A 288,358-nucleotide genomic window follows, 5' to 3' on the forward strand; every position below is an offset into this window, starting at 1 on the left:
TAAAGTTTAACAACCAGCTCTTTGGGGGGGAAAATGAGCCTAATTTGTAGTGTTTGTGATGCCGTGGTGTAAACACTCCCACCCTGGCTGACTTCAAGCCACCACCATGATGTCACTGCCACTGGAGCTGAGAAGAGATGCATCCAACAGGCTCTTGCCCACCGCTGCCCCAGCTCCTGCACCTCTGCACGCACTTCTGCTGCTTCTGCTTAATTATGCGTTAGGTGTGCACAGGTTTGTCTCTCCAGGGAAATCATAAGCGTGGTGAAGGCAAAGAGAGTGTCCTATAGGTTTTTACATCAGCTGCAGGGCCTGGCTCAGTGTCCCACAATAGCAAGTCCCCCATAAGTTGTCACCAAATTGCAGCATTATTACTAGTTTTTTAAATTGAAGTGTAGTTGATTTACAATGTTGTGTTAATTTCTGCTGTACAGCAAAGTGATTCAGTTATACATATGTATACGTTTTTTCACATTCTTTTCCATTATGGTTTGTCACAGGATATTGAATATAGTTCCCTGTGCTCTACAGTAGGACCTTGTTGTTTATCCATTCTATATATAATAGTTTGCATCTGCTAACTCCAATCTCCCAATCCATCCCTCCCCAACTCCCCTCATTATTACCGTTTTTATCGTTGCTGTTGTTATTGTTAGTTAATACATTTTTAAAAATTAATTAATGAGTTAGTTTTTGGCCCTGTTGGGTCTTTGTTGCGGTGCGCGGGCTTCTCATTGCGGTGGCTTCTCTTGTTGCGGAGCACGGGCTCCAGGCGCACGGGCTCCAGTAGTTGTAGCACGCAGGCTCAGTAGTTGTGGCTCGTGGGCTCTAGAGCGCAGGCTCAGTAGTTGCGGCGCACGGGCTTAGTTGCTCCGCAGCATGTGAGATCTTCCCGGACCAGGGCTCGAACCCGTGTCCCCTGCTTTGGCAGGCGAACTCCTAACCACTGCGTCACCAGGGAAGCCCAGTTAATACATATTGAATTTAAATTTACTCTTACAAGAGTGTCACTTTTATTGTCTCATTTGCTGCTGATGAAAATAAGAGTGTATTAGAGACTATGGAAAACAGTATAGTGCTTCCTGAAAAAGTTAAAAATGGATTAACACTATTGAACTATATACTTGGAAATTGTTATGATGATAACTTTTATGTGGGATATTTTAGCCACAATTAAAATTCTTTTAAATATAGAATTACCATGTGATCCAGCAATTCTTCTTCTAGGTATGTATACTCAAAAGAATTGAAACCACAGACTTGAACAGATATCGCTACACCCGTGTTAATAGCAGCGTTATTCATAGTGGCCAAAAGGTGGAAGCAACCCAAATGTCCATTGACAGATGAACAGATAAACAAAATGTGGTCTATATACAATGGAATACTTATTATTCAGCCTTTAAAAGGGAATTCTGACACATGCTCCAGCATGGATGAACCTTGAGCACATCCTGATAAATGAAATAAGCCAGTCACAAAAGGAAAAATACTGTATGATTCCTCCTGTATGAGGTATCTAAAATGAGTCCAATCCATAGAGACAGAAAATAGAAGAAAGGCTGCCAGGGGCAGGAGGGGGTGGGAATGGGGAGTCATTGTTTAATGGATATGGGGTTTCAGTTTTGCAAGATGAAGAGATTTCTGGGGATGGATGGTGGTGATGTTTGCACAACAATCTGAAAATATTTATTGCCCCTGACCTATACAGCCTAAAATAATTAGGATGGTAAACTATGTATTTTACCACAATTAAAGAAAATTTTAAAGACTGTATTAGAGAGGATGAATGTATTTGTTGAAAGAGTTGTTATCAGAATTTTACTCATTGAGTGTCTGGAGAGCAGCGAGTGATGTTTTTGTTTCCTCGTCTCTCCTCTCCATCTTCCCCCTCCTCCGAGCACTTCTTTCTCCCTGTTGCCTCTTCTCACACTGTTTCCATCTCCATTCTTTATGCTGTATGTGTGCGCACAAGCATTTGCCAATAATTCTCAGTCATCAGAGTGGTACAATTCTTCATCGCACCTACAATTATCAACATCACCTCCCTGAAAAAACACGTCTCCTGAGGCTTCTCTTATCAAGTTCCCTTATCAAGGAGTTAGGGGAAGCCAAAGAAAGAGCTGCCTCAAATAAAATCTCAGAATCCCAGGACAGCAGACAAAGGATGGGGGGTCAGCAGTCAGAAGGGGGTTGGAAGGACCACATTTCTTTCAGGCCTGCCGCCTGTGTAGGGTCTCAGTAGAGTGTCTGGAGGCCCCTCCAAGGTTCTGCAGAGGGCAGCTCGAGCCTAGACACTTGGGGTATCATTTTGGCTCAGAATTCTCTCAACTACAGAATTGTGTAACTTAAGGCAGATCATCCCCCTTATATTCATTCAACATTTTTAAAAACTTCCATATTCTAATTTATTTATCTGTAAACTGGTATAACACACCTTCTTATAATTTTGGGGTAAAGTTCAGATATATGAGGTTGTGCTTTTTAAAAGCACAAAGTATGGGCTTCCCTGGTGGCGCAGTGGTTGAGAATCTGCCTGCCAGTGCAGGGGACCACAGGTTCGATCCCTGGTCTGGGAAGACCCCACATGCCGCGGAGCAACTAGGCCCGTGAGCCACAACTACTGAGCCTGCGCCTCTGGAGCCTGTGCTCCGCAACAAGAGAGGCCGCGATAGTGAGAGGCCCCCGCACCGCGATGAAGAGTGGCCCCCGCTCGCCGCAACTAGAGAAAGCCTTTGCACAGAAACGAAGACCCAACACACCCCAAAATAAATAAATAAATAAATAAATAAATAAATAAATAGTCTTAAAAGCACAAAGTATGACATATGCTCTCATATGTAGAGAGTGTGAGAGCCCTAATTACATGTAATGCATAAGCACATTCATGTGAAGTATTATTTTTTCTTTGGACCTTAGACCAGTGATCTCATGGCTGATACAGACCTATAGGTATTTTACCACACTGATCCAAATATATCAAACACTTATTGTTATCATTAGCATCAAACATGTTTATTTGTTAAATGTTCATTAAATGTCCATTTTGGTTGTGCATTGGTCCCTATAGTTTGGGTGATTGTCTTTGAAAATGGTGACCGGAAATCAATCCTATTTAGCTAAACCTATTACTAATGCCTAGGAAATGCTCTCAATTCCTGGTCCTATAGGTGATGTCTCATCTAACATCTCCCAAATTTCTGGATTGGGCAGAAGTTACAGAAATTTCCAGTTTCTATCAGAGTTTTCCCTGTGTTTGTATTAATTTAGGCTGTTGTTTCCATAATACATAAGTTTATCCTGAGAAGTGAAATCTGACCAAAATATAGATGGAAACATTTTAATAAGAATTTTATTCCAACTATAGCTATTTGTCTATAGTCATTTGAGGCATATATCAGAGGATTGTTTTCTACTTTAGGTTAAGTATCATTTAGTCAACAACTTTTTGTGAACGAATAACATTCTAGGATTCATGGCTAGTCCCCCCAAGGTGCTGCTAATAGACCACTTTGCTCAGTTCTTCATTCTGGGAAGGAGGTCCAGCTTCACCCCTCCTCCTCCTCATCCACCAGCCTCAGAAGGGAACTTGGACTTCTGGTGTTTACAGACAAATGTACAGACTGTGGTCCAACACTGGACACCTGCATAAGCTCATAGAAGAGCTTGTGGTTCAAACAGACAGTTTTACATTCTTGGTCGATTGTGGAAACTCCACCCCCACCGGACTGGGGCTGGGGGAAGTTCAGATCAAGCACGTGCACACCCCTTGTCTTACTGGGCTGACAACCTCCCCAGGAAAAGAAGGGGGAGCGACTGCTGTGTTAGGATACCCATCGAACAGGGGAGCAGATGGGGGCACAGAGGGAGCAGATCCCGGAGGGGATGGTTCCGGGGCCCCTGGGAGACGTGGGCAAGCTGCAAAACCAGACACTTAGTCCATTGCTCCCGCACCCCGAGACTCACAACGTGAGATGAGCTGAGAGCTAGATCTACGAGAAGAAAGGGGACATTTAAACCTCATTGCTTAAGCCCAGCAAGAAATGCTTCCTCCTCCAGAAACTAAAACGCATTTGTCATCCAAAGATCTTTACACGAAGGCAGTTATGTCAATACGCCATCTGGGCACAAAGAAAAGGGTCCATTTGAATGTACGTAAATGCTGTCAGCATTCAAGTTGTTCAAACTGTGGGTGACAGTTGTGTTTCAGCCGGTGCCACCTGCACCCTTACCTCTCCAGTCCCTCTTGGAAACCAATTGCTGCATCTCAAGGTTGCTGTTTCCCCTGACTACAGGAAAGGAAGTTATGAGGCTGGCTGCTTTTTCAGGCTTCTCAGGTCAGGAAGAAGTGATTTAATTTTTCTTGTTCAACCGATTACTTAATATCTACCATGAATAGAAGGTACTTATTTAAATATATCTTTCCTGTAGTGCTTTTCAAAGGGCAGATTTGAGTGCCCAAATCCAGGATGGCTTCCAAATTAATGATTTGCTTGTTTGTTTTTTAAAACATTTTCTCCCAAGATCAGAGGTGAGGGTTCTTCTGAGAAGAGAATAGTTTCAAAGTCTATGGCACTTCCTTACTGGAAAAGCAGGTGGTGAGAATAGAGGCTGGGAGCAGGTCTGGAAGAGTCTGGTTGGAAGGAGACCAGGAAGACGGCAGGACCTCTCTGAAGGATCCCAGCCCATTCCAACAAAAAAGTGCGAGTGGGAGATGGAGAAAATGTTTTTGTCTGGTTATATTTTTAAATGAATGGCCCCTTGATGAAAAACATTAAGACCTGTTGTCATTAAGAATTAGATATTATAAAAAATAAAACTTAAAAAATCTCCACACTTGACCGATAAAAGGGCCAGGGCAGTTACCCAGGGTGAAAAAGAACATTTTTAGTCCTTTGATAAAGCACTGCCAGATGTATGAATCATCCATACATATCCTTGGACATGTCCTTTGATATTGGAATCTGAGTTTTATGATCTGCCTGTAATTAAAGTTTTGGGTTAAGTTTTTAATGGAGAGAAAATTAAACACTTTAAAAGCCAACACCTTGTCTCTCAAGATGTAACCCGGGGCAGATTTTTATGGCTGCACTAGGCTTTTAGTCACTGGCTGGCACTTGCTTCCTAATTTTCAAACTGCTTCTAGCTTTTCCTCTTTATGGCAGGGGCTGTGCTTCCGGCGGGGCCGCAAGTGCAGACCTGCCCATTCATCCGCTGTAGACAGGCTCTGCAGCCACAGCTCCGTCCTGGTCCCAGCGGTGGGCAGGAACGTTATGAGGGGCAGGGGCTGACACTGAAGGGGGTGGGCCAGGCCTAGGGGCAGCCAAATTATAAGCTGAAGGAAGTCGAAATGGGAAACAGTCACTGTGTCTGAAAGAATAAAGAGCGTCTCTTAAATCACAGCTACCTTCACTGCCACACGCGCAAAGGTGTACCAGGCCGGCTGGTACAGGCTCCCAAGAATCTTCAGGAGCCTTCCAAGTCAGTTATTAAACATAGCCATTCTTAATAATAAATGATGTAAGAAAAGAAGGTGGTAATACTCAAAGTTGATCACTTACTGTTTGTCTTTTACTGCATTTTACTCTCATCTGTGTTCTTGAGATTATTTGGGTTATTGTGGAGACCCTGTAAGGGTGCATTGCTGGGCATCTCTTACCGACCCCACGTTCAGTGATGTTATGTCAGTAGACAGAAACTGGCCTTGGTGGGACTGTGTCTACCATAGAAACTGGCAAAATGCTTGATTCATTGTTAAATCAATCAGGGTTTGATTATAAATCAGGGCCTGATTTATTTTTTTGTTGATTGTCTAGACTTAAGAAAGTGATGGAGAAAATGTTAATACTGCAGATTAAACTGAAAACGTATATTATGTGTATAGCTGTTAAATTGTGAATAGCTGAAAAACTCAAAATGTGTCCTTCCAGTATATGAAAATATTATCTGACGAAGCAAAGAATTCACACACATCATTGATAAATAACTGAAGTTTTGATATAGTCTTTGTTGTTTTACTTTTACTGTTAAACAAAAATATCAACTGACAGTTCCGTTGGAACTATGTTTGTTCATCAACTGCACATATAGATTGGCCGTGGATACAAGCAACAAAAATCAACTGAAAGCATTCTGTGAGAATCAACTAGCTAAGTGGAATTTACAATCAAGAGTATTACATATTTTTTTAAATTTGTAAATTGTGTCACACATCTACAGCAGTAATAATATAAAATAAACCTATATATTATACATTATCATACAATAATAATGTACAGTAAACCTATATATTACATACATTATATATACACACACACAACATACACACATTTTTACCCCTGAGAACTGGTTGCTTAATATCTACTGCATGTCAGTGTACACACTAGTGCAACGTAATGCCAGACTTGTAGAACTCTTAGCAACCCAGTTTGACAAGCTAAATCCCTTATGGCTTACCTACCTCCATTGGTTTCCATATGACATAAAAAAAGAGCTCCTTGGATATATTCGGCAGAATTATGCACACTTTTTTTTTTTAAGATTTAATTTTTATTTATTTTTGGCTGTGTTGGGTCTTCATTGCTGTGCGCGGGCTTTCTCTAGTTGCGGCAAGCGGGGCTACTCTTCATTGCGGTGCATGGGCTTCTCCTTGCGGTGGCTTCTCTTGTGGCAGAGCACGGGCTCTAGGCGCGTGGGCTCAGTAGTTGTGGCTCGTGGGCTCTAGAGCGCAGTCTCAATAGTTGTGGCGCACGGGCTTAGTTGCTCCGCGGTGTGTGGGATCTTCCCAGAACAGGGATCGAACCCGTGTCCCCTGCATTGGCAGGCGGATTCTTATCCACTGCGCCACCAGGGAAGTCCCTATGCACACTTTTGACTTTGCAGTAGGGGCATTGGTGGTTCACACTGGAACTGCAATGCATTGGTGCGTTACCGTGTAAAGACTGGGAAAGTATAGGCAGATGCTAACGTACCCCTACATACCGCAGGGGTAATCAAACAACCCACACCAAGCTAAGTGCAGGGTAACAAAGCTAAACCAACAGTAAGTTATAATTTAAAAGCCAGAAAAGTGGCAATTGTAAAGCACAACCAGCTCACGACCGCCTGATGACAAAGTGTTCCTCCCCCAAACTTCAGGAATCCCAGCTATGCTGCAGGCGCCCCAGAGCCAGGCCTCGTGGCAGCCAGACCTCTGGGTTGGGGGGACCCTGAGTGGGGCTCTCAGTGTATCCAGTCCTGTGCTAATTTTAGTTTGTGAATAATACATTGTGCTAACTCCTAATGACTCACTGTGGGGTCACAAATAATTAGGCATGAGTCATCTATAAAAGCGAAAGTGTCTGGAATGGCCTGTCATTCATACATGAGAAAGGAGGGAAGGACCTGGATTTTGCCTCATTTCCCAGGTGGGCGGTGGGTCATGGAAGCCCCTACCTCACAGGTTCTGGGGCGTTGTGTGGACCCTGTACATCTCACACGTAAACGCTCTCTCCCCCAAATCAGACTCAGACTTGGAGTCTTTGTGCGCAATCAGGTCTGTGCTGGCAGCTCCTGACAGTAAGTGTGGCATCTTTGTGGAAACGTCAGATCCCTCTGGTGGTCATCACAGCATCTCTGGGGCCAAGTCAGTCACAGCATGTCTCAGGCAGCACCCGGCCACTCTGCTCCAGGTGGAAGGCCTTCCCTGACCGCTGGTCGCTACAAAGGCCCAGCTCCACCCGAGATGAGGGAGTGCTTGGGCAGACAGCCCTCTACCCTCCAAATGAGGGCCAAGTGGCCGGTTATCTCTGCTTGGGAAATTGTGGGTCTGCTTCCTGGTGTGCTTTCAAGAGCTTACCTTTCTGCTTATTTGTTTCTCCTGATCGAAACAGCTTTGGTCCACTGACAAACCGGCACCCGGAACTGACCCAGCAGCCGGACCGCCTCAGCCTCGGTTGAGAGTTGACTTGGGGGTTAAAGTTTACACTTTTTTGAGAAAGGTAGTAAAACATTAATGATGGGTAGAGTTCTTTCTCTTTTGCCCCATACGTTAACTGGGCTGTGCTGTTTGCTCTATAAAGTGAACTGTATTTGCTAAGGGTAATTGAAATCGGCAACACAAACGATCTCCCTGATTTCCTGCTGCTTCTGGCCTCTGTGTCAAGTGAGCATTGCCACGTGTTATGAGGCAGCTGGAAACAGCCTTGTCATGTCCAAGACCCGCTCTTCGTCAAGTCCCCCCGCCACGGGACAAATGCTGCATATTTTGTGAGAACCGCTGGAGCAGACACTGGGGTGCCTCAGATGCTAGGAGCCGCGAGGTTCCCAGAGCTTACACCCCACCCGCAAACGTACATCCGTGTCCCGTGGTGCACGAGAAATCGGGAGCTGGGGAGTCTGATTGACTTTCTTCATTGAAGACTCTGATTTTATTCCTGTCTCCGGCCCCCAGGCTCCTGGGTGACCTTGGACCATGCTTCGGATTCGGCATCTAGAATGTGATGTTATCTCTTTGTTCAGGGAGGTCTTCCCATGCTCAGAGCAGTGCCTGGCACATAGCAGGCACTCAGTAAGTATCTGTTAGACCAACAAAGGAATCCTATTACCTCTTCCACACTGGCTGCCCATGGCTTTTGTGGCATTTACCATCCCCCTGGGGAGACGTGGCTGTTACCCGGCACACAGGAAACGATGAGACAACTGAATGAGGCCGGCAGAGCTGGGTGCCGACCCCCGGCACAGCCTGCAGGCCTCCGCAGGAAGTCAGAGGGCTCAGAGGCCCTCGTGGGCCCAGGGCTGAGGCCGGGCGGGCAGGCACCTCCGCGTCTGCTGGGCAAAGATCAGGTTGGCCCAGGTTGGGTCTGGACCAGTGTGGAGGAGCAGGAGACACAGTGTGGGTTGCCCTACGGGTATGGGGAAAACAGCTCATTTTAAAAAATTGAACTGAATTCTGTCTTAGCTGACTTTAAGAGTGTGGCCAAAGCCATCTGTGACAGGTTATCCCCTGATCTGGGCTTGCGATTGTTCCTTCGTGCCTGGAAACATCTACTCCATCTGAGACTCTTAGGGTTCCATGGTCTGTGGTCCTGAGGCTTGGCTCTCCTAAACACAGCCCAGAAGGCCTCCTCTCTCAATGCCAGGCCGGCTGCCGAGAAGGGGCCACATCAGTGGAGGCCACGGAAGGCTCCTCACTCTCCAGGCAGCCATCCCGCATCAGACACCACATTCTTAAAAAACGTCTCTCGTAACGAGAGTTCAGGTTGGGAGCTTAGGTTTGCTTATTTGAGGGCCAAAGTTTGTGTCCAGAAAAGCACACAGGCATCACCAGTCACAGCTGATACGTGTTGGCAAAGCTGTTTATGACAGCCCTGCAGACGCAGGTGACGTGGGTGCTTGAAGGAGCAGACAGCCCGAGCTCAGGTGGCAGCCGCACTCTGAAGGTCGCCCCCCGTGTGCACCGGGGTGGGGTTGGCTCTGCGGGCCTCGAGAACGCAGCATATGCAGGTGTTTGCACCCATAAACGGCCCCCATGAAATGACCGCTGCTCCCGGGAGCCGCAGCGCGAGTCCTGACGCCTACAAATGGACGTTCTGCATCTCGTCTCATCTCTGATGAATTAGGCACAGAGTGTGGCTGCACAGCTTTCGACAGCCTTGGAGAGCAACCTAGTTTATTATTATTTTTCACAACATAAAAATCCAAACCACATAGTTGGGGCAAATAATAAACTTCTGGGGATCATGACTATCCAATGAGGCTGTTACTTCGATCAAATCACAAACTAATGACCGAATTTGGATTTGATTATGTGCCTATAAAGATAACCGAGGACACGGTGTGGGTAACTGTCAGTCAAAGTCTCTTCTGAAAACAGTGAGCATTATAGCACGCCAATGACATTTTTATCAGGTAGTTAAGTTAATTACCTGTGGTAAATGTGTTAGCGGGACAAGTGTAGATTGCTGTCAACATTTGCCGACCACTTTAAAATGCTTCCCGACCGTGTGGGAGGAATCAAGGGTATGAGAGTATGCAGATGCATTTACACCCGCTCATGTCGTATAGAATCTAATACAAGTTTTAGGCTGAAACCTGTGCATCGTTTTTCCACCACAAGATGGCTCTGTGTGGTTTCTTCTCAGAAGAAATCTGGGATCGCCTGGCAAATCTGCGTTTGCGAAGTCGCAGCAAGCCCTGCTGCTTGCTGCAATTGTATAGTCAAAGCTGGACGGTCAGTTTTTTAAGGACCCTCCATACTGTTCTCCATAGTGACTGTATCAATTTACATTCCCACCAACAGTGCAGGAGGGCTCCCTTTTCTCCACATCCTTGCCAACATTTGTTATTTGTAGGCCTTTGATGATGGCCATTCTGACACGTATGAGGTGATACCTCACTGTGGTTTTGATTTGCATTTCTCTAATAATTAGTAATCCATCAATTCCACTCCTGGGTACATACCCAAAAACACTGTTTTGAAAATATACATGTACCCCAGTGTTCCTAGAAGCATTATTTACAATAGCCAAGACATGGGAGCAACCCAACTGCCCATCAACAGAGGAATGGATAAAGAAGATGTAAAAAAAAAAAAAAAAATATATATATATATATATATATATATTCCATATATATACAATGGAATATTACTCAGCCACAAAAAAGAATGAAGTAATGCCATTTGCAGCAACATGGCTGGGCCTAGAGAATATTGTGCTTAGTGAAATTAGCCAGACAGAGAAAGACGAAGACTGTATGATATCACTTATATGTGGAATCTAAAAAAATAAAACGAACCAGTGGATATAACAAAAAAGAAACAGACTCACAGATCTAGAAAACAAACTAGTGGTTACCGGTGGGGAGAGGGAAGTAGAGAGGGGCAAGATAGTGTTATGGGATTAAGAGGTATAAACTACTATGTATAAAATAAATAAACTCTAAGGATATATTGTACAGCACAAGGAATGTAGCCAACATTTTATAGTAACTATAAATGGAGTATAATCCTTAAAAATTGTGAATCACTATGTTATACATCTGAAACTTACATAATATTGTAAATCAATTATACCTCAATGAGAAAGAAAGAAGCAAACAAACAAGCAAACGAATAAACAAACTTGGGCAAATGTTTCGTGAGAGTGCTAAGGGCAGAAGCCAGAGCATAGGATACAATGAAAGACAGATAAATTGATAAATTGATAAATAAAAAGCATACACGTTTAAAAAAAAGAGAGCAAATTTTTAAAAATTTAAACATGATAGCAGAAAATATAAAAACATAAAAACAGTATAGAATATTTGAAAAAATCAATAGAAAGTTTAGAGGATAAAGCTGGGGCAATCTTCCAGAAAACAGATCAAAAAGAAAAAAAAAAAAAGTAGAAATGAACAGATGAAAAAACATTAGAGGATTAAGGGCATCATTTAAGAAGTAATCCAAGAAAATCTCCAGAGATGCAGGGCATGGGTTTCAGATTACAAGAGTCCACTCTGTGCCCAGCCCAATGGTGAAAACAGGCCACACCGAGACACAGCTCTGTGTATCCTTGTGAGATGTCAGGACACCAGGAGAAGGAGAGGACCCTCAGAGTTTCTAGTTTCCGTAGCAGGTCCTGGGAGCAGTCAGTGCAGATGGGAACAGGTCAGAAGTGCTCCAGGAGAAATTTCTCCAAGAAGATAAAGCTGATAGAATACCTGATGTGTTGGAGCATGCTGAGAGAAGATTTAGATGACTCTTGGGAGTTAGGCTGAATTAGAGATAAGTACAAAAAACACAAAAGACCAGGTAAGCCACGACAACAAAAAAACCCAGACAGCTTTTAAACTCTGGCTAAATTAAAAAGCTTTGCAAGAAGGAAAGAGAAATCACAGTTTACTACCTGGATCAGCTGTTGATAGCACTGATATATTAGTAAAAACCCTGAAGTCTGATCTAACTAAAGTTATGGCATAATCCCAGCCATATAACGCCGTGATTGAGAGCACAGACCCTGAGGCCAGACCGACTAGGTTCAAATCTTCACTCAATCATAATAATCCACTTATGAGCTGTGTGGGTGGGCAGGCCGTTCACTCTGACTCAATTTCCTTATCTGTAAAATGGGGATCATAACAGAACCTATTGCATAGGGTTTGGGGGGATAGTAGATGAATTAATACATGTGAAATGCTTAGAACAATACCTGGCATGTGGCAAATTCTATATAAGAGTAACCTAGCAGTATTATTACTTCATAACCATTTAGGAGAATGGAGAAAGCGTGTGTGTGTGTGTGTGTGTGTGTGTGTGTGTGTCTTTCTTAACCTTCATATCCCATAAGGAAAAATACATAGAAAGTGCCTAAAACTGAAAAATCAAGAAGTAGCACTATGAAAATGTTATTTAGAGATGTAAAGGAACATACCAAAAAAAGAAAAAAAGCTGAGATGAATGTAAAATTGTTGCTTCTGGAGAACAAGAGGTTGGAGAGAGTCTGCGTGGGGCTGGCAGAGGCCTGTTGTTTTTTGGAATAAACCTTATAAAATGATTTGAATCTTGGTTCGCCAGAGCAGACCCTGAGACTGGGTCTGTGGGCAGGATTTGTGAAGGAAGTGCTCCGAGGGGAACTAGTAGGGGACAGGGGATGGGGGAGGGGGAGGCAGGGCCAGGCTCCCGCCCCTGCAGGCTGGGCTGCTGGGCTGCCTCTCTCTTACCCCTGGCCAAGGCCAGGTAGGGGGCCTTGCAGCCCCGGGGCGTGCCTCGGGAGTGTGCTGGGTGCTGGCGCCCAGAAGGCTGGTGATAGGCCTCAGAAATGTAAAATTATCTGGGAGGTGGCTTTTAAATCGCTAAAGGTCCTAAAAATCTAGTTCAAAACTCTCCAGTTTGCACCTCCAGCCAGACTCTCCCAGACTCCAGGGATGAGCAATAAACCCAACTCGTCCCCCCAGGGCTCCTGGCGTCTTCACACCCACCTTCCTGGGAGTATTTGCTGGTTTCTTTTCAGGTACCCAAATACCTCAGTGTGTACTTTCAAGCATGAAGTAAAGGACCATTCGGGGCCAAGTTCTTCCTGAACCCCTGGAATCACGGGGCGCAGACAGCTAGCTCCTCCTTGGCGCAGGGGGCTTGATGCTGGATGGCTGCCGCTCGGGAAATGCATGCTCATTATATACGGTCTGCCCCACCCCGTGCAATTAAATAAAAACAAGAGTGCTTAATACATTTCAGTACAATTTTAGTACACATTTTAATACAATTATAACACTCAAACAGCACTTTTTTGCAAATAACGACCAGCAACAAAAAAATTTTTAATGCTCAAAGTAACTTTGAAAGAGAAACCAGTCCTGTTCATTTTCTCCCAGATTTACATACTTTCATGTATTGCTCAATAGAAGCTTAATGAAGAGTTTGTATGTGATGTCATGATTAAAACACGTAAAATCGGGACTTCCCTGGTGGTCCAGTGGTTAAGACTTTGCCTTCCAACGCCAGGGGTGCAGATTCGATCCCTGGTCGGGGAGCTAAGATCCCATGTGCCTCGCGGCCAAAAAACCAAAGACATAAAACAGAAGCTATACTGTAACGAATTCGTCAAAAAAAGTCTTAAAAAAAATCCACATAAAATCTTTCTCCACCAACCTTGCTGCAGACAAGGGGCGATCTCACTGTAACACTTTTAACCGCTAACCCGGCACTGGCCCAGGTGACTTTGAGGTGTCGCCTCGGAGGCTCTGGGGTGCAGTCCCTGAGCACCACGTGGGGCTGGCACAGCATCTCACACAGAGATCCCCAATTAACAGCTGCAAGAACCAACCTTGAGCCATTGCATTCAGGTCTGCCTGCCTTGTCGATCTGTGCCATCACTGAGAGCATCACAAATGTCACGACTCTGGGTGGAGGCAAGGACGTCAGCCACTTGCTTGTGGACGAAATGCGTTGTAAGAGCACACTCGCTTCTGGAAGACAGTACTGCCTCTCCCCGGCCGCACACCCTTTGGGATTCTGGAGGAGCCACTGCGCTGAAGACAAGCCCCACTGGGAACAGTCACAAACCTCAGACTTGAAATCGTACCACAGAAAGCAACCAAAAGCTCTAAAATTCCAACCAGCATGCCAGCTCCATTAGTCTCAGCTGCCCCAAGTGTTACTTTTGAAAAATCTTTTTCTACTCACCCTCTGGAGCAGGCATTCTTAAGCTGAGTCCACCCTCCATTAAATTGTGTGCAGTATCTGTCTGCTGAGATGTGTGTGGGTATTTTCTGAGGAGAGGACCCTGGGGATGACGCCCCCTCCCCCCAGTTGTAATGATGGGCTCTAAGGGTGACAAAGGAAGAGCTTTTGGTGTGCAGTGGAGTATATATTTTTTCTACATTTGGTAGAGGAAATACCCATATAAACCAGTTTTTTTTTTTAACATCTTTATTGGAGTATAATTGCTTTACAATGGCTTGTTAGTTTCTGCTTTTATAACAAAGTGAATCAGCTATACATATACATATATCCCCATATCCACTGGGTAAAAGAATGACAAAAGGCCTGGAAAAGAGAAAAATGGAATAGAACCATTTCATTCCTCCGCAGCTGCAAATAGATGAAGGCATTTCCTCTTTTCATATAGGGGCAGGGACCTACACAGGAGAGGCAGCAGCTGTTTCAACATGCGCTCAAATTCCTTTCTCTAGAAGACTAATACTTGAGACCAGATAATTTCTCTTCTCCACAGGTAAGTGAATATTAATAGAGGTCCTTTTAAGGTTCCGGGGCAAGTTTGTATCATCACAGGCATTAGAGCCGTGGTTTTCCAGGATACATTCTGCAAGTTCTGAAACACGGCCCCAGACACCCCAAGGAGCCAGGAGACCCCTGCCCTTCCCATCCTCTCTCTACACAACCCTCTATCTGAAAAGAGATGGCTCCTATTTCTTCATAGCAGTGTTGGGAAATCTATAGGCTCCGTCGAGAAGAGAGAGTGATACAAAACCGAGAGGAGAGTATGCGGGGAAGTGGGTGATGGGCAGGTGTGAGTAATGAAGGAAGCTCAGCGGGGTTGGACCGAGTGGGAGTGGGGCTTGGACCGAGCGGGAGGGGAGCTTGGACCAAGTGGGAGGGGTGCGAATTGAGGCCAAGCGGGGTACAGTAAGGAGTTGGGGCTTTATCCTAAAGGCTCTAGGACACCACTGAAATCCCTGGCATTTGGGAAGGATCCCTTAGCATCGTGTGGAGAAAGGACTGGAGAGGGGGACCCTGGCTGCAGGATGTACCTGGAGATCAGGTGAGACGATGGCGGACTGGACAGAGATGAGGCAGTAAAGGGAGATGGATGGATTCCACCCCTAAGGTAAACCAAGGAGCCATCCATAAATGGGGCGAGGACTCCCGCTCAGCTCTGCCGGGGGCGTCTCTGGGGGCTCGGTGAAAAAAGCTGATGGAGGAAATTATCAAACGCAAAAATCTTGCACGGGCTGTGGATGGAAACTGTGAGCATTCAAGCACCTGACCCTGTGGGTAATCAGAGAGCAATTAGGTCTCGCTTACTAGATGGAATCTGGCTGCTCCCGGCTCAGATGGGTTTGAAGTGGGTGGGAGTGATTAAGCACAGGCCAGCGGTGGTACCCTGGTGGGGCAATTACAGCTGCAGGAAAATTCGATGATCAGACTGAAGCGAGAGGAGGGCTAATTGGAGAAGCCAGGCTGGAATTGCATGGTGAGCAGACAACCAAGAAGGGAGGTGTCCCGTGTCTCCCACTGTCCACTGATGGTTCCAGGGGAAGTCGTGGTGGGGGTGGGAGGTGGTCCAAGAACAGATGCTGCAAGAGGGCGAGGACTCTGCTGACAGAGGAGCAAGGACAAAGGTACAGGTGATGCCTGGGGGACCTCTCCTGACTGGTTAGATGATCAGTGACCCCGGAGGCTCCCTGAGGGACAGGGGAGACGGGCTATATTGAGGATGTGGCCAAGGGGTGGAATCTCTCTTGCTCAATCCTACCTTGGCCATCCTTGGGCTGACCTTGGCTCATTCACTTTTTGTTTGAGCCAATATTTGAGAACCTAGTGTCAGTAACAGTTGACAGATGGCTAGCACTTCATGGTTGGCAAAGGTGTTTTACGTGTATTTTCTTGTTAATCCTCACAATCTGTGAAGAAGGTACCTATTGTCCTCAATTGGCTGATGAAGAACTGAGGTTCAGAGAGGTCAGTTGACTCGCCAGGTTCCCATATGATGCCCATAACAACTGTGAGAGGAAGGCAGGGCAGGGTCTCCTCTATTTCATAGACTAGGCAAAGGAGGCTGGGGAGAGTTGCCCAAAGTCATACTCAAGTAGTTAGTGGCAATTGGGGCTGAATCCAAAAGTCTTTCTACCGCATGCCTATAAAAGAAGGAACAGAGCTTCAAGTTAAAGGTGGGTTTCAGGGATGATGTCCTGGTGCTTTGCTTGATCTGCTAGGACAGTGGCCCTAGCTGACCACCTTGGCTGTGCTGGACCAAACCGGGAGAAGTAAACATTAGAAGATAAGGATAAAATCGGGATTAAAGGGACCACATACTGAAGGGCAGTCCACATTCAAGCTATTTTGTCCAGTTATCAGCATAACTACATGCGTTCTTGTCACACTGTGATTTTTGGATAGGAAGAAATTTGTGTGATGGTTGGATGCTGGGTCAGAGTCCCCCTCCTGTCAGAACCCTCTCTGTTCAGATGCCCTCTCCTTAGTGTGAGTTCAGGACTGCCAGGTCTAGAGTTATTCTGTGTAATGTAACTGTGTGTTAAGTTATGCTGCATGACAAATCAGCCCCAAATTTAGTGGTGTAAACAAACACACTTATTATCTCACAATTTCTGCAGGTCAGGAATCTGGGCATGGCTTACCCAGGTTCTCTGCTTCAGGGTCTCTCCCAGGCTGCAGTGAAGGAGTCAGCCAGGGTTAGGGTCTCATCCCAAGGTCTGGCTGGGACAGGATCTGCTTCTAAGCTCACATGGTCGTCGGCAGGATTCAGTTCCTCCAGGGCTGCTGGACCGAGGGCCTCAGTTCCTAGTTGGCTGTTGGCCACCCTCAGTTCTTTGCCCTGTGGGCTCCTCCAGTGTGGTTGCTATTTTGTCACAGTGCACAAGCCCAGAAGGGAATGAAGATCTGTTAGGAAGACGAAAGTCCCAGTGTTTTGTAACCTAATCACATCCCATCGCCTTTGCCTTATGCTATTAGTTAGAAACAATTCACAGGGTCCAGTCTACCCCAAGGAGGGGGTAATCACACAAGGATGTGAATACCAGAAAGCAGTGATCACTGGGAGCCGTCATAGCAGCCTGCCAACCACAACTCAAGGGTAAGAATAGAAGGCATAAGCCAGCAGCAAGTGGGGAAAAAAAATAAAGGCTACTAATTTTTTTAAAAAATAACTTTAATTAATTAATTTATTTATTTTTATTTTTGGCTGTGTTGGGTCTTCGTTTCTGTGCGAGGGCTTTCTCTAGTTGCGGCGAGCGGGGGCCACTCTTCATCGCGGTGCGCGGGCCTCTCACTATCGCGGCCTCTCTTGTTGCGGAGCACAGGCTCCAGACGCGCAGGCTCAGTAGTTGTGGCTCACGGGCCTAGTTGCTCCGCGGCCTGTGGGATCTTCCCAGACCAGGGCTCGAACCCGTGTCCCCTGCATTAGCAGGCAGATTCTCAACCACTGCGCCACCAGGGAAGCCCAAGGCTACTAATTTTTGATTACGTATTATGTTGAGCCCTGAGCTAAGCACCTCACGTGAATTAATTGTCTCATATAAATCTCCCAGCAACACTGTGGCATAGATATCATTATCCCCATTGTACAGATAACACACACTTCAGGGGAATTAAATAACTCTCTCGAGGCCAAATAGGAAATGGTAGAGCCAGGATTCAGAGTTGGGTTGCCAAACTACCAAGCCCATTCGGGGCCTGGAGGGGGCCTGAGCCCAGGGACCCCATTTCCCACCTGAGTGCTTTTACCTGAATTGTAGGAAAAATAGCTAAGAGGAATAAAAATGCTTTGCAAATGCCAGTCTTGCAGACTTCAACCTGGAAAGTCTCAGGTGTTTTACGGAGAGATTAGAGGCAGGAGAGTGTTAAGGTAGGAAAGCAGTTGAGAGGCTGTTTCAGGTGTCCAGGCTCGGAGCAAAGCAAAGCTGGGCAGCAGGTGGGAGGGAACGGACAGGCAGGTGTACAAGCCAGCCAGGCCAGGGATGGGCGAGGAAGGAGGAGGGACAGGGCTGATTGCACTGGTGCGGGTGGGGCCCAAGAGACATCCTTTCCAGAAGCTCCTGGTGACTCCAGTGTGCTGCCAGGGTGAGACCCACTGTTCTACATTTTCGTGGGTGGCAGACAGGGTCACACTGCCAATGGCAAGAAAGAGGCAGGGAGCAGGCGGGAGGGAGGGAGGTGTAACCAGGTGGAGATGGTAAGATTTAAGATGGTTTAACTTGCAAATAATGTTGAGTTGGAGGTGACTGCTTGATGTTTTTTACTTTAGTAAAAAAAAAAAAAAAAAAAATCCACTCCTCATTTAGAAATGTGGGATGTTGAAAACACATTGAAGAGTAAACTACAGAGAGGATAGAGGTGGACGATGGATCAGTTCATAGGAAAGAAAAAAAAAGAAAGAAAAGGCACGGCCTGGATTGTATCAGCTTCTTTACGTGCAGAGTTGTTGGGAGAACTAAGAGTTGCTGGTAAATGTGCTTGGCTCAGGGGGTGGCACATAATAAATGGAATTATCGGTGAATACAATCTCATTCACTCCAAGAATGACTCCAATGGTCCAGTTTAAAGGTAAGAAAAGAGATTAAAAGAACTTTATCCAAAGTCCTACAGTTAGTAAATGTAGACTTAGACTTCAAAGTCGGTGCTCCCCGCTACAATACCTCACATCAGAGGGCTGAGCACGAAGACGTGGGTACGGAGAAGAAGGTGTGAAGAACAGTTGGTTAAGCAGATGGGAGAAGTTGGGAAGGCAGGAGCAGAGGCACGGGTCACGGTGTGCGTCGGGAGGCCAAGAGAAGGGCGGAAGAGGAAGAGGCTTACCACGCAACCCCGCCACGGCCAGGGGGCAGCGGAATGCGGAGGAGGTAGCCGGAACCAGCACCAGGGAAACCATTTAAGATGTGCGGAGTCGTAGGAGGGATGTCTGCGGACCTGTCCCCTGAAGAGGGGTTGGCCAGCAAAGGAGAAAAGCAGCATGTGGATGCGTGTCCCAGACTCCCTCTCCCAGTCCTCATGACACGCGACAAGACAGGCCATTATCCTCGTGGGAGTGAGTCCCGGTTTGTTTTCAAAACTGCACTTCTTTGCAGGGACTGCTCATCACCATCAGACAGGGGCTTGCCAAATGATTCACAGTGATGCAGTCTGTGAAAAGTACACACCTGGGGGAACATCAGACCATCCTGTCATTGTTATCCTCATCCAAGGATGTCCTTTAAACATGTGGTCCCCGTAAACAGAGATACCCATACCATTCAAGCCTCTGAACAGTGCTTCTCAAATTCCAATGTGCGTCAAATCACCTGGAGACCTCTCCGATTCAAGCAGGTCCGAGGTTCCCATTTCTAACGAACGATGCTGCTGACCCGAAGACCACACTCTGAGCAGCAAGGCCTCAGGGCAATGGTCCCCAAACTTGACTGAACGTTGGAATCACCTGGGGAATTTCCAGACTATGGATTCCCGTTTCCCACCGACAGAAATTGTGATTTAATTGGTCCGGGATATGCTCTGGGCTTGGAAGTTTTAAAAGGTCTCCACGTGATTTTAAGCAAGTTTAGGATGCACTGCCAGGGGGCTTGCAGAGGGAGCATGTAGAGAGCTTGCAGGAAATGAATCCATAAAGAAGACAAACCCAGAATGTAGTAAGAACTGGATAGTTTAGATCATGCAAGGGTAGTACTTTGAAAAGGGTGGTGGCGGATGGGAACACATTTAACAGTCGCCTCGGAGTCCATCACAGGGACTGCGACTCGCGGGCACCTTTTGCTGGGGGGGGGGGGGGGCGGGGGGGGGGGATGAAGCCCTGGCCACTCTTTCCGCCCTTCCGCTCCTGCCCCAGAACGGGAGGGGCGGGGGTCGGCGAGGGGCTTCTCAGAGCATGCGCGAACGCGGGCCGGCGAGGAGCTTCTCGGAGCATGCGCGACGGCGCCGGCGCTCCAGCCCCGCCCCGCCCCGCCGGGGCCGCGCTACCGGAAGTGCAGTGGGGTCGCGCGTAGGATCTCCCGGAGCGGTCGGTCGCCCTCGGTTCGCGGCACGTGGCTCAGCACGTGGCCGAGTGCCTGGCCCCGGGCACCCTGGAGCCGCCGGCCTCTGTCGCCGAGGCGGTGTCGTCCCTGACCATCGCTGACGCGTTCGTCGCGGCTGGCGAGAGCCTAGCCCCGCCGCCCCCGGCGCCCCCTCAGAGGTTCATCTGCTCCTTCCCCGACTGCAGCGCCAATTACAACAAGGCCTGGAAACTAGACGCGCACCTGTGCAAGCACACGGGGGAGGTAACGAGGCCGAAGGCGTGGCCGCGGGGGGCGTGGCGTCCAGGCCGGGGACTAGTGGTGCGGTGCGCGCCAGGTGGGCGCTGCCCGAGGGTCCCGCGCGTGGGTGCGCAGACGCGTTAAGCTTTGGCTCACGGGACCGCACAAGCGAACCAGCTATGCCTTAGGTCAGGGAAGGACTGGGGAGGTAGACAGGGAGCTCTGGGACCGAGATATCCTTGCCGTGGGCTCAGGGCTCACTAAGCAACACTTTCCCTTTTTTTGACCTTGAGTGGTGGCCAGTCACCACCTCCCCATAACGTGTAAATATTTGCAAGGTTGGAATACTCCCACGCCCACCCCCAACCTGCCTTAAAAGGCCCCGCCTCCTGGGACCGGAATGGAGAACTTTAGAGTACTGGAGGTTTGCAAGCAACATGTGTTCGTTCATTCATAGTTCAGTACCATCTTGGCCCGGAGAGCAGCAGATAACGACAGTCATGGCTTCTGCCGTCACGGACTTTATGCTTTAAGCGGGAGGACAACGGAATAAGTAGGAATGCGACGCGGTGAAGAGAGGGCTGCAGGAGGGTGGTCGGGAGAGGCTTCTCTCTTGACCTGAATGAGAAGGAAAGGTCCCAGCCCTGCAGACATTTGAGGGAGAAACAGCCCGGGCAGAGAGAACTGCCAAAGGAGCGTGTGGTCCTGGGGGTGGACGCCGGCCAGTGTGATTGGGTGGGGGAGCCTGAGGAGCAGGCCTGGAGGGTCATTTGTAGGCCAGGGTACAGATGGGTTTAGAGCTTGGGTTTTGTTTTGAGGGCAATAGGAAGCCTTTGGAAGGTGACAGGTGAGCAAAGGGCGGCTCATGGAGGCCTAGGAATTGGCCCAGTTTCCCGGGATTTGGCGGAGTCTGGCTTCTCAGGGCCTCAGCTGAAGGCCCTTAACCGGGGTGCTGCAGCTTCTGCCTCTGCTCCTAGCACTTTCCTGACTTACAGGTCATCCCTCCGTGTGTCCTCACGCAGCCCATCCCCCTTCCCCCTGCAGCATTTGCAGGCTGACCATTCCCTCCCCGGGACCTTGTCCAGCTCGCTGACCCTTTCCCCTGGCTCCTCTCCCGCCCTCAAGGTTCTCCACGTGCCCCGCCCTCTTGGCTGCTTCTTACCCTGTGACTGGCTTCCTTCATGGCATGCTTTTATGCTTCGCCTCCCTCTCTTTCCTCTCGCGCGTTCAACCCCCCTAAATTCTGGGCCCTGTTACCAGGATGTCCAAATTAGACCTAACGTTTCTTTTCAGACTCGTGGGCTGTATCTAGGATATTGGCACTCCCAGCTTCCTGTGAAGGCTGCCCGCTGGTTTCACATGGTATTCCTAGAACAGAATCTGCTGCAGCACTTTGTGAGCAGCTGTGGCATTTCGGTTGTCGCATAACCCCAGGCGGGAGATCCTTGCCTGGCCTCCTATAGCAGGTGCTTAGCACTTACTGGGTGGAAACCATCTCTACAGACAGAGTCCACGGCTTTGCCCATCAGATAGTTTAGGGTTTGAAGTAACACCAGAGCCACTGACGCAGGCAGGATTGACGTGCTTTTTGTTGCCTTCCTGCTAGAGACCATTTGTTTGTGACCATGAAGGGTGCAGCAAGGCCTTCGTCAGGGACTGGCACCTCAGCCGCCACGCCCTGGTTCACACCGGAGAGAAGCCCTTTGTGTAAGTAGAGAACTGTCTTCAGGCCTCTGAAGTGGGTGGCGTTTGGCACAGAAAATTGGCTGATGACCTTCAAGGTGAAGAAAGTGGAGCTGCTTTCGTCTGCATCTCCTGAGACTGGGTTTGGAATGTGCGAAGAGCGTCGGGGTCTTGTGGGTCATTGCATGTGATAACTTCAGGGACGCGTTCTTCTGAAGTTGTCTTGAGTTTGCATCCTCTCGTCTCCCTTTAAAGTGTATCCTAAATGGGAAATCAACCTCGAAAAGTTCAGACCAGATGGAAAGTGGTTCCCTGGCAGATTCTGGGCTCTGCATCGTCAGGGTCTTTGCGAACCGATCAGCTGCTGGGATAAGAGACATAACGCACCAGAAAGTAGAGCTTTAACAGTTTATCTTCTCTTTCTTTCAATTAAGCCCCCACTTCTCTGCCATGCCGGTGTTAATTTCATTCTTCTCTGACACAGTTGCTCGTTATCTCTGAAGGGATAAATATTACGGCTTTTCTTTTAAATCAGCTGCTTTAAAGCAGTGGATCTCAAATTTGGGGTCCATCAGAATCACTTGGAGGGCTTGTTAAGTCACAGATGGGAGCAGCCCGCCTACTCATCAGGAAGGACCAGTTAAAGTATATCCACACCGTGGAATACTATACAGCGGGGAAAAAGGAATGCAGGTTTTCCCTGTGAAACTGTAAGAAAATCTCTGGGGCTTATTAGTTGAAAAACCAAGGTTCGGAAGAGAGTGTATTTCAGGCTACCTGTTTGTGTGTAAAAAAGAGCAGGTAAAAAGGGAGGTAGACAGGAAGTCCTGTATTTATATTTGCTTCTGTTTGTATAAAGAAATCCTATAAGCTACATAGCAAAACTTAAGAACATTGTTGCCTGTCTTGGGAGTGGTGGGAGTCCTGGGTGGGTAGGGGCAGGGGTGGAAGGAACCATGCAGCTGTGTCCCTTTCCATGCTTTTGGTTTCTGAGCTAAGCGACTGTATACTATTTAAAAAACTAAGTCTTAAGTAAAAATGGGGCTGGATACGGATGCGCGGGTTGGAGAGAACGGCGAGGGCTACTCCTGCTGGAGCAGGACGACTGCAGTGTCTCTTCCGGCTTGCTCTCCAGCCCAGATCCCTCTCTTTAGCGCCAGATCCCCGAGTCCAGCTGCTTGCTGGGCGGCGTTACTTGGCTGTCTCCCTGGTTCTATGGGGCCCAGGTCCCTGACAGTCCACAAGCTTTGTCTTTGGTCTCGTTCTTGCCAGGCGGCATCACTGCCTGCTTGCTGACCCTCGGGACTCCTCATTCTTCCCTCCTGTCCTCCACAGCAGGGGGTCTGCAAGGGCTGTCCTTACCCCTCAGGGCCTCTCCCCTCCCCCAGCTGCCGGTGTCTCGGTTCAGGCGCTGGCCTGCACGCCTCACTTTTGAAGGCTGTTTCCCCGGCCCTCTCTCACATCACCCTCCAGATTGCTTCCTTTCCTAAAACTGGGCGGTGGTTTTGAGCGCTGCTTACGTAGTGACCTTTGGGCCTGGGCACTTCGGTGGTCTTGCCCCGTTTGCTGGACTCTGACAGGAAGTGGGGGTCCAGCTCTTCTTAACTGGGCAGCAGCACTCCCACCCCCAACTTTGCCAGGGCGTCTCACGCCCCCTGCCTCTGCTGTTTGGTTCCTGGCAGGACTTTCCTGGCCCTGTCCTGTCCCACAGTGGTGTTGGGTTAGATGTCTGTGTCAGGATTGAAGTCAAGAGTGACGGAAAACTCGGCCCAATAGAGGCTTAAACAGGATAGTGTCTGTTTCTCTTGCATAACTAAGATGCAGAAAGGCCGAGGTGGATAGGGGCTCCTCCTAACTTCCTCTGCAGTCCTCATGGTCCAAGATGGCTGTCGGAGCTCCAGCTGTCACATAAGCATGCCTGCCACCAGGATGGAGGGAGGGGCAAAAGAGGTGTGCCCCCTTTTTAGACACCTTGTGGGAGCTGAGCAGGATGGGCCAGAACTTAGCTGTGGGACCACGCCTCATTACAAGGGAGGCTGGAAGAAGCTCTACTTCTGTTGGCTGTGAACCCAGCTGAAAGTCAGCATTTTGTTCCTGAGGTCAGAAATAGCACGTGTTGGAACTTGGGGTGGGTGGTCTCTGCCACAGCACCCCTCTTGTGTCCTTCCAGCGGGCCTCTGGGCATTTCTCCCACGTCACTCTGCACTGTCGGTCTCCGCCTTTCTCTGCCTGTCCCTGCGGATAGCGTGGTGCCTGATAGGAGCGTTATTCGGGGTGTATCGGTGGATGATGGCTACGATGAGGGCTTGTAAAGGAAGTCCTGCTTCATCCATCCGGCTTATGAAGACTCATCACAAAAAGAGCACATATTACAAATCACAAAGAATTTAGATAATTCAAGGTCAGGATATAGAAACACTCATTAAGGGGAACGAACTACACCTGCTTGGTGATGTGTCACAGGGCCTAATGGTTTATGGTTCTCCTAAATATCTGTTTTTTACCTCTAATGATAAGCTGAAACCAGTTTTTTTGTTTGTTTTGTTTTGTTTGAGGTCTTTTTGGAAATGTAGTTTGTAGAGACACTTCAAGCAAAATTAAAGTTATCAGATTCTAAACCGAGAACAATTTAACTTAAGCATGGTTTAAGTCTAAGCAGGGTTTGGGCTTTTGGAACTAGTGTTTTTCATCTTCCCTCTGCCCACTGTATAATGTCTGCTGCACTGTGCTTAATTTCAGAAGCCTAACAAGAAAATGCATCTCTCGTTACATATAATCACGTCAAATTGAGAGGCGTTATGTGGTATGGCTTAACACTTTGGAATTTGTTAAAGACTATTTTTTATTATACTTTGGAATAATTAGCTTTTATAAAGTGGGAGGATGTACACATCTTAAAATTTCTCTTCCCTTGGTTTGTTAATATTTTGGTTTACACAATTTCCTAACAGTTGTACAGCTAGTGGCTGTGATCAGAAATTCAACACAAAATCAAACTTGAAGAAACATTTTGAACGCAAACATGAAAACCAGCAAAAACAATATGTCGTAAGTATGAATGATTTTATATGCTTAAATTCTGACTTTTTTTATGTTTTTTGCCTGTGTGTCTAAAATTTTCATCAACCAAATTTTGTCGGTCAAATATCTGAATTTAGTTTGACACTAGCTATCATAATAATGGTTTATTTTGAAAGCAAACTTTTTTTGCTAATTAAAGTATATTGTTGGTAGACTACCCCAAATGAAACGTTTTTGCTGTTTCATATGTGTTATTTTTCAAAGCTTCTTGAATCTTATAGTAACTAAATGGGTGAAAGTAGCAAGTATGTAATTTCTGCAATACTTTTATCTTGAGAGGATTCTGTTACGAACTGTTCTTGATTTTGTTTTGAGACTAACAAACCTTTACTTAAACAGTGCAGTTTTGAAGGTTGTAAGAAGACCTTTAAGAAGCATCAGCAGCTGAAAACCCATCAGTGCCAGCACACCAACGAACCGCCGTTCAAGTAGGTACTTTACGTGGGTGAAAACCTCTTAAAATTCAGGTGGGGATAAGATTAAAATGCATAGGTTGCATACCAATGCTCAGAAACAGTTTCTTAATCAACATTTTCCTGTTAAGTTGTACAGTGTATGCCCATTTGTGTATTTGGGGTCTTTCAAAAGTTTGTGCTTTCGTTTCTCTAAAAGAAAGATTTAATGTGTTTCAGAATAATTTGTGAAATTAGTACAATTGTGGTTAAGCTTGAAGGGAAGGCTTATGTCTTAACTATTCAAATAGAGCCTGTTCAGTGGTGTGAAATGTCCTTATGAAGATGCTAAGTATTCCTTTCCTGTAGAACAAAGGTATGTGGGCTTAGCCTGCATCAGAGAGGGTTTCAGGAGGAACAGGAAGAGGTGACTGGACGCATTGGAAGACACGTGCCAAGGGCACCTGCTGATGGCCGTCCTGCGAGCCCTGGCTGGCGCTGTGCGCGGCTGGACTGTCCCCTGCCTGGGGCTTGTTGCCGTGACGGTGCCTGTCCCTGCTTGCAGCTCTGCCGCCTCTTCCTGTGCCGCTGGTGGCCTGAGCGCAGAAGGGGCACCCAGAGGCCGTGCATCTGCTGCTGTGTTTTCTTTTCACACCATCCCATGGCAACATCGTTAGAAAAACTAGACACAAATGACTCAGGATGGCTTAGGTGTTTACCCGAGCCATCTTTCTGTTGCCATGAAAACAGGGTATATTTTCAGAGGTATAAAGATGAAAACTGTTTAATTTGATCACATAAGCAAAAAAAAAAAAAAAGTAATGACTTTTTTCTCTCAGTTTGTTCTGCCCAAGGCTGGTGAAGTAACTTGCGTTTCCACCTACAACGAGGTCTGAATTTGAAATCCCATTTTTATGACTGGTTTGGTTGTGGGAAGAGGAGACTTTGGCAGGATGAGAACAACATGCTATTCAAGTACAGTTCTGTCTGAAAATGGATCAGCTAACGCTCGTGTGTTGTTGACCCAGGTGTACCCACGAAGGATGTGGAAAACACTTTGCTTCCCCCAGCAGCCTGAAGCGGCACGGGAAGGTCCACGAGGGTAGGTACTGGTGCCCGCTCTGACGGGCACACCAGCAGTAGAGCGTGTGTGTCTAATTCTCTGGCTGCTCGAGTCTGTGGTCATCCCGAGAAGCTGAAGCTGCGTGGGCAGGGGCTCCCTCTGCTTGTCCAGGTTTTATGCTCTTGACCAGAGAGGTGCTGGGTGTCGTGTCTGCCCTTGCACTCCCTGTTGTTGCTGTTGAGAGTTAACGCTTATTGTTTACAGCCGTGCCTGCTTACGCTTCTTACTTGTGAAAGGGTTGGAACTCCAGCCGTGGCTTTGCTGCTTCAGCTGCTTTTAACCTCTTCTCTTTTCTTTCCTTGTTGGCATTCAAAGGACTTGGATTATAGTTTGAGGTTTTTGGAGTAATCAGATTGTAACTTTTTTCAGAAGGACTTGATTAAGCCAACAGCTTGAATCTCTTCTGTTTCCCTGAAGGATTTTTGATACATATTCCAGTTTCCCAAGCCTTAGAATTTATATGACTTTTTAAAAAAATTAATTAATTAATTAATTTATTTTTGGCTGTGTTGTGTCTTCGTTGCTGCACGCGGGTTTTCTCTAGTTGTGGCGAGCAGGGGCTACTCTTCATTGTGGTGCGCGGGCTTCTCCTTGTGGTGGCTTCTCTTGTTGGGGAGCACAGGCCCTAGGCGCGCAGGCTTCGTTAGTTGTGGCATGTGGGCTCAGTAGTTGTGGCTCATGGGCTCTAGAGTGCAGGCCCAGTAGTTGTGGTGCACGGGCTTAGTTGGTCTGCGGCCTGTGGATCTTCCCGGACCAGGGCTCGAACCTGCGTCTCCTGTATTGGCAGGCGGATTCTTAACCACTGCATCACCAGGGAAGTCCCTTTTTTTTTTTTTTTTAAGACAAGAGACTAGTAGTTGAGTCTTTTAGTTTCTATCTGGTATTTAATTGGGTGAAGCTGAGGCTGACTGTTACACTGACTAATCCAGTTCTAGTGCTTTGCACAGTGTCCATTTTTGTTCAGAGTTTTTCTCTGGAATCTTCTGTTTTCTTTTCTCCCTTAGCTGCTTCTTCCTAGTTCTTTTGTGCAGCGTGAACTTTACAAGATATTGACACTACAGGAAGCTGGGGGTGGGCACGGTTATCCTTGGTGGTTTATCCAGGGCAAAGGGCTGAGTGAAAAAAGAGGCAAAGGTAAAGCAGGGGGAGGGGAAAGGGGCCTTGAGCCATGGAGGCGGGGATGGGGGGGGGGGCATCCCAGCAGCTGGGAGTCTGTGGGCTGTGTACCCAACCCACTGACAACAGGAGAGGGAGGGCCTCCTCGTGCAGCCCTGCTGAAGGGAGAGCCTATATGAAGAACCTTGACATGCAGTTGTTTGGTTTTACTGTAAAATAAACTTTTTTTAGTTTTCATAGCTACCTCTTGAGACTAACAGGATATTGGGAAGTAGGAGCAAAATTATATAGGCATGTAAGTTTCCTTGCAGTCTAATTTATTTTTGATAATTTGCTTGTTTTTTATGATAATTATTTTCCTTTCAATCTAATTATAATTGGTGTTTATGCCAAGTATTCAAAAAGGCAATGCACCAATCTGTTGTTTTTTTTTTTTTTGAAATAGGCTATATATGTCAAAAAGAATGTTCTTTTGTGGCAAAAACATGGACAGAGCTTCTGAAACATGTGAGAGAAGCCCATAAAGGTAAGGCAGGCATGAGGGGCATGATATAAATATCTGCTCCTGTGGAACTGGTTGAGTGCTTTTAAAGGGTGAAACATTAAATATGCCCTTGAAAATACAGAGTTTCTATAGTGTGTCTGGTAAGTGCTGCATACCTCAGCTGTTTGACATGTGAGCAGAGATCCGTGGTCCTGGGCCGAGGCCTGTGCGCATTTTAAAGGCTCGGGCAGGTGAGGCCTCCGGGGAAGGACTGGCTGGTGTCTGCGGGGCAGTGTGGGAAGCATGCCCCGTGTGTTGGGGGACACGGAAGAAAACTGGTCCGTTTAACTCCTTCCCCTTGCTGCGCCCCCGGGTGGAGAACCCCTGCTGCTTGCAGAGGAAAACAGGGACTTCATGTCATGTAGGCACTTGGAAGAATTGAGGCACACTTTCAAGCAGTAAGAACTGGAGTTAGTTTCCTCACAGATTTCTGATTTATGTGTCATCATAAGGTTTTGGGCATCGAATACGTCGCTTGATACATTCCATATTAGTTTTTCCAGCATGGTAACACCTGGGAAGTGGGCTCAGTTTGCTTGTCTGCTCCCCCAGAGGACATAACATGTGACGTGTGCCAGAAAACGTTTAAGCGCAAGGATTTCCTGAAGCAGCATATGAGGATTCACGCCCCGGAGAGGGACGTGTGTCGGTGCCCCAGGGAAGGCTGCGGCCGCACCTACACCACCGTGTTCAACCTCCAGAGCCACATCCTCTCGTTCCACGAAGAGCGGCGCCCGTTCGTGTGTGAGCACGCCAGCTGCGGCAAGACATTTGCCATGAAGGTGAGCGCCCCGCCCGGCGCCGTCCTTGGGGGCTGCTGGGCTCCAGGGAGCCTGGCCCCAGGCGGCAGGTGGGGAGGCTGGGGGTACTCCAGCCCTTCACTCCTGCTCCAGCAGGAGCGGCTCTCCACCAAACTCGGCGAACAGACAGGTCGCCCCTGCCAGTGGTGCTCAAAGTCTGGCCCTCAGCATCGCCAGGGAACTTGTGAGAAATGCACATCCAGGCTCCGCTCCAGACCCACTGAATCAGAAGTTGTGGGGATGGGCCCAGTCACTTGTGTTTTAACGAACTTTCCAGGTGATTCTTACATGACGGAATTTGAGACCCAGTGGCCTCTGGTACCATATGCTTATTATTTATGAGTCTGCTGATATTTGGGGTGTCCTTTTGGGTTGCCGTCATCTGGGGATTGAGAAGGGGAGCAAGAGACAAGGACATGGGGGACCTTAGAGCTTTGGGACACTTGTCTAGACTTGGAGACCGTGACTCCAGGTGGAGGGGCCCGTGCGGCTCCGAGGACCCGCGCCCGGTTCGTGCCCTCACAGGCGCTCGTGGGAACAATGGTAGAGACTGAAGTGTGGGGGTGAGGCTGGCTTAGCCCAGCCCAGGCTGTGAGAAAACCACGGACCTGCTGGTGGTCAGTGTGCGTGCCAAGGACAGCAGGACTGGGGTCCGGTTTTCCACTGGTGTTTGGCGACGCTGATGACACGGATTCAGTTAGAAGAGCCTCCTTCAGCTCGGAAGGGTTTTCAGAACTGGCCCCCCAAACCCCTTACTATGAAAGAACTAGGAAGCCACAGGCACACGTGGTGAGAATGTATACATTCCTAAGCTGGGTCCTTGGAAAAGGCAGTGATTTTAGTCTAGAATTTAAGGAACAGTTCTGCTCCAGTGGTAGAAGTCAGATCCCTCAACAGAATGTAACAGAAAGAAGGCTGTCCGTTTATTTAAATGACTCATGGGGTTTTCATATTAGCAGACACCAAATACCAAGTGGCAGTGTTTTACGAATAAAACTTTTTCTTTTTCCTTCACTGTAGCAGAGCCTCAGCAGGCATGCCGTTGTGCATGACCCTGACAAGAAGAAAATGAAGCTCAAAGTAAGTTGAGACTTAGCAAGCTGTTAATTTTAAAACATGAATTGCTTAAACTAGATGCAATCTGTTTAGCATATTTTCAACTACTTATTACTGTGTGAGGCTGTACTACTATACAAAGCAATTGTGTGGATTTCACTTTCTTTCTTTACAACAGTATTTCTGTTGTTGTATATACTGCGGTAGTTGTATACCTGATAGGTACACGATTCCAGTAGTTTTTGATTTTGAATTCGAGTTACAGTCGTCCCTTGGTATCCATGGGGAATTGGTTCCAGGAACCTCCAGGATACCAAAATCCGCAGGTGCCCAAGTAAAGTGATACGAGGATTTTCGACTGCGCAGCTGTGCACGTGCCTAACCCCTCCCCAAGTTCAAGGGTCAGCTGTATTTGCATATAACCTCTGCACATGCTCCATATACCTTAAATCATGTTACTTACAACACCTAATACAATGAAAATGCTATGTAAATTGTTGTCAGCACACGGTAAATTCAAATTTTGCTTTTTGGAACTTTCTGGATTTTTTTTTTTTTCTAAAATATTTTTGATCAGCTGTTGGTTGACCCGCAGATATAGAGGCCTGCCTGTAATCTGTCTTCCTTATTCCCAAAGGTGAGACCGTCTCATGAAAAACGGAGTCTGGCCTCTCGGCTGAGTGGGTACATTCCTCCTAAAAGGACACAGGACCAGGGTGTGTCTTTGCCCAGAAACGGGGAGACTGAACTGCCTTCTGAACTGCACTAAAGGCAAGGTGCCCTCCGCCGTGGCGACGCTGGCCCCAGCTACACACCAGACTGCTTTGTTTGAAGGACCGCAGACCAGCTAGCTCAGTTATTTTCTCTCAGAAGCAGGTTTTTATTAAAATCACTGGTGCAGAGCATTGGATGCTCCGTGGTTTCCATTGTCTCTGTTCAGAGCGTCTCCTCTCTGGGTCCCCTGAGCTGATCTGCACGCATTCTCTTCCTTTTGGCTCGAGGGACGAAGCACACACATCACAGCCTTTCCGCCTCTGATGGGCTGTGGCCTGGATGAGAAGGTAGCTATTCCAGGCATAGTCTGGAGTAGTTGATTACATATCTCCTCCTAGAAAAGGAAAACAGCCAAAGACTAATTTAAAACCAACATCTATGATTCTTCCCCATGTTAATGCTCTAATACGCATAAAAACCAGCATGCTTGAATTGCTGCTATTTAAGGGATTTGCTGAATCGAATCGTACATACCTGGTTAAGCTGACTGAAACCTGTACAATAAGCAGGCAGTTATACAAACTCCATGTAACTAGGCTAATGCACTAAAGGCTTGATAGTTTTAAATCCCGTCATGGCACTGAGGGGCTATGTTTGGCCCAGACCACCCTCTCGAAAAAAGTGCAAAGCAGTGGGTTTGGGCACTGGCAGAACCCCTCCTTTCCCCCCAGGTTGTCAGCCCAGTGCCGTTCCCAGCACTCATTCACAGAGTCATTGGGGTGGTTAAAAAAATACAGACAACTCAGTTCTAGAGATTCTGGATCAGCTGGGCTGGGCCAGGCCCTAGGCCTGAGTCATTCTAACGTGGAACTAGGGTTGAAAACCGCCGGAATAAATGCTGCCTTTTAGATGCTGCAAGTTGTCTAACTCCAAAAGCAAAGTAGATACTCCACAGACTTATCCTGGGACTGTAAACTGACTGATAGACACTTTCTAGAAGACAATTTGACTTTATATGGAATGCTGCTTATAGGCCTTTATAAAGAGGAAACAGACTTTAAAAGATGAACCCATAAAGTTTCTAACTTTCCTATTTAAGTGTTGGATACTCTACAATTTGTAAAATAGAATAGCATATAGCTTGTAAGTTATAAACGAGTTTTTTTTCTTTATAAATTTTATTTTATTTTGGCCGCGTTGGGTTTTTGCTGCTGCACGCGGGCTTTCCCTAGTTGCGGCGAGCAGGGGCTACTCTTCATTGCGGTGGCTTCTCTTGTTGCGGAGCATGGGCTCTAGGTGCGTGGGCTTCAGTAGTTGTGGCTCGCGGGCTCTAGAGCGCAGGGCCCAGTAGTTGTGGCTCGGGGGCTCTAGACCGCAGGCTCAGTAGTTGTGGCGCATGGGCTTAGTTGCTCTGCGGCATGTGGGATCTTCCCGGACCGGGGCTCGAACCCACGTCCCCTGCATTGGCAGGCAGATTCTTAACCCCTGCGCCACCAGGGAAGCCCTGTGAACCAGAGTGTTTTCACGTGGTGAAGTATTTATGCTACAATGGATAAAGTAACATGTACATTTTGCATTTTGAAAAACAAATTGGAAAGCTATTACCGTCACTGGGTAGGATTAGTAGTTACTTTTCTTTGCCTTTACATTTCCCAGGTTTTCTGCAGTTGTATTTTTAAGACCAGAAAGAAAACAAAAACACACAAGCAGTCAGTCACACCTGCTTTTACTTACCATTTTGTTTTCTGGCTCTTCTGTATTCTTCCCTTTCTTGATTGTAATTTGAACTTTGTACTTTTTCTCGATCCACTGCTGAATCTGTTTACTCTTTGTGTCCAAATCATGTTGTCCAATATTTGAAGAAAAAGTCAGTTCCTTTGTCAGGGTGGGTCCTGGTTTGAAAGAGTGAGACTTGGTGCTAGTCTGTGAGGCCTGTGCTGCATCACATGCTCGTCCTAAGTCTGCATTGCTGCGCGGGCCCTAGAAGTCCTCCTGTCCGGTGGTCTCACATGCCAGTAAACATTTAAACACAGGAGACAGACACAGGTAAAATACCAATTTTTTACCTGCCAAGTAAGAGTATTTCAATATGGAATGCTTCTGTTTATCGTTACCATTATCTGATGAAAGAACAAAGGAATGGTCCTTTAAAAGGAACCAGTTAATCCTTATTCTTATTTTGGATGGTGGGTAACAGGTGTTTTTATTATATTTTTTCTTTAGGCTTTCTTTTCTTATTATATTTTTTCTTCTTTAAATAGAAGTAGTTTTTCTGAAAAGGAGTGCTTTTATTAACACCTCTTTGCTTCCTTACAGCTCTTACCAGCTGGTCTGAGTTCTCTGTCAGCCCTTCAGCCGCCGTCTCTGAACCAAGCTTCTCGGGCTGTTCACCTTTTTTTTTTTTTTAAACGTGACATAGTTTGATGTCCTTATCACCCTAGCTGGCCTCTTCTGGATAGTTTTTGTTTTCCAGTCAACATCCCTGTTGTTAAATGTCGTGTCAGAAAACTGACACGTGGCCTTACCGTGCAGCTCTGGAACCAGCCTTCTGACCTCTGTCTCAGTGTGTTTTCCATAATGATCAGTGCTTACTAGGAATCATGAAAAGCAAACCTCTTCACGTAATATCCAACTCACGGCTTCTGTACGGTTTAAATGACAAGTGAGCTGACAAAATACGTGAGCGTTCCTACCCTTACTGTGACGAAACGGGCATGGGGCACGCTCCAGGAATCACTTCAGAGTTAGGGAGCGCTTCTGTGTGATTAACTGCACACCCCGCCCCCCCTTTAGAGATGACGGGAGCAGGGGAGGAGGGCGCCCCGACAGGTGAGCGGCCCAGGACAGGACCAGGAGCCCGTCACGCCCGTGCGCCACCCTGCCGGGCCCGGCTCTGGGAGGCCAGGCAGCTAACGGGGGGGGTTAAGGGTTCCCGTTATTTTGGTCGTGGTCACCTTGTTTTCCCCTCATTTTACACAGGTGTAGAGGACGACATGACGGACACAAGAGTAGCAAGGAAAAGGAAAAAGGGATAGAAGTAAGTGGACGAAAAAGACACTGGAAACGGTGGTGAAAGGACGTCTCAGTTTCTCACTGCCCCGTTGTCATAGGGGCCCTGGCAAATGCCAGACCTCAGCTGCGGATCTGCAGTCGTGAGGAGCTCGGGGGCAGACAGCAAGGTACCTACCAGGCTTGGGCTTGGCCCTCTCCATCCCTCTGCGCCGGAGCCGCTCCTGGTAGATCTGCGTGCCCGTCATGAGCTGGTACCGCGGGGGCTCGGCGCCGGGGTCCCTCGGCACCAGCCGCAGGTCCTGCTCGGCCATGAGCCTGATCACGTTCGCTCGGTGCATGGGGCCCAGGTCGTTGCCCTTCTCGTCCAGCACCTGAATGATGCGCTCGTTAATTTTTCTTCCAACGTTACGAAAAGCTGTTTCATTCTTTTTTTTCTTTTCTCTCTTGTCCTGGGTGTCTTCAGTACTAAAAGCTTTTGCGTGAATGAGACAGGACGGTCTTGGGGCAGAGGCAATGTGGGATGGCTCCGCCAGCGCCGTCTTTTGTACGACATATTTACCCAAACATCTTCTAATGCAAGTATTTTCCGTTTTTATAGTGTGTAATGTTAACCTCTTTAGAAAAAGGGCAGCCATCCTAAAAAGCAGGGAGAAAAGCTCACTGAAGTCCGATCGCTCATTCCCGTGGGCCGGTGCTGTGGAGCATGGAGGGCGTGTGCGAGCCTGTGGGAACCTCACCTGTGAACATTGCAGGTCCGTGCACAGGAAACGTCAAAGTTATCTTAGTTGACCCCGTTCCCCATGGATCTCACAGTGCCAGCTCCAAAAGCAGGTGTCACCCTAAGGGTTTATTTAGGACGATGCAGAATCTTGAATCCCTGCTGACTCACAGACACCTCTTCGTGAACGTAATGGAACAACTTATCAATACATCTGATGGCCTACAAAAGGTAAGAACACTGTTATGGGAAGGGGGACCCTCCAGGAAGACAGCGGACCCCCTGGAAGAATGAACTGGGACTCTCAGAAAGGAAATGCCCCGACATTAAAGGGGCCTCATAAACTACATCCATCACTCACAAGGCAGGTGCTGCATCCCTGCCAAAGGTGAGCTAAAGCGCCAGGCGCGTGTGGTCTGACTTCATGGCTACGAACGCTGCACTTAGAAGGGGCATTCTGATGTTTTAGTTGCTTGTCCACCATAATAAGTGTCCCTCCTGCCATCCACACGACAGGTAGACCTGAGAAGTGTCTGAGGGAGTGATGAGAGGACCCGTTCATCTCATCTAGGGTTTGCTGAGAAACACGAGAGAATCAAGAACTCAGAGAGGTAGGTGTGTGCGGCTCGTCAATGAGAGAGAAGAGGATGCGGTGCCTTAGACGGTGCTTCTCAGACAAGGCTCCCTGGGGCACCTGCTCAAGCATCACCTGGGGTGTGTGTTCAGACTGGAAGCTCCCTCTGGTCCAGCTTTGATCCCACTGGGCTGGGTAACCCACCCCTCCTACCCATCACCACCGACCATGCCCACTGTCGACCAGTGACGTGTGGGGGGGGAATGAACAGCAAACTATGGAAAGTGATGGGAGGCGCACATTCTCACCTCCCTCCCCTGCAGGTCTGTCGCTCTGGCTCCAACCCCCCAGCCCTGCCCCGAACGCCACCCTTGCAGAGATAACTGCCCACCCAGCTCCTCCACGCAGATGCCCAGCGGGCACCCTCAGGTCAGCACGGCCAGAGCTGAATTCCACCTGCCCCTGCTCCCCGCTCTGTCCTCCCGTCTGCTGTCCTCGCGTACACCCTCTGACACTCAGGCCCAAGACAGCTGAGTGATCCTTGACCCTTCTTTTTCAGCAGATCCCATTGTTCGCCCTCTAAAAATCAGCAGGATCCAAGCACTCCTCGCCTTCTCCCTTGCTGTCTATCGCCTGCCCCTGAAATGCCATCATCTCTCACCGGGATCAGGTCCCAGCCTCCTGACCACCCTCCCCGCTGCTGCCCCTGCCCCTTAAAACGTGGAAGTCAGGCCGCGGCGCTCCTCTGCTCACAGCCCTCCGCGGCCCCCACCTCCTCCAGAGCCCCCGGGACCAGGCCCCCACCCACCCCTGCCCACAGCACCCACCCCGCTTCTTGCGCTCCCTGCGCCAACCGCACGGGCCTCCTGCTGTTCCTGTGAACGCCGGACGCGCCCTCCCCCCAGCCCCCGCCCCAGGTGGGATCCTCTCCCTCAGACGATGCCAGCTCATTTACTTCTCGGCGAGGCCTTCCCTGTCCACTCTGTCAACGGCACATCCCATCCTTTCAAACCCACGACCTTGCCTTTTAAAGAGATTCACTGCCGACATACGTTGATCTACACGTGAACACTCACAGTCTTTCCTCACTGGAACGTAAGCTTCGTGAGAAAACGTCACGTGTCTACTTCGTTCGCCGCCGTGCTCCTCACACTGGCGCCTACAGCCTGTCTCAGTACGTACAGCCGTCCTCGGTATCCACGTGGGACTGGTTCCAGGACACCTGGCACGGACACCAAAATCCAAGGATGCTCAAGTCCCTTATATAAAGTGCTGTAGTGTTTGCACGTAACCTATGCACACCCTCCTGTACACTTCGAATCATCTCTAGATTACTTATAATACCTAATACAATGGAAATGATATATAAATAGTTGCCTGGCACAGTTGCTTTTGGAACTTTCTGGCAATTTTTTCTCTTTCGAGTATTTTCAGTCATGGTTGCAGCCACAGATGTGGAACCTGTGGATACGGAGGGCTGACCGTATGTGCTGAATGACTGCGTGAGCCCAAGGGAACGGCCAGGAGGCAGGCGGTGTCTGCAGGCAAATCTCCAGGTCGTCAGGTACACCAGCGCCCCCCACCGCAGATGCGCCGTAAGAGCGCTCTTGTTATTCTAGAGATACTGAACTTTCCTCCGTGTATCTTCTTCCTTTGTTCAAAAGCTAGGGCCCTTTTTTCCAGGAGTATTCAATCATACCACTGTGTCAGTTTTCTTCTGGTGCTTTTCTATAGTATCGTGAGAAGATATTGTCAGATTTATGAATAAACCTTGAGTAAAATGATCCATGCTTTACAAAAAAAAAAAAAAATTCCCAGCTGGCATTTTAAACGTCCACCAACCTCAGTGAGATCTACGGCCAGACATTTCATCCACAATGAATGGATTACCTGATGGTCATTAGCTGGAGATGCAGATGCTGTAAAGGCTCCACAGTGGGATTGAACTGGGTTTTAAATAGCTGAGATACTTACTGCTCAGTAACAGACACTCAGATACTTGTTGCCATGTGGCGGAAGCTGGCAAACCAAACAGAAAAGTCTGAAGACACCGGAGAAGACTTTTCCATTTATCCTCAGAAAAAGAGCAGCAGCAGCAAGTCCCAGATTTCCCTCTGAGTCAGGATGAAACTAGCGGTTACAGACGAACGCTAGCGTGCCCTGTGTAATGCGTTATCAACACGTTACACAGAAAATACTACTGCAATAGGTAGGATTTTGTAAAACAAGGAAGCGAATAAACTAGGCACAGGAGAAAGATGAAAAGAAATTTAAGAACCCTGAGTTTTCCTTAAGGTTGAAGACACAGTAATTTTCTTTCCCCTATTCTTCCTAATTACCATTATTTCTCTAATTTTTTATAAGGAGGAAGTATTTTTTATACTAATAAATTCTATTTGTTTACAAAATAAAAACTATTTCAGAAAGATAATGTAGTTTTTTTTTAAAGCTTTAAAAATACTTTCCAAGAAGAGGAAAAGGTAAAGAGTAGAAAAATTATTATAATAACAATAATTGAATATAATATATAATTATTATATAATTATATTATATTTTATATATTATGATATATAATGTATAAATTATACATTATATAATTTATATGAATTATAAAATTTATAAAAACAAATTATAAAATGTATTATAATACTATATAAGTATATATTATAATTATATAATTATAATTATAATAATATATAATTATTAATGTAATAATTAAAAATGATTATTATTTACCTTTACTTTTTTAAAGGTTCTTTGCTATTATTCAAATTTTAAAAGGCTTTACATTTTCTTGACTTACACAGCAATTATGCTTCAACACTAGCTAAATTTTGGCTTTGGATCAGCAAAGAGGAAGATAACACCTGTTTCTTCAAAATAAACTCTTCATAGATAAAAATATAAATAACAGAGTTAGGGAAAAACCTGTGATATGAAATTTGAATTGGAAATATCAACATAAATTCAAGTAATTGAGAAACTTATTAGGAAAATTCTCAAGCATATACAGAAAAAACAGCAAAATAAAGGTCTAAGCACCCATCACTCAGCTCCTTGATTCGCAGCATGTGGTCCAACAGGCTTTCTCTCCACCAGCAACTACTCCCGGGACCCCAGCATCCGTGAACTACTTCCGAGTAAATCCTGTGTCATCAGTAAACACTCCAGTAAGAGCTGAGGACTCTTGTATGTTTTGAATAAACACAATAACACATTCCCAACTGATAATCAGTCCTCTATATGTTCAAATATCCAGTCTTCAGGTTTCCCTGATAGTATTACCATTTTGTTTACATTTTATTTACGGTTTGATCATATGAAGAGACTCCCACGGGCCAAATGTGTGATAATTTAAACATCAGTGACTGAAATTCATTTCAACACACCGAATATGCAAAAATCTATGAAAAAGAAAGACAGTTAGCCACAACTGTATGTGACTGCTACCCTGACTCCTTACTCTGGAAATTGGTCATTGAAAAAGAACTAAGCATTTATCCTACCTCTTTAAGAAGAACTGTAATCACCCCTAGTTGATGAAGAAAAGCGTTCTTTAGAGGAGAATGCCAGCTAATACATGGAGAAGAAAAGTAAAAGTAATTTGAAAACCACCATTTTGCCACCTTCAATCAAATCACTGACTCAGGCAAGGATGGATGCAAAAATCATTAGGTAAAAAGCTGATGAGGAAACAAGGTATTCAGGTGGCGCCAAAGGGTGACCCAAAGAATACTTCCAGACTGAAGCGGGAAATGCGCGCTCTGGCCGTCACCCCGTAACAGAGGTCAGACTCAGCATCCTGACAGTCTTAACACTCACCTCTTCACGTGATGGATGGTCCTTCCGTGAAGCAGTCCTGCCAAAAAGGTTAAACCTGAACCGCGTCAAGCCTCTAGACTTAGCGTCTAGTTTCCAAGGATACAAGGGCCAGACTAGAGAGGAACGAATGAGATGACACTACAAGGAAACAGTCTGACAAGTCCAGACTGTGGGACAAAACCACTGGCCTCAAGTCTTAAAAAAAGAAAAGTCAGTGTCCCTGGGAACTTGAATTAAAAGACTATGGAGGGCTTCCCTGGTGGCGCAGTGGTTGAGAGTCTGCCTGCCAATGCAGGGGACACGGGTTCGAGCCCTGGTCTGGGAAGATCCCACATGCCGCGGAGCAACTAGGCCCGTGAGCCACAACTACTGAGCCTGCGCGTCTGGAGCCTGTGCTCCGCAACGGGGGAGGCCGCGACAGTGAGAGGCCCGCGCACCGCGATGAAGAGTGGCCCCCACTTGCCGCAACTAGAGAAAGCCCTCACACAGAAACAAAGACCCAACACAGCCAAAAATAAATAATTGGAAAAAAAAAAAAAAAAAGACTATGGAGACATATGGGACTTCCCTGGTGGCGCAGTGGTTAAGAATCCACCTCCCAATGCAGGGGACACGGGTTCGAGCCCTGGTCCAGGAGGATCCCACATGCCGCGGAGCAACTAAGCCCATGTGCCACAACTACTGAGCCTGCGCTCTAAAGCCCACGAGCCACAACTACTGAGCCCACATGCCACAATTACTGAGCCCACATGCCACAACTACTGAGCCCACAAGCCACAACTGCTGAGCCCACAAGCCACAACTACTGGAGCCTGTGCTCCGCAACAAGAGAAGCCACTGCAATGAGAAGCCCACGCACCGCAACAAAGAGCAGCCCCCGCTCACCGCAGCTAGAGAAAGCCCACGTGCAGCAGCCCACGCGCAGCAACGAAGAACCAACAGCGGCCAAAAATAAATTAATTAATAATTTTTAAAAAAAAATTAAAAGACTGTGGAGACATACTCATAAAATTCAGTGTGTTTGAGAAAAAAGCAACCAAAAAGACATATGGGGGTAAAGGGAGAAATATCTGCATATGGGCTAGATTCGTGATGGATTAGATACTATCAGAGAAGTATTGTTAATTTTCTCAACTGTGGAAATGGCATTCTTAGGAACTCCTTAGGGAGCGTGTCATGACATCTGCAGCTTACTTTGAAATGGTTCAGCAGAAAATATAAATGTAATTATGGCAAAATCCGCAGAATCTAGGTTATGGTTATATGAGTGTTTACTTATTAATCTTTCAACTTTTCTGTATGTTTAAATTTTTTCATAATTAAAAAGGTGTTTTTTAAAAAGAATCAACAACCTACAAGGAGGAAAAAGTTCACTAGTCATGCCAATATGACTATCCCAGTCTGTGTAAGTTGTACATTTACTGTAATTTAATAAACGGGCACTCTGGCTTTATATATCTTAAAAAAAAAATTCCCTTCATTAGTTGTAAGTCTGTGTCTAAGTGGAGCCTATGTGCAAGGAACTTCACAAACTTAATGGCTGACTTTTTTTTTAATGCAAATTGCCTTTTTTTCTCCATCTGGTTTTCATCAAATCAAGTCTAAAAGTGTTTTACCATCATAAATGGTGATGGTTTCAGTTTAAGGTACTATGTGAACAATTTGTTGTTAACCGAAACAGCTAAAAGTTAACACAAGTCCTCTATTTTAGAGAAGTGGTTCTCAGAAAATGGGAGCCTACCAGCATCAGCTGGGGATGCTTTTTCAAAATACAAGATGTTTCCTCACCCCGCTCCTGTTAACAACCACTGGGTTGGGACCCCCCCAGAAAAAGATGACGTTAAGAAAATGAGTAATAAAACATTATAATGTAAGTGGGTTCAAGTAATTTAAGCTGGGATGTCTGGGGTTACCCTTAACCTTTCCAGGCTGATGCAAAATAGGGAGCCAATTTCTCTGATGAGATGTCTTTGATAACCTCTGTCAAATACATAACGGACCGAATGAACCAAATCTAAGTCAAAATAAGCACTTACTAGGAATCATGAAAAGCAAACCTCTTCACTTAATATCCAACTCATGGCTTCTGTACGGTTTAAATGACAAGTGAGCTGACAAAATTACGTGAGTGTTCCTACCCTTACCTCCACAACTGTCGTTTCTGAGACATACAAAAATATTTTAAAAGCCAGTTATCTTAAAGTCAGTTACTTAAAATGCACAGTTTAATAATATGAGATATCCATTTCTGATTCCATGATGACTCAGACCTTATTGAAATCACGCTATGCTGTATGAGCTGCATCTATTGGTCGTTTTAGTTCAGTAGCTAACTCCGTATTCTAGAAAGAAACACAGGATTTCTTTTTCTTCGTTGTTCTTTACTTACTTGAGATTGGATCACTGAAAAACTCCACATCCTCTAAGCACTGGAGGACAAACTGACAAATGTCCCCAGAGTTCCTCTCCTGCAACTCCTGCTACTTTCCATCCCCACTCCTCTTCTTGGACCTCTTCAGCATCATCCCTAGCTGTCCCAGGATGATGTAAGAAAAAAATGTCAATTACATGATTCCAGATGTACACAACAGAGTAATTTTAGTGTCTGACCCACATATTACAATAACTGGAAATAATTTAAACATTAAGCCATAAAGTGGGCAATTCTGAAATAAATATGTGGTACTTCCATATGCTGTGGGTTTCAGGTGAGCTTAGGGCTGCATCCTTTGTATTTTCACATTAGTCTTCAGTTGTCTGAAAGGAACCACATCCTTTGAGGACAGTTACCAAGTCCAGCTCGTACTGCTTGCCACATGACAGGCCAATAAATCGAGGGACGAGTCGTTGGGACAAGGAACAGTGACTTTATTTGGAAAGCAGCAGACCGAAAAGATGGTGGACTCATGTCCCAAAGAACCACCTTCCCCGAGTTAGAATTCAGGCTCCTTTTATACTGAAAGGGGAGGGAGTAAAGTCCTGGTTCCGGCCAGACTCCGGAGGGGATGTGTTATCTCTTCCTCCCTGCAGCCATTCACAGGTGGGCCTGGTCCGGATATTTTCTGTGATCTGAACAAAGGTATTTTAGCTTCACCTGGGAGGCAGGGTTCCCAGAGATGGGCCATTATGTATAATTTAAGCTTATAGGCAACATCCCTTTAGTGATTAACTAGAATACAAAGGTTCTTCCCTATTATAGGACTACTTTCCCCAACTTTTATTATGAAAATGTTTAAACGTTCAGAAAAGTTGAAAGATTGTACAGTCAACACCCCAATACTCATTCACCCAGATTCCACGGTTGCTTTCCTTGGTTTATCTATCCATCTATTTTTTCCTCTTTCCATCCATTTTATTTATGGTTTGATACATTTCAAAGTAAGCTGCAGACACTCGTACACTTCCTCCTCAAACACTTCAGCACGCATATCATTAACTAGAGTTCAATATTCATTTACAATTCTTTTCATTTTGAGGCAAAATTTATGTACAATGAAATGTACAAATCTTACACACATAATTTGACAACACCCTTGTTACCAAACTCCTATCAACTGAAGAGATGAAAATAACTTCTATTATTTGTTCACTCCCTGCTTTTCTTTCCTACATAGCTGACATTGTATATTGATACCTATGCTTTCCAGGGAGGTTGAATCAAAAGGTACATGGATTCTAGTGGACTAAGTATTTGTGAAATTAATTTTGCCAATTCCGATGACTTTAAGAATCCTCTCTCACGCCTTCCAAAGGAGTTTTACTAAGTCCTTCTGCTGGCAGGCCTGCCCACTGCCCCACCTGCCCCATCCCAGCCCGGGGTGAGCACTGCAGTCACCAGGCCTTTAGGTTGCTGTCCGCTGGCCCTGGTTTTGTACAAAGTACTCTCCACACTTAGAAGCTGTTGACGAGCTAGAACACTGATTAAAACACTGGAAAAAGCTAACATATATCTTGGCCAATTACTTAACCACATTGCTTTAGCCATAAAATTTTTTTTATTTTTTAGTTATTTTATTGAAATAAGTTAACCATCCAGAAAACATTTTTTGAAAAGCTCTTAAATCCTGAGCTCAAGACTCAATATTAAAAGTTGTCCTTATTCCTGTATATTAATTTTCTAAACGGTCATCTCACCTTCCAGAACTACCTATCTCAGTGACCAGCACCTCAGTCCGTCCAGAGCCACCTCGTCTTGTCCACTTCTGCTCTCCCGCACTCTCACAGCTAATCCAGCACCAAGGCTCCTCAGTCTTACTTCCGAACACCATAAATCCACCCACTTCTCTCCATATCCACTGCCACCACCCTAGTTTAAGACATCTTCCATCTCTCCTTTGGATTCCCATCCGTCTCCTAACTAGGCTGTTACACCATGAGCTCTGCAATCAGTTCTCCCCTCTGCAACGCTGGTGTTGTCCCCGCAGCCAGCGCCCGCCCACCTTAAAACTGCCTGAAGATTAAAGACCAAGAGCTTTCAGGAGGCCAAAAGGTCCTTCGCACCTTCCCGGCCTCACTCCATTCCAAACTTCCTTTATGCCTAAGCCACCCTGGCCTTCCCGATCTTGAAGCGCTCTTCCCCTTGGTTTAGGAAACCCCATTCCTGCCTAGCGCGGTCCTTCTCAGGGCGTTCCTCTGATTACCTCCCAGACTAGGCCAGCTCTCCCCTGGCCAACCCCCGCCTCCCCGGTCCCCGCTGTTTGCTTGTTGAGCTCAGCGTTAAGTGCGTCCACAGAACAGCTAATCTCTCCACGATTATACTTTTGTGATTATCTTGTTACTGTTTCTCTCAGACGGTAGGTTCTGTGAAGCAGGGAACGCATCTGGTTTACCCTTCCCTGCATCGCGCCGGGCACGGTCAACAGTGGCTGATTTTCCAGAGCCCTCCACTCTGCACTTCCTGACACTGAAGCCTCTCATAACCTGTACTTGGAACTGCGGCTCTTCAGTAAGAAAATGTATTTACTTCTTTCAGGAGTCTTTTGCCGTGGAGCCTAGTAAATGGTAAATGGGAAAACAAGAAAGCCCAGATCACTCAGCGACCTTCCCCACTACGCCGCCTTCTCTGGCCGCAGAGAAGAGCTCGCACTCCCTCCCCTGCTCCGCGCTGAGCCAGGGACTGGGGGGTGGGGGGAGCCCCGCACGCCAAACAGACCGGTCACGTGCACCTGCGGCGGCCACGCCCACCCGAGCCCCGCCCCCGCGGCGCGCCTGGGCTGGAGCGGGCCGTAGCGACGTACGGCCTGCGTGCGTGCCCGTACGTGCACCGGGATAGCTGGGCGGAAGGTCCAGGGGCCTGAAGGACCGGGGGCGGCGGGTCTAGGTGCTGCGGCTCCGGGGTGCGCGGACAGCGGCTTGGGCTCGAAGACGGCTTTACAGCCCGGCCGAATCCCCGAACCCGCGGCACGGTCTGCAGGGCTTGTCCGCTGGCGGGTGGGCGGCACTGAGCTTCCAGGGACAGGGACGCGGCCGAGCGCAAGGCCGCGTCCTCCGCAGGCACGTCCCTACGACCCCGTCCTCCCGCCGCAGGTCCCCTCACCCGCGCAGCGCCCCTTGCCTTTAGCTTTACCTGTTCCGGGCCGCCGACTGGTAAGGTTTGGCAGAAGGAGCCCGCAAACGGGCTCCGCCGCGAGACCCTTTCACCTTCCGTAGTGGGCGGGGCTTCGGCCTGCGTGTTTAAAGGAAAGGTGACGTGAGGAGGAGCGCCTTTCCGGCCGGCGGCCTAAAGTCCTCCGACAGAAAATGCGGAGGGCGAGGGGAGGTGCGTGCGGGAAGTTGCCGTTCACCTGGCTCCTGGCGCCGCAGGTGGTGTGGCGATCGGAGCTTCCCATCCCCTCGGTCCATTACGTTGGCGCCGACCACGGTGTGGCTGTATTCCCACTAGGCTTAGAGCTTTCGTACACGTCTTTTTTATTTAATAAAATACTATTTTGATAGAATGCTTAATAAACTATTTCATAAACGTCTTTATAATTATTGTGAGTTCGGGAGCACTGTCTGCATTTGCAGGTGAGCAGGCAGACTCGGGAAGCAGAGGCTCCCGTCGGTTCCCAGGTAAGCGGCACTGGCGGCCTGCGAGCGCCGGGCCGGGCGGGGAAGGCCCGCGTGGCGCCGTAACCCGGAGAGCTCGGAGCCGTCAGTGTTTGGCCGAGGACCGCACGGGCGTGGTGCGTGCGTGCGGTGTCCAGGCTCTGGAGCAGTTCTAACCCTGGGAGCGGACCGTGCACCCGGTCTCTTGCCTGCTTGCTTTGGGGTCCGCGAGCCTGCAGACCGCCGTGCCAGCCCCTGCCCCTCTCGCTTCTTCTCCAGTAGGAAATTCCTCCGTGGCAAAGTGGGAATTCCTCAGTGGCCGTGACTCCCTGAAGCCACCTAGTTAGAGGCTATTTTGATATATATGAGAGCACACTGCTTCTACTGGATACGTGTAGTCCAGCAGGACATGTCACTTTATTCTCATTAAACAGCTCAAGTCTCGCATTACCTCTTTCGTTTCAGATGAGGAAACTAGTGCAGCCTTAAACAGTTCCTTGAGAGCAAAGACCAAGTTTCCGTTTCCTCATCAAATCCACGGCGTCGTCGGGCATAGTAGGTACTGAATTTTTGTTGAAAACAGTGAAGTGGTAAACCCAGAAAAACTATGTGTGACCCAAAGGCCAAGGTTAGTATTTGCATGTTGGTCTTTTCCAAGTTAAACATGAAGAATTAAAGATTCATTTTATCCTACCAAAAATATTCTTTAATAGCAAGATGTGTTTGTTTAGTGTAGATCTGGGGATGGAGTGACCAGCACAAAACTGGGGAAATGGTAGGTGCTTGTCACCTGTAAATGACCGCATTTACAGCATTTACCTGTGTGTGTGCCGGGCAGTGTTACACAAGTGCTTGACTTCTATCAAGTTGTTTAATCCTCAGGAAAATGTAAGTACCTCATTTCACAGATGAGGGAACTGAAGCCTGAAGAAAGTAAGTAATTTGCCCAAGGTCACGCAGCAAGTAGCAGATTCAAGAATAAGAAAAAAACCCAGGCAGCCTGGTGCCAGAGTTGGTGTTCTTAATGCTGAATGTCCCTTATGAAATGAGTGAGTCAGTGGGGTTACAAGTCTGGGAAGATACTAAGTGAAATTGGTTGAAGAGTTTAATACCCAAACTAAGGGCTTAAAGTTTGGTGAGATTATGATTCGAATAAATTCACGCCAAGTTGTCCTTGGTAACTGGAGCTACCTGTCAGCAACCCTTTTTTTTTTTGCAGCCCCTCTTTGAAAGTATGAGTGGCCAGAATAGATGATTTGGGGAGTTTTCTAGACTGCCATTGTGAGATATCTCAACAAGAGAGGGGCTTTGGTGTTCCTGGAAGGAGATGAGCAGAAAAGGGTGGGTGTTACAGACATGCCCTCAGAGAGAGAAGCAGGTTCTTTTTAGCTCTTCTTTTGAACTCTGCTCTGACCTCCAGCTGAAATGGGACCGGGCAGCTTCTAAAGAATCATTGAGAGTCCTGGGCTCAGCTCTAGTGGGGGTGACTTTGAAGACCCTTGAAGAATGATAGTAAAGCAGGCATCTGGGTCTTTCAGGACCCCTCCCTGTGTTTATGGCCTCTGCTTGCTAAGGCACCCTTCTTGGTTTGGGGACAGAATATGACTACACCACAAAGCCCTTGTAAGCCGTCTCATTCAGTATGTGCAAAGAATAGGACTCTCAGAAGTGTATAGAGCTTTCCAAATTGTTGTCTCTACCCGTAATTTACCAAAAAAGCAAAGCCCAGAACGTAGAAGTGTAACTCCATAATATGACTCAAATCCTGGCTATTCTAAAACTTCTACATTTTCCACCACAGGGTAATTTCCATGATACTTTTCCTGGTTGGTCCCTGAGCGACGCATTTCCTCACACAAGGCAGGTATTGATGTTTTTGCTCTGACGAAGGATTAAAGGAAATACTCTGACCCTCTCCTTGCCTGTTAGCTTTCAAAGTCCCCTCCCTCCCACTGGTGCAGACGGAGGTGTGTGAAACACAGTTGCTCAGCGCAGGTCATTGAGGTTCAAGATATCTGTCCCACAGAGTCGTTACTCTGTGGGTGATTTCTTTCAAAGTTGTTAACACTAGGCTGTGTCTTCGTGATGCCACAGTGACTGCAACAAATTGAGAAGCTACTCTGCTAATAGTCCTGCGTTTGTTCTGAAGGTCTGTGGATGTGGCAGAGCCTGCGTGAGGTCCAATACTCTGCATATTCTTCAACAGGTAGTTGTTAATGGATTGCAGGTAGTTTCTGTGCCCCCTTCCCTCCCTCCATTACACTGTAAACTCCTGCCAGGGCATTTTGCTGAAACAAAAGAATGGGAGTCTATTACATGTGAGAGCCTGTGCCGTGCAAACTGTATCCAGTAAGAGCGTTGTCTTAAATGGCAGCCACTTTCTCGTCACGGTGCCATTTAAAAACCGAGAGGGTCCGCGCTCTGCTCTCCTGGGTACGTGTTTACAAACTTGTCGAAAGGGACAGAGAAAGCAAGGTGTGCACAGGGCTTTGGCTGATGTGGGGTGACTTCAAAACCTCCGGAAGATGCTCGCAGCCCAACACTGTGTGTCTATTCTCATAACACATGAAAGCTGGAAGCCTTCTTACAGAATCTGTACCATTATCCACAGGCAGAAGTGTGATTAATGCGTTCTAAACATATAAACATCTGTACACTTAAAAAAAAAAAACAAAAAAACAAAACTCCAAACAAGGAGATCGAGCCCTCCCTCAGTAGCTCATTTCGTTGTTTTAAAGGACTGAGGAAATCTTCCTTTAAGTAACCTAAGTCCATCATGCAGCTACTTCTGCTGGTTCCTCAGAAGAGCTGGAACATCTGGTGACCACATCTGTGTTAAATCCCTTCACATACTCTCAAACTATTATTAGATTCAGAAAAAATTTCTTTTTTAAAAAAATTTTTATTTATTTATTTATTTTTGGCTGGGTTGGGTCTTCATTGCTGCGCTCGGGCTTTCTCTAGTTGCAGCGAGCGGGGGCTACTCTTCATTGCGGTGAGCGGGCTTCTCATTGCAGTGGCCTCTCTTGTTGTGGAGCACGGGCTCTAGGTGTGCGGGCCTCAGTAGTTGTGGCACGCGGGCTCAGTAGTCGTGGCTCGTGGGCTCAGTAGTTGTGGCTCGCGGGCTATAGAGCGCAGGCTCAGTTGTTGTGGCGCACAGGCTTAGTTGCTCCGCGGCATGTGGGATCTTCCTGGACCAGGGCTCGAACCCGTGTTCCCTGCATTGGCAGGCGGATTCTTAACCACTGCGCCACCAGGGAAGCCCCAGAATAAATTTCTTTATCATGTGTAAAATTTCCCATAACATTAGACTCCAGATTAATCATTTATCAAAAGGGATGGCACCAATGATTAAAACATGACGGTGGTTGGGAATGAGCAAGACAAGTTTGTCTAAAATGAATAACACTGGGATGAATTTTTTTAAAAAGCTCTCATGTCTACTAAGTAAAAGAATATTTATATGTGGAAGGGCCATTTATCTTCTGTGAAAAATCTCTTGTGCAACCGAATGAAGCAGAAAATAAATAGGTTCAAAAGTCTCCTTTGGAAAAACAACAGGGCCATATGTTTCCATTTCAAAGATGTTAAGTTTAGGAGTGAGTCAGTTAACTTTGGTCATTTTGAAACACTTAATGAAAATAATTTCCTTTACCATCATAAGACGTCATGCAGAAATACAAAGAGCTAGTACAGGAAACTTTATGAAAGGTGTACTGTTTCCTACTGTGTAAATCAAAGCAAAGCAGGACCAAGTTATTAGTGTTCTACATTATAGAGAAACCCCAATAATGTGTTTACACAGCCACATGAGATCTAGTTACAAGGCTATGTAAGGACGCAGAACTAACAGTAAATATAATGTTAGTGATAAAACAAATTTGTGCTCTCACTGTTTCCCATCTTTGAGGGAAATGGAATTAAAAGCAAAACATTACATCTTGGAAAGTTCTCAGATGTGGAGTTTCACACGTTTACTCTATAGGGGGGACTTTCTGCTGGACATTTCCGTCATTGTTTGGCTGCTTTCGCCCCCTGGAAGTTGCTAGCTTCCACTGCAAAGATTTTAAAGGCTGTTTTGCTGGCAGCCTGGGACATATCCATGACCTTACCAAAGTGGAAGTGAAAGCTCTCAGTTTTTCTTCTTTTTTTTTTTTTTTTTTTTTTTTTGCAACAGTAAATCTACCAATTTTACAGTCAGTTGAACAGCAATAGATGAATTTGTTAAAGTCTGTATTCACAAAGAAAACCTGAACTTCAGTGGCTTGAATGCCTGAAGCTGCAGCGTGATAGTTGAAGGGCAGACATGCTTACAACTTGCTCTAGGCCACTGTCACCTGCTTCTCCGCACAGGTGCTGACCCCTCCCTCAGTCGATCTGGGGCATCCTGACGGGGGAGCAGGAAGCCTGGCCTTTGTGTGCTACAGAGAACGCTTTTCCAAGGACTGGACCACTGTCACCTGCTTCTCCGCACAGGTGCTGACCCCTCAGTCGATCTGGGGCATCCTGAGAGGGGAGCAGGAAGCCTGGGCCTTTGTGTGCTACAGAGAACGCTTTTCCAAGGACTAGGCCACTGTCACCTGCTTCTCTGCACAGGTGCTGACCCCTTGGTCGATCCGGGGCATCCTGATGGGGGAGCAGGAAGCCTGGGCCTTTGTGTGCTACAGAGAACACTTTTCCAAGGACTGGGCCACTGTCACCTGCTTCTCCGCACAGGTGCTGACCCCTCGGTTGATCCGGGGCCTCCTGACTGGGGAGCAGGAAGCCTGGGCCTTTGTGTGCTGCAGAGAACGCTTTTCCAAGGACTGGGCCAGTATTCTCCAGCAGTCACAGGAAGCAGAAGAAAGAAAAGGTTAAGGGCCACCACCAGGGTCAGAATAGGTTAAGTTTAGTTAACATCAGAGGTTATAGCTTTTAACAAGAGCTTCAAGAAAACTTATTCGAAGATGCAATTTGTTTCTTCTTTGTCAGCCGTGTTTTTTTTTATCCTATTGATAGTGACAGCTTAACAAAGTTTTTATATGCTAGAGGTTTTCATCCTTTAGAGGATAAAGGACTGTTCCTAAAAGGAGATGCAGGTGGAGAACTTTATAAAGCTTCCATGACTTTCAAATTGGGAGCTTTAAAATAGACTCCCTGCTTGGCTAAGTCAAAAATAATCTGTGAGGGATGTTTAAAAAAATCCCTATTGGAAATGGAGGACTGCTTCAGAAATCAGATGCAGAGGCTCAGGTTTCTAGAAGCTTCTTTGTGTGTATTTTGCTTTCATCCATTCTAGGACAGTTTTCCCAGTTGTTATTCAAAATTACCAAAGAGGCCTCCTCTGAATTTTCCATACATGTGTTTCTTTAAATTTAGAGCATCGTACTGAGAAGAACTAGTTGTTTGTTCTATTTCTGTGTGAGCTGAAGAGATGGCCACAAATTTCTGTACCTGCCCTCTATGTTCCTGTCATTCTGTTAGTGCACATGTTCTGATCAAGGACTGAAAGGATCCAGAAATTGGTCCTTCAGAGGAGAGTCATGTAAACTCTAGCTTTTCAATCGGGAACCCACACCTTTCAACAGGTATGATTACCCAGGGCTGACGTTGAGTGTCCTGTGTCATACGAAGGCGTTGTGTATTATTTAGCTGCATTTCTGGCATAGACGAGAGGCTTGACTTTCTTTGAATGAGTTTTATATATTTATTTAGCTGAGGTTTTTTTTTTTTTTTAAATTAATTAATTAATTAATTATTTTATGGCTGTGTTGGGTCTTCGTTTCTGTGCGAGGGCTTTCTCTAGCTGTGGCAAGCGGGGGCCACTCTTCATCGTGGTGCACGGGCCTCTCACTATCGCGGCCTCTCTTGTTGTGGAGCACAGGCTGCAGACGCGCAGGCTCAGTAGTTGTGGCTCACGGGCCCAGCCGCTCCGCGGCATGTGGGATCCTCCCAGACCAGGGCTCGAACCCGTGTCCCCTGCATTGGCAGGCAGATTCTCAACCACTGCGCCACCAGAGAAGCCCTGTTTTTGTTTTTTTGGGCCGCGCTGTGTGGCATGCAGGATCTTAGTTCCCTGATCAGGAATTGAACCCATGCACTGGGAGGGCAGGGTCTTAACCACTGGACCGCCTGGGAAGTCCCTAGCTGAGGTTTTAAAATGTTCAACTTGGTTCTCCAGAGCCGTACTTTCTATCTGATGTTCAGCAGGATAAACATAACCTACACATCCAAGTGATGTCCTGTAATATGCATTTGACAGCATGACGGTTTCAGGTATGGTGAGGATTCATTTAATTATTATTTGGGAAATAAGATGTTTTGTATACAAGAATCTTCCAGATACCTAAGCTTACCTCTCAAAAGAACACAAAACTTCTTACCATTTTGAATGAAAGTATCTTATATACTGTATTACACACTTTATTGCTTTCTGAAACGTGGTATAATGAATATCGTTTTCAAGAATGGGAGTACCATTATGACTACACATCATCATACAGTGGTATATAAGACAGTCACGTTGTACTCAGTGCACTACACTACGTGGCCCAGACTGTCAGGATTTTGAATTTGTGATTCTCCTTTTTATAAATTTTCTTACTCTGCTCTTGCCATTATACTGTCAGCTACCCCTTGTTGCTCTAAGTGCCTACCTAGCTTTAACAGTTCTCCCTGCCTCCTAATGTTCTGCTCAAGGTCAAGTTCAATCTCACCTGGCCTAATGCAGGAGTTACTTAAGGGGACCTGTAGCTCTCCATCCCACCTTATTCCAGATTGGCCCACACGCTGTGGCCAGGATAACCTTGCTTCAGTAAAGCTCCATTCACACCAGTGCCTTGCTAGAAAAGCTGCTGGCGATTCTCCCCCGCCCGCCTGCTGAACTGGAGTGTGATTTTCCACTCCAGCGTTTATTGTCCTCTGCAGTGGATCTATAGCCGACTGTAGTTGACAAGTCAGTCAATTTGCCTGCTCTGCCCAGGCTCCTGTCTCAGTCTCTGCTCCTGGACACCACCCCTGAGAGGGGAGACTTATAGTCCAAAAGTCCCGCCCTCATGCCCTCTCCCATTCATAGCTGATTGGACCAGGGCAGGAGCCTGACCTACGGGAGACCAGTCTATACACGGTGACAACTTACACAGTCAAACTGGGAGATCTGTTGGGTGTCAAAGGGCACCTGGGGCAGAGATACTCTTTCTCCTCTTTCCCAGGTTTTAGCTGAGCACATAGCTGCCCAGAGTAAAGACAGTATGTGTAGCCTCCCTTACAGACAGGTGTGACCATTTGACTACGTTCTGGCCAGTGGAATATATATATATTTAATATATATATATTTATCCCCCATAAGTCCTGGGAATGTCCTAGTTTATGCCTGTTATCCTGGTATGATTTTTTGTTCTAAATTTTATTTATTTTTGGCTGCATTGGGTCTTCGTTGCTGCGTGCGGGCTTTCTGTAGTTGCGGCGAGCGGAGGCTACTCTTGTTGCGGTGCATGGGCTTCTCATTGTGGTGGCTTCTCTTGTTGTGGAGCATGGGCCTTAGAGCACGTGGGCTTCAGTAGTTGTGGCGCACTTGATCTAGAGCGCAGGCTCAGTGGTTGTGGCCCACGGGCTTAGTTGCCCCGCGGCATGTGGGATCTTCCTGGACCAGGAATCGAACCCGTGTCCCCTGCATTGGCAGGTGGATTCTTAACCACTGCGCCACCAGGGAAGTCCCTGGTGTGATTATTAATAGCATCCTCTTTCACCCTCACAAGTGTTCCAGTTTAGATGGCATATGACATGGTTACCCTAAATAAGCAGATATGTTATGTGCAACTTCCAGAAAGTTCTCTGAGGAGGAGAAGTGTGCTCTTGTCCCCTCCTCCTTTCTGCTGGCTCAAAGGTGCACATGACAGCTGGAGCTTGCATGGCCTCCTGGAGCAAGAGGGCTCCCGGTGGAGCTCGGGTCCTGACACTGCGGAACCCCATGCCTCTGGATTCCTGACTGTGAGAGAGAAACTAACAAGCTTTTATACTGCAGCTGAATGCCACACACACCTGGAGTTCACGCGGATGAGTCGGTCTACGGAGAGAAGTAGGACCAGGAACTAGACATGCACAAAGGCCAGACTGCGGGGCCCTGTGAGGAATGGGGTAGGAGCCTTCATTTCTAACCTTCCAACTCCAGTCCCCCTGGAGCACACTGGGATTCATTGCCTGTCTTCAGATAACTCTTAAGTGGATTTTCTTACGGTAACTGTCTGTTGATTGAAACCAGACATCTTTACAGCTTTAACCCTCTTCGCCCACCTCTGCTGAGCAGCCAGATGACGACTTGCTCTTCCCTGTGTTTGTGCTTTTCTGCCTCTGCCCATTCATGCCCCACCCTCTGCCTGGAATCCAGACCAAGTGTCCCCTCTTCACGAAGGCTTCCCTTAGTTTCTCCCTTCTTCGGACTCTGTCATTTTACGTGTGCTTATTCTGTGCCGTTTATTTTTCTCTGTCTCCTAACGTAGTTACGTATATGTTGGCATAGCCCACCCTCTGCAGTGTCAGAGCCTCAAAGGCAGGGGCCTTTGCTCCTTGTGTTGTGCAGAGAGGTCAGCCTAGGGCCTGCATTTCTTTAATGCACATTAGGTATTTGTTGTGGGCTGTGAAACACACAACTAAGCCTTTTCAAATGGTCTCTGAATAAACTGTAGGAGCTTTGGTGCAGGATTTCATGTCTTCTAGAGGCTTCTCTTTTCCTCTGCTGGCTTGGAGTTGACAGTACTTAATAGGATACCACTAGGTGTTGAATTACAGTTTTAGGAGGAACCTTTCTAAACCACTTGGGAAGCTCTCTGAGGTGGGCATCTTTTGTTGAAACAAACTTCAGTGCTAAGTAGCATGCCTACTACTGTAGTAATTTACAGTTGCTGAATTAGAAGCACAGAAAGTCTAAACAATTTATGAAAAAAAATCACAGGGAAAGTCGGTGTCTATAAAGGAGTTACAACTCGGTCTTTGGATTTCCTTGTGTTAATTACCATACTATGGACTCTATAACTGCAACTGACATTCCGTATCATCATCATAAGAATTGTCAAAGGGTTATTGAATGATCACACTTGTATACCATTGGGCTGACCTTGCTGCCTCTCAAACAGAAAGTTCACAACGAAGTAGAAGACCCAGTCTAACCACTTCTTTAATTTTCTGTACGTGATTGGTGGATTTTTTTTTTGCAACTGACGTGGTCAAATGTTTCGGTATTAACGCTCGCAGTAGAAAACAGACATCATACAGCGGATCCATGTGTAATTATAACTGCATCTTTAAATTACCACTGTGAGGACGTGCGACAGAATAATGGGGACTAATGAAGAGTATGTGCTCCTCACATGTCCCATGCATCATTTATAGGCTGTAATTGATGGCCTTTGACAATTTCTAGTGCCCCCTTTCACACTCAACTGTCATGTCAGCACCCACTGGTATGGGTTAGTCTTTTACACTAATAATAGTTTAAGTCATAAAAGTTGCCACCGATTTTACTTTATTGTTTACAAATTAGAATGGATTTGAAGTTTCTCCTTTTGTAATTGGCATCCAGCTCACTTGCTTTCTTGAGTCTGGGAGAGATTGCTGCTGAGTTACAGTTGGTGCAACGGGGGCTGCATTTTACCCCAAACCTGGTTAGACCAGGCCCTCACCTCTCTCTGGACACCCCGAGTGTAGCCAGGGGGCTCACATGGGGGCTTTGTCACACGTGTGTGGGGCTGTCCCAGAGAGTGACACTTGCTTTCCCAGGCAAAGGCGCTGGCATGGGTGAAAAGACACAACCAGACTGAGAGACACATTCATACTGTGAACGTGACAGAGTCAGAGAAGAAAGCACAGGACAGTGGGGATTCCATGTGGGTAGGGGGTCTGGAGAACCCCGTGGCAGGCTGGGCCAAGCGGCTGAGCAGCAGGAGGGCAGACCTGGGGGCAGGTGGCAGGTGAGCTGGTTGGGTTCCTCCGGAACCTCAGAAACGTTACGGTCAGTGAAAGAAGCCAGTCACAAAAGAACATGTGTTGTTCTTCCATTTATAAGAAATATCCAAAAATGACAACTATATGGAGACAAAAAGTAGGTAATGGTCGCTTAGAGCAGGGCGTGGCAGTGGGGAATGATTGTAGATAGAAAAGAGGTTTTTGTTTTGTTTTTTAGGGTGATGGAAGTGTTCTAAAATTAGATTGTGGTGATGGTTGCACAACTGTACACTTAAAATGGGTTGATTGTATAGTATGTAAATTTTCTAGTGTGTATTGATATTATATATCAATAAGGCTACTTGTAAAAAGCCAAAGGAAATGTTATTTTAATAATAATTAAAACACTTCTAGGAAAATCTTATTATATAAAAAGATCATCATTTTACCAAATTTCTATTCTTAGTATTGCATCTGTTTTATCTCAGTGACCTGTAAAATGCCCACTGGGATGTTAAATATGAACTGCATTTTTATTTTCCTAAAATTATTATTATGCAAAAAAAGCAGCTTGTATTTATTTCAATTTATGTGGTATTAGATAGGAATAAATTTATTTTCCCCAGTGAGTCAGTATTCCATGGAATTGAGGGTGCTCAGATTTTTTTTTTTTTTTTTTTTGGTGCTCAGATTTTATACTTTTGCCTTAACAATTACAACATATAGTTGTAGTAGAATTTTGATAAAGTTTATGTTTAAAAACTATCATAATTTGAAAGTATCATTGGGTTACTGCTGACAGAAAATACTTTATTATGTAAAATGAAAATTAAAATACAGCTACATTTTGCATTAGGTCTTGAATCAGTTTCAGTGAGAGAGATTTTATAAATTCAGCCTGTGTGCAAATAGAATTTCTTTTATAAATTAACCTGTATAAACGGTAATGCTTATTCTTCCACGAGAGTATAGATTTCTTATTTTTACCAACAATTGTCTAAAATATTCTCATGAAAGGAGACTGCGCTAGAGCTGACCCTTCCTATACAAAGTGCCTGAGTGCCTAAGGTGCTCTGTAGAAGCTGGATCTGGACATTAGTCCTACAGATTCCACAAGAATTTCTATTCTGTCATTAGACTCTTCAGGGAAAGTCTTGTCTCGCTGGTTGGAGGGTCTCCCTCATGGTGTTCGTGTTGAATCATTCTCACGTGCCCTAGGACGCCATGCGGAAAGGGAGTCAGGCCCCTGAGAACAGGAGCTCAGTTTGGTGAATTGTGTCCCTGATTCCATGACACACGACACATGGGCTTCCTGAGGGGGCAGCACACACACACGGGGCAGCACACACACGACACATGGGCTTCCTGAGGGGGCTGCACGCGAGCCATCTGTGCAGGAGGGTCTTTGACCACAGAAAGGATTTGTCAGCCAAGCACCAACAGTCAGAGAAAGGCCCCAGACAAGGGGGGTATGCAGGGGTCAAACAACCCTGGGAAGCAACTTCCCAAAGTCCAGCACCTGGAGTTAGTGCCAGACCAGGGGACGCCCTCGGGACAGCCTTGGACGTGGTGCTGAATTCACTGGCCTTCTCACTTGCAGTTTCAGCTCCTTCTTGGAACTCATGTACAAATCCGGGTGGGGCGTGAGTGCCAGCAAGCTGGGGGCTCAGCCAGCAAGGATTGCCAAGCATTTCCCATCCTGCTCTTCCTGGCTGTCCTGGGGTGCTGCCCCCAGGGACCTTGGCTTTTCCTGCCTCCGAGACAAGGGCTGGGTCCGGGGTGCTCTGCGAATCCTTTCATTCTTTTTCGAGGATGCCTCCTCGCTGGTCTAAGTGAGGGAGGGATTCTGTTTTTTTTTTTTGAGAAAGAGAATCCTGGGTCAGAAAACTGAGCCTTGACACCCAGGAGTCCTGGTCTGAATTAAGGCCTCCTGCAGATCCCACCTGGCCCGGGCCTGAAGGCTGAACAGCTTCGGGGCACTATTACTAATAATGATGTAATATATGATACGTATACACACGTATGTATGTATACAGCTTACCGTGTGCTCTAGACACTCTTCTAAGCATGTTACATCTATTGACTCATTTAGTTCTCATAAAAACTCTCTGATTAATGACTATTCTTGTTCTTATGTATTCTTTCATAAATAAGGATGCTGAGACAAGAGAGTAACTTGCCCAAGGTCACACAGCTCATTAACAGCAGAGCTGGGATTAGAACCTAGGAGGTCTGTGTCCAGAGTTCATGCTCTTACCTAATGTACTGCAAATGAGAATTAAAATAATATTGTGATATGTTATTTATGCAATAATAATAATAGTGACATTATTATTAGCATCAATTTGAATAGATACCTAGGTCTTACTTAAAGTGAGTTATAATCCCAGAACTTCCTTCACTTCTCAAAAACGCTGTAGGGAGGTGATATTGAAAATCACCTACTAGAGAGGAATATCTATAATTAGTTTATATCTTATTTTCAAAATTCTTTGTTTTCCGTGTGGAGGACAGAGCTCCATTGTGAGATATATATTTGCTAACTGCATCTTTTACCACGTATAGTTCCTGGAGCAATTAGCTTTGGCTCTCTGGACCCTTTCTTCATCCTTAAAATGGGATAATATCGTCACAGAAGCACAAGGATCAAGCATGATAAATTAAAATATTTTGGAAACTATAAAGCAATATGGAAAGGTAAGATATTATTCATCTCCTGCTCCCAGGTCCCCTCGAAATACTTATCTCTGAGAATTTTCAGACTTCTACGCATAAACCGAAGAGGAGGAAAGCTACACAAACCAGTGCTACTCGAAGTGTGGTCTGTGCACCAGCAGCTCCAGCGGCCCCTGGAAGCTTGTTAGAGACGTCGTTTCTCGGTGTGTTCTCAGAGCTACTGATCAGTACTGACTGCAGGCACGGAGCCCAGCAGCCGTGCTTAACAGTCTCTCCAGGTGATTTTGATGCATGCGAAGGTTTGGGCAGCACTGTCTTGGAGGGTTTTATTCATTCTTCAGCACATATTTATGGAGTATCTCTAGAAGGGGCCGGTGGCTCTCCCGGGAGGAAAAGACACAGATGCTCTCCTCAAGGAGAGTAGCTCCTTCTTAACGAACCCCTTCTCATCCTTCAAGATGCTGTTCAAGAGCCCCCTGGAGGACCCCACAGCCCACGGCATGTAGACTGACTCTTTGTGGCCACACTGGCGCCGCCTGCGTCTTCACCAGCGCTCCCACACCTGTCCTCCCACCTGGAGACCTGTCCCTGCGAATTGCTCTTCCCAACCGTCCGCCCTGTGTTCTGTGTGGCCTCCGTGCTCCTGTGCCCGCTGGTCTCTGCCCGTGAAGCCTTCCCTCCTTCAAGGGCCGCTCACGGGAAGCCTCCCCGCCCTCCGTGCGGGCAGTCACTGTGAATCCCTCTGCATCTCCTGTGTGCCTCCACCGGGCCTCACTCGGGTCGTAAGGTGAGCTGTTTTATGTCTGGTTTCCCCCTAAACTAGAAGTGTACATTTTAAATTTCTAGATCTCCAGAGCTTGCTAACATCCACTGAGGGAAGACAGGAGCGAAGTGAGGGAGAGGGGGCTGGGGGGCGCGGGGCGGGTGTTTGCCTTTTTTCTTTGTAAGGCGTCACCTCTATTCACCTGTTGTGCAAACAGGATGATTTTGTCTTTGGCGTGGAAGGGACTTTTCAAAGCCCGACTCTTGAAATGACCTGCAAATTTAATCAAATTCAGTCACTGTTTCTTTTGCACCTGCTACATAAAAGGCACTGTGGTTGCTGCACTGAATGATCCTGCCCTCGGGCAGCTCCCAATCCAGTGGAAAGACGTAGCACCCAGTGCCCCTGACTAAGCCAGGTGACAGTGCTTTACCAGGGTCGCAAGGCTCAGAGGGCAGGTCAGGAGAGCAGTGGCCCAGGAGAGGGCAGGGTGATGAAGGGATGGCCCCAGATAGGAGCCGTTCCAAGTCCAGGTGGAGAAGGGACTCCACCCAGGCCTCCCTGGGGGGGGATGGGGAAGTGACCGTCTACACCGGCGGCCTCATCTGTGTAGGATCAGTTCCCCTGGAGCAGCCTACACAGCACACGTGGGGACCTCCGGCTGCGGTGCAAGTGCAAGTTCAACCCTGCTACCCCCAGCCCGTCCTGACCCTCCTGAGGATTGATAATAGTCGTTAACCGAAGTTGATGTCCACCCCTGTGATTGCTGGACGTAGGGAATCTGGGGCACAGAGCCAGGAAAGCGGGGTAAACAGCGTCCTTTCAGAACACGGCTTCGAGAGAGCGCAGTTTTGACAGCGGGCTCTTTTCACACCTACTTGCTCTGTAAGTGGCTGCAGTGTCTGCCGCTGTCCTCTGAAACATGGACAAATTCAAATGAGAGGGTGTAATCTCGGCGCTAAAAGGGGAGACTCCTTGCATTTCTCCCCGGGGGGTCTCTACTGTGTGTTTTCCCATCAGAAGGCAAGCCGCCTGGCAAAGTGGGAGAGAGCGTGGGCTTCGCCAGTGGGTGAAACAGGGCTTAGACCCTGACCTTGTCATTTGCGTGCTGTCACCTTGGGCAAATTGCTGACCTTCTCTGTTTTTCTTACTCCTTTGCGAAATGAGGATGGTGATTTCAGTTTGTAGCTGGAGTGTCTCATGTATATTAAGTGCAGCAATATTATTGCTACTGCTGCTTTAGGATTACATGAAGTGCTGTAGGATGGACAGGATCAGGGTTTCCATAAGCTGGTGATGTCAAACCACTCCAGCAGAACCGTTAACCTTGAGTCTGCCCGACGGCAGCCCGGAAGTGAGGGTGTGATGGGTGGGGGAACGGTGGCAAGGCTGAGAGGGAGGTGCATTCGCACCTGGGGTCCCTGTCGCTGCCTCTCCCCATCTTAATGCTATGTTCCCCTGTCATTCTCCTCCACCATCTTCTCCTCTCTCTACACTTCTACACCCAGAGAGAATTTCAGGTCAGTGTCCCGGGAGGTGGATTTTTGATCAGTTGGTCACCTGGAATCCTCCAGATGGCATTCTTACGCCTTTGCCACCTTCTTAAACGTAGGGCTGGTGCCACGGCCCTCTGCTAAGTCCCCTGTTCCTTCTAGAAGTTTGCAGCTGGGAGCCGTGGCTTGGCATGCAGTGGTGGGCTGCCCTTCTGTTTGGAGGTGGGAAGCGGGTGGAAGCTGGTTGGGGGGGAGGTGTGCAGTGTGGAGGAAACGGGGGGAGGGGGGGTGGGGGGGGGAGGCGGGAGGGACCGGGGCTGGCTGAGAAGATCGAATCATGTTTCCAGAAGCCCTGAGGCTCATTTGAAATATTGATTCCTCTGGGAGATCACAGCTCAGCCTTTGGGGTGCTTTCAGAGGGACTGTTTATACATTTTGGTCTCTGTTTCAGAGTTGCCTCCTGGGCTGGGACACTCGAGCTTTGCTGAAGTAGTGTTTAAAAAAGAAATTAGTAATTACTAACTTTGTACTCAGAACAAAAGCTTTCACATAAGCATCTACTTCCACTGCTCTGGGCAGGGGTGGGGGGCACGGGAGCTGGAGTCCTCTTCATCTCTAGCTAAAGCAAGGTTCTTGGAATAAATTCAGTAAGGACTTTCATGCCCTCGAAACCCATCATGTCTTGAGTTTTCGGGTCCATACAATGACTTTTATCCCTCATCCTTCTCACATAACTGGGGGGAAGACGTAGATGGAAATGTTGGATCTTTAAGCAGTCTTTTCTTCTCGCGCTCCTGAACCCTCTGCCTTCCTCCCACGCCTTGCTCCGCAGTTTATTTGCCAGAAACCTGGAGATTTAATATCAGTTATCAGGACATGCTCAGCTGCTCCCTGACCGTGGCCGAATGAGAGACCCCAAGTAAGATCAGTGTAAGAACCATCCAGCTGAGCCCTGATCAACCCTCAGAACCATGAGAAATTGTGAAAGGCTGGTCATTTGAAGCCACTAAGATTATGGGGTTAGACTAATATTAAGGAAGCGGAAATACTACTCTTTTTGGAAAGCCAAAAGGAAATAGTTATCGAAATCTAAAAAGCTATTTATATCCTTTGAAGCAGAAATCCTACTCCTCTAATATCCTAAAAAAATTATTCAACAAGCAAAAAACTGTGTGCCTGAAATGTGTTCACTGTAGCATTATTTTTAAAAAAACTTACAAATAATGTAATGCAGCAAAAATTAATGACAGGTTTACTACAGTATGATACATCAATACAAGGGGATGTTAATCTGCTTTCTAAAATGATACAATAGCATCCCTGGTGGAACTCAGTTGGAACTGATGATAAAAAAAGAAGGCATACATATTTGAAATGTTTATTTCTGCTTAAAGACTACATAGTTACATTTATTTGCTGACCTTTTGTTGTAGAGCCTCAGCCTTTTCTTTGAGTATGAGTCTGCTGCCTACATCTATTTCAACAGCTTTTATTTTTATGGACTCGCTCTTTTGGAGATTTGCAGCTTGGTTTTTTTAATCTGCATTCACATATCAGTTGTTTATGTAATATTTAATTCAATTATGTAATGATGGTATCAGGTATGACTGAATTGAGGATAAGCCAACTGCCTCTGGGTCAGAGGACCACCCCGGGGAGGGCTGAAGAGCCCGGCCTCTGACCCCGCTGTGGGCTTGTGCGTGGACCTCAGCCCGGCCGCAATGCTGCTTAAGTGGAGGGCCTGAAAGAGGCCTCTGCTGTAAGTGTGAGCAGTGCATAAGCATCGTACATTACAGCACAAAGGAGCATCTCTAGTGGTAAGAAATTTTTTTTAAATGCATGTGTATGATGGCAAAAATAAGTAAAAGGGTAATCATGCGGACAGCGTCTGTGACAGCGTCTCTCAGTGACCCAGTTCCAGCGACTGGCAGAGTAAGAATGTCCTTGAGGTCGGGAACGTCTACGTCCAGTTCATCAGACCTCATCTACGTTCAATTCATCAGAGCTGAGGACGTGGAGGACTTCAGGGCAGAGCCATGGGAGAATGGTGCTCACAGGTCTGTTAGAACCTTAGGCAATGACGTCATGAAGGTCCTGGAGATTGTTTCCTCAGTGAATCTTTTTGTGAAGCATCAATGTGGAGAGATTTCTTTAGGGAGCAATGCCTTTTCCCCCAGTTTTCTGCATTTGTAAAGTGTAATGCTTCAGTATCCCCTACACAAACGTTACGTCCCTTTCTGACATCTGATTAATCACAGGAATTATTCCGGGTGATGCATTGTATTTTTTAACACTTTTTGATAGAGTCTGGATCATCTTTGCGATAAAATAAGGATGGTCAGGACAGAACTTTTAGTTTGACGTTGGAGGGTATTTTTATGTTTCAAGATAATTTTTTTAATGTTTGGATAAATCGCTACCTTTAAGCCAAGTAGTGAAAATAAAATTCATTCAACGCTCAATTCCCGGGCGCCCACTACGTGCCAAACGCTGTTCTAGAAGCTGGGCACAGGGCACAGAGGCCTGTCAGCGGCCCCACCCTGCATTTACAGGCAAGGAAGCTGAAGCTTGAAGGGAATGAGTGTCTCAAGGTCGGGCCAGCTGGCACCTGCCGTTTCACCGTGGTTCCTGACTTCCTTAGTAAGGTTAGTTGGTCAGTGAAGTAGGGTGGGCACGGGAATTCTCGGTACTTTCTGCTCAGTTGTGTTGTGAACCTAAAACTGCTCTAAAAATCGCCTATTAGAAAAAATCCAACAGTGTGGAGTTCGAGTGAAATTAGCCAAATCAATGTTTTAATGATGGGCTAGAATCTTCTGTGCTTATTATTTATATGTCTGTGTCATATATGTATGACATGTGAAGTTCTCAATCAAAATAATTAATCAACAATAAGAGGAAACAGTTCAGCAAAGAAGATGAGACAGTCGGGTTTAGACGGCAGGCCACCCTACTCTGTGGAATAACACGGATCTGAGTTCAGCTACCGACCCGCCGCCACCAGCATAGGGACCGAGAGAGAGAAGCCTGTCTGGATACAGAGAGCTGAGCGTCCTGAGTGTGACTGAAGCACCGCGGAGAACTTGGAGGCTGGGCCAGGACTCTTGGCATGGTCTCTGCGTTGTGGCGGAGGGAACTCCAGGGGCCTCCTGGACCGTCTTGGGCGCCCTGGGATTCTCAAGGAAGAGCAAACCTCTCAGGCGAGATTCCGGGGTCCAGGAACATCAGCACCCCTGGGGGGCTTGTTGGAAACGCAGGGATCCCAGACCTGCAGGATCAGAATCTGTGTGAAGTGTGAGACTCTCTGCTGAGGACTCACCTGGAGCAAAGCAGAGCCTGCGGACGTGGGCTGGACCAGCATCCCCCAAGGTGTTCCCTGACCGTCCAGAGCGCCCGTCCCCATGGGGCCCGATGACCAGATGGCGTTCGCCACTGGGCGTCCCTGTGGACAGCCGCCCCGTGGGCGCAGGAGGCCCTGGATTTTAACACTGCCCTGTTTACTGGAAGCCACACCATCCTCCTTGAAGTGGCCGCTCCGAGACTTGCCCCAGGAGACCGGCTTTGTGGGCACAGAACCCAAGAGCCAAAACAGTCTTATCATAAGACACTGAGATTACTGGGTGAAAGGAGCTTTTGATCTTATCTGAAGCAGGCTTGTCTGCGTAAACTGCTACTACTGGAGATGTCTGCTCCTTTAGATTGAGTTTCCTGTGGCCCTGCTTCGGCAACTCGGAGCTCTGTAAGGGCATTGTGGTTTACGACTCCTGTCGTCAAGACCCTCTCGAAAGCAAGGAGCCCCTGTTAGCGTGTACACGTAGCTAGGATCCCTCCCCCAATAACCTCTAATAGTAATGATACCTCTTATTAGTGCTTGCCGAAGACCTCACAGCTAGAAGTGACGGAAGTGGATTTACATCCAAGTCTGACCCCAGGGCTTTTGACCATCATGCTATAATGCTTCCATGCACGTGTGCCTGGCACTGTGCTAGGGTCAGAGCACGTTGGCTCCTGTAAGTGCCCCAAGTCATCCCGTCTCCCACGTGGGGTGGTGCTTCCCAGGGAGAGAAGGGTGGTGGGGAGGTTCTGAGGTTCTGGGCACCTCATGCCTTTGCAACCCTGAACCCTCACCCCCACCCCCCCGCATTAGCAGCCCCCCTCCTGACCTTATTCTCAGCCACAGATGCTGACGTTAACAGGAGCAAGCGTGCAGAGACAGAGGATGGCGCAGCAGCTGGAAGTCCTCCCGAGAATTCGGTAACTTGGCCCTTGCACGACTCCCGCGATGAGGAAGGCCTGTGTGATGGTGGAGAGTCACCAGTGATTTGGGGGCATCCATTCCTGGTCTCCCCGGCGCTGTTCTCTGGAGGCTGAACTGGGAGCCCAGCCCATCCGCAAGCCCCCAGCTCGTGGCACCGGGCTCCATGGAGAGCAGTGCCCTGGGGGGTTACTGGCATTACAAGAGCAAACACTAGTATCGATACAAACGCACAGGCGACGGCAGAACGATGGCTGCGACTGGAAACGCTGGTATGGAGCTTGCAAGCGTTGGCGGGTGAGGGAGAAACCGTGAACTTGTTTTTCTAGATTCAGACACTTCTATCAGATTCAGGGTTGACAAAGGAAGGCTAGTTATGTGGGGCATCTCCCCTGGGATTTCCTCTTCAAATATCAGCCGGTCAAGTTCCTTCTGTGCAAATCATTTTGAGCATTTATCCTGCTTTTCATTAACATAATCTCTCCTGGGCCATCACCCTAGCCGCTCTCCTCTGAAACATTTCACAGGGAAGGAAAGCTCAGAAGGGGTGGGGGAAATACTGCATCTTTGTGAAGGAGGTAGAGTTTTTATTCTGTCTCCTCTGGCTGCTATATATTATTATATGCTATATCCACATCCAAGAAGCTTTATTTTTTCAGTAAAGAACAAAATAAACAGATTTACAGATATAGAGAGCAGACTTGTGGTTGCCAAGGGGAAGCGGGGTGGGGGAGGGATGGAGTGGGAGTTTGGGGTCAGCAGATGTAAACTATTGCATATAGAATGGATAAGCAACAAGGTCCTACTGTAGAGCACAGGGAACTATATTCAATATCCTGTAATAATCCATAATTGAAAGGAATATGGGGGAAAAAAGGACAAAATAAAGCTGAGATTAACTACGCCTAGGTTAAAAAGCCCCAGAATCTCAAGGGAGATCTGAATTCTCTCTGCGGCATGCTCTACACGATGCTATGCTTGTTATCCCGGTGTTGGGCCAGATACTAGATAGCACGAAAAGGTAAACTGTGCAGGAGATGTGCTCACTGCAAAAGACACTTATCACTGAGGACCCGTCTCTTCCAGATGGAGGGTTTGCTGCAGTTGGAGAGGGCTGGAGGGGTGGTTTCCACCACCACCCTCTCTTCTGGGAGAGCATCTTTTATTTCTCTGCCAGGTCAGGTGGAGGGGGACGAGGGATGGATACCCCACAGCCCTCTTCTGCTGCCGCCCGCTTCCCCCAAACGCCACCTTTTAACAGTTTGTCACTCGATTTGTATGCACACATGGGCCACTCTTTTGGATTCTGTATGCGGTGCCCATCAACCTGTCTCCAAATCTATTCGTTCTTTGTACCAATACAATCCCAGCACTTGGTAGGCAGACGTGGGACACTCAATCAACATGCCTTAAATAGAATTAATTTCATGCTCTGAGGGGGGAAGTAGGGATTTTCTGATTTTGGAGAGCCTTTGTTTCTAAAGTAATGAAAGTGAGGGCACAGAACCACATACCAGATGGAATCTCAGCTATGAAAACACACACACACACACACACACACACAGCTTGTGCACACACGCAGAAAAAAAAAGACTGCAGACTATCACCATAGTGTTAAAAAGGATTATCTCTGGGTAGTTGGAATTTAGTTTCTTTCCCATATTTTTTCAGAATGGCTATGGGAATCTATATTACTTTTGTAATCAGAAAAAAATGAACATTTTATTTCTTCTATAAAAGTACCCTTGACACCGGTTAATTAAGTAATCATCAGGCAACATTTTCAGAGGAATTAATGAATGAAAGCCTCGGAGAAATAGCACCTGAGCTCAGTACCTGAGGTTTGGGAAGAGACACGGTGACAGGGCAGAAGGGAGGGCCATGGCCCTGTAGGACAGTGTCACTGATGTCACAGCTTTCTTACTGTGTGTTGAGCTAAAGAAACCAGACACGAAAGAGTACACAGTCTATGGTTTAATTTATGTGAAACTCTAAAACATGCAACAATAAGCTATGGTCATAGAAATCACTAGTGGTTTCTGAGGAGGGGCTTTGAATTGACTGGGAAGAGGTGTAAGGAACTTTCTGAGGTGCTGGAAGGGCTTTTATGTCTTGATTGAGTGGCTTATGGGTTATAGGTAAGCATTTGTTGAAGTTGAACTGTACCCTTAAAAAGTTAAAAATGAAATTTCAAAGTGTGTATTTTATTGTGTGACTATGATACAGCAATTTTAAAAAAGGATGTAAAATCAATATGAATGGACACCTCTCTCAAAAAGAAAACAAACAAACAAACAAACAAAACCCCACCTGAATAGACACCCTGACTTGTAATTCACCTGAAAACTGCATCAGTGCATTAGAGGAAAAGCAATGGAAACCATAAGAAGGGATAAAATTTGAATCCAGAGTAACCAGTACTTGAATATTAGGACTTTCATGAGGAGAGAGAAAAGAATAGAAGAAAAAACAATGAAAATATCATTAATTTTTTTCTGAGTGGAAAGGGGCCATTGATGCCAAGTAGGAATAATTTTTTGAAAAACCAAACACCTGGATGTCGTCTGATGAAATCTCTTAATTCCAAGGTCAAACAGAAAAATTTATGAGACAGAACCCTCCACCCCAAAAACCAATTACCCTCATAGAAAAGAGAATCAGACTTACCTACAACGTCAAGCACTAGAAGAGAGTGAAACAATATTCCCAGGGCCCTGAGAGAAAGAACTGTGGGGTCGAATCCATAGCCACCCAGCTTGGCCTTTCACGTGTGAGGGCAAAAGAGTCCCGGTCGGTGGACCACCCACACCTCTCCTGTGCTGACAGCCAAACACAGTTATTAAGAGAGTTCTCTTAAAGCTCTTTAAAGTTCTTAAAAGTTTAAAAGTTCTCTTCACAAGAAAAGAAATGTAACTATGTCTGCTGACAGATGTTAACTAGATTTATTGTGGTGATCATTTTGCAATATATACAAATACCAAATCATTATGTTGTACATCTGAAACTAATACGATGGTAACTGTCAATTATACCTCAGTAAAAAACAAAACAAAACAAAACGCAGAAACTAAACAACCTCCAGGGAGTAAGTGAAAATGCACCAAAATAAATAATTCGGGAAAGAATGAAGGTAAGAAACAGTGTTAAACAATAAAAGCTATAATTAAGTTTAAATCATTATTGATAACAAGGTTGTTAAGTTCAGTAGATTCTTTTAAGCATTCTTAAAATAAAAGAGGGATAAAGTAAAAATTAATAATAACATAAACTCAAACATTTAGATGACTTCAACAGAGGTATTTCAACCCAGAGAGGTAGAAAAGAGTAAAAGTATGCTAAATATTGCACTTTTTGTGAACTTGGAGGAGTTATATACAGATTGTTTAATTCTTGACGTTGATGAAAAATACACGTTCATATATGTTTGTTAGAATAGAAATAGGATTTAAAAAGCTTCCAAAAACCCAGGGGGTGGGGGCGGGGCAGTGTGGGTTACAAACTGTGTTCATCCCAACAGATGTGCATTTCACCGTAGTCTCTGAGTGCCAGGGGTGGGTAGAGATGTGTACAAATGAAACAAGAATGGCAGAATGCTGCCCATTGTTGGAGCTGGTCGACAGGAACACGCGGGTCATCATCTTTATTCTGTTTATTTTATATGTTGAGTTTTTGAAAATTTCAAGTATTTTTTCCTATTTCCTTCACTCCAACTGGGTCTTTAGTTTGCATTTCCTCTCTCTGAGGCTTGTCTGGGAAAAGAGCCAGGCCAGCAGCCCTTCGCTGCCTCTGGCATCACGGGACAGGAGCCTGGTGTTCTAACTGTGAGCGTCTGGGTCACGGGGCAGAGGCCAGGGTGCAGACTCAGCCTCCAACTCACCCTGAACTCTGCCTTTGCAATTTGCAACCTGTGGACAACTTGAAGCAGAGATGCTGGCTCCTCCGTGCGCCCGACCCCGAGCCCTGCCAGAGGGGCGCTCACCAAATGTTTGGTGAATGAATAAACGAATGAGTTAACAGGAGAGTTAAGCCGATAAATTATCATTGAAACAAGCTATAGACTTTTCAAAAAATAAGCATATTGTAGGCAGAACCCAGTTTATAACTGGATTGTACTCCAGAGATTTATCTGTCAACTGTTTGGATTTCTTGATGAATTTCTCCTGAGTGGTGAAGTTTCTAGATCAGTTACAAAAGATGGTGGCCTATAAGTCACAACATGTAACATTGTCTCCATGGAGAAATGCATTTGAGATCCAACTCTGGAAGAGTTTGCTGCAAATGTGCAAATATTCGGTATTTACTGAGAGGCAATGGCCCCAAGCAAGAAGGCAAAAGAGCCTCCTAGAAGCTTCTCCTCTCCCACCCTGGGTAGATGTTCTGTTTCGTGCTCTCTGTCCCTGTCGTCACTGGGGGAGCTTCAGAATTTCTATCCAGAACAGGGCTCGGGGGCCTTGTCTAAAACAGTAGTAGTTTATACTTAGATCACAGGTGTATTTGGAGTTGCTTGCGGAGGGTTGCAGAAGCCCCCTATCGCACACCTTGGCGCTTTCACTACTCGTATACAGCAGTCATGATTATTGCTTTAAAAATGTCTATCTTCCCCAGCAAAACGCCTGCCTGGTGAGGCAAGTATCATGTCTAGTTTTCTCCCCACACCAGGCAAGCACTCAGGACGCTACTGTTGCACGCTGAATAAGGCACTGCTGTCCGAAGGGAGCCTGCAGGGGCTTCTGGATTCCCAGCGGGATGCGCTGCTGGCGGCTGGGCTGGGCCTCACGCAGGGGGCACCGGAGGCTTCGCCCGAGGTATTAAAGGAAAGCGCTCCAGGAGATGGAGGGGGACATATAGCCCCCTGAATCGTCACCACGTGCTACGAGCTAGAGGTCTGGTGGATGTTATCTCATTTTACTCTTACAAATTATATAAGGGAGAATTACAGAAATATCCCCATTCTACACAGGGGCAAGCAGAGGCTTGGAGTATGGTTCTGCTTGGAGATAATAAAATACACTAACTCACTTCAGGTACCTAATACCCAGTGTCAGTCGACACTTTCAGTGGAAAGCTTTAGAAATATAATATGTCTAACCCTTGCTGATTCTTTGCAGTCCCTTTGCTTCCTGCTGGATGAAAAGGGCATGTAGGAGCCATGTGGACGGTGGGGAAGAGAAGAGAAAATCAATGTATCAGAGGAAACCATGAACGGACGCGAGACTGTGTTTCATTCTAAATTTATTTCCTAACTCATCCCAGCCCGGCAGCTGAGCTATTAGAAGCCTGCAATGTTGGCTGGACGCTTGGACCTCTCTCACACTGGAAGTATTTCTTGCTAAAATAGCAGTTGCACGTGCCTCCCACAGAGAAGGACAAGACCGCCAGCCTGAAAGCAGCCTGAAAGTTTACTCAATTCCTGCGTCCGAGGGTCCTTCTGACTCTGCCATTTTCTCTTTTTAAATCCTATTAAGGTAAGGCAGGAGCAAATTTTACTGTAATAGGAAAAAACCCCACCACAACCCAATCCTTGGGCCTGTGGTTTCAGTAATTAGCTCAATGTGTTAATGAGAGTCTTCAGGGAGAACAACATTAATTAATGGGTGAATTTCACTGTAATAAATATATAGGCAATTTTCTAAATGCAGATGGCAGAGTCCGCCCTGATGGTCTACCTAGAGCCACTCAACATGGTAAGTGTCGGAGGAAAGTGGTTAATTTGTAAAATGCTTCATGATCCTGATTAGAAGGGAAATCATGCTGATGTTTGCTTTCCAATGTATTATTCGTCTCTCCTGGGCTGAGAACCCATCCTGCTCCCACCTCCATCGTGTCCTAAGGCTTTGTGTTGCTCCTGTGGTCTTGAAGAGGGAGACACTCCTCTCTTCTTCCTGGGGGGCTGGGCTGGACACCCCCCACTTTGTGGGCTTTCTCTCCTGGTCTCTAACCCCTAGGCCAGCCCAGGGGTCTTTATCTCCTATTTCTCTGAATACCATAAATGGTCAGAATGTGGTCCAGGCGAGATCAAGACACTTTTAGAAAAGATGCCTTCCAGGATATGTGACACTCCAAAGCCACCATTTCCTTAAGAAATCATTTGCTAGTAGTTGGTTACAGACATTTAAAAACACCGGTAAGGACAGGGCACTGAGAGAAGAAATGAATTCCTCTCTTCTTCTTTTTTTTTTTTAATTTTTATTTATTTATTTTTGGCTGCGTTGGGTCTTTGTTGCTGTGCACAGGCTTTCTCTAGTCGCAGCGAGCGGGGGCTACTCTTCGTTGCGGTGCGTGGGCTTCTCATTGCGGTGCCTTCTCTTTTTGCAGAGCATGGGCTCTAGGTGTGGGCTTCAGTAGTTGTGGCACGAGGGCTCAGTTGTTGTGTCTCGCGGGCTCCAGAGCGCAGGCTCAGTAGTGGTGGTGCACGGGCTTAGTTGCTCTGCGGCATGTGGGATCCTCCCGGACCAGGGCTCGACCCCGTGTCCCCTGCATTGGCAGGCGATTCTTAACCACTGCACCACCAGGGAAGCCCTCCTCTCTTCTTTTAGTTAACCCTCTGGATCAGGTTTGCCTTCAGGCTTCACAGTCAGGCAAACCTGGGCTCCGATTTGAAAGTGTGTTTCCAGGCTTTGGAAAGTGGCTGTCTCCTCAGGATTTATTGAGCACTTTCTTGGACACGCCACTGGGAAGTCACAACTACAGTACAATTCAACTGCTCTGGATCAATAAACTTGAAAAATTACAAGAAGTCAGAATTCATTGCCACCATTATCTCGACGATAAAATCTGTTTAACAAATCCTCTGTGAGCGAGACTCAAATTAATTGGAAAACCCAGTTAAAAGGAAATGACTTGGCTTGTGATTTGGCGTTTTAAGAATCAAAATGGGAAACTGCTGGACGATCATTGCCGTTGCTTTGGACAAAGATAACCTGTTTGCACCTGGACCAACTCCTACTTCACTGGGCGTTTCCCACACTCACCGGAGACACTTAGTCACCATCGTGTGCCCCATAAACCTGGGACGATGTTCAGAAGATGACTTGGAAGGGCTGTGAACTCCTCTGAATGGACCCCACCTGCCCATCTTTGACATCCCCTGAAAGGGAGGTAAAGCATCACATTCTGGGGACACTTTTATGGACACGAGGTGGGATTCTTTTTCCCCCCCTCAGCCCACAGTGAGTAGTGAACTAAGGCAATCAGACGTTATATTCTGATAAATAGACTCTGAATCCAGCACAAAAATCTGGGACAATCACAGAATTCGTATGGTCCTGGAATCAAAGGGTTTTTTTTAAGAACCGAAATGGAATTTGGGATTATCAAGTGTTCACAGCCCGGACGAGAAGAGGCGGCCTGGAGGGGTCGGGATACTTGCTCCAAGCCAGCTGGATAGAGCAGAAAGAGGCCCAGACCCAGCTCCCAACCTCCGGAGGAACGCAGGGTCTCCCTGACCCGGGAGGGGGGCCGAGGCTCCCGCTTGCTTTTCTCTCGCCGGCCCTGCAGCGCACACACTTCTGGGGCCTGGCCCTTAATGCACTGGCCTCATTGCTCCAGGCCTGGCCAGAGTCTAGCCTTTGAAGTCAAGAGGTTGCTACATTTAGACAAGAGCAGCACATTTAGCAAAGTGAAGAAACTAGCATGGCCACGCCGGGGCCCCCCGTGGCTTAGCCAGACGTAGTTTGTGTGTCCACTGCAGCTGCCCTCCCAATGCCTGGATCCTGGGACGGCAGGAAAGTAACGATCCGCGTCTCATTTCACGTGTGAGCGGAGAAGAGAGACGCATGCCTGACTCCCTTCTGTGACACTGGTTATCGGGAGTGGAACACTTAAAAAAACAGGGCTAAGGAAATTCTTGCCAAGAGTTAGAAGAGAGAGTGTGTGAAGGGCCAGGGGTCCATAACCCCTCCTCGCTGTCCCCCGGACCCTCGGACTAGAGCCAGATGCGCCCCGGTCTTCTCTGCTATGAGAAAGCAGGGACCACTGACACGCAGCCTCTGAGCCGGGACTGTGTCACATGCTTGGTGGTCTGTTCTGCAAAGCCCCCCCGCCCGCGTGAGCGCTGAGAGAGGGAGACCATTGCCCTTCCACGCCTGGGCTGCGTTCAAATACCACGGAAACAGCGTGGACTCTGTACACGGCTGCGCTGGGTGCCCAGTGGGTGATCTTTGTCCTTTCCATAATTCATTCACTTATTCGACAAATCTGACCACTTTCTTTCCACCAGGTGCTAGCGCTGGGGATAAGACGGTGAGGAACGGGCATGCGTTTCCTGACCTCACGGAGCTTGCGGTCCAGGGGCGGAGAGCAAGTCAAACGATAATCTCCACGGTAAACTGATTAAGTCATAAGGTCCCCTTTGCCTCGTCTGGTCAGTACACCCAGCGCTTTGTTACGGTGGCTCTTGGGTGCTAAGGGGACAGGTCAGTCTTGCCGAGACCGGGACCAGTGATCCAGCCAGGCCACAGGCTCTAAGCGGCAGAGAGACCAAGGGTGGCTTACAGACTCAGAGCACCCAGGTTACAGTCTGGTCCCTGTCCCTCACCAGCTGCGCGACCTTGGGTGGGTCAGCTGCGCACGTCTGAGCCTGCTTCCTTGGAGGTAGAATTGAGTCTAGCGCTTGGCCTCGGACGGGTCGATGCCTGCGCTGGTGCCCAGTGCCAGGTGCGGTGCCTGGCACATAGGAAATGTTAGCTGTTGGCTTGCCAAGAGTTCTTGGCTGGAAATTTAGTTTGTTGAGGGCAATTCAGTTTATTTGATTAACAGTAACAACAGTCTAGGCAGATAGAGGGCCTGGGAGGCTATCGGGAGAATATGGCAGCAGAGTTCAAAAACTAAGACTGGTCTTAGGCAGGAAGGGCAGGCAGGCCAATGGCTGCAACAGACGGAGGGATGGTCCCAGACCCCACAGCTGCTTCTGTTTTGCGTTTCCTGAGACCACCGACTGGGAGTGCACGGGACATCAGGAGAGGGGCCTGTGTTGGAAGCTACTGTGAGTTCTGAAATCAGAAAGCTTTCCTGACTTTCCCGTCTTGTTCACCTTTGGGCAGAAAAACTCCGCCGAGGTCACGCTTACTCCTGTGTCTGAACCTGGCTATTCAGAGGAGGACAGGACCCAATGTTTTTCTCTCATTTTCACTGGAAGTCATAAGGAGTGAGGACGCCTGTCCTGGGCATGTCTGTAGGAGAGTTTAAGTTCATAGTTTAGGTTTTAAAACTGCAATTTGAGCCCATTAGAGAGAGATTGGGCTACTGACACCCACGAGAAAACAGTGCATTAGCCTATTTCCTTCCCGTAAAGACCTGTAAAAGCCAGTGTGATTTTTGCAGAATGAGGTTATTGCAGCGAGTAATCGGCTCGGGCAGCACCAGAAGCCCTGAAATCAAGCAGACGGGGTCAAAGCAGGGCTGTGTGCCTGAGAGTGGGAGCCGGGAGCAAGGCTCTGTGCCTGGTGTGGAACGTGAACGGATTTATCGGACTATTCACTGTCACTGGGTGGGGTTAGGATCAACCCCATTTTATGGATGGGGAAGCTGAGGCTCAGGACCCCGGGATCGTGCTCCCTGGCATTGGGAATGGAGCAGCCTGAGAGAGGAAAAGCTTCCTCCCAATCGAGACAGCCCGGGTTCGAATCCCGCTTCTGCACCCACTGGCCAGGTGACCTTGGGCACGTTCTTGACTTGTGGGACCTCAGTTTCCTCATGTAAGTAGCCCTGCCTTGCGGGGCAGCGGGGAAGGTTAAAACAGAAAATGCGCCAGCCTGCTTAGCCCTGCTCCTGTGTCTTGACCTCAGAGCTGCCCCTGCTGCCCTTCGCATAGCGACACGGAGGGGACCTCAGTCTGCTCAGCACCGGGGCAGGCGCAGGTGCAGGAGGCCTGCGGCGTGCTGCCACTTCCGCACTTGGGGAGGCCCCGCCCAGATAGAGGGGGGGTGCCTGGCGACGCCAGGACTCTCCCGGCCCCTCCACGTACCCGCCGGGCGGGCCCCCTGTCGCCCCCTGCCGCTCTCACCTTCCAGCATTACAGCTCCTTGCAAACACCAGCCCCCGTGGGTGGACCTTCCGTGGAGCTGCTTCCAGCCCATTTCCTGGACTTTCGCCTTTGGATCTCCCGGCTTCCTCGTCCGGAAGCAGAGGTCATGAAGTGGCCCACCCTTTGGGGAAACTTTGAGTGTCATTAATCTAATTGTTTAGAGTGCTTTGAACTCTTGGGGGTTATGGTTTATCATGAAGGTTATCACCATCGGGATAGCAGCTATAATGAACTCACCATATACTGTGCCCAGGAACCATGTCTTTGAAAAACATTATTCGTAACTTTACAAATTGGATGGCCCCATCCTGGTCAGCAGCCAGGAGGGGACTCTTGAAGCAAGCCCCGGGGGTCCTGGACTGCTGTCTCTGAGCATTCCGAAGGGGAGTGGGGACAAATTTCCTCCCGGAGGGCCCTTCGCCCCGGTCAGTAAAACCACAGCAGCACAGACTTAAGAATCAAAGCGGGATCCTGTCTCAAAATCGCTCTTCTAAGGTTGCCAAAGCCGGATGGCAACCGCACCCGCAGAAAGTCCCTCTCTCTCCTCCTTCCAGGTCCGTGGCCCACCTGCATTTTACCTCTTCCGAAATCACTGCCGTCAGAAAACCCATCTTGATATTCTTTGAAAGAGCATTTATTTATGGAATGCTAACTCTGTTCTAGGTAAAAGGGACATAAGACATTCTCTCTGTCTTTCATGTGGTCGGTTATGGCTGTGGTCACAGAGAGGGAAAAGCACACCATTTGGGGTGGGAGATGGGGGAGCAGCACGGATGAGAGACGGGAGGGTCACTGTGGAGACTAGCATGCGGGTTTGAAGGGGATGCTCAGACCATCTTTCCTCGCTTTCAAGGTCTCAATGGCCCCCTGAGGCAGGAGTTACGCCTTTTCTTAGAGGGGCCCCAGTTTTGCAGTCCCGATGCTGAAGAGGTCTACCAGTGACCGTGGTTTGAACTTAGCGAACACAGGCAGGCGGGGGATGCGCGCGGGGAGAGGCAGATGGGACCACGCACGCGCACGCACGCACACTCGCACGCACGCGCACGCACCCTGCGTCCCTGCGCAGGTGTGGAGCCGCAAAGTGGTCCAGTGGGAAGGATGCGTACGAGCGAATCAAGACGCCAGCGATCGGCTCTCGCCTCTGCGACGTGGATTGTGCCTCTCATCTGACCATCGGAAGAGTTCGTCTCCCAGGTCCCCTCTGCCTGATTCCACATTTTACGCACCTTGGCAGGTATCACGTTTTGAAGCGAATGCGGTCGCAGGTCTTACGTAATGTGGTTTGCCGTGAGCGCTGTTCCTCTTCCTTTTTGGGTCCTCCTCCCTGCCTTTTCTTAATCGTTCTGTTGTTGCTTGAACGCCTCACGTGCTCCGAGTTCTTTAGAAATGTGGCAGTGTGTTTGTGTCTCATATGTTAGGATCCTGAAGGACCGCACGCTCGTCTCAGCTGGAAGAGGGGCAGGCAGGTGGGCCTAGCCAGCGGGCGGTTTTTGAGTGGTGTCCGCAGAGCGGTGTGCTAACGACCCCGGTAACAGAAGGCAGCATGGCCGCGGGAACACCGTCTGCTACCCTGAGAGGCCTCATGAATCCCCTCCTGTTTAGTAACTGAGGGTACGCGGCTCGGGGTCGGACCTCTGCCCAATGCAAAGCGTGCAACTTGCCTCAGGCAATGAGGGGCTCAAGAGAGCCCGGCTGTGTGACTGTGTCTTCTTAATAAATCACTCACCGCAACTGTCAGGGACGTTCTTTCCCGTGGATGTCTGATTTAGGGAAAGCAGCCCTGGGCTGTGGACAGCCTTGGAGGAATTTGGTCCTAAAACAATGACCCAGAAGCAATCAATGACATAGCTGTGTTAGGGAGATGGGCCTTCCATGGTGTGGCTTTGGGCAACTCAGAAATCACGGATCCGAGCAGTGGAAGAAGAATTCCCAGGTTCAGACCAACAAGGTGTTCTTAACACCTCTGGCTGGCACTCCTCCGAGCCCAAGGATGCCGCTGCAGAAGGCTCTGTGGGCTGGCGTCCCCGGGGAGGGGGGTGGACCGGGGCGCACTCCAGTGCCATCTACTTGGTGATTGTCCAGCTCTTTCGAGGGTGTTCTCTGCAGAGCTTTTCACTGTGTGCTTTATTGTCTTGTTTGGAGCTCCTTTAAATGAAGACAATCCATGCCAGCACGGTTCTCTCATTGTTGCCTCTGGTCTGTTTACTCCCAGCTCTCTTTAGGGAGGAAAAGGCTGGAAACTGCATCCTAATGGCCCAATTAGTCCTAATGCTGTGCGGTGTTGACTGTTTAGTTACCACCATATTGTGTACAGAACTAATTGTGGTGAAAGCAAATGAATGGTCAGGAAACAAACAGGCTACTAGAAAATAATTACTTGGAGTGTATCTCTTTAGTACCTGTGCAGCGGATTTCATTATAGTCAACAGCCTCTAAGCTGCTCGAAATAGTGGTATTTGTCATTTTCATAGAAACTTGATAATGACATTAATTTGTCTTAATGGCCTGTTCTATTGTTATAAATAGTAAAATTAGCTTAAATTGTCTTGCTTTTGCTGGTTTTGGATGGCTGCAGAGGACCCCACAGCAGCCGACGAGTAGATAATTTGGTGTACTTGACAGATTTCCAATAATTTGTTATGCGGAACATGAGTAATGCTAGTACCATTAATGTTCATTTTCCTCTAAATTCATTACTGCCCTTTTCCCTTTTATCTTTTTTAATGTCTGGGCCATTTTTCTATATTTCAAGTGGAGCCACAGAGCCTATTCATATTCAGCCAGCTATTAACATTCTGCACATAGCGAACATCCCATAGAAAACAACTCTTTATGAAATGATGAGCCTGGTCGCTCTTTATGACAGAAAAACAGGCAGAAATGGGGGGCTTACTGGTATCAGGGCCTGGGTGTAATTAAGTCAAATGTAATTTTAAAGAAATTTAAATGTTTTCATTTTATGGCAAAGGTAAAATATACTCAAGGGAGTATCTAAGAAGGTGTAAATGCATTAACCACACCTCCTCCTTCCTCCCTTCCACATCACTCTTGTTTCAACTTCCTGGGGCATTTTAGCAAAGGTGAACAGGCAGCGTTCCCTAACAATTCGATTCTAATTAATCCCTAAGAAATGTTACGACTGATTTCATTTCTGTAAGCAGATATGTTGACGTAACATCTGGAACAAATGTGAAGGCTATTTATCATCGGAAAAACTCCTACAACTTAGTTTGTTCGCTCTTAGTTCCAGATCTTTGTATTCCCCCCGTTTACTGGGAAAGACCACAAAATCAGCTGCTTCTGTCCCTCAGCATTTTCTAAGTGCGTGTCCTCTTCTTTTGTGTCATGATGTGAAGGCTCTCAAGCAATAGTCCAATTAGAGCTTTTTATCATTTTATCAATGTACGTGTTACGGCTAACATGGAAAAAAAAGTGTGCACTATTTATCCAGGACAAGAGAAAGGCCACTGCCACCTGAAGTGCGTTTCTTTTTACAACCTGGGCAGAATAGACATTATTTCTTAGCCTGAGTCCCGTGACCCACCCCAGGTTGAAATGCCCATGTGGGTACAGTGAAAACGTGAGCATGTTTGGTGAGAAATAGGCTTTTCTATTATAAGCTGCATCTTTTAAAAAAGGGAACTTAACCAAACAGAAAGGTTGACTTTCTTAGGATGCTTGGTTCTCAGCATAAGGGAGATGCTCCTTCCTGTGTCCGTGCAAAACTCATCCCAGGATTCGTGGTTCCGTTGGGAGCGCCAAGGGAAGAAGGTGCACTGAATTTTAAAAATGAGACCCCGGACACGTCTGTCAAACCAACAGTCCCCACAATGATGACTTTCACACTGAAATAGCAAATCCACATTTAAAGAACTTTTCCTGTCCGTGAGACAAAATTATTTCTTTTCTCCATGGATACAAACAGATTTTGAAATCAGCCTGTTCAGTAAAATCACCCAGATGTACTCTTGAGTGTATGTATGCCCAGGCCCTGCAAACCTTGGGGAGGAATGAAGGATAATGTACTAATAATGTGATGTCTCAGAGGGGCAATTCATACAATAGTTATCCTAAAGCAGAAAATGTGTCTGTCTGCCTTGTTCATTTATAAAATAATAGTTTAGGGGAATTAGGTACCAGCTAAATTCCTTAGTCAATGTGGTTGGTTTCACCCAGAGTCCATTAGACTAGGTTATGTATCTGCTGAGGAAGACACAGCCTGTCAGCAGTGCATAATGGATCATGAAAGATAAATGGAATTAGGCAATTGAATAATTAGAGTAGTGTCCACCAGAGCGGCTCTAAGTAAAGGGCTGCAGGGATTTCCATTAGAAACCTCCATTTCAACGGTTAGAAATCCATCTGGGAAAATTTGGCTGGTGCTGAAAAGTTAGAGCCCGGTGGGGAACTAAGGGGAAAGAATCTCCCCAGGGAGTGTCCTGGTACCCAGAAGCCAGTGTTGGGTGGTTTAGGAGCCAAGATGCTGGAGAGACTTGAGCCTTGCCCCCTTCCTTCACTTAAGTAAGTCTCCCAAGCACCAGGCTGGATGGAATTGAACATTTCCCTGGAGAGGGGGAGGTCTGATCTGCTCCTCTGTCCTCAGGCTTGGAGCCCTTGGAGATGCCTTAGGGAAAGGCTGTGCTGTGAAGGCCGTACCCTGGGATGGTGCAGTAGACAGCCTACACAACCGTGCTCTGCCGCCCTCCAAGGGCCACACCTCCAACACTTAGCATGGAGCCTGGCACGTAGAGGCTGCTCAGAAATATCTGATGATTGAACCACAGATGATTATGACCTTTACTAAATCCAGTGAGAAAAAAGAGAAGACAAATTGCTAACAAAGGTGGTCCCAGGCTTGGAAGACAAGATTAGAAGATTTTCTGCAGATGCAGTATGAGAAGAGAGTAAAGTCTCTGGGCTATTTTTAAGAAACCCAGACAGCGTTTCCTCACTCGGGATTTATTAAGCAGCTACAGTGTGCTGGGATACAAGACGAAACACAGGCTCCTGTCTCAGCAGCTTTGTGTCCACTGGGGGGACGGGCGTCATGCTGGAAGAGGGGACTGTCCCCCAGCGCAGGGAGCTTATGCAGGAGCCCAGTTGGCCTGGAGGCCCCGAGGAGTCTAGGCACATCCGTGTGCCCTGGAACCTGCACAGACATTCAGAAGCCTTTTTGTCCAATAGGATCTAGCTCTATTCCGAAAACTATTGCTGGAAGGAAAGAAGGTTTTTATTAAAGGTGTGATTACGTATGGAGGGAAACACAAAATCCCCTGGCCCGGCTTGGCCTCTGATTGGGTGCGGAGCCAGGGGCAAGTCAGTGACCGTCTTTAAGCCCAGTTTTCTCGGCGTCTGTAGGGTTGACAACAGCCAGCTCTTAGAGTCCCGGGATCTAGTGAGGAGCGAGGGGCCTGAGTGTGCCGTGAACGTGGAGTCCCAGTGGATACGGTCTGGTTATGCCCATCACCCTCCGCTGGACATGCACACAGGTCCGTGCAGCTCTCCTTCATCAAACACACAGGCATCCTACTGTCCACCGCACGTGTTTGAATTTGGTCGTGTTGCCCTATTTTATAGAGAATGAGACTTAAGAAGGTGCAGGAATTTGTGCTAATCTGATGCCTGGTAACTGATGACACGGGTAGGACTCTAAACTCAGGTCTGCCCAGCACAGAGGCCCTTGGGCCTCGGGGTTTGTTTGGCCTGCACAGAGGGGAGGTCCTGCACGACAGGGGACGTGCTGGCCACCTGCGTACGACAGTGTCCACGTGCAGAGCCCCGCCCTGGTGGAGGTACACGCAGGCACAGGTGCCCCCGGGGGGCTGCCGCTGGGGGGGGGGGGCGTTCTCAGTGCGTGCGGCCAGCCTCCTGCACACTTTTCATCCTGCAAAACCCAAACCCTGCAACTCCCTGTTCCCCTCCTGCCCAGCCCCTGGCACCTGCTATTCTGCTTTCTGCTTCTATGAACTTGACTACTCCAGGGACCTCATACGAGCGTAATCATGCAGCATTTGTTCTTTGGTGTCTGCTTATTTCACTGAGCATAATGTCCTCAAGCCTCATCCATGGTGTAGCCTGTGTCCAAATTTCCTTCCTTTTTGAGGCTGAATAATATTCCACTGTGTGTTCACGGCACAGTTTGCTTACCCATTCATCCCTCGATGGACACTTGGTCTGCTTCCACCTCTTGATTGTTGTGAACAAAGCTGCTGAGCACGTGGGGGTACAGTGATCTCTTCAAGGCCCTGCCTTCAATTCTTCTGGGCATATACTCGTAAGTGGGACTGCTGGATCATACTGTAGTTCTATGTGTAATTTTTTGAGGAACCTCCACACTGTTTTTCATAATGGCTGCACCATTGTGCATCCCCACCAACAGGGCACAAGGGTTCTCATTTCTCCGCATCCTCACCAATACTTGTTATCTTTCTTGGTTTATTGATGGCAGCCATCCTAATGGGGATGAGGTGGTATCTCACCGTGGTTCTACTCATCTTTTAAGACCTAGGTTAAACCGCTTCTCTACTGCCAGAATTCTCCCAACTTCTTCAGACAGAGTGAGCCTCCCGGGTGCACCCCTGACTCCTGTCCCCAGCTCAATTATGCTTTATGAGGTTCTGTATTTATTTGTTTACCTGCATCCCCCGCAGGATGTTGAGTTCCTAGATGGTGGTCCCATTTGGTCAGTGAGGTGTTTTCAGTGTCCTGTACGCAATAGTTATTCTAGAGATGTTTGTTGAATGAATTAAAAAATGTTTTGTCACTCATATTTAGTATAACATTTTGTTGATTTACCGGTTTTAATTTTTTTTAGAGCTACGCCTTACATAAAGTACACACATCTTAAGTGTACAGATCAATGGATTTTTGAATATGTTTACACCTGGGTAACCATCTGTCCAGATCAAGACAGAACATTTCTAGCCCTTGAAAAGTTCCTTTGGGTTCCTTACCAGTCAAATGCCCACTCCCCAAAGTAACTCCTGCTTTTATTTTTTCACCCTCGATTGCTTTGCCTGTTCTTGAGTGAATGTAAATGGACCCACAGGGTACCTGCTCTTCAGTACCTGACTTCTTGCATTCAACCCAGTATTTGGGAGGTTCATCTTCACTGCTGTGTGTGTCAGTGATTCATCCCTTCTCATTGCCGAGGGGTATCCCATTGCGTGAATAACCGCGGTTCATTTAGCCATTCTCTTGTTGATGGACGTTTGGGCTGTTTCCCGGTTTTGGCTATCGTGATTAAAGCTGTTACAAACATTCTCGGCTCTTGCAAATAGAGATGCTGTAAGTATCTTATACGCGTCTTTTGAGGAATGCTCCTCCTGTGTTCTCATTTCTCCTGTGTCTGTGCCTTTGAGTGGAACTGCTGGGCCATCTTGTACGCGTATGTACAGGATTAGCAGGCAATGCCAGCTTTTCAAAGTGCTTGAATGAATTCACACTGCCGCCAAACAATGTGCGAGAGACTCAGGTGTTTCCTAGCCTCATCTATGCTTGACACTGTCAGTCTTTTGACTTCACTCATTCTGGTGATTGCACATAGCTTTTTCATGATCTTTTCCCTGATTTCAATTTTTCTTTGTACCAAAATTTTATTTTTATGCTGATATTTAAAAATTTGTTTGTCGCAATTTCTTCTGTTTATTGAATGTCAGACTTCACCTCCTTCTGCATTTGAGATAGGAATTTAATTTTTTTTAAGGTTTTTCTAAAAGCAGGGCTTTTTAAAAAAAATTAAGTGTAGTTGATTTACAATGTTGTGTTAGTTTCAGGTGTGCAGCACAGTGATTCAGTTATATATATATATATGTCATATATATATATATATATATATATATATATATATATATATATATATATATATATATATATATATATTCTTTCTCATATTCTTTTCCCTTATAGGTTATTACAAAATATTGAGTAGAGTTCCCTGTGCTCTACAGTAGGTCCTCGCTTATCTATTTTATAATATAGTAGTGTGTATATGTCAATCCCATCCTCCTAATTTATCCCTCCCCCCACCCTTCCCCTTTGGTGACCATCAGTTTGTTTTCTATGCCTGTGGGTTTTAGCAGGGCTTTTGAAGCATAACTGTTTAAACAACTGGGTTGAAGCTCTGTCCTCACTGCAGGGTGAGCAGAGCAGTGTGAGGTCAAGAGGCTGGGTGTGGACTGATGCTCTGGGCGTGAATCCCACCTGATACCAGAGCTGCTGTGTGGTTTTGGGCCAGTTCATACACCCTCTTGGTGACGCAGTTTCTTCATCCATAAAATAGGGAAAGTAATAGAACATGCCTCTTGAAGTTGTTAATAGGGTTAAACAAGTTATTGCACTTTTAGAATAACCCCTGGCAATAAGTAAGTTAATACTTATTAAATAGTAACTGTTATTGTCACCCAGTTTCTTCAATGGCTTTTATTAAAAGTTGCTTCCTTTCCCTTTGTTTTCTTATTCCAGGTTGGTCCTAGTAACAGCTCTCATAAGGTTTAGGCATATATCTGGAAACTATGCTTTATTTTGTTGGTTACTTTTTTCTGTTCTTAAGCCAATGTCATACTGTCCTATTGATTGTCATTTGGTAATATATTTGATAATTATCTAGGAAGTGAGTTCTCCTGATTCCGCTTTTATTTTCCGTCCCCAGTGCAGTGTTCTTGCCTACTTATTTTTCCAGCTGGATTCTTAGTATAATTCCTGTGGAAATTTCTAATTAGTTTTTGAACTGTATAATTTTTAATTAATTAATTTTTAATACAATTTAAAGTTACTTTCCGTTTACAGTTATTACAATATATTGGCTATATTCCCCGTGGAATATATGTACAATACATCCCTGAGCCTATCTTACACCCAGTAGTTTGAACTTTATTTATAACTAACTACAGGAGTTTTTTGATCTTTACTGTGTCAGATCTTCATAGCCTGAAACAGAACCCAGCACCCAACTTTTTAAAACTTCCTTTATTTCTCCCACAAGAATTTTATAATTTTCTTTCAACAGATCTTGAAATCACCACACCAGGTTAATTTCCAAGCATATAAAGAATAAAGCTTTTGTGAATGGGATTGCCTCATTTACTATGCCTTCTGTTTATCTCCCATGTATTAGAAAGTCATTGATTGTGGTGGATTTCTGTCATAGCATGTCACTTTTGGGAACCTGTTGATTATCTCCAATAGTTTTCTGTTTGGTGGGGGAGATAGCAAATTATACTGGGTAGAACATGGGCTTTGGAGCAGAAGAGCCAGACTGTAGATGTAGCTCCTCTTGTGACTTGTGTGAGACACTTTGGGCAAATTGCCATCTTCTCTGAGTGATGGGGGTAATAATAACTAGGGAGGACTTGTGCTGGAACTCTGGAACTTCTTTCTTTCTTAAAAATCACATAAGCCAAAAAAAAAAAAAAAAAAAAAATCACATAAGCCGCTGGGTAGACACCCAAAAGAATTAAAAGCAGAGTCTCAGAAATATTTGTACCTGACATTCAGAGCAGCATTATTCACAGTTAATCAAGAGGAGGAAGAACTCAAGTGTCCATGGATGATGGATAAACGAGATGTGGTCCATCCATACAGTGGAATGTTGTTCAGCTTTGAAAAGGAAGGAGATTCTGACACAGGCAAAAACATGGATGAACCCTGAGGACATTATGCTCAGTGAAATAAGCCAGTCACAAAAGATGAATTCTGTGTGATTCCACTTATATGAGGTACCCAGAGTCATCAGATTCATAGAGGTGGAAAGTAGAGTTGTGGTTGCCAGAGGCTGGGGAGGGGGGAATGGGGAGTTGTGTTTAACGGGGACAGAGTTTCACTTTTGCAAGATGAAAAACATTTCTGGAGGAGGATGGTGTGTTGATTTTACAACAGTGTGAATGTACTTAAGGCCACTGAACTGTACACTTAAAAATGGTCAAGAGGGGAAATTTTGTTATGTGTATTTTATCACAATTAAAAAAATAATTCTTAAAAAAAAAAATCATGCAAGCTGGAGTTGGCATTCTGGAAGCACATCCTTAGCAGATGGGAGTTAGTGCAATGAAACACACGCTATGCATCAAAAAAAATGTAGAGCCCAAGTCCACGAACAAACGTTTAATTGTGCATGTTTGATATCTCCTGGTATGTAATAAAAGGAATCATATTTGTTCCTTCCTTAAGTTAGCAGGCTGGGGGGAAAGTCAGTCCTTCCACGACCCGCACCGGGGTGGAGGTGGAGGGAGGGGTACCAGGTGAGAGAAAGGAGGGTGAGAAGCTGCAGGTGTAGAATAATCGTGTTTATAACATTAATAACGGTGACACCAACAGGTAGCCCTTAATGACTCCTTGTGCTAAACATTTTGAAATCATCATTTTATTCAATGTTCATAGCAACCAGGACTTCCCTGGTGGTCCAGTGGGTAAGACTCCGTGCTCCCAATGCAGGGGGCCCGGGTTCGATCCCTGGTCCAGGGAACTAGATCCCACATGCCGCTGCAACTAAAAGATCCTGCAGGCTGTAACTAAGACCCAGCGCAGCCAAAATAAATAAATAAATATTAAAAAAATATATATATATATATTCATAGCAACCCATGAAGTAAGAATTATTCCAGTTTTCCCAGCAAAAAAACCTGAGGCTTAGTCAGTCAGAGAGGAGGAAGCAGCCGTATATCTGCTGTTCCTCCAAACAGGCCTCTTCACACTGCAGGGGACCTAGAGTTGTTATTTCTTTTTTTTCTTTTTTTAATACGGGTTTTCTTTTTTTTTTTTTTTAATTTTATTTATTTATTTATTTTATTTATTTTTAGCTGCATTGGTTCTTCGTTTCTGTGCGAGGGCTTTCTCTAGTTGTGGCGAGCGGGGGCCACTCTTCATCGCGGTGCGCGGGCCTCTCACTATCGCGGCCTCTCTTGTTGCGGAGCACAGGCTCCAGACGCACAGGCTCAGTAGTTGTGGTGCACGGGCTTAGCTGCTCCGCGGCATGTGGGATCTTCCCAGACCAGGGCTCGAACCCGTGTCCCCTGCATTAGCAGGCAGATTCTCAACCACTGTGCCACCAGGGAAGCCCCGGGTTTTCTTTTTTAATGTAAATTTATTATGATTATTTTTAAATTTTATTTATTTATTTATTTATTTTTGGCTGCGTTGGGTCTTCGTTGCTGTGTGTGGGCTTTCTCTAGTTGCGGCGAGCGGGGGCCACTCTTCGTTGTGCTGCGTGGGCTTCTCATTGCGGTGGCTTCTCTTGCTGCGGAGCTCGGGCTCTAGGCGCATGGGCTTCAGTAGTTGTGGCTCGTGGGCTCAGTAGTTGCGGTGCACGGGCTTAGTTGCTCTGTGGCATGTGGGACCTTCCCAGACCAGGGATCGACCCTGTGTCCCCTGCACTGGCAGGCGGATTCTTAACCACTGCGCCACCAGGGAAGTCCTGGAGTTGTTATTTCTGAGAAATTTTTACCGTTTTCCAATTAAGGAGGACAGAAGGGGTTGTTGTCCTCCAGATTTGGTTTGACAGATCCCATGGAGGAAGGGCCTGGCTTGGGTCACATGTCCTGTCCTGAAGAGATGACTATGGTCACAGGAGGCATAGTGATATGAGGCTCCGTGAGAGATGGGGCCCTAAAAACACCCTTGTCTTGTTCCTGACTTTAAGGGAGAGGCAGCTGGCACTTCAGCGATGGCCACAAAAAGAAAGACTTGGAACATATTTTAAAAGACCAGAACAAATGGAGAAAAAATGAAGTTCACGGGCAGAAAATACCAATACTGTAAATGTAATATTGTAAAGATGTCAGTTCTCTCTGAGTGAGCTCAATGCAGTGCCAATCAAAATCCCAGCAGGCTTTTTCAAGGAACTGAGCAAGCTGCATCTAAAATTTTACGTAGGAGTAAAGAACCAAGAATAGACATAGAATTCCTGAAGAAGAAGAAAACGGAGGGACTTTCAGATCAAATATAAAGTCTCATTATATAGCTATTACCGTAGGAACAAAAATGAAATCGCATTTGTATCTGACACCACGCACAAAGATCACTTCTGACAAAGAAAGACTTAAAACGTGAGAGGCAAAACCTAAATAAATGAGTGGATTATCGTAACATAGGCATAAGGAAGAATTCCTTCCAAAAGTTCCCCAAAGTACTAATTATAAATGAAAAGACTGGTAAGTGCAACTACATTAAAATTAAGACCTCCATTCATCAAAAGACAACATAATGGAAATTTATATGAAATTCACAGTGGCATCCTGGCTCAGCTCTTGAAATGGCAAAAGGACATTGCTGGGAAGAGTGGTGAAATCTGAATGAAGTCTAGAGTTTAGTATATAGTAACATATACCGATGTTGGTTTCTTCGTTGTGACGAATGCTCCTTGGTAATGTTCCCCAATTAGGGGAAATTGGGTGAGGAGTAGATGGTAATTCCTCTGCAAGTCTTCTGCAAATCTAAATTATTTTAAAATAAAAAGTTTATTCACAACCTGGGATTCGATGTTTATGATATATGTAATCAGTAAAAAAGTAATTTTAAAGAACCACAAAAAAATCAATAAGAAAAAGTCATACCACCCAACAATAAAATGGGCAAAAGTCAAGAAAAGATGTTTTTCAGAAGAGGAAAAGTAAACAGTAAATAAACTTAAGGCAAGATGACAATCTCATCCTTTAAAAAAAATTTTTTTTGTATTGGGGTATAGTTGTTCTACAATGTTGTGTTAGTTTCTACTGTACAGTGAAGTGGAGTTCCCTGTGCTATACAGCAGGTTCTATTAGTTATCTATTTTATACATATTAATGTATACATGTCAATCCCAGTCTCCCAAGTCATCCCCCCCTTCCCCCCTTGGTGTCCATACGTTTATTCTCTACATCTGTGTCTCTATTTCTGTCTTGCAAACCGGTCATCTGTACCATTTTTCTAGATTCCACATATATGCATTAATATATAATATTTGTTTTTCTCTTTCTGACTTACTTCACTGTGTATGACAATCTCTAGGTCCATGCACATCTCTACAAATGACATCTCTACAATTTTGTTCCTTTTTATGGTTGAGTAATATTCCATTGTGTATATGTACCACATCTGACAATCTCATCTTAATAAGCAGACAACTGTCAATTAATGCTACAGTGCTATCTCATCTCAGCAGTCCTCTTATAAGCTGCTGGTGGGAATGTAAAATGGTACAGCCACTCAGTGAATAAGCTGGAGGCCCAGCAATTCCTTTTCTGAGTACATGCCCTAGAGTTGCTCTTGCTTTTGCACTTGGACACCAAGAGGCAACTGAAAGGGTGTTCACAGCAGCATTGCTCATAATAGACAAAAACTAGAAACAACCAAAATGTCCATCGATAGGAGAATGGATAAGTAAATCACCCAGTGGAATATTATACAGCAGCAAAAATGGATGGCTGTCAACAATATGCAAAAATAAGGATGAACTTTAGAAACAATGTTGAATCAAAAAAAAGTCTCAGATGAGACAACATATGGTATAATATTTTATGAAGTTCAAAATCAAGCAAAATTAAACTTCATATTAGAAAACTGTAGGATGGTGGTTACTCCAGGGTTGAGGATGAGAGAGGGGTATGGGTTCAGGGAGGGACACTCAAGTGCTTTTAGTGACCTTGGAGACATTCTGGTTTTCAGGTCAGGTAGGTTCATGATGTTCATTTATTATTTTTTGTCTCATGTTATCATATGCATTATTTTGTATCTATTAAATGTTACCAATTTTTTTCAAATTTAAAGATAGGTTAAAAAAAACAAGCAACAGACAGAGCAAGCATGTTGCCAAAATTCATGATGACAGGGCTTTTTTTTTTAAACTCTAGTGTTTCTAGAGGAAAATGGAATCTTTGGAAGGCTTTGGGAGAGTATGGAATATCCACATGTCTTCTCAGCTGGAACTGATGCCAAGAATGTAGAAAAGACGGCTGATCTTAGTGTGTCTAGAGGGCAGGGTGGGTGGATGCATGTGAAAATGCTATTCAGCATCCCAACAAGCCTTCACTAAGAATGGTGAGTGCCCTGGGGATGCCAAGGGGGGAGGGATAGAGCTCTGCACTCAAGGGGCTCGTAGGGTGGAGAGGACACTGCTTCGCTAGGGAAATATCCAACAGTGGCAGAGATGATCTTTTTGGAACACAGGCGGATGATGGCGTGACCTCTGCTTACCCCTCAGGGCTTTCTCTATTTGCGGCGAGCAGGGGCTACTCTTTGTTGTGGTGCACGTGCTCTCATTGCGGTGGCTTCTCTTATTGTGGAGCATGGGCTCTAGGGTCGTGAGCTTCAGTGGTTGCAGCATGCGGGCTCTGTAGCTGTGGCACACGGGCTCAGTAGCTGTGGCTTGCGGCTCTAGAGCGCAGCCTCGGTAGTTGTGGCACACAGGCTTAGTTGCTCCGTGGCACGTGGGATCTTCCCAGACCAGGGCTCGAACCCATGTCCCCTGCACTGGCAGGCAGATTCTTAACCACTGCGCCACCAGGGAAGTCCCGCAGGTATGTCCTAAGAGTTTCATGCAGTTACAGAGGAGGGAGCGATAACTTGTACTTGGAGGGAAGAGGTGGAGGGCTTCCTGGAGGAGGTGGCGTGGGAATATGAGGACATGTCCGTGACTTGCCTCAGCTTCCACTTACCAGCGTGCTTTGCCTGAATCGCAGGTTGTCCTCAATGGGTGGGCTGTGTGTCCCTGTGGTTGCCACAATTTCTTTATCCATTCATCCAGTAATGGACAGTTAATTGGTTGCACCAATTTACAGTCCCACCAGCAGTTCACAAGGGTTCCTTTTCTCCACATCTTCACCAACACCGATTTCTTGTCTTTTTGGTATTAGCCATTCTGATGGGTGTGAGGTACTCTCGCTTTGTGATTTGGATTTGGATTTTCCTAATGATTAGGGATCTTGGGCATATTTTCACGTACCTGTTGGCCATCTGTAAGGAGGGCTATTCTTATTAAAGCATCGGCACTGTACCAAATGCCCACTACAGTCAGACCTTGGGGAAATTCATAACCCCCTCTCACTAATTTCTCCAGAATCTTCTACTGTGTTCTAGGTGTACTGTTTCTGTGTCACTTATCCTCTTCCTAGTGTCACATGGGTGAGTGAAATTTGGGGTGAATGCATGTGAAAACACACAAGGAAGGTGGCTCATATGATTGAGCTTCTTGAGGAGAGGAGGGGAGAGTTTTCTCTTATGCCTCTGTCTCAACATTACTTACATCCTTTAACTCTTTATCCCTCTTAGCTTTCTTTTAACCACCAGTGCCTTGTCTAACCTAATTTTGAAATTCCTCCCTTATGCCCAGACCCTATAAAGATAAAATCCCCCCGAAAAGTGAGCAATTTGGATTTGGTGGAGAAGTCAAAAGTGAAATCCTCAACCACAGTGTTCCTGAAGCCGCCCTCCCAGCTGGGAGACAGACCCAGGGGCTTGGGAACAGGGGTGGGAGTGACAGCTGGTGGGGCAAGGGTGGGGACACCCTCATCAGGAACCTGGAAGTTCCATTCCGGTGTCTCTTAAGGGGTCGGGCCACTTGGCTGGCCAGGCCACAGAGCTACAAGGTCAAGTTACTTGACTTGATTCTACATCTGTCAAATGGGAAAGATAATACTTACTTGCAGCGTTCTCTTTGCTCTGGGTCAGTAGACTGAATTCCACTTTTATGTCCGTTCCTTTCCAGCTTAGGGCCTGTAGAGAATTCAACCCCACTGAACTTGAGTTTCCTCACTGTCAAATGACAACGTGCAAGGTGATTTACCTGCGTCGTCCGTCAGAGTAACACGCAGACTGAGGCATGGTTAATCACTTGTTAAATAGATGAGTTTTTATTTTGGAGAAACACCGACTGCACAGAGCATATATGAGAAAGGTTTGCATTGCATGAATTATTTTCCCATTTGAAACCCAGAATCTCGCTCAAATGGCTTCCCAGCCCACATTGTACTGAAGTACCCTGTTTGTTCCATTAACTATTCACAGAGTCAACTGGGGAACCGCTGTTATTAATTTCAATGGAAAGCTAAAATGCAGTTCATTTTCTGTAATTGCAGGCCCACGGTCTAAAGAGCCAGCAAAAGCTTTTAATCTGAGGCATTTTTAGAGGAGTATGATCAGAGTTACATTGAACATCTTTTGAAGGTACATAATTATGAAAACCTCAACGACACTGACATTCAAAGAGCCCAAAGCATAGATGCGGGGAACTCGCATGCGGGGAACAAGGCAAATTGCCGTCTTAGTTACTCGTGATGGAGAAACGCCCACGGGGAAGGTCGGCAGTGTTTGCCCACCTTGCTTTTCTATTTTACTCCAAAGACGTGAGCTCTTCATACCGCATGGGGGGGGGGGGCGGATATGGCGCTCTCGTCCGAAATGTAAGATTTCTGTAGCCCCGGAGAGCCTGCCCCCGGGGCTGCAGCCTCCATCGCACCCCTTGCGCGGGGCGGGGCGGGGCTCGGGCCCGGGGCGCGCGAGGGCGGGAGGGCGCTCCGCGCGGCCACCAGAGGGCGCCAGAGCGTCTCTGCGGGAGCGGCCGCCCAGCTGCCGGCCCCTCCACGGCTTCCTGCGTCCAGGCTACTCCTGGGTCGCACGTGTCTGGGCAGGGCTGTCATCCGTTGGTCACGACTCCATGAGGACAGAGCTCCCCCTCCCCTTCCCCGAAGTCGGAAGGACACTAAGAAGGCAGGGAAGTGCCCGCAGCAGCTACCTCGCCACCACGACTCCCATGGGGGCCTGGGGGTGGGGAGAAGCCGCGTGCGGGAGAGACGTCGGCTTTCCGTTCAAAACTGAAGTGCGATTTACAAACACACGCTCCAGGCGAGCTGCGCAGCAAGGGGGCCGCAGAGATAACGAGGCGGGGGCCCCCGCGCAGCAGGGGTGTCAGCCCCGCGCCCACTCAGCCCTCCCTCCGGATGGGGGTGACGCACGTGCCGTGGGCGCCCAGGCCCGCGAATCGTCCGCTCCGCCCCGCGCGGTCGAGAGGGATCACTGAGCCCTCCAGGCGGAGCTGGGGTGGGCCGGGCGTCAAGCCCCACAGGCGGCTCGGGGCCCCCAGGGGATGGGTCCCCGGTAACCTAAGTCAGGCTGGGGAAGCTGGACTTTATTCCGTGGCCTGAGGAACCAGCAGCGGTGTTCGAGCTGGGGGGCGATTGACCAGGTCCAGCCTGGCCTTGGCTGTCACCATGGCTGGATGGGTAGGAGGGGGCAGTTTACCACCGTGCAGCCCGGGAGGTGGGAGGAGACACTTACCCCCGACGGGTGCTTAGCGGAAAATGTTTTGCAGTTTGCGATGCTGCCTTTCTGCAGTTCTCCAGATCTCTTACTGAATTTCAGTGTCAAGTTCTTAACGCGTGCATCTCGGAGTTCTGAAGTAGACTTGAGGCTTTTTGCCAAGACATGTAACAGCACCAGGAGAAGGAGTGGAGAAGAGGCCTCCAAGGGCGTTCTCCTGTTTAGAAATTAAAATGGAAAAGTTTGAAAGCAAAGAGCTCAGATACAGGGGATGGGCTGAACTCAGCTGGTTTGACACCATGAACCAAGAACGCCAATCTTTTTCAAAGTCAAGGGTAAGCGTAAATCAGAACATAGATTTAGCATAGTTTGCAACCTTGCAGCGTTCCTACTCGGTAGAGCTTTTAACTCCTGGCCTCTCCGAGGTCCGGCAGAATACGATAATGTTTTAATATTTCTTCTGACTTGGCTCCTTCCCCTGTGAACGTCCCACAGTGCAAGGCTGTCCTCCTCATCCTCATGTTTGTTAAATGAATGGTGACCACCCCGAAGCACTCCTCATGGGGAAGGCGGATGTAAAGAGGTGGAGAGCAATTCTTCCTCCTATTTTCAAGATGCTAATACAATGCACTGAGGTAGAGTCTGTAGCAGGTAGTGGGCAGGGACAGTGGGGCTTCTGGATTCTGGTGCATATTTTTCCATTTGCCACTTTTGTGCAAATAAGCCACTTAACCTTAGTTTTCTTCACTTATCAAATGGGAATAATCTATACTGAACAGACCTCCTAAGGTTATTATGAGAATCAAAAGGAAAATTTCTAGTGAACGCACAAAGTGTGAGAGTAAAGCTGTTGATTGTATGGGATGTTGTGGACAGATGTGCGGGGTTATGATGTTAGTCATCGGTCGGTTGCCCTTGAACATGTGGGAAGACAAAAACTAGCGAATTTGCCTAGAAACGATGCCCAAATAGGTAAGCAAAAATAAATTAATCACACTCTTGTGCTCCTCGTACGGGTTGATTGTACTGATTTCAAACCACAGGGGTCTGACCAACAACAGCTTTTTTTTCTCACCTCCAGACTTTTCTGTTGGTTGGTTTCTGCTATTGTGCTATTTCTATTATGGAAAATTTCAAACATCCCCTTACTCCCTTCTATCCCCTTGTTCCCATTTGTCCCTCTTTGTTTGCTGGAGGATCCCAGATGTTGTCCTTTCATCCACGAATGCTTGCATGTCTGCCAAACGTCTTGCAAGAGCAGCTTTCTCGGCGGCCTCCATACACTCCCTCACCCTCGGCACCGCTCTTCCCAGCCCCACCCCGCCATGGAGCCTGTTTTCTTAATATTTTTCTTTCATTCATTCATTCATTCATTTATTTATTTATTTATTTATGGCTGTGTTGGGTCTTCGTTTCTGTGCAAGGGCTTTCTCTAGTTGTGGCAAGCGGGGGCCACTCTTCATCGCAGTGCGTGGGCCTCTCACCATCGCGGCCTCTCTCGTTGCGGAGCACAGGCTCCAGACGCGCAGGCTCAGTAGTTGCGGCTCACGGGCCCAGTTGCTCCGCGGCATGTGGGATCTTCCCAGACCAGGGCTCGAACCCCTGTCCCCTGCACTGGCAGGCAGATTCTCAACCACTGCGCCCCCAGGGAAGCCCGCCTGTTTTCTTAAGAATCACCGAGGACGTCATCCGGAGACCATTTCACAGTCTCATCCTCAGCTTCCGACACTGTTGGATGGAGACCGCTGAGCCAGGCACTGTCAGGTGTGGCGGCTGACCCCCAGACCTGAAGGCGCTCACAGCCGCCGGGGGCTCAGCCCGAGGAGGAGCCTGCGGTCAGAGGGCACCTGAGGGACGCGCAAGCCCAGCCGAGGGGCAGACGGGGCTGCCGTGGGGGAGTCGGAACCAGGACGAGCAGTGCTGGGAGGCTGGCTGCAGCCGGCCCTGGGGCTGGGCTGGAAGCCTCAGCAGGGCTTGAGAGGCTAGTCTGGGCGCTCCTGGAGGGATCGGCGTGAGCAGAGAGCCTGGCCGCGGGAAAGCTCAGCGCCACGTCTGGGGAAGGGGACGCAGGTCTGAGGCGAAGGTGTGTGAGAGAACCTGCCGATTAGTGTATCGCGTTTAGGAAACATGCACAATGCTGAGCGTCAACAAAAGCTTGAGTTCAGAGGAACCTCTAAAGCAGACAACTCACTTGAAGCGCGATTTCTTGATAATTCCCAGGGGTGAGCTGGGGGAGCCGGCGTCTCTTGGTGTCCGCACGCACCTGCAGCCGTCACCTCTTTGCACAATGTGTCAGCCACCTTATACGCACCATCTCTAGAGCTGGCAGCCATCTAGCGAGGTAAGTAGTATTCTCCTTTTACAGGTGAGAGGCTGAGGTCCGAGGTTAAATGGACTGCCCCTGGTCTTCTAGGGTCTTCTAGGCCCCTGGTCTTCTAGGCTGGTCAGTGGCCGCAGCAGATCCAGGCCTCTCTGGTTCCATCCCCTGTGCGGAGCAGCTGGCCTCCCTCTAGATTAGTGTCGTGTGGGTACCAGCCTCTCTCGGCGCTCCTGTTACAGAGCCCGAGAAAAAGGAGTAGGGGGTCCAGTGAGCGTGCCACGAGCCTAGAGCCCACCATATTGGCACCGTCGTCCTAGAGTGAGATCACCAGTGAATGGGATGGAAGCTTCTGGTAGTTGGTAAACAGTCGACACACACACACGCAATCTGACCTGCAACAGCGACCCCGTGTCCTGCCTCTTGTGCCTCCTTAGAGAGGCCTTCCCTGACTGTCTCTCCCACCCTGTTCACTGCATCATATGTTCGCCATGTACCTGGCTTTATTTTCTTCATAGCATTTATCGCCATCTAAAATTATGTTATGTCTTCATTTGTTTATTATTCCCCTCTGTAGAATGTAAGCTCAGGAGGTAGCTTTGTCTTGGTAACTGATGGATTCTGAGTAAATACCTGGCCCGCAGTAGATGCTCAGTATTTGCTGGGTGAAGACGAATCAGTAAGTGTTTTGCCTGTTGTACCTGCCTAAGTCATTTAGATATTAAAAGTAACAAATGAAGAGACTCCCCCTCGCCCTGCCCAAATTTCCACACTGTAGCTGTGAAGAGGGACAGGGACAAACTCTACTGAAAAAGCAATCACTTACACTTAGAAATGAAGTAGTGAGGTCCCTGTCAGGGGAGCATTCAAGCAGGAATTAGATGACCATTTTATAGAAGTGGTTCCCATACCAGGAACATGGATAAGGACATTCCAATTCTAAGGTTCCACGATTTGGGGTCAGTGAGGGGGAAAGACTTTAGTATATAGGGTGTGGGGACCTGGTTGACACAAGGACATCATAGTCTTTGGAACGGCTCTGGATGAGAGTGAAACCGTGGGTAACCGTTAGTTAAACCCATTTCACCTGTAACCTGCCTTCACCAATCAAGGTCGTTTGAGTTGTTAACAAAGGACCGGTGTGTCCTCCGGGCGGCACGGAGCCTAAACAAGATGTTTTCCAGGATCTTGGAGTCAGCTGTGTCTAATTCACGCGGAGCCTGTTAAGACTGGATAGGACCACCGACCCTCCAAGGGGGCGTGCGTGAGGGTTACAGGCTCCGAGGCTTTTGGAAGTGAGAGGTCCCAAAGCCCCGCCCCGAGCTCGTGCCCCGGGCCTCCGGCTTGGAGCGCCGAGGCCTGCCGTCTAGTTACGCCTGCGCAGAAGCGCGACGACGCACCTTCTCCCAATCTCCTTTCCCCGCCCCCCACGCCGCGCGCGCCCGGGGCGCCTGCGTCTTCGTCCCTCATCCCTTAAGTACCCCCGCCCCTCGCCTTCCCGCCAGTGCGTCTGTGGCTTGTGCTGCGGCTTCTGCGCTCGGCTGGCTGGCGAGTAAGCCCTCCTTTTGCTGCAGACGTTGGCGTCCCCCGTGTTGTGGCTCCTGACGCGGCGGGCAAATGGACCTGGTTCCTTCCGTAACAAGGTGAGACAAGAACTCCTTTTCCTCAGGCATTTACTGGTTGTCCGCAGGACAAGCTTTGCTGCCCTGAGCACCCACCACTGTCGGCAGGCGGGGGCCCCAGGAGCAGGAGGCCAGCCCAGGCCCGGGGAGGGCGTGCATCTGCACAGACCACCCTGGGGGAGGCAGGGGTGTGCGACTCAACGCGTCCCATGACCTCAGACACTCTGGGATTGATTGGTTCTGAGTCGTGGGCGACAGAGGGCTTTTTCATAGAATCGGCAAAGTAAAGGAAAACTGTTTTTAACAGCTGCCTTCACCCCCAGAACGTCCACGTTGGATAATTGTCACTTCTCTTCCATCAGAGTCTAAGCAGTAGATCTGTCCAGATCTCTCTAGAACTAGTGGTAGGTCTGCGGGTGGTCCAAGAAGGGTGGTAGTTGGATTTACCCTTAAACAGAAACTTCTCGAGGAAGCAGGTGAGAACTGGTAGAAGTTCGTAAAGAGCCCATCCTCAAAGCATGACTTGCAGGTGAGCAAGTGAACAGAGCCGGGAGGAGTCTCTGGGTTCGCAGGTGGCGCGGGGGCTGCAGCCGCCCTCCCGAGTGGGACGCCTGCTCTGGGTCGTGGGCAGGTGGCCGCAGGCTGGTGGCCGCAGGGTCCCCACGGGCTGGTCGCCTGCTCCTTTGCTGGTGAAGATTCCGCGTCTCTTACTTAGCACTTTACAGAGAGTGGGCGCGGGGCGTCGGTACATCACTTCTAGAGAGCTTCCGTGTTGCCACAGAAACCAGTTGGCTTAGATTTACACTAAAATGGCAAAAGAGCTTTCTAATAAGGACCCAGAGGAGTTGAAACCTCCCCTTCAGCAGGCAGAGAGACTGAAGAGAAAAGGCTCTCTTTCTGAATTCCCAGCCCCTGACTGGGCAGCAGGTCACCAGGCCGCTGGCATCTATACTGGTTCATTTATCACCAAGTGTGGACAAACTCAGGGGAGTCTGGGTTATGACAGGCAAAGTCAGGTGTTATAAAGCAGTGATCCGGAGCCCATCTGTGTCTTGTGCACACAGGAGGTGCTGGATAAGTTTTTGTTTAAACGACCACATGGTAAAGAAGCACGTCGATCACTTGAACGTGCTTGGGTATTTAAAGGCAACTTAAACAGTATACATCAGCATGCAGCCTAAGCACCCCACCCTCCGTTTAGTTAATACCTTGACTTCACTTGGCACTTTAAGAATATCTTACTTCAGCTCTTAGCTTTAATACTGCAAGTCAGTTAAATCTGAACGAATGGGGAGGGACTTCCCTGGCGGTCCAGTCATTAGGACTCCGCGCTTCCATCCCTGGCTGGGGAACCAAGATCCCACATGCCCTGTGGTGCAGCCAAAAAAAAAAAAAAAAAAAACAAACTATCAACGAGTGGGGTTTTTACTCTACGGTCTGACGAGACCTTCAGGCATGACGAACGGGTGAGGTAAACTTAGAAGCTATCCAGGTTGGTTAACTTCACATTTAACTTTAACCATCCATTTATCTGACTAAAGCCTCAAGTATTTGAGCAGTAAAGCAGCAGCCCACTTTAATATGCAAAAGAATGGAAATGAGGAAGTTGTAGCAATAGAATTGAGACGCCGTGGTCTTGTAGGGAGAAAAGTGCAACAGCTGTGAGGGAGGGAGGGCTGCGCTGTCTGAAAACCAGCTCACGTGGCGCAGTGTCCTGAGAAAACGAACCCCCCAGATCCGCCTCCCAGCTCTTCCTATGGGAGCTTTCTCTGGGTTTAACACAGCTGTGTTTGCTCTGGATAAGTTGCTGACAGTGATCTCTGCAACTGCCTTTTTTCCCCTCTGGAAAATGAAAAACTGCTTTCGTGACTCCAGACAGCTTGGAAACTGACAGCAGGATGGTGGGGACGGCGCTGCATCCCACGCTTTTATGAAACCTCCCCCGACATCTGGGCTGCAGCACCAGCTCCCAGGTCGTTTAGGTCAATAAGTTGCCTTTAATCCCACTCTGGCCTGTTTCCCACACGTTTTTTTAAAGGTATAATTGACTTACAACATTAGCTTCAGGTGTGCGAGATTTGATATTTGCATACATTGCAGAATGACCACAATAAGTCTTGCTAACATCGTCACCATACAGTTAGAACGTTTTTTTTTCTTGTGATAACTTTTAAGATCTACTCCTCAGCAACTTTCAAATATGCATGCAGTATCAACTATAGTCCCCACGCTGTACTTTACATCCTCATGACTTATTTTATACCTGGAAGTTTGTACCTTTTGATCCCCTTCACCTATGCCACCTCCTGCCCCCCGCACCTCTGGGAAACCAGCAGTCTGTTTTAAGATTCCACATATGAGATGGTTTGGTATTGGTCCTTCTCTGTGACTTATCTAATTTAGCATGTTGCCCTCCAGGTCCATCCATGTTGTCCCATATGGCAGGATTTATTTCTTATGGCTAAATAGTATTCCATTGTTTACATACACCGTGTTTTTATCCATTGATGGACATGTAGGTTATTTCCAGAGCTTGGCTATTGTGAACAACGCTGCAATGAACATGGGGTGTCAATAACTCTTCTCCACATGTTCCTTGTGGGATATTATTGTAGTAAGAACTACTACAAACTGTGCTGGTGCCAGTTTTTCTGTATTCACATAGTTCAGAAACTAAATCTAAACAAATCTTGACTGTTCAGAACAATCATAATAATGACTAATCGGAGAAGACCACAAGGAGGAACCACAATACTGGTGGTCACGTTAGACTGCAGGGGTGGCCTGAGTCGACAGTGCAGAGGGGACAGAGCTTTTGGGTGGAGAGGGAGGGTCAGACGGAAGAGCACTTCACTGTGGAGAAGCCGGACACACTTGGGCCAGGTGGTCAGGGGTAGCATCAGTAGTCATAAATCCTGTTGACAGTACGTACCCTCGATACGACAAGAGGAAAATGGCGCTCTTCCTCCCCCAAACCCATAATCCCAGTCTGATCGTGAGGAACAGTAGACAAACGCCGATAGAGCGCGTCCTGCAGTGTCCCCGTCCGTCCTCTTCAACACTGTCAAGATCCTCATAAACAAAGTCTGAGAAAGTGGCCTCACAGCCAAGGAAGACCTAAGGAGATGTGACAACTGGTGGTCACGTGTCGTGGATGTGACCCTGGGACAGAAAAGCACAGGAGGCCTAGCTTCTCTCTCTGGAATACCTTGGGTTCTTCAGAAGGTGCAGAATCTGATATTTAATGTCTAGTTTTAAAAACTGTTTGAAACAGTGGTATTCAAGTATCTACCTGACAAGTTTTCCTAGCACACATCGTGACCATAAAAATGCAATATAATAAAACCTTTTAGGAGGAGAGAGGTGTTTGCCCTGAGAGGTCGATAATGATTTCTCAAGGAGGTGATGTCACTTGAGCCAAGCCAGCCACGGAGACCCAGGAGGGCAGGGCGCGGGTGGTGGTTTAGAAGAGAGGCGGGGGGGTGGGACCAGGTCGTGAGGGGCCTTCCACGCGGTGCTGAGCTGCTGTGCAGACGACGCGGAACCGCTGAAGACCTGCACACAGGGCAGGGATACGGTCAGTGATGATCTGCTTGGGGTTTAGGAAAGTTACTCTGCTGTCATGAGAGTCTGGATTGAAAGAGTGGAAGTAGGCAGAGGCTTGGGAAAACATTTCAGTTTTGCAGGACTGAGATGTAGGGGCCCTAAAGCAATAGGATGCTTAGTCTACAGACTGTGGGAGCTACAGACCCAGGGCATCAGTGGTATTCAGAATGGCAAGGTGGCAATCAAAGACGGTACTTAAAACTATGACAGTAAGTAGGTGACCGGAGCCAAAATAAAGTCCAGTATAAAGGCGTGCTGAGATTCATCATAAGGAGGATCATTCTCTTGAAAGTGGGGCGTGGAGGCAAGAGGGGGCGGCGTGCAAGCTATGCCTCCACATACGGGACCCTGTGAACGTGCAGAGAAGGGAGAGCACCCCAGGGACACGGGAGGGGAACGCTACCAGTGTGTGTGGAGGTGAATGGGGCTCCGGAGCTGTGGAAATCCTGATTGGGGTTGGACCAGAGGCCCTGGTTTGAGCTTAACTTACTAGGAAATTGGGAGCTAACTTTCAACTAAAACTTTTTTTTTTTTTTTTTTTTTTAATGCAGGGAGTGAGCAAAGCTCTACAAGAACAGAACTCCCAGTGTCAGGACTGCCTGGTAGATGCAGGTGAGGAAACCAGTGCTGCCGTCCAACAGAAATGCAAGGTGAGCCACAGAGGTGAATTAGTTTTCTAGTAACCACATTAAAGTAAAAAACTGGTCAAATTAATAACTTTATACAACCCAATATATCCAAGGTATTAGCATGTCAACACGTGGCACTAGTCACATTTCTGGTGCTCAGAGGCCACCGTCTAGAGGTCCTGTACAGGCTGACATCCCGAGTGTCAGTAGGGATCGCCTGTGTTCTGCCTACAGCAGTGAGAATTAGGAGATGGATTCGTGATCCCAAGTCTTCAGGCTTGGGATATCGTCGTGATGACGTGACGCCACGAACAAAAACAAGGACCACCCACGAGTCAGCATCTGCTGTGCAAGAAAAGAGACAATGTCGCTCTTACGGAAAGGGTGATTTTTATTTCCATCCTAAATGATTATCACACCATTATTTAAACACATCTGAAAAATCCTGAAGTAATTTAAACTGAAGGCACAGAACAAGTCAAAATATCTAACTAAGCTTAAAATGAGAGAATTCAAATATTTCGACAGTATCAATAAATTATGAACAAGTTTCCATCACCAAATATCATTCTGACCAAAAGCTATAGTCTTTTATAATAAAACCAAATTAGCTTAAACTGATTTCAAGATTTCCACGATAAAAATAATATTGGAAAAAAGCCATCTTTCAAAATATTCATTTTATCACCAGGTTCGCTGTAAGCATTTTATTTATAACAAAGTGGCAGTTAAGATATTTGTTGACGGGTGATCACTCCCCAAGAATGATGCGTTCTTACAAAATGTTTTAAAAAATAGCAAAGTAGGCTACAAAATTCTATTTGGGGAGCAGGAAAGAAAACTTGTTCCATGTCAATTAGAATAACAAAGCATTTCAATATCAAATTGCTTCAAAAGCCAGTCATCACATAACAGTAATATACTGCACAGGGCATCCCACTGTATCTTGGTTAACTGCTGATCATACAGTGTCGCTAAGGGCTTGAACAAGTCAGTAACGATTATTGTTGCCATTTCTTACTTAGTCAAGAGATATGTTTAAAAAACATCGTTAAAAAACTCACTGGAATAATCTGTGACACACTACAGAAACAATAAACCCCAGCAAGGCAACTGCTAAGTTTTGAAATGAAGTGGTCATGCTTCATAATATACTGTAGTATTCTGAAATACATTCTCTGATCAACACCGTTTATTAGAGGTCACTTGTAAATTAGCTCAGATTCTGAACTAGATTTCTAAATGAAACTTTTTTCAAGTATGCATAATATTCATAAGGTAAAGACTTTCCTCGTATTCACTTCTTTATGTGGGCTTCCAATGGACAACCGTGATGGTTAAAGGACAAACAAAATGGGCTGGTCAGTTTTCAAAAACTTTTCAAAAAACATGAGCTAGTCTAGTGACCAAGGACTGATTGAAAAGTTTTTTTAAAATCTGGCATAGCAGGTTTCAGATGTTAGTATCTTTCAGAATTTTTCCTGAAATAACTAAGTAAAGAAATAATGGGGAAAAAAATAAGGGTTTCTAAAACACTCAAGAGAATAAAATAAAAAAGGTGTGTCTCTACTTAGCTGTGATATATATGAATGTGCATTTAACAGCAATATGGTTTCATTTTTATCATCTAATTTAATTACATAAATCACAGAAACATTTCCAGCCAAGTTTGCTGATAGGAGTATAATACAAACTCTAGAAAACGATTTTTAGCAAAAACTGCTTCAAAATTTTCCTACATAACAAAACATTCTTTCGGAAATGAATCTTTAATGCTTTTGGACCGTCCAAGTAAATGCAGCTTTTACCATCTCCAGCTCTAAACTATAATTATCTCCCAAATTCCTTTGTCACTGGATAGTGTTATCTTTTATTCTCTACTATTCTAATGTACATTATTTTTAAAAAATCTCTTTATGGGGTCTCAGACTTAATGTCTTCATCTATGAGTACTGAGATTAAAGTAGAAATAAAATAAGCCAGAAAAATCACCTTATAAGCAGTATGAAGTTTTGAAATGTGGCACCGGTGTAAACTGGGAAAGGCTTATCCAAACTCAGAACGCATCCATTCCCAGCACTGCCGCCCCAGGGGCAGCACACGCTGCCCGTCTTGGGCACGTGGAACTCATTTTATGACTCAGTTGTTGAAAACAGAGCCACCAGAAGTCGTCTGACCCCAGCCGGCTGGCTCACAGTTTGGGCAGACTTCATTCATTATTATAGCTCACATTTTGACAGCTGAGAATCTGAATTCTGAAAATGTGGTCTCACAAGGGTTAGTGGAAGACGGGCACTGGGCACTGAGCTGGCAAACGGAAGGAAACCATTTAAATAACAAAGGACGAGCCTAGTGGTTTTGACCCTGCGTATACCCAGCTGTGTCAGCAGCCCCTAACAAACAGAAACTCGACAAAACCAAAGGGTTTTCTTTCCAAGCCCTAAAAAAAGGAAGATGTTTGACTTAAAACCAACTTCAGGATCTACACCAGGCTGCCAGGCCAGCAGACCACTGTCAGTGTGACTTTGCTCCTCTGCCCCTTCAGCATGGGGACCAACGCCGAGTGGCTCATGCCCACGGTCGACAGGCCGTTTACGGCCACGATCATGTCTCCACACCTGCACAACGACAGACAGAGACAGTCACTGTTTCCATGATTCTGAAACTGTTATCCCGGGACTTGCTTCGCAGGAAAACCGCACTTAACCACTGTCAATGACTACGCTACGCTGTTTACTTCGAGAGAGATCTGGGGTGATTTTTAAGCCTATGTTGGCTTTCCCTTGCCAGTCAAGGACACCCCTTGCCAGCCTCTCCTCTAACTGGTAGATGATTTTAAGGGCAAGCAGAATAATTTTCATATAAGCTTAAGCAACATATAGTTAAGAGAATAAATCTGCTGCCTCTTAAAAATACCAGATGATACATTTGGACGGTGTTGCTGATTTTCACTGTTCATTCTTACAGCTCGTACATTCGAGGGCTCAATTAATTGAGACTAAGACCCACACCTCCTCTTTCAGCTACGGATGCTCACCGTCCTCCAAGCCGAATTACCACCAACGGATGATGAATCTGAAGACCTTTCTATCCTTTATGATTTTCAGTCTTTAGTTTGAATACAAATATGCTACTTTATTGTGAGCTACTTCAGTTTCTTTTTGGAAGTAAGTGGAAGTTAGTTTCTAATCTGCATGAGACCCAGACTGGTTGAGTAACTTGGCCAGGAGAACGGTGAAGTCACCCCCCCACTCCTCTTTCCTCCTAAAATAATGATTTTTCCATCTGCGTCAGGATGAGACTGGTCCGGAGCAAGCTAACCCTGATGGACTTGTCCCAGTGTTCTCGAGCCGTCACTTTGCGTCTGCAAACAGTGTAGACTCCCCATTTGTGCAGCCCTCTGACTAGGCTGTCGGCATCCGCTTTTCAAGAACCGTTTCTTTCATCCAACACTAGGCACTAAGAACTTAGTCACCCGTCTCCTCTGTTTGTGTAATCTCTTGATATGACACCTCTTTCTTCTCACCGTGCCTGAGCTTTGAAAAAGAGGCGGCACAGAGATTGGGAGAGTACTTTTTGCCCGGTGGTGACAGCAGCGGGGCTGAATGGCAACGGCTCTGAGCCACACCGTCCTGGTTTAAATCACTGTCAGCTACTCCCAGCTGTTCGATTGTGGGCAGGTTTTTAACCTGTCGAAGCCTCAGTTGTCTTGCGTATAAAATAGGAACCACAGCAGCACTTACCTCACAGGTTGCTAAGAAGATTCAGTAACCCGTGCCCAGCACCTAGTCCTGTGCCTGGCACGCACAGCATCCGTCCAATACGGACGAAGACTTTACTACATGTGCAAGGCCCCGTGATGGCTGCCAGGGATATAACAAGAAATGCAACAAAATCCCTCCCATGTGGACTTGCATAAATTGAATGTTAGGCTGACATAAGTGCTGCAGAGAAAAAGTTACCTAATGACAGGACTGGACCCAAGTGTTCACAGCAAGTTGTCACGTCACAATGTGTCCAAATGACTCAGCTTTCTTTTGTTAATCTAATAACAGGCACTGAACCTATGAGTGCCAAGATGGTAAAGGTGATGCTTCACTCTAGATCAGGGCTGGCAAACTGTTCCTGTAAAGGGCCAGATGGTAGATAAATATCTCAGGCTCTGCAAATCACTGGTCTCTGTCACAGCCACTTGGCTCTGCCATCGTGGCTCGGAAGCAGCCATGGGTGATATGCAAATAAGTGAGCGTGGGCATGTTCCAATAAAACTTTATAAGAACAGACATCAGGCTGGATTTGGAGCTGACCCCAGTCTAGATCGTGTCCATCACAATAAGCACAAAGTACATCATTAAACATAACAAGACTCACTTTAATCTTCCATCGTAATAAGCAGGAGTTCCCAAGACAATGGTTTTAATGAAGAAAGGCTGATTGGTGTGGTTTTCTTCATATCCACCAACGATACTGAAGCCCCAGCTTCCCAAGTAACTTCTTCTCAAAACTATATCATGGCAGCTGTGAAGGGCACTATAAACAAAAACAGAAATCAAGAAAAATTAGTGTGAAGGCTTTTTATAGCCTGTTCATCTTTGTTATAACTCCACACCATGTTACGTGCACCATTGTTGGGGAGCAATAAACAACATGCTAGAACTTCTCATCTGGTCTACTTTCTTAGCTCAGTGATCAGCATTTAAAAAGGCTCCTGGGATGGAGAAGAGTCCCACAGTGGCCTGACATTTTAGGACAGTGCAGGTTATTTTCATTATTCTGAATCTTCTGCAAAAAAAACAAAACACAAATGAGCAGTTGTCTGGTACACCCAGCAAATCATAGTGGAAGAGCCTCCCTCTTAGGAAAACCAGAGCTGCTACCCTAGGTGGCGGCCCCTCTGACCCACAGTTGTTGAATACGGGTTTGCATACAATAGAGACCTCCGAGAATCCACAGAACAGTGGCTGTTTATTGACAGGTATCCTTTTGACATAGGTGGGCTCAAAAATAGGTTTTACTATCCTGTGTATTTTTCTATTTTTTAATTTTATATTGGAATATAGTTGATTTACAGTGTGTTTCAGGTGTACAGCTAAGTGATTCAGTTATACATATATATATATATATATATATATATCCATTCTTTTTCAGATTCTTTTCACATCTAGGTTATTACAGAATATTGCAGAGAGTTCCCTGTGCTATACAGTAGGTCTTTGTTGGTTATCTCTTTTATATATAGTAGTGTGTTTATGTTAACCCCAAACTCCTAATTTATCCCTTACTACCATGTTTCCCTTTGGTAACTGGAAGTGTGTTTTCGAAGTCCATGAGTCTGTTTCTGTTTTGTAAATAAGTTGATTTGTATCATTTTTTTTAGATTCCACATATAAGTGATATATGATAATTGTCTTTCTCTGTCTGACTTCACTTAGTATGATAATCTCTAGGTCCATCCATGTTGCTGCAAATGGCATTATTTCACTCTTTTTTTATGGCTGAGTAGTATTCCATTGTATACATGTACCACATCTTTATCTGTTCCTCTGTCGATGGACGTTTAGGTTGTTTCCATGTCTTAGCTATTGTAAATAGAGCTGCAGTGAACATTGGGGTGCCTGTATTTGTTCGAATTATGGTTTTCTCTGGATATATGCCCAGGAGTGGGACTGCTGGGTCATATGGTAGCTATTTTTAGTTCTCTAAGGAACCTCCATACTGTTCTCCATAGTGGTTGTACCAATTACATTCCCACCAACAGTGTAGTTGGGTTCCCTTTTCTCCACACCCTTTGCGGCATTTATTGTTTGTAGACTTTTTAATGATGGCTGTCTGACTGGTGTGAGGTGATACCTCATTGTAATTTTGATTTGCATTTTTCTAATAATTAGCAATTCTGAGCCTATTTTCATGTGCTATTTGGCCATCTGTATGTCTTCTTTGGAGAAATGTCTGTTTAGATCTGCCCATTTTTTGATTGGGTTGTTTTTTTTTAATATAGAGCTGCATAAACTATTTGTATATTTTGGAGATTAATCCCTTGTCAGTCGCATTGTTTGCAAATATTTTCTCCCATTCTGTGGGTTGTCTTTTCATTTTGTTTATAGTTTCCTTTGTTGTGCAAAAGCTTTTATGTTTAATTAGGTCCCATTTGTTTATTTTTATGTTCATTACTCTAGGAGGTGGATCCAAAAAGATATTGCTGTGATTTATGTCAAAGAGTATTCTGCCTATGTTTTCCCCTTAGAGTTTTAAAGTATCTAGCCTTACATTTAGGTCTTTAATCCATTTTGAGTTTATTTTTTGTGTATGGTGTTAGAGAATGTTCTAATTTCATTATTTTACATGTAGCTCTCCGGTTTTCCCAGCACCACTTATTGAGGAGGCTGTCTTTTCTCCCTTGTATATTCTTGCCTCCTTTATCAAAAATAAGGTGACCATATGTGCGTGGGTTTATCACTGTAATTTTGATTTGCATTTCTCTAATAATTAGCAATGTTGAGCACCTTTTCGTGTGCCTATTGGCTTATCTGTATGTCATCTTTGGAGAAATGTCTATTTAGATCTTCTGTCCATTTTTTAATTGGGTTCTTTGTTTTTTTTGTTGTTGACTTGTGAGCTGCTTATATATTTTGGAAATTAAGCCCTTGTAGGTCACATCATTTGCAAATATTTTCTCCCATTCTGTAGGTTGTCTTTTTGTTTTGTTTATGGTTTCCTTTGCTGTGCAAAAGTTTGTAAGTTTGATTAGTTCCCATTTGTTTTTTGTTTTTATTTCTATTGCCTTGGGAGACTGACCTAAGAAAACACTGGTATGATTTACATCAGAGAAAGTTTTGCATACGTTCTCTTCTAGGAGTTTTATGGTGTCATGTCTTATGTTTAAGTCTTTAAGCCATTTTGAGTTTATTTTTGTGTATGGTGAGACCTGTGTATGGTGTGTCTTCACTGATTTACATGTGGCTGTCCAACTTGCCCAACACCACTTGCTAAAGAGACTCCCTTTTTCCATTGTGTATTCTTGCCTCCTTTGTCAAAGATTAATTGACTGTAGGTGTATGGGTTTATTTCTGGGCTCTCTATTCTGTTGCATCGATCCATATGTCTGTTTTTGTGCCAGTACCACCCTGTTTTAATTACTGTAGCTTTGTAGTACTGTCTGAAGTCTGGGAGGGTTATGCCTTATGCTTTGTCTTTTTCTTCAGGATTACTTTGGCAATTCTGGGTCTTTTACGGTTCCATATGAATTTTAGATTATTCTAGTGCTGTGAAAAATGTCATTTGATAGGGATTGCATTAAATATGTAGATTGCTTTGGGTAGTATGGCCATTTTAACAATATTCTTCCAATCGATATCTTTCCATTTCTTTGAGTCATCTTCAGTTTCTTTATTCATGTTTTATAGTTAGTTCTCAGCATATAAGTCTGTCACCTCCTTGGTCAGGTTCATTCCTAAGTATTTTATTTTTGGGGGTGCAGTTTTAAAAGGTATTGTTTTTTTACATTCCCTTTCTGATAGTTCATTGTTGGTGTAAAGAAATGCAACTGATTTCTGAATGTTAATCTTGTATACTGCTACCTTGCTGAATTCGTTGATCAGTTCTAGTAGTTTTTGTGTGGAGTTTTTCTCATATAGTGTATCATCTGCATATAATGACAGTTTTACCTCTTCCTTTCCAATTTGGATACCTTTTATTTCTTGTCTGATTGTTGAGGCTAGGAATTCCAATACTATGTTGAATAGAAGAGATGAGTGGGCATCCTTGTCTTGTTCCAGATTTTAGCAGGAAGGCTTTCAGCTTTTCACCATTTAGTATTATATTGGCTGTGGGTCTGTCATAAATAGCTTTTACTATATTGAGATATGTTCCCTCTATACCCACTTTTGTAAGAGTTTTTTTTTTTAAATGATGAATGGATGTTGAATTTTGTCAAATGCTTTTTCTCCATCTACTGAGATGATTACGTGGTTTTTGTCTTTTGTTGATGTGGTATATCACATTGATTGATTTGCATATGTTGAACCATCCTTGCGAACTTGGGGTGAGTCCCACTTGGTCATAGTGTATGATCTTATGTGTTATTGAGAATTTCTGCATCTATATTCATCAAAGATATTGGCCTGTAGTTTTCTTTTTCGGTCGTGTCTTTGTCTGGTTTTGGTATCAGGGTGATGGTGGCTTCACAGAATGTCTTTGGGAGTGTTCCCTCCTCTTCAGTTTTCTGGAAGAGTTTGAGAAGTATCGGTATAAGTTCCTTTTTGTATGTTTGGTAGAATTCGCCTGTGAAGCCATCTGGGTCCTGGACTTTTTGTTCATAGGGAACTTTAAAATTGCAGATTCTATTTCACTTCTAGTGACTGCTCTGTTCAAATTACCTATTTCTTCTTGATTCAGTTTTGGTGGGCTATTTGTTTCTAGAAACTTGTCCATTTCTTCTAGGTTGTTGAATTTGTTGGCATATAATTGTTCATAGTATTCCGTTATGGTTTTTTGTATTTCTGCGCTATTGATTGTTATGTCTCCTTTCTCATTTCTTATTTTGTATATTTGGGTTCTTTCTCTTCTTCTTGGTGAGCCTGGCCAGAGGTTTGTCAATTTTGTTTGTCCTTTCAAAGAACCAGCTCTTGGTTTTACTGATTATTTTTCTATTCTTCTAATCTCTATTTTATTGATTTCCCCTCTGATCTTTATTATGTCCTCCTCCTGCTGATTTTAGGTTTTGTTTGTCCTTCTTCTTTTATTAGGTTGTTTATTTGAGATGAAGGCCTGTATTGCTATGAACTTCTAAGAACTGCTTTTGCTGCATCCCATAGATATTGTATGGTTGTGTTTTCATTGTCATTTATCTCAAGGTATTTTTAAATTTCCTCTTTGATTTCCTTGTTGACCCACTGGTTTTTTAGTAGCATATTTAGTCTCCATGTAACCATTTTTTTTCTCCCTCATTTCTTTTTCTGTGGTTAATTCCTAGTTTCATGCCATTGTGGTCAGAAAAGATGCTTCAGATAATCTCTATACTCTTAAATTTGATGAGGCTTGTATTTTGCCCTACTATGTGGTCAGTCCTAGAGAATGTTCCATGTGCACTTGAAAAGAATTGTGTATTCTGGGTTTTTTTGGATGTAATGTCCTGAATATATAAATGAAGTCTAACTGTTCTGTTCTGTCAGTTAGGATCTTTATTGCTTTACTGATTTTCTGTCTAGAAGATCTGTCCATTGATATGAGTGGGGTGTTAAAGTCTCCTACTATTATTGTATTCCTGTCCATTTCTCCCTTTATGTTTGTTAGTATTTATGTATTTGGGTGCTCCTACAATAGGTACATACATGTATGTTGATGAGTGTAAAATCCTCTTCTTGTACTGATCCTTTTATCATTATATAGTGTCCTTTATCTTTCTTTATGGCCTTTGTTTTAAAGTCTAGTTTGTCTGAGTATTACAACCCCTGCTTTCTTGTCATTTCCATTTGCATGAAATATCTTTTTCCATTCCCTCACTTTCAATGTATGTGTCCTTTGCCCTAAAGTAGGTCTCTTGTAGGCAGCATATTGTGGGCTCTTGTTTTTTTTTTTTTTTTTTTTTTTAATCCAATCTGCTACTCTGTGTCTTTTGATTGGAGCATTTAATCATTGACATTTAAGGTAATTATTGATAGATACGTATTTACTGCCATTTTTAAACCTTGTTTTCTCATTGGTTTTATATTTCTTCTTTGTCCCTTTTTCTCTTTAGTGGTTTGATGATTTCCTTTTGTATTATACTTATGTCCTCTTCTTTTTGGTTTCTGTGAATCTACTGTATGCTTTTGATTTGTGGTTAACCCTGTTTTTCAAGTATGTTACCCCCTTCCTATATCTGTTTGCCTTAGATTGAGCCTATATTATGACTGCCAAACACATTCTAGGGAAAAAAAAAAGTCTCCATTTTCTTCCTCTCCTCCCCCCATTGTATGATTTTGGTGTCCTCTCTCACATCTTCATGTTCATCCTTTCGCTGTTCGTTGTGGTTACCATCACTTTCACAGAATTTTTTTTTTTTTTTAATCTGTGTACTGGCTTATTTAAGTGATTTACTTTCCACTTGTGACTTTCTCTTTTCTATAGATTGTTTTTTATTTGGAGAAGACCTTTCAATATTTCCTTTGGGATAGGTTTAGTATTACTGTATTCTTTTAGTTTTTGCTTGTCTGAGAAATTCTTTATCTCTCCTCCTATTCTAAATGATAATCTTGCTGGGTAGAGTATCCTAGGTTGCATATTTTTCCCTTTCAGGACTTTGAATATATCTCGCTACTCCCTTTTGGCCTGCAACGTTTCTGTAGAGAAATCATAGCCTTATGGGGGGGTTCCTTTATTATTAACTCTTTTTCTCTTGCTGCCTTTAGAATCTTCTCTTTAACTTTTGCCATTTTTATTATAATATGTCTTGGTGTAGGTCTATTTGGGTTTATCTTGTTTATCCTGTACCTGGATATGTTTCCTTCTTTAGGTTTGGGAATTTTTCAGCCACAATTTTTTCAAATACATTTTGGTTCCCTTTTCTCTTTCTTCCCCTTCTGGAATTCCTATTATAAGTAGATTGGCACACTTTATCCCATAGGTCTCATATTGCTTTCATTATTTTTCGTTTGGCTTTCCGTCTGCTGTCCTGATTGGGTGATTTCCATTATTCTACCTTCCAGGTCACTTATTCGTTTTTTTCTGCCTTATTCATTCTGCTGTTCATTGCCTTTAGCTCAGCTTTCATCTCTGCAAATGAGTTTTCTTATTTTTCTTGGTTCCTCTTTGTAGTTTCTAGCTCATTTTTACAGTACTCTGCATTTCTGTCCATAGCCTTTCTTAATTCCTTCAGTCTAATAGACACCATTTTGACAAGGAGATAATGAAAATACTGAAGAGGTCTGTTTCATTGTTTGTTCTTTCTGGGGAATTCTCTTGGTCATTTAATTGGGAGTGGTTCCTCTGCTTCTTCATTTTACTTATATTTCTTATATTTCCTTGTATTTCTTATATTTAGTTATGTATCTATTACTCTGTGGTCTTGGAGGGCTGTTTATATTCAGGGGCGTCCCTGTGTAGCTTGTGTGGGTTTAATATATTTGGTGTGAGGGTTGTTTTTAGTATGGATGCATGTCGCCTCTTTCCTCAGCGTGTGCTGGTCATTATCCCTTTGATAGGGGGTGTGCTGATTCCTGGTCCTGGGATTCCTGCTGGTGGTGGCAGCTCAGGCTCACCCCTGGAGCACATGATGGGAGCGAAGGTAGCTCACGACCACTCCTGTAGTCCAGGAGGGAGGTGGTAGTGGCTTTTGTGACTGCTCCTGGCGTCTGGGCAGGAGGTGGCTTGCTACTGCTCCTGGAGCCTGTGCAGGCACTGTCCTGACCTCTGAGCGCACACACAGGGAAGAAGGCTACAATGGAAGGTCCTGCCCCTTCCCATTGTGCATCCCCCAAACAATGGTGCCTGGCCTCTAAGGCTTCCTCCATGTACACCCTCAGGTGCAGTCGCAGTAGATTTCAGCCCAGGCTGTTTCTGCACAGCCAACCCCAGTCCTCTCCCCAGGTCTGATCTCCAAAGGCCAAGTTCCAGCACCCACCTGCACTGGCGGACATGTGTCTCAGGCTGGGGAGTTGCAGGGTGGTGGTACTGACCATCTGTGCAGTCTTCCCACTGCTGTGGCTGCCATAAAACCAGCTGCTGCATTCTCCTCTGAGGTTCTGAAGCTCCCCTTCTGTCCTGGCTGATCTCCCCACTGGTGAGGGGGCCTCCCAGGGTGCAGAAACCTTTCCTCTTTCACAGCTCCCTCCCAGGGGCACAGGTCCCATCCTGATTCCTTTCTTTCTTTTTTTTTTCTCTTTTTTCTTTTGTCCTACCTGGTTATGTGACTATTTTCTTGCCCTTTCAGCAGTCTGAGGTCTTCTGCCAGCATTCAGTAGATACTCTGTGAGAACTGTTCCACATGTAGATGTATTTGTGGGAGAAGGTGAGCTTCACATCTTACTACTTCGCCATCTTGATCGCTTATCCATTTTTCCTTCTCAGGATTGCTTTGGCTATTTGGGGTCTTCTGTGTTTCCATACAAATTTTTTAATTTTTTGTTTCAGTTCTGTGAAAAATGCCATTGGTAATTTGATAGGGATTGCATCGACTCTGTAGATTGCCTTGTACTATCCTGTGCATTTCTCATCTAAAATCCTTGTTACTATTCCTGGCACATCAGAAAATGCTCTGAACAAAGGAAGAGGTACTGACCCCAAAACTAGCCTGGAATAACAGATAAGGAAAGCTACAAGAAGCATGGGGGTTTCTCCAGGATGCCGTTGGTCTCCGCCTGTGCAGCAGCAGAGGTGGGCACTTGGGCAGAACTGCTCAGCATGAGGGCACAACTTCACACACAGAGTTCTGGGCTGAGTGTTTAATAAGATCAGTTAGGTTCCTTCTGATGGCTGACACCTCACAACTTAGATGGCATGTCTGCAGGAATTGAACGGGAACCATTTAAATCTATGTTGACTTTTTAATGGGGAAAAATATCAGTTTTGGTGCATGGAATAAACATATGAAGCAGTTAATCATCTCTGTCATGAAAAATCTCTCTCCACAAAGGCCCTAGAGTTCCCTGAAACAGTTATTCTATTACAGTTTTAGGCCCTCTTACTTGTTTTTTTCCTTCTTTTAACTGAGAGGACAAGTCAGCAAGTTAAATTAATAAATGAGGGGCTTCCCCAGTGGCACAGTGGTTGAGAATCTGCCTGCCAATGCAGGGGACACGGGTTCGAGCCCTGGTCTGGGAAGATCCCACGTGCCGCGGGGCAACTGGGCCCGTGAGCCACAATTACTGAGCCTGCGCGTCTGGAGCCTGTGCTCCGCAACAAGAGAGGCTGCGACAGTGAAAGGACCGTGCACCGCGCTGAAGAGTGGCCCCCGCTTGCCACAACTAGAGAAAGCCCTTGCACAGAAACGAAAGACCCAACACAGCCATAAATAGATAAATAAAAAAATTAAAAAAAAAAAATTAATGAAATCCAATAATATCCTTGCTTTTTGTGTTATTCTTTATGTGAAAGTACCTTATAAACCATATTGCACTGTATAAATGCTAATTATTATAAATTTATTCTAAATGAAGCTAGGTGGCTCAGAAACGGGCATATTCTCCTTGCTTATTTTAAAGAATCAGTCATTTTCGTACCAGGTTAAAAGTCAAAATAGTAGTTTCAGAATTCTTCTGTACAATAAGAATCTTAACTGAGTTGGAAACGAATGAAGATGGTAATTCACATCCTCTCTACCTCAATACCACATTACACAACTACCACCTGGAGGTTCCAAAATGTCTCAACGACCAGACACCGACCAACTACAGGATGTCCTGGCTGGTGAGCCGGTCATGAGCTGTGACCTCCTCCTAAAGGGGGTCAAGAGCAGTAACGCTTGAACACCAATGGTTTGGCCTAAAGACTCTTATGTCCAATAAATACTCAGTTTTACACTCCTTTGTAGGAAGAGTAGGGCTTTTAGAAATACTTCTAGGATAGGGATAGGCCCCACACTTTGACCTGGTTTTTCCGGTGAAAAATGCACGTAAGTCTAAGCATGTATCAGAGTGAATGTTCATAAAGGACAGCTGTTCTAAGCAAGAGACTGACCACCCAATCTCATAGCTGGCCCACTTGGGAGCCTTTTGTAGGAATCAACAGAAGAGCTTTATTTTTATAAACAGGTAAGTCTTTTCAGCTTTGTTCTTATTATCAAATTTACCTTTTTAAATATAATAACCTAAGAAAAAACCTGATTTGATATTGCTACTTTTATCTAACTAAAGCCTTTTTTCCTCCTCAATGAGTGAATTTGCTGTGCTATTACCCTGATGAAGGTTGCAATTGTGATTTTCTGTAAAACAACAGAAAAGCTGCAGTACCTGGGCAGCCCAAGCCACATGACCCACGACGGGGACCAGCTGGCATCGTACTCATTCTCGCTGACAGTGCTGGGCTGCTCATCTGGGCCGTGGGCGGCCTCCTCCACGACCTGCACCTCCAGTGCTTTCAGGGCCACCGTGGGCGACGTGGCGCTGGCCTTCAGCATAGCCACAGCCTCACTGTGACTTAAACTGGTCAAATCGATGCCATTGATATTCAACAAGATGTCACCTGTTCAAATAAGGGAGCAAGAAAAATGAGCCACCAAGTGATTACTTCCCTGTAAATCCTGTTATCTGTAAACTAATCAACAAAGGTTCGTTCCAAAAACTCAGATGACATAAGGTAAAAGACCGTTTTTCTCTTTATAATCCTTAGAATACTGAGGAAAAATCCAATTCATGGACAACACTCCAAAACAATTCAAAAATTTTAAATAATGTAATAATATATAGGAAAAGGTTTGGCTCGAGGCTCTGGAATTCAGTTGGGGTCCACATCATCAGCCCTGGTATAGCTGTGGACGGGCCCTGGGCACCTTCATTTCTCTTCTTACGCTTCCTTCCAATTAGGAAACGATTTGATCTTTTGCTCTTAGAAAGGAATTTTTAATATATTCTACTTTATATTGATACAGTTTTATACATCTAGACAGCCCTACATAGTTCACTCAGTGCAATCATTTCAGTATGTAGAGAAGATACCCTTGGGCCTACACAAAGAAATGAAACTTGTGATTTGAACATGTCCTGCTCGAAGAAGAAAAATAGTCTTTGTTGCTCTGCCAAGTAATATAATAAAAAAGAGCAATGAGGCTCATAACCAAAAGGTTAGGAAGGAAAGGATTAGTTTTTACAGGAAGCACAAACGTTTGTACTAAGAAAGCCCACAGAAAATCCTGCTCCCCAATTCTTCATTTTTCAGATTATTAAAGCAAAACATTATCTTTGTAGAAAACTTTGAAAACATAAAATAACAAGGAAATAAAATTACCTCAAATTCCACATAGAAGGCTTTTTTAAAGTCATTTGTCCTAAAGATATAATTCATATACCATTCAATTAAAGTCTGTAATTTTATGGTTTTATAGTCACAGAGTTGTATTGTACAACCATCATGTCATTTTTAGAAAATTTTTATCACCACCCCCAAAACCCTGTACCCATTAGTAATCAGTTCCCTTCCCTGAGTCCTAAGCAACTACTAATCTACTTTCCATCTCTATAGATTTGCCTTTTCTGGATATTTCATATAAATGGAATCATGTGGTCTTTTGTGACTGGCTTCTTTTACTTAGCATGTTTTCAAGATTCATTTATATTGTAGAATGTATCAATACTTCATTTCTTTTTATGGCCAAATAATATTCTATTGTATGGATAAATCACAGTCTCTTCATCCATTCACCGGTAAATGGACATTTGGGATGTTTTTACTTTTTGGCTATTAATGGAAAATATTGCTATCAACCTTCACGTACAAGTTTTTGTGTGAACGTGTTTTCATTTCTCTAGGAATGGAATTACTGGGTCATATGACAACTGTTTAACTTTTTGAAGAACTGCTAAACTGTTTTACAAAACAGTTGTACCATTTTACATTCCCTCTGGCAAATATATGAGAGTTTCGATTTCTTTACATCCTTGCCAACGTTATTGTCTTTTTTTTTTTTTTTCCTATATTCATCCTAATGATGAATTTACATTTCCGAATAACTAATGTCACTATCTTTTCAAGTGATTATTGGCCATTTGTGTATTTTCTTGGGAGAAATGTCTATTCAGATCAGTTGCCCATTTTTAAATCGGGTTATTTGTCTTTTATTATTGAGTTATAAGGGTTCTGTAATCCCAAACTCCTAATTTATCCCTCCCCACCACGTTTCCCCTTCAGTAACTATAAGTTTGTTTTCAAAGTCCATGAGTCTGTTTCTGTTTTGTAAATAAGTTGATTTGTATCTAGATTCCATATATAAGTTGATATCATATGATATTAGCCTTTCTCTGTCTGACTTACTTCACTTCCTATGATAATCTCTAGGTCCATCCATGTTGCTGCAACTGGCAATATTTCTTCTTCTTTTTTTTAATGGCTGAGTAGTAATATTCCATTGTAATATGTACCACATCTTCTTTATCCATTCATCTGTTGACGGACCACCTAGGTTGCTTCCATGTCTTGGCTATTGTAAATAGTGCTGATGTGAATATCGGGGTGCACATATCTTTTCAAATCATGATGTTCTCCAAATACATGCCCAGGAATGGGATTGCAGGATCATATGGTAGCTCTATTTTTAGTTTTTAAAGGAATCTCCATACTGTCCTCCATAGTGGTTGTACCAATTTACATTCCCACCAGCATTGTAGGGAGGGTTCCTTTTTCTCCACACCCTCTCCAGCATATTTATTATTTGTAGACGTTTTGATGATGGGCATTCTGACTGGTGTGAGGTGATACACCTCATTGTAGTTTTGATTACATTTCTCTAATAATTAGTGATGTTGAGCATCTTTTCACATGCCTTTCGGCCATCTGTAGATTAATAGACCATAAGTGCGTGTATTTATTTCTGGGCTATCCTGTTCCATTGATCTATATTTCTGTTGATTACTGTAGCAGTGTAGTATAGTTTGAGGTCAGGGAGCCTGTTTCCTCCAGCTCCATTTTTCTTTCTCAAGATTGCTTTAGCTATTCGGGGCATTTTGTGTTTTCATACAAATTTTAAAATTTACTGTTCTGTGAAAAATGCCATTGGTAATCTGATAGGAATTGCACTGAATCTGCTGATTGCCTTGGGTAGTACAGTCATTTTGACAATATTGATTCTTCCAATCCAAGAACATGGTATATCTTTCCATCTGTCTCATCCTTGATTTCTTTCATATCTTTCCATCTGTCTCATCCTTGATTTCTTTCATCAGTGTCTTATTATAGTTTTCAGAGTACAGGTCTTTTGCCTCCTTAGGTAGGTTTATTCTTGGGTAAGTTTATTCTTTTTGATGCAATGGCAATTGGGATTGTTTCCTTAATACTCTTTTTGATCTTTCATTGTTAGTGTATAGAAATGCAACAGATTTCTGTGTATTAATTTTGTATGCTGCTACTTTATCGAATTCATTGGTGAGCTGTAGTAGTTTTCTGGTAGCGTGTTTAGGATTTTCTGTATATAGTGTCATGTCATCTGCAAACAATGAGTTTCACTTCTTTTCCAATTTGGATTCCTTTTATTTCCTTTTCTCCTCTCGATTGCTGTGGCTAGGACTTTCAAAACTATGTTGAATAAAAGTGGCGAGAGTGGACGTCCTTGTCTTGTTCCTGATCTTAGAGGAAATGCTTTCAGCTTTTCACCATTGAGTATGATGTTAGCTGTGGGTTTGTCATATATGGCCTTTATGATGTTGAGGTAGGTTCCCTCCATGCCCACTTTCTGGCGATTTTTTATCATAAATGGATGTTGAATTCTGTCAAAAGCTTTTTCTGCATCTATTGAGATGATCATATGGTTTTTATCCTTCAATTTGTTAACGTGGTGTATCACACTGATTGATTTGTGGATATTGAAAAATCCTTCCACCCCCTGGGATAAATCCCACTTGATCATGGTGTATGATCCTTTTATTGTACTGTTGGATTCAGTTTGCTAGTATTTTGTTGAGGATTTTTGAGTCTATGTTCATCATCAGTGATATTGGCCTGTAATTTTCCTTTTTTGTGGTATCTTTGTCTGATTTTGGTATCAGGGTGATGGTGGCTTCATGGAATGAGTTTGGAAGTGCTCCTCCTTCTGCAGTTTTTTGTAATAGTTTTGGAAGGATAGGTGTTAACTCTTCTCTAAATGTTTGATAGAATGCTCCTATGAAGCCATCTGGTCCTGGACTTTTGTTTATTGGGAGTTTTTTTAATGACAGATACAATTTCAGTACTTGTAATTCATCGGTTCATATTTCTTATATCTTCCTGGTTCAGTCTTGGGAGAGTGCACCTTTCCTAAGAATTTGTCCATTTCTTCTAGCTTGTCCCTTATTGCCATAGAGTTGCTTGTAGTAGTCTCTATGGTCCTTTATATTTCTGTTGCGTTGGTTGTAGCTGCTCCTTTTTTCATTTCTAATTTTATTGATTTAGGCCCTCTCCCTTTTTTTTCTCGAGTCTGGCTAAAGGTTTATCAATTTTGTTCATCTTTTCAAAGAACCAGCTTTTAGTTTCATTGATCGTTTCTGTTGTTTTTATTGCTTGTGTTTTTGGTGTCATATCTATGATAACCATTGATTAATCTGTTGCATAATCCAAGGCCATGAGGGTTTACACTTGATTTTCTTCTAAAAGTTTTAGCTCTTACATTTAGGTCTTGGATCAGTCAATTTTTGTGTATGGTGTGAGGCAGGGCTCCAACTTCATTTTTGGAGAAACAGCTTTCAAGACTCACTTTTCCATATGAACAAACCAAGTGTACGGAGAATGCTATTTACCACTACCACCCCCACCCATACAGATTATATAGTATCAATCAATGGGGGCTGTGAAATTGTGAATGAATTAATCCCTAAAAACCACTCCTTTTTATTAAGTTTGTCTCTGCTCCACCTCTTCTGTGATCCTCCTCCCACCTAGACACCTTTTTACTAGGCAACAAGTGTATTTCAGTGAGATGCTCCTTCAAAGTATCTGGTCTACCATAATGCTGGAAGCATAAATCTCTTAGAGGGTCTTTTCCAACATAAAATAATCCAACAGAGTAACTGTTAGATTATTAAGCTTCAGCAATTTCCCTTTACGTTAGGCATTTTTCTAACCTTATAGAGAGGCTTTATGCTTCCAGTATGTACAAGACATTTTAAAGGATTTTAAAAAGCCATGTTTAATAGAAAACTTTATAGACATTCTTTACTCTTAAAAATGTTAAGTTGACTTCTGGAGATTTGGTGAAACTGTACAAGATCCTAGCTTACCTCTCTTGATTCTGCCATCACGTGCAAGGCAGCCATGAGGTGGCACACTGGTCACAAAGATGGGCAGTTCCCCACTTTTACTTCCTCGGCCCCCAGCTACTGTCATTCCAAGGGACTCGTGTGGTTCCTTCTTTACAGTAATGTGTTTTTCTTGGCATGTAACACACTGGGCAAGATCCTGAACATGAGAGGAAAAATTTATTGGGTAATGAATAATATATATAGTTGAAGGAATGACAGCTAAAGTCAAAACATAACGTGGCAATTATAAAGTCATTAAAAAAAAAATCACTATAGAACTGAAAGCAATACACAGTTCTTCAGAGGCACATGAGCCCTGTGGATCACAATGGCAAACTTTGGACTACTGTATTTTCACAGGACTATATATGGAACGGAAAAACTCAGGACTGTTGACGTAGGGGAAGTCAAAGTAAGATAAGCATATGATTTGTATAATTACCTTCAGCTCCCAGATATGATCAGTTCTAAAAAAGTAAATAATGCATTTGAATTTTAAGATTCTGAAGAGAAGCCAATTAATTTTACTTCCATTTTTCTCCTATATTCTTTGAGAGGAAAGTTGACATAGTGTAAAAGTGTGGATTTTACTAACTGCCAGAAAAAAGCTACAGAGCTGTCTTCTGATTCTGACTAACAAGGGTTATCAGAGCACTCAATCATGAAGCAGGTGCAAATCTACCTTCCAAATTTGTGAAAAGCTAAAAGGATATGAAATAATTGAATTTTTGAAGTTAATAACAGGGAAATCAATCCCCAACAAACTATATTCTCAGGGAAAAGCTATTTTTATTGACATTTGTTACTGTTACCTATTACTGAGATACTCCTGGAAGTAAGAAAAGGAGAATCTAAAATACCACTTTTCTTTTGAATTAGCATTCAGTAAAATCAAGGTGTACATATGCAATACGAATATTAAAATAACATTTATCGAAGGCTTAACTATGTGCAGAAAAGCTCACAGCTTTACATGCCTCATTTCATTAATCTTCACAGTGGTCCTGAAAAGTAAGTACTATTATTGGCCCCATTTTATGGATGGAGAAACAACTTAGAGAGGTCATGTAGCTTGCCCCAAATCATACAACTGTAAGTTCCTGCATAGGGATTTGAGCAGATGCAAATATATAAACATATGCTTTGCATACGTGCACATAATATGTATACACATTGTGTTTCTATGTACCCACACCACATGATTACTGTCCTGTTAAATGTAACAGTGGAAGCTAATGTCTCAAAAGGTTTCCAACATTTATCAACTCTGAGAAAATACAGATAATAATTAACATTATTAACAATATCAACAATAGAAATATGAGTTACATTTACAGAATTATAACATTCCTTTAGTGACATTATTTGAAAGTGTTGACAAATCTGTGAATCAGGCCCTGGAACTGCAGGCCCATCTCCCTTTCTCTGGTCCTGGAATCCATGTACTCTTGAAATTTTATTAAGGGAACTACCTGCAATAACAGCCAAGTGTTCCTAGAAAACGTTATGACCTAGTAGAAAACCTGGAAATGTCTTAAGGCAGTCTCCTGTTTAAAGGTATAAAATCTATCTTAGTATCCTTCAAAATTGGGCAAAACCCACTTTATTATGAAGACAACTCATGTAAACTCAGTCTTGAGTATATTTATAAGCACTTTTGGCTCGCAAGTATTTAATCAATTAAAGGTGGTTCTTTTATTCCTCTAGATGGCTCAGATATATATACATTTTTTTTTTCCCTCAGGAACCAAACCAAACTTCAAAGATTATACTCAGAATACTTCAAGGAAAGTTCTAAATCATACAAATGTTTATCTAAGCAGCTACTTAAGAGGCCTAGTAGCAGGCTAATTGTATACTGCAATTTTTAATGATGATTATAATCATCTGAATAGGTTTTCTTGTGAATCTATGTTTATTTTCCCTAGGAGACCCTTATTTTTCTAAATCAGGATTTTATATAACAAATGCAGTATATTAGTAGCAAACAGCTAACACTTAAAAGTACATTACACGTGGCTGTTCTAACCAATAACAGTTGCAGAGTACACAGAATGAGAATAAATTCAGCATTACTATTTAAAACGTTGTCACAGAAAACTAAAGACAATAAGAGTTAGCAGCAGAGTTGAGAGAAAAAAATGTGCCCCAAACAAATAAGCAGAGTTCTCTATATGAATGTTGGAATGACTAAGTAGTTTTAAAAATTGTCTTAAAATCATGTCATAGACACTCGTATCTCAAATTATTGTAAAGTTCCATGACATAAAAGGTTCAATAATCAATTTTTGCCTTATATTGTAATTTTAGGAATATATATGTAATGCATAAAGTAAGGACAAGCCATATGAAACTATTCAAAACTCTAAAACAATAACTCCTTTTTCATAGTCATCGTCATGAAGGCAATATTATAGGTTTCCTTCATACATTTCAGTTTCAGTTCAGAAATGAGAACAAGTCTGTGGTTACAATTTCTTAAAAGTATTAACTAAACCAAAGACCAGTGACAAGTCTGTACTTGAGCTCAGAAAACCAGATAAACCTGATGGGCCAAAAGTACTTGTGCCTTTAAGGGATGCTTTCTTAGGGTACCTGTGACATTCCAAAGGTTAAGTATTCTCTCAAATACTGTACTTACATTAAGAAGTCATTTTAGCACACAGGGAACTTCCTGTGGTTTTAAGCAGACCAACAGATGTTTTTGTTTAGTAATTTGTAATTTTACTTAGAGTGACTTTGGAAGCTCATATTTAGCTTATATTTTCACACAGTTGAGTAAACATCATTTAAAAAAATCCCAGCCTGGGACTTCCTTGGCAGTCCAGTGGTTAAGACTCTGTGCTTCCACTGCAGGGGGCACGGGTTTGATCCCACATGCTCAGCCGAAAAACAAGGGGGAAAAAAATAAAAAAATAAAAAATCCCAGCCTACCAGAAAGTGAATTCAAATGAAGGAAACAATATCAAGAATGAACTACCCAAAAAAAAAAAAATAAAATAAACTACCACCCTTTTTAAATTTCTGCAACTAAAGTGAGACAGTATCAAGATTCTCAGCACAGGTAAATGACCTTGGTATATATTATAAAACCGGTGAAATATTGAAGAAGCAGGGAAAAACCTCAACATACAAGAATTTTAAAAGATTTAGGGCAGTCTTCCTATACTATTCATATAACAAAAAAAAATATGCTATACATGTAGCTATCGAAATTTATGAGTTATATGTTTAATATGCACATATCTAACTCTGTTGTAGGCAAGCTACCCAGTTGCTAAGTACAGGCTCTCAATCACTGTCTTCACTATGCTTTTTCAATTACACAACCAACTGTCACATTTAAATGAGTAAGCCAAGATAAACCCCACTTTCAAGCAGAACTAAAACCGGAGATTTTTTTCTGGACAATCAAACATTTCTCATCAATCACCTGGCAGAGGGTCCTTCCCCACCAAGAAGCTCTACTGGCTGAGGGACTGAGACAATGCAGTCACTCTCCAAGGCAGCAAAACACATTGCGCATCCCGAACACCTACGTGCACCTTCTCAACAGAGTTAACAGCCCTCATAAATCTTACCAGCTTGTAACGATCATCCTTTGAGGGTGGATGAATCAAGAACCACAAACAAGGCACCTTACCTTATGTGAGCTGGGTCTGTTGTAAGGCAGCGGCTGTGCGTGGTGCTGGCTGCTCTGAGTTCCTACTTCTCGGACAGCGTTTCCAGGCTGGGGTTTCCCTGGTCTAGCAATTGTTAAATTCACCGTCTCTCCACTAGCCTGGAGAAAACACACAGACACGACTGCCAGTCATTAACGATGCTTCTCATTTCACAAAGCACAGGCACTCCTCCTCACCGAACCAGTGCCTTGCTTGGGGGGGGGAACCACAGGCACCCGGTGGTCGGAGAAGGGAGCTCGTCTTGTGAGCTCATGTTTTCAGACGTCTGCAGCTGAGACGCACGTGCACGGCTCTTGGACAGACTCTCCCCAGGCCCGCCTCCACAACAACCCAGGCAAAGCAAACTGCCCGTGTTCTTCTCTCCCCATGATTTCCTGAAGGGTTAACTTTCTTCTGCTACTTCTCTGCCCCTTCAAGGTTGGCCCTGGCGTTGTGAGGGAGAGAGCAAAGGAAAGAATACTATAGGAAGAACTGATTCGAAACCTGATTAAAATCCACTGTGACTTTAAAAGTAAATTCCATGGTGGCTATTTTGGAAGTAATAATCAGTGAAACTATACACAGCTTTGTTTCTGTTTGCTGTAAGTTTGAGTCAAAAATAGGACATCAGCTTAAATAATCCTGGAAAGAATGATTCTAGAGATCCTGTGTAAGATTGTATTTATATAAATATATATAGTGTGTGTATTGCACAGACACCTGTGTTACGTTAATTATCTTAGAGGTTTGTGACTATCATTTTAAATTTAGAGGCCCATTATCTATATCCGTACATATTTTAAACGTAGATGTACATCTACTTTTAAAAGTTATTTTATCTTTGCTTTTAAAGTACAGGCCTGATATATTTGAGGGTGACTCTTGGTCATGACCACAATTCCCAATTGCATTATTACTCCTATGGGAAATTATGATGGCCTGCTTTCAAGGAATTGTGGTGGAAAGTGGGGACCTCCCCCGTGATTATAGTCAGTAATGTTAAGAAATCACTATTTTCAGTTCTTTCCCCAAGTATTGAGATAAATTGACATACATCACTGTATTATTTTTAGTTTTTCAACTGGAGAATAAGTGTTAATTTTTATGTCCATCTAAAAAACATTTGCTTATTCAACTAAATTTCAAACAAGTTCCTCAAAATAACTGAAAGAAAAACACTTAATAGGTGGCCAGATTCCCAAAGCACAGAGTCTGGGTACTTGATCTAAGGGGTAAATACAAAAGTAGAATCCTGATGTTGAAAATTCTGACACTTCACATCATGCGATTGCGTGGTGTGAAGTGGTGAGACGCTCCATCTGTGACTTTACTTCAATGTACAGAATTAGTTTCATTACTGCTTACTACCTCATAACCACCAAATCCTGTAATTAGTATTTCAACGTTTACCGGAAAACCCCTGCTTATGCAAAACCTATTATTAATAGAAACAAATCCTTGATCTTTCTAGATTTTTTGAGAGACAAAATTCTGTGCCTGTGATGGAAGTGGGCATTTAGGACCTAAATGATGGACCAACATTTGGGTTTAGGCTGACTTTAAACAGAATGCACGTCTAATATGTCAGGGTTTCAAACACAGCAAAAAAAGTTCTGTTGAATTCAAGATTTTTAAAAATGTAAGATATTCAAATAACAATACCCTTAAGTCATAGTTGAGTGGTACACTCTGGTACTGGGAGTATAAATTGGTATGATCTGATCTTTCTGGAGGGAAGTTTAGCAAAATGTCTTAAAATGAAAACAAAACATGAAAGTCTGTCCATAGGGGAACACTGAGTGAATCAGCTAGTAAAGATCATGATGGGGTTCTACACTTACTTTCATGGTAAGAAGTTCACAACACACTGCTGACAGAAAAAGTTGCAAACTCAGAATTTACAAGATAAGCACGTGTGTAAGTACTGTGTAAATCTGTATCTGTCTGTGGACATACACACTCAAAAGTTCGTAAGGATGTCCTCCAAACACTTAACGTTGATATAGCTTGGGGTGTTTAGACTGAATTTAACTTCTTTATTTTCAGTATTTTATCTTCAGTGTACTCCTTTTTAGACATGGAATACGTGTTATTTTTATAATCCTCAATAAGACTATTCATTTTTTTTTTCAAAAAGAAGTTGAGCAACTTGAGTTTTCTATAGTCTGGGAAAAATCACAGCACAAAATATGATGCAACTATTTGCATTATAAAAATCCAAATAAAATATATTATGAAAAATCTACCTGTGTAACTATATTTTCTACATTTTGGTTAGAAATTTAGTAAGGACCATCTGTTTAGGAATTAGCGTACTTTAACACTGCCTGAAATATATACAGGCAATATATTTCTCTCTTCCTTTCCATGTTACTGATCGGACTTCTCACTTCAGAAAGTCCACTCGACTCGCCTATTTCTCTTAACAAATCCCCAAAATGGATTAACTTTCTTCTTCTCCCCCCGCCCCAAGATGAAGTTGTTCTCAGCAGTGCAGCAGCTGGCGTGATCCACAGGTAAAGCTCCTGGTGCCCCGAATGGTGCCTCTGATTTGAGGGAATTTCAAGGCATTCAATTTTTTTAAGAGTCAAGTCTATGAAGTAAGACCAATACCTGAACCACCTCTCAATGCAATATGGCTGTGAGTGTGTGTGTGTGTTTCCTTAAGGCTATATTGAACCAAAAAGTGGGAGAAAAGGGAGTAGGTTAAAGGGGAGTGAGACTTGGGTTTTCTTAGTGTTAAAATCTCATTGTTATTTGATTCTATGTATATATATACCTATTTTGTGACTATCAACTGACCTTAATTCCAAAAGTTCGGTTATATTAACTAATGCTTGGTTTCCACTGGTAGCGTGTGTTGTGCTCACTTAAACACTCCCATTTTGCTTCGCCCTCCTACAAGGCTGCAGGAGACAGCCACGTTAAATGCCACGGCACGCTGCAGAGCCTGAAGATCTTCTCGGACGGTTTTTAATGTATCTGCTTTGATGCTCTTACTGAAAACGTGTTTCTTCTCTAATCATGACTACCTCCAGAGATACTGTGAGGACAATGTTATGTGTTTGAAATGCTCTGAATTCCTTTACAAAAAAAAAAAAAAAAAGCACTATAGAGATAAGTTGCTCTGAATAAAAAGTGATTTTCCCCCTCGTTTTTATGGATTGTGCAGTAAAGGTGAGAGGTGAGTGAAGAGACCAGGTGACCACAGCTCCTTGGGGTCTCACCTTCTCCCTTGTGAAGTGTGGACACTGCCGTCTGCCACGTGAAACTGCGGGGCCTTTCTTCCAGAAACAGCCCGCCTAGAAGTTCATGGGTGTGCAGACCAGAAGGGAGTCACCTGGGCTGAGGTTAGACTGGTGTGGACTGTGCAGAATTTAGGTAGCTGTGCTTGACTGTCCAGCGAAGTCTCAAGCACCCCCCTGGATCCCTGTGTTGCCTGCTAGTGAGAACCAAGGCTGAGCGACGGCAGGGAGGCTGAGGGTCTGGAGTGGGCGCAAGGTGGGGCTCACCTGGATGATCTGGGCGGCCAGCTCGGGCGTCCCGTGCTTCAGGTCGTGGCCGTTGATGGCCAGCACCCGGTCGTTGCCGCTCAGCCTGCCGTCCTGCGCCGCCAGCCCCCCTTCCAGCAGGTCGAGGACGAAGACGCCCGGCTCGTCGGTCCTGCGGACGAGTTTGATGCCGAGCTGTTCAGCAGAGTCCCGTTTGTGAAGAACCACCTGGAAGACCTCTTCCCGGGGCGAGCCGCCCTCGGGGCGGTTGTGGGCGCGGCTGCCGAAGCGTCTCTCGCGGAGCACGGTGAGGTGCAGCGTGCTGCAGGGCTGTGACAGCACGGCGCGGGCGTGGTTGTGGGACACGCTGCTGATGTTGTGGTGGTTGACCTGGAAAAAAGGGTGATGACCGAAGTGTGACCATCTTTCATCTTCCCAACTTGTAGCAATGTTCATGTAACGGTTCTGAAGGAAAGTGACGTTGTGAAAATGATACACAATCATTACTTACAAAGACAAGCACTCCAAAGGCATTTTAAAATGTACAGAGTTCCTAAAATTAACTTACAGTGACTAGCATTAACTAGAGAATAGTCATCAAGATCACAGGCTTTAATGATAGTCTTGAATGAGGGTCCTTGGTTCTGCCCTGTAACTGGATAACCTCGGGCAAATTACAGAACTTGTTTCCTCACCTGTAAAACGTGTTTACCATCCACTTCATAGGGTCAGGAAGTGCACAACTAGACAACATCAGATATGGCAAGTGCTCATGAAAGACTAGTTCTTGTGGAACAGAAACTGAAGTTCTACTGGATTACAAATTTACTTTTCCAAAATGAAATACATTTAAGCTAGAGAAAATAAACTGAGTTTTATTTTAAGGAAAGTGGTGCATCTCAAGTATACAGCCTTATTTTAGATGAGTGACTTTTACTTTAAAGAAAAGCCGATAATCATAATTCCACTCTAATCCTCTGGCACACAAGTGTAACATATATCGTATAAAATAAGCATAATTTAATACAGAACATTTACTTATTAAACTTTATAACCTTGAAATAAGTACAGTGACTGATCCTTGGACCTGTAACATCACTGACAAAATATACCCACCTTCAGTTATTTACCTAGTTAGAGGAAGAGATTAGCACAGTTCTTAGTATTTATCACAGTGAGAGTTCCTCTGAATCAGCCTGAGGTGAAAGTGAGGGGGAACCAGCGCTCTGAACATCGGTTATGTGACAGGCTCTGGGTGAGGTGTGATCACCTAAACTCCTTAAATTTTTTTCACATGAAATCTACGTGAAGCAAGACCTCCCCCCTTTCTGTTAATCTAGGGTTGATAGTTTTGAACACTGTTAACTTGAATTTTGTTGATTTTGGCCTGTTGGCATCTTTAAGAATTCAGTCATCAAATTCATAGATGTCATACACAAAGTTGCTATTCTCCCAAGTCTGCAACATCTGTGCATTTGGTAGCCATCCAAGCCCTCAATAAAAACACTGAATACGGGCTCAAGTAGAGAATTAAGGCAGTTTCTAAAAAAACTAGCCTGACATGAATCCATTAATCAAAAACCATCATTTCTGGCTACTCAGCTAAGAGCTACCTATCTCTAGGCTCACAGTTTTCCTTATATTCAGGTATATCACAAATGACTTTACGAAATATCTGGCTGAAATCCGGCCATAGCCGTGTGCAAGCATGCAGCCTCACAGTATCCTTGTGAAGTAGGTGTGGAATATCCCACAGCTGGAAGAAGATTTTTTCCTTCATGAATGTGTAGTGGCTGGCAAAATGCAGAGAAAGCAGAGACCAGATAAAATACCGTCTCCAGGCTTCGTAAAAATAGCACCAGCAATAGTAAACTCTACCACTTTGGCTAAATGTGTTTTGTACCAATGCAGTCAACACATGGCTGGAATTATTTTCCTTCAAAACTGAACATGCCTCAATCATTGATGATAGATCAGACTGAAAATACCCATTCTTCATAATGCTTTAAAAGTTATATTATCTTTAATAGTGACACTGATGTAATTTATAACAATATTTTTTTTCTTCAAACTGTTCAAAAGGCTGCATCACAAAAGGCCTTGAAGGTTATATGGGTCTCCTCTTCAAAGAGGCTATTTAGTAGAATAAGGGGTGTGTGTGTGTGTGTGTGTGTGTGTGTGTGTGTTAGAATAAGGGTGTGTGTGTGTGTGTGTGTGTGTTTTTTTAATGCGGGAAAACCAAAGCTACACCCCGTCACTGCATATAGTTTGCTAAAATAAAAGCACAGGCAGCTTGGCAGCTCTTTGCTCTATAATAAACCATCTTGACCACTCTTGGGGATTTTCAGATTGGCTCGCTGTGTTATTTATGTATCTTATACAGAGTTGGGCCAGGTAGTAAACCAGGTAGTAAGAAAAATTCCAAGCAGCCTTCTTTCCCAGTGTTTACTTTCGAATGACCATAAATACTCCACATTTGGGCAAGGGGTGTGGCTTTACTTACTGGCTCCAGCATACCAGTCAGAAACTGAGCAGAAGTTAGGGCCCACAATAGGAGAGATCCTTTTGAATCCATTAACCAGGTTATGTGTTCTTACTTTTCTTAATCAATTTGAATCATTAAACTGGACTTATTAAGATGATCATTACTAGAGATATTAATATGTGTGCCTCCATAAACAATAATAGTGCCTTGGAATTTCTACAATGTAAATTTACAGCTATGAGTTAATTTCCAAAAATGTAGTCAGTAATTTCAGATAACTATAATTTTGAGTTGTAAGGATTCAGTTATGTTACTAAACACAATTCTCTAAAATAGAAGAGTAAAAGGCCCGCTGCTGAAATATATTAGCAAATAAAGCCTGAAAAACTATTTAACCTCAATGGTATTCAAAGAAATGCAGATAAAAACAAAGCATTTGTTTTTACCTTTAGAATTTAGAAAAAGAATGAGTAATATATACAAATGTTAATACCCAATGCTGGTACATCACTGGTAGCAAAAAAGAAAACACAAAAATGAATGTACACTTATTAATAGGCTGGAAGTCGGAGAAAATGGGAGAGAGAAAGAATGCTGTGTGAGCTGCAGACGGGAGCATGTGGGCTCTCCTGATCTGGACCGCCCGGGTGTCAAAATGCCAGGGCAGCCAGCAGACTCAGACTGCGAGCTGGGAAGTCAGGAACACAGGGGAGGTTTTGCCAGCCTGGTGCAGCTAGAGTGCTAATGTCATAAAATGACAGCAACTACAGCATACAGTAAATAGCTATCTTTTACTAGTAAACCCAGTGAAGAGCTAGCTACGGTCTGAGCAGGAAGCTGATTTTATATAAGCAGGGGACTGGTTACGCTTCCTGTACCCCCTATTTCTTAGTATTTAGTAAGAAACAAAACACTGCTAGAAAGTTCAGTCTGTGTCAGCCTTGCTAAGGGCAATGAAGGAAGGGTTTGGGGCCCGAGTGTGTTAAAGTGGGAATAACACACTGTGAGGGGCAGCATGCAAGTGGGAGTGGAAAAATTCCCAGAGGGTCCAAGTTTTGTTTTAATAAAGGAGATGGCTATGCCTGACAGGATGTTATATCCAAGTCCACTCTTTTACTGATTCAGCAAGTATTTCCTGTGCTTATGACACGCACAGCACTATGAGAAATCTGTATCACAACTGGTACCGTTAGGGTGGCTGCAATCACCATAGAAAGCCAAGCCCATTTAAATAGTTCACTGTGATTATACACCAAGAGATGAAGAGTAAAGCAGTGAATGTTGTCAGTAATTCAAGTAAGGAGAGGTCAGAACGGGCGAGAAGGGCTGAGCAAGGCTTTAAGGATGAAGGTGGACAAGCCAGCACGATGGGACAGGCTGGAATTGGGAGTGAGGTGGCAGCAAGAAGAGCGCCATGTCTGGCTTTTCCACTGGATTATAAATTCCACGAGGACTGGGGGAGTACCTTGCTCTTAGCTGTCTGTATTCTCAGTGGCTAGTACAGTGCCTAGAACATTACAGCTGCTATGCGTGAAGCAAAAAGGAAGGGTTACGATGAAGATGACAGGCTGTGCAAGAGACCACAGAGGACCGTGAATATTAATCAGTCTGGGTGTGACGCTCTAATCACATTTTCCCAAGGAGAGCAGAGTTACAGATATATGAACCTGGCAGTGATTTTGTCGGATTGAAGAGTGGAGAGCTGGGCGGCAGGGACGTCTGGTGGGGGTGTGTACAGAGTTAGACACAGCAGTGGGGGCCTGGACTGAAGAGGGAGCAGGGAAAGGGGGAGTGAGGGGTGGGTGTCAACACATCACGGTGAGGACCACACAACGAAGGAGGGAGGAGTCCTGGAGCTTGGGTTCCTAGAAGATAGTTTTCCTTCTTATGAATATTTCTTCTCTCTCCTTCTGGAGGTTATTATTTCTTTTAGCTTCAACTATCATCTACACTTGTATGACTCAAATACCCAGGCCAGTAGCCGCAGAACTCCCATCCCATACAGAAGAATCCTCCCCTCCCCCTCCCCTCAGTCCCATGTGCCCTCTAAGAAAACAACACCTTGTCCCAAGCTAGTTCTTTTTGGGGAATAGCAATTTTTTTCTTAAATATCATCTTCTGACAGAGAAGGTGAGGGTGGCACCAAGGGTTAATGAGTGGAGTGCACTAGGGAGCCGACAAGAGACGGCTATCGTTTCTGAATTCCAGCTTCATTCAATCCCATGGTATAAACTGTAACTAACCAGCGCTGCACGTTCTGTCTTTTCCAGATGGTAGTAATCAGTGTAGTAGAGGAAGATAAACTAGACAATGCAGGTGATGGGTGGATGAGAAAACTGGGCTTGGGATAGGAGGATGTCAGCATGGGTGGGATGGCCCCGAACTAGCCAGCCCTGCAGACCAGGCCGGGAAGAGCCCAGCTGGCCGCAAGGGCCCAAGCACTGCAAGCAGAGTCACATGCGGGATTGGAAATGAAGTAGGGAGAAAAAATACATTCCGCGTACATGGGCAACAGGAGAAATTACAGATAAATTCTGACTTGTTTTGCATATAACGACAGTAAATCTAACCTATATACAACTCAAGTTCCACAGTACCACAGCGTTCTGTATTAAACTTATGAATAAGAACAAAAGAACGCAAGTTAACACAGTAATTAAAACAGATACCTGAAGAATCTGGTCTCCAGCAAGGAGTCTCCCATCTCTGGCGATGATCCCATCCCGATAGACTTCCTGGATAACAATGTTAATCAGTGGCGTTTCATTGCCACCCACAATGCTAATTCCTAGCTGAATATAAGGATTAGACCGGTGAATTTCAATTGTGGTGATTTCGCCTTCTGGTAAGCTAAGTGGCTGCTGTGTGGCTGCCAAGTTAGAAATGAGAGAGAGAAATAGACGGAAAGAGAAACAGTTTATATTTTGGTTATCATCTTCAGGTAAATAAGTCATCTTACATTAGTAGATGGCAAAGAACTATGCAATACCGCTGGATAAGGAAAGCAGAATGACAAAAAATATCTGTTAAGATTATCTAAACATTTCTTCTCCCAAAGGTGATCAGTGAATTATCACAAATAGCCGCTACGTATCAGATCACGAGGGGGCGACACAGTGATCTGATGAAGCAATATTAAGAGAACGTCATCTCGACCTAACTGACGAGAGAAGGTTTGGTCGGTGGAACACGTGTAAATAATGCAAAGCAGCATAAAGACGACTCTGTGGCATGTGATCACCACGGGGTGAGAGAGGAGTCACAAAGGCTCTAAGAAGGGGTGGCTCTTGGAAAAGGGATATGGCTGGGGCAGGGAAAATTTGAATTTGTAGTAAAATTTGGAATTTGTTCAAGAAAAGTATATTTAAAAATAAATACCTAGGGCCAACCATCAAGACGTGCCCAAGATCCACGACTACAGGCCTTCTGTTCACTCCTAGTGGCTGTACAGTCAGATTCGTGGCGGCCACCAGAGCAGAGCAATAGTCACAGGCGTGGCCGTGGGGTCAGATATACACCCAGCCCTTCCCTGGCGGCACAAGCTGACCAATTCGTCCCTCAAGATTCAGGCCTCTCCTGTCACAAACCACCTCACAGCACCGTCAGCGGCATTTAGTCAGCTAACGGATGGGAAGGGTCTGGCACACGCGTGACACAGGCAGCACTTAATTTGCGGTATTATTTTTGTTGCTCTTGATGTTGTTGTTTTCTTAGTCAAGAAGCAACAAGCGTTTGCACACAAACACCCAGTAAGAAGCAGGTCAACAACCAGTGAATCATGGACGAAACAGGAGAGGGAGGGAAGGGTCACCTTCCTCAGAGTAAGTTCCAAGCTCTGCTTCTAAACTGCAAACTGTCAGACTTGTGCACTTAAAAGGGTGAGTTATGTGCTATGTGGATTATATCTCAAAATTAATTTTTTAAAGAGGAAAGAAAACGCATGTTGGGAGAGCAGCAGGGAGCGGTGGGGAGGAAGGCAACGCCCGGTTTGAGAAGAGGCGAGGAACACAGGCGGCGGACACGTACTGTCCCCGGCGGGGCTCTCCTCGAAGACGGGGTTGTCCAGGCCAGGCTCCTCCGTCCAGGCGGGAAGGGACGCCGATGTCAGGGTCGGCCCTGAACAGTCCGCTTCGGGTGATAAAGTAGCTGGAAGATCTATGACCGTGGTTCCATTTTCATTCTCGATCTCCGTCTGAGTTTTACTAGTTTTCCGTCTCTCCAGGGCAACTCTCTGATGAGAAGCTCCAGGGCATCTAGAAAGAGAGCATCAGGTGGTTTCCAGATGATTTGAAAGGAAAAAAAAGTGATTAACAGTTTGTACCACAACAAAACAATGGCAATGGCTTCTATGCAAAAAGCACCTAGAAGTACCCACAAGCATTTCCACTAAAACGAAGTTCTTACCACTCCACGGAGCAAATTTAAAACAAGGCATTTGCATAAACATGTACTCAGGAACCTATTAGTACCAGAAATACATACACAGTGTAGTACACCAGTACAGATCCCCCTGCACTGTGAGAATCATCCTGAGGTTCTGATTTCATAACCCCTTTTACAGGTTAAACGGCTGGACCACAGGAGTGGCAACCAGCACCTTCCTCCACAAGCCCCCTGCGTCCTGCCTTAGACCCTGAGTACCCCGGCGCCTCTCTGCTCTCGCACCCAACACTGCACATCACCTGTTAGTGGGTGGAAATACATCTGAAGCTTTACCACTTGCAGGAAGGCACAGCAAAGGCTCACATTTATGACAGGCATGGGAGGAGAGGAAAACATATCTCCTGGTTTGTAAAAACAGAATTGCAAGTGTGGAATTACAGATATGCTATGAAACTTGAAGAATATATTTCTAAGTACTGGGGAAACTTACATAAGCACCAAGAAATAAGGGCTGTTAACTTGCTTGTTTTTACTTACTTAGGCCAACAAAAGGGGCAGATATATGTTTGTTTAAACATTTAAAGAAAGTCCTTATACACAGATGTTAGAAGTGCTGCAAGGTGCCAGTTCTTTCCCACCTGACACCCTGACTGGACAAAGTGACGAATAATGCCCAGTTTGAGGAGCGGGTGGAAGAACCGGGGACTTGTACAGGAGCGCCAGGCACACGCTCCTAGACCCTGACACGACTCTCAGACCCCACCTACTCTCCTGTTGGGGTAAGAAGTTTAGGAAAGGGTGGGCAGGATGGGCGACAGTCTTGTGGCTAGGGCTGCAGACCTTCATTCAATAACAGTATTCTTAAAAATCTAAAATTTCAATCAAAATTAAGGACAGAATTCAATTAAAATTGAAAGCTATTCCTTAATGATAAGAGTAATAAAATTTCCCTCATGAACTGAAGATTTATTTTAGGTCCTGGATTTCAAGTTCTTGAAAAGGATCATTATGAAATTTCTTTATTCAACACTCTCTCCGGACATGCTTTCTCTTCACCTTGCTAAGAAGGGGGTCCACTTATTTTCTTCCAGGGAGTGTTTCTGCAAGGGCCTGGCAACTATGTTTGAAAATTATGTCACTGAAAAAATTACTTTTATCAAGTAAGCATATTTAATTAGAAATGCATTTTAAAAATATTTTATTCAACAAAAAATTGACACTAAAAAACTGAATCAGAAAAAATACTTTTGACTAAGAAGACAGGTAATGATTTAGTTCTCAAAATATGTATCATACACAAGTATCTACACGGCCAATAGCTAGTCTTTAATGGAATAAAAGGACTAGGAACAGGAATTGAAGAGGAAATACAAACAATGTGAACACCTGGGAATTAGCCTAACAAACAACTAAAAAAATCCTACAAACTAAATAACCATAAAGGCTAAGATGTAGTTATTAAACATGGAAAAACGAATTTAAAAAGCAAAACTTAAGATTGTTAGAGAGGTGAAGAAACAGGTATACTTATGTTTCCAGTAGGGCAGCAAATCGTTAACAGGAATTAAAGATATTAAAAATGATACTATGTAAAAATATGGAAGAACAATCCTACCCAGGAATAGAGGAAGGTTACAGAGGGAACCTTCGGGAACACCCATGTTTAAACATGATGGAGCAGCTGAGTAGACTGAGATAGAACAACCAGACAACAGTGTCAACAAAGAAAAAGCGGCCAACTGTGCAAATGCCATAAAGGGGGCAAATAAGATAAGGGCCAAAGCACTGGTTTGATTTGGAAATTAAAAGGTCATGGTGACCTTAGAAAGAACACTTTCAGTGATGAGGGCAAAAGCCCAGACTGTTACACAAGCAGTTCTGTTAACAAAATACATGCATTCCACAGAACTGCACACCAAAACTTACAGAGCTTAGGCGGAAAGAGGACCGGGATAGAGCATTCAACACTGGGGCATCTGGGGATGGAGAATGGCTGCTAATGGGTACAGGGCTTCTTTTTGGGGTGTTGAAATGTTCTAAAAATTAGATTGTGATGATGGTTACACAATTCTGTGAATATACTAAAAACCACTGAATTGTATACTTTAAAAATAGGTGAAGTTTATGGTAGGTAAAATATATGTCAATAAAACTAACTTTTAAACAAAAGGTGAATAGGGAATAAGTAGATCAGAGCAGGCTTGGACAGAGAAAAAGCTCCTGACCACAGACAGCCCACAGCCAGCATCCCTCAAATTTGTAAACATTTGGAACTGAAAGAGAAAGGAAGAAACCAGAATTTGCTGGGTGTCTAATGAGGGCCAGTCACTGTGTAGACTTTATGTACAGTACTTCACTGAATCCTCAAAACTGCTCTATCATCCCCATTTCACAAATGGGAAAGTTAAAACAACTCACTATGCCAGCATCACACAGCTATTAAGTTATGGAGCCAAAATTCAAGCCAACTCAGATCTGATTTAAAGGTGCCTGCTCTTCACACTGGATCATACTAAACTTACGGGGTTCTTTTCCTAGGCCTCAAGAAAACATAAACTGAATTTGTTCCACAAACTTGTAGCTAGAAACACAGCCATAGAATGTTAGAGTGAGAAAGGCTTTGGTGATCATGAAAACACAAACGGAAATCACAAACAGCAACAAAAACCTGTGCATCTTTTAAAATGGAGCATTTAACAATAACAACACAAACCGCAATTGGCATAGGGGGATACAACTGGGATCATTCCAGCAGGTAACTGAGCGTAGCAGGAGGCTAGTTTGGAGGCTATTACACATGATTAAAAGCAGCAGAAAAGAAGTGCCTGCACCACTGAATAAGATCAGGGTAGGCATGGGCTCAGACGATGCAGGTGGAAGTGGATCCCTGAGACAAGTGGGCTGCCCTGAACAAGGGCACTGGAGGCAGTGTGACCTGCCACAGACTGAGGGCTGTGCCCCCCAGGCAGGCTTCTCTACATGCAGGTGTGTCTTTACATTTTTCCTCAATAAAGCCCAAAGGCTCTTGCAGCAGCTACAGCCAAACTGAGGGACTTTTCCTTTCCTGCTGAAGGTTATAATTTCATTCCACTATTCTGGCTCTCCTTATGGAGGAAAATCACATATGAACTAGCTTGATTTATGGCATGGTAGCATCATTCCCTGAATAACGATGATTCACATTAGGAAACACACAGTGTAACAGAGCACACTGTATTACTGGTAGCAGTACTAGGCTTAGTGGTGGTGGTGGCAGCAGTAATAGTAGAGGTAAAATCAAATGAGGCACAAGTGCCAACACAATGCCAGGTACTTAATGCAACTCAAAGAGCGTGAGCATCTTAAGAACCAAGAAAAATGATAAATAGAGTTACGGATTACAACATGCAAACATCACCTTAAGTGACATCAGTGAAAATGTTAGATTAAGGGTATCTGAAAAGCCTCTCTTCCACAAAGCAATGCGAACACTGGCAAAAATTGTCAGAAAAATTTCTGAGCTCTGGAAATAAGCCAAGGTTCTGTAGCAATCCGGAGTGTATTTATTTGAGAAAAATGGCTGAGTCTTAGTAGACCAGTGAGCTCTGTAGCATTTGAACTTGCCCTATTCCCATCCCCACCTCCCCCAGTAGCCTGGGATAGCCATGGCCCACAATCACAGTGGAATCAGGAGTCTGGCAGCCACGGGAGGAGCAGACTGGAGCACCTGCAAAGCCCCATTTGTAGAGAACTGTCATTAACTGACCTGTTGGTTCCCTGGAAGACCTCACTCGCAAGGCTGTCTTTATCTGACCTGACCTGGGGCTCACCCAGTGCAAAGGCATTTGTTGGGGGGGGGGGGGGGGAAAAAGGCAATTGTATAAGACTGTGGCTGCCTGAGGTAGACAAACAAAAGGCTAATCAAAAAGTTTAAAAGGAAAAGCTAGGGAATGAAATGTCCAGGGCTACATGCATGCACAAGAAAGAACTGAGAAGGCCCTGAACTCTCACTCCTGGCTAACACGGAAGCTATGGGAAGGCAGGAAACGAAGGCTAAGGAGGAGCTGCCGACTGCCTGAGTGCTGCAGGTGTGCCCACCGTGCGCACAGAGCCCCTTGGGAAGGGTGGGAGATTCACTGGTTACAGGCATTTAAGAAATTCTCTGTCCAATCATCAGCTGATTAGAAAAATCACTGAACGAACAGGAACAAACAGCAATAACAAATCCTGAAGAGAAAGAAGAATCTGATTTCCAGAGTTGCCACGTTATTTAAAATATCCAGTGTTCAACACAAGATTAAGAGACATGCAAAGAAATAAGTAAGTATGGCCCATACATGGGAAAAAAAGGAGTTAACAGAAACTGTCCCTGAGGAAGCCCAGACATTGGCCTTACGAGACAATGACTTAAATCGAGTATTATAAATATGTTCAAAGAACAGAGGACTCCATGTCTAAAGAACTAAAGGAAAATATGAGAATGATATCTCACCAAATAAAAATACCAATAAAGAAATATACGTTATATTAAAGAGCCAAATAAACACTCTGGATTTAAAAATAAGTACAATAAGTACATTTATTATAAGTACAATAAATGAAATGAAGAATTCACAGGAGATTTGAACAGGTAAAAGAAAGAATCAGTGAACTTAAAGGTAGGTCAACTGATATTATCCAGTCTGAGGAATAGAAAGAAAAAGGATGAACAGAAAGGATAAAGCCTCTAGGTCCTGTGAGACACCATCAAGAGTATTAACATACGCAGAACGGGAGTCCCATAAGGAGACAGAGACATTAGGGCAGAAAGAATATTTGAAGACATACTGACCAAAATCTTTTCAAGTTTGATGAATGCTGAAAACAGCAAGAGTGAAGTACCTCATCACAAAGAAGTGACCCTCAGTAAGACTGCCGCCTGACTTCTCTTCAGAAGCTATGGAGAACAGGAGGCCGTGGATAGCATATACTCAGAGTGCTCAAAAAAAGACTGTCAACCAAGAAGTCTATATCTAGCAAAACTATCCTTCAAAAACAGGAGAAATTAAGACATTCCCAGATAAATGAAAACAAAGAGTCTGTTGCTAGCAGACTTGCCCTATAAGAAACAGTAAAAGAAATCCTTTAGGCTGACATGAAAGGACCTTAGACAGTAACTCAAATCCACATAAAGAAATAAAGACCACTGGTAAAGGTAACTACATAGATAAATATAAGACAGCATTAAAGTGCTTTTTGGTTTATAACTGCTTTTTGGTCCTATTCTGTTTAAAAGACAACCCTGCGCAAAGCAATCATTATAATTCTGTTTAGATGGGCATGTAATGTGTAAAGATGTAATTTGTATAACAATAACAGCACAAAGGATGTGGAAAGGAATGAAGGTATATATGAGCTAATTTTGTGTGTACTGGTGAAATCAAGTCAGTATTAATCTGAACTAGACTGTTGAAAATTAATATGTTACTTGCAATCCCCAAGGCAACTACTAAGAAAATAATTCAAAAAATAGATATGAACAGAAATGACAAAGGAATTAAAATGGCATACTTGAAAATATCTATTTAACAAAAAAAGAAAAAAAGGGAAGAAATGGATTAACCTTTAGAGAAACAAAAAAGAAATGACATATGGAAACAAATAACAAAATGGCAGACATAAGTTCTACCTTATCAGTAATTACATCAAATATAAATGAATTAAACACTCCAGTCAAAAGCCAGTGATTGGCAGAATGGATGAAAAAGACAAACAGGATCCAACTATATGCTGTCTACAAGAGACACATTTCAAAGACACCAATAGGTCAAAATTAAAAGGAGAGGAAAAAGATATACTATGCAAACATTAACATAAAGAGAGCTGAATGGGTATACTAATTTCAGACAAATAGACTTGAAGACAAAAATTGTTTCCAGTGACAAAGAACATTCTACCATAACGAAAAGGTTTGATTTACCACAAAACTATAACAATTATAAACATAAACACAATTAACAGCAGGCCCTCAAAGTACATGAAGCCAAAAATGACAGAATGAGAGGAGGAACAGTCAATTCAAAACTAATAGTCTAAGCCTTCAATATCCCACTTTCAATAATGGATAGAACAACTAGACATAAGGACAAGAAAAGAGACTTTTAACAATATTATAAATCAACTAGACCTAACAGAAATCTATAGAACATTCCACCCATCAATAGCAGAACACGCATTCTTCTTGTGTACAAAATGGAGTATTTTCCAAGATAGACTGTGTGCTAGGCCATTAAAAAAAAGCCTCAGTAGTGACTTCCCTGGCGGTCCAGTGGTTAGGACTCTGTGCTTCCACTGCCGGGGGCCCGGGTTCCATCCCTGGTCTGGGAACTAAGAACCCGCATTCCGCTCGGCATGGCCAAAATCATTAATTAATTAATTAATATTTTTTAAAGCCTCAATAAAATTTAAAGTATTAAATTGTACACATGTTCTCCAATAACAATTAATTCAAAATGGATCAAAGACCCAAATGTAAGAGGTAAAAGCATAAAGGTCTTAGAAGGAAACATAAGATGTAAAGCTTCATGACCTTGGATTAGGCAGTGGATTTTTAGCTATGACACCAAAAGCACAAGCAAAGAAAAAAATAGATAAAATGGACTTCATAAAAGTTAAATTTGTTTGTCCTTCAAAGGGCACAGGAAAATGAAAAGACAACTGATAGAACAAGAAAAAATATTTGCAAATCATATATTTAATAAGGGCCAGAATATATAGGCGGCTTACAACTTACAAAAAGACAAACACTCTATTTTAAAAATGGACTAATGATGTTAAGCATTTGTTCACGTGCTTACGGGCCATTTAAATATCTTCTTTGGAGAAATATCTATCCAAATCCTTTGACCACCTAAATTGGATTACTTGACTTTTTGTTGAGTTGTAGGAATTCTTCATATATTCTGGATACTAGACTCTTACCGGATACATGATTTACAAATATATATCTGCTTTTTACATTATATAGCAGAAAAAAATGCTGGTGAGAATGTGTCAAACACAAACTTCTCTCCAAGTTAAAATGTGAATTTGAAAGGGCAATCTTGTCTCAGCCTACCCTGACCCTTAAAGGCTTCAAAACCATTCGATGAACTAGAAAAGCTCTCAGCATAGAAAAAGACTTCTTTAAAGGTTTTCTCTATATTGTACAAACTTTTTAGAATACTGTTAAACTCTAAGTTTTAAGAGGAAAAGAAAAATGGTTCTGAATTTTGCCATAAACCAGGGCACAAATGCTCAATTTAACAACGACAAAAAAAAAAAAAAAAAAAAAACCCCAAATTATCACTTACAATTAGCATAAGATGTTAGATTGCTGAGGATGAGGCAGGGATGAGGGGTAGAGAGGGAGGAGGAATGCTTTATAGTTGATGCTGCTTGGCAAAATTTCTGAAAGCAATTACTACAATGTTCCAGGAGTCATACAATATATAGAATATTTCTTAAGGGCTTTAGTTCTCCTTTCAAAGATGAGCACTTTCCCACATCTTTTAAAATTCTTCATTGTTTTCCTAACATATAATCAGTTAATAACTAGTCATTTTATTTTAAAACACAGTCATCTTTCATAAATGTCTTACTTTTAGCCATAGGAGAAAACGTCAGCTGTTCTCATACTGAAGCAGATTTCTTAAGTTCAAATAGGGAAGGTAATTTAAACTCAAAATTACCAGATTTAACAACAAACTATTCCTAATGCTGTATTTCTACTAATAATTAAAATAATCGTAATTCTGTGTCTCATGACATCACTCTTATTGCTAGTTTGTGTTGCTTTTACCTGGCTACAAATTTTTGTCCTCTTCCCACAAAGTGAAGCTTAGTTCCCCTCCCCTTGAATCTGGGCAGTTATGTGACTACAGCATAAGGGATGCTATGTGACTTTAAGGCTAGAGCATACAAAGCCATGCAGCTTCTTGCCTTATTTATTGGAACCCATGTAAGAACTTAAAATACCCTGAGGCCACTGTGCTGGAGAGGCCACCCATAGGCTCTCCTGTGGACAAGTCCTGGCTGAGCCCATGCCTCTAGTGGACCTCCATCAAGGTGCCAGACGTGTGAATGAAGCTGCCGTCTTGGAAGTAAATTCTTCAGTTGCAATTGCTGCAGTCCTGGCCTTTCGTTCTTCCCAGCTGTGGCCCAGATTGGACAGAACAGAGATGGGCCACCCCTGCTGTGCCCTGTCTGAATCCCTGGCTCACAGAATCCATGAGCAGAATCAAGCACTCACTGTTTTATGTCACTGTGTTTGGAGTGGTTGGTTTCTCAGCAATAGATAACCAGAACATACATTAACAATTAAATTGAACAAACATTAGATGAGTGTCAACTTTCTAATCTTTATAATCAATAGTCACTCTTAGCTGCTTACATCAAGCAAGTCACCTCACCTTTTCACATCATTCACCTTTTTCAATGTATCTTTCACAACACAGGCCTAAGACACTTTGGAAATGATTAAATTAGTAGCTCAAATATTAATAAGCACACTTGGAAAACAGAACTTTCAACTGGACATAATTGCTTAGCTTTTATCAAACTATAAATGAAGGGATAGGCTGCAATTCCCAAGTTTTTATATCATCAACATAAACAGCTTGATAGAAAATACTACTGATACTTCGACTACATATTAAGTTCTTATATGTATTTTAGTTAAGTAAATATTCCTAAAATAATTGTGTAATTTTTATCTCACTGCTATCAAAACACTTAACTGAATTGAGACTTTGTTCACTTCCTATAATACCCCAAAACCGATGTTCATAAAAGAGTCACAAAAGAAACTTATCTCTGAAAAAGACTAGTTCTACTGAAAGAAATAGGAAGAGCCTAAAATCTTCTTCAACCTCAGCCACAACTAGGCCTGACCCAGAGAGTAGATTCAGGAGTTTGGTGTCAATCTCCAGGAAGTCTCTGTTATCGTGTTCAGATTCTATGCCTGCTGCTGACCAAAGACACACAAAAACTTAAGACTCTTGCATTTTCAAAAGTCTATACATCTATCCTACTCTTTTTTCTCAGCTCTTATTTTTAGACAGTGCAGCTTAAGTTCAAGCAATTTCTCTATAAATCTTCACGTTTCTGACATTTTAATAACATCTCATTCTATCTCATAAATCTAAATTATTTCTAATGAGTACACTCACTTTATAACACTGATATTTAGGAACAGAATGAACACGTATACTCGCGTGTATATGAAACGTTTACTACCACATAACAGCAGAGAACATGATTCACCCTGGGTAAGGTCAGCATGGTATGTTAGAACGGTAAGCAGAAATACTGAAGTTTAAGTCTAACCATGCCATTACCTATCTCCAAATCTTTGTGACTCAGTTTCCTGATTGGTAAAGTGAGGGGATAAGATTAGATTCAATTCATGATTTCATGCGTGCGTATAATGACAAGCTGTTCTATACCAGACTTATACTATTATTTCTAAGTCCAATATATTGTGCTAAGCATTGTTTTTCACAGCAATCAAGATTACTGCAGATTTACACTGCACAAGTGGCTGACCTGTAAAATTTAGAAATCAACACATTTATTTTGGTCATTTTATGTGATTCTGTCTCCAAAAGAGATGAATTTTAACCCTTCTTAAGGGTAGAAACAATTTTAAAGATCAAGTCTTTTATCAAAGTCAAACGATAAAACTCACTAAACAATCAGCCAAATAGATTACTTAACCTTTTAAAAAGCTTTTGTCAGTTAGAATAAAAATCCCCACTAAATGTTTTAAAGTTTCCAACCCCTAGTTCTTGTTCAGTCAAGTTCTTGAACACAGAATTTTACAAGATCTTAGCGAATAAAATCACAGATACAGGCAGACCTCATTTTATTGCACTTCCCTTTACTGCCCTTCACAGACTGCATTTTTTACAAATTGAAGGTTTGTGGCAACCCTGTGTGTCATCAGATGACGGTTAGCATTTCCAAGCAATAAAGTATTTTTCAATCAAGATATGTAAATTTTTAGACCTAATGCTATCGCACCCTTACTAGACTACAGTACAGCGTAAACAGAACTTTCACATGCACCGGGAAACCAAAAAATTCGTGTGACCTGCTGTATTGCGCTATTTGATATTCACTTTACTGCGGTGGTCTGGAACCGAACCTGCAACATCTCTGAGGTGTGCCTGTACCCATTTCCATGTTGCAACAATATTATAATTTTTAACGGCTGCATGATATCCCGATGCACTGATGTACTATTGTATTTTTAACCCTTCCCCTACTGTTAAGTAGTCAGATTGACCCCAGTTTACTGAACTCTGCACAATGTTGCAGCAAACATCTTTATATACAATTTTCCCTTCTTTTGGACTATTTCCTTAGGATAATAAGCTAGATAAGAGGATACTGACATTTACAGTTTTTGAAACAAACTGAGAAACTGCCTTGCAAAAAGAGTCTATCATTATATCCTGCTACCATGTGACTATAACAACCTCATATTGATAAGTGTAAAACGGTACTTCCTGACTGTAGTTTTTACGTGCATGTTTTTGATAAATAATAATATTAAATGACGGTTGCATGCAACTTGTTTGTTGTATCTCCTGTGCGGGATTTGTCTGTTTACTTACTGATGCCTTGGCATTTGTATCGGGTTTATTTGTTTGAGCCACCTCTTTATAGCCTAGAGTCGCTTCTCTCTCTCTCTCTCTCACCTGTTTTTAAGATGTGCCTCCAGGTCGCAGCGCTGCACTACATCTTGGCACACTGAAGAGAACGGACATAAAACTAATAATTTGTCCAGAAGTTTATGAACTAGAATGCTAGACTTCTTACACAACTTAAAGTGGAGTCTCTTCCGGTCCAATGGACAGAAATCCTTCTCTTGCAGGAAGTTCCTGAGGCACTTGCAGCAGAAGGTATGTCCACAGGGGGTGTCTAGTGGCTGCAGCAGAGGCTGAAGGCAAATGTGGCAGACCAGGTCGTCATCCACTTCGTCCTGGTAATTGTATAAGTGGTTTTCTCGTGTCCAGTGCTGCTGGCCGCATTCAAAACACAGAGGATTGAAGGAGGAGGAGGAGGTCTGCTCCACAGGCACCATCTCATCGTTTGTCGTTCCCATTTTGAATCAACGGAAGCAGTTTCTGTATCTTCATACATTAGACTTCCATTAAAGGTTTGATTTCCTTTAAAAGACAGTGATGTATTTGACTAAAACCCAGGTCTGTTTTTCTAGACTAGACAAAACAAAACAAAACAACCAGAAAAGTAATTACTATCAATCAATATAGGCTAAAAGAATCAACATAATATTACTATGTTGACTTCTTTTTTAGTAAAAAAATTAAAATTTACATCAGAGAATAAATTAGTCGTAAAAACATAAAAATGACATTAACTGATTTGCTTGTTGGCTAAGGATGACTTACCTTGCCAAGTTCTTGGTGAAAAAAGAACTTAGGATTAAAAGCGAAGATGTCATATTAATATGTGGTGTGACACAGGAAACAATTTGTTCTACTGACTGAAATCCCCCAATACTTCACTGCTTAATGGTAGTTTCAACGCCAGTTAATCTATGTAGTATGCTAATAATGCAATTTGAGGTATATAATGCAATACATTTGCATTTGCCACCCCAGTCATGGTTCCCTGCTTCTGACTGATGTTACACATTTATAGTGCCATCCCAAAGATTGTGTCTTTGAAATGTAGTCTCAAGGATAATTCAGCGTCTTAAAAAAATGACCTTTGCTCTATACTGTTTGGGAGAAACTGGATTTCAAAATATATATGTATGACTTGAATATTCTCTCTCTATAATACAGATTGCAGAAAGATAGATCTGCACAGCATATATAAATAACATCTCTGCAAACTCCACAAACTTCAATACTATTTTATGCCATTAAGAGAAAAAACCCACTGATTCAATTTTAATATTAACTTTTAAAGGTGACAGGGTAATCTAAGACACATCTTTAGGCTTTATTCATATGTACATCAGGGTATTAAGAGTCAAGAGGATCCTGAGTGCTGTTCTCGACTCTGGAAGACTCTTATTTAATTGAAGCTGTCTGTTCACAAAGCAATAACTTTGTCTTAGCTTATTCCTGTTGGGCTGACCCCGAAGATGAGTGTGAAGTACAGTGTGTGTGGGTGAAAACAGAGTTTTGGAATTGAACTCCTTGCCTATAAATGTTCCCTAAATAATCGTGTATATGAAACCTGTATAATAAAAAGAAGTATTCTCAATAAAAAAAAAAGAAACCCACTATAATTCAATTAAACAGATAAGGCATGTTATAAATGTCCATCCCAGCTCACATTATTCCACGCTCCCATTGCTTCTGGCTTACTCAGAGCAGCAGAGTGCACGTGTGTGTGTGTGTGCACGCGTGCGTGCGTGCGTGTGTGTGCGCGCGCGCGCGTGCCTCCTCTAAGACAGCAGCCTGTTCCAGTTTGGTGCAGGGCTAGCAAGGAATGCTCCCCTCACATAACGGTTTCCATACCTCCTGCTGCTGCAGCACCAGGGGTTAAAAAATCACCTCCAAAGGCAGCAGCTATGTTCATTCTGGATACTTACAGTCTCTGGTATGTGTCAAACACTGAACAGGGAGATAAGGGAGGTGGGGAGAGGACAGTTAAGAGAGCCCATTGTTGGGTCATATGGTAGTTCTATTTTTAGCTTTTTAAGGAACCTCCATACTGTTCTCCATAGTGGCTGTATCAATTTATATTCCCGCCAACACTGCAAGAGCATTCCCTTTTCTCCACACCCTCTGCAGCATTTATTGTTTGTAGATTTTCTGATGATGGCCATTCTAACCGGTGTGAGGTGATACCTCATTGTAGTTTTGATTTGCATTTCCCTGATAATTAGTGATGTTGAGCATCTTTTCATGTGCTTTTTGGCCATCTGTCTGTCTTTGAAGAAATGTCTATTTAGGTCTTCGACCCATTTTTTGCTTGGGTTGTTTGCTTTTGATACTGAGCTGCATGAGCTGTTTGTATATTTTAGAGATTAATCCCTTGTCAGTTGCTCGATTTGCAAACATTTTCTCCTGAAACTAACACAACATCGTAAATCAACTATACTCCAATAAAAAAAAAATTAAAAAAAAAGAATGCCCATTGTGAAAACTCAATGAACTAAATATTCTAAGAAAGTTGTGCACCGGATGCTGTGTGAATGCAGAGAAAGAGGAGGAGAGCTGGCATCTAACTCAGTTTGGCTTTGTAGCCAGAAATACTTTCAAGAGGGGACACAACACGGCTGCTGGGCTGTGACAGGAAGCCCTGGCCAGAGAGGAACACGGACAAGGGCCTCTTCACGTCCTGAGTGTGCATGGCACGTTCGGGAATGTGAGCCGGTGAAACATCTGAGGCAAGAAAATGAACTCAGAGCGGGGGGGATTCTGAAACCGGGGTCCTGTACCAGATCAGAAAGGGCAGACACCATGTTAATGCTGCTAGCATTTGTTTCAGTGATAAAATTCTCTTCTGATCATATATATATATATATATATATATGTATATATATATTTGCTATTTTATTTACTTGGAGTATTTATCAGAAAAACAATATTAACATTTTAAGAGATTTAACAAGAACTGCCATGAATTATGAGGGGGTGGGACAAGATTCAGATGGCATGGCTGAGTCAGATAAACTGTGTTTTTAAAAACAACTTCATAAAATAGTAATAGCAGCTTCTGATCTAAACTATCAGTACAGCATTAAGACAGCAGACACTTCCTGTACTTTGTAACTCATGGGGCTTACACTCTCTGAGCACCATAGCTTTTGTCAGTCCAAGGTATGTGAGATTATGGAGATAAACATCATTTACCTCAGGCAAATGGACCACTTCCATCTCTAGGTATTTTAATACAGAATGTCCACAGACTCTTGTTTCCTACTCAACTAGCAAGAAAATTCATATATCCCTTGCTCTTCTTTGTTTGTGACAGTATTTATCCTAATTTTTTTCTCGAGAATATACACTGCAATTCTGGCCTCCCACATAATGACTAAGGAAGCATTTCTCCTAAGACTATTATATTTTAGCTATTTTCTGAATCTCTAAATAATTTTGATTATTTTCCTATCACAAAATATTTTCATGAGGAAAAAGAACACGTTCCCATTTAAAATACCAAATAACAACCGCATTATCAACAGCCCCGAAATGCCTCTGTGTTACCATGACACAAACATTAAATGAAAATTTATCACGGGTAGATCACTAACACGTGCATATAAATATTGATTAAACACTTTCAAGACCATACAGTCTAAGTAGTTAAGAGCACACACCCTGAAGCCAGTCTGTGAGGGTTCAAGTCCTTGGTTCAGTCACTTACCAGCCCTGTGGCCTGACTGAATTTCTCTGTGGCTGTTTCCTCCTCACGTGTAAAGTGGGGGTAGTAACAGTGCCGATCTCAGAGGGGCGATACAGAGAATAAACAGGCACATTAACAGGTGCTGAATAAATGTTAGCTATTACTACTATTACTAAAGATAAAGAAACAAATGTTCAGACAGATTTTATGATTTGCCCAAAGCTGCACAACTTATAATTACTCAGTAAGAGAGAAGGAAGATAAATCCAGTTCTTTCTTTCTTTCTTTCTTTCTTTTTTTTTTTTTTAATAATTTTACACTTTATTTATTTTTGGCTGTGTTGGGGCTTCGTTTCTGTGCCAGGGCTTTCTCTAGTTGCGGCGAGCGGGGGCCACTCTTCATCGCGGTGCGTGGGCCTCTCACTGTCGCGGCCTCTCTTGTTGCGGAGCACAGGCTCCAGACGCGCAGGCTCAGTAGTTGTGGCTCACGGGCCTAGTTGCTCCGCGGCACGTGGGATCTTCCCGGACCAGGGCTCGAACCCGTGTGCCCTGCATTGGCAGGCAGATTCTCAACCACTGCGCCACCAGGGAAGCCCCCAGTTCTTTCTTGTTTCAAAATAACCCGATAGTAAATTAAGTAATTATAGGAAAGAGGAACGGTGTTTCATGAAAGCCTGAGTGTATGGATTTTTTAAAGACGAAGGCAGCCCGCGCCTGTTTTCCAATCCCCAAGCCCACTCCTCTCCTCCCAGCTCCGGCAGGTGACTTGATTTCCACTTTGTGAGCAAGCCCACTCCTGACGGCTCACAAGGCTTCTTAGAACACTACTGTCCCTCCCCCGAAGCTGTGAGCTCCTTAAGAGGTGGACCTCCAGCAGGGGAGAAGCTCAATAAATGCTGAATGACCAACTGGGTGACCAAAGTTAGGTGGCCAGAAATACATTCATGTATACAGGAGGATATACCCATGTTTAATTTTTTTTTTAATTTTTTTTATTTATTTATGGCTGTGTTGGGTCTTCGTTTCTGTGCAAAGGCTTTCTCTAACTGCGGCAAGCGGGGGCCACTCTTCATCGCGGTGCGCGGGCCTCTCACTATCGCGGCCTCTCTTGTTGCGGAGCACAGGCTCCAGACGCGCAGGCTCAGTAACTGTGGCTCACGGGCCTAGTTGCTCCGCGGCATGTGGGATCCTCCCGGACCAGGGCTCGAACCCGTGTCCCCTGCATTGGCAGGCAGCTTCTCAACCACTGCGCCACCAGGGAAGCCCTCATGTTTAATTTTGATTTCAGACATTCTATTAACACAATTTGAAATACTAAAATACAAGTTAAATAATAGTCTTAAATATTTTCCAAAATATAAAGATAAAATGTAGCATTATGTGTATCTTTACAAGCTATATTATCCGTGTAGCTAATATAACAGTAATATTAACAGGAACAGTAAACAGATGGATGCTACCAAATCGGCTGGGAGGGAATTCCCTGGTGGTCCAGTGGTTAGGACTCTGCACTTTCACCACTGAGGGCCCGGGGTTCGATCCCTGATCTGGGGACTAAGATCCTCTGAGTCGCGTGGCGCAGCCAAAATAGATAGATAGATAGGTAAATAATCAGTTGTCTCATACTTTCTCTCATTTAAAAAATAAATACATTGGCTGGGAATATTACAACACATTTAAGATAACATCTTGAAAGATAATCAGTGCAGAGGAGAGGGAGTTGTAAGACTGTTTACTACCTAACTCCAGTTATGACTAACATGCTTGCCTTTCCTGGTCTATGAGACAAGACTATCCTGCTACATCTTGAAGACTCGCAGAAGGAGCTACGGTTTTTCACAGTTAATTTGCACACTCCCAAGCTATGTTATTCAGATCATTTCTCTTAATGTTACTTTTGACTCAGGCTGAAAGAGTCCTCACTGGCCCTAAACTAGGAGATCCAGCCCCGGATAAAAGAAGATGAGCTAAGGGTTACCACCAAAGTATGGTTAGATGGGGATCATCTCTGGTTCCTCTGACACATCAGTGCTGAGTCTGAGGATACCTCTCCCCATGCATCCCAGCAAAATCCTACTCACGCCTTAAGTCTTAGCTCCACCTCCACCCCCTCTGTCAGATCCCATCAGCCTCCTTCCCGCTCCCGGTTCACCCCCTCTTTCCCTTCTGTTCCTGCTGCTTTTTACACACGCCTTCATCTCATCAATTACCACATTTGCGTGCTTGCTTATCTGTCTCCTTACCTCTTGGAGGTTACAGTAAAGACAGTTATCTTCTTTATTTCTTGTATTCCCAGGTCTTGGCACATATTGTGCAATTAAAAAAAAAAAAAAGTTCTCAGGCTCATACTGGAACCTGAAATGTATAAGAGTCCTGAGATGTATTATATAACTACGTAAATATACGAGAAAACCTTGCACATTAATTTGTGGCACTGCAAAGCAATCAACATACTGGACCCTGCCCTATGATTATAGACTAACTAGGAATAAGATATTACTTCCTTTAATCTTCAAAAGTCTGAGGGGGAAAAAAAAGGGTTTTTTTTGTTTAATGATGTCAACACAAGAAAATTTTCTTATTGTATATGTTACATATCAGCTTTCATAGCTACCTTTGTATAAAGCAGTGGTTGTCAAACTTTTACATCTAAGGATCCCTTTATCCACCCTGGACAAGTTTGGCTGTTTCTTAAAAAAACAAAACAAAAAACAAAAAACAAAAAACTACCATACAATCCAGCAACTGCACTCCCCGGCATTTATCCCAAAGAAATAAAAACGTTCGCACAAAAACCGGTACAGCTTTATTTGTAATGGCCTCAAACCAGAAACAACCCAACTGTCCTTCAACAAGTGAACAGTTAAACAAATGATGGCACATCCACACCACACGGCTCAGCAATAAAAAAGAACGAACTACTGATGTGCACACCAGCCTGGGTGGACCTCAAAAGAATTATGCTGAGCGAGAAAGCCGACCCTAAAAGGTTGCATATTATATTTTCCATGTATATAACATTCTTGAAATGACAATGCAATTAAGTAAATTAATTAAAATGTTTATTTATTTGTTAATAAAAGATAAACCCATTACATGTTAACATTTTTATGAAAAATAACCTTTTTCAAAATAAAAATATATATAGTGCGGAGAGAAGCACTGTTGATGTAGAATGTATTTTCCAAATCTGGAGTCTCAAATCTGTTTCTGCTTTCAACCTTTTGTGAGATCACATGTCAAAGTTTCCTCTGGAAAACTCTACTGAACACTCATGAGAGAATGAGGGTGAAAAGGGTAGGTAAAGTCTTAGTGTTACTGGGAAAATAATTTTGACCTTGTGGACCCAATGAAAACACAGGGTCCTGGGTCACCCGTGGAGACAAGCAGTACAGAGCACTGAAGGGTTCTGACACCCCTCTTCCACAAGAAGAAGTACCAGTCAGTAACCAACAAGACTTTTAAAAAAGACAAAAACTGAAAAAGGCAAAATGTGGAGGTGAGCGCATACTGGAAGAATCTGTCTTTCCTGGAATGAAGCTCTTTCTCCAGAAGCTCCTTCTCCCACTGAAGAAGCATATCTGGATATTTCACTGTACAGGAATATTAAGCATATTAAATGAGACCCTTACATAAATTCTATTCTTAAATTAATCAAAACTTATTTCCTATTGCATGTCATGAGGAAAATGATCAAATACCAGTTTTCCAACAATTCCACATCTATTATTTATAATTCTCTCACTGTCCACATAAAAGTGTAACTCAGCACACTTAGCAATTTGTCGCCTATTCCTTTTTATCAAGTAGAAATATCTCAAAAACCATTTAAAAATTCTTAAGATGCTACTTGTAGTTAGATGTACCCTATTTAATAATCTAGAAAATTAGTAAGCTAAGCAAAAAAATGCTAGAAGCTATGAAACTTAGGCTCTGAGCTCCATGCCAGCTGGGTAACTAGGTCACTACACAATTCATTTTCATTCACCACATGTTTATCCAGTGTCTACGAGGTGCTGGTATTATACAGATATTCTGGTGCCTAGGCTTCCTGTCTACACACTATCAGCTTTGCTTAAATAGTAATAAACCACACATCGTACACACACACACACACACACAGTTTAAATCTAGCTCCAAAATTCTCATGATTTTATATCTTTTTATACACAATAAAATATTTACTGATACGTTATATTTACGTTTTAGTACTGACATTTGTTATTGTTTTTTGATAACTTTAATAATCTCCTAAATATCTTATAAAAAGGAGGTTAAATTGTGGCTGGCAGAGAATTTACAAATTTCAAATGTCCTTCCGCTTTAGTTTTTCTAATTTTGAACCACTAATCTATGATGAAAACTTTTTTTTTTTTAAATGCAAAAACCAGAGTGGATTACCTACCCAATTCCTGCAGGCTCAGAGAGTTATACTAGAGTTATACTTCTAAAAATAATACTAAATTATGTTACCTTATAGTAATTTAAAAATAGAATTGATGGGGCTTCCCTGGTGGCGCAGTGGTTGAGAATCTGCCTGCCAATGCAGGGGACACGGGTTCGAGCCCTGGTCCGGGAAGATCCCACATGCCGCGGAGCAACTGGACCCGTGAGCCACAACTACCGAGCCTGCGCGTCTGGAGCCTGTGCTCCGCAACAAGAGAGGCCGCGATAGCGAGAGGCCCACGCACGGCGACGAAGAGTGGCCCCCGCTCGCCGCAACTGGAGAAAGCCCTCGCACAGAAACGAAGACCCAGCACAGCCAAAAATAAATAAATAAATAAATTAAAAAATGGTCCACATCAAGAAAATCTTAAAAAAAAAAAAAAAAAAAAAAAGAAACGAAGACCCAACACAGCCAAAAATAAATAAATTAAAAAAACAAACAAACCCAGAATTGATATAAAACTGTTTCAAAAAGGAAATACACCATATGGAATGCTAAACATTTCCACACAGCTGAATACCCAGACAGACCTCCACCAATAAGAAAAGGCTTCTGTGGGAAGGGGTCTTCCAGGAAGGACAGACTCCCACAGCACGTGACCTCTTCTCAGCGGCGCTCCTCACCAGCCAGCCGAGATGGGGCAATTTCTAACATCTTAAAGAATGTCACAAATTCGTAAGAGTTGCACAATACATTGACAATGCTGGGTGGGTTGTGAGGGGAAGTAGTTTTCGTTGGTTTAGTTTTATCGCATGCCACGTTCACCTGCTGGATATAATTTTAATACTTCTTTATATATATGACATTCAAAGGCAAGGGTTCTGATTTAAATAAATAATCTGTTTTCTTCTAAAGGATGAAACCTTTCAAACATTTAACTTCTTGCACAGTAAATTTAGAAAACATTTGTTTTCAAGAGATTGATAAATTCTTATTTTCAAGGTCTTTTCAATTTCTAATTTCTGTAACTGTGGATCAAAATCCCTCTGCTAACTCCCAGTTATCCAAGGAAGTAAAGGGCATCAAGAAGAGCACTGGCCGTGGGTTCAAAATTTGGCTCCGCCACGCACTCACTAGCAATGTGACACCATAACGCGGCATAGCAATTAGAAGTTTATAAATCTCAATTTCCTCATGTTAGAAATAGTATCTTGCTTATGGCACAGGATTACTATGAAGCTAAAAATGTTACACTGCCAGAAAAACCTCTTACAAACCACAAGGCATTAAAACACAAACTTACGCGACTAGATTATTACTGTAAAGGACGATGTAGATAAGAACAGACAGCTGGGCTAATCGGTGGCCCGAGCTCCTTTCACGAGACTGGTCACGGGAGGCCTGTGTCTGATTCTTGGCTCTGAGGCCAGCAACCAGCTCAGCCCTTCCCCACTCTAGACTCCACTCTCTGAACCTACAGACCAGTGGGCCAAACCAGATAAACTCTGAAGTTACTTATAGACCCCCAATTCCATGATTCTAGAAATGTGCTTGGAGCACACATTTTTTTCCCCCAAAACAGAACAAACATTTTTCTTTACCATTATCCAGCATTGTATTAACTATAAAAATGACCTAAATCCAAAGCTTATCAGGAGAGGTTTTTGTGTGTTTCTTTTTTTGGTTTTTGATTTTGTTCATTTGTTTGGTCTTCATAGTACTGGACGCTCTTTTAAGTTCCCGACCTGAACGTTTCTCTTTTTGCAGACAAGCGTACGGACAAGAGAGGAGGGCTAGATATATAACTGAACATCTCCATATTTTTCTTACGGTGGGACAACGCACGATACTACAGTGCTATAAGACAAACATTACTTTTCTTACCGGTTCTCCTAAAGTGCTGTTTAGGAGATGCTGCCGCGTCTATTTGAAGGACTAATATGGTTAGTTTGCCTGCTTTGTTTTAAAGGCACGCATAGGTAATTGTCAGTGGTATAGATAGATGTTTTAGATGGCAGATTTTGCTCCAGACTCGAACTCATATTTTTCCATTCAAGAAACATCTAAAGCCACAGAAAAAGAACACACTTTTCACAGTCTTACTTCCTTCAATAACTGCAAAGAAATCAGCAGGACACTGCTACTCTGTGATCAAGCCCACACAATAAAACAAATGAAGGGGAACGAAACCACAGTCAGGAAAGGTTTTACGGTGGTGGTATTACTAATAATCAAGATTGCCAGACTTCATTATCCTAACTATCAGTAAGGTGTAAGAAATTTAAATGCTGCAGCTTTCCAAGCTAATTAGGGACACCGATAATTAAAAGAACAGATATTATTTAAGATGCTCAATTTGTCCCAGTTATAATTTAATGTATATAAAAATGATCAGCTCAAGAATGACTCTGGACCAGACTCAAAGGACCATCACCGAATGGCCAGACCTTGTGCTTTCTCAAGACCAGCCTAACAGGCAACCGTGTCAGGGGTAGGGACCAAAGCCTTGTTAGCCTTGGTATTTATCCAGAATGATTCTAGTGTGTTGCCAGAGGTCCTTCTAATTTATTAAAAATGAGTTGTTTGAGTTAAATACAGTTCTAATACTGAGAAAAAATGAAAAGAGAAATCCTCATATAATGTAACTCATTATCCAGATTCAGATACATCACAGATAAAACAACCCTTTAAAATATAAATGCCTACGTTACATGACAGGAAATAAAATGTACTATAAAGCCAGAAATTATAAGGGGCTGTACTATGTTAAGTCATTAGGATGATCAACAATGTACCCTAAATTATATTAGTTTCCCATGTTTCAGAAACCGAGTCAAACAAAATCCCAGGTTTTACATGTTATGTAGTTATTACCTGCCTTTTTAACATTTCCACTAGGAAACTTTTACAAACAAAATATTCAAGAGCAAGCTAATCACTCATCTCCCTAACCTCCAAACCTGACCTCCTTTTCAATCTCCTATCCTCCCTCTTTTCCATCCATCCATCCGTCTGTGTTACTGAGAATCTCCTATGTGCCAGGCACTGTTCTAGGGCTAGGAGTTCAGCCCTGAACAAAACCAAAAATCTCTCCCCTTGTGAAGCTTACATTCTGGGGGAGAAGATAGACAACACACACACAAAATAAATAAAATACTGGGAGGTTAGCTTTTTAAAGAGGGTGATCAGGGGAAAACGCACTATCAAGGTGGCACTTGAGTTAACGCCAAAAGGACATAACTAGAAATCCACACGGTTATTTGGTGTAAAATGTTTATTACAGACAAATTAAATAATAAGTATAAAGGCCCTGAGCTGACAACGTGCCTGATATGTTCAATGAACAGTCAGGAGGCCCGTGTGGATGAAATGAAAAAGCAGAGAGAAGGAAATGGATCAGACCAGTAACGGGGGCTAACTAATAAACCCTATAGAACTTTGGCGTTTACTCTGTGTAAGAATCCTAACAGGATCGCTCTGGCTGCTACACTGAGGATAATCTTAAGGGGTCAAAGGCAGAAGCAATCAAGAGCCCACTGAAATACTGTAAGCAAGAGATGATGGTGGATGGAACCAGGGTGGACACGGTTGAGATAGTGACTCAATTCTGCATCTGTTTTGAAGGCAGACTGGTATGATTTGCTGATGAATAATATCTGTGCACGGGCTGCTGGTGGTGGGAGAAGCCAAGGACGACACCAAGGTTTTTAGTCTGAATTAGAAAGATAGAATTAATATATTTGAGGTGTGATGGTCTGTAAGAGAGTAGGTTTAATGGGTATGGCCAAGTTCCAACAGGTTATATTTGAAATGCCTATTAGACGTCTAAGTCGACACACGGAGTAGGCAGGCAGCTAAGTATACAAAAGTCCAGTTCGAGGGAGAGGACTGGGCTGATGATATAAATTCAGGAAGCACTGGTGTATAGAATAGAAAGCCATTCGATTGGGAAAGATCACCAAAGGAGACTGGATGAGTGTAAGTAGAAGAGAAGTGGGCTGAGGACTGGGCCTTGGGGCATTTCAATATTACAAGGTCTGGGAGATAAGGAGGAACCAAACTGAGCAGGAGTGGTCAGCATGCAAGAAGCAGATCAGGAGAGTGTGGTGTGGAAAAACCAAATACAGAAAGTATTTCAACGAGGAGGGAATGACTAGCTGTGTCAGATCCGGCAGGCAAGTGAAATAAGATTAGGACTGAGAATTAAGCATTGGATTTAGCAACACGGCACTCACCAGTGACCTTGACACAGAGTTTTGGTGGACTGGTGAGAGCAAATGCTTCCTGGGAAAGAGTTCAGGAGACAGGAATTAGAGCATGAACAATTCTTTTGAGAAATTATGCAATATGGGAAGGGGGAAATTTTGTATTCTGGGAGGAATTGAGACTCTAATAGTGATCCCCCCAACATTTAACAAAGGCAAAGATGTACAAGTTTATCATTTGCATCTACACACATCCTTAATTCCTTTCTTCTTGCATCAGACCTCTCCCTCTGCTGTCTCAAGGCTAATTTCTCCTCCACCTGGGCTCAATATTCCATTCCTTTGGCAACCTTTGTCATTTATCTCATCTTTCTTTAACCTCTAACCTTTTCCCTTCCGCATAAAAAAGTTCATGTTTCAACAAAAATGAAAACAAAATATTCTCCTACAGTTGTTACCCTTTCCCCCACCTTCATTTCACCTCCAATATTTCTGAAATATAAGACCGTGCTTGCAGTCTCCGACTCCTGACCAAAAGGGCTTCTTTCTACCTCTACCAGCCACTGAGCCTGGTTCTACTGCGGTCACGGTCGTCGTGACTGGCTGCCAAATCTAATGGTCACGTCTCAGTTCCAAACCCTGCTTGATCTCTCTGCAACGTCACCGACTCCTCTTGCCTTGAAACTCTTTGCTCCCTTGCCTTAATTATACCACTCTGCTCTGGTTCTCATACTATTTACCACTCTTTTGTGATAGCTGTCCAATTTTTTCCTTTAGGCAAACTCTAAAAAATTTAAGTTGTTGGGCCAAGTGAAAAGAAGTCTTCTGATTCACTTCATTAAACTGCTCTCCAAAACGGTGGACAAAATTTTGATTCCTACTAGCAATGCTAGTATGCTAACTTCTCCCAAACTGTTCTAACCCTGGTTAATTTTATTCTTTTTAAATATTTATAAATCTGACAGTTGAAAATACAAAAATAACATCTCATTTTTTCTTTAATTTGCATCTCTTTGATTCTAGCTAAATTAAATTTATTATTATCCTTACTCTTGTGAAGTGCCTCTAGATCCTTGGCCTCACTTTTTTCCTACTGAATAGTAGTGTTTTTCTTAATTGAGATGAACTTAATATATTACGATAACAATCCTTTATCACATTATTATAATTACTTTTCCTCCTGTTTGCCTTTTAGTTGTCTACTGGCATAAAGAAGTTGTCAATTTTCATGTAATTGAATACATTCATTTTCCCTTTAAAAATTCTTCCACTACTCTTATCCCCTCCTCCACAACAAGATGAGATGAAGATTTGCCTCTGTATTCTTCATTTGCATAGTTTTAAAAAAAAATGATTACACTCTATTCTGACTGGAATGCAGTATGAGAATAGATCTTTCTCTCCCAGTAGTTAATAATTGTCCTAATTCCAGTACATCTAACTCACACTTATGAGTGTAATGACAAAAACCATGTCATTACTGCCCTCTAAATGATCCTATTACTGTAGTTGCTAATGGCCCTTCTATACTCCCCGTATGCTATAACTAGAGCCAGAGAATCCTGTGTCTCTCTCACCCTGAGCCTCATTTTCCACACCCGGTCACCAGGTTCCTATTGATTCTACCTCCGGAATATGTTACTTATGCCTCCTCTTTCCTCTTTCCTCTCTCCCTACCACTACTCTGTTATTTATTACACTTGCTCATTTAGCCATCACTCAAAAGGTTTTCCCATCTTCTTCTCCTGTCTGTCCTTTACAACACTGGCATCCAAGCACCAGTGATATTATTTTCCCTGCTGCTGAATACTCTTCTGTAGCCCTCAACTGTTTCTACAAAATGAAAGCCAAAGTCCCAAGCTGGCACTTAAGTCTCCCAGATCTGGCTCCTTTAGTTTCATTTCCTGACACAATTCTACACATTCCATGCTTTGGCTAAACCAAACTACTTACAACTTCTGACCTCAGCACGCTCTTCCCTCTGCCTGGAACGTCCTTTCCTACCTTGCTGGTCTGCAGAACGCCCATCCATTTAATGGCCAGCGGCTGCGAAGCTCTTCCTGATCCACCCAAACATAATTACTCATTCTGTCCCTTACATCACTGTGTTATTATTACAGTCAACGTGTTCCTCACTGCTGTGGTCAGCAATCACTTGTTTGCATGGGTCTTCCCTGCAGACTGAATACCCCTTTAAAGACAGGAATCAGACATGTACACACTGCTATATTTAAAATAGGTAACCAACAAGGACCTACTGTATAGCACAGGGAACTCTGCTCAATATCCCGTAACAACCTAAATGGGAAAAGAATTTGAAAAAGAATATATAAAACTGAATCACTCTGCTGTACACCCAAAGCTAACATAGCATTGTTAAACAACTATGCTCCGATATAAAATAAAAATTAAAAAAAAAAAAAAAAAAAAGACAAGAATCGAACCTCATCTCTATAACCTTAGCATTTGGAGCATGTCTGACACAGTTTGTGGTTAATCTCAACAATCAAAGAAGGAATGAATGAACAAATTTCCTCAAATTTCACCTGCCTCACCAAATCCTGACTCTACCCCTAGAATTTTTATTCCCACTGCCTCTTGTCCTAATTCAGGTTCCTGTTACTTCTTGATTATCTCCTGTCTGTCCTTTCACCTCTCCGTCGCAAAAGGGGATCTCTTAACAAACAACTATGATTCTGTCATTTCCCTCCAGAAGAAAAATCTGGTTCTAGGAGAGAGACCAGGCTTCTTAACAGGACCTGTCTGTCTCTATCATTCCCACCCCACACCCCACGCGCTGTGCTTGAGCTGGACGCTCCTCCAAACCATTTGATCACGAGCCACATACCTTGATGTTCCCCAAAGCGGTGAGCTAGTCTCTGTGACCAGGAGAGTATCTTCCTGCTACGGCTCCCTCCTGTCTCTCCCTTACTTCCCCTCCTTTCACCTACTCTGTCCCTCCCCATTCACTCAACAGTCTTTTCCATCACTCTATCCAAGTGCGTAAGTGGGTCATTCATAGACCAAAATGCCAACTTTTAAATTTATTGTGAGACGTATACGTGGCGAATGGACAAGATGAAAGAAATCAGATGCTCACTTGTTGGTGAACCCCCTACTCTGGATTATATCTATATCCTTTTCATGGTCCTTTGTAGAGTCAACATTCATCGCCTAAACTTACTTTTACAGCATTTTATACTTTACAAATTTACAGGCTAGTTTTACCTGTAAATCTTACCTATGAGATTTACCATTTTCAGATACAACATAAGGAGAGAATTATGGGAAGAGGAAACTATCTTCAAATCATACTGTAGAAAAGGGTTACTTCTGGAAAATTTTCCTGAACAACATCTATTTTAAAATATACGATGTAGATTCTTGTTAGGTTTCTCAAAGACTGACAGTTCTTGAACTTGTCCTTAAATATTGTGCTTTGTTGTCCTGATAGGGGCCTCCACCTACAGATAAATTATTATGAGAAGCTCTTAAGAAGTGGTAATAATTATCATTAGATATTTCAGTGGTTTTATCACTAATATTGAGATACTTAAGTGAGGACAATCTAAAAAACAAGAGATTTCACAATTCTTAACTGTTCCTATATCCTAGATCTAAATAAAACATAAAACCTAATGGTCTTGTTGAAAGAACACTTCTTAAAATTTCAGAATTAAATTGTATACATAAAACAGCTACTACCTGACAGAGTCACATTCTACTCCTCCAAAATTTATATATCATTGCTTCTTCAAATTTAGAGAGCTGAGTCAGGACTTTTTTACTTTAAAATATCCGTTGCTTAGGAGTCCAATATGAGAAACTGTTCTGCTTCTAGAAACAATCTGATTTAATCTGGATTAATCTATAAACGATTACATAGACACAAACACAAACCTTAACACTTTAGGGAAAAAAACCTATAAATTAGGATAGATGTTCAACATAAGCTAGTACAAAATAAATTAAGCAGAACAACATTTTCCCACAATTACTCGAACCTTATATCATTTCCCTTGATGTACTAAATATTATATATTCAGAGTTCATCCTAACACCTTAGAAATGTGTCTTCACTCTTAAGAATGCCTATAGTCTTCTGAATGGATACAAAAACAAGACCCGTATATATGCTGTCTACAAGAGACCCACTTCAGACCTAGGGACACATACAGACTGAAAGTGAGGGGATGGAAAAAGATATTCCATGCAAATGGAAATCAAAAGAAAGCTGGAGTAAAAAAATCTCACATCAGACAAAATAGACTTTAAAATGAAGACTATCACAAGACACAAAGAAGGACACTACATAATGATCAAGGACTCAATCCAAGAAGATATAACAATTGTAAATATTTATGCACCCAACATAGGAGCGCCTCAATACATAAGTCAAATGCTAACAGCCATAAAAGGGGAAATCCACAGTAACACAATCACAGTAGGGGACTTTTAACACCCCACTTTCACCAATGGACAGATCATCCAAAGTGAAAATAAATAAGGAAACACAAGCTTTAAATGACACATTAAACAAGATGGACTTAATTGACATCTTTAGGACATTCCATCCAAAAACAACAGAATACACTTTCTTCTCAAGTGCTCATGGAACATTCTCCAGGATAGATCATATCTTCGGTCACAAATCAAGCCTTGGGAAATTTAAGAAAATTGGAATCGTATCAAGTATCTTTTCCGACCACAACGCTATAAGACTAGATGTCAATTACAGGAAAAAAAAAAAAACAAACTGTAAAAAATACAAACACATGGAGGCTAAACAATACACTACTAAATAAACAAGAGATCACTGAAGAAATCAAAGAGGAAATCAAAAAATACCTAGAAACAAATGACAATGAAAACATGACGATCCAAAACCTATGGGATGCAGCAAAAGCAGTTCTAAGAGGGAAGTTTATAGCAATACAATCCTACCTCAAGAAACAAGAAAAATCTCAAATTAACAACCTAACCTTACACCTAAAGCAATTAGAGAAAGAAGAACAAAAAAACCCCAAAGTTAGCAGAAGGAAAGAAATCATGCAGATCAGATCAGAAATAAATGAAAAAGAAATGAAGGAAATGACAGCAAAGATCAATAAAACTAAAAGATGGTTCTTTGAGAAGATAAACAAAATTGATAAACCATGAGCCAGACTCATCAAGAAAAAAAGGGAAAAGACTCAAATCAAAAGAATTAGAAATGAAAAAGAAGTAACAACTGACACTGCAGAAATACAAAGGATCATGAGAGGTTACTACAAGCAACTAGATGCCAATAAAATGGACAACCTGGAAGAAACGGACAAATTCTTAGAAAAGCACAACTTTCCGAGACTGAACCAGGAAGAAATAGAATATACAAACAGACCAATCACAAGCACTGAAATTGAAACCGTGATTAAAAATCTTCCAACGGGGCTTCCCTGGTGGCGCAGTGGTTGAGAATCTGCCTGCCAATGCAGGGGACACGGGTTCGTGCCCTGGTCTGGGAAGATCCCACATGCCGCGGAGCAACTAAGCCCGTGAGCCACAACTACTGAGCCTGCGCGTCTGGAGCCTGTGTTCCGCAACAACAGAGGCCGCGATAGTGAGAGGCCTGCGACGCGCACCACAATGAAGAGTGGCCCCCGCTCGCCGCAACTAGAGAAAGGCTTCGCACAGAAACGAAGACCCAACAGAGCTAAAAATAAATAAATAAATAAATAAATAAATTTATATATATAAAAAAATCTTCCAACAAACAGAAGCCCACGACCAGATGGCTTCACAGGCGAATTCTATCAAACATTTAGAGAAGAGCTAACACCTATCCTTCTCAAACTCTTCCAAAATAGAGCAGAGGGAGGAACACTCCCAAACTCATTCTACGAGGCCACCGTCACCCTGATACCAAAACCAGAAAAGATGTCACAAAAAAAGAAAACTACAGGCCAATATCACTGATGAACACAGATGCAAAAATCCTCAACAAAATACTAGCAAACAGAATCCAGCAGCACATTAAAAGGATCATACACCATGATCAAGTGGGGTTTATCCCAGGAATGCAAGGATTCTTCAATATACGCAACTTAATCAATGTGATAAACCATATTAACAAATTGAAGGAGAAAAACCATATGATCATCTCAACAGATGCAGAAAAAGCTTTCAACAAAATTCAACACCCATTTATGATAAAAACCCTCCGTTTATGAAAGTAGGCATAGTGGGAACTTACCTCAACATAATAAAGGTCATATATGACAAACCCACAGCCAACATCGTTCTCAACGGTGAAAACTAAAACCAATTCCACTAAGATCAGGAACAAGACAAGGTTGCCCACTCTCACCACTATTATTCAACATAATTTTAGACATTTTAGCCACAGCAATCAGAGAAGAAAAAGAAATAAAAGGAATCCAAATCGGATAAGAAGTAAAACTGTCACTGTTTGCACATGACATGATACTATACATAGAGAATCCTAAAGAGGCTACCAGAAAACTACTAGAGCTAATCAATGAATTTGGTAAAAGTAGCAGGATACAAAATTAATGCCCAGAAATCTCTTGCATTCCTATACACTAATGATGAAAAATCTGAAAGAGAAATGAAGGAAATACTCCCAGTTTACCACTGCAACAAAAAGAATAAAATACCTAGGAATAAACCTACCTAAGGAGACAAAAGACCTGTATACAGAAAACTATAAGACACTGATGAAAGAAATTAAAGATGATACAAAGAGATGCAGAGATGTACCATGTTCTTGGATTGGAAGAATCAACATTGTGAAAATGACTATACTATCCAAAGCAGTCTACAGATTCAATGCAATCCCTACCAAACGACCAATGGTATTTTTCAGAGAACTAGAACAAAAAATTGCACAATTTGTATGGAAACACAAAAGACCCCGAATAGCCAAAGTAATCTTGAGAAAGAAAAATGGAGCTGGAGGAATCAGGCTCCTGGACTTCAGACTAGACTACAAAGCTACAGTAATCAAGACAGTATGGTACTGGCGCAAAAACAGAAATACAGATCAATGGAACAGGATACAAAGCACAGAGATAAACCCACACACATATGGTCACCTTATCTTTGATAGAGGAGGCAAGAATATACAATGGAGAAAAGACAGTCTCTTCAATAAGTGGTGCTGGGAAAACTGGACAGCTACATGTGAAAGAATGAAATTAGAACACTCCCTAACACCGTATACAAAAATAAACTCAAAATGGATTAAAGACCTAAATGTAAGGCCAGACACTATAAAACTCTTAGAGGAAAACATAGGCAGAACACTCTTTGGCATCTGTCACAGCAAGATCCTCTTTGACCCACCTCCTAGAGAAATGGAAATAAAAACAAAAATAAATAAATGGGACCTAATGAAACTTAAAAGGTTTTGCACAGAAAAGGAAACCATAAACAAGATGAAAAGACAACCCTCAGAATGGGAGAAGATATTTGCAAGTGAAGCAACTGACAAAGAATTAATCTCCAAAATATACAAGCAGCTCATGCAGCTCAATATCAAAAAAACAAACAACCCAATCCAAAAATGGGCAGAAGACCTAAATAGACATTTCTCCAAAGAAGATATACAGATTGACAACAAACGCATGAAAGGATGCTCAACATCACTAGTCATTAGAGAAATGCAAATCAAAACTACAATGAGGTATCACCTCACACCTTCCAGAATGGCCATCACCAAAAAATCTACAAATAATAAATGCTGGAGAGGGTGTGGAGAAAAGGGAACCCTCTTGCACTGTTGGTGGGAATGTAAATTGATATAGCCACTATGGAGAACAGTATGGAGGTTCCTTAAAAAAACTAAAAATAGAACTACCATACGACCCAGCAATCCCACTCCTGGGCATATTCTATGAGAAAACCATAATTCAAAAAGAGTCATGTACCCCAATGTTCACTGCAGCACCATTCACGATAGCCAGGACATGGAAGCAACCTAAGTGTCCATCAACAGATGAATGGATAAAGAAGATGTGGCACATATATACAATGGAATATTACTCAGCCATAAAAAGAAACGAAATTGAGTTATATGTAGGGAGGTGGATGGACCCAGAGTCCATCATACAGAGTGAAGTGAAGTCAGAAAAAGAAAAACAAATATCGTATGCTAACACATATATATGGAATCTAAAAAAAAAGAGAAAAAAAAAAAAAAAAGGTTCTGATGAACCTAGGGGCAAGACAGGAAAAAAGACACAGACGTAGAGAATGTACTTGAGGACATGAGGAGGAGGAAGGGTAAGCTGGTAGCTAGTGGGAAGCAGCCACATAGCAGAAGGAGATCAGCTCGGTGCTTTGTGACCACCTAGAGGGGTGGGATAGGCAGGCTGGGAGGGAGATGCAAGAGGGAGGGGATATGGGGATATAGGTATACATATAGCTGACTCACTTTGTTATACAGCAGAAACTAACACACCACTGTAAAGTAATTATACTCCAATAAAGATGTTTAAAAAAAAAAAAAAAAAAAAGAATGTCTACAGTCTTGACCAGCAGGAAACCTAGTTTAGGAAAAACAAAAAATATCCATATTTCCTAGGTCTTTACTTAAGAAATATAGAAATTTTAAAATTATACTTTCCTTAAAATAATTAAACAATGGAGTCACATAAACACTTATTTCATATTACAAACTATCCTATAGTCACATCATTTCTTGTTATTAAGCACATCCTAATATGTGGTATAAATGGCTCAATACCATATGCTTACTACTTTTCTAGATGCCGACCGTGTCCTTCTAGCTATATTTTGCAGTGGTTGGAGGAGTACAAAAATACACACGAAAAAGCATTATGTGGTGGGTGTATGTATCGCTGGATGGATGTGGGGAAGTGAAGTGTACAATATGCAGAACATTATTTAATCATATAACAACTTATAGTTAGGCCTAGCACAATTATGCTAAGGATATGTATACTATTTTTAAAGTAGATGAAATGCTATTAACTACTCAAATGTAAATAGAAAATATCAGCTGTAGTGTGCTTAATAATTGAAAAGGGCAGGAGATGAGTCAGTCTTTATATTTACATATATATTTTTTACATATTCACAAATACAAATACAAATATCAAATTTCAAAGTTAAAGGAGACAATAAAAAGATATAAAAATGATATTACTGAGTATATTATCTTCTGACAGAAAAGGAGTTAAAATAAGTGAATTATTGATTTTTTTAGAACATTTTCCCTCAAACACTATCATCTTCTAACTATCATCTACCCAGGCAATTGCCTCTTTTTTGAGGGGTGGGGTGGGGAATGATTATGTTTATCATTTAAAAATGTTTACTTAAAGATTTTAAAGCCATATATTACACCCATTTACATCAGTTAATTATAAATCATTGGCCAACTAGTCAAATAAAAAAATGAACTACATTAGACCTTAGTATATTCTTTCTGTAATTTAAAACTTAGTATGTAGAACATTAAAAAACAGTACTGACTGGGATGCGCATCACAGGTGACTTACTTTCTTATGTTTACCTGTACATACTTTCAAGGTTTCCTAAAATGGCCATGCATATAATAAAAATCAAGCTTGTTTGTTTATTTAAGCAATGTATACTCTCCAAATTAATAAAATAATGCTTGCAACTGGTAAATGAAGAAGGGAAAGAAAGAAAATAAGAGCACCTACACAGGGATGGGGCACATGTAGACAGGTGTCCCTAGCTTCTTAGCAAGTTTGCAGGCATCCTACAATTCAATGGTGGGAGCACAACGTGGCTGGAGTATACACATCTTCATGATCTCTTCGGCATGATTATTTCCTTCATATGCCAAACAGAAAATGTCCGTACTTAAATTTTCTCAGAAGTGGTAGATTTCAGTGACATATCACATGAGGTGTTATAAGGGGATTGGTTAGACCACAAAGAAGATCCCAGAGGAAGGAAATCAAAGAAAATGGCAATTTCCTACTACAGGAAGCTCCCTATCTCCGTAAATGATTTGTCCAGAAGTCACACACTCAGAGAACTCCATCCCATGCAGCCAGGCACGTGACTCTGACCAGAACTTATCCTTCCACACCTCCCCAGGATAAATAACTGTGAAGGTCCAGAATTAGGCCAAACACCCAAGATTAGTGCAGAAAGAGTTCATTCAGTTGTATGTAATCTTTTCACATAAGAGAGACTCACCAGGTCTGTGGAGTTCTATCTGTGAAGAAGTCTCTAAGACCTAAGCGTTCTATTTTGACCCTCTCCATGCCAATGAAAAGTCTAATAGTCAAGAGAACATCTTTGATCAACTCAAAATGGTTAAGCCCAGTTATCCTATACCCTTATGATGTTACACTCCAAACACTAACTTTTTAGCCTCTTTACATTGCTCTGACATAACTTCAACCACCTACTGTTACTATTCTTGGACCACTCCAGTCCATCTAGCACTCATCCCAATCTACTCGTACCAACGGTCCAATGACCCGTAATTAATTTGCACCCTCATCACAATTCCCACATTTCAAATAATGTTGCCTAATTACTTCTATTAAAAATATATATTAAAGTGTGTATATATATATAAAGCTACCAATGAGAGCTTCTGTTAAGCATGAGAAAACCAGGTTTTCCAAGTTAAAGGTGTTAAAATGGTGGCTGTCTATTTTATTCCAAGTTAAATAAATCTACCCATATACAGAAACAAGAAGGAACTTTCTGGCTTCTGAGAAATTTATTAGTCTTTCAAAATATTATCTCAGGATATTGCTTCTGAACAGATCTAGCATTTCTTGGCCACTGATATTATAATGTAGTCAATTAAATTGCACCTAACAAACATTTACTGAGTGCCCACTATGTGCTAGGCTGGGTACTTAGCAAATAAAATTGAGTACCTATCCACAATTCTATTAATTGAACAGATTTAAGTCTCCAATTTCAACATATTATGTATGCTTCACAATAGTTTTCAAGAGAACTAACAGAGTTGATCAAAATTAGAAATAACAAAAGAAAAGTTTCAGTTTTATTTGTGGCTCTTGGCAGATAAAATGTTTTCAATGTACACCCTTTTCATTTTAATTCATTTTGTTGGAGTAGGGAAAGCAGACAGATGTTCAAGTTAAAATGGCTATAAAAAGAAAACCTTTGGCTTAGAGAACAATCTTAAAGCAAAGGTCAGAAATCCATTACATAAAAATAAATATTTTCAATTAAATATTATTTATATATTTATTTCTACTTATAAATTGTGAGGATGCCTTTTAATCTACAAGATTATTGAAGTTCTAGTACACAGAGTTTACAGGTTCATGATTTATCATTACAAACTTTCTATAATACTTTTAACAAAGCTAAGTCAACTTTACTTCTAAAAACAAATTCTCAAGGAAAAGATGGTGAAGGAAATCCTATGAAGGTACATTAAACATACATGTAGGGCCAGCCCTAGATCAATTGTGTCTCATACATTTTGTTTTCTAAATCATTTTTCCCTTTTCTACGTCCCTTCCTTCCTCCATTTCAATTATTACCTTCTCTACCCTTACCCATTTCTTTTCCAAAGAAAACCTCTTTAAGGAAATAAATCTCAATCAAGTGACTGGTGTTCGATTTATGAAAATTAATATACTACCTTCTTCTAAGGACATTTGTATATAACAGAAGACACATTAAAGGAATGAATCTTTAATTTAAGATACTGTCAAAGAAAAACATCTGAATGGAGCTGACTTAATAATAGGGAGACTTCCCAGCAAACACCTAGTATAATATATAGATAGATGCCTTTGTCAAGTTTAACGCGCCTGCATGAATGTGATTCTCTGAAGGTAACTTCCTCCCCTAAATAGGCATTTTCCCCTCAAAAATAAGCAGGCTTCAGTCAGCCTTCCTGTTTTTTCCATCCTCAATCATAAAATTCTCTATCATTAGATTATTGCGAGAGGGAAAAACCTGTAAGGCCTGATCAATCTGTCCCGTTTATGGATGGCCAACGTCCCTAAAACCACATCTTCCTAATTTCATGATAAAGTAAGGCACCCAGCCAGGTCAATACTCTAAGAAAGATGGTCGCTTACAGGCACTGCTGTCACACACACGGAGAGGCAGACCTTCAACATAAGGGTGTCAGGGTTAGGTGAACTAGAAGAGGAACAAAGGGTTATGCAAGTAGAAGGGAAAAAAGAGGCATTTCTATTGTGATCATTTGGAAAAGTTTCTTAGAGAAGTGCTCTCTGGCTCAGGAACAAGAGGGGTTCTCCATGGGAAGTATGGGGGCCAAGGGACAAGAGCTTTAAAAGAGAGAAGGTGTCCTGGGGAAAGTTGGAGCACCACGTGTGGGTGTATGCATGTGAGGGAGTGGGGGGACAGAGGGATGGACTATGGTACAGCGAGAAGGCTGGAGGGACGGCTAAGCCACTGGAGAGTTCTGAGTCATGACTTGATGGGCGCAGGTCTGCGTGTCATGGGAGAAAACTCTGGGACATGTAAGGGGGGTACGGCAATAAGGAAGGAAGACAAAACAGGAAATTATTACAATGGTCAAGATGAATAGTAATGAGAACTTGAACTAAAGGTATAATGTCTAGAAACAGTCCAAAGAAGAAGAGTGAATTTGAGCAGCATTTTAGGACGTAGACATTAAAGAGGGACAAGAGGGTAAAAGAAGGAGTTAGCATTCCAAAACCAACACAGACATATCCAAGAAAAAAGTCCTGTAAGTGAACTTTTCTCATATTTCCCATCAAAATATACCTACATGCCCTGTAATTCAAGATTAGTTTCTCAGTCATAAACATAAGAATTTCCTGGTATTTCCCCAATTTACCAGCCCATTTGATATTTTAGTCTGTGAATTATACCCTGTTAAGAAATAAAATGTCTTTCGAGATTTACAAAAAAAAGTCCATCCTCAGGAGGAGTTGTAGTCGGAGCCCTGACCTTCTGCTTTGAACAACTAGGGCTCTGGGCTAGGTGATCCGTAAAGCTTCGTCCAGTGCGAACGTCTCTGGAAGCAGCACAGTAAGGGGTGGGGGTATTTAGAGGGGAGGAGTCTCACCATTGTTTAAAACCAAAAGGCAACAATCATGGTCACCGCCTATGGACCTAAGGCCCGCACCTGCCTGAAACGTCAATGCCCAATAACCTAAAGGAAAATACAGTGAAGTCAGAAAAAGACTGAGACGCAGGAGACTAAAATGAGAACAAGTGAAAGGAACAGAATATGTGATGGCACAGAATATTGGGATGTTTGTTATTAGACAAATGAGGACAATTTTGACATCTAAAAGGAATGGGTTTCAGGAGGTAATTATAATAGCTAATATTTATTGACTGCTTACTATATATCAGGCATGGTATTAACTAAACTGGGAAATTAACAGATTTAATCCTCATGATAATCCTGAGTTTGATATCATCAGCATCCCCATTTTTCAGATGAGGAAACTGGAAATAAGAAACATTAAGTAAATTGCCCAAGAGCCCAAAGCTAGTAATTGATGGAACCATGATTCAAATCAGGCACTCTGACTCCAGAGCTATAATTTTTAAAGTACATACCGTACTTAAGTGCCTAAAGTAAATGTGTAAAGATTGCACACACCAAAATACGCCCATGTACGTATATATATACATATTCAGGTATACACACAAACATACATGTATACACACAAATACATATGTTCATACAAATAAATGGATGATAGACCCATAGGAAAATAATTTATCTTCTGTTGTTAGCATCAGGGAGGCTAATTTCCAGAAGAAAACACATATTGCTATTTATAGAAGGGCCAAAATGCTTAGATGGACCTAATTTCTTAATCTCATAGTTATTTCCCACAATTTTGTATTTTCATTTTAATTTTTACTGTGATAAAATGAAGCCTTAAAAATTGACATTCCAGGAATTCCCCGGCGGTCCAGTGGTCAGGACTCCGTGCTCTCACTGCCAAGGGCACAGGTTCGATCCCTGGTCGGGGAACTAAGATCCCAGAAGCCGAGCGGCACGGCCAAAAAAAAAAAAAAAAAAAAAAAAAAAAAAAAAAATAGCATTCTTTTTTACATCCACAAAATTCAAATAACTTTCTGTGCTTCTGCATTCAGATATCAAATCAAAATCAATCTGAATAAACATAAAACCATATAGCATCTCAATTTTTGAGCTGTCCATCAATCTCTCTTAAAAACTTCTTGGAAAACGTTCACTTATATTTGCCATGGGGCACAAAATTTTTACAAAGCTCTGAATGCAACTTCTTATATAAAAGAGTATCCAGTCAGCCCTCTGTATAGGCAGGTTCCGCATCTGCAGATTTGGACTGAAACCAACCAACACTGGGTGAAAATATCCAGGAAAAAAAATTCCAGAAAGTTCCAAAAAGCAAAATTTGAATTTGCTGCAAACAGACTATTTACATAGCATTTACATTGTATTTACAACTGTTTATACAGCATTTACCTTGTATTAGGTATTATAAGTAATCTCGAGATGATTTGAAGTACATGGGAAGATCTGCATAGGTTCTATGCAAATACTATGCCACTTTATATAAGGGACTTGAGCATCCCTAGATTTTGGTATCCTCAGGGGTCCTGGAACCAATCCTCTGCAGACACTGAGAGACTACTGTACAAATGTTTTAACTATGTTTAAAGCTTTCTTCCTAAGCCTTCAAGGTACAAAAGGAGACTTCATGCCTCTTCATTGCAACAACACTGCCATCCAAGGCCATCTACTGCTGCCTTGTATGTTAATGTGTCAAGATCTGTATTCCCACCTTTTTGTTTGTGTGTTTTTTTTGCCAATGGCTCTGGGTTATATAATTTGGGATATAACTGCCTCTATCCCTACTAGCATCCTCAGTGCAATCTGAACTTAGGATTCCTAGTAAGAGAAGTTCACTTTTGTTACAGACAATATAATTATGTTTTAACAATGTAAAGGTCAGTCAGCAATATTTACAAAGCATTCATTAGGAAAGAAAATAAATGACAGACAACACAAGTGAAAGTAAACAACAAAGGTGTCTAGTAGAAATAGAACAGCCCTTATCATGCTTTAGCAACTATTCTGCTCCCCAGCAAACTATTTTAATAGAAAGAATGGGCTTCAAAAGAAAAACAGAAAAAAGTGAATAGTTAACAACTTTCCCTCAAATTAAATTTTTACACTTGGGATCTCGAACTTGAGAAACATAGATCTAAAAATTTAAATTTCTGGGTCTCAGTTAACAATGGCAGCAAATATCACCCAGAGACTATTACAGCAACCCAGGCAATCTTTTGGTTGCTGTTTCCATGGAAACCATCTAAAGGAAGAAAACCTAGTAGTAAAACATCATGTATTTAAAAAAAACCCCGATTCATCTTGTTGACCCCTTTCAGTTTACTAAATACGGCACATAACAGGTACATACATTAAGCACCAGAAAATTCACAATTCATTCAACGAATATTTGTCAATCATGCTGCGTGCCAGGCAGTGTGCTAGGGGGCTGGGTCACTGTGGAGCCCTCACAGAGCTTGTCTAGTACAAAGACACTAAGCAGCCAGTGACACAGAAACAGGAAACAGAAAGAAAGCTCATCAGAGGGCTCGATGAAAGCTGGGAAGTCTGCAGGGATGCGATTAATTCACAAAGCGTCACGGACAATGTTAAGGACTTGGGTCTTTATTCTAAAAACAAAAAGCAGCAACTGAAGGGTTTTATGAAGGAGACTGACAAGATGAGATCTGTATTTCAAAAACTTACTCTGGATATACTGAGTTAAGAATTAAAGAGAAGCTTGAAAGAACGGGGGAGTGCAGTTAAAAAGCCAGTAGAGTAGTCCAAGGGAAAAAAGATAACTTGAACTAGGATGGTGGGAGTGTGGAGGGAGAGACTGGAGAGATATAGAAGGTTAGACGGATGAGTTAAGATATTGTGGGGGAGTGAGGGTGAGAGAAAAAAACATCCAGGGTAACTCCCAGGCTTTTAAAACAGAAAGCAGCAGTGCCATTCGCTAGGTTCTGGTGGAGGAGAGATCATGACATATTGAATGTGATGTGCCTGTAAGAGACGTCCATCCAGATAGGGGTATCCAGGCCTGGTCATGAGAGGACAGGTCTGCACAAGGAAGATATGTTCGGGAGCTTTTAGTATAAGGAGGCACTGAGGCTATGAAAAGTAGGTATGAGGTCATCTAGGGACAGAGTATAGAGTGAGAAAAGGGATAAGGACCAGTAAACATCAATACTTCTCGGTTTCATATTCTGACTTGTATTTTGTAACAAACATTGAATGTGGATTGTTAAGTATAGCTCAAGAGCAACATAAAAGAATATAATTGATCTTGACCTTATTAAACTTGCCAATCTAAATATTTTGCTAGAGAAACAGGATCAGAATGATTATCAGGAAGATAAGAACCAAAGAGATTCCTAAATTATATTATACTTACAAGGCTTAAATTATATTATACTTACAAGTAAGATAACGTAAAAGAGTCACAAAAGAAAACCGTGTGGGGGAAGGTGTCTTCCTTCACAGTTTGATAGAACAAAATATACACCTGGGTGCTTCAGAGATACCATGACATGTTCAAAATCAAACCCAAGATCATTTCTACCAAAACTCAGTCCCCCTCTAGTGAACGGGCTCACCAGCACTGGCCATGTAGGCATGGAAGCCAGACACTCAGAGGTCATCTGTGACACTGCCCTCTCCCTCACCTCCCACATCTGTCCATTACAAAGTCCTACCAATTTCACTCTGCATAATTTTGTTCTGACTTAACTCTCCAACTTGTATTTTTCACCACAATCCTCATTGATTTCACTTCTCCAATCCATAGATTTTCTATTGGCTCCTTTAAAGTATAATGCGCTATTTTGACTCAAGACTTTTGCGAATATTCCACCTGCCTGGAGTACTCTTTTCCACTCTCCTCTCCTAAATAACTCTTTCTTGTCTTTCAAAATGTGATTTCTTAAAAAAAAAAAAAAAAAAAAAATCTGTCTGGCACCCAAGACTCTGATAGGTCTCCTGCTTTATGGTCTTATAACACCCTGTACATTTCCCTCTTAGTACTTATCATAGTAATTATTTATTTGCATGATTATTTAATATGTCTTCCCCACTGGATTGGAAACTCTGTGAGTCCTGGGCCTGTGCTCTGCTCAGCATTACAGCCTGTGCACTAAGCACACTGCTTAGCACACAGAGGACGATAAATAACATTTTAAAATGAATCATTAATTCTAAACCACTGATAAATCACCCAGTATATAGGAAGGAGAGAAAGAATTTAGGCTAAGTCTCTAACTCCAAGTCTTGAGCTCTCAAGCCCAATGTCACACTGACTGCCTAGGTTGAGACAGGAGGGGCTTGGTTGACAAAGAAAAAACAAGGGATCAAGGGTCTAGATCAGCACTGTCCAATGGAAATATAATGTGCAGCATATAGAACTTAAAATTTCTAGGAACCACCTCAAGAAAAAGGAAACAGGTGATATTCATTTTAATAATATATATTATTTAATCCAATAGATCCAATGTTATATCACCACGTAATTAATGTTTTTAAAATTAATGAGGTGTATTACCGTCTTTTTCCATACTAAGTCTTTGAAATCCAGTGTGCATTTTATACTTACAGCACATCTCAATTAAGACTAGCCACGCTTCACATGCTCAAAAACCACATAAGGCTAGTGGCTATTACAATGGACAGCAGAGATACAGGTATCCATATCTACATGAGGATTAAAAGTACATCTGACAGAGTAAGACAGTCCTTCCCTCAAAGAACTGACCATCTAATTAGCAGATAACCATTACATCGTGACATAAGAGTCGTGGAAGCCTAACTGTAGAATCACTCAGTAAGAAAAGCAGCCCTGAAGCAAGGGTTATACATACCGGGTGATGCACACTAGGTGGGCGTCTCGCTGTAGGATGCTTCAAGCGCCTAGTAGAGTGACAGCCGGAGTTGTCACTCAAATGGCAGTTATTACAATGATTCATATTCGCGGTTCTACAATTCTGCACATTTACATTTCACAGCCAAAAGGGAGGCAGTGTACAGTGAAACTATTAAAGCCTTCTAGAGTGACAGTCTTAGATTGCTAAAAACAATTTACTTTCTTCCCCTCTCCATCTAACATTGTATTCTAACTGAATTCAAGGAAAAGACTACCTTTCCCCCTCCCCTTTTCAGAATGAAACTGATGCACTCAACACTCTTCAAAATGAAAGGTGATCTAAGAGTGCCCACTACACACATTAATACTGTACAGATACAACCTAGAGAACTGATGAACACTGTAAAATGCACCAAGACATTTCAGATCAGCAAGCAGATTTGTTAAACACGTTAATTTTTAATTCAGCGTAATTTTTACCACGATACTCCCTAATAACCAAAGGTTTTTAGCCAAATGTAAACTGTTAACAAACAGCTATTCTTCCATGGTTGCACTGTATTTGCCAGATCAAAGGAAATCAGAAAATGCTCCATTTTCTCTTACGTCATCATAACGATGACGAAAGTTTTATGACGTTCAGCATTCCCTTTAAAAAGGAATAAGCAACAGAGTCATGATTTATAGTTTACAAAAAAGCTCGAATAATCTGTTTTGTTCTATACTCATATTCAGCAGAGAAAACCTCGGTGTGGTAATATTTACATGTTCTCCAAGAGAAGCAAGTTTTTTAAGGTCACATAAGCCAGCAAACAAAAGACGACTAAGCTAAATTTCAAAAAGACTAGCAACTTAAGACAAATTTTGAGCTAATTTAAACCAAGGTACAGAACAGCATGGTTTAAAAATATCTGTCTATACAGATACCTACATGAGTTCATATGCACAAAGCATGCCTAGAAGGATATACAAAAAACTCCTAATGGCAGTCAACTCTAGAGGAGCTGGGTGGCTAGAAAAAGGGAGTGCAAGTCTCACTTTCATTCAGTATCTATTTGTACAGACTGACTTTTATGTGTATGGGGGTACACCATAGTGGAAGCACATACAAAAGGAAATAAAATAGGCGGTAGAAATTCTAGCAGCCAAGCTTGGTTCTCACATACATGAAATTAAAAAGCTAAGCGAACAAACAAGATGTCCACATCAAAAATAAAAACAATTTTGTGGAGCACTAGAAATAAAGTAGTATGCCCAAGACAATGCTTTTTCTTCACTGCTTCATCTGTTCCAAAAATAATTAGGTAAAACACAAGCCTAAATATTAAGATCATATTTATCTACAAAGTGACTTCATACCCTAAAAAAATGGAGAAATGCAGTTACTGCTTCATAATAAGAATCTTTTTTCAGGACATATAACTTCGTTTGTACCTAGTCTATTCATACTCTTTGAAATGTCCAGGGTTGGAACACTTTTCTAAGAATCAATTTAACATACAGCTGTAATAACACCAGCAGATACAGACAAATTTGTGTTTTCTTGTATATACTTTCATTACCGTTGCTCAAGGGAAATCTGCTATTGCATTCTGTTTCTAAAAATGCACTGCAACGTCAACTGATGAGTCATGGGTCACACTCCAAATTCTTACCTACCAAAGAAAGCAGGGTACAAAAGTCTTACACATTAATCGTAAAGACTGTCTAATCAGCTGAGTTACAAATCAAGAGTACTTCATAAGGTGAGATGGATGAAAGTTTTTTGAAAAGACGTGAGAAAATTTAAAATAAAACTGCAAGGATTGATAAAATCGTTTTCCCTTGGTCCTTCTTCTAATAACTGGTAGGTCTTTGTTTTTCTTAGTTCAGAACATATGAATAGTAAGTACTGTTGAGATACTGACAGGTGCAAAGTCTCAGCTTCATGCAAAGCCAAATTATCTGAGAAATGATTTTCTGGATGCCTCGCTTCTCTTCCTTCCTTCCTACTTTTGCTATTTAGTCATTTCATTGAGTGAGAAATCTCCAGGAGAGGGTGCGAAAGGGCAAGAAACAGAGATGGCACTATTTGTGTCTTTCTGGCAGTGTTAGCTGAAAGTTTTCCCGGTGAAGAAGACAAGCTAATAGCTGAATCTGAGGACCAGCTGTAGATTTTAGTCATCGGTAAACAGATCGCTGAGATCTGACCACACTGTCTTATTTTCTTCCTAGCGTTTGCCATTATCCTTCTCAATTATCTGCTCGCCTGCCCCCACCAGCATGTAAACTCCATAAGAACAGGGATCCCACTTTGTCTTGTTCACTGAAGAGTCTCACCATCTAGAACAGTGCCTGGCGTCTAACAGACATTCAATAAATATCCAGCGGGAGAAAAGACACATAATTATTACTTAGCTATCTCGGACCGGCACAATAGCAAAACTGTGGAAATTTCTTTTCTCTTGAGACTCCTCTTTATCTACAATTTATAATAATAATTATTAACTTTTGCCTTGCCACAAAACTCTCTATGCTTATGCTTTACCATTTAGATATCATATTTGCATCAAAATATAGTAACTGTAATGAAACTGTAATCTGATTTATCTCAATTTCTGATTTTTTCAATTTTCTATTAAAAAAATAGAAAGATATTCTTTAAGATGAAGATGTCACTACTTTAAAACTGAATTAGAAATATTACTAAGAATATTAAGCTTTATCTCCCAGATAGGTATCTTTCCATAAATCCTAGTATACTTTGAGAGCAATTTCTTTGTTTTTTACTAACAGAGCAATTTTGTTTTCAAAAGGTTCAAGTAACCAACAGAGTAATTCTTGATGGACATGTAAAGAATGCTGTACTATGCCTAAGCATTTTAAGAGCTACTTAATGGTCTACTTTGATTTCCTCCAGGACCAGGTTTGATTTACTGCCTGTGAATCCAAACTATAAATAAAGAAAATTAAGTCACATTGTCACAGTTAGAAAGACTAAAATCACACTGAGCAACTTTATAACATGTAAACCTTTTATAAGAAAAAAAGTTAAGGGACTTCCCTGGTGGCACAGTGGTTAAGAATCTGCCTGCCAATGCAGGGGACATGGGTTCGAGCCCTAGCCTGGGAAGATCCCACATGCCGTGGAGCAACTAAGCCCGTGCGCCACAACTACTGAGCTCACGTGCCACAACTACTGAAGCCCGCGCGCCTAGAGCCCGTGCTCCACAACAACAGAAGCCACTGCAATGAGAAGCCCGCGCACCACAACGAAGAGCTGCCCCCTCTCACCACAACTAGAGAAAGCCCGCGCACAGCAACAAAGAGCCAACGCAGCCAAAAAAACAAAAACAAAAAAGTTAACTGAAAACTTTCAAAAGTTAGTTGACAGCTGAGATTGTATCATCCTTCTGTATCCTACAAAATGGATTCATTAAACAAAATTTTAGTGCTCACCATCCACACTCAGAAAAAATCCTGAATGCTTTATTAATATACCTTCAAAGGTGGACAAATCGTTCAAATATGCTGACAAATATGCTCCATACACCTGGAAAAAGAACAAGTCAGAGACCCAGAAAAATTATATCTATTTTTAACAAACTCTGAAATTAGTCTATTGAAGTATCAATTAATGTATCTCATCTATAATGAAAGCACAGAGCCTAAAATTAGAGAAATTAATGAGATTGATAAATATTTCATATGAGATCTAATTGCTATGGATATTTCTGAAATCTTACTAAATGGCCCTGACAGAATGGTCTTAAAAGGCAGACTACTGACCACACACATTACGTATTTAGTAGGAAAGACACAGGATGCAATCATATGCAGTCTGATACCTGGCTTCTCCCCAGTCATCTTATTTTTTAGCTTCAGCTAGCCCTAGGTTACTGATTGTCTCCATATTGGTGTCTCACAACTATAAGAAACAAAAAGGGAAGAGAAATTCACACTAGAATATGCTACAGTTGACCCTTGAATAATGAGCGGGCTGGGGTGCCAATGCTCTCCCCACCGCTGCAGTTGAAAATCCGTTAAACTTTGAGGTGGGCCCTGGGTATCTGTGGTTCCCTAACCGCAGGCCGAGTAGTACTGTAGCACTATTTATCGAAAAGGAAAATCCATACATAAGTGGGCCCACAGAGTTCAAACCCCTGTTGTTCAAGGATCACCTGTAATAAGCACCATTTGAGAACTGTGTCCTTAAGCAATGTCATCCATCCCCCCAAATTAAAACTATTCCATGTATTTCAGAACTTTCCCTCTTATTTACATAAGGTCTCAGAAATATGTTCAAAATATTTTGTTTGGACCCTTACTTACACCATATCTAAAATTTGACTCAAATGCATTTAAGAAACTATAAAACTCCTAGAACAAAACATAGGGAGAAAGTTTCATGACATTGGATTTGGCAGAGATTTCTAGAATAGGAGACCAAAAGCACAGGCAACAAAAGCAAAAATAGACAAATGGCACTATATCAAACTTAAAAACTTCTGCACATCAAAGGACACAATGAGGTGAAAAGGCAACCTAAGGAATGGGAGAAAATATTTGCAAATAATATATCTGATAAAGGGATAATATCCAGAATATATAAAGAATGCGTCTAACAACAACAAAAATCAAATAACCCAGTTTAAAAATGGGCCAAAGACTTGAATAGAACCCAAAGATGATATACAAGTGGTCAACAAGCATAATGAGAAGATGCTCAACATCACTAATCACCAGAGAAATGCAAATCAAAACCACAATAAGATATCACTACATACCTGGTAAGATGGCTACCATCAAAAAAGAGGGAATAACAAGGTTGGTGAGGAGGCAGAGAAACTGGAACCCTTGAGTATTGTAAAATGGTGCAGCAGCTATGGAAAACAGTATAGAGGTTTTCTAAAGAAATTAAGAGTAGAACTACCACATGATCCAGCAATCCCACTTCTGGGATTGAAAGACCTCGGATCCAGAAGAAGTGAAAGCAGACCTTCAAAGAGATATCTGCACACTCACATTCACTGCAGCACTATTCACAATAGCCAAGAGGTAGAAGCATTCATTATACTATACTACGTGAAACAAGCCAGCCACAAAAAGACAAGTACTATATGGTTCTAATTATATGAGGTATCTAAAGTAACCAAATCCACATAAACAGAAAATAGAATGATGGTTACCAGAGGCAAAGGGGAGGGGAAAATGGGGAGCTGTTGTTACGGGTACAGAGTTTTAGTTTTGCAAGATGAAAAAGTTCTGGAGATCTGTTATACAACAATGTGAATATACTTAATACTACTTAACTATGCACTTAGAAGTGGTTAAGATGGTAAATTTTATGTGATATGTTTTTTACCACAATAAAAACTGAAGCACTATAAAATATTTTTGTTAAATTATTATTATTATTTTGGTAAGATTCCTTTTACTTTACCCACTGAAAATGTAGCATCTGCATTGAGATAGGCTACACGTGTAAAATACAGTTGAGCCTTAAACAACACATGTTTGAACTGCGTGGGTCCGCTTATACACAGATTGTTTTCAATAGTAAGTACTACGGTACTACATGGTCTGCATTTGGTTGAATGACCAGACAGAGAGGAATTGTGGACAGGCAGGGCCGACTGTAAGTTTCTGTGGACTTTCAACTGCCTGGGAGGGTCAGTGCCCTTAATCCCCACGTTGTTCAAGGGTCAGTCGACTGTATAACCAGATTTCAAACACGTAATATGAAAAAAGTCAAATGTCTTGTTAATAATTTTGTATTGACTACCTATTAATGCACTTTGAATATACTGCTTTCAATAAAATATTCAACTTTAAAATATTTTGTCATGCTTTAAGAACAGTAACTAGAGGGGCTGCAGGGTCAACGGAGCTTTGTTTTACGAGTTTGGGACTGGAGCATATTTACAGGTGAAAAAGCCAGCAGGGAGACAGATTAAATGCAGAAGGCAGTTAACTGATGAAGCTCTCCTAAAAGACTCTGAAGGATGGGATCAAGGGCACATGTGGGAAAATGAGCCTTTAACAGACCTGAGACTTACGTAGACAAGCTGGGAAGGGGAGGGACAGAAATCTGCTAAATCAAATCAGATCCTCATGAACTGACCAGATTATCTGCAGGCTGTAGAAGTGGGGGATTGATAAAGAGTTTGTGAATGACGATGGTCTAGAATAATCCATAAGCGAGACAAGAACAAATCCTGATTAGGGCCAACAAGGCCCACATGACCGGCCCTGCCTACCTCCCAGGCCCCATCTCACACCACTCTTCCCCAGCTCTCTCCCACCCACCTCTTCACCCTCCTGCAAAGTGCCATCCCCACCTCTGACTGCTTCGCCTGAGAAGGTTTACCTGTATAACATCTACTCAACCAGATACCTGTTTCAAAGACAACTTCCTCAGGGCGGGTTCAGTGACACCCAGCTCCCCAGAGACTAGGTTAGTTCCCTTTGTTATACCCCAGACAACATCCCGTGCCACTGCTACCCAACAGAAACAGAATGTCAACCACACGCACCATTTTAAATGTTCTAGTAGCCAAGTGAATGAACTATTTTTAATATTTTATTTAATCCAACATATCCAGGATATCACCATTTCAACATGTAATCCATATACAAAAACTATTGAGCTATTTTACCCTTTTTGATACTAAGTCTTCAAAATCTGGCGTGTAGTGACACAGCGCGTCTCAATTCAGACCATGCACATTTCAAGAGCCACAAGTGCAGGTGACTACAGCACAGCCCTATACTATTTCTTCAAAGCACTTACCGTACTTTATAACTATAATGTGTGCTATTATTTGATGAATGTCTATCTCCTCTAGAATGTAAGCTCTATGAGGATACCTCTGCCTGCCGAATTCTTAGCTCAGTGTCAGAGCACTCAGTAGATGCCAAATAAACATAATTGACTGAGGGGAGTGCAGGGGAGGAGGGGTTGTTTGAGAGGTGATGCCCTGCACTGAGGGCCTGGCCTTCTAACAGGGTTGCCAAAGCAACTCAGGGAGAAGCAGTTAATCCAGCAGGGTCGTTATCTGGCAGGCACTGAACAAAAGCAACTTCAAGAGAAGCAAAGGTGCCAGTGAAAGCATATAGATTCCACAGATGTTAATACAACAGAGAATGGGAGGTGGGGTGGAATAAAGGGATTGGCAAACCATCTCTGCCCAGAGGAAGGGCACCGAAAGAGCAATTGTGGGTGTGAGGGAGCTGGAAGGATAGGCTAGGAGGCTGCAGTCAGAGAACAGGGTATATAAATTTAAGGTCTCTAATGTGGAAAACAGGGCAGAATGTCAAAATACAGTGGAAGTGAAGGTCATGGAGTTGAGGAGCCAAGGTATTAGAAGTCAGAGGTATTCGTCAACCTGCTTTGAATTGATGTGGGGTGGCCACAGTGGGCGGCAGCTTGAAGCAGGATCTCAGTTCCCTGAGCGGGAATCAAACCCCGACCTGGGTAGTGAAAGCGCCAAATCCTAACCATTCGACCACCAGGCACTAGTGGCTAGAAGCAGGGCCCTGGCTCTTGTCTCCTTTGTAAAAAGAATTTTAGCAAAGAGACAGAAAATAGTGAAACAGGTAAGTGTTTATTAGAAAAGCAGACACATGGGCAGGCTCAGAGAGTCACATGCTTTTGGGGTGGCTTAAACTGCTTATATAGGGGCAGTTTTCCAGGTCTTTGTTTTCCTCTGGCCAATCATCTTGCTTCCATCCCATACCTGGTCTGACTCAGGGCCCTCCCCCGTGTGCACGTGTATCTTTTAGCCAAGATGGATTCCAGAGTGAGGGTCTCCAGGAGGTTGGCAGGACAGATTATGGGCTACTGTCCCCTCCCCTGAGGACCCCTTCTGTGCATGTGTAGTCTGGGAGGTCGCCTTGACCCCAAGAATGAGAAATATGTGGCCTCCTTCCCTAAGCAGGGCTTAGTCCCTCTTTGCTCCTGCCATTACCGTTATCTCGAAGGGTCCACAGGAGACAAAGTCCAGTCGCTTACCCTGTTCCTGTTATTATCTTTGTCTCAAAGCGTAAACAGGAGACTAGTCGTAAATGTCTAACCTGGGGCCCATCCACCTCTTGCCTCGGAATGATTAACTCCATGACTGAATGTCTTTTAAGATTTTAAGTTCTCCAAGGGCAGAGAATCTTTTGTGTCCCATACAGCCCAGTGTTGATCACATCACGTATGCTGCTTGCTGAATACAATTAAATTGAAAGTCAAACTGCAAACACTAAAATCATGTGGAAGAAAAGTGGAAATGGTCACAATAAAACAATGAAAAAAGTAAGATATAAGCGAAGGACTCCAATTTACTGGTTCAATAACTATGTAGTTTAACTGAACAGGATTAAGAACTCTGATGAAGGATTAATTTTTAATATTGGTAGCCAAAATCCCAACTTTGCGGGGTGAGTGGGGGAAGGGGTATAAATACACACCAGACTCACTTTATTTTTACCTATAAAACAAAGTAATAAACCAACAGAGCCTTTGGAAGCTTTACTAAAGCCAAGTACACCTTGTTCTACATAACATATATATCCCTCATAACTTGGTTATGAACATTTTTTACAATGGCCCCCATTATACACTTCAGGGCAATTTGTTATTTAAAAGAACTCTAAGATTACTCTTTCAATAGAGGAAAAAATTAGAACATCATTTGTTTACATAAAAGTGGTACGCTTTTTAAGTGGACACATGATAGTTTATAATATACTCATCTATATAAATAAGCACAGAAACACACGATGTATGTAATTCTTATAGTATACTTGTATATATATATAGTACATAAAGTTTTATTTGCCTATTGCTTATTTTCTACACTTGTTTCTATTTCTCATTTCTCCTTCCCAGTCCAATTTTGAGAAAAAAAAAAATTTCCCCTACATAATTTCTCCACCGAGGGATCCTGATTATCAGAAGTAGTAGTATTAAATCTCGAGGCTGGGAAGATAAAGGTATAAACTATGCTCGACCCTCTCTGCCCACACCACTTCTTCTATTCCTATCTTTTCAGCTTTTCTTATCAATCTCTTATCTGCTCTGGAGTTTTGCTAATAAGAGGACAAAGTTATGACACAGCTGTCATCAGTTTAACTCTGAACAAAGCAATATCCCTATGTAAGTCTGTTCCTCCCTACTACACCCCACAACTTTCACAGTAAAGGGGGAAAAAGGAGGGAATCATGCAAATAACTATAGCAGCTGGCACTAAAATCACTGAATCCTAATAGCCATAAATTCTGTTATAGTTCTGGTATCTTCCTACAAGAACATGAAGTACTTTAAGCTTCTTTGCTGGCTCAAATCCCTTTTCTGTTTTCCCTCTGACCAGTGATTGCTCCAAAGATTTCAATAAGTCTGTGGGCCAAGACAGATCAAAGCCAATGGATCCAATTCATTTATTCATGCATACATTAATATTTATGGTTCTAGTACTTGGGGACTCTCCTTCGGTGAGCACATCAGGATCCCTGCTCTTATGAAGCACACATTCTGAAGGACAGAGCCTACAATACCTGCCTCTTTAAAAACATACTAACTAGATGCAATTATCACCGGAATGTATATCATGAACATTTGCTTCTTAAAAAACTCCTCTTAACAACTTCTCATCAGTTAATACACAAAATAGCCATTTCTTCTATCCAACCAACCAAAAAACTTACATAATCACAGATTTTTCTACTGTTTTGTACTTTCTGAGGAAAAGAGACATGACAGGAAAGCTAAAGGGGATTTATTTTGTAAATCTCCCAGGCCCCTTAACAGGGTCATTTTAGGCCTGGCTAAGTCTTCTACAACTATAATTTTACATTAAGATATACACAGATATACATAACGTATCTTTATATATATATATATATATATATTTTTTTTTTTTTTTTAGAACCAACATTACTTCCTAAGTAAACCTATGAAATGAGAACTTTGATTCTTCTAGAAACCTTGGATTTTGACATAGGAAGGTGGGCCTAGAGTGAACTTTAGCCCCATAAACAGGAAAAGTTAAATGGCTCTGCATAACAAAATTAAAAAGTACTTGGATTTTGGGGGCGCGATCAGCAAGGAGAAGTTCAGTGAGAATAGTAATTCTAAGGGTAAGTGAGGGAATTCAACCCCTGTTCTGACTCCACAGCCAGCTTAACCAGTATACTCCAACGCCCTCAAGTCAGAACACCTAGGAATCACCCCTCTCTCATTAATCATATGCAGTCACTTACCTAGTCCAACCAATTACACCTCCCAAGGGCCGCACCATCTCTACTTCCACTGCCTTCACGCAGAATAACAACGAGCATCTACCAAGTCCTCCTATGTGCCAAGCACTATTCTAAGTAGCATACATGTTTTTCAAGTTTTATCCACCAAACCCTATGAAATGAAGAACCTAAGGAAGAAAGAGGTTACATAATGAGCGACAGAGCCAGATTCAAACTCAGATAACGTGAATCGAAAAGTGCTGAGCACTTAAACCCTACAGTGTAGCAGCTCCTGCTCTGTCTCCTTACTTCCCATCTGGACCCTCACCATCCTCCAGACTGCCGCAGTTATCCTTCTGGAATGCACATGTTATCATGACATTCTCCTGCTTAAAATTAGCAGCTCTGTATCACTGACTGGATAAAGTCCAAATTTCTTAATGCGGCATACAAAATCCTTCATGCTTCTGTTCAAGTCAGTTCAATAAATATTTGAGTGCCCACTGTAAGCAAGGCAAAGTGCTAAGTGCTCGGAAATGAATAATACACCAGGCCCTGGCCACGACTCCAACCCCAGACACTGTGTCCTTCAGCCAGAGGAACCACATGCAGCTCTCATAAAGCAACACCGTACACGCTAGTCCCTTTGCCTAGAAAGAAAATCTCTCAGCAATTTGAAGCGTCTGTGTGAGGCCTTCCTTAACAAGCTCCAGGCAGAAATGCTCCCACTTTTAAGTTCCCACAGCACCTGTTCAAAGTGCTTTCAGGTAGCTGGTAGAAGACAGGTACGGATCAGCTTCCAAACAACACCATGAGCCAGTTCAAGAGCTGACCTCTGCCATCCATGCCCGGCACACAGAAGACACCCATTTGCTAGATGAATAAATAATGAAAAATGTATAACCTGATGAGAAAAAGAGAGGAACAAATTACAGAATTATGACTGCTAACACACAGGTGGGACAAATTAAACGTAGTGTGGGCTTCCCTGGTGGCGCAGTGGTTGAGAATCTGCCTGCCAATGCAGGGGACACGGGTTCGAGCCCTGGTCCGGGAAGATCCCACATGCCGCGGAGCAACTGGGCCCGTGAGCCACAGCTACTGAGCCTGCGCGTCTGGAGCCTGTGCTCCGCAACAAGAGAGGCCGCGACAGTGAGAGGCCCGCGCACCGCGATGAAGAGTGGCCCCCGCTCGCCGCAATTGGAGAAAGCCCTCGCACAGAAACGAAGACCCAACACAGCCATAAATTAATTAATTTAAAAAAAAAAAAAAAGTAGTGTTACTCTACTTTGGTTCCGAGTTGGCCTACATTTTACCCCTACGGGAAAACTCATGTGTGGGACTTGGACAAGCTAAAAAAGGCAAAACTTTTGTTATTCGTGGCTCAAGAAAGCCCTGACAGGCCAAAAAGGATACAAGATCAAAGTCCATTTTCTAAAGGGGTGTGGAGATGGGAATCAAATCTATCCAAGGAAATAAAATTGACCTACTGAGCTCAACTTCATCAGTGCTGCGTCACAGTACAAGCAAGAAAAAAAGTAAATAAATAAAAATCAAAATCTGTCCTGGGACGAAGGCCAATCTACAACCACTGCTGCAAGAATGTGAAATTCTTAAAGTGAAGACAGGTCCAGTCAACCAGAGCTCACAATTGTTTCCTCTTCCTGAACCGCCGCTGCTTTTCATTCAATTTCGTTTCTGTGATTTAAAAAGAAAACAGCTACACAGTTAAGGCCACGCATGAGTGTACTGTAGCTCCTGGCAGATACGAACGTCCTAATTCATAACCTTAAATGTACACAGAAACATCAGAAGAAACACTACATCTAAGTGGAAAGTCCTTCGTCTAAAACAAGGCATGAAGCTCTGAAAAGCGAGTGATGTCTTTCCTGAATGGTGCTCTGGGTGCGACTGCTTCCAAATCAAGATCCGAATTTTGAAATTACTCCCTCGAAGATGTCAAATCTCTCTCCCACCCTCTCCAGTCTAAAGGGAAGGGTGAGAATTCACAGGCAGCAGGCTGGGACCGAGGGTATGATCTCTCCCCACTCCTTTGCAGGGAACAAGACCGAGGTAAGGCACCTGGCGGCACTCTCATTCACGACAACATACACGCAGGAAACAGAAAACTCATCCCCAACTCTCCCCTCCCTAAAATTGGAGCAAGCGACGCGAAGACCAGCGAGACGGTGGCCGGAACCACCAAACGGTAACAGCGGCGGGCCCCCGGCGCCGGCAGCCCGCGCCCTCCTCCCCGGACCAGCGCGGCGGCCCCACACCGGTCCGCGTCCCCGCAGCCCGGCCGGGCGAGGAGAGCGCGGAAGACGCCGCGGCGCCGCTCCGGCCGCCTCCAGGGCGCCGGCCGCCCCACACCCCACGCCGCCCGCACCTGAGGCGCGGCCGGACCCGCGAGCCGGCGCAGAGCGAGGCGGGCAGGGCAAAGTTACTCACCGGGGGAGCGCGCCTGCCCGGGCACGTCCCGGCTCCCGGCGCCGCAGCCCAGAGTCGGCTCCACTTCCGCGGCCCGCTGAGGGAGCGCGGGGCCAGCCGGCCTCCGCTCCGCCGGGAATCGCCGCCGCCGCCGCGGATTTCCTGGCAAGAAGCAAACTCTGGCCAAGACTTCACTTCTCAACCGCCCCTGCTGCCTTCCCGCGGGCGAACGCCAGGGCCGGGCCGCGCAACCCGACCCGCACCCGGGCCAATCGGCGACAGCATAGGGCGAGAGGGGGCGGGCCAGAAGGCGGCCCCACCTATCCGGGAGCTCGGGAGGCGAGTCAGGCCGGGGCCGTCACTAGCAGTTAGAGTGAGCTCGCACCGCCCCTCGCCGCCTGCCCTCCCCCACCCCTCGGCTGTCCACGCAGCCCGCCTGATTTCCCCGCGCTCGGGAAGTGCCTCTTGCGCTCACCGCCGACAGCGCGAGGAAAGGGGAACAGCTGGGGGAGGTGGTGAACATCTAGGGGATCGGGGGTGGGGTAAGGAGAAGAGGTGGCGCCGGAAAACAACTGTGGGCGTGTCGGGCGGGAGGACAGCGGGGGTCGGGGGGTAGGGACCGGGGCTGGCCGGGGTGATGGGGGCGAGGGGAGCAGGACCGCCAGGAGGGGAGAGGGTTATTGGCGAAGAACACCTCAGGGGACGGAGAGCGGAGAGGTACGAAGGGAGAAGGAGGGCGGAGAGCGAGTCTGGGTGGTGAAAGGTTGCCGAGGCGGGGGTAGGGGCACCTGGGAACAAAGGTGAGCGAGAGGTTCCGCAGGTGAGGAGGCAGAAGAGGCCAAAAGGGAAAAGGACGTCCAAAGCCAGGCAGGACGTACTCCGGGGTAGAAAAAGATCCTAGAAGAGAAAGGATGGGGAGTGGGGACAGTTTCCTTCCAAACTCTCACTCCTCCCTTCTCCCCCAAAGATAAAAAACAAACGCTCGTCCTTTGACCCAGTTGAGCTGTGCAGCTTCAAGATCCCTGATGAGACAAATACTGTGTTACACCCATGCTATTCTGTGGTGAAATTCTTCAAAGTGTGTTGCTCAACTATAGTGTAAGTCTGTCGTGCCATGAACGCCCCCGTCCCCGGGAGGTGTGGTCCCTCCTGGGATTAATCCCGTCCCCCACCGGGCCAGCAGCAAGTCAGAAAAAGGCCCGATCCTGGCTCCAAGAAGGAAGGTGATCTGGGGGCGGCAGGTAAGGCCCCGCCCCCTTCGCCATCACCGGGAGGGAAGGTGCCAAGGGCTGAGCTCCGGCGCCCACTGGCCGGTCTCGGCCTCGGGGCGGGGCAGGAGCCCGACCGCACCAGTCTCCCGGCTAGCTCTGCGGGCCGACTCGCTCAGGAGCGCAGGTGAACGGCTCAGGCCTGGCCGCCGCCCTCCGCGCGCCGGGGGCGGGGCCCGTGGGCGAGGCTCCGCGGCGGAGCCTCCACGCCCCGCCCAGTGGCCGGGCCCTGCCGCGCCGCTGCGGCTCCTCCTCCCTCCTTCCGTCCGCGCTCCGCCCGTCAGTCCTTCCTTCCTGCGGCGCCTGCTCGCTTCGAGGTATGGGACAGCGCCTCCGGCCCGCCAGCACCACCTGAGGATCCCGGAAGTCGCCCCCGCCATGGAAGACGACCAGGAGCTGGAGAGGTAACGGCCGAGGAGGGGGGCGGGAGGAGCTGGCCGCGCCCTGCACCGGGAGCCCGCGGCCGACCGGGGCCTTAGCCTTCGCGGCCCGGCCTGGCAGCGAGGGCCTGGCTGGGAGGACAGGCGAGGAGGGAGCAGTGGGCGCCAGGGCGGGGAGAGGGGCCCCGATCGGGAAGGGAGGGGGGAACACCTGGGCTGCTTGCGTGGAGACGCTCAGTACACTCGATATCAAGGAGGGAACACGAGTTGTGAGACCAGAGTTAAGCTCCCTAACTGCCCACCCCCATTTGGAACAGGAAGAGTAAATAAAGCTAACGCGCACCAGGCCACTGTTCCCCGAGCGATGGGGGTGGTGTGTTGGTCGGGCCCAAGTCCCTCCTCTGTGCCGAGCGCTAATTGATCCACTCGGTGCGCTGAGTGCTTTCTCCCTCCTGCTTGGTGCTCTTCTCAGACTTTCCATTCTGGTTTCCTTACCTCCTGCAAACGGAAGCCCTAGTTGGCCCTGCACGTTGATGATCTTTAGTTTCTATTTTTACGATAATCTTCGTTTTTCCACGCCTTTCAACTTCCTTTTCATCCTTTAGCAGAGCCCACCCTATTCTAATCCTATCCCTTTCTTGTGAGCCTACCAAAAGAAAATTTTAGCAAACTTTTTTGTTTTAAGGGCACTCCCCTTGTGGCCATGTGGACGGCCAAATGGAAAAGGGAGAAATTGGAGGCAATAAATTATTGATTGGTAGAATGCGTGGAGGCAGGAAAATAATAAGGGCTAGTGCTAATCGTTCTGTGTCATTGGAGTGCATTAGAGTAATAACGTGTTGCAATTGTGATATAGTAGATGAAAAAAAGCTAGTTACAAAACCGTATTCAGTGTGATCTCATTTTTATAAAAAATATGTGTGTAGAAAAATATCTGGATTGAAGACCCCAATGGCTGAAGGCGAGAGGAAGACAGCCCTGGAAATGGTCCAGGCAGCTGGGACAGATAGACACTGTGTGACATTTGTATTGCACGAGGAGGACCATACCCTAGGAAATTCTCTTCGTTACATGATCATGAAGAACCCGGAAGTGGAATTTTGTGGTTACACTACAACCCATCCTTCAGAGAGCAAAATTAATTTGCGCATACAGACTCGAGGTGCCCTTCCAGCTGTTGAGCCCTTTCAGAGAGGCCTGACTGAGCTCATGAATGTCTGCCAGCATGTGCTTGACAAGTTTGAGGCCAGCATAAAGGAATATAAGGATCAAAAAGCCAGCAGAAATGAAGCCACATTCTAGTGCCTTACGCACTATACAGGGAGGACTGACCGCTAGGATATTCTTTTCGTGCTCTTGCAAAACCCAGAAGTAAATGTTTGTGATTATAACATGATCTGTCCTGCAGAAAGCCCTGCTTCTAGCTCTTAACCCATTTCAGCTGTTGGAGTCCCTGCAAGAAACTGTATTCTTCTAATAAATTCCCTCTTTTATTTAAACTGATTTGAGTGGTTCTTTTTCCTTTGTCCTCAAGATTGACTATTTTAGGTTTTTGTGTTGTTTTTTTTTTCTTTTAATTGAACCAACATTGAAAGTGAGGAAACTATGAGATAATCAGAGGCCTAGACAAGGACTTTGATCAAGGGAATTGAAAGGAATGTGTATGCACACCTGTGATGGGGGGGGGGGGGGAGAGATGCAATAGAGCATGACCCCAGATAGGCTGTGGATAGTCTACAAAAGAAAGGTGGGAGTGAAGGGAGGACTTGGCCTCTTCCTAGATGTTTTTAGTAATTCATGAGACAACTGCATCCTTTGCCATGATTGGTAGATTGGGCAAGGGTGGGAAATAATTTGAAAGAATTGTGAGAATTCTGGTTTCACGTGAGAATGTTAGGTGGTATCAGGCTCCATCTTTATGGTAGCATTTATAGGACAGATACCAGTTCAGTGCTCTAATTTCAGGATGCTAATAATATTAAAGAAGGAGAAAACTGGGATGACCAGATAACATTTTCAGTCCTTGGGTAGGTATCTCATTATAGCCCAGGGTTACATTAAAAGGAACAGTATTTGAGAGAAAGTAAGGACAGGGAAGAGGAAACTTGCATGTGGGGAAAATGATTTTTTTGGAAAACCTAAAATATTCGTAAATCACACTTAAGAGCTGCCCTATTTACCTCTTCAGCCTTGTGTCTCATACCTGTCTTACCCCAACTTGACTCTTAATTCACCCTAAATATCTGTCAACCTTTGAACCTGAGCACCCCACCCCCCAGTACTCTGAGAGGGGAATCTGATTTAGGTATGGAAGCAGAGAGGATCTTCCAGAGATTACAGGAAGAGAAGGAGCTGGCTGTGCAAAAAGAAAAAGCATTCTGGGGGAATAGCACTTGCAAAAGTCCTGAAGCAGAACACTGGTGGTTTGAGGAAATAAAGGTCTTGAAAGAAGATGTGCGGATCTATAGCAGGGCCAGCAAGGAGGAGAAGGGCCTACGATAGACTCCATGGGAAGAGCTCTGGTGTGGAAAGGACTTTGGGAAGTACAATGGGAAGACATCTGAGTAACTGATCACAGTGTGTCGGAATGGATTGTAGAGAGGCCAGGGTAGAAGCAAATAAACTGTAAGCGCTGAAGTGGCCTGGAAGGGCCATAAGCTAGTGATGGAGAAAAGATTGTGGATTTGAGATACGTTTGAGAGCCAAACTGGCACAGAATTGGTAGACCTCAGGAATTGGATGTGGAAGGTGAGGAAAGAGAAGGGTGACTCCTATCGAGGTATGGGGCGAAATTACTGACACGGGAAGCTTGGGGGTGGGGGGGATTGATTGGGAGGTAGAGAAGGTGACTGGAATCAAACGTTCCCTGTTGAATGAGGTCATCTGTAGACAGGAGTTGGAGGCCATGAAAGAGATTTAAGTAGAGATAAACTTTGTGAGTTCTTGCCATAAAGATGAGGTAAAGCCATAGAAACTGGAGTGTGATTAAGAAGAGGGCTTGGGCCTTTTCCCTGGTGGTCCAGTAGTTAAGACTCTGCACTTCCACTGCAGGGGATGAGGGTTGGATCCCTGATCGGGGAACTAAGATCCCACATGCCCTGTGGCAAGGCCAAAGAATTAAAAAAATTTTTTTAAATAAATAAAGAAGAGGGCCCAAGCCAAGCCTTGGACAAGCTCAGTATTTAAAGGTTGGGCAAAAGAGCAACCAATGACGTGGTGGGAAAGTCTGTAGACAGTCAAGTTGTGGAAGCCAAGACTTTCAAAGAGGGGAGAATGATGAATGAATCACATGAGGACAGAAAGATATGGGTTGGAATTAACGGGGAGGTCGATGGGCAGCTGGCAGCGTTAGTTTAGGGCCTAAAAAGGCTAAGCATTAACACTCGTACAAGAAGAATGGCTTAGTTTGGGTTTTCCAATAATGAAAATATACTGTAGGACGTTGGAGGCTAAATTAAGTGGGAGCAGGAATGGATGGGGAAAGATCAAAGTTATGGGGCAGGGACAGGGAGTATTTTCCCAGGGTAATAGTAAGAGAAAGCCAATGTCAGTGTGAGGACATTAGCACTTGAAGATGTAAGGAAGTCCTAAAGGCATAGTGGTAAACAATCAAACACTTGTTTGCCTCTTCTACAATTCTGCCTATGAGTAGTTCTGTGGTAATAGTAAACACGATTATTTAAATGAAGTTTAATGCCTATGAACCAAGACCTGTCAGGAGATGAAAGCCAGGTTTAATTAGTGGACATAGCAGTGTGGAATGGTGATAGTAGACTGAAGTCTATCAATAACAGGACACCCACTGGTGGAGATGCACCCACTGGTGGCCACCTGCCACATCTCATGGCTTCATTGCTCCTAAAAGGATTTATTGTCACTGATGATGTTGCGTGCAGTCTTGAATCCGTTTAGGGTAGTCGTAAACTCAGGAACATACAAAACGCCTTGACAAGGCAGACATGTGAAAGGAAAAAACAGGGCAGGGCAGGCAGGATAACCGTGAGTCACTGAGGTGTGGGAGGAATCTCTGCAAAAAGTCTGTAGGAACCTAAGGGAAGGCAGAATTGGTCGATGAAAAAGTGAGGGAGATAGATATGAATCATACATTTATTTATATAAACTGAAAAAAACTTGATCAGTATCTGATTTGCTAACAGCATTTCACTCTAAATAAAATATCAGTGGTTCAAGCTCAGAAATTCTGTTCAGCTATAAAGTACTGTGCCTTCTAAAGAGCCAGTTATTAAATGATTATATGCCAAAGGCTTTTAATATATAATCATTTGAGTACTTGCCTAGCACTTTCCATTTTCAAAGCACTTTACAAACTATTTATAAATTGCATATAGCTGCGACATCTAAGTGTTCTAATTAGTTGTTATAATGCATAGGGGCCTACAAAATCTCTGTGGAGATGAAAAGGTGTCTACATAGAAAGTAATCCTATCAGTGTCATTCTGAACCGAAGAGTGTCTTGCATTTCCGGAAATACGAAAGCACACCAAATTCTACGGCCCACCATTCCCCACCCTTCTTGTTTCCCTTAAACATGTTATTAAGACTATAGGATAGGTAGACAAAGGTCATCTTTTCTGGTTAGGAAAATTCAAAGTCAGAGACCGTCTTTGTACTATCCTTCAAACTGGGCTATTAGGAAATTTGCCCAGATCCACCGGTCTGCTTTCAAGTACTTATAAAGACCCCAAATCCAGCCCTTTTGTGCTCAAATTCTTAACATTGGTTTTTCTTTTGCCATTCGAAAATTTATAAGCTACAATTACTGTGTGGTCTGTATTTTTTTTTCATAATGAAATTCCTTCCAAATCTAGATTTTTGGATCTCTATACAGCAAATATGTACCTAGTAGTGTAACAGTCCTGAGAAATGGTGGACATAAGAGAATATGAGTCTGTCCTAAAAAGCCCTCTGCTTTTGGAGAGGGCAGACAAGAGCTGTACACATGAAAAAGGTATCAGATTGCATTTACGACCAAGTGCCCTGATGTGCAGTGTAGGGTATTATCTGCTGAACATAGAATGGAATTGGCGAGGGACACTCTTGTAGCAAAGGTTGTTTCATGCGCACCCACTCTGCCAGCCACTGTCCTGGGCGCTGGAGAGAGAAAACCATCAGGCAGCCTGCCTTCCAGTAATTCATGGAGTACTGAAGTAGGCAAACTTGTAAAAGAAATAGTGTTCCAGGATAAATGGTTTCCTTTTTCCCAGTGTAAAGAAGCCATTCGAGATTCTCAAGCTAGGGAATGCCATAAAGGTTTCGCTTTTTTGTCCTACACCTGTGCAGAATGAATGAGTGGAAGGAAACGTTGGAAGATAGCTGGGAGTTAGGGGGCATTTGTAACAGTCCAGGTGTAATGTAAGGGGGCACAGTTGTAGGCGTGGAGGTAAAAGGATGGATACCAGAAACCTGCTGGAAAAAAATAACTTGGAGGCAGATTCTCTAGGGGTACAGGTGAGAGAGGTCGAGCAGGACCCCACATCCATGCCTTTCACAGCCCTTTGTTTTCCTACCACTCCCTTGCAACCAAAACCAGTAAGGCAGGATTTACCATCTCCTCTCCTAGACCTGTCCTTGATAATAGGAGTCCACCCTTACCACCTTCCCCTACCTGGTGAGAATTCACATCTTTAACAAGGTCGAGACTCCAGGACTACAGATGTGGAAATTGGGGGTGGGGAGAGGAGATGGGGCAGTGAGCTGACCGGCCCTTGCTGCCCTCTGCCTGTACCAAGTGGCTCTCCTCAAAGGGAGCATTGAATTCATTCATTCGTTTGTTCGGCAAAATCACTGAGCACACGCTAGATGCAGGCACGGTTTAGGTACTAGGGGGACAGCAGGGAACAAGTTGCCCCACGTGCAGTCTATTTTCTAACAGCAGGAGTAGAAAACAAGTGTATAAATATATAATGTAATTAAGGTAGTGATGTAAACAGGAAGTAAAAGAATCATGGGGTTTGAGAAGGCACGGAGAGTTTGATTAGTTGAGGAGGGCTTTTCTGAGGAGGTGACATGTGAGCAGAGAAAAGAGAGACCAAGGAAAAATGAGAACATGCTAAGAATTTTCTAGAAGATAAACTGAGATTACTGAGCAACAAAAAAAGCAAAATGATGAACCTTTTTAAAGGAATAAACTTTCAGCTTTGTATGTGCGTGTAGTTTTTATTAGTGCCTAAATTCATAGCATGTGTCTTTAATCTGTATATGTACTTACCTAATAATTATAATAAAGAATTTTGAGTTATTGTGCAGGGCAGTAGCATATTGTAGGAGTTTGGGATTGGCTAATAGATGTATGTGTATTAGGAGAGTTGATCTTACTTTTGTTTTTGGTATTTTTGAAAGAAGCATATCTTTCTTAGAAGCAGAAGTGGTTGTGCCTGGGATCCTGCACATCTTTTCAGGCTAAATAACTGATAACTGCGAGGCAGTATCGTGTAGGAGTTAAGAGCTTGCACTGTCGGAATCACACTGCCTGAGTCTTGGTCTTGGCGCTAGACTTTTTAGCTATGTGACCTTGGACAAGCTGTTTGACCTCTTTGTGCCTGAGATTCTTCATCTGTAAGATTGGGATAACAATAATACTTACCATATAGGGATGTTATAACTATTAATTTAGACAATATAGTCAAAGTGTTTAGGACAGTATCAGGCCCATATAGCATGCTCTCAATCAGCGTTAGCTATTAATGTTATTACTATAATATCCTTAATTGTGTCGAACAAGCTGGTTTCATTCATATTTCTTCGAGGTGAAAACTTGAAGACAAAAACCTTAGTGCCCTCTGTTATTTTTTTTGTTGTTTCCTCTGGCTAAATGCAGCACTATAATATAAATTTATGGACCCCTGTATGGAAGGTTATCAGTCTGCTAAAGCCATTTCTTTTAAAAAAAGATAGTTTAAAATAGCATTCCTAATGTAACTGAATATAGATAAAAATCAAAGATAAATGGATTGTGTTTCTCCTCTTTTCACAAAGAGATTAAGATTCTGACGGAATATTTATAGTCTTCCTCAAGCTTCAAGACAAAGGTTAAGCAGGAAGGAAAAGCAAGTTCTATAGCAGATGGATACCTGATTGGGTACCAGGTATCTGAATATTGATAGGAGGTCAGGGCTCAAGCTATGTCAGCTAAGCATAAAATTGCATAAAATAGAATATATTGGTATTTTACCTACTGATTCTCAGTAACTTCCAGGTTTGTTATGTAAGGCTCTTAATAAATGTCAAAAAGAAAAGCTACCTGTGTGCTTTTCTAAGTTTACCACGCTGACTTGGGTCAGACCTCAGAGCAATTGTAGATAATGCCTCAAAGCAATCCTCTCAAAAGGGCTCCTAGAGAAAATCAAGCTGCCCAGACATCTAATCAGACAGGGGCTGGACCAGTTGGCTTAACACTTTGGGGTTTGGAGGGGTTTTTTTTGGTTTTTGGTTTTTCTTTTTTAAGGGTGAAAGAGGCTTTCTTTCTAGGGGCCTCTTTCGCCAGTACTGTGTAGAGGTGAAGTGTAAGGACTCAGAAGGCAGAGGGCCTGGTTTGAATGTCCGCTTTACTGCTTCCTAACTTGCAAATGTGGGAGAGCCACTCAGCCTTTCTGAGCCTCAGTTTCCTTATCTATAAAACTGAGCTGATAATAATACCTACTTTATAGGGTTACCGTGAAGAATAAACGCAATAAAGCACTTAGCACGATTCCTAGTACACTTCAGTACTCAAACGTTAGCTCTTACTGTTATTGTTGTCATGTTGGCGCTTGTTTAAGGCAGTTAGTGGTGGCTAGAGCAGCAGCCTTCTAGGACTGGGTGCTTCTCTATCCGTGGGGGTCTCTGCCTGTCTCTTCTTTCCGCATCGCACTGGCCTTCGCACTTCTTTCAGACTTGCCCAGCTTGTTCCCGTTTCAGGGCCTTGGCACTTGCCCTTGACATCCCCAGCCCCTCTTCCCCAGGATCTTCACATGGCTGTCTCTTTCCAAGGTACTTACTCAGAGGCCATCCTTGACCACTGTGTCAGTTACCCGTTCCTGTATACCAAACTGTCCTAAAACTCAGCAGCTGAAAACAAAAAACATTCCTCACAGTTTCTGTGGGTCAGGAATCTGGTTGGAGCTGAGCTGGAGGAATCTGACTCAGGACCTCTCACAAGGCTGCAGGCAAGGTGTCACCTGGGCTGCAGCTGTCTCAAGGCCTGAATGGGGGTGATGGGCTTCCAAGCTTGCTCACGTGGGACGGCCTCACGCCATGGCTTCTGGCTTCCCCCAGAGCAAGAGATCCAGGGAAGAGGGAGAACGCAAGATGGAAGCTCAGTCTCTCTACACCCTCATCTCAGCAATGACAGTCCATCACGTCTGCCCTGCTGTGTCTGTTAGAAGTGAAGGGAGGGGGCTGCACAAGGGCAGGAATGCCAGGAGGTGGGGAATCCTTAGGACCACCTCAGAGACTGCCTAACCCAAGATAACACGTGCGCCTACAGCCAGACCTCCATCGCTTTCTGTCCTTTGACTTGGTTTCATTCCTCCACAGTCCTCACTGTTAACTGATGTTATATTATGTATTTATCCATTTATTGTCTAACTCCACTTGAATGTAGCCTTTCAGAGGGCAAGGGCTTTGTCCTTGTTTGCTTTTGTATCCCCAGCACTTAAAACCATGCCAGGCACGCAGTAGGCTTTCGTCAGTCCTTAGTTGATGAATGAATGAATGACCGTGTGTGCGTGATTGAGTGTCAGTGTCTGAGCATGACTGCCACGGCAGGGAGGGAAAACTGCAGTTGCACTGACATTATTTTGTACACTTATCAGCTGACACTTGCATACTCAGCCACCACAGTAATAAGCTCCAAGAAGGAAAGGGCTTCTTGAGTGGGGCAAGGAAGCATGCCTGTCCTGTGGCTTCAGTGGGAGGAATAGCTGAGGTGATGAGCGTCGTGGAGCGCCTCAGTGAAGGTGGCTATACCTTATAATCCATCTCCCTGATGTCTTCTCTGTATTGCCAAGAGCCTTGGATACTGACATCCCTTACCACCTCTATCCCATGCAACATTTGTTATCTTTTCTCCTATTGGTCTAAGATAAAAGGCAGCACGTCTCCCACTTAAGCGTGATCAAAGGACATTTTGATTTTGCAGTAACAACTATATGGAAGGGTGATATGGATGATCCTGGGGATCTTGTCCCCACAGAACTCTAGTGGAACAAACATTGTAGAATTATTATTTTGGGTACCACGAGGTGGAATTCCAAGGATTTGATTCTAAGGCATGCTGTTTTGTCAGTGCCAAATACTACATCCATTTCCTGGCCAGCTGTCTGATAAATCTATGCCATTTATTACAAGTAGCCTTGCTTTGGAAAAGTACAGAATATATGTATTTTTTTTTTCAGCAGTTATTCTAAAGTCCTGCCATGGACCAGGTACACCTGGGATACAAAGATGAATCTCCTTTGGTTCCTGCCTTCACAGAGTTTGCAACCAGGGTAGACCAAAGAGCTGTGTATTTCGGAACTATAGGAAAGGTGTCATTTCTTCTCACTCGTCCACCTTGTTCAAAACCATAGCCCCTCCCCCAAAACCCTTACCCTGCAGTATTTTTTTAAATACAGCCCTTACTGAATTCACCTATTTATTGCATTTATTCTATATTATCTATTCCTCCCCCACCCCTGCCACACACACATACTATATAACATAAGCTCCATGAGGGCAGAGACTTTTGTCTGTGTGTTCACCGATGTCTCTATAGCCGCTGGAGCAGTGCCTGAAGCATAGTAGGTGTTCAAAAAATATTTATCACATGAATGAATAGAAGATGGACACTCTGTATTTTTTAATTGAATATCCTAAGAGCTGAATTTGAATTTGTAATGCTGAAATAACTATTCTGTAAGCTTTGGGGTTGAAAACCACAAGTTTGTAGTTAGTTGTATGTCTTTAGCTGCATACTCCGTCCACATGGAGATGACAACATGCTGGGACCCACAGGGAGGAGTTCACTAGGCAAAAGGTGGTCATGACCAGAGCAGGCAGAGATGGAGTCCCAACCAAGTATCCCGCACAGTAGGAACCACTCAGATCTTACACATGTATCGACCAGGTGGTAGGGGAGTCCAGAGAAGTCACCTGAGCTGAGAAAAGTTGGCTATGTTGTTTTATTTGGATCTGAAGGGCCAGAAGTGGTTCCCATTGAGTGCATCTCATGGTCATAAGCACTGACCCCCAAGGCAGCCGCTGGTGATTTTGTGAGCACCTGCTCTACTTTACATACCTACTGCATGGTTTCAGATTTGGGGAGTTCACTGGACAATAATATTTCAAAAAATAAAATCTAATAGGGTGAACTGATGTAGAGTCGCATAGTTTTATTTTGCCATTGAAAATGAACTTTGTTTTGGTTGGAAATTACCAGAAATCCCAGTCTGTATATGGCCTGATAGCACATAAAGGTCTCCAGTGTGCGTTTTCCAACACCATCAAGCAATCCGTCAAGCAATTCAATTCTGACACTGTCTGCCTGGAGATAGTATCAGAGCTCACTCAGTCCCACAAGACTGCACCTACCCAACCCCACTTCAGATGCCAGCTGCAAATCCAGGTTATTTTACCTGTGCTTCTGACCTACTGGCTATAAATTGGAAGTTCTCATGACCTCATCCCTGGGCCCAGTTAATTTGTTAGAGAATTCAGAGAAACATTTACTTACTTTTTACTTACTTTTTATCAGTTTATTATAAAGGATACAGATGAACAGCCAGATGAAGAGGTGCATGGGCAAGGTCTGTGGGAGGGGGTGTGAAGTTTCCATGCCTTTTCTGGGCAACCACCTCTCCTCAAATCTCCACGCACTCACCAGCCCAGAGGTTCTCTGTACCCTGTCCTTTTGGGGTTTTATGGAGGCTTCATTACACAGGCATAATTGATTAAATCATTGCCATTGGTGGTGGAACTCAATCTCTAGCCCCTTTCTCCTCCCCAGAGGTCTGCGGATGGGACTGAAAGTTCCAACTCTCTAATCACGTGGTTGGTTATCCTGGCCACCAGCCCCCATCCTTAAGTTACCCAGGGCTTTCCCTAAAGTCACCTCATCAACATAACAAAAGACAGCTTTATAGCTCTCTTCAATTAGGAAATTCCCATTGTTTTAGGAGCTCTGTGTCAGGAATGGGAGGAAAACCAAACATATATTTCTTACTATAAGTCAGCATATCATTAAGACCAAACAGAGAATTAAATGAAGCATTCTATAATTTGACATCTGTTATGCCATTTTTATCACATTAGCTCCACAATAAGATGCACAGGCTCTTCGGTTTTCTCTTGGATCCTCAGAGGATTTGGTCCACAACTCTAATTTCTCACCACCATACTTGGTAAATTATATGGGATTTCATAATGAATTTTAATTGGAGCTTAGATTTCAAGATAAGGATTACGTATCATTGAGATTCCTCATCTAAAGTTATTTCAGATCCTGATTTGCTTGCTTACTCTGTTCTGCATACTTAAGCATAAATCCTGGTGTTTAGAATACTTAACAGGGTTTTTATTCGAAAGTGATTAATATTTAATTGCGGATATAAGTGTCAATTATCATCTCATTCCCTGAAGATGAAGAAAAAAGAGTATAATCATCAAGTTCAGTGTCTATCAAAGTAAAAGAGTTGGATTTATGTTCTCCATCAGAGCTTGTAATCTAAGCCTTCAGGACTTGGCTCTACAGTTGTTTTCCTGTTTTTTGTTTATTTGTTTTCATGGCAAAGGCTGTACTTTGTCATTAAATGGATGGGAAAAAATGGGGATTCTAGAGCCTTATGATTAGAAACTATTCTGCTGCTGGCACATGAAAAGATGCTCAACAACACATATCATCAGGGAAATGCAAATTAAAACCGCAATGAGATATCACCTCACACCTGTCTGAATGGCTGTTATAAAAAGACAAGAAATAACAAGCGCTGGTGAGGGTGTGGAGAAAGGGAACCCTCCCACACTGTTGGTGGGAATGTCAATTGGTGCAGCCACCGTGGAAAACAGTATGAAGTTTCTTCAAAAAATTAAAAATAGAACTACCATCAGCCCAGCAATTCCACTCCTGGGTATTTATCCAAAGAAAACAAAAACACTAATTCAAAAAGATACATGCACCCCTATTTCATTGCAGCATTATTTACAATAGCCAAGATATAGAAGCAACCTAAGTGCCCAGCGATAGATGAACAGATAAAGAAGATGGGTGTATGTGTACGCGACGGAACATGACTCAGCCATAAAAAAGAATGAAATCTTGCCATTTGCAACAACGTGGATGGACCCAGAAGGTAATATGAAATAAGTCAGACAGAGAAAGACATATACTGTGTGAAATCACTTATGTGGAGTCTAAAAAACAGAACAAATGAACAAATATAACTCAACAGAAACAGAGTCAATAGATAGAAAAAACAGATAGTGGCCAGAGAGGAGGGAGCTGGGGAAAGGAGAGAAATAGGTGAGGGAGATTAAGAGGTACAAACTTTTAGTTACAAAATAAATGAGTCAGGTATGAAATGTACAGTGTGGGGAATATAATCAATAATTATGTAATATCTTTGTATGGTGACAGGCAACAACTAGACATCATGGTGATCATTTTGAAATGTATAAAAATATCAAATCACTGTGTTTATGCCAGGAAATAACATAGTGTTGTAGGTCAATTATACTTCAAAAACAAACAAACAAACTCATAGAAAAAGTGATCCGATTTGTGGTTTCCAGAGGCAGGAGGTGAGGGGAGGGGGAACTGGATGAAGGTAGTCAAGGTACAAACTTCTAGTTATAAGATAAATAAGAACTAGGGATGTGACGTACAACACGATCAATACAGTTAACGCTGCGGTACGTTATATATGAAAGTTGGTAAGAGGGTAAATCCTAAAGAGTTCTCATCACAAGGGAAAATTTTTTTCTCTATTTCTTTAATGTTGCATCTATATGAGAGGATGGATGTTCCCTGAATTTACTGTGCTCATCACTTCATGATGTATGTGAGTCAAATCATTATGCTGCACATCTTACACTTATATAGTGCTGTGTGTCAGTTATATCCCAATAAAACTGGACGAGAAAAGAAAGAAACTATTCTGCTGAAAATGTCAGTCTTTGGGAGTATCAGCCTGCAGGTGCGTCACTGCCTGCTGCCCAGACTTGCCCAAAGGTTCCCTGTCTGTTTTCGTGTTGTAATAAGCTGGTCGCCAGCTGAGAGCAGTGTGCTTCAGAACAAGCCCGGACATGAAGAATCCAGCTGGGCTTGTTGCTGGGCTTATTGCTAGCCAGACGCAGACGCGCAACTGAGACTGGGAAGTAAGAAGACCAGCCGGGTGGACAAACCAGTTGACACCTCCTTCAAGGCAGATGATGTTTTTCCCATTGATAGAGAAAGAAACTGAGGCCTGGAGAAGTTAAGTAACCGCCCTGAGGCTGTACGGCTAGTGAGTGGACATGAACCCAAGACAGCCTGACCCCTGAGGTTCGGCTTTCTATGTCCATGATGTTGCCTGTGTTACCCACTGCAGGAAGACAGGAAAGCTTTGCCAGAGCGTGTGCGCCAGAGAGTTCAGCTTGAGAGACGAAACTATTGACCAGTAATCCTTGTTTAGTTCTAAATTCAGGCTGAAACATGTTGGAAATGGGACTGTTTTCTATAAAACTTAACCATGAAAAGAGTCACTGAGTTACAGACTATCTGGTCAAGAACCTAGATATAGGCTTACTAATAGTCGCTTCATGAAAATATCATTTTCCATATTATTAAACTTCATTGGCATCATCTTTAAATACATTAACTTTTTAATCGATGTTATGCCAAAGCAGCACTTGATCATCCTCAAAATGTAGAAGACATCTTCCCGGACGGGATAAAGTAAGGGTGTGTGTGAGCTGAGAGGACTCAAGAGATGTCCAGGTCAGATCAGGTGTCCCCTGACGGCTTGCCCCTGGACGAGGCAGCCTCCCTAAGCCTTAGTGGTCTAACACATACAAAGGAGACGATGACTGAAAAGGTCCTTCTGAGGGTCAGCGAGATCGTATGTTCTGCTCTTAATCACTGTGCACACGACACATACTATTATACGGTATTTTTGTGTGTTAACAATATAACAACCGATACTATAGACCCATTTAAAATTTTTAAGATAATACATTTGTTCAGTGCTTTATAGCTACAAAGTAATTATATATATGACTGTGTTTGATCCCCATACAAACTCTGAAAGGGTAGTAGAAATATCTTCATTTTATAGACGGTGTAACCAAGATGACAAGAAAAATCACAGAGTCAGTAAGGGCAGAACTGGGATCCTCCTCTCTCCACTGCACTGTGGCCGCTTCCTCATTTTCCTAAGGTGACTTGAACATGTCCTTGGTTCAAACCTAGGAAGTGGCAACTGCTGGATCCCTCTTCTAAGAGCATCAAGAGATGTGGTAGAGAATGTATAAGAGTAGAACAAGTATCAGGTAATTCTACTCAGTCTGAACTTTTCAGGTGAGAGATTCTGCTCTGAAGCTTGAACTTTCCAGAGCTTGTCCCTGTACTGGTCACATCCACCAGGAAGTTGCCCAGCTGCCGACTTTGCACGGAGCAGACCTAGTTCCTGAATGAACACAACTGTTTGAAAAGCCAAACAGCCAGGACCACTGGCTTTCTTTTTGTGCATATGAGATAGGATGCTTTCATATAATTTGTTTCTGATCATGTATTTCATAGGTCATGGCAGTGTGAGGCAATTCTGTTCTGACTGGGTCTCTGCCCATCTCCCTGTTAGCTCCTTAAAATCTCACTCAGTTTCATCAGAGGATTTGGTAAGCTCTGTCAAGCAGGCTGATTATTTTGGTATCAGGTACATGATATACAGGAAATTTCCTCTGACTTAACCATAGGAAGATAGAATTTCCTTTATATTATTTGCACTGATAAATAATCCCTCAGCTTTTCATCAAAACAGAATTATGCAACAGATAAAAATGAACATTCTACAAGTTTTTCTTTACAGTATAAATGAAAGGAGGAGATACTGAGATTAAAAAAAGTTTTGTTTTGGCAAATTCAGATACCTAAATGAACCCTTGTCCCTCCCAAGAAACATCGATGCAAAGAAAGCCCTCTACACTGCTCATCTTTTTCAGTCCTCGCCGTGCATCTGTGAGCCGGGGCTCAGTCTCATTTTACGGAGAGGAAACATACTCAGAGAAGGTACTGAACTTGCCCAGAGCACCCAGGTGGCTAGTGGAGCTGGCTCCCACTGTCCCACACTGTTCTCCAACATAAAACACAGTTTCCATAGTAAAAGCTTTGGATCTATCCTGCTTTGAAGTTAATAATTTAGGTACTTTTATATAGGTTTTCATTTTTACATGATTAAGCAATCACAGCAAATTACTTCAAGTAACATTTTCCAGGCTGAGTGAGTTTCAGTCACACTACCCCTGAATGCAGCCAGGACCCAGTTTCCCGTAAACCATCACTGGGCGGGGTCTTCTAGTGTGATTCCTGACAACAGCTGTAGACACACGGTAGTGCTGGTCCTTGCAGTGTTACACTCCAAAGGTAATGACCTTGGGCTGAAGTATCATAATTATGGTCTATCCCCTCCTAATTTCTCCCCAGGATGACTGAAACATATGCCATCCAGGTTCTGAGGGGGGAAGAAGAAATATAACTGTGAATTAAATGTTCCCCCTGCCCAGAAAAAAAAAGTCAGGTAACTAGTTTTAGGCAAGTTATTAACCTCTCTAAACCGTAATTTCCTTGGCTTTATATGATAATGTTAAATTCGATGACCTCTAACAGGAAACTTCCCTTACATTTTCATAATATAGTAGTATATTTAATGGATCTTTACCTGAACATTTTAATTCATTTTGGTTTCTTTCCTTAACTATTATAGTAAAAAGAGCCTTGTAAATACTTGGATTTGAGGCCTTTCTGGGAACACTGAATGTGTAGGAATTAATACAGAAGTTTGGCATATGGCCCGATTTCTATCAAGCAAATGCTAAGGGGGAATTGTGAATTTAGGGGGTTGATATTTCAGAAGAGCTGTGAAAGTGTGGTCCTGAACATTTGTATTGAAAACGCAGCGCCCTTTTTTTGTAAGCATATTATCACACCCTGGGAGCAGGCCAGACGATGCCGTTTGTATAATCAGCACGATCTGTCTCTCAGAATTTTCCCTGCAGTCTCAGTTGGGTACCTGTTCCGTTTTTAACACAGTTCTAAACTCTTCATTAGCACTGCTCCAACCAGTTAAAGTGCAGGTGCTGTTCCATCCCTAAGGATGGACGGTATTTCAGTAGTAGACAAGCTGATTCTAATACGTGCAGCTACTTAGAGCATAGCAGTAAAAAGGGACAGGAGAGGACTGTGTTAAGTGTTTTGACCTTTTGTAAAATGTACAGTGAAACATCTGCTCCAGAACATGCTTTCATATTTCCCTTCTTGGCTAACACCACCACTTGTAAGTAATTTACAAGTCTGAATAATGAAGTGGGACTTCAGAGTTCACTAGTTCTTGACTGTCTTGCAGCTGGTTTCTGATGCCAAAACCACCAATTGTTATTATTCTCTCTGGATTCTTTCTTTTGGCAGTTGATGTATTGTTTGCATGGTATGATATAAACCTAAAGACTGGATTAATCAGTAATGGAATTTTCCACGCTTTGGGCTTTCCTCCTGTAGTGATTAGTCCCCATGTGCTGGTTCCTACCCTTTGGCCATCTCTGCAGCCTTTCTAGCGGTCCCTCTGTGCTGCTGAATTCAGCATCTGTAAGGATGTTTGCATTGCAACAGAGTCTATGACTTCTGCTAGCTACGAGGGAAGCATCTCGGGTCTTTATAAGTAAATGTAAAACCTCGCTTGCACAGTTGTGCAGTTTTGGCTGACTTGTTCCGTGAGCCATCTAAGTTCAGTAGAACTTTGAACTTTTATAAACATTTTCCTCAAAGAGACACTACTCCCCAAGTCTGTGTGTATGTGTCGAACTGCTCAATTCCATTAACTACATTATAGAAATGTAGAATTTTTTCCCCAAAGCACTTGTATGTATATTAACTAAGATTTTTTTTTTAATTGGAAAATGGGATTGAAAATTGCCTTGTCCTTCTTAAATTCATTGTCATATGCATTAGCCCCTGAAAGACAACTTGAAACTTGCCGCAAAAGAGTTTACAAAGAGTCAAGAATTTACTGGTTGTTTTCAATAAATTAGTTTGTATAGTAGATTCTTGTATTTAATGACTGAGGTAGAAAATGTTGTCTGTGTGTATATGTACTATTTTTTTTCAGAAACTCTCCCAGCCAGTTTTGTAGGGGAAACTACCATCCCTCTCAAAGTACCCCTTGATACCTAGAGTGTGGAAGACAGGACCCTCCTGGCGCTCAAGATGAGGCTGGGTCTGGAGGTGCACACAGTGGGGGCTGCAGGGGGCTGTGCCCTCTGTTTCGTCGTCTCTTGCCCTGTGCTGAGAGGCCCCCAGGCAGCCATTGAACCTGCGCTGGTCGCTAAGGAACACAGACTTTCTCTTCCTCCCATCTCGGTGTGTATTGCGGGACTTCTAAGAATTAGAAGCACCAGTATGTTTTCTTCCTGGGTTCAACATTGCTTAATGCAGTTGAAAGGAAAACACTTTTTAAAGAGCATGAATTGATTAGGAAATCCTACACATTCTGGAATATTCTATATTTTCCCCATTCCTTGGCTCTTAGCTCCAAGTATAGTTTATAATCATTTGATGAATCAGACACTGAGATGTACATGGGGTGGATGGCTTGTTTTCAGCAGACTGCTGCAGCCTTGACACAGCTGAAGGAAACGCCTTCAGCGGGCTGACCAGGCCTTCTGCTGAATAGGGCGTCCCTGGGGCTGCGATCCAAGAGCTCTGAAGGGTCCTTTAGGACAGTCTGCAGAAACCCGCAGATCTCTGGTATAAAGTAAAGCTCTTTTAGGATTAAGAGAGTGATTTACAGACCATGCTATGGGCGAGGTGGCTTTTCTGGTGTGTGGTGTGTTTACCAAAGGGCAGTGCACCAGGCGTCAGCCCTCACTGAAGAAGGCTGAGGAGGCGAACCTTAGAGGCTTTCTATCGCAATGTTTCCTTTTGTTCAATCGTTGTGATTTTTTTCCTTTTTGCATTTCGAACAGCTATTTGGTGAGAGTTTGAATTTTATAAAGAGATAACAAAATGCTTTCACGGAGTAAGAGACCTCAATAATTATTTTGACCTTATATTCTTTGACTGAGTTTACTTCTCCCAACTGATCTTTTAGTAAGGCATCTATATACTTTAGATACTTTTAAACTTAATTGACCTATCAGACAGACACGTTGTTCCTGGCAATGGTATAATTCACAGGCTTTTCTATTTAGAGTTTACTATCTTCTAAGGTTGTTCTCTGCCATCCCCACCCCATCTGCACCAAGTTTTTTCAGTAAGAGTTGCTTGTCTTCACAATACACAATTTACCGTGGCACATTTACCTAGGTCTTATAATATGAACTGAAAATGAATCACCGTATTTTCTGTGTGTGGCTTCTTAACTGGGATTTAAGAATAAATATTTGTAGAAATACTTACTACTTTGACAATGAGGTGACTTCATTATGAGGTCATTCCTCAGGTGAGGTGTTTTATGACCTGAGAGATAAGGTTTCCCTCTAAGAGCTAAACTAATAGAAGTCAGCCCACGTACTACCTGAAGAAGTCATCTCGCTGTAATAACAACCCACCCTCAGAGGTCACGCAGGATGGGTAGCTGTGGACATTTGAGACTGTCCAAGTCCAGGTGAAGCGACGGGAGTTCTGCCTTCACCACAGCGGTCTTGTCGTGACTGCAAATAATCACAGTAAAATGTGCTGCCAGCCCTCCCGCTGCCTTCCTCTCACGGGGCTCGGCTGTGTCGAGGCTGGGGTCTCACCTTCACCAGAACTGTAGTGTCAGGGTTCAGTTAAAAGTCAACTGCCCGGGTTCACATCCCAGCCCCAGTTTCTTCACTCTTCCTTATTTTCTCCTTTTCAATGACATAGTAGTTACCTCGAGGAGTTGTGAGGATTAAGTGTAAGATACATGGCACATAGGTACTGCTGCCATCATTATTTTTCATCATATCCCCAGTGGTGCATATTAAGTGCTTATAGTGTCGATATTCAAAGGAGAGTTTCCTTGAACCTGGGCAGCCCCACGTGTCACAAACACGCGCAGATCTTCCGTCAGTGCAGTTCCTAGCCCAGGAAACACCCTTCTCGTTTTGACCTGCGTCCCTGAATGAAAGGAAACTGTGGGGTCCGTGGCGATGGGGGGCTGTGCCCTGTTGACGTCAGAGCACACACTGCTTCAGAGTCCAGGAAGGATGTGAGCCGTGCAGTGTTCGGAAGAAAAAAGACACATTAACTTGTCAAAACCTTCTTTTCAGCGTGAGTGCAGGAGGTTGTGCCATAAGGAAATATTGTTTCCCAGTAGAGCTAAGCTTCCCTTTGCTTGTCTTAGGATTTCAGTTCAATGTTCTGGAGGTTCTCATGACTTAGTTCAGTATGGGGAATAGTTATACTTGGAGACTAACATTTAACGTTCAATCAGATTACTCATACATTTGTATATGTGTAGGTCTTAGAGAACATACAGGAAGTTTGTTACTGATTCATTAATCTACAGGGAAACCTTAAAACATTCAAAATTTAGGTTTTCAATTTTTTACGTTTATGTTAATTTACATTTTGACAATATATTAAAATTTGGTCCATGTTGAATACAGTTACATTTTGTTTTTTAATACTTTAGATTATTACAGTCCGTAGAACTTACTTTATATGAAAATCTTGATCATAACAATATGATTAGTGATTTTGCTGAAATAAAGGCAAGAAAATAAATTTTATGGAATAAAGATATATATAAATTTTGTGTGTCTTTATGTATTCATCTAAATATTACCAACCCATTAAGAGAATAATCAATGTGTGCAGGGAGTTAATTCTATTCTCTCATATTTTGCTAACTGAAATTTTTAAAAATCATAGCTTTACACATTTTTTTGAAGTACAACTGACTTACAATTTTATATTAGCTTCAGGTGTACAACATAGTGATTCTATATTTTTATACATTACAAAGTGATGGCCACGACAAGTCTAGTTACCATCTATCACCATACAGAGTTTACACATTTAAATTTTTATTGTAATGAAGGTATATTTGTCATGGTAGGAGGAATGAGTATATCTTATTTAATGGTTTTTAAATGTAACTTAAATATTTAGAAGTATGGTACACGGGCCTGAAAGAAAAGGGTGGTTTTATAATATCTATTGATGAGGCACCGGCGGGGAGATGAGGAAGGGCTGGTGGAGAAGGTGACCTCTGACCTGAGCGTCCGGTGGTGAGGACGTGGCTGCAGGGAGAGCCCTGGGCAGGGTGCAGCCCAGGCAGAGCTCACCACGCACATAACGGCAGATACGGTGCTGCCGTCCAGCCGCTGTCCTGGCCAAACTGGGCTTCTGGACTAGCAAAGCTAAGGCCCGCGAATGTGCTGTCTGGCTGCTGTAATAAAAAGACCATAGACTAAGTGGTTTAAACATCAAACATTTATTTCTAACAGTTGTGGAGGCGGGCAGATTCGGTGCTGGTTGCCAGCAGATTCGGTGTCTGGTGAGGGCCCATCTTCTCCCTGTGTCCCCACGAGGCAGAAGGGAGGAAGGAGCTCTCTGGGGTCTCCTTTATAAGGGCACCAATCACCTCCCAAAGGCCCCACCTCCTAATACCATTACATCGGGAGCTAGGATTTCAACATCTAAGTTTGGGGAGGGAGGGACACAAACATTGAGTCCATAGCACTTTCCTTCACCATTTCTCAGGAAAGTATATGTTGAGGTCTTTTTTGAGCAATTACTTGATATTTAGCTTCTCTGATATTATTTCTTTAAAAATCTCATTTTCTTGTGTTCTTCATTATTTAATTTCTGTTGTTTCATCTTAGTTGCCTTAAATATCTTGCTACCCTGTCGCTATACTGATATAGTTAACTCTCAGTTGATTTATGTGAGTATAAAGGACCACAGACCCAGATAACTCAAAACTAACTTGTTTGACTTTGGATTTTAAGGCGATTTTGCACCAGATTTGTGTTCCCGCTCAGGTTTTATTTAAGCTGCTATTATGATCAGTTTACGTTCTACAAGCATGTACCAGCTGGCTAATGGGGTGAACAGGCAGGCCTGAAGAAGCTGAGCTAGGATGGAAAATTGGCTGTGGATAATACCCACATGGATCATTGAAAATCGACTGTAGCTTGTGCCTGTGCCTAGGAAACTGTCCGCTTAATGACCTGGCTTTCTGGGACTTCTTGTTTGCACCGGACTGTCTATTCTAATACAATGGATTTGTTTTACAAAGAAACCTTTAAGATGCTTAAAGGACCTAAGCATAAAAATTATGGTACTTAAATTTGTGTCTGAAATTTAATTGTTCAAGTCCTTGTTGTACTTAGTTCTTATATATTCTCCTACTGTTTGCTTTTCCTGTATTTTAATTGCAGTTTACACTTCTGTTTTACAACCTCATTAAAAACTATCTTGTTTCATGATGCGGATGTTTCATAATCTTTGATAATTTAAGTACCTAGCCTCTGTGGTAATGTGTGGTAGAAACTGACTTTGTTATTTCCTTACCGAGAATTCATTAGCGAGAGTTCCAGAAAAAACAACAGAGGCTACAGGAGTGAGGAAAACTACCTGACTTTCTAATTTCTTTTCCTGTTGATTTTGAAGGTGACGTTGTTATTTCAAGGACAAAGCACATGATTGCTAGAAGTTGTTTTGCTATTTGGAAGGAAAGCCCTGCAGAAGGAGCTCGTGCAGAGGGTGGGTGGGACGCAGCGAATGCTCCACATTCTTAGGACGAAGTCTGAGCAGCCCTCCGTTCCTCTGCCTCTCCAGTTCTCCCTGAATGAGTGCGGAAGCAGTGGCAGCTCTGTCAGCGCTTTTTTTTTTTTTCCTTTTGCATTTACTTTATTTTTTGCCTTTTAACGATAACGAGAAAACGGCTCCTGCAGGACTTGCCGTGCAGATGTTTGTGGAGGAGACGGGAAGTATGATAGGAAGATGGAGGGCAGGTAGCCTTAAACCCACGGGTCCTTTTGTTTTGTTCCTCCCCCCGCTCTCAGTGTCCCCAGTACCTCCTTCCTCATCTGAACACTGGTCGTGAAGACTGCGTTGTCATGTTCAGATGGGACAGTGCTTTGTAAACCGTAAAGCTCGTGCCAACATAAGTTGTCCAAACAGTAACAAACGCCTCAGTCGCAGGCAGTCTGCTGGACCTGGGTTCTGCCCTGTCTGCTCCCGACCCGTCACCACCTTTCATCACTGGCGAACTGGTTCACCCCAGGCAGTCTTTCTCGTACTTACACCTTCTTTTCTCTTGAGCTGTCGTTGTAAGTCAGAAGGTATCCTTAATCACGGTGGAGAAAGTTAAGAACAGCACTGGAGACAGTGTTCAGTGAAATCACAACTACAGAAGAATCCCCGTCCAACTTCACACTCTGGAAGGTGCCTAGACTAGGCCTTCAGGATCTTGGCATGGTTCTTGACCGAGTATTGTTTCCTGCAGATGTACAGCATTCCAACTGTATCGTGACACAAACTGGCTTTCGTAGGCACGTCCAGAAAGCTGGGCAAACGTTTTAACAGTTTTTATGGGAAAATGCATTCTAGTTCATCTGTAACTGATACACAGTTTGTTCATAATTGGGGAACTGCCCAAGCAAGTTCTTTCACTGATGATTTTTAACTGTATCTGCTGTCAGGAGAGAGGACATATGGGTGGATCCAAGGATGATTGATTTCCTGGTTGGTTTTTTTGTTTTTTTGAAAGCTACCCCTCTAATTGATGGGAAGGCGGGGGTGTATTTGGCATATTTTACCCTTTGATTTTTTTTTGCTTACATCTATAAGGGTGAAGAAGGATCTCTGTTTTGGAGCCAGATAGGATAAATTTTCCCTGAAATACTCTATGAGACAAAGCCCTCAGATCACATCCGTAGGATGTATTATTATTTTAAAGAGATGGAAGAAGGCTATGTGGTGTCACATGCACTTAGTATTCCCGACACCAGGAGGCTGGGCTATGACACCTGATCTGATTGAATCTGGGGGTAAGAAGCAGACAAGCTGGTCAGTGTTTCAGTTTTTCATCAGCCCATCAGTGGGCCCTCCCAGGATGGATTAGAAAGTGTCCAGCTGCTGAGTTAGCTGAAATGGCATTTTTTAAAAGATCTCACTATTAACAGGAGTTTATAAAACTTGTGTAAATTATAGAAAAATAGCCAGATATATCTGTTGAGGATTAAGAGGGTGGTGAAATAGTTTGAAAGAATACTATTAGAAATATGGAGGTGAATACCAGGAGAAACAGATAAAAAGGAGTTGAAATTGGTTTTTTTGGTGGGTAGGGAAGGCTGATGCAGAAGACTGCTGTATTTCATTATAAGTCTTTAAATAATATTTTTCCCTTTAAGCTATATGCATGCTTTGATAAAATAAAAATCAATACAAAATAAAACATTCTTATAAACTAACAGAATGGTAATATCATTGAGGACTATGTGAATTGTACCTAGAGTAGTACTATAAGAGTGTAATTAAATGTTTTTATATAGAATCAATATATAATTATCCAGTTTCAAATTTTGTGATTAGAATTATAGTTCTGTCTTTGGACTGTCGCTGTTTGCAACATTATACCTCTCTTTTTCTTAACTTTATTATTGCTATATCATAGGTAATATTAAAGTCAGGGATGACCATGGTCCTATCTTACTACCCATGACACCTTGCACAGTATCTTATACGTAGTAGTCTCAGAGTATGGTTGATAAATATGTCTTCTAGCCTTTTAAAAAACCTCTTTCTAAAAATTACACAAATAATACAGATTCACTCTAGAAAAAATAGAAAATGCAGAGAAGCAAACAAAAAACTAAAAATCTCCCCCAAACTTATCATTTTGGTAACATCCCTCCAAATGTTTCCCTGTGCAATAGGTACATGTAAACACATTTAAAATAAAATTATCCTATACACACTCTTTTGTTCCCAGATTTATACACTTAACATGTTATGAATGTCTTTCTGTGCCAAGCATTTGTCTTCATTTTTAATGACTGCCTAATCTTCCGCTATGTGGATATGCCATGATTTATTTAAACAGTCCCTTTTTAGTAACCATTTAAGCTTTCTATTCTTTTTCTTTAGCTGTTAAGTTTTTGAATGAGTATCCTTGTACATATAGTTTTGCCTACTTAGTTGAATTTTTCTTAGAATAAGGTGGAATTTTTAGGTCAACATGTATGTTTTATTCTTAAGGCTCTTTATCATGTTTCCAGTTGTTCTCCAGAAATGTTATATCAGCTTTAGTCCCTGTTGGTAGAGAAAAGAATATCCATTTCTCCACTCCCTCACTAACTGATGGGCAGAAACAGATTCATCGTTGTTGGGTTAATTAGTATTTCTTAGAATAATAGTGCGTTTGAACATTTTTAATATGGATATAGTTCATCATTTTGCCTTTAATTTTCTCTTCAGTGTTCTTCCCCTATATGGAGAAGGTTTCTTTTTAATTTTTATGTATTCAAAACTATCAACCATTTTAAACCATTTTTAAAGTTTCTCCCCCAATTTTGAAGTTTAATGCTTCAAAAGCTCTTTCTTTCCCAGGATCACATATGTGGAACAAACTGATTTTCAGAATTTAATGGGGTGACTAAATTCTCTCAAATTTCTTCCTTTTTCCCACCAGGAAAGCAATAGAAGAACTGCTTAAAGAGGCAAAACGTGGGAAAACAAGAGCAGAAACAATGGGACCTATGGGCTGGTAAGTTCTTGAGTCATCTTCCTTAAAATTTAAACTCATGTATATATTAAAGAGAAAAGTTTTCCTTAGCATATACAGGGAATGTAGAACCGTGGACGTAGAGGAACTCACTCAGAGGCAAGTGGTAGAGCAGGGATACTGCTGAGGGCTGCAGCCACGAAAGTGGGCAGAGGGGTGTGGACAGAGAACACTTGTCATGGTGTTGTCACCCTTTGGTCCACAAGTCCCCAAGAGATATGATGACGCTGCTGTGCCTAAGGCCACCTGAGTGAGAGTAATATTATGTCAGTGTTCGTTGTTTAAGAACTTCTATCTTAATTATAGTCCTCAGTAAATTAAAATTTATAATTTTAAGTATTTTGATTTTGTGACAGTTCAGCTGTGTAGAACTAAAGTTTACCTTTGCAGTTTCTATACAAAACAGAGCTTATTAAAACTTAATGATATAGACAAAGGAAGAATTTAACCTTAAGAATCAAGTCTACCCTTCTAAGCATTACTTTAGCAATAGCATTCGCATCCAATAAATATGCTGGCTTAGGTCTTTTATCCACAATTTAAAATTCACTATAATGGAGTACTGTGGGCTGTTAAAACGTGTAAAATGTAGAAATGGGACAGGAGTAGAAGCTAGATCTCTGTGGATTTGACTCTTAGAACCAAGCACAGGGTTTATGTCAAATATAAAACAAGGTTCAGTCAAAGTTAAAGAAATAAGAGGGAAAAGGCAATTCCTAAAAATCAAGCAACATAAAATAAATGGACCTCAATAAGCCATTTAGTAGATGGCTTAGCCACACATGGAGGAACTGTTTCAGGTGATCCGAAATTTGACTGTATTTCCAAAGACAAAAAAGAACTAGAAAGAAATCTTAAATTGTTTCCAGTTATCACGTTGTTGGTAATAATGTTGATATTGTTATTCTGAAAATATTGTGTAGTAGGATAAAGCAAATAAGTAAATATTTGTTATAGATACCAAGATTTTCAGTGTAAAAGATACAAATATAAAATCAAAGATATAAAAATCTGTACTCCTAAATTTTAATTGGAAATATCAGTATGAAGTTGTGCTAGATTTTCTCTTTAAAAGAGAGAGAGAAAAGCTTTTCTAGCTCTGTTCACAGAAAAGTCCTGGAAACAATGACCAGCCACTCAGTAGCAGTGAGTATCCCTGGCACCCAGGGGTGGTGTATAAATTCTACTGTGGTATATATAATGCCATTTCTCACTGAAAGAAGACAGATCCTTAGAGAAACAACTGGCTGCCGATCTGAGGCTGTTAGCCTGGAGTTAGCCAAACTGCAAGCTAGCTGTCACAGCCTCCAGCACTGCCCTCACTTCTTATGCCAACTGCAAGTTCCGGGAGCTCCCGAAACTATCCTCAGCTTCAGTAATTTGCTAGACCACACACAATTCACAGAAAGCTATTACACTTATGGTTACAGTTTATTACAGGGAAAGGATACAGATTAAAACCAGCCAAAATAAGGGATGCAAAGGGCATAGTCTGGAAAGGTTCCAGACGCAAAGCTGCTGTTGTCCACTCCGTGGAGTCAGGACCCACACATTACCCTCCCAGCACCAACATGTGACAGTGCACTTGGCATACTGACAACCAAGGAAGCGCACCTGAGCCTTGGTGTCCAAAGTTTTTATTGGGGTTCCATTACTTAGGTATGATTGATTGATTGATTGCTCACATGGTTGATCTCAGTCTCCAGTTTGACCAATACCACAGTACCCCAAATTCCCACCCTCAATCACGTGGTTTGTCTCTGGCATGGCCAGCCCTCCCTGTGAGACTATCAGTTGTGGCCAGCTCCACCCTAAACAAAGACGTTTCTATCAGGTATGACATTGCCTCCCAGAATTGATATTACCTCCCAGAAGCCAGGGCAAAGGCCAGACCTCTCTGTGGGCAAGACCAAACTGTTTACTACATAGATAGGAAATGTATAAGAAGAGCCAGAAAATCTTATCAGATCAGAAAGTAAAACTGTCAAAGACTACTGTAGTCATGCCAGAAAGACACAGGAACCAACTTGAAAGGCCTCCCACTAGTCAAAGATGGGATAATTTAATCATCAAAGAATAAAGCAATAATGATTGAGATAACCTAAAATATGTTAGAATCCATAAGGTCATAATAAAAATCACATCAAGAAACTTTTGGATGAGGCTAAGGGGCCAAATTATTATAAAACTGGTAAATAGTGAGGAAGAGCCAAGCATTTATCCTGTTCCTTGTACAAGTGATACTTCAAAGTTACAAAATAATTGATGAAAGAAAACTTCCTCATAGAATTGCAACTGTTAAATGTAGGACTACAGAATAAGATTATCATCACTTGAATAACAACTCAATTACAAGATAGACTATCTAATTTAAAAATGGACAAAAGATTTGAATAAACACTTCACCAAAAATGATATCAGATTGGCCGATAAGCATTTGAAAAGATGCTCAAATCATTAGTTATCAGGAAAATGCAAATTAAAACCACAGTTACTTATTCACTACACATGATCTAGATTGGCCAAAATAAAAAAAGACTGACAGTACCAAATAAAGAGGAAGATTTGGAACAATGAGAATGCTCACATATTGTTGGTGGAAATGTAAAATCATACAGCCACTTTGAAAAACAACTGGCAGTTTCTTATACATATGCACTCACCATACAGAATTCTTCTTCTAACTACCTATCAGAGAGCTGACAATGTAAGCCCACACAAAAATCTGTCCAGTAACGTCCATAGCAGTTTTATTCATGATAGCTCAAAACTGGAAACAACACATATGACCATCAGCTGATGAGTGGATACACAGTTGTAACATCCACATGTCCCATCCTCATCAATAACGAAAAGGAACAGAACTACCGATACACACTGCATGGATGAATCTCAGAAGCATTATGCTCATGAAAGAAGCCAGACTCAAAACATTACACATTATAAGATTCCATTTATATGACCTTCTAGAAAAGCCAAAACCATAGGGACAGAAAACCCCTCATCGGTTGCCAGGAGGTAGGGGCTGAAGGACTGAATTTACTGCAGAACTTTTCTGGGTGCTGGGAATGCTCTATATATCTTGACTCTTGTGATGATCACATGACTACATACATTTGTCAAAACTCATCACACTATTTACTTAAAAGGATAAATTTTAGTTTGTATAAACTATACCTCAGTAAACCTGATTTAAAAATAAAAAGAATGTCGTTATTCTACAATCCCTAATGATACACTGGATCTAGGCAAAGATCATCAACGGTTGCTAAATCTATCAGATGAGAAGCTGATGGGGAACTTTCTGATGAGTGGGTCAGGCTGACGACACCTGGACTCATCCATCAATCTTTATACCACGAGAAGATGCAGTAGGAAGAGGGTACCACCACTTATGAGACATCCTTGTAAAGAACTTGAACGTGAATCTGATCAAGTCTCTAGTTAGAACTACTAGTTTGCAGGAAATAGGGGTCAGAGGAACATACTAAATGACATTATAGAGATAAAATTACGAAAATGTGGGGAATTCTACAGGACAGACAAACCAGTTTCTTTAACAAATGAATTGCAAGGAGAAAAGGAGGAGGAGTATCCTATGACTTAATAGACTTGGGACACATCTACGTGTATACCTTGTTTGGATCCTTATCCAAACTAATTGAAACAAGGGTATTTGATGATATTAAGGAATTGATGTTGATTTTTTTTTAGGTGTGATAATAGTATTGCTGTTATTTTATTTTTTAAAAGCTATTATCTTTTAGAAGTTCATTCTGATGTATTTATGGATGCAGTGGTATAATAAGATGAAATGATCCAATGTGAGTCAATCTTTGTGTAACATTTGTAATCATTTTAGATTTCAATGAAATAGCGACCTCCTAGAAGGATACGGTAAAAATTTGGTGAGATAATGTACGTGGAAACACTCAGCATAGTTCCCGGCATGGAGCAGTCAGTTACTAAATGTTAGTTAAATCTGCTCTTAACTTCTTTTTTCGTTTGTTTGGATTTTTTATTGCCATATAAAGTGCCATCTAACTGGTCTGGACTAAAATAAATAAATGTTCTAGATGTACCAGGCCAGGTGGAGTGAGTATCAGTTTCAATGCCAATTTCAGACAAAGGATACTCATTGAATGGTCAACGTTTTCTACCATTTCTATGAATTTTCCCTCAAATACAGTTTTTTTCATGTATAAACTTAAATGCCATATTTTTAAATATCCCGCAAGATTTTTAGATATGACATTGCTATTTTTAAATTGCAGTTACAAATCTCATTTGTCAGTGACAGAATTATAATTCCTTAAAAATTAGAAGTTGTATTTACAAGAATGAGCATATCCTTTTTTTTTCCTAGTTGGAACTAAGGAGGAACATAAATTTAAATGGTTGACTGCTCCAGTTAATTGTTGATTCGTCAGATCTCCTGACTTGGTGTATATAACCACCTATGTGGTTGGCTGTTTTCATTTTCCCTTTTGACCCCTTGACTCCCCTACCCCTGCCTCTGGTGACCACCAATCTGCTCTCTGTTATCTATGAGCTTGATTTTTTTTTTTTTTTTAAGATTCCACATGTAAGTGAGATCATACGGTATCTGTCTTTCTCTGCTGAACTTACTTCACTTAGCGTAACGTCCTCAAGGTCCATCCATGTTGCCACACATGGCAAGATTTCATTCTTTGTTTATGCCTGAATAGTATTCCATTGTATGTGTATACCACAATTTATCCATTCACCCATCAGTGGACACTTAGCTTGTTTCCATATCTTGGCTGTTGTAAATAAAGCTGCAATGAACACGTGGGTGCAGATATCTTTTCGAGTTGGTGTTTTCTTTTTCTTCAGATAAATACCCAGAAGTAGAATTGCTGGATCATACGGTAGTTCTATTTTTTAATTTTTTGAGGAACCTCCATACTGTTCTCCGTAGTGGCTGCACCAATTTACATTCCCACCAACAGTGCACAAGTGTCCCATTTTCTTCACATCTTCACCAATACATGTTATTTCTTACTTCTCTTATCTTCTTTCCAGCGCTCTGTCCTTAAGAGAGGAGAGATAAGGTGCCTCTACTAATATGTATTAGATTCGTGCAAACTTTGGTAGGGGCAGGCTGCTTTGGTTTTTGGTGTAAGGCAGGACCTTGATCGGGCTGACAGTAGTCATTGGTCCGTTTTAATACCCTCTGTGAAAGAATCAGCCTAAAGCTAAATCATAAATTCAGATGACTTGACAAGTGGATGAGAAAATATCAGTCAGGGTTCTTGCCAGATGAGAGTGTTGAAGGGGATCACTTGTTACTAGGCAGCTCTCCTGATGGAAGTCATTTATCCTGACAACCTTAGTGCCACTTACTGGCTTGGTAGAACTTTCTGAGGGTCAAAGAACTAGTCTGTCAACATCACCTCTGCTTTTCCTGAGCAGAGTTGCCATATGCACAGGACAGCTTGAGATTTGTCGGGTACTGACTGACCTCCTCTCTGGGTATCATATCAGTTAGATTGGCTGTTCCAGAGTTATGGAGGACCCGGGCTCCTTACGGTTTTCCAAATCTCCCAACCAAAGGGTGTGATTCTTTTCCACATTTTAGTTAGCAGAAAGGAAGAAGAGGAAGAGGCATGCCCCCGGCCCCTTCAAGCACACTTCCCAGGAGTCGTCTGTGCCATTTCTACATGGACCCCATTGGCCAGAATTTAGTCTCATGTCTACACCAGCTACCACCAGCTACAAGGCCAGGAACTCAGTCTTTTTTTCCCAGTCAGTCATGTGCCAGATAAAATCTGAGGTTCTTTTACTACAGAAGAAAGGAAGAATGGATATTGGGCGGGCAACTAGCAGCCTCTTCCCAAGAAGGGCGGGAGAAGGATGTTGAAAAGAGAGTAAAAAATGGCAGACAAAGTAAGACGCTCCAGATTTATAAGAGGTGGATCCTGGGAGAACAGGATGGGAAACTCACACTCTCCCATGAGGTGACAAGACAAGCATTCCTGTTGACACTATTTTTTTTCAACTCTCGTAACAGTGGTTCTCAAATTTTGGGGTCTTTAGGATCCTTTACACTCTTGAAAATTATTGAGGACCCCACAGAACTTTTTTACATGGGTTATATCTATTGATATTTACTGTATTAGAAATTAAAACTGAGTAATTTTAAAGTATTTATTGATTTATTTTAAAAAAATAATAAACATGTCACATGTGTAGATAATATATTTTTTATAAAAATAGCTATGTTTGCAAAAATTTACCTATTCAGTAGAGTGGCACTGTTCAATATTTTTGCGAACCTCTTTAATGTCTGGCTTATCAAAGACACCTGGATTTTCCTATCTGCCTCTGCAGTCAATCTGTTGTGATATGTTATTTTGGTTGCAGTATATGAAGGGACTCTGATTTCACACAGATACGTATTTGGAAAAGGAAGAAGTACTTCAATAGCATTTTCAGAAAATTGTGGTATTCTTTTATACTGCATCACTACTTGCAAGTAACCTCAACAAGTGGTAGTTTCTTCACATTCTTTTTAATAATGTGGACTTTTCATATTGCTGTTACAATAAAATCCCTTGGTCTACCTTGCACTTTTACTGGATCTTCCACTCATGCATGGTTTTGTAATATCATGAACTGGTCATCTGGAAAATATTGGTTCGCTGAGTTATGAAGCTCCTCCAAATGCTGACACATTTCATTATATAATATTTTAAAAACACATTTGTTAATATCACCACTCATCTCATCAGAAAAGTCGTTTAAGTGTTGGGAAACTGTCAAGTTCACTGTTTTCCAAAAGTCTAATTTTCTTTCATTTGAAAACTTCAGCTTTATCGTCAGCAGTGAATACTGTGAGTTGTTTTCTTTGAAGTGACAGCTCACTTACATCTGAATACCCAGCTAGGTCACCTTGCAGCTCAAAGAGTCTCACAGAACTTCTTCTTGAGGCAGCTTTTGGTCCAGCACACCTAACAGGGAAGGGCTGTGAAGGGAGGTCTGGTCCAAGGAAAACCATGACTTGCTTCTGCCCACGGTGCTGGGACAAAGAACGCCTTTCCCATCCTGCTCATTCCAGGGGAACACCTGGTTCTACATCTGTTTAAATAAGTGTGTGTGTGTGTGTGTGTGTGTGTGTGTGTGTGTGTAAATAAAACTTTTAACCACTAATCCAGTGGTTCCCAAATTTACCTGCACATTTGAAATCATCTGAGGAGCTTCCAAAAATACAAGTATCTGTTTCCCACCATCAAAGATTATTAGTTAGGGGTATGGCCTGAGCTCTGGGGTTTTAAAAAGATACCCAGGTGATTCTAAAGTGCACACAAATGTGAAAAACACTATGCTAATCCCTATTTATTAAAAAGAATGATACCAACCTGCTCTGCAGAATTGAGAGCATTCCCACACTCCTCCCAGGAGCAGACAGGTGGCCAGGTGGCCAGCCACAGGAGTCCCAAGACCCATCCCTGTCAAGCGGACAGATATCCAAAAGGAGCAATCGGTCAGTTACTAGTGGGCAATGGTCTGCGTTTCTAAGCATCTAGAAGATCTTCACATTGCCTTTAGAATTTGAAACAGAACTAGAGTGAGTGACATTATTTTCTCCTCTCGGATATTGCATGAGAGAGATCTTAAGTGAGGTAGTTGAGCCGTTGCCAGAAAGAGATTGCTGAACTAAAGAAAATGCAACTGGGATGCCATTTTTGGTAGTGTAAAGAAAGAAACCATTTGGTGCTATACACTTCCTTGGATGTATTTCAGCAAAAGAATCTCTTGAGAAGCTGTTCTTGACAGAAGCCTCCGAGAAGCTGAAATGTTGGCCCACGTGACTTCCTTTCAGTCAACATAGAGGAATTTATAAGCACAAATTTCAGAAATTTGCTCAGCTTCATTGTCTACAAAGCTGTTTTTATTCTGGTCACATTCACGTCAGCTGATCTTTGCCCAGTATAATGCTTGAGTCTACTGCCTGTACGATTTCAGCCTTATACGTTGGAGAGGCTTATGTTTTGGTACAAAAACTTCCAAAGATTGAATTTGAGAGAAAATGATTTTTCAGTTTTCTTTACCCAGTTGTTTTAAGGGGAATGACGTTTTGGGTGCTCTTCTGTTCGGCTGGGGGTCAACCTGGTGATGAGGGGGAGCACCACCTACGTTTTCTTCCATTTTACGTAATCAGCTTTCGATTACTGGGAAGCAGATCATTGCCCCAGTCTCCACTGAGGCACGTGGTGTTTCTACTCGTTTGAAGATTCGCTCAGTACCGGTCGGTACATTAAGAGGCCAGGCGCAGGCAGCGGTTCAGAAGCCTGACTGTCCCGGCCTCGAAGCTGCTCACGCACAGGTGGACGTGGACAAGCCCGCCGCTGAGCACCAGACCACACGCTGGGACCAGCGGGGAGGGCAGGGAGGGCTCGAGTCTCAGACTGACTCGTGGGTGAGGCTCCTGGCAGTATTTCAGGGCTGCGGAGACCCAGAGCCTTGACTTTCCAGTTAAAGAACATGGAGCCCAAAGAGGTTTCCCAAGTCCTGGTTAACTGCTGATGGGACCAGCACGGATCCCTCTTGTCTAGAGCCTTCCTTCTGTGGCTACTGTCAGCACGCAGAGCGCCGTGCGTCCTGCCCCTGCTTCCCACGTTCCCATCCCCTTCCCGTCTGGTTATGAAAGTGGATCAGGGAGCCCTGAATGCGCTCCCGTTGGCTTACGCGGCTGCGGAAACGACCTGTCCTACTGAGGGAGGAGGGGGCCGGGGATCGTGCCCTGTGCATCCCAGGGCCCCGCCACTCACACCCCCGCCTCTGACCCTCGCCTGGCCACACCTCCTGTTCCTCCTGGCCGTCTCCTAAACAGCAGTCAACACAGACAGGTAGCCTGGTATTTATTTTTGCTGCAGGACCTAGCATAGTGCCTTACGTATGAAAGATTCTCAGATTTTTAAAAATAGATACTGCAGATATATATGTACACGTATGTCAACGATTTTTCATTACTTTTGGGTGTAGTGGTGGAGACGGAGCACATTGAAAACCAGCCTCAGGCCTCAGGCCTGTTGTATGCAGTGTAATTAAGGATTAACAGTGTCTCGCCGTGGGGATTAAAACACTATAAAAGACCTTCTCAGATGACTAAGGCACTTGATTGCCAAAGTATAACCCGTGGCGCCGTGGGTGGTTACGGTGACTGCGGCGTGTTAAACGAGGTAAGCTGTAACCAACCACAGCATCAGGTCAAGAGTATTACCTGGTTCCTTGGGGCGCCGGAAGGGTAGTTGTGCTGCTTTCTGTGGCTGTTACTTTAGACGTACATCCGTGATCATGCAAAGCAACGTGCAGAATGGAAGATAAAATGCCGTCCGCTGGCGTGGAAAGGGCTCTGGCCGTAGAGTAAAGGAATGAATCAGGGCGCAACGCACTGAACCCGGCTCCCGCGATCCCGAGGCTCTATTTCCCTAAACAGAAGACGAGGGACCCTAGTTTCCCACAGCCTGATGTACTTCACAAATCTCCAAGTCACGTGTGTGCAGGGAGTTCTGTGCCTCTGTCCTTGTCTGTGTCAGACTCACCTGGGCTCCTGCACGGCCAGAGCTCTTAGCCGACTTAGATCTGCTTCTAGGAGTCTGTCCCGAATGGAGCAGCCCCGGCGGCCAGCGCGCTGACAGCTTTTCACCTGCGGTTTCCTCCCCTGCCTGCTCTGGGCCATCTGCTTACTCCGCAGGTGCCTTTCTCCCGTCTGCTCCTTCTGTCCCAGCCGGGATGGCGCTGGGAAGGCGGACTCTGGTCCCAATCCCAGCTCCACGTCCTTCCGACTTGGGAGCCTGGATAAGGTGCTTTGCCTCTTGTGCATCTGTAAGAGGGGAGACGGCGGAGAGATGAAGTGAGGCGTTGGTAACGTAAGGGCACGGGGAACTGCTCGCCGTCAGCGTCAGCGACACCGCTGTCGTCGTTCCTATTGGCTAGTGGTCATGTGTCACTATTGGAGGGGTCACATTCATGAAACTACTTTAGACACAAACGTGGCAGGTCTGTGCTGCAGAAGGTTAGCTGTTACTACCTCTGTCCTTCAGCAGCAGAGAGACAGAAGTGTGAAAATCAGAAAGAAAAAGAAACTGCATTTATCTTTCCCCTTCTGTTCTCTAGATTTGTTTTATGATTTACTGGTTTTCATAAGTTGAGTATGATTCCTGCGGGGAGAAAGAGCCTCATTTTTGCAAATGACGTTACACAGTGTTACACAGCGTGCCTACTTAAGAAAAAGGGAAAGAAGGCTGAAACTCACAGCCCTGGCCTCAGCCCATCTTAATCTCTCCCGTGGCAGGCGGAGCCCTTCCTCTCAGCCTCTGGGCTCACAGCTTTGAAAGTGAAGGGACTCGCTTCGCTTGTCAGGTTTAACGTGGATAGGATGCCGGCTCTTGAGTCTGACGGTGCTGTCATGGGTACTTTCTAGAGCAGTTTTAACCAGTCTCATTCCATTTAGAGTTTTATATCCGTTTATGTTGCTAGCACCTTAAATCTGGCTCTTCCCACATGAGCTAGTATAACTTTCTAAAATCAAAAATGAACCCAAAACAAAAGTAACTAGCCAGCGTGAGAAAGTCAACAGAGTTGGGGTCAGAGTTCCACAGGAAAGCAGCTGCCCATCCTGTGGCCTCCTGTGGTCCCCACCCCACATCCTTGGGCGCAGCCAGGGACAAAGCCGGTACAGACCCGCCCAGCAGCCAGGCCTGTGCCCGTGCCGCAGGGCTCAGGCTTTTGCCTCGATGCTGATATAAGAAGAAGGCTTTAGGACGGCTGACGATCTTAACGCTAGCTTACTGTGCCATCTCAAATACAGAAAAACAGGGCACTAAAAGAGAGCTGAGAAACAAGGAGACAGAGAGCAATGAAATAATTTCCTAATGTGATGAAGGAGAGGAGGGTCACGTTCTGAAGGGCCAACATACACGGAGAAACTCAAAACTGGAAGGAAAAAAAAAAAAAAAAAAAGTGGAAGGACCTTCGAGATCACCCACTTACTCCAGCCTCCAGTGTTATTTATACCCGAGGACCATCTACAAACAGAGTCTACAGACCATTAGGAAATGCAAATTATAAGCTCAGAGGTACTACCCAGTAGCCCACTGACTCTGATATCAATGGAGAATTGAGATATCCTGGAAAGTGAAACTTGCAGATACAGAAGTTTAACCATCTGAAGTACCAAAACTTTAAAACTGTAACCATTTTTATGAACATTTCTGTAAAACATCTTTTTCGTTTTTCCTTGATGGCTCAGGTTCTTTTCATTTTTCAATCATTTTTTTTTTTCATGGAGAAACGTCAGACATTCTTTTCTGTTCTTGATTAACTTATTATCCCAGGTGATTTGAGACTTAGCTGTCGTGAGTTTCCATCATGGACAAATCCCTGATATATTAACTTGAGTGCTATATATATTCTTTTTCATGAAGGGAGAGTGAATAGTAATCATATGGGTCCACAATCCCTTGTGTAAAGCCCTCGGATCCAGGTAAGTTTCTAAATTTAGATATTTTCACGTTTTAGATAGGTACTATAGCCCAGACAGCGTGCACAACAAATACGCCAATGGTACTTGTTCAACACATGATCATTTCCTCAGCAAAGCATATGAATGCTTCCCTCAAACGGGATACAGAGTAGAAAGAAGTGCCCGGCGTCAGGTTAGGCCAGGTCTGGCTGCCAAGTGAGTTGTTGTATCAGAAAAAGAACTTGGTTTTCAAATTTTGGAATTATGCATAAGAAATCCTAGCCCCACAGGTAACATTTATTGAAGATTTACCATATGCCAGGCCCTGTGCTAAGTGCTTTATGCATTATCTCATTAGACCCTTGCAATAGGTGGATACTTCTATCGCTTCCACTTACAAATAGAAAAGTGAGGCACAGAGGCATTAAGTAAGTTTCCCATGGTCACAAAGCGAATCGAGTCGGGGGACGAGGCTGCGCACCGAGCTGGCCTTTACTAAGTGCTTGTTGCGTATCAGGCGTTGTTCTGAGCACATCCTCACTCCTGTGATCTGCGTCCGGTCCCCTAAAATAGTCACCGTTGTCCCCATTTAATAGATGAGAGACAACAGGGAGATTATTTAACACGCCCAAGGTCTGGCCTAAGAGACAGTATGATTCCAGGGCCCGTGTGTATACTGTGTTGTATGACTTTGTAGCCGTAGGACAACTGGCGGTGAGATTCCGCAACATTAATGGCCACATTACAGGCCAGAGCCGCTCTCTGCCGGGGACTTCCTCACGTTCAGCTTTGATGTTATCCTCCTTATGCTTCAATATATTCAGTGCAGATTTTATACTTTCTTTATATGGAATCATTTGCCACGTGTCCCTTCACATCTGCCCTCAACTGCTCCCCCACCCCGGCCCCCCAATCTCGTTATCCTGCCTCATTTATCAGTGGAGTGTGGGTGAGCACTTGTCACCATTTCTAAAATGTGTCCTGGCGTATCTGGGGGAGTCGCTCTCATACCCCCCACCCACCCAAGTAAACCAAGTTCTCTCCAAGCCATGCTTGACTTTTCACCTCGAAGGTGGACACAACCTAGGCACAACCAGCATTAAAAAGCGCATCTTTGATGTGAAAAAGCGACGTAAAGGCCGGTTTTCTTGTGGACTTTGTTCCAGAAAACCACCTCGTTCTACGCTAGCTCTTTTGGTCCCTGTGTTGAGTCGGCGGGTTACACGAGCAGCAGGGAGCTAGGGATGCCTCCTCCGACGTGGCCCCCACTCACAGCATGACCCCTGCCGGTCTCTAGCCCAGGAGGAGCTTTGTCCATCTCAGGCAGGCACATGGTGCTGGAGATGACCTCACGTGGAAGACGGCAAAATGCAGCTGAAGGCGCCAGCAGTTTCCAAAGGTCTTAGTATCTTGGGTTATTGTCCTATCTGGCAATAATCACCTTCCTTCTTTGTTGAATCCAGACAAGAACTGACCAGTTTTACCAGCGCTGACGACCCACTGCACTGAAAAGGCCCCAGGATTCCCCTGTAGCTGGCTGTTCTGCACCAGCCGTTCCTAGTCTGCCCCATCCAAGAGAGACGGGCGCTCCGCTGCTCACGAACATGATCAGCTCCTGCAGTAAGCCCTGGCCACAGCTGGCAAAGAGGGGCCCCTGGGCTCCTTGTGTTCCGCACTGAAGGGCAGTCCCTTCCCGCAGGCTGGCGGAGTCGTGCTGCTCTGTAACACACGCGTGTGTCGTGCTCTTCTGAATCTCTGCTGAGCTTGCGACTGCGGTGGTCCAGGTGTCGTCAGCCAGTCAGTGCCTGGATGCAGTGATAATCCTGTAAAGTGACTGAGGTCAGAGCCTGGCCGTCCCTCCTAACTGCCGTCCCGATCCTGTACCTCTGGGAGGTACACATGGCTATGCCTTGGGGCCCCTGAGGAGCGTCACGCTGGCGTGCTTTTCTGGAAGCTCAGCCTCCCCCAGCCTCACACGCAGACCCGTGGGTTTTCTTTGCTCTCTGTGGTTGCCTTTCTTCTTTGCTCCTCATCACCGTGGCTTCTGAACTTCAGCAGTGAAAGAAAACCAAACCTCCGGTGCCGTCCCCACTCAGCGTTCCGACCGCTTCTGCGGCTCCCTGTGTCCTTTCCTCCCTGAGTCCTTCTCCTCCTCACTGCTGCTCGTTCCCCGTCAGTCTTCCCAGCCTGAGCATTAAGCGTACCGGCACAGGGGCACACACACCGCTCCCGAGACCTCGCGGGTACTTTCTCTCCAGGCAGGCGCAAGAGCTGCTTATTCGCAGCAGGAGCCATTTTCTTTTCTTTTTTTTCCTCCTCCTTTAACTAACAGATTCAGTGCCATTCTGGCTGCCTGAGGTGGCCTGACCTCCATAACAGGGACACTTGGCTGGTGACCCCCTTACATTTCTCTTCCGCGAGAAGATCACTGCAGTGGGGCTGCTGGTGGGTTGCTTTTGAGGTATTGCGTTGGGATTCTCCTTGAATTAAAGTTTGATACAAAGGTGGAGATTGTGGAATACTACATTCATTTTTGTTTACTACCAGCCACCCTGAGTAACACGATTAGGACGGATCGGTTTCCTCCTTGGCTCAAGGCCAAGAGAAGTATTCAGGTTTTCATCTGTGTGGGGTTTTCTTGTCTAAAATGAAAGGTTTACTACACCTGAAAAATAAAACAAATACTGAGTATATAAATATACCTAAACATGTACATTAACGACTTAACCAGTTACATCCTTCCTCCTGGGTGAACTTGACTCAGAAGCCCCTGAAATGTACACTGCACAGAAAGTCCCCCAGAGGGTAGACGTGGGAACAGTGCTCTGGGACAGAGCACAGGCTCTGAAACAGAAAGTCCTGAAATAGAAACTCTAAGTTTTTTAGAGGGTAAAACGTGATTATCGCATTTAATAGATTCTCTAGATATTTTTATTTCTAGAGCAGATCATGTAGCTCCAGTATTCAAGATATAGCAAGGTATACTTTGTTTGTTCCTCAGGGAGGGACTGATCCTTCTTCTTTGATATTTAAAAACAAGCCACCATAAACTTAACTAAAAATGCAGATTCTAGTCAAATCAGGCATTTACGGTATAAGGAGATACTATTAAATGACTCAGGTAATTTGGGTTGTGGTCAACGCCTACACGTAACATTGCGGTACTTGTTGGGAAAGTTAGTCCCAACAAGGAAGAAAGGGTTAAAGTCTTCAGATAAGGTCCAGCCAGTCTGTCTCCAGAATTCTAAGTGTCTTGGGTTTTCTCCCCTGTGCTCAGAGTTTACACTAGGTGGCATGCAAGGAAAGCTGAACAAATTCAGAGACTCGATCCTGTGGAAGCAGAGTTCTTTGGCACTTGCCACGATCGGAGGGTTCCGCTTTGGAGTCATTGTTTGATTTGTGATTGCTTTTTTTTCCCCCAGGATGAAGTGTCCTCTGGTTGGTACAAATAAAAGATTTCTAATTAACACAATTAAGAACACACTGCCCTCCCAGAAAGACCAAGACCACGAACAAAAAGAGGTCAGTAAGGAACCTGCGACAAGCCAGGACCAGAAGGAGGAAAGCCGGCAGAAGCACAGAACCCACCCATACAAGCACAGCGGCCACGCTCGAGGCCCTGCCCGTCATTCCCCGCCGGGGAAGCGGGGCAGCCCGGAGAAGTCCCAGAAGCGGTCCAGCAAGCGGTGAGGCAGGGACGCAGGGTGAGCGCGACCGTCCCAGCACCCGGGCCTGGGCTGGTGCAGAGATGGGGCTGAGGACGGCCCGCGCTGGCAGCGCAAACACCCAAGAGGGATCTTCCAGCAGGGCCGCTGTTGTGACAGCGGACGATCACCCGAGGCTCCAAGGAAAGAGTTCAGAGGGAGCCCTCTGAAGATGTCTTGGCAAGTTGAAGCTGCTTCAGCGGTGTAGTATACATATGTATTGATTTTATTCTGTCTTGTTTGGAAGTTGGTTTCAAAATAAATCTAGAACTTAAAAGTTTTCAGAGATTATTAAAACTGGTTCCACTTATTTTTTGGTGTGCTGCGCTTGTGGTCCTTTCTCAAAATTTCTCAAAAAATAAAATACTTGTAAATCCTATTACTTTACTTTTTTGGGTGACAAATTTAAGTTTTGGAAATCTGGCCAGTAACCATATTTGTGAAAAGGGCTAGAAATTTACCAAGAAACTCTGATAGCGCTGCACCTGTGGTCCTTTAAGTGAACAATGTAGGAAAATCTCCAAATCCTCTTGAATTTAGTGCTCCCTATCAATAACCAGAGGTTAAAAAATTGTCTCTGTGGTTTCCTTGTGCATTCTCAAACTCATTCCTGAGATAGAACAGTTTTTCTACATTTAATTTTTGGGGGGATATGTACGTTTTAAGTGGTGCTTTTAAGAGAACCTTCAAAAGTTAAAGTCAACGTTATTTTTGTGCTATGTCTTATTTAGCTAAAGACCTACGATGCCGCTCTTAGTATAGTTGTTTCAGAAATCTGAATTTTAAATAAAAGTGTGTTTACCATGCCTTTTTTTGTTTTTTTCAATATCGGTGTGGCTCCGTTCTAACATACAATTATAAACCTTTCAAACCTGTATTCTTCCTTGCATTCTCAGGAAAATGTCACCAAGCACCCTCTTCCCCCATCCACAAAAGGAAGAAGAATCTGAGAAGAATCTCTCTGTCCATACCCCCCCCCCCCCCCCGCAAGTCTTCCAAAGCATCTGAGCTTATGCCTGGCCGCTCCCAGATAATCACTCAACGCAGCCCCACTCCCTGCTTCCTGGCAGCCGAGAAAAAACCCCGTCTAAGCGCTAGAAAGGAGCACATCCGCAAAGCCAGCTTTGGGGTGTTGGACGGACGCGTACTGCTCCCGCCGCCGAGCTGCTCTGCCACACCTGCTCAGTCTGCTCGGAGCCGAAAGCTCAGGGGCACAAGCCCAGAGCCTGCCCACTCTGCACCCTTCTCCCCCAGACCCCGGGCTCACCCCATGACTTCGTACAGACACCCTTTCCTTTCAGACATTCAAGAGGAATCATTTGGCTCATATGACTTTAATCCAAATCCAGTTACGCATTAGCCTGTATCACTTGTGCTAAATTTGAAATGTTTTGTATTTAAATATCTATCAGAAACAGCACAGAGTTCTGGTTTTTAAACATTCTTGTTCTAATTAAGTAAAATAAAACTGGACTGTGTCATTTGTCTATGTGCTCTGTATTTAGAGCAAACTGGCAAGCTCATTATCCTTAAAAAAGGGGATGATTGTAATGAGCATATTCTTCCACTCAGAAGTAAAGGAAGCGCTTTAGCCTCACGACACTTACTTTCTCAGACAATCGTGTTAAAGGACAAGCGTTCCACAAAACCTTTTTCCCTTTAAAAACCACTGTCCCACTTGTGGAATTTTTATTAGAATCTTTAAAACTTTCATCACGAGCAGCCATGGTTTCCTGCGTTTAAATGTCAAGAGCAAATTATCCATCTGTGTTCCATATGTATACAGTAGATATCAGGGAGGGGCTGGTCCTGAGAGGCAAGCCCAGCCACCTCCTGCTTCTGCGGGGAACACACAGGCGTGGCAGCACCGTACTAAGAGATCATCCAGCCCAGGACAGAAGGTGGAGGGGGTTGAATCTCAGCCCCCCTCTGCCCTTGGCTCACTGTGGGGCCTCATCTGGGCCACTTCTCTGCACGGCACCCTCCTCATCTGCAAACTAGGATGTTTGCACTGGGACTTCCCGGGCGGTCCAGTGGTTAGGACTCCACTTCCACTGCAGGGGGCCCAGCTTCGATCCCTGGTCGGGGGACTGAGATCCCACATGCCACACGGTACGGCCAAAAATAAAAAAGTAAGTAAATAAAATAAAAGATGTTTGCGCTGAGTCTCTGGTTTTGAAACAAGTAGAGACAGAAGTGCGCGTTTGGCCCTAAGCTTAGGAACTGCATTGCATGCTAGAAAGCGGCAGGAGTTAAACCTAAGTGCAACCTAGCAGAATTCGTTTTCTGTTTTACCTCATTTTAGAAAACATCATCTCCAAGAAAGTAAATGAGAAGCCAGGGTCTCTGCCATGTCCCGTCACCTGCTGGTGGCCAGTCTTTCTGAACAGCCCACACGTGGAGGGAGAGGGAGCCAGGGTGGGTAGTTTTCCCGAGACTAGGCTACGTACTGAGGACGTCTCCTCAGGCCTGATTCTGGAAGGTGGCCATGGAGTTTTTAATTTCTCTGTGATTTTTTTGGGGGGTGGGGGGCGAGGGGTGCATAGATCTGCCTCAGATCTACAAGGTGGAATTTACCATTCTGTCACTGATTACCGATGTGACTTAACGTGGCACTTACATGTTCATATTATTACATAATATCTGTCACTGCTAGAAGTCTTGCCACTGTCTTTGGATCATAAAGAATATCTGGTAGGTAATCAGTGCTTGTTGAACAGACATTACCTGAGGTGAACCTCAGATAAAGCGAAGCCTAGCCACTTTCCTAAGGAGTATTAAACCCACAGGGTATTGCAGGCTATACGGGAACCTGCGTGGACAAAAACATTGACTGTCTGTCACCTATGGGCACACATTGCGAGGCCCTTTTTCCCCAGCTTGATTGAGATATCCAGTATTTGACATACAACACTGTGTACATTTAATGTATACAATAGAATGATTTGATAGAAGCACATATTGCAAAGTGATTACCACAATAAGGTTGGTTAACCCAGTCATTACCTGAGTTACCATTCTGCGTGTGCACGGTGAGAAAGTTAAGATACGCCTATTTAAAACCCCGTGTCCACGTGGTTATCTTACAACCCTGTGAAGAAGATGCCGTCGCTCCCATTACAAATAAGGAAACCAAGGAGAGGTTTAAAGTTTGCCCAAGGTCATGGAAGTGGCAGAAATCCTATTGGAAGCCAGGACTGTCGGAATCCAAAACCTATATTCTTCCTTCTACCTTATGCTGAACTTGATCCAAACTCGGCACCCTCAAAACACAGGACTGGGATGTCTCAACGCACGTATGTCCCAAGGATTCCCAGTTTAAGAGCCTAAAGAACTTTTATAACCAATGCATTTCACTGGTTAAAATTTACTCCCGAGGAGATGTGAATGCAGAAGCCCTGTGCCGGGAACATTTGCGCTGAAGTAGCATCTCCGTGGGCCAGTGTAGACAGCCGCTTAATCCCAGAGAAGAACTCTTCCCCTTCCGTGCTCCCGCGGTTAAACAGCAGCCGACAGACTATAACGAGGGGACGCTAAACTCTCCATGTGAACCACATATTTTAGGTTACTTCACATTTAACCTTGTCTTCTTTCCACCCACAAGAATAGCAAGATTTGGGAGTTAAAAACGTCTTAGAGGGGCTTCCCTGGTGGCGCAGCGGTTAAGAATCCGCCCGCCAATGCAAGGGGACACGGGTTCAATCCCTGGTCCTGGAAGATCCCACATGCCGCAGAGCAACTAGGCCCGTGCGCCACAACTACTGAGTCTGAGCGCTAGAGCCCGCGAGCCACAGCTACTGAGCCCGCGTGCCACAACTACTGAAGCCCATGAGCCTAGAGCCCGTGCTCTCCAACAAGAGAAGCCACTGCAAGGAGAAGCCCACGCACTGTAACGAAGCGTAGCCCCCGCCCGCCTCAACTGGAGAAAGCCCGCGTGCAGCAACGAAGACCCAACGCAGCCAGATATAAATTTAAAAAAAAAAAAAAAAAAGTCTTAGAGTCAAGGTCTCTGTGGTACTATAAACAACGTCCTATGGTCCACTACCTCTGCCTCTACCTTAGGCCTTGGAAAGGCATGTCTACAGATCATAGATTGAGCCCTGCCACGTGGCTCATCCGAGTATAGAGAATGAGAAGGAGAGTCTGCCGAATGGAAACTCTTGTTCTCAGCGTGGAAAACAATGCCAAGAAGCAGGCACTCACACCCACAGGAACACATTTTAAAAAGTACGTTAATTAATTAATGTACATTAAACTGGCACGACAACATAGTACGTAGAATTCAGAGGGATTTTATAAAGAAATAATTTTTATTTGGGTTGCCATGCCATAAATCTCAGTAGAAGGCCCTGGGCATTATGAAAAGGCCCAATAATAAACATAGATTTAAGAGCATTATTAATAGTTGATTACATGAGCAATTTCTCCCATCTATTTAGCCCTGTATTTTCACCGCTGGCTTATATCACTTATAAAAATTTCCTAAGTGAGACATAAACTCCAGATAGAACATATTTTATAAAATACTGGAGGAAGATGTTTCTCCACCAGGTGAATGTACAGCCTGCCCACAGCAGTGGTCCCCTGTCTCTCCCGAATTGTTTTTTCTCATTAATTCCTCAGGCATAGTCCTCTCAAAATAAACTAGTATACACTGTCCAATTATGAACCTCTATTTACTCCGAATTATAGATCCATCAGTCGGATGGGTAGTCTTTCAAAGTTCGATGTCAGTTTACAAAGGAAAAACAGCAAGACTGGTTTTCAATCCTACAGGGTTTTTTTTTTTTTCAATATTTATTTATCTATCTATCTACCTACCTACCTACCTACCTACCTACCTACCTACCTACCTACCTACCCTGGGTCTTAGTTGCCCCACCCAGGATCTTCAGTGCCGCGAGCGGAATCTTCGTTGCGGCATGCAGGATCTTTTTTTTAGTTGCGGCATGCGGGATATTTAGTTGCAGCATGTGGGATCTAGTTCCCCGACCAGGGATCAAACCCAGGCCCCCTGCATTGGGAGCCCAGAGTCTTAACCACTGGACCACCAGGGAAGTCCCTATCCTATAGGCTTTTTTTAAAAAAATTTATTTACTTATTTATTTATTTATTTTTTGGCTGCGTTTGGTCTTCGTTGCTGCGCGCAGGCTTTCTCTAGTTGTGGCAAGCGGGGGCTGCTCTTCGTTGTGGTGCGCGGGCTTCTCGTTGCGGTGGCTTCTCTTGTTGTGGAGCATGGGCTCCAGGCACACAGGCTCAGTAGTTGTGGCTCTCGGGCTCTAGAGCGCAGGCTCAGTAGTTGTGGCGCACGGGCTTAATTGCTCCGTGGCATGTGGGATCTTCCCGGACCAGGGCTCGAACCCGTGTCCCCTGCATTGGCAGGCAGATTCTTAACCACTGCACCACCAGGGGAGTCTCAGGTTTTTAATCCTATATCCTACATAAAAAACAAACCATCACTCACTCACTCACTCACTCACTCATTCAGTAAACACTAAGAGAACCAAGCGCATATGACAAGCACATGCTGGGCCCAGACTGGAGCAGTTTAACTCCTGTCCTCAAACTCTACTGGGCCACGTTCATGCCTTCCAAATTCAAGGGTGTAGAGTATTTGTGCAGCACGAGATTTACTTCTCAAAAATATCTCAGCCATGCCCGTATTTCAATCTTCCATATGGGAAGCATTGGTGGTTGTTCATCAGCACAAAACAGCATATATGCTTTCATTTTCATTTTTTAGGAAAAGTTTTCCATTTTGTTAAGTTCTAAAAATATGTATATATCTAATGAATCTTTAAAATATGTATGTGTTTCAAAAATATAAATATATATATATATATGTATATAAAATCAGCTCATGTAAAACTATTAGAAACACACTAGGAACACAATAAAATTTTGGCAAAAGATGAAATAGTCACAGAAAAGACATACATCCAATGAATATACAAAAAAAAATCATCTAAAAAACAAACAAAAATGCAAATTAAAATGATTTTTTTCACCTTTTAAATTAGCAGGGTTTTTTTTTTTTTAAGTAATTCTGCTGACAAGTATGGTGATACAAATACTCTCAAAAAACAATTAGCAAATTAGAGAAATGCAAATCAAAACTACAATGAGGTACCACCTCATACCGGTCAGAATGGCCATCATCAAAAAGTCTACAAATAAATGCTGGAGAAGGTGTGGAGAAAAGGGAACCCTCCTATAACTGTTGGTGGGAATGTAAATTAGTGCAGTGACTATGGAAAACAGTACGGAGGTTCCTCAAAAAATGAAAAACAGAGTTGCCCTATGATCCAGCAATCCCACTCCTGGGCATACATCCGGACAAAACTATAATTCGAAAAGACACATGCACCCCTATGTTCATAGCAGCACTATTCACAATAGCCAAGACATGGAAACAACCTAAATGTCCATTGACAGATGAATGGATAAAGATGTGGTACATATATACAATGGAATACTACTCAGCCATAAAAAAGAATGAAATAATGCCATTTGCAGCAACATGGATGGACCTAGAGATGATCATACTAAGTGAATTAAGTCAGAAAGAGAAAGACCAATACCACATGACATCACTTCTATGTGGCATCTAACAAATGACACAAATGAACTTATCTACGAAACTGACTCACAGACATGGAGAACAGACTTGGTGGTTGCCAAGGGGGAGGGGAGGTGGGGGAGGGATGGATTGGGAGTTAGGGATTAGCAGATGCAAATTAATATAGAGAGAATGGATAAACAACAAGGTCATACTGTATAGCACAGGGAGCTATATTCAATATCCTGTGGTAAACCACAATGGAAAAGAATATGAAAAAGAATATATATATATAACTGAAACACTCTGCTGTACAGCAGAAATTAACACAACACTGTAAATCACCTATACTTCAATAAAATAAATTAATAATAAGAAACAATTGGCAAAATTATTAGAGAAATGCAAATCAAAACTACAATGAGGTATCACCTCACACTGGTCAGAATGGCCATCATCAGAAAGTCTACAAATAATAAATGCTGGAGAGGGTGTGGAGAATAGGGAACCCTCCTACGCTGTTGGTGGGAATGTAAATTGGTGCAGCCACTGTATGGAGGTTCCTTTAAAAACTAAAAATAGATTTACCATATGATCCAGCAATCCCACTCCTGGGCATATATCTGAAAAGACGAAAACTCTAATTCGAAAAGATACATGCACCCCCAAATTGGGGTGGTCACATGAGCCAGGCTGTGCCAGTCAAACAGACTACTTCAACTCTGAAGCCAAAAAAAGATTCATCCAACCAGGGGACCTGACCAAAGAAGGTGCAGACTAGGCTAATAGATTCTGAACAGAAACCTACAGAGAGAGGGCAGGTGGAGCTGAAGTCATTGGATGGTCCTGTGTTCCTGCTTCCAAGCTCCCCAAAGAACCCTCATCCTGTCTTTCCCAAAGTCTGGCTCTGAAGCTGTTTGCCACTGTCCTTCCAATAAATTCCCTTTGTGCTTTAATTCATTGTGTAAGTTTCTACTGCTTGCAACCAAAGAACCTTAGCTAATACAACTATGCAAGTGTTAAAATAAAAGAATAAGAAGCTCCTAGATAGATTAAGTGAAAAATAGCAAAATGCAGAATGGTGTATAGTATGTTATGGTTTGTGTAAGAAAATGGAACATCATTACAAAGGCACAGAACATCTTTGGACATGACCGTACTCAAGAAACTGTAAGCAGAGTGGGGGGACTGGAGTAGAAGGCAGGCCTCCATTGTTACTGTACCTTTTTGAAATTCAAACCATGTACATTGTTTTGAAAACTATTTTAAATAAAGGAATTAAGTAGATATATATGCATCGTTATGGAAATGATAAAATGTTATGTGAAAAAAGCAAGCTGCAGCACTTTAAGCAAAATATGATCCCATTTGTGTGTTACTCTTGAGAGAGACAGTGTGTGTTTGTGTTTGTGTGTTTGTGTGTGTGTGTGTGTGTGTGTGTTAGTTTATGTACCTAGAAAACCATCTGGAACTATACCTATCAAACTGACAGCAGTAAACATCATATTCAATGGAGAAAAATGGAAACCTTTTCCTCTAAGATCAGGAACAAGACAAGAATGCCCACTATCACCATTCTTATTCAATATAGTACTTGAAGTCCTAGCTAGAGCAAATAAGCAAGACAAAGAAATGAAATGAAACCAAATCAGAAAGGGAGAAGTAAAACTGTTGCTATTTGCAGATGATATTATTCTGTATATAGAAAATCCCAAAGGCTCAACCAAAAAACTGTTGGAACGAATAAAAAATTTTGGATAAGTTGCAGGATACAGAGACAACATACAGAAATTAGAGTGTATTTCTATACACTCAGGATGAAACATCTGAAAAAGAAATAAAGAAAACTATCCCATTTACAATAGCATGAAAAATAATAAAATACTTAAGAATAAATTTAATCAAGGAAGTGAAAGATCTGTACATTAAAAACTACAAGACTTCGGTGAAAGAAATTGAAGAAAACAAATGGAAAGACATCCTCTGTTTATGGATATTGTTATGGAGTTGATATTGTTAAAATGTCCATACTAGCCATAGCCATCTATGGGTTCAATACCATCAAAATACCAATGGAATTCTTTACAGAAATAGGAAAAAAAAAATCCTAAAATTTGTATGGAACAACAAAAATCCCTGAATAGCAAAGCAGTCCTAAGGGACAAGAACAAAGCTATAGGTATCACACCTCCTGGTTTCAAACTATACTATAAAGCTACAGTAATCAAAACAGTATGGTAATGGCACAAAATAGACACATAGATCAATGGAACAGAATAGAGAGCCTAGAATTGAACCCCTGCTCATAGCCAACTAATATTTGACAAGGGAGCCAAAAGGGGAAAGGAGAGTCTCTTCAACAAATGGTGTTGGAAAAACTGGATAGACATATGCAGAGCGATGAAACTGGACCCCTACCACTCACAAAAATGAACTTGAACTGTATCAAAGACCATAAGACCATAAGACATAAGACCTGATATTATAAAACTCCTACATGAAAAGATGCTCAACATCACTAAGCATCAGGGAAATGCAAATCCAAACCACAATGAAATATTACTTCACACCTGTAAGAATGGCTATCATCAAGAATACAAGAGATGGGCTACCCTGGTGGCGCAGTGATTAAGAATCCGCCTGCCAATGCAGGGGACACAGGTTCGAGCCCCGGTCCGGGAAGATACCACATGCCGCGGGGCAACTAAGCCCATGTGCCACAACTACTGAGTCTGTGCTCTAGAGCCCATGAGCCACAACTACTGAGCCCACGTGCCACAACTACTGAAGCCCACGTGCCTAGAGCCAGTGCTCTGCAACAAAAGAAGCCACCACAATGAGAAGCCCATGCACCGCAATGAAGAGTGGTCCCCGCTGACCACAACTAGAGAAAGCCCGCTCACAGCAACAAAGACCCGATGCAGCCATAAATAAATGAATGAATGAATACAAGAGACAACAGATGCTGGTTTCCAAGCAATTTAACTGCACTCTAGAACAAAGTTTAAGAATGATTACAGGACTACAAAATAAATAGCCCCACCAGGCAAAATTCACAATGTCTGGTACCCAATCAAAAATTAGCAGACATGCAAAGAAGCAGAAAAATATAAGCCATCATTAGGAGAAAAATAAATCACCAGAAAATGATTCAGAGATTCTATCAGAGATGACAGAATAGCTAAAGACAATAAATATTATTTCATATGTTTATGAAGCTAGAGAAAAGATTGAACATGTTAAGCAGAGGCATAGAAGATATAAAAAAGACCCAAATCAAGTAGAGATGGAACTATAATGTCTGAGATGAAAAACATATCAGATGAGATTAGTGGCAGATTAGACACTGTAAAAGAAAATACTAATGAACTTAAAGACACAGCGATAGAAACTGTTCAAAATGAACTACGATGGGAAATATGATTTTTTAAAAAAGGAACAAAGCATCATCGAGCTCTGAGACAAATTCAAGTGACCAAATATAATCGGAATTCTCGAAGACAGTGATGGATAGAGAAAAATATTTGTACAAATAATGACCATAAGTTTTCCAGATGTAATGGAAAGTATAAATGCATGGACATAAGAAACTCAATGAGTTTCAAACATCAAAAGAAATGAAGAAAACCACACTAAAGCACATCAAAATCACATTGCTTTAAACAGACAGAGAAACTGTACTAAAGGCAGCCAAAGAAAAGAGACAGCATATTCAGAGAAACAAAGATAGGATTCAAATCAGATCTCAACAATGGAAGCTACAAGACAGTGAAAAAATATATTCAAAATACAGAAAGAAAACAATCATCAGCCTAGAATTTTTTACCCAGTTAAAATCTTTCAAAAATGAACGATCCTTGCCCACATCCTCATCCTCACTGTCAGGGAACCACCCACCATGCCCCCTCCTTGCACACTGGGCTCAGAGACTTTTCCTGGAGGAAGAAGCAGGACATAAAATAGATACCTCCTAATCTCTTACCAAAGAACCTGACTTTCTTTGCAACAGAACATGGAGAAGTTCAAGCCTAATGATGCACTCAAAAACAGTGGAGATTGTGGTGAAAGATAATTGAGAGGATACTGGTAGATTTGTTGACGATACAGGCTAAATTGAAGACTGCTAGTTTGCAGGAGAGAATTGGCGGGGAGGGGAAGCTGGGAGTAGCTCTCCTAGGATAATAACAAATATCAAACACTGACTTCAGGAACTATTCCTTCAAAGAAGCTAGAATTTGATTGGTTTAGTCTCTGGAACAATTGATGCTGCAGGGCATTGTTGAAGACAATAGAGCAATTATCCCACAATTTGTGGCATTTAACAGCAGAGTATGATGGGGGAAAAGAGAGCTAAAAACAGCCCTGCCAAAGCACTGCCATCCAAGGTGGCTGTGGGCAAACCCAAGGCTGCACACCTTTGGTTGAGAAGCAACACCAAAGGCTTAACACTGTGTGTGTGTGTGTGTGTGTGTCTGTGTGTGTAAAATAGACTTCACTGAAATAAAAGCTAGTCACTAAACAAGTAATCAAGCAAATGGTGGTGGTTGGGGGGGACCAGAACCCAGAATTGCTATTATAAATTATCTAAAATGTCCAATTTCCAACAAAATGTAAGAGATATACAATGAAATAGGAAAATACGGCTCATACACTAGGGGACAAAAGCAACAGAAATTGCCTGTGAGACTGACCAGATGTTGGATTTAACAGATGAAGACTTCAAAGTAGTTATAAGTATATTCAAAGAACTAGTGGAAACCATGATTTACAAAATAAAGGAAGGTATGCTGACAATGTTACATCAAATAGCTAGTATCAATAAAGAGATATAAAATTTTTAAAAGAACCAAGTAAAAATTCTGGAGTTGAAAAGTATAATTGAAATGAAAAATTAACTAGAGAACTTCTTGCCCAACTTCTTGCAGAAGAAAGAATTAACAAACTTGAAGATAGGTTAATAGAGATTATGCAATCCAAAGAACAAAGAGGAAAAAAAAAAGAATGAAGAAAAATGAATAGAGCCTCAGGAAATGTGGAATACCATTAAGTACACCAACATACATGTAACAGAAGTACCAGAAGAGAAGAGGGAGAAAGAAAAAATATTTAAAGAAATAATGGTTGAAAACGTTCCTAATTTATTGAAAAACACTAATCTATACATCCAGGAAGCGCAACAAATTCCACAAAGAGATCCACAAATAGACATAACACAGTAAAAGAGCTGAAAGCCAAATACAAGGAGAAAATCTTGAAAGTGACCAAAAAAAAAAAAAAAAAAAGACTCGCCACTTGTAAGAAATCCAATAAGATGAGCAATTTACTTCTTATCAGAAACAGTGGAGGCCAGAAAGCAGTGGGATAACATATTCAAAGTGCAAAGAAGAAAATAACTGTCAATCAAGAATCTAATATCCAGCAAAGCTATCTTTAAAAAATGAAGACAAAACAAAGACATTATCAGATTAAAAAAATGAGAGAGTTTGTTTCTAGCACACACACCTTAATTTTTTCAGGCTAAAAGAACTGACCCCAGAGGGTAATTTGAATTCACATGAAAAAACCAAGAGCACTGGTAAAGGCAACTATGATATTATAAAATACAGTAAAAATACATCTTTATTCTCCTTTCTCCTCTTAAATTATTTGAAAAGCAAGTGTATAAAACCGTATGTTATGCAGTGATTGTTGGTCTCGTAACATATAGAAACGTAATGATTTTGCCAATAACAATGTAGAGGAGGTGAGCGGGCACAAAGCTATATGGAACTAAAACAACTCCAGATAGTAACCTGAATTCTTAAGAACAAATCAAGAGAACCTAAAATGACACGCACGAAGGTTAATATAACAAAAGCTATAAATATATTCTTAGTCGACACCAGTGCCACTTACTCAGATCTGATGACCAGATCAGGCAAAGTGGGTCCCAAGAGTTGTAAAATTATGGGGGTATCAGGGAAGGCCCAAGAACGGGCATTCTTAGAGCCACCAGAATGTAAATTGGACCAACACATGCTCACCCATTCCTTCCAGTATGTCCCCGAATGTCCTGTACCCCTGCTGGGAAGAGATATCTAACAAATTGGGGGCTGCTGTCCACCTAACGGGAGACAAACTGGAGGTTGGTGTCCCTGTAGACAAAGGGCACAAGAGGATGATGTTAATGGCTGAGGACAAACCTCCCTGGACAGTAAATCCTGAGGTCTGGGCCCAGGGACGGGTGGGATGAACTGTAGGAGCCAGTCCCGTGACAGTGCATCTAAAACCCGGACATACATGGCCCAATAGAAAACAGTACCCTCCCCATCAGGAGACCTTGTTGGGCACTGCCCCTGTGATACAGGACCTAACTGACCAGGGCATTATTAGTTGATCCAGTCAGCCTGTAATACCCCTCTCTCCCCATAAAGAAACCCAGTGGGGAATACCGGATGGTACAGGACCTCAGGGCAGTAATGAAGCCACAGAGGATACACATCCAGTGGTCCCTAAACCCTACACCCTGCTGGCTACTCTATGTCCACCAGGACCTAATATTCTGTATTAGATTTAAAAGACACCTTCTTCTGTATTCCATTAGCCCAAAGCCACAAGGAATTTTTGCTTTTGAGCGGCAGGACCCAAACGTGCAACAAAAACAATACTTCTGGACAGTCCTGCACCAAGAATTCAAAAATTCCCCCATCATCTTTGGGGAAATAGCTAAAGGCCTAAAAGATCTACATCTGGAGGAGGGAACCCGCCATTCTGATCACCAGGCCTACTAAGGAGGCCTCTGAAAAAATACTGTAACCACCCTGAGCCACCTAGCCAATAAAGGGTATAAAGTGTCCAAGAAAAGGGCTCAAATTTCACAAGCTAGAGTCACCTACCTGGGCTTCATTCTCACAGAAGGTCAGGGAAGCCTACCCCAGGAAAGGGAAGAAGCATTTGCAGCCTTGCCCCTCCTAGAACTAGAGGACAGCTTAGGGGTTTCCCGGGGGGTGGCTGGGTTTTGCTGCATCTGGATCCCTAGCCATAGTCTAATAGCTGGGCCTCTACATGAAATGTTGAACGGGAAGGATGATGATCCTTTTGAATGGAATTAAGAATAGGAAGAGGCGTTTCAAGAATTACAAAAGCAATTACTTCAGGCCCCTGTCCTGACCCTCCCAGATTTAGCTACTTCAACAGAGATCTAGGAAGCCATGGAGGGCTAGTTAATGAACACGGGCAGTACTTCTTTCCCCAACTGCAGCTTGTCAAGCCATTAGGAAGGCTCATCAAAGAACTCATTACAAGAGGGAAGCCCTATATAATTGGTTAGTTGGGGTCATGGTAACTCCTGGCATGAAAAGTATAATCAGTCGGATAGTTGAGACAGGCCCCCATCTGCACAATGAACAACCCTTAACACCTGATCCCCCCAACCAAAGCCCCCAGATAAGGACCATTCAGACCAGAGAGACATATCCTGGAGAAGACTGGCACATTGATTTCACTGTCATGCTGAGGAAAGCTGGCAACTTCAGGTGTCTCTTGGTGCTAGTAAACACATTTTCTGGGTTAGACAGAAGCATTCCTTTCCAGAACTGAAAAGAATAATCCCCAGGTCTGGGCTCCCAGGATTCGTACAACGCGATAATGTCTCAAGTGCCCTGGGCATAAAATGGACCCTGCATGCAGCCTGGAGACCGCCATCAACGGAGAAAATAGATCCAATCAGACCTTCAAATGGGCCTTAGCCAAGCTATGTCACGGAACTCCGACTGCCCTGCACCACGTGCGGTTGGCCCCAAGGGATAAGTTAAGTGCCCTTGAATTCCTGTATGGTAGACCCATTCCCCAAGCTGAAGAGAAGGGACACCTTAGCCCCCCTAAAATGGAACAGCCCAAGTGTGCCCTCCAGGCAGGAGAAACCGGAAAAGCTCTCACGGAATATGGGGACCAGGTGCTGCCTGCACCCACTGACCCGGCCCCCAACCCCTTCCAGCCAGGAGCCTGAGTGCATCTAAAAACCTGGAAAACTGGCAGCCTGCAAGCCCAGCTCACCCCTAAGTGGAACGGACCCTGCTTGGTGACCCTCACCACCTGCTCTGCCCGGAAGTAGCAGGGGTCACTCCGTGGGGACACTGCACTCGAGGGAAGAGGCCCCCGAGACCCAACCTCTGGAGAGAAAAGCTGGGGCCACAGCCCTCTTGACTACTCGTGTGAACCACTCTCTGACCTGCAGCTTCTCTCCTGAAAAACAACCAAAGTTCGACCACGGACACTCAGGCCCGGCAGTGAGCCTCGGCATCGGGGCCAAAGACCTGGAGCCCTGCCTTGTCAGGAAAATTTGACAGGTGACCATTATTCTCTTGCTGATATATTTGGGCACGTATCTTAAACTCTCCGGGGTCCTGTGTCTCCAAGAGGTTAGACAAACGGGGATCGCCCAGGAAGATGGTCAGGGCCGAAGCCTGGGGGCCACCAAACAGACCTCACGGTGGCTGCAGGACACCAATGCCCACACTCAGCAGGAAGCAGTTACAGAAGATGGACCCGAGACCCTCAGTGGCCTCAACAATGAGGAGCAGGACAAAAGGCAGAGGAGGGAATCGTCACCAGCAAAGCCCATTCACAACTCCCGGAAAATAAAAATAGAATCTGGGTAATAAAATAAAGTCTAACCTTTTTTTTTCTTTTCCTTTGTGCTGAGTCTAGTTGCACCGACTCACATGCGGAGGCCTCGCACCAGACACTTCAGACCGGAGTTCCTCCAGCGGAAGGGCTGCAGGACCCTCAGCTCAGGGGCCGCGTGCAGAGACGCCGCGCCCGGCTCTGGATCTGGAGTGTGAGCGGCTGCGCTGCGCCTGCGCTGGACAACCCCGCCCCCCTCCCTACGGCGAGAACCCTATAAGGCAGCCCCGCCCACAGCCTATCAGGAGAGCGTGTGCTCTAGAGCCGGAGCTTACACCTCTCCGTTCTTTGATCAGGGAATAAAGCTTTCCTTTGCTTCTGAACCCAACTCAGTCTCATTCTATTGGCACAGTGACACCAGGCAGGAGGACCCTTCCTGGGGCCCGACTTGAAAGGGTCGGTAACGCTTGGACTTCTATTCCTACCTGGCAGTAGTGAGGAAGCCCCCTCCTTCCAGTTCTGGGGTGGTATGAGATGAAGACCGCGAACACATGAGACTTAAATAACTACGAAAACCTCATAATATAAAACCACAAATTTCCAGGTTGCAGTAATAAATTGCTCATTATATCAAGAACCAGGAAGATCTCAAACTGAATGAAAAAGACAATCCTTAGGTATCAACATCAAGATAACATAGGCGTTAGAATTCTTACAAAGATTGAAAGCAAACATCATAAAAATGCCTCAACAATTCTAAGCACTCTCAAAATGAATAAAAAATAGAGCATCTCAGCAAAGAAATAGAAGGTCTAAATAAGAACCAAACAGAAATTACAATAACCAAATTAAAAAAACCACACGGACTCTACAGAGTGGAGGAGCCAGATGAAAGCATCAGTGAGCTGGAAGACAGAACAATACAAATTACCCAAACTGAACAACAGGAGGAATTCTGAGGTAAAGAAATGAATCACCAACATATTGCTGGTGGGAACGAAAAATGATCTGGCATTAAAAAAAAAAAAAAACTACATGCAACTACCATATAACCCAGTGATCGCACTTCCAGGCATTATCCCAGAGAAAGGAAAACTTATGTTCTTGTAAAAACCTGTACAAAAATATTTATAGCAGCTTTATTCATAATAACCAACAATAGGACCAGATGTCCTTCAGTGAGTGAGGGTTAAACGAAATGTGGTCCATCCACACCTCGCGACACTACCCAGCAGTGAAAAGGAACAAGCTACAGACACACACACAACAACGTGGTTGAATCACCAGGGAATTATGCTGAATGGAAAATCCAGTCCTAAAAGGTTGCATATTATATTATTCCACTTACGTAACATTCTTGAAATGACAGAAATGGAGAACAGAGTAGTGGTTGCCAGAGACTTTAAGGAAAGAGTGAGAATGAAAAGGATAAAAGCGCGGCATGAGATATCGCTGTGGTGATGGAAATGTTCTGTGTCTTCACTGTATCAATGCCAATGTCCTAGTGGTGATATTGTCCTAGAAGTTTTGCAAGATGTTACCATTGGGAGAAACCGGGTAAAGGGGACATGGAACCTCTCTGTACGATATCTTACAACTGCATATGAATCTATAATTACCCCAAAATGAAAAATTTAAATCCATTTGTAAAAAAAGACAAATCACAGACTAGGAGAGGTTATTTGAAACAAAACCAAGAAAGGAGTTGTTTTCAGAATTTCTAAGGAATATGTAAAAATCGATAAGAAAAAGACATAAGTAGTAAAAAAAGAAAAATGAAGACAATTGTTTAAAGAAAAATGAAGACAATTGTTTAAGTGTAATGTGGAAATAAATATGGCATAATGTTAAAGTTTGATAAAGCTGGGTGGTGGCTCTGTGGATGTTCCTCACGCGGCCCATTTCCTCTGTTTGAAATATTCTATGTGTGATATAAATGACAATAGGTCACCACTTCTTTATGACTTGTTTCAGAGCAGTCACAGAGGAGGGATGCTTGAAATATCTCAAAAAAGTGGTGCAGTACAAAGTTTTCCAATTTCTGTTGATGGAAATTTTGGTAAGCTGATCTTCTTGCTAAGATGTCGAGTCATTTGGGTCATGGGAAAAGCTGAAAAGATCTCTGAAACACTTGTCCATTTCCAGGACCCAGAGGACTTTTTCAGTGAAAAGGATGCCACACATTCTTTATTTTATCACATATACTCTAACTTTTATTTTCTGTAAATGAATAATACCTCAAGTAACTAATCATTTCCATAATTAAGTGTTTTCAAGCACCTCCTAAGTTTTATTTTCCTCGTAATAATCTTGTAACTTTCAATAAAAACACTTATACTTTTCCTTGAATAGTGATGTATAAGTTTCCTTGAGGATAAATAGGTATAAATCTGTATCACTGAAGTAAAAAATGAATATGTACTAATATTATTACCAAAATAATACTCTTCAGAAAAATCTTATTGAGGTTTTTACCTTTTGCTTAATGTCTTCTTCCCCCTTCCGTGAAGAAAAATCACAATTCAACAGTGAATTTAAAAACTCATAAGCACCATTCCCATGCTACGCTTTTATATACCTGCATAAAAATAAGTCTTCAAAGTTACTTACGATTTTATTGCAAACTTGTACAAAAAGGCAAGTATTCAAACTACTTATTTTTTTACTTATAATATTAAGATGACGTGCCTAAATGTAGCTTCCTTTATGTATTTATTGTCTGGGGTATGCTGAACCTCTCATGACTATGAATTTATGTATTTCCACAGATTTGGAAAGTTTTTTCCCATTGTTTCTTCAAATATTTCTCGTGCTTCATTCTCTTTGTTCTCTCCTTTGGAGATTCCAAGTCCACGCATGTCAGACTTTTTTGTATTGGGCCATAGTCTCTGAAGTTCTGATAACATTTTGTTTTGAGGGGGGAGGGGTTCCTTTTCAGATTGAATGATTTTTTTGTTGCTGTGGTTCACTCTTCAGAGCCTTTACATAGTTGATATTTTTAGCTTTATCGAGATATCATTGATATATGTTAAACTGCATATGTTTTAAGGTATAGTTTGATATGCTTTGGCATATATTTACACCAGTAAAACTTACAGCCATCATCAAGATAATGAAGCTATCTATCACAATCAGAGTATTCTCATGCACCTTTTAATCCATCATCCTACCCTCTTCCACACCCTCTGTCCACAGGCACCACTGATAACCTTTCTATAACTATAGATTAATTTGCATTTTCTAGAATAAGGTTGACTATGTATTCTTCCAAACTGAGAAGTACCCAGAACTTGGGGCCTGTCCAGATAGTGTTATCACAGGAAGAATGTCAAGATGATTTCCTCAGCTGCGCTGACCTGGAGCTGCCTCTTGACAGCCCAGCATGAGGAACGTCTCAGGGAAAAAGGGGAAGAGAGCCAACAGGGGATTGGCAAGATGGGAAGGAGATGGCGGGGGTGGTCTCGTGCAGGACCACCTTAGCTAAGCTGGAGCCGAGTCTCCCAGAATTCCCTCCCTGTATGGTTCCAGGTGAAGGGTGGCTGCAGGAAAACTTATGCCTGACTTGAAAGGGGGAACTGAAGCAGGATCCTCGAAGCCCAGGATCGGGGCAGAGATACAGCTGCCGCAGCGTCTGCCCGTGGCCGCTGACGTGCCAGCCTCCTCCTCTGTGCGGGGCAGCGGCTGGGCCCACAGCTCCCACAGCTCCTCTGAGTTCCGGACCAGGTCCACGTGCAGCTCAGTAAGGAGAGGGCCGGCTTCTTCTGTAGGTAGCCCAGGCCCTGCAGGGGAGGGACCAGCGACACAGGTTCCAGTTTGTCTTCGCGGGTTCTGCTTGGTTCTTGCAGGTCTGGCTTGTCTTGCTCTGTCCTGTTTCACGTCTGGGTTCTTCCCGGACGGCCAGCCCTGCTGACCTACAGCAAGGTTATGCCCACCACCGGACGACAGAGGCAAGCTTCCCATGGACACTTCACCAGCTCTCACAGCTGTAAAAAGCCCAATGCCCACAAAAGTCCTCTATTACGTATCACTTGTCACGGCTCTGCTTCCTGGAATGAACCCTGAGCGATACAGCTTGGCCTGCGGCAATGACCCTGTCTGATTGACGGGGGGGAAAAGGCCTTTTTCATTACTTTGGAAAAGAAACATCCAAGAGATTAGCTTACTTTAAAAATTTACAGAGCTCTCAGCAAATCAGTGAATGTTCCGTATTGTTGGAATTTTCTCCCACGAAGTAACTCTTAAGGACCTCAAAATGAAATCTGACACATACTTATGATAAACATAGCTACTGGATTTCCTTTTAACATTTTGCAAAAATTCTAGACTTTTAAGAAAATAAAAGAAGTCAACCCACAATCAAAGTATAACATTAACCTCAAATTATTTTTATTTAGCTAAATCCTCCCCCCCCACCCTTTACAAAGCCACTTGAGAAATCCCATTTGACAAGGGATATTATTACAGTTTGTAATGCCCAACATCAGGGCAAGACTTTTTTTTTTCTCTTTTGTAAAATCGGTTTGACTTATTTACAATGAACTTAAAAACCATGAACTTTAATGAAAAAGCTTGACAGGTTTGATGTATGATAGACGAAAGTTTCCCCAAAAAAAAGCCCAGAAAAAAAATTTTTTTTTTCTTTTTGGCCGTGGAATAAAAACATGGGTCTAGCTACTCAGTCTCCTCTAAGAGAGCAGTGAAATAGAGTTGCCCGGCGATTATAAAATTTCTACAGAAAACTAGTTAACAAAAGAGATGTAAATGTTTTTCCATCAATGGAATAATGTAGCAGGAGGGGGTTGCGTTTTTTCCCAACAAACAGAATCGGTTTTTGTGTGTTTGTCTGCAAGCTAGTTACTGATTACATTGTTTAGTTTATTCTATCCGGGTAGCTCCTAATAATTATTTTTCAGGAGAACCACAAAATAGATAAGGTGCAGGACATCCTCGCAGAAGAGTCTGGATTCTGGCCATGGATGGCCTGACTTACAGGATGTTTTTCAACACACTCCTTCAGGCCTTCCACTGCATTTGCACCCCAGCTCCTTGTTTTGTTAATGCCTTTGCAGTAGTTGTAAGCAGTTTCTCAAACATAATCTTCAGTGGTGTTTACTTTGACCACTGACTGTTGATTTAGAAGGAGCTGCTTTTTCAAAGGAAATCCCTCCACTTTTCCTGTGCCTACAGGCAAGAGAGAATAATTGTCATGGCACCCGGCCCCGTGTGTTTAGAGCTTTGAAATGATCACAAAATTACTTTTCCCCTTTCATTTATTTTCCTCTTAAATCCTGTTTTACAGTAATCATTCAAATGACTTCACTACATGGTCAGCCAAATAATGGCTTTAAGAGGCTAGCTATTTTAAATAGTGGGAACTAAATAGCCACTTCTCAGTACAAACCTTTTAAAAATGTGTTTGTTTAATGAACAAGAAATGTCTAGAATATGAATGAAAATGTGTCAAAAATACAATTACACTTCTTCTAAAACCCTTTTATGCAAGAAAAATGTAGATTTTATTCCTTGTTTGTAACTTTCTTGAAGGTTGTATTTGTAAATGTCTCTGCATGAAATAAAGAGGAAAAGAACAGGGCAAGATTAGAAAGGAAAACATCTTTTAAAATTATTAGTGACATCTACCTAATGCCTTACTAATTAATATTAAATCATTGACTTTGCAATATAAATATCAAATAAGTTACTTAGCTGGGAGAATCTCTACACCCTGTGTTCTATCCCTTTTGTAAATTCTTTGACTCTATTAAGTTTATTCTTTGTGATGATGTCATTCTTTGGCTGAGTTTAATACTTAAACTACAGAAGGAATAAAACTTGGCTCACTCTAAATTAAGCTGGACTTTTCCTTCATTTTGATAATTCCTGTTCAACAGTCCCTCCCTCCCCAAACAATGACAACAATATCAAACAACAATTGGATGCTGGGTGAGAAGATGCTTCCTAGCTGGGCTTGGGAGAAGATGGGCTCAGGGAGCCCTTTAATTGTTGAATTGACTCACACGTGCTATGATGTCCAAGAGGCTGGTAAAGCTGGATATACTCAAATATATTCAGGAGGAACTTAAATAATTGATTAACTTTGTCATTTAAAAATTGGGGACTTCCCTGGTGGTCCAGTGGTTAAGAATCCACGCTTCCACTGCAGGGGGCACAGGTTTGATCCCTGGTTGGGGAACTAGGATCCCGCATGCTGCATGGTGCAGCCAAAAAAAAATTGTATTAAAAATTTTGGGGGGGTGGGGGATACTGCTTTATTTGGAAAATATCCAGATGTAGGAAGAATGCTAGAATTAGAAAATCACCGTTTGGCAGGAATTGTTTCAGTTAAGGATCATCAGTGGCTGCAAAAATTGGTGGGCAAAAGCAACATGAGAAAAAAGATATTTGCATGGTTTCAACATATATCCCCCACTGGATATGTATTAATTACAAAGGGGGAAAATAGTTAAATTCCAGTGGAGAAGCCTGGCCTCACTGAAAGCAGCTCTTTTTCCCCTTTCCTGTTTGCCCATTTCAGTTCCCCTCTAACCTTGAAAGAACCTACTTAATTCATTTTCTAGATAAAAAGAAGAATGAAGAATGAAGAATGAAGTAGTTAAAGAAAGACTAGCTCTCTACCCCCATCAGCGCCCCTTAGCAATCCTGCCGGCAGATCACAGGGGCAGATAACATCTGAAGGTAGAGTCAGCCAGCCTGCACACAATGGAGACGGATGCAGAACCCAACCTCCTGCCTTGATGACTCACTGAGATTCTTTCCTCCTTTTTCCCTTCAAAAACTGTCATGGCTGAGCAGAAACTTTGGAGTTGGTCTCAGGACATGAGTCCACCTTCTCCCCAGATTGCCGCCTTTTCTGATTAAAGCACCTTTCCTTTCTGTTGACACTTGTCTCTTGAATTATTGGATTTTTAGCTGTGAGCAGCTGAACCTGAGTTCGGTAACACCACCACCTGAACCGAAGGTCAAGGTTAACTTTACCAACCAGGGAACAAAGCAACACGTGTGCCTCCAAGGACATGCAGCAATTCTCCGGTTGTCCTACCACAAGTGTGCAACTGAATCTGATCATGGAGAAACATCAGAAACATCCAAACTGGGGAATGTTCTACAAAATAGCTGGGTGTCACGAAAGACAATGATTGGCTGGGTAGTTCCTGATTAAAGATGACCAAATAGACAAGACGACTAAATGCAATTCACTGTGGAAATGATCATCTGCATCTTATAGAGGGGACACAAAGTCAGAGAGGTTCGGAGACTGGTCTACAACATCAGTTTATGACATGACCCAGTGCATGGAATTCAGACAGAGGTGTATGGATCAAAAAGGGCAGAACAAAAATGATTTTTGTCAGAGGCAATTTCGTGTAGTGCAAACCTATGAATTTTATAGAACAAAAGTCATGGACTACTGAATACTGTGTATTCGGCAATACACAGGCTGAGCAGGAAAGTAGAAAGAAAAGATGCACACAGGTGGGGACATCAGAGGAGTTTTCCCTGTCCCCCCCTCCACCAGCCCCATGGATGCTGTGACAGTCAATCCTGGAGTGGAGTGAGGTTACCACACTATGTAAGGATCAACATTCTCCTGTAATAGCAGCATTATCCACAATAGCCAAGACATGGAAGGAACCTAAATGCCCACTGACAGATGGATGGATAAAGAAGATGTGGTACATATATACAATGGAATACTGTTCAGCCATAAAAAAAGAATGAAATAATGCCATTTGCAGCATCATGAATGGACCTAGAGATTATCATACTAAGTGAAGTAAGTCAGACAGAGAAAGACAAATACCATATGGCATCACTTATATGTGGAATCTAAAATATGACACAAATGAACTTATCTACGAAACAGAAACAGACTCACAGACATAGAGAAGCAGACTTGTGGTTGCCAGCAGGGGAGGGGGTGGGTGGATTGGGAGTTTGGGATCAGTAGATGCAAACTGATATATAGAGAATGGATAAACAACAAGGTCCTACTGTAGAGCACCCAGAATATACTGTAGAGCACATTCTTTTTTAAGTATATATATGTATATCTGAATCACTTTGCTGTACAGAAAAAATTAACATAACATTGTAAATCAACTATACTTGGTTTTTTAAAAATTAATTAATTAATTTATTTTTGGCTGTGTTGGGTCATTGTTGCTGCACGTGGGCTTTCTCTAGTTGCAGTGAGCAGGGGCTACTCTTCATTGCGGTGGCTTCTCTTGTTGCAGAGCACCAGCTCTAGGCACGCGGGCTCAGTAGTTGTGGCTCGCAGGCTCTAGAGCGCAGGCTCCGTAGTTGCAGTGCACAGGCTTGGTTGCTCTGCGGCATGTGGGATCTTCCCAGACAGGGCTCGAACCCGTGTCCCCTGCATTGGTAGGCAGATTCTTAACCACTGTGCCACCAGGGAAGCCTCTCAACAATACTTTAATAAAAAAAATTCTCCTGTAAATAAAAGATGTCATATACAGCCTTTATAGTTTTGGTTTCGTTTTATTTCATTTTCTATTGCATCAAATTCTTTCATAGTGGGCAATTTAAAGGAAATGAATGTTCCCTGAAAATTCAGATATTTTGGTATGAAAACTGATATTCAAAATATTTTATGGCACTAAAAATATGAGGTTTGTGTTCATTTTTTTTCATTTTCAGACATCCTCCAATGCTTGTGAATGAGGCAAAACAGCTGTTATTTCTTCAAATAATTATTTATGAGATTTCTAAGATGTATGTACTTTTAAAACATTAATTTCCTACATCTTATGAGCTATATTACATATCATATCTTATAAGGAATACTTTTTAAAATCTTCCTGTTTTTTTGGAGTTAAGATACCTAAATCCCAGCCAGGCGAGTGACACGGAACAGGCTGGGTCCCAAACATGCCAGGTCAACTATCTTCTGTGTATTACTGCTCTCCCACAGGGCCAGTGTGCTAACACAGAAAGAGCCTGTGCTTTGAAGCTGGACAGACCTAGCTCTGAATTCCAGCTTTAGTACTTCCTATGAGCAGTTAGACAAATGCTATTTCTGAACCAGTTTTCTGATCTGGAAAATGAGCATAATAATGCTTACTTCTCAGAGTTATTGTGAGGATTAAATAATGCAGATAAAGTATCTGGCATAGAGTCTGATACAAAGTACAAAGGCAATATTAGTTCCTTCCTTCTTTCCTCCTCCTTATAATCCATGATTGGAACAATTTATATGTCAAATTAGCACGAGATAACCTGCCCGCTGGGTGTTGGGTTCATGAATGATTACTACATCATTAAAACCTGATTAATTAATTAAAGAAGGCCATGCATGGACAATAATGAGAATTATCTCAAACTCTGAGCTATGATTAGTCCAATACTGTGTACCTGAGGTCCAATATAAAATTATACATGAATATGTGTCCAATCAGTTCTCCTTTATCCTGAAATTTTAGCATTTATGTTAAAAAATGTTTTTGAAATTTTGCAAGGTCAGAAATCATAGCTCTGGAAATTCACATGGAAAAAGCTGACACGGATTAAATATACACAAAACCTTATAAGAAGTGAATAAGTACATGAAAATTCTTTAGCCTGGTATAAAATTGAACTTCATCTATTTTTGTAATGCACAACCATGAATTCAGTAAACTAATGGGATGGGAGTTATATTCATTCACTCATTCCACAGATATTTATTGAGTACCTGCTATCTGAAAAATCTGTTCTCTAGAAGACAGAATAGATCATTGATTTGGGCAAGATGGAGGTCATTGACAAATGTGATGAGAGCAGTATCAGTGGAAAGGTGAAGACAAAAGCCTGATTGGAGTAAAGAGAAAATAGGAGATAAGGAAGTAAGGACACTGAGTATAGGAAATTTGAGAACCGCTATGAAGGAAAACCAAAATATTGGTGTAGTTGGAAAAAAGCATGGAGTCAAAATTTTTTAAGGTGGAAGATATCACAGTGTCTTTGTAGGTTAAAGGGAATGGCCCAGCGGACAAAGAGAAACTGATGCTGCAAGAGAGAAAGTGGGAAGTTTAAGAGCCAAGACCTCAAAAAAATGAGAGGGAGTGGAATTCTGTGCAAGTGGAGGTATTGGCTTTAGGAGTTGAGGAAAGGCAGTGGATATAGGCAGAGATAGGAGTTGGCTGAAAGGGATGGTCATGGGAAGATGGAGGTCTTTTTTATCTGCTTTTGTTTTTCAATGAAGCAATGGAAACACAGGGCTAGGTCAATATCTGGGTGGGTGGGGGGAATTGGAGGTCTGAGGCAAGAGAGGATGGTGTGTGGAACAGTCCCTTTGGAGAGCAGAAGTCCAATTTGATAAAGACATGGAGTGAGACGGCTGCATGGCGCCATTCGTGGTCATGAATTTAAAGTGCGACCTGTCTGCATGGCATGTGCTTTTTTGAAGATACATTCAGCTGCTCAGGTGCCTGTCCAGAGAAGACAGAAAGCTGGGGCTGAGTTTGCTTTTTTCCTCCCAATAATACAGACAATTATAACAGAGGAGAAAGAAGTCAAGAGTCTATCCCACAGAGACTTCCCTGGTGGTGCAGTGGTTAGGAGTCCTCCTGCCAATGCAGGGGACACGGGTTCGAGCCCTTGCTGGGGAACATCCCACATGCCGTGGAGCAACAAAGCCCGTGCGCCACAACTACTGAGCCTGCGCTCTAGAGCCCATGAGCCACAACTACTGAGCCCGTGCGCCTAGAGCCCGTGCTCCGCAACAAGAGAAGCCACCGCAATGAGAAGCCCGCGCACCGCAACGAAGAGTAGCCCCCGCTCGCCGCAACCAGGGAAAGCCCACACACAGCAACAAAGACCCAATGCAGCCAAAAAAAAAAACGAAAGAAAATGCTCAGCCCGACTTCATCGTGATTAATTAAAGAGATAAATATCCAGGAATCGCAGCAGCATAGATACACTGATTCATTTTAATAGCTTGCTAATAAATTCAAGGTTTTGCTAATGCTAATTTGGTATGGCCTAGTTGGGTATTTTAGTTCTACTAGTCAGAACTCTCTGTAAGGAGATCATGAATGTTAATTCAATCTCCATAAATATAAGATTTTTAAAAGTGACACAACTGCGTGACGTGGCCTGAAACTCCTTTTAGCCACAGTTATCTCAGCTCATCATTGGGTCCTGGTCACGAAGAGGACCAACAGGACTAATAGATGATTCGGGGCAAATCCATCCCCAATAATGAAATTTTTAAAGATATAGCATCACCTTTCCATATGAAAGGCAGGATGTTATGGAATGTCCTTCTCTCTGTTAAGGAACGATAACCTCATGAGTGATGCTTAAAGGTTTCCCACAGGAAATACTGTAAAAGACAAAAAGCCTAATGACAAGACTAGCTTCTGCCCGTTCCACTGGAGGCATCCATCACTGTAAATAATGACTCACACTGAGGTCGTCCTCTTTAGGCTGAACATGGATGTATGTACCGGGCATTCACATGCATCGTTTCCCGCTGTTTTCTTGACCACACTCAGAGACGGGCTTCACAGATGACTGAAGTGAGGCTCGGATAGGTTCTTCCATCAGCCAGTGGCTCTGCGTGACCCCTGCTAGGCGTCATCCTGCGCAGAGCGGTTGAGTTGGTGAACCCGGAGCAGTTCCTGCTGACTCCTCGGGACCTGTGCTCTGGAGGGAGGACTTGCCGCAGATGCCCCAGCAAGTACACGCTCCGGCCAGACGGAGCCCCCCCGCCCACCCCAGTTCCAGCTCTAATTCCAGTACTCCTCCCTCCTGCCTTCCTGCCCTTCTTGGGGAAAACGGACAACAAATCCTATGATCCTTCTTTGACTTACATAGTGTTTTTCCCTTTCTGAAGATGGAAGAAAAAAATGCATTTCTCCAAATCAAAACTACAATGGGGTACCACCTCATACCAGTCAAAATGGCCATCATTAAATGCCTACAAATAACAAATGCTGGAGAGGGTGTGGAGAAAAGGGAGCCCTCCTCCACTGTTGGTGGGAATATAAATTGATGCAGCCACTATGGAAAACAGTATGGATGGTCCTCAGAAGACTAAAAATAGAGTTGCCATATGATCCAGCAATCCCACTCCTGGGCATACATCTGGACAAAACTATAATTTGAAAAGATACATGCACCCCTATGTTCATAGCAGCACTATTCACAATAGCCAAGACATGGAAACAACCTGAATATCCACCGACAGATGAATGGATAAAGAAGATGTGGTACATATATACAATGGAATACTACTCAGCCATAAAAAAGAATGAAATAATGCCATTTGCAGCAACATGAATGGACCTAGAGATTATCATACTAAATGAAGTATACCAGAAAGAGAATAGGACAAATACCATATGATATCACTTATATGTGGAATATAAAATATGACACAAATGAACTTATCTACGAAACAGAAACAGACTCACAGACATAGAGAACAGACTTGTGGTTACCAAGGGAGAGGGAGATGGAGGAGGGATCAGCAGATGTAAACTATTATATAGAGAATGGATAAACAACAAGGTCCTACTGTATAGCACAGAATTATATTCAACATCCTGTGATAAACCATAATGGAAAAGAATATGAAAAAGAATGTATATAAGTGTAACTGAATCACTTTGCCATACAGCAGAAATTAACACAACACTGTAAATCCACCACACTTGAATAAATCTTTTTCAAAGTGCATTTCTCTTTCCCACAAATGCCCGAGATGGGGATGACAGATTAAAATCTTGATTTTGCAAAGTTTAAAAGTCATTTTTCGATGGCAGGGAAATGGGAAAGTTGGGACGTACATGCTTTCTTGCTTTGGGATTGCCGTTTTAGTCAATTTAATTCTGATTACATTTGGCTACAATATGAGATTTATGTGAATTTAGAGCACTTAACAATCCCTCTGTTTTTCTACGGCCTGGATCCCCGACGCTCACAAAACTTCCGCTGTGCATTTCTGAGAGACAGTCACGCACACAGAGGTCCAGGTCTCAGCAGAGGCCCCTGCAGAGATACAGGGAAACTAGAGACAGACAGAGACAGAGGACTCTGATCCGGGGTCACGCTTTGCTATAATATCCGAAAGCAAAACTGTTTTAAGTGAGAGCATTAAATAGTGAATGTCAATCAAGGATTCCATAGCCAAGATATCTACCAAGTGGGGACGCAGTGACTTGTGGTTTCGCATCTAAGCCGGGCAGGGACCTGGAAAGATTGTCGGACATGTGCTGATTCGGTTCCATTTTAGCCATTTTCTTCATCTGTGCCTAATTAGTACAAACTTTCATTTGCAGGGGAGGGAGCATGAAGAGAGAAACTGGTGGAGGGAAGCCTAACAGTGAATTGTTCCAACTATATCTCTGTTCAGTGTGTCAAATACATTCTTGAGGCAGGTGCTCGAATTCACAGGCTCTTTAGAGAGAATTTAGCAGCCCCAGGAATATACTGGTTAAGAAGAAGAAAGGAGGGGCAGGGGGGAAACACACAGCATCAGCTGCTAGGAAGGAAAAAGCTAATTGCAGAAACTTCTCTGCCGGGGAGAGGTGCAGCTGTCAAAGCAGTAAGGTAAATGAGTCTCAGACTAAAGTGGATTTTGCAGTAGAACTGTGTTCTCTGATAAATAGGGGAGCTTGAACTCCAGCACCATCCCGCTATTCCATGGTAATGCCCCATTTTGGCACTGACTGGGTGGTCTTAAGCCCACTGCCATCCTGGCTACACTGGCCACACCAATCAAGGCCCCGCAGCTGAGACCCTGGCTGACCTGCCTCAGGAGCCTTTTTCAAACTCCAATTCACTCATTTGTGTGGGATGCTTTTTTTGCTACTTTATTTATGGGATTACATAAATGAGCCATTAAAAATGTAAATCTTCAGAACAGTGGAATAATACAGATTTAAACAATCAGCTCGGGGCGGTACAGTACAGAAACAGCCCTGCACCCGTGCTATCGCCCCGTCGTGACTATGGCAACAATAGGGGGTGAAGGGAAAGGACAGAGGGGAGAGAAAGAAAACATCCCGCATGGTGGCCGTCACCGGCACCAGAGAAAGATTAGGGTGTTTTTTTAAAGGAGTATTAGGACGATAACGAAGATGTACCATTATAATCAACAAAGGACGGGGCACCCCTCACCCAGTGCGGTGCCAGGACAATCAGGCACAGCACAGATCTGAGAAGTTTATCCCACCTCGTGGCAAAGTATTTAACCCTTTTGTGGCTTTTTGCAGAGGCGAAGAAGAAAAAGAAAAGAAAAGGGGATGAGTTGGGACAGAATCACTCTCATTTCCTTATCTAGTTGTGATAGTTTTAGATTTTTTTTTTTTTTTTAACTCTGCTTCTACAAGTGAATTCTATGGGATCCTCCCATCAGGGTAGTCAGGCCAGAGCCAACTTTGCCACCCTTCTGCTCTGAGCAGGGCACCCCTGAAGGGCAGCAGGGGCGATGTGTGGCGCCCTGTTAACTGGCAGCCTGGGGTCCCCCCAACTGCAGTGGGTCCTGAGGCCCCTCCGCAAAGTTGAAAAACACTGCCCTCTGCTAAGGTCCCCACCCCCGCCTTTGCCATGACCATCCTGCAGCTCTGACACGTAAAGGGGCAGCATACTGGTGAGGGCGCCATGGGGAATAGGCAGCAGGGTGGGTCAGACAGGTGGACCTGGCAGAGCAGGTGCCCCAGGAAGAGTAGACTGACCTGTGAGCCCAGGCAAGACTCTCCCAGGCTTGATGCCCAGACACCCCTGTCGGCAGGCAGAAGCAAGGAGCCTTTGACGCCATATCCTCTTATAGTGGCCTCATTACTACCCACAGCCTAGGAAGGTCAGGTTACAACTATAGCTGCCTCTGCTCAATGAGCTCCGCGTCCTGGTCTCCTGGGCAGCCTTTCTCTTGGGACTGCCTGTCTCATTGCCTCTCTGGCTGTATCCTCCACCCCCCCAAATTTACCCTTTGTACCCACATTCTTCATTTGCTTCTTCCCCTCCCATGTCCTCGGAAATGTCCAGCTACTATCCCAAAGAAGTGGCTTGGAGCTTTACAAGATACAAGCATTTGCTTCCCACGGCCAATCCAGATTGGGAAGAACAGGCGCAACTCATGGTTCTTTGGGGAGGTGGTGTGGGGAAGATACACACCGAATGAGCCCTCCCATCCCAACTCACTGAGGGCTCCTGATCACGGAATTCTTAGAACTCCAAACTCGGAGTTTATGACAACCCTTCCGAGAAGGGGTTCTCAACCTTTGCTACATGCTGGAATCATCTACAGGACATTAAAAAATACTGAGTCCTGGGTCCAGCTCCAGAGATCCTGATTTGATCAGCTGGGTTATACCCTTGGTATCAGGCATTTGTTAAAGCTCCCCCAGGGCTGAGAACCACTGGTCGAGAGATAATGCAGCTGAGGAAGAATTGTCTAAATGTATACAGTGCTTTTATCTTAGATGTCACAGCAATGGGGCTGTCACAACTTAGGACAGCTGGGTGCAGAGGGGCAGAGGGGTGTGTACAGTATGCAGAGAGGGGAAAACCAGGTATCTTTTGGATTCGGATGGGAAATGGAGATGGATGTTGCCTCTTTGTTATAGTAGGCACCGTGGGTGGCACAAGAAAGACCTGGGTGAGTGTCTGTTATGTCCAGAGGGGTTCTCAGTGGGGATAAGAGGTGGTGTTATGGCTGCCATAATGGATTCCAGAGAGTTTGAAACAGTGGTATTGGATTCATTCCCTTTTTCATTCCACGAATAAGTGCTGAGTGACTGCTATTTTACTGGCACTTTGCTCAGCCCTGAAGATACAGCAGAGAACAGAAATCTTCCCTCCTAGAGCTATGTTCTAACAAGGGACACAGATATGACACAAGCAGTGACCCCAATCATTATTTAAATGACAATTTCAGTAAGTGCTGTACAGGCTGTGTGCAAGAGTGTCACAGGGTTGGGTCTACACCCCCTGAGTCCCTGTCCAGCCCTCCATCCCGTAACCTGGACTCATTCTGAGCACAGAGTAGGACGTATTACATGACGTTGAACTCATGGGGCCAAATCTTATTGTTAGCTGAAGTGAATTTCCACATTGAGAATTAGGCTCAAATAGGTTGATTTCTTATTGCTTCTCCAATTGTCAAGTTGGGAAAGAAGGCTTTTGGTGAAATAATATTAAAAGCGTGTGAAATGATATCTGCAGACAGAGCCCTGCAGAGTCGGACTGACCAGCTGGGTTAACCCAAGTGAATGTGAACTAACAAAAGCCATCACAAAGCAACACGAGTTGGGAACAATATTGCTTATGCTAAATCCATGTCCACCAAAGAGGCTCTGTAGGCACCAAAGAGGCTCTGCGGGAGAAATGAGGGGTGTGTGTGTGTGTGTGTGTGTGTGTATGTGTGTGTGTGTGTGTGTGTGCGCACGTTGGGGAGGGACCTGGGATGACAGGATGGACGACAGAGAAGGAAGAGGAGAGGAAAGCTGGAGTCCCTGCCCCCACCCCTGCTGTTGCTTCCCCTCCCGTGGCCTTGGTTTCGGCACTGCTCTGTCCCACTGCTGTTTGAAGCTTCCTCATTAGCCGCAGAAATGCAGTCCTGCCCAAAGCTCTTCCCCAAAACCCCATCTGAAAGATGCTCCTACACTCACAGAGGACGCACACATCACATAGATGGGATGGATGGCTCACAGGGACACGACATATTTTCAAATTGAAGATAGAGAGTAAACGAGAGTCCGAGCTTAGGAGTGACCATAGTTAATCCTCAATCATTTAAATGAGTACAGAAAAGCCAGGCTATAGAAAATCCAGAGGCATTTTCTATTTCGTTTTGGATTGCAATTTTTTCTTTATTAGACTTATCATGGCAGATTGGGAGTCTTTTGAGAGCAGAGACTATGATTGATTTTTTATTCTAGTAAAAATGTAACTTGCTTATAATAGGAGTGCTGCATTAATCTTTGCTGCATAACTATTAGAGAAATGCAAATCAAAACTACAATGAGGTACCACCTCACACGGGTCAGAATGTCGATCATTAAAAAGTCTACAAATAATAAATGCTGGAGAGGGTGTGGAGAAAAGCGAACACTCCTACACTGTTGGTGGGAATGTAAATTGTTGCAGCCACTATGGAAAACAGTATGGAGGTTCCTCAAAACAATGAAAAATAGAGTCGCCCTATGATCCAGCAATCCCACTCCTGGGCATATACCTGGATAAAACTATAATTCGAAAAGATACATGCACCCCAATGTTAATAGCAGCACTATTCACAATAGCCAAGACATGGAAACAACCTAAATGTCCATTGATAGATGAATGGATAAAGAAGATGTGGTATATATATATACAATGGACTATTACTCAGCCATTAAAAAGAATGAAATAATGCCATTTGCAGAAACATGGATGGACCTAGAGATTATCATACTAAGTGAAGTAAGTCAGACTGAGAAAAATACCATACGATATTGCTTATATGGGGAATCTAAAATACGACACAAATGAACATACCTACGAAACAGAAACGGACTCACAGACATGGAGAACAGACTTGTGGTTACCAAGGGGGAGGGTAGGTGGAGGGGTGGAGTGGGAGTTTGGGATTAGTAGATGCTAACTATTATATATAGAATGGATAAATAACAAGGTTCTACTGTAGAGCACAGGGAACTATATTCAATATCCTCTGATAAACGATAATGGAAAAGAATATGAAAAAGAATATATACATATGTATAAGTGAGTCATTTTGCTGTAGAGCAGAAAGTAACACAACATTGTAAATCAACTACACTTCAATAAGATTAAAAATTTTTTTTAAATCTTTGCTGCATAAATTAAATAAGTGATTTTACTTACTCAGAAATTTGTGGGGAAAACTAAGGAATACGCCAGCTATCCTGAATTCTATATTTCTGAAAGGTCTTCTATTCCCTCAAACCTCCAAGCTTTTGTGCATTTGGTTTCATCTATTTAGAATTCTTTCTCTATCATTCCTGTCCTCTCTTCCTCCTCCAAGATCCAAATTCTAAACTACAATCAGCCTCCAGTTTCAGCTGAGTGATGTTCTTCCCACCGTCACCGTCAGGCACTCCCTCTGCCCTTGAACGCACCCCATTCACGGGTGCCACGCTGCTGTGAAGGGCCTTTTTGTTTTGCTGTCTCCCCACTGCAGTATATGCTCCGTGAGTCTCTGGGCTATTTTTATCTTTCGGCCTCAGGGCCCAGCACTGTGCTACATTTAGTCTATAAAGTTTCTGCATACATGAACAAGTGAATGCATAAATATCTATTAGTTAAGGTGTACATAGCTAAAAATTAACTTAACAATCCCATTGGTTCTTTTTATTTTTTTGTGAGTAATTGAGTTTATTCAGGAAAAACAAATAAATAACAAATAAGTGAATAAAAAGTCAAACAACAACAAGATCATGCTACCTTTTTCTCATGATACTTCATATCCTGCCATTTCATGAAGTTTTGTTTTTTTTTTTTAACATTTTTATCAGAGTATAATTGCTTTACAATGGTGTGTTAGTTTCTGCTTTATAACAAAGTGAATCAGCTATACATATACATATACCCCCATATCTCCTCCCTCTTGCGTTTCCCTCCCACCCTCCCTATGCCACCCCTCTGGTTGGTCACAAAGCACCGAGCTGATCTTCCTGTGCTATGCAGCTGCTTCCCACTAGCTATCTATTTTACATTTGGTAGTGTATATATAAGTCCATGCCACTCTCTCACTTCATCCCAGCTTACCCTTCCCCCTCCCCGTGTCCTCAAGTCCATTCTCTACATCTGTGTCTTTATTCCTGTCCTGCTCCTAGGTTCTTCAGAACCATATATATATATATATATATATATTTTTTTTTTTTTTTTTTTTAGATTCCATATATATGTGTTAGCATACAGTATTTGTTTTTCTCTTTCTGACTTACTTCACTCTGTATGACAGTCTCTAGGGCCATCCACCTCACTACAAATAACTCAATTTCATTTCTTTTTATGGCTGAGTAATATTCCACTGTATATATGTGCCAACATCTTCTTTATCCACTCATCTGTCGATGGACACTTAGGTTGCTTCCATGTCCTGGTTATTGTAAATAGAGCTGCAATGAACATTGTGGTACATGACTCTTTCTGAATTATGGTTTTCTCAGGGTATATGCCCAGTAGTGGGATTGCTTGGTCATATGGTAGTTCTATTTTTAGTTTTTTAAGGAACCTCCATACTGTTCTCCATAGTGGCTGTATCAATTTGCATTCCCACCAACAGTGCAAGAGGGTTCCCTTTTCTCCACACCCTCTCCAGCATTTATTGTTTGTAGATTTTTTGATGATGGCCATTCTGACTGGTTTGAGGTGATACCCCACTGTAGTTTTGATTTGCATTTCTCTAATGATTAGTGATGTTGAGCATTCTTTCATATGTTTGTTGGCAATCTGTATATCTTCTTTGGAGAAATGTCTATTTAGGTCTTCTGCCCATTTTTGGATTGGGTTGTTTGTTTTTTTGATATTGAGCTGCATGAGCTGCTTGTAAATTTTGGAGATTAATCCTTTGTCAGTTGCTTCATTTGCAAATATTTTCTCCCATTCTGAGGATTGTCTTTTCATCTTGTTTACGGTTTCCTTTTCTGTGCAAAAACTTTTAAGTTTCATTAGGTCCCATTTGTTTATTTTTGTTTTTATTTCCATTTCTCTAGGAGGTGGGTCAAAAAGGATGTGCTGTGATTTATGTCATGGAGTGTTCTGCCTATGCTTTCCTCTAAGAGTTTTATAGTGTCTGGCCTTATATTTAGGTCTTTAATCCATTTTGAGTTTATTTTTGTGTATGGTGTTAGAGAGTGTTCTAATTTCATTCTTTTACATGTAGCTGTCCAGTTTTCTCAGCACCACTTATTGAAGAAGCTGTCTTTTCTCCATTGTATATTCTTGCCTCCTTTATCAAAGATAAGGTGACCATATGTGCATGGGTTTATCTCTGGGCTTTCTATCCTGTTCCATTGATCTATATTTCTGTTTTTGTGCCAGTACCATACTGTCTTGATTACTGTAGATTTGTAGTATAGTCTGAAGTCCGGGAGCCTGATTCCTCCCGCTCTGTTTTTCTTTCTCAAGATTGCTTTGGCTATTCGGGGTCTTTTGTGTTTCCATACCAATTGTGACATTTTTTGTTCTAGTTCTGTGAAAAATGCCATTGGTAGTTTGATAAGGATTGCAATGAATCTGTAGATTGCTTTGGGTAGTATAGTCATTTTCACAATGTTGATTCTTCCAATCCAAGAACATGGTATATCTCTCCATCTGTTTGTATCATCTTCAATTTCTTTCATCAGTGTTTTATAGTTTTCCATTGGTTCTTAAGTACAGAAGTTATTGGAGAGAGTTTACTTTTTCCAAGTGTTTCCCTTCCCATTTTGGTTTCAAGTGAATTTTAAATGAATGGATAAAATTACTAGGATAATTTAAAAAAACAAGCACATTATGGTGCTTGCCACGTGTCAAACTCATCTCTAAGCACTTTACATATAGAATATTTTCTACGCCAGACTTTATATTTGACTTACAGCAGTCTGGATATATTGTGCGTGAGCACGCGCGCGCGCACACACACACACACACACACACCCACACCCACGTCTTCTGATGAGAGGAACCTTTATTATTTATTGTTGCTTAAATATATTAATACACTTAATCAATTTCTTACAAAAATCAAAACCATCATGTGAGTTGGAGAAGTTTTCCTGTCTAAATTTATAGCTTGTACAGATGTGATTTTTTCTATGAAATAGGGAACGTCAAAAGATCTGGGAAACAAATGCTGTGGGTCTCAAAGAAAGATGCTTTCCATTGAAATTGCTCCTATGAAAGCTGCTTTTCGATCTTATTTTCTATAAATCGGGGCTGTGGAGGAAGGACAGGATAACTTGTTCAAACTTTGTGACTAGAGGCAAACGTTTTCATTTTCTAAATGTTTTTCCATGTTGAGAGAGATGAAAATTTCCTAATTATGAAAATCACCCTTGCAGGTTCTTATTTTCAGGTTGGGGAGCATTGTTAAGTGATGTGGAATTCATAGGGTCAAGTTTTATTGTGAGCTGAATGGTTTACAGATTGAGAATTAGGCTCAAATTGATTTCTTATTGCTTCTCCAATCCTCAGGTTGGGAGAGAAGGCTTTCAGTGATATGATATAAAAGGTGGTGTCTTCTGCCAGACTTGGGTTTATCTGATGAAGGTGACGATGTGATGATGATGATGATGGTGGTGGTGGTGGTGGTGGTGGTGATGATGATGGTGATGATGGTGAGGATGATGGGAAGATGATGATGACGGTGATGATGATGGTGATGGTGAGGATGATGGTGAGGATGGTGAGGATGATGATGATGGTGATGATGGTGAGGATGATGGTGAGGATGGTGAGGATGATGATGATGGTGATGATGGTGAGGATGATGGTGAGGATGGTGAGGATGGTGAGGATGATGATGATGGTGATGATGGTGAGGATGATGGTGAGGATGGTGAGGATGGTGAGGATGATGATGATGGTGATGATGGTGAGGAGGAGGAGGATGATGGTGAGGATGATGGTGAGGATGGTGAGGATGATGATGATGGTGATGATGACGGTGACGGTGAGGATGATCGTGAGGATGGTGAGGAGGATGGTGAGGATGGTGAGGATGATGATGGTGATGATGGTGAGGATGATGGTGAGGATGGTGAGGATGGTGACGATGGTGAGGATGATGGTGAGGATGATGGTGAGGATGATGGTGGTGGTGGTGAGGATGATGGGAAGATGATGATGACGGTGATGATGATGGTGATGGTGAGGATGATGGTGAGGATGGTGAGGATGATGATGATGGTGATGATGGTGAGGATGATGGTGAGGATGGTGAGGATGATGATGATGGTGATGATGGTGAGGATGATGGTGAGGATGGTGAGGATGGTGAGGATGATGATGATGGTGATGATGGTGAGGATGGTTAGGATGATGATGATGGTGATGATGATGGTGATGATGGTGAGGAGGAGGAGGATGATGGTGAGGATGATGGTGAGGATGGTGAGGATGATGATGATGGTGATGATGATGGTGACGGTGAGGATGATGGTGAGGATGATGGTGAGGATGGTGAGGATGATGATGATGGTGATGATGACGGTGATGATGGTGAGGAGGAGGATGATGATGGTGAGGATGATGGTGGTGGTGGTGAGGAAGAAGGAGAGGAAGAAGGAGAAGGGGAAAGAAGAGGAGGAGAAAGAGCAGAAGAGCTACCAATATAGCTGTTGTTCATCCCCATTATGCTGCATTTATTGGTTAACCTGATGACAACATTGATTATTTTTCTTAATATTAACAATTGTGAAACTACAGAATATTCTGAGAGAATTTCTATTTGGTCTTTTGTGCCAAATCAGGAATTTTCACCTGGGTAATGCCCTGTCGTTTTGTTCATTTTTCTGGGCCCTAAGCATTTGGCAGGCAAAACAAGAATTCAGAGCTGTAGTTTTTTAATGACTTCAGCAGGAGTGTTCTGCCCAGGATTTCTCTGCCCCTTTCCCACTGAGAAACTTGGATTGATGTTTTTAGTTGTTTATCCAAAAGTGAATAAACAAAACCTAGTGACCACATTGCCTTTTCTTTCTTTATCGCTTACTATTTCGAGGCAATCAACATTTTAAAAGTTACCATCAATTCGTCTTCTATATTTTGCCTTCTTAGAGAAAAAACAAAACAAAACTAAAGCCCACTAACTAGTTTAAAAGAGATGATACAAACAAAACAGGCTTTTTCCTCCCCACGAACTGTGTACATAATTACTTGAATCATGTTGAATTTCACCCATATGCTGGGGAAGGAAAAAAACCGGCAAAAATAACTGCTGTGAATTCAAACTGCAAGTGAATGGAACCGGCCTCATTCATAAATGTCATATGAAGCTTTGGTTAAAAAGGCAAGTCTGTCATTCCAGGGACAGCAGCTGTTGTTATGTTGAACAAAATGGATACAAATGGGTATTATTTTAAAGTGAAATGCTTAATTTCAGGCCTAACAAGCACACTGTCCTCTGTGTAGCCCGGTGTCACACAAGCCATGATCTCCGGTAGAGGGCTTGATTGCACAGGAAATCAAGCTCACAGGCTGCGGCTGACCGGACCAGCACACACACTGGCAATGTTTGAGTTACTATGGCAATCACAAAATGGGAAGGCCTTTTCTTCTTTTCCCCATCTCTGCATGCAGCCACAGCCTGCTCCTGAATAGGCCACATCTGCAAAAAGTTTTAACACGGTACTCAGATAAAGAAAGGATCCCAAAAATGAGCACTGACCCGTCTCAAAAAATGTTGCAAATTTTACACACAAGAATTGGGGAGCTGGGCCACTTTGCACAGGTTATGTCATAATGCAAACACAAAGGGATAAAAGCGCATGAAGGCTTTGGCTGTCAGATATTGAGAGGAGGGAACAGCAGAAGTAAATGACAGCTTAAATGCAGATGTAAGGAGAAAAGTCAAAGATGGGTGACAGAAAGTTACTGGTCAATGAACAAGGGAGAAATTTCAAACACACACACAAAAAACAGACAAAAGGGTAAAATACAATAAAATCTATCCATAGAGATTTACTGAGAAAACCCCCCAAAGCATACTTAGCAAACCTTAGAACTATGAAACCCTGTGAAACCAACACATGGCTCTTCAGACGGGGTCTTTGTAGACTTGTGGCATCCCAGCACTGTTTCCACGCAACCTGCCAACAGACGAGGGTGTTTTCAAACAATGGCAGAGCCCTCTGGGGAACGGACAGTTTAGACACAGCCTGGAAAAAATGGATGTTTGCTGATAAAAACTATATAAAGACAGGTATCGACGATCTTGGGAAACAAGCCTTTCTTGGAATGGAGGGACTTGCTTACACTAATTCCTGAGCTGTTTTAGGTGGAAAAGACCTCCCAACCCCATAACGTCCACTTCGCTACACACTTAAAAATCTGACTCTTGGATTTTCCTTGAGTCTCCTCATCTCTCCCGGGTTTCAAGGTGATGGGCAGTTTTCCAGAATGGAGCTTCCCGTCCATGCCTTTGGCACGAGGGGCACCATCTTTAGGCTTCAGAAGAACATGGCTTATCCCCCCCGCCCCGTGTTTCCCCCACCTCCACCCCTCCATCGCCACAGGGTCAGGAAGGATGCATTCCCTCTCGAAAATTCCAAGTGTTGAGAAGAAGCAAAACTACTGAAATTAATCTTCACTTCTTTTAACTTAAAGAGCTCTTCAGGGCGTGAAAGCCGTTGGAAAAGACTTGGGTGGGTAGCGGACTGAAAAGTCGCCATTTGCCAGAGTTGAAACTCAGAGGGAAGAATACTTTTAAATAGCATGAACTCCCCACAAAAAGTCCACAGGGCTGAAAGGCGCCCAGAGTCCAGTAAAACGGACACAACATTTCACATTCGTTGACTCTTGTTCTTTTGCGGGAGTCTTCATATGAAGAGAAAGAGACAATGGCAGACAATAGTGCTACCTTATCAAAGTTCATTCATGCAGCTACTTCAAATACTTCTAACTGCTTGTCAATAGGTCTTGCAAGTCTGAGATTCTAAACGTTCTGTCACATTTGTGTACTAACCACTTAAAGTTCTGCTAAAGCTTTGTGACCTGGACTGCCTCCCCTTTATGTGGGTCAAAATGCAAGGCAAAGCCATTGTGTTCAACGGCCTTCATTAAATTCATTGATTTGACCTGTATTTTAAAGACCAAAAGTCAAATGGAATGGGAAGTTAAAGTTCCCATACAAAAATCTTCTCCTGGTCACTCTTCGGCTTCCTTGAACTCTCTGGTGTGAAGGCAAAGGACATTTTAGGGCTGTTTGAAGTCTGGCTTGCAGCTAGACAAGCTTTTTGGAGAAGAGTTGGGGTTTGTGTTTCATTTTACACAAGGATGAAACAAATGCTAAGGTTGAAGGAAGCTATTGTCTTGAACTTGATTTTCTTCCCGAAGAGGTAGTTTTGTTCACCTTATACAGCAGCCTTGCAAGGCTCTGCTCTGCACTGCTCTGTCCTGGGGTCTCTGTTCCTGCTCAGAACTCTCTTGAGTGAATTAACATTCTTTTAGTCAATATGCACTTTTGGACTTAAAATGAGCTTAAATTTTCTTTTGGACGTTTTGAGGCATGTCAGCATTTCAAAGCCCTATCTTTTTCTTGTGAGTGTTTTTATGGCAAAAATGGCCACAAACAGTGCTCATTTAAAGTGGGGAGGGGTACCGGTGGGAGGTGGAGGGAGGCGAGGGAAGAAAAGGAATTTTCAATTAAAAAAAGTAGAAAAGTGCCCTTCAGCTGCAAGTCCACCTTAGCCCACCGTTTCTCCCTCTCTCTCCCATTTTTAGCCTTCATCATTCTCCTGCACTTTCCAATTAAAAGTAGAAAAACCGGGACTTCCCTGGTGGTGGCGCAGTGGTTAAGAATCCGCCTGCCAATGCAGGGGACACGGGTTCGAGCCCTGGTCCGGGAAGATCCCACATATCGCGGAGCAACTAAGCCCGTGCACCACAACTACTGAGCCTGCACTCTAGAGCCCGCAAGCCACAACTACTGAGCCCACATGCCACAACTACTGAAGCCCGCACACCTAGAGCCCGAGCTCCGCAACAAGAGAAGCCACCGCAATGAGAAACCCGCACGCCGCAACGAAGAGTAGCCCCCGCTCGCCGCAACTAATGAAAGCCCACGCACAGCAACGAAGACCCAACACAGCCAAAAATAAATAAAAAGTTCTTAAAAAAAAAAGAAAAGAAAAACCATCCACCCATTTCTTTATAGAAAGATAACATAATCCAACTGTTGATACCACTTGCTAAATTCTGGAGATTTTTTTTCCAACTAATTCCATCAACACAGTAGGGCCAGGAGAGAAGATACCAGACACACCAGTGACATGGGGTGGAGGAGTCTGAACCTCGAGGAAATGATGTACCCGAGAAAGCAGAACCAAGCGGACACTGAGGCTCCATGTCAAAAACCAAGAAGGAGTCAAGAAGCCCAGGGGGTGAGTGAAAATGCTTGTTAGAAATCACAAACCTTCCAGGACAGAGTTCTCGAAAGTCACGGAGACTCATTTCTGTGCCCAGAAAGTTCACTTCTAACTGTTGCCAGGGGCGATGACAGTATAATGATAACAGCATCTTTGCTGAAGGAGATATCCTCATCCTCACTCGATAAAGGGGAAAATTGAGACTCAAAGGTCAAGTAACTTTCCAAGGTCACACAGCAAATAGATGAATAGAACCCAGATCTGTGTGATCACAAAGCCCACCCTCTGAGGGAAACTTTGTGTAAAAATCTTCCAGTCACCTGTTCTTACGAATCTGTGAGTTTGGCTGAGAGCTATGAAAAGATATATTAAATTAAGTATTAATAAGCATTGATTGGGGGTTACTGCCGTAAGATAAGAGATATTTTCCTGAGACTATCTTTTAAAAGAGAATAAATATATCTCTTGGGACAGATATAAATAGCAGAAGTCAGGAAGGTAGACCAAGAAAGTGAAGCGTTCGCTCAGCTTATCCTCAGGGAAATTGCACCCATGTACAAATCCCCAGAGCATGGTCCCGAAGACTAGAACAGAGGGTGGTGGGGTGAACCACGAGGGGCATGATCACGGCCACCGTCCCACGCTCCCCTCAGGCTATTTTGCTCTGCCTACCTGAGGATTGTGGTCTCTTCACCCCCTCTTAGGACAAAACCTATATTGATATTTAACACGCCTGGAAAGTTACTGCCTTTCTTTATATTTTTTCCACAGATCATACTTTTTCTGGAACAGAGTTTCGAGTTCAATATCGATCTTTTGCAGATGAGGACACTGGAGCTTAGGGACCTCTGGATCTTCATCTTTTGCCCTCCATGGTAGGCATATGGCCTTGTGTTAAAAAGGCAATTTCTGGGACTTCCCTGGTGGTCCAGCAGTTAAGACTCCGCACTTCCAGTGCAGGGATGTGGGTTCGATCCCTGGTCGGGGAACTAAGATCCCACATGCCGCGCAGTGCGGCCAAAAGAAAAACAAAAAAGGCAATTTCTTCCTTTCCTGTGGCTGAATTAAAAGAGTTACCATTGTTTTTGTTCATCACTAATTTAAGAAACCCAGGGCCAGGGCCGTCTCCTCCTCAGTTCCAGAGGGGTCAGGCCGCCCCCCTGGTGGGGCCCAAAGACCATCCCAGGGGGCCTGGAGGACAGAGCGTGGAGCCCAAGAAGATAATTCTTGAGCCTTAAAATCTAGTAGAATTTGCCCTGCTTGGTTTTGGACTCCCTCGGGACCCATGACCCCTTTCTTCTTTCTGATTGTTCCCTTTTGGAACGGGAACGTCTATCCTATGCCCGTCCCACTATTGTATTTCGGAAGCACATAGCTTACTGTCCAGTTTCACAGCTAGAGAGAAGTTTTACCCCAGGATGAATCATACCTTGAGTCTCACTCATACCTGATTTAGACAATAATTAGATGAGATTTTGGACTTAGAGTTGATGCAGGCATGGGTTGATCTGGGGGCTGTTGGGATGGGGTGAATGGATTTACATGCAAAGTGGATATGAACTTGGGGGACCAGAGGGCAGAGAGTTATAGGCTGAACTGTGTCCCCTCCCAATTTATATGTTGAAGTCTTAACCTCCAGTACCCCAGAATGTACCTGTATTTTGGAGAGAGGGTCTTTTACAAGATAATTTAGTTAAAATGAGGTCACTAGGATGAGGCCTAATCCAACCACATGGGTGTCCTTATAAGACAGGGAAATTTGGACACAGACCCACACGGAGGGAAAACCATGTGAAGAGTCAGAAGACGACCACCTACAAGTCAAGGAGAGAGGCCTCAGAAGACAGCGACCCTGCCATCACCTTGATCTCACCCTTCCAGCCTCCAGAGCTGTGAGCAAGGAAATTTCTGTTGTTTAAGCCACCCAGTTTGTGATACTTTGTTATGGCAGATTTAGCAAAGGAATATACTACGATTCCAATGTTGCAGGGCAACATTAATTTTTGTTTTGGTTATTTTTACCTTTTTTGGCTGCCATAAAACACTGCAGACTCATACTGATGACATAAAAACCCTAAGTATTTTTTTACATAATATGTTCACGGTATATAATGAAGAATGTGGAGCTGTTACAGTGGAGGATTAGTGGACTGAATGTCAATATTATGACATAGTATGAGTGTGTTTCAGGTTTGGTAATTGCAATCATTGTTGCTTTTGTTGTGGTCATCCATGTACAATGCTTGGTGTCAGTCTACTTATCTCTTGTAAAAATAAAATACAGTGTGTGTGTGTGTGTGTGTGTGTGTGAAAAAAAAAAAAAAAAAGAATGTGGCCTTTGTCCCTGGTTCCTGGTAAATGACTTCTAAATCCTTGGAATTTCTTTAGTGATATAAGTGTCTTTGCAGGAACCCTCCTACACTGTTGGTGGGAATGTAAACTGGTACAACCTCTGGGGAGAACAGTATGCAGGTTCCTTAAAAAACTAAAAATAGAACTACCATAGATCCAGCAATCCCACTCCTGGGCATATATCCGGAGAAAACCATAATTCAAAAAGATATATGCGCTCCTATGTTCACTGCAGCACTATTCACAACAGCCAAGACATGGACGCAACCTAAATATTATTCATTTATTTTATTCTGATCGTAAATTTATCTTTTGTAGAAACTATTTTAATGTAGGAAAATACTGCAGAGGAAAAAAAATTAGCTATAATCCCATAAGACTGAGAGAACCACTGTTAAAATTCACTCTATTTAAATGCTGTCATCTATCTATCTATCTGCCTAATAAAACTGGAATCATCCCTTATCTTGGAATTATAAAGTGTGATTTTCACTCAGCATTATATTATGATGTTTTCCCACATTGTTAAAAATTCACCAGACACATTTTTAATGACTGCATAATTTCCCATCCCATATATGACCCATTATATATATAGTAATTCCCCTTTTGGACATTCATTTATTTAAATATATTTGTTGAGCATCTTCTATATATGAGGTACTAGCAATAACATGACAGATCAAGTCTTTGTCCTCCAAGAGTTACCATTCCAATGGGGGAAATTTTTTAAATAAGCAATTAAATATATAACAGGGTGTCAAGTTATGACCGTTATATAAAAAAAGATAAAGCAGGGAGCTCTAGGTGAATATAATGGATTAAACACATGCATCCAATTTGACCCCTCTGGAAACACCACTAAAACCACATAAAGTGGTTTTTGTGAGACATAACCCTGTAGAATCCAGGAGAACAGGAGACGAACAAAAGTGAAATTTAGAAGTCGTATAAACTGGGGACTTCCCTGGCGGTCCAGTGGTTAAGACTCCACACTTCCACTGCAGGGGGCTCGTGTTCAATCCCTGGTCGGGGAACTAAGATCCCGCATGCCTCGCAGAATGGCCAAAAACAAACAAACAAACAAACAAAACCCAAAGAAGTTGTAAATTGGAGAGACAAATAGTACCCAATGTTGGAAAACTAAGCAAGCTGAATCCCCACATCTACTCAAGTTGTATCACAGAACTCTCAAAAGGCACAGGGGCTAGAAGCACCGGGTATCTCTGGAACTGGGGGTGAAGGAGAGAAATTAAAATAAAGAGGACAGGTGAAGCCATTTAAGAAGCGGCTCTTTCCCAAGAGCTCCACACTCATCCCACTCTACTTGGCATCTGCCCCTAACCCGTCGTAAAAGACTAGATGTTTGCAGTGTGAAGAGTAACTCTGGACGAAAGAATATGAGACAGTGCGATTCTAAGAACAGGAGGATTAGGTAAGCTTGTGCTTAATGAATGCCAAATGCTAAAGTTTCAGCATTCACACTCCACCCTGCTCCACCGCCCACCCCCAACCCTTACCAGTTACATTCTCCCATCTGGCCAGACTCTGACCCTCCGGACAGGAGACTGGGAAATCTTTTAGCCCAAGAGTCTAAAATAAAGATCCTGACATTGGAGGTTCTTCAGCAACAGATCCACCAAGACCGCTGTAGAGTGAAACTCAAAAGTCAACGAGTCCACTCGCAGCCAGAGCTTCCAAAGAGCTTCTCAGACTCAACTCTAAATCACTTGCAGACATCAAGGACTAAGAGACACCCAACAACCCCCCAAAATAGGAAAGTCGTTTGGAATGAAACAGACACCAGGAAGAGAGGAATTCTACAAATTTATCTGAGGATAAAATAGTAAACAAAACTGACAAAACCCTTGCCCTCATGAGTGTAAAGGCTTTGAAATACCCAGGAGGGATTTACTGGCAGGTTGGGCAGGATGAAGGCAGGGAACGGTGAGAGGAGGTCAGATTCTGCTGTAATCTTGGGGTGGCACTAATAGGATCAGCTGACAATTTCCACGCAGAATATGAAAGAGGGGAATTAATGGTGAGTTATGGATGACGCCAAGAGAAGAAAGAATGAAGACTGGAACATGGCTTGGGACCTGTAGCATTTGACACGCCTATTACACATTCAGGCAGAAATGTCATTAGGCAGATGGATCCAAGTCTGGAGTATAAGGGAGAAGTCCAGGCCAGAGACAAAAATTGGGGAATTGTCATTCTTCCTTCTATGCCGTTCCATGCCCTGCTCTCTGGATCAGCTGAAGACATCCATTCCATCAGATGGAAGTATTCTGCTTCGATCTACCCTTGTGAGACGGAGGTGGACCAGAGCAGGAAACACAGAGCAGTCCAATCCCTGCTGGATACCCAGGACCTGGCCCACATGACAGCCCTGTCAGGTGCCCTGGAGGAGGAGTTGGGCTCCTGTAAACTCATGGGGAAGCTGACACCACTCTCTCGCCCTTGGCACCTTCATCTAACACTGACAATATTGCCCTTTTCTTGCAAAACTAATTTGGGGCTTGCTACTCAGTTTTTCAAAACTAAACCGATATACAAGTGGGGATACATACACAGCATCAGAAAAGCAAGGGAATGATTAACCTAAAAGTTATGCGTAAGTATGGATATGCGTAAGTCTGGGAAGGAGAGAGAAGCACGCGACTGGGAAAGAACCCAAGGTCCTGGCAATTCTCTGCTCCTTAGTGAAGGGCACCTCGGTACTCACTTGATAGTGTTGTTTTAATGGTAAACATACATGTATACACTTCCCTATGTGTGCTATATTTCTCAATTAAAAATACTTAAAGAGAGAAATGAAGTAGGGTTAGGGATTGGAAGCATGATGGAGAAGAGGCTGGTCCGGGAAGGCTTCTGGGAGGGAGTGACAGCTGAGCAGAGACTGCCGTGAAATGAAGGATCAAGCAATGCAAAGGAGGCTGGGCAGGAGTGGGATCCAGGCAGAGAAGAGCCACTGTGAACATCCTGAGATGGGAATGAGCTTGAGGTTTTCAGGGAACAACACAAAGGCCAGTGAGGGAGGCGGCAACTGTAGGTCAGAGAGGAGACTGGAGCCAGGCCGTGCAGGACGAGTCAGCAAAGTGTGTTAGCTGTTAGCGTCAGTGCTATTTGCATTACTGATACGATTCCCAGTGGATGGAAGGCCACTGGAAGGCTGTGAGCAGTGAAGGGAAGGGATCTCGTTTACGTTTTATAAGCATGACCCTGGTTGCCTTGTGGAGAGCAAATAGATGGTAGGGGTGCAAAAGTGGAAGACAGGGACCACTTCAGGGAAGCTACTGCAACCATCCTAGCACACACTGAGGCTGTTTTGGATGTTTGGCTGTCCTGAACGTAACTCGTATTTCCAAGCTCCAAGTGATAACACCAAAATTTGTCATTTAATGAACGCTATGGATAGTCTACCCCAAATCCAATTTTCCCTTTACCTAAGAGATCCCTATTTTTATTCAACAATTCTCCACTTCCCTACACAATTAAGTGGAAGTAAATCCCACCGTCAGCTTCAGAGCAGACCCTGAGTAGTCTGAGCAAACCAATGGGGAGGGTCCTGGACTGTACCCTGAGGTATGGTTCTGGCCAACAGAATGTGGGGTAACATCAGCTGGAGCTTCTGGGAAAAGCTTTCCAGCTCTTAGAAAAAGAGTGGCTTCTTTTTTTCATCCAGGGCATGACAACATCCAGAAAAGGGATCTCTTTCTGGGCCTTCAGCCTCAAGCACAGACAGGGAGACAGAGCCCGGAGAATCGGGGAGAATCCACGCTGAGGCCTTGACGTGTCCCAGCAGGAGCTGCTCCACCTCTGCACTTCTCTGAGTCCCATATTCAAAGTCCTTAATGTCGAGCCAGCTGGAAACAGGTTTTCTGTTCTTTGCAGCCAGAAGTGCGCTAACCAACAGAGCAACCTCATTCTGGAGGCTCAACAGTTCCTATCAGCTGGTCCTCAACCTTGAACCTCTCTTCAAAGTCTTCTCCTGGGAGATTCGAGGGGGTGGTTTACATGTGCGTGGGGACGTCGGCACGCTTTTCCCCTTTTTCATCTTCCTGATGGGTGTCTGTTTATTCACAGGTCCTTTAAGGGAGGGGCTTCGGGGAGGGGCTTCAGCACGACCACTGCTGCTGGTGTCCCTGTGACAGCCGACCCCCGCCAAAGTCACCACGTCTTGGTGCTGTCAAGGTGCCCACTGCTGGAAGTGGCAACGGTCCCCTCCAGCCTTCAGTGCGAGAGACCAGGGCTACACATTCCATGAAGAAAGGGAGAGCACATCTTCCTGCACAACCCCTGCCATCAGCCCCTGGCCCAGACCTAAGCACCCAAACCTCCAAGAGTTACTACCCCTCCCCCTACATCAACTTGTGCAAAATATATGTGGGGGAAGGGTGAAGACACCAGCCTCACCTAGATGCTCATCAGAATGCCGGACTCTCAGCCCCAATTTAGGGTTATTTGGAGCAATCTTCTCTATAAGCTTCAGTTTTGTTTGCATCTGTTTCCCAGTTTTTTTCTGAAGACAGGATCCTAGAAACTGAAGTAATAATACTCTCTCGGTAAATACTGACAAATTTTGAAATATTTCCCAGTATTTAAATAGACACATCTCTCCATCTTGTTTTAGTCTGGATCCTCTGAGAAGCAAGTACCAAGACAGGATTCACTGTGCCAAGAATATTATTAAGGGAAGTGAGAGAAACTAGGCAGTTATCCCGGGAAGACGGGAGGGCTGTCAGACTTGATGCAGATCTGACCCCGAGTGGAGGAGAGAGGAAGAAAGGTAGGATGCAATGGACGCATCCTAGACTGCTCTGGAGTCTAAGGAAGGTTTGGAAAAGCTCTCAGTCCTCTAGTCAAAGTCAGCTAGTCAGCTGTCACTCTTAGAAGAAAACATAGGGCTAAATCTCATGGCCTTGGATTTGGCAATGGATTCTTAGATATGACACAAAAGCACATGCAGCAAAAGAAAAAGCAGACAAATTGGACTTCATCAAAATTAAAAACTTTTGTGCACCAAAGGACATTATCGAGAAAATAAGACGATATATATAATATATAATGGGAGAAAAATATTTACTAGTTATATACTTATATGATAAGGGACTTGTATCCAGAATATGTAAAGAATTCTTACAACTCAACAATAAAAAGACAAATAACCTGATTAAAATATGGGCAAAGGATTTGAATAGACATTTCTCCAAAAAAGATATACAAATGGCCAAAAAGCACACAAGAAGATGTTCAACATTGTTAGTCATTAGGGAAATGCAAATAAAAACCGCAGTGGGGTACCACTTCACACCCACTAGGATGGCTACAATTTTTTTAAAAAAAGGAAAATAACAAGTGTTGACAAGGATATGAAGAAATTGGAACCCTTGTACATTGCTGGTGAGAATGTAAAATGGTTCTGCTGCTATGGACAACGGTTTGGTGGTGTGAGACCCCATGCTCCAGGGGACTGGCCTTTCCAGGTCTTGAATTTACAAGTAGAACCAGGGGTGACCTTAGAAAAACCTGACTCCATTTTAGTGAGTTCTTATCTCTTATGACTACAAAGTAGGTTCATCCTCCTACATTGGCCTCCCCCTGCATTGATCTGGCACCCTTCCTGCTCCTGGGCAAGAGTCAGATTGCCCATCTAAGTGGAGTCAGTTCCTGCAAGGCCAAGGGTGGCTTCTCCTAAAGCCCTAGGGTCACTCCCCATCTCTCCTTATGCAAAGTGTTGGGTTCTGGGGACTTAGACGTGCTTCCTTGGAGACCCAGCCCAACTTTCAATACAGAGCAAAATACCGGACCAGCATGTTCTGCTGGACCCTGCCACTTTGGCTGAGAGACACACAGTTTGGGGGCTGGGACATGGCCGCTCCCAATCTCTTAGGGCCAGCAGACACTGGCTCCGTGTCGTGGCATCTGCCACCAAAGCAAGACACAGGGATCGAGTTGCTAATTCAATGGCCTTATGTTTTTCTACAGGCTTGTAGAAAAACGTCTCCTCCTTTTTCTCCTCCTTCTCGTCCTCCTCCTCCAGAACTGGCTTTATTAACAGCAAGAATTCAGGCCTGCTCTCATGTGATCTGAGCCTCCCCCAGCCTTCTATGGCACACGCTCTCTGCCGTTACTCGCTCCATCTGGGCCTATTCGCCAGGCTCTCTGCTTTCAGTATCTTCCCCCACTGATGTCAGCAGCTTCTTAACCCGAACATGTGGGCCACAGTTTTCTTCTGAAGTGTTTGGATGCAAGTTTAGAACTATAACATGAAAGTTTCTGCTTCTCTCCACATTTTGCCAAGTATCTTGCTAGAGTCATTGGTGACTTTGGAACCCAGGTGACTTGGGACTTTGTAACGTTCACTGAAGCAGAGGTGTGTTTTAGCCACACTCAAATCCTCCTCTCTGGGAGCTAGCCTTGCACCTCCGGAAAAAGAGCGTCGCGTTTGGATCCCTCGCGGCTTCCACCAAGGGCTGGGGGCTCTTGCCAAGTACGTGGCCCTTTGCCCCTCGTTGCAAACACCCTTCCAGAGCTGCGGGAGCTGGGCTGGGCTGCCAGCAAATGCGATCAGCCTAAGTCGACCCTGTCCTCTGATTTGAAGGAACATTCCACTTTCTTTAGAACTTGTTTGCACGCGCTGGACTTTGTGTCTGATGCAGCCAGGACTGAAAAATGGGCTCCGCCAATGCTTCTACAAGTACCTCCAACCGCCCTTCGCATCTCAGCTGCATCGCACGCAGCCTGGCTAGGTGTCCTGAGCTTCCTTAAGACACTGTCTAGGGGGCCGCCAGGTGGGCGCGGGTCCAACCCAAGGGGGCTTGCAGGGAGCTCCAGAGACGTAATTCAGGTTTCCTCGGGAGAAGAGAGACTCGGAGGAGATTGTAAGGTGCTATCAACGGTCCCTTCTTTCGCCTGGAAGGATGTCTGGGTGTCCTCACAGGGACACTTTCACTGGCCAGCACTGAGGCCCCACCCAACTCTGAGCCTTTGGTCCTTTGGGGCAGTGACCGAGTCCTCTCACCACTCTTTCACTTCTTGCTTGCAAACCACCAAGAAAAAAAATGTCTCTCAAGCGTCTCTTCCTGAAACTCTGGTTAAGCTCTGTGCCCTGCACTCAGTCTCTGCTCCCACCGCCCGCCTCCTGAAGGGAGATGCCGCTCAGCTTCCAGTGGAGGCAGAGGGCCCCGGCACTGACCTTCTACCGTGCATTAGGTCATTTGTGCTTCATGATAGCCCTGTGAGGACTTAACACTATCACACCCATTTTACAGAAGAGAAAACTGATGCTCACACAGGTCGAATAATTTTCCAAGGTCACCAACTACTGATTAATGAAAGTGGGAAACAAATCCTGAGTAACTGCCGCGAAGCCAGGGTGCTTAACAGCACTCTGCCTCCAGAAGACAACCCCCCATCTCGGCCAAGCCCTCAGCCAAGGCGAACTCCACCATCGTCGCCAGCATCCTTTGCCAGTACTGTGATCCAGTCACCTCCGCAACTAGTGCAAAACTCCTCCAAGAGCAAGAGAGACTTTCCCTGCACCAGGGCTTCTCCACCTCAGCACTGTTGACATTTGGGGCCAGATAACTCTTTGCTGCGGGGGCCTGTCCTATGCACTGGAGGATGGTGGCAGCATCCCTGGCCTCTCCCCGTTAGATCAGCCGAATCCCCCATCCCATTTGACAAACGAAAATATCCGCGGACACTGCCAAATGCTCCTGGGGGACGTGGGCGTGTGAGGCTGACAAGATTCCCTCCTGGTTGAGACCCACTGCCCTCGGGTACTCATTCTGTCGGCTCTCTCTCTGCTTTTGAGCCAGAGTTCCTGAGAAATCAAGATCTCTAAGACAAAGCCTGTCCCCGCAATGGCACTGCCCAGGCTTCCTGTCACCATCACTGTCCTGTGTGCTCCATGATGCACAGCCCCTTCTTGGGGAACTCAGATGGCCCCGGTGGACTCGGCTTAATCATTGGTCAGGCTCCCTTTCAAGAGACTGTGCACCCGGACTTCCCTGGTGGCGCAGTGGTTAGGGGTCCGCCTGCCAATGCGGGGGACACGCGTTCGAGCCCTGGTCCGGGAAGATCCCACATGCCGCGGAGCAACTAAGCCTGTGCACCACAACTACTGAGCCTGCGCTCTAGAGCCCGCGAGCCACAACTACTGAGCCCACGTGCTACAACTACTGAAGCCCGCGCGCCTAGAGCCCGAGCTCCGCAACAAGAGAAGCCACCGCAACGAGAAGCCCGTGCACCGCAATGAAGAGTAGCCCCCGCTCGCCATAACTAGAGAAAGCCCACGTGCAGCAATGAAGACCCAACTCAGACAAAATAAATAAATAAAATTTAAAAAAGAGACGGCGTGCCTGAACTCCCCGCCCCTCCCCCTGCCCAGCCTTCTGGGAGGGAAACCCCTCCATCTCTCACCAGACAGACACAGATACCCCGAGCTCGCCCTGCCCTGCTGGTCTAGGATGCTGGGCTCCTTGAGGAACCCATATCCCAAAGAGGCTGTGAAGAGTGATTTGGGGTCTTTTCCTGACCCCAAATCACTCTTCACAGAGTAATTTTTTTTTCTCTTCACCACTGACCTTCAGTGGAGAGCAATTCCTGGCACCAATGCCCACGAACTGTCTAAAGGGAAGCTGGTTCCCAGGTCTCTAGGGTCTGCCTGGATCCTTTCTCTGACCCATTCTTGAGGGGTGAGAAAGTAAAGAGTGAGTAGCAACACCATTTTCTTTTCTCCCTGAAAACCAACTGAACCTTTTTTTCCAATTCGTTATAATGCTCTGTATGTGCTAAGTAAAGGGTGCTTTATAAATATGAACTCAGTAACTCTGGCAGCCACTTTGACCCCACCTTTCCCCTAGTGCTTGCCCCAACTAAGCCACTCAAGAGCCCCTTCCCTTAGATGTGGAATTAGAATCAGGAGATTCAAGGTCCCTCTGGGTGCCTGGACCTGTAAGACATCACTTGGCAGCCATCGGAGGCCACATTTTCCACTACGTGCACCAAAACAGCAGAGGAATCCAGCGTGCAGAGAGCAAGAGAAGAAAGACCCAGAAGAGCAGAGGTGAGTGGCAGAGAGAGGCCTCAAGTGCAAGTTCCAGCTCTCAGCACATCTCCAAGGCCAGGATGCATTCACGTCTCTGGGACTTCCGACCCGCTCCTGGATCTTCACAACAAACTCTCACGTTTTGCATCAGATGGTTTAAGTTGGTTTACTTGAAAGACAATGGGAAACTGCTTGTTACTGAAAGTCAAAGCACAGACGTTCTAGTGAAGAGAGCCATTTATTGGTCCTCGTATGGAATCAAGGTTTCCATTGCCATTGTAAAAAGACCCTTATAAGTACACGTAAGATAAAGATTTAGACGGAAATCAGGATGCAAGTCATGAGAGATGAGGCCTGGTGCTGTTTCTTGCCCTTTCAGGAGGGAGCAAAGAAGCAGCTGGATGTGAAAGGCTCCGGGGTGAGGCTGGAAACAAACCAGGCTCATCTTCTGGGGGAGGCCTCGCTCCAGGTCTAGGGGGTCAGATGGGCATGAGGCAGCCTGCGAGCCGGGAGGTCAGCAAAGGCAGAATCACAGGGAAGGTGGTGAACCCCAAGGCCGGGGAGCATCTTCTCTCAGAGGCCGGGGTCGGCGCCCAGCACAGGCAAGGAGTCGAAGAAGCAAGGGCCGGCCCACCCACCAGAAATCCTCCTTTAGTTCCTGCAGTCGGCATCCTCAGAGACATGACTGTTCATGTACAGAGTCTTTTCCTGCTTGCTTTCAGGTCAGAAAATCAGACCAGGGCATGAGTAAGCCTGGGCTGATCCATTCACGCTAATGACCTGAAGCAGTGGTCTGCAGAGGAGAGTTGCTGCACTCTGGGGGAGCTCAGGTCCGGCTGGATCAGGGAGACAGCCGAGCTTGTCGGTGGATGCTGAGGACCAGGCTCCTGGAAACAAACCCTTGGTTCATTCCCCCTGTTGTCCAACCCAAAGCAGGATGAGGTGTGAGCCTCACCTGGTGGGAGGGACCAGGTGGAGACGAACCCTGGCCCCCCACAGAGGTCCCAACCTTCACGATTCAGGCAAATACCCATGGAAATGCCCAGCGGACAACTCCGTGGCCGCTTGTCTGGGATCTCTTTGGAGAAGACGGACTGTGTAGGCAATCCATCACGGCTGATGGAGCCGTCGGACGCTGGCGCTCCGCGCCTATGCCCACCTCCATAACATCATCTCGTTTTTAGACTTCTCCTAATTAAGAAAGGTTCCCACCAGCAACGGCAAAAATCCTCACCACCTCCTTCATTATCTCAGCTTTTCTTCGCCTTAATTACTATTGAGCTCCTGGCTGATTAAATTAGTTTGTTGAGGTCCTTTCTGAAATCTTGGGGAAATTATCTAAAAATCATGAAATCAATTCCCTTACGCTGTTTTAATCTTTTATGCCCTGGGCTCAAAGAAGGATGGGCAGACAAGTGCAGGCCCTCTGAGAAGTGTGCAGCCCGACACTGCTGGCCAGCCTTCTAGGGCCTTTGTGGACCATCTGGGTCAATTTCCTTCCAAGTAAATGAAATGCAAATAAAAATTCCAGCAGTTTTTCAGCCGCCGGCTGTCCAGCTGATTAGCATGACAGAGGCCGGGAGATGAGGCCTGACCCACTGCACTTCCCCTCATCTCATTAAGTTGTAACTCCGCCGCGGCTGCATTCAGGGTGTTTATTGACGCTGAAAGGCGTCTTTATCCCAAACTAGCTAAATTCACATTCAGAGTTTTTACTTGGAAGTCTTGCCTGCTCCAGCATCCACATGAAAGCGAACCTATTGTGGCCGGCCCATGGGTCCTGCTGACTCTGAAACAATCTGGAGGTTTCCCAAAAAAGGTTTATTTTACCAGTTTGTATGCTGCCATCTTCCCCCGCAGCCTCCAAAGGCGCAGGGGCACCCGGTGCAGGAAGAGGTAGGGGTGCGCGTGGGGGGAATCCGAAAGTCAAGTTCTCTGATGTTGGGGAGGGAGGGTCCGTGAGAAGGCTTTCGGTCTGGATGATTCCCACATCTGCATGTACGGCGGCGGCGGTTCAAAGATTTCTCACCGGGGCGCTGGCTCCGCAGAGACCTCCAGCTGGGCGCGCGGTCGTGCAGCCCACACCTCCTGTATCTCCCTCTTTTATGAAGCATTTGAAGGGCAGTGTCCCTCTACCTGTATCCATTACCCACCTACAAAAGCATGTTAAGACAGGAGCCTACGAGGCTGGGAGGTCCCCGGACCCTGTAACCCTCCCCTGTTTTCGTTTGAAAGAATTCCTGCGGAGGATATGTACCCCAATTCGACCCGAGAGGAAGTGAAATTCAAGAGGGGGAAGCGGTCATTATTACTGGTAATTCTCTGCTTGCCTCCCCCCAGCCCCCGCACACGCCGAATGAAAAATTATGGTCAACACCCTATCTCTCTGACACTGTTGGTCTTACAGCCGGGAGAGAGCTTTGAAATCGAGTTTAATGAATAATCTGGGTGATGAGTGACTTTCTGATGTGAAAGCAAAGCCTGAAGATTCTGGTGTGCAGGGATTTCTATGGGTGAAGGCGTAGGTGTCCTCCAATGCCTGCCTGAGACCACCAGCCGTCTAGAAAGCACTTTTTAAATCAAGTACACCACATTGGTCCTGTAGCAATGCTTTGCCAGCCCGCACAACGACCCTGACCTTAGCCTCACAGGATCTGTGCTGTTGTAATATTTAACAGTTTTCATTACACTCTTTTCCTACACTGTGTTTTCTTTTAGGGCTGCTTTAATAACTCAGCAGATTGGTCACTTTACAGATTGGCCCAGATCTCCCTGGTTGTTGATGAAAACCTGTGGTTTCCCCTTCTGCTGGTCAGCAGGAGAGGGTGGGTGGAGCCTGGGCTGAGAGGGAGTGACCCGCTGGGGACTGTGGGAAGGGCTGTCACATGTGCTCGACTTGCTTGGCTACAGATGTCTGGCCCATCCCATGAGGCCTGTAACTGTAAAGGAGCAAAGGAGGGTGCCAGGGAGTGCTTGGGCAGGAGAAAAGGGCTAGCTAGCCCGGGCCAGGCCATCTTACTGTGGGCCGAAACGCAGGACCGTTAGGTTTGAGAGTTGAGACAGTGTCTGGAGGGAGACTGTAGGAATTATGATGGGGGTGGATAATCCAAGTGGTCCTGCCTGACTGACTCGCTGAGTGGATGTTGCTTTCTGGAAACTAGCAGAACCCATTTATAAAGGAACCATCTGAATGGCCATCATTAAAAAGTCTACAAATAATACATGCTGGAGAGGATGTGGAGAAAACGGAACCCTCCTACACTGTTGGTGGGAATGTAAATTGGTGCAGTTACCATGGAAAACAGTATGGAGGTTCCTCAAGAAATTAAAAATAGAACTACCATACGATCCAGCTATCCCACTCCTAGGCATATACCCGGACAAAACTATAATTCAAAAAGATACACGCACCCCTATGTTCATAGCAGCACTATTCACAATAGCCAAGACATGGAAACAACCTAAATGTCCACTGACAGATGAATGGATAAAGAAGATGTACATATATACAATGGAATACTACTCAGCCATAAAAAAGACCAAAATAATGCCATTTGCTGCAACATGGATGGACCTAGAGATTATCATATTAAGTGAAGTCAGAAAGAGAAAGACAAATACCATATGATATCACTCATATGTAGAATCTAAAACACGATACAAATCAACATTTCTATGAAACAAAAACAGACTCACAGACATAGAGAACAGACTTGCGGTTGGCGGGGTGAGGGATGGAGTGGGAGGTTGGGGTCAGCAGATGTAAACTAGTATATATAGGATGGATAAACAACAAGGTCCTACAGTACAGCACAGGGAAGTATATTCAATATCCTGTGATAAACCATCATGGAAAAGAATTTGAAAAAGAATATATATGTGTGTATAACTGAATCACTTTGCTGTACAGCAGAAATTAACACAGCTCTGTAAATCAACTATACCTCAATTAAATTTTTTTAAAAATTGCCATCTGACAGCGCATCACCCCTTCATTCCTCACAGTGACCCTGCATTTCACAGATCAGAAAACTGAGGCCATTGCATTGCGCCAGCTACACAGGGATTCACCGCCTCAGCTGAGGTCGGAAGTAGCCCTCAGTGACCCCTGAGTCCATATTCTTTCCAATGCACTTTCCTGTCTCCTCCACACCACACACTTCCCATTTCCCATTCCAATGTGGGTCAATTATGTCTCTCAAAGGACTAAACCATGGGCCAGGGGAGCTGCACCCAGGGCGTTTAACAACCCTGTGGGTGTATCTCCTCGATGCCACCTACCACAGGCATCTGTGCTGGCTGACGCCATATCTGCTTGGACAGAAAGCAGAAGGTATAGTCACCAGAAGAAAGAATAAAGGCGCCACACGCCCCCCTCCATTTCCACTGATTATTGCTGCATCCCCGCTGGGGACGTGGTCAGGGCCTTGGCTTTTCTGATCTTCCCTGCGAGCCAGGCTCCCCCAGGGACCCAGCTGGCCAGGCCACAGCGCTGTTACATCCTGCCCCCTCGCCCTCCCTCACCTGATCACCCCTCACTATCCAACCTGTGGGAGACCAGACAACCACCGAGGGCCACAGGCTGACTCTGAAGTGACAGGTCTCCTCCCAGTGGATCCGGGAGAGCCATCACTTACCAAGTCCTTGAAGGGGAGAACAACTTCGCCCCAGTTTGGACCATATGCAACAACAGTGTATCCAGGATAACTTTTCCAGTTTATCCTACACAGATAATAAGGCAGTAACAGTGATGGGCTGACTATACGCCAGGCTCTATATTAAATACAACGGTCTTGCGTACGAAACGAGAAAAGGGCATCATTACTGGATCCAGCACCAACTGGGCCACAGTCTCCCTCACTCTTCGAAGTGTAGCCCATGAATCAACAGCATCAGATCATCTAGCAGCTTGTTGGAGAAGGAGAATCTCTGACCCCACCCCAGTCCTACTAAATGTAAATCTGCATTCTAACAAGGTTTTCAGGTGATTCATACGCAGCACTTCGAGTCTGAGAAGCACTGATGTAGGATTCTTTTTAAATCTGGGATAAAGGAAAGAGTATGATTTTTTCCCCTCAAATGAGGCTGTACATATAGGACTTCTGAGCAAACTTGGAGCTTCTTGAATATATGTTTCCTTTCTACCTGGTAAGAGGTTTTTCAAGACTTCCTGTAAAGCTTATTATCCCTCTCAAGCTTTTATGAGCACAAAGCTTTTCCCTAACAACATCCAAGCAAGGGCAGGAAGCTCATATTTTTGAGCGCCCTCAAATGTGCATTCTGTGATGTATCTCAAGTCATCTCCACAGCAATCCTGTGAGCTGGGTATTTTTGTTGCTGTTTCTCTTTATAAGTTAAAAAAAAAAACTTAGACTGAAAGAAACTAGACTCAGAGGCACGGACTGGTTAGTAGTAGCAGAGCTGGGATTCAAATCCAGGTCGCCCTGATATGTCAATGCCCACACCTTCCCCCTGTGTGGCCAAGCACAGCAGAGTAAACTTAAAAAGGGTCCAAATCATATACATTACTATCCTCTTATCTGGAAGGAAAATGTTTTAAGGCCAAATAAAAACATTCCAAGTACAACTGCATCTTTATATCCCTAGGACTATATCATGGAAGGAGCAAGAAAAGGTGTTGTTATGTTTTGTTTTTACCTGTAATGCTATTCAGGTCACTGCTTACAGGATTTAGACCCAAGGAAATGGCTAGTTTAGATCTTTAAAAGAAAAAACTCAGAAAAGAGACCATGTATATTTGTGGCTCTACTTAATTTGCCTAGCCATCCTGGGATATGGCTGCAGAAATATGGTATAATAGCAACAACAAACAGACGACACTAATGCATAAATACTGGGGCTAGGGAAGACTTTGGACACTTCATCAAGACCATCACCAAGTGTAGGGACTGCCATATCCACAGCCTTAGTCATTTCTCTTAGGAGCTAGAGGCCAAAGGAGCAAGAGAGAGAAAGTCTGACAACACACAGCTCTGCTCTCTCAATAATCGAGTGGGTCCCCTCCTTCAAACTCAACACTGGCTGGGTCAGGCAGTGACTCTGCCTGCCCTGGTATAGAGAGAGTAAATACTTTTGATGATTTTGGGAAAGAACATCATTTCTGTCTAGAATCATTAATTCTGCAGGGAGTTTCTCAGATTCTCACTTCACTGGGCCAGCATAAGGATTCCCTTTAAAGCTGGATAGGAGAATTGTGGATGAATTTTTTTGTATCAAAATAAATAACCATCCCAAATGAATGCACTGTAATGAAATAATTAAACCCCAAAAGATGTTTTCCTTTAGGGGGATTAGTGGGAAAGTATAGATATTTCATGCAGACCCTGTTAAAATTCTACCAAGAAATTAAGAAGTATACTATTTTCAGACTGACTTACTAAAATATAATTCTATGGATAGATGAGGAAAAGGCTGATTCCTGACATTTGCCAGAGCACCTGAAAAGGATTTTCAGAGCAGTGGCTGATATGCACATTGCATCCAAGGGGATGACAGTTTATTCTTTCATAATACTTAAAGACCCTGACCTCACCATTTTGCTTAAGTTCCAGGTCAGAAACTTTCCCATCTCTCTCTATGTTCCCTTTCACTATGCCAGCCCCCCTTCCAGGGTCCCAGTACCGCCTGGTGCTTCCTGGTCACTGGAAGGCCCCTAATCCAGAAAACCTCCACTCTTCCTTCCACGAAGTACTTCAGGGTACAAAATATACTCTCCCTCTTTCTCCTCACCCCATCTGAACTCCTGTCCAGCAGCAGCGCAAACCTCAGTTTGTGCTGAGGAAAAATCAGCCTCACTAAACTGATTCACTCTAAGCTGTGAATGACCGATAGTCCCATAAACACCCCATAGCTATTTACATTTTAAAGGATCTTATGCACCCTACTGAATCTCTATCTGCATGCATTTCAAGCTAGTGAAGCAGAGATTTTTTTTTTTAACCACATAAGCCGTTTGGAACCTGTCATATAAAAGGTCAGACCTTCTCATCACTTAGAATCACTTTGTCGGTTTAGCTAAAACCACTAGGGCTGCATATTATTTTCACGGTCACATGCCTAATGCTTTCCTGGGTCCTGCCATGGGCAAAGCAACTTGATGAGATAAACAAGGTCTCTGGACTCGATCCCTACAAATCTAGACCTAGCCTAACGGGGTTCTGTGTCTGTCTTGCCTCTCTCCATCTTGCAGGATCAGACAGAAGTGCCCCAAATAGCCAGCTGGGCTGCATGTAAGCCACGTCTTTGGTGGCATTTAGCAAGATGAGGATGGAGACAAACTGACTTGCGTAACAGCCCTACTATTCCCAGCCCTCCACCTGCTCACAGATTCTGCCGTAGCCCCTTAACCCTCTGAACTGGGGATTCAGTCCCACTTCCAGAATTCTGGGCTCTGAGTATAGAAGGGAATAGAAGGAACCCCAGGTGGGTTACACTCTGAAGAACAGCACTCGCTGGGAGTGTTTCATCACTGCTGTCATTCCGTTAACTGAGCATTTACTAACTGACAAGCACTGTGTGAAGTATTTCATCGCTACGTCAAACCTATGGAGGAAATATCATTTCCCCCATTTTACAGATGATGAAAGTGAGACTCAGAAGTTAAGCAATTCACCCAAAGTACCACAGCTAGGAGAGGACAGAGCCACAATTCAAATCGAGATCCGTCTAATGCCCAAGCCCCAACTCTTACCTGCTATGTTATGTATATGCGGTCAAAGGAATAGCATGATCTTAGAGTCACTTTGTGAGCTGGGTCTGTTTCTCTAATAGGTACAGCAGGCCCAGTCAGTGCCTAAGACTTCTTATACCTTTACGACCCATGACAATGTTTTCATTACTTTAAAAAAATAATAAATTTATTTATATTTTATTTATTTATTTTTGGCTGCATTGGGTGTTCGTTGCTGCGCGCAAGCTTTCTCTAGTTGCGGCGAAC

At 43.6% G+C, this 288,358-nt stretch overlaps 4 protein-coding genes across 12 annotated transcripts; 2 read left to right on the forward strand and 2 right to left on the reverse strand.

The window, feature by feature from the left end:
- The first annotated feature begins 8,670 nt into the window (after window positions 1-8,670).
- On the forward strand, window positions 8,671-31,149 carry GTF3A (general transcription factor IIIA). The gene is made up of 10 exons (XM_068526500.1): window positions 8,671-8,823; window positions 20,191-20,463; window positions 22,046-22,146; window positions 25,074-25,170; window positions 25,543-25,631; window positions 26,624-26,697; window positions 28,280-28,360; window positions 28,931-29,160; window positions 30,199-30,258; window positions 30,872-31,149. Exons 1-10 carry the CDS (start codon window positions 8,671-8,673, stop codon window positions 31,001-31,003), a joined length of 1,290 nt encoding a protein of 429 aa, XP_068382601.1. The 3' UTR covers window positions 31,004-31,149.
- On the reverse strand, window positions 31,087-44,734 carry MTIF3 (mitochondrial translational initiation factor 3). 5 transcript variants are annotated; one of them, XM_068527004.1, is made up of 6 exons: window positions 44,641-44,734; window positions 36,329-36,474; window positions 34,698-34,900; window positions 34,136-34,596; window positions 32,683-32,840; window positions 31,087-31,342 (listed from the first exon to the last, which is right to left on the reverse strand). In XM_068527004.1, the coding sequence occupies exons 4-6, from the start codon at window positions 34,593-34,595 to the stop codon at window positions 31,124-31,126; spliced, it is 837 nt and encodes a 278-aa protein (XP_068383105.1). In that variant the 5' UTR covers window position 34,596; window positions 34,698-34,900; window positions 36,329-36,474; window positions 44,641-44,734; the 3' UTR covers window positions 31,087-31,123. The 5 variants fall into 5 exon arrangements, with proteins under 5 accessions (XP_068383105.1, XP_068383106.1, XP_068383104.1 ...); XM_068527005.1 differs by having other exon boundaries at window positions 36,329-37,412; XM_068527003.1 differs by lacking the exon at window positions 36,329-36,474.
- Window positions 44,735-99,730: 54,996 nt separating this feature from the next.
- Window positions 99,731-186,248, reverse strand: LNX2 (ligand of numb-protein X 2). 5 transcript variants are annotated; one of them, XM_068526434.1, is made up of 11 exons: window positions 186,030-186,248; window positions 143,245-143,766; window positions 132,188-132,414; window positions 130,831-131,030; window positions 125,698-126,066; window positions 122,167-122,304; window positions 118,503-118,680; window positions 113,553-113,784; window positions 103,999-104,157; window positions 102,102-102,245; window positions 99,731-99,969 (listed from the first exon to the last, which is right to left on the reverse strand). In XM_068526434.1, the coding sequence occupies exons 2-10, from the start codon at window positions 143,649-143,651 to the stop codon at window positions 102,110-102,112; spliced, it is 2,046 nt and encodes a 681-aa protein (XP_068382535.1). In that variant the 5' UTR covers window positions 143,652-143,766; window positions 186,030-186,248; the 3' UTR covers window positions 99,731-99,969; window positions 102,102-102,109. The 5 variants fall into 5 exon arrangements, with proteins under 5 accessions (XP_068382535.1, XP_068382532.1, XP_068382531.1 ...); XM_068526431.1 differs by having other exon boundaries at window positions 99,731-99,972; XM_068526430.1 differs by lacking the exon at window positions 99,731-99,969 and having other exon boundaries at window positions 100,137-102,245.
- A 1,305-nt stretch (window positions 186,249-187,553) lies between these two features.
- On the forward strand, window positions 187,554-228,084 carry POLR1D (RNA polymerase I and III subunit D). The gene is made up of 3 exons (XM_068526435.1): window positions 187,554-187,680; window positions 212,487-212,561; window positions 227,493-228,084. The coding sequence occupies exons 1-3, from the start codon at window positions 187,655-187,657 to the stop codon at window positions 227,758-227,760; spliced, it is 369 nt and encodes a 122-aa protein (XP_068382536.1). The 5' UTR covers window positions 187,554-187,654; the 3' UTR covers window positions 227,761-228,084.
- The last annotated feature ends 60,274 nt before the right edge of the window (window positions 228,085-288,358 follow it).

The sequence above is a fragment of the Eschrichtius robustus genome, chromosome 18, assembly GCF_028021215.1.
Source record: "Eschrichtius robustus isolate mEscRob2 chromosome 18, mEscRob2.pri, whole genome shotgun sequence".
NCBI classification, from domain to species: Eukaryota; Metazoa; Chordata; class Mammalia; order Artiodactyla; family Eschrichtiidae; genus Eschrichtius; species Eschrichtius robustus.

Bases quoted from the DNA above. Each gene is read 5' to 3' on its own strand.
- GTF3A (XM_068526500.1), top strand. From the start codon at position 8,671: ATGAGACAACTGAATGAGGCCGGCAGAGCTGGGTGCCGACCCCCGGCA. The intron at 25,632-26,623 runs GTAGGTACTTTA...TTGTTGACCCAG, and splicing joins ACCAACGAACCGCCGTTCAA to GTGTACCCACGAAGGATGTG. The intron at 26,698-28,279 runs GTAGGTACTGGT...TTTTTGAAATAG, and splicing joins GCACGGGAAGGTCCACGAGG to GCTATATATGTCAAAAAGAA.
- MTIF3 (XM_068527007.1), bottom strand. From the start codon at position 43,420: ATGGGAATCCAAAGGAGAGATGGAAGATGTCTTAAACTAGGGTGGTGG. The intron at 34,597-43,208 runs GTGAGATGACCG...CCTGCTTTTTAG, and splicing joins GAGATAGGTAGTTCTGGAAG to GATGGCTGCCCTTTTTCTAA. The intron at 31,343-32,682 runs GTAAGTAAAAGC...TTCCTTTTCTAG, and splicing joins AAGAGCCAGAAAACAAAATG to GAGGAGATATGTAATCAACT.
- LNX2 (XM_068526434.1), bottom strand. From the start codon at position 143,651: ATGGGAACGACAAACGATGAGATGGTGCCTGTGGAGCAGACCTCCTCC. The intron at 118,681-122,166 runs GTAAGGTGCCTT...TCTCATGTTCAG, and splicing joins ACAGACCCAGCTCACATAAG to GATCTTGCCCAGTGTGTTAC. The intron at 104,158-113,552 runs GTACTGCAGCTT...TTTTGTTTATAG, and splicing joins ATGTGGCTTGGGCTGCCCAG to TGCCCTTCACAGCTGCCATG.
- POLR1D (XM_068526435.1), top strand. From the start codon at position 187,655: ATGGAAGACGACCAGGAGCTGGAGAG. The intron at 187,681-212,486 runs GTAACGGCCGAG...TTTTCCCACCAG, and splicing joins GACGACCAGGAGCTGGAGAG to GAAAGCAATAGAAGAACTGC. The intron at 212,562-227,492 runs GTAAGTTCTTGA...TTTTTCCCCCAG, and splicing joins ACAATGGGACCTATGGGCTG to GATGAAGTGTCCTCTGGTTG.